Source organism: Electrona antarctica, assembly GCF_951216825.1.
Source record: "Electrona antarctica genome assembly, chromosome: 23".
Taxonomy (NCBI): Eukaryota; Metazoa; Chordata; class Actinopteri; order Myctophiformes; family Myctophidae; genus Electrona; species Electrona antarctica.
This window is the reverse complement of record NC_136804.1, coordinates 29,522,287-29,810,644: the sequence shown is the minus strand read 5'-3', so window position 1 is coordinate 29,810,644 and position 288,358 is coordinate 29,522,287. Positions and strand designations below refer to the sequence as shown.

At 43.7% G+C, this 288,358-nt stretch overlaps 7 protein-coding genes and 1 long non-coding RNA gene across 9 annotated transcripts; 4 read left to right on the top strand and 4 right to left on the bottom strand.

Moving 5' to 3' along the window:
- Positions 1–53,759: 53,759 nt before the first annotated feature.
- On the bottom strand, positions 53,760–219,437 carry LOC306916576. The gene is made up of 5 exons (XR_013788999.1): positions 219,340–219,437; positions 214,890–215,066; positions 57,422–57,497; positions 55,876–56,111; positions 53,760–54,066 (listed from the first exon to the last, which is right to left on the bottom strand). It is a non-coding gene; the product is annotated as an uncharacterized lncRNA (long non-coding RNA).
- Positions 74,718–168,067, top strand: kcnc2 (potassium voltage-gated channel, Shaw-related subfamily, member 2). Its single transcript, XM_079494479.1, has 5 exons — positions 74,718–75,590; positions 152,430–153,405; positions 155,262–155,438; positions 164,889–164,985; positions 166,998–168,067. The coding sequence occupies exons 1-4, from the start codon at positions 75,021–75,023 to the stop codon at positions 164,948–164,950; spliced, it is 1,785 nt and encodes a 594-aa protein (XP_079350605.1). The 5' UTR covers positions 74,718–75,020; the 3' UTR covers positions 164,951–164,985; positions 166,998–168,067.
- On the top strand, positions 216,645–217,178 carry LOC306916427 (signal peptidase complex catalytic subunit SEC11A-like; the record flags this gene model as incomplete). Its single annotated transcript, XM_079494276.1, has 1 exon — positions 216,645–217,178. The coding sequence occupies one exon, from the start codon at positions 216,645–216,647 to the stop codon at positions 217,176–217,178; it is 534 nt and encodes a 177-aa protein (XP_079350402.1).
- Positions 219,438–220,492: 1,055 nt separating the features above from the next.
- Positions 220,493–232,615, bottom strand: LOC306916566 (uncharacterized protein). 2 transcript variants are annotated; one of them, XR_013788998.1, is made up of 7 exons: positions 232,200–232,615; positions 227,719–227,936; positions 226,677–226,749; positions 226,467–226,557; positions 225,626–225,735; positions 221,491–223,689; positions 220,493–221,418 (listed from the first exon to the last, which is right to left on the bottom strand). XR_013788998.1 is itself a non-coding variant. In XM_079494487.1 (6 exons), the coding sequence occupies exons 1-6, from the start codon at positions 232,345–232,347 to the stop codon at positions 223,226–223,228; spliced, it is 1,104 nt and encodes a 367-aa protein (XP_079350613.1). In that variant the 5' UTR covers positions 232,348–232,615; the 3' UTR covers positions 221,449–223,225. The 2 variants fall into 2 exon arrangements, 1 of the variants encoding a protein (XP_079350613.1); XM_079494487.1 differs by lacking the exon at positions 220,493–221,418 and having other exon boundaries at positions 221,449–223,689.
- Positions 232,616–234,687: 2,072 nt separating this feature from the next.
- On the top strand, positions 234,688–241,049 carry glipr1a (GLI pathogenesis-related 1a). The gene is made up of 6 exons (XM_079494488.1): positions 234,688–234,894; positions 235,874–236,107; positions 236,286–236,407; positions 237,586–237,665; positions 238,162–238,188; positions 238,903–241,049. The coding sequence occupies exons 1-6, from the start codon at positions 234,700–234,702 to the stop codon at positions 239,055–239,057; spliced, it is 813 nt and encodes a 270-aa protein (XP_079350614.1). The 5' UTR covers positions 234,688–234,699; the 3' UTR covers positions 239,058–241,049.
- krr1 (KRR1 small subunit processome component homolog) lies at positions 239,589–251,818 on the bottom strand. The gene is made up of 10 exons (XM_079494481.1): positions 251,679–251,818; positions 249,963–250,138; positions 248,281–248,415; positions 247,407–247,532; positions 246,371–246,454; positions 245,747–245,803; positions 245,028–245,198; positions 244,237–244,314; positions 241,622–241,718; positions 239,589–241,339 (listed from the first exon to the last, which is right to left on the bottom strand). Exons 1-10 carry the CDS (start codon positions 251,752–251,754, stop codon positions 241,197–241,199), a joined length of 1,143 nt encoding a protein of 380 aa, XP_079350607.1. The 5' UTR covers positions 251,755–251,818; the 3' UTR covers positions 239,589–241,196.
- Positions 251,819–254,203: 2,385 nt separating this feature from the next.
- Positions 254,204–271,309, bottom strand: LOC306916557 (uncharacterized protein). The gene is made up of 19 exons (XM_079494470.1): positions 271,198–271,309; positions 271,047–271,102; positions 270,857–270,923; positions 270,606–270,760; positions 270,448–270,506; positions 269,076–269,172; positions 268,028–268,318; positions 267,050–267,346; positions 265,551–265,811; positions 264,558–264,878; positions 263,794–263,918; positions 263,124–263,307; positions 262,653–262,811; positions 261,021–261,211; positions 260,088–260,233; positions 258,240–258,497; positions 257,175–257,337; positions 255,852–255,990; positions 254,204–254,385 (listed from the first exon to the last, which is right to left on the bottom strand). Coding segments are annotated over exons 1-19 (3,090 nt in total). The 5' UTR covers positions 271,200–271,309; the 3' UTR covers positions 254,204–254,266.
- A 199-nt stretch (positions 271,310–271,508) lies between these two features.
- LOC306916559 (crystal protein) lies at positions 271,509–284,629 on the top strand. The gene is made up of 9 exons (XM_079494472.1): positions 271,509–271,565; positions 271,951–272,496; positions 274,826–275,027; positions 276,689–276,822; positions 278,214–278,341; positions 278,784–278,902; positions 280,121–280,261; positions 280,599–280,771; positions 282,385–284,629. The coding sequence occupies exons 2-9, from the start codon at positions 271,954–271,956 to the stop codon at positions 282,835–282,837; spliced, it is 1,893 nt and encodes a 630-aa protein (XP_079350598.1). The 5' UTR covers positions 271,509–271,565; positions 271,951–271,953; the 3' UTR covers positions 282,838–284,629.
- The last annotated feature ends 3,729 nt before the right edge of the window (positions 284,630–288,358 follow it).

Below are 288,358 nucleotides of genomic sequence, written 5' to 3'. Positions count from 1 at the left end.
CACTCCGAGACCATGGGCTATAGCCCATCGTCTCGGAGTCATTTTCGTCTTTTTTAAAAATCCTCAAAAATGATGGAAAACGGCATGCTATAGTATGCCGTTGGAGACCATGGGCTATAGCCCATCGTCTCGGAGTGATTTTGATGAAAAACAAGCATTTGAAAAAAAGACGAAATCACTCCGAGACCATGGGCTATAGCCCATCGTATCGGAGTCCTTTTCGTCTTTTTTTTTAAATCCTCAAAAATTATGGAAAACGGCATGCTATAGTATGCCGTTCGAGACCATGGGCTATAGCCCATGGTCTCGGAGCGATTTTGATGAAAAACGAGCATTTGAAAAAAAGACGAAATCACTCCGAGACCATGGGCTATAGCCCATCGTCTCGGAGTCATTTTCGTCTTTTTTAAAAAAAATCCTCATTAATGATGGAAAACGGCATGCTATAGTATGCCGTTCGAGACCATGGGCTATAGCCCATGGTCTCGGAGCGATTTTGATGAAAAACGAGCATTTGAAAAAAAGACGAAATCACTCCGAGACCATGGGCTATAGCCCATCGTCTCGGAGTCATTTTCGTCTTTTTTAAAAATCCTCAAAAATGATGGAAAACGGCATGCTATAGTATGCCGTTCGAGACCATGGGCTATAGCCCATCGTCTCGGAGTGATTTAGATGAAAAACGAGCATTTGAAAAAAAGACGAAATCACTCCGAGACCATGGGCTATAGCCCATCGTCTCAGAGTCATTTTCGTCTTTTTTTAAAATCCTCAAAAATGATGGAAAACGGCATGCTATAGTATGCCGTTCGAGACCATGGGCTATAGCCCATGGTCTCGGAGTGATTTTGATGAAAAACGAGCATTTGAAAAAAAGACGAAATCACTCCGAGACCATGGGCTATAGCCCATCGTCTCGGAGTCATTTTCGTCTTTTTTAAAAATCCTCAAAAATGATGGAAAACGGCATGCTATAGTATGCCGTTCGAGACCATGGGCTATAGCCTATCGTCTCGGAGTGATTTTGATGAAAAACGAGCATTTGAAAAAAAGACTAAATCACTCCGAGACGATGGGCTATAGCCCATCGTCTCGGAGTCATTTTCGTCTTTTTTTTAAATCCTCAGAAATGATGGAAAACGGCATGCTATAGTATGCCGTTCGAGACCATGGGCTATAGCCCATGGTCTCGGAGCGATTTTGATGAAAAACGAGCATTTGAAAAAAAGACTAAATCACTCCGAGACCATGGGCTATAGCCCATCGTCTCGGAGTCATTTTCGTCTTTTTTTAAAATCCTCAAAAATGATGGAAAACGGCATGCTATAGTATGCCGTTCGAGACCATGGGTTATAGCCCATGGTCTCGGAGCGATTTTGATGAAAAACGAGCATTTGAAAAAAAGACAAAATCACTCCGAGACCATGGGCTATAGCCCATCGTCTCGGAGTCATTTTCGTCTTTTTTAAAAATCCTCAAAAATGATGGAAAACGGCATGCTATAGTATGCCGTTCGAGACCATGGGCTATAGCCCATCGTCTCGGAGTGATTTTGATGAAAAACGAGCATTTGAAAAAAAGACGAAATCACTCCGAGACCATGGGCTATAGCCCATCGTCTCGGAGTCATTTTCGTCTTTTTTAAAAATCCTCAAAAATGATGGAAAACGGCATGCTATAGTATGCCGTTCGAGACCATGGGCTATAGCCTATCGTCTCGGAGTGATTTTGATGAAAAACGAGCATTTGAAAAAAAGACTAAATCACTCCGAGACGATGGGCTATAGCCCATCGTCTCGGAGTCATTTTCGTCTTTTTTTTAAATCCTCAGAAATGATGGAAAACGGCATGCTATAGTATGCCGTTCGAGACCATGGGCTATAGCCCATGGTCTCGGAGCGATTTTGATGAAAAACGAGCATTTGAAAAAAAGACTAAATCACTCCGAGACCATGGGCTATAGCCCATCGTCTCGGAGTCATTTTCGTCTTTTTTTAAAATCCTCAAAAATGATGGAAAACGGCATGCTATAGTATGCCGTTCGAGACCATGGGTTATAGCCCATGGTCTCGGAGCGATTTTGATGAAAAACGAGCATTTGAAAAAAAGACAAAATCACTCCGAGACCATGGGCTATAGCCCATCGTCTCGGAGTCATTTTCGTCTTTTTTAAAAATCCTCAAAAATGATGGAAAACGGCATGCTATAGTATGCCGTTCGAGACCATGGGCTATAGCCCATCGTCTCGGAGTGATTTAGATGAAAAACGAGCATTTGAAAAAAAGACGAAATCACTCCGAGACCATGGGCTATAGCCCATCGTCTCGGAGTCATTTTCGTCTTTTTTTTTAAATCCTCAAAAATGATGGAAAACGGCATGCTATAGTATGCCGTTCGAGACCATGGGCTATAGCCCATCGTCTCGGAGTGATTTAGATGAAAAACGAGCATTTGAAAAAAAGACGAAATCACTCCGAGACCATGGGCTATAGCCCATCGTCTCGGAGTCATTTTCGTCTTTTTTTTTAAATCCTCAAAAATGATGGAAAACGGCATGCTATAGTATGCCGTTCGAGACCATGGGCTATAGCCCATCGTCTCGGAGCGATTTTGATGAAAAACGAGCATTTGAAAAAAAGACAAAATCACTCCGAGACGATGGGCTATAGCCCATGGTCTCGGAGTCATTTTCGTCTTTTTTAAAAATCCTCAAAAAGGATGGAAAACGGCATGCTATAGTATGCCGTTCGAGACCATGGGCTATAGCCCATCGTCTCGGAGTGATTTTGATGAAAAACGAGCATTTGAAAAAAAGACGAAATCACTCCGAGACCATGGGCTATAGCCAATCGTCTCGGAGTCATTTTCGTCTTTTTTTAAAATCCTCAAAAATGATGGAAAACGGCATGCTATAGTATGCCGTTCGAGACCATGGGCTATAGCCCATGGTCTCGGAGCGATTTTGATGAAAAACGAGCATTTGAAAAAAAGACGAAATCACTCCGAGACCATGGGCTATAGCCCATCGTCTCGGAGCGATTTTCGTCTTTTTTTAAAATCCTCAAAAATGATGGAAAACGGCATGCTATAGTATGCCGTTCGAGATGAAAAACGAGCATTTGAAAAAAAGACTAAATCACCCTGAGACCATAGGCTATAGCCCATCGTCTCTGAGTCATTTTCGTGTTTTTTTAAAATCCTCAAAAATGATGGAAAACGGCATGCTATAGTATGCCGTTCGAGACCATGGGCTATAGCCCATAGTCTCGGAGCGATTTTGATGAAAAACGAGCATTTGAAAAAAAGACGAAATCACTCCGAGACCATGGGCTATAGCCCATCGTCTCGGAGTCATTTTCGTCTTTTTTAAAAATCCTCAAAAATTATGGAAAACGGCATGCTATAGTATGCCGTTCGAGACCATGGGCTATAGCCCATGGTCTCGGAGCGATTTTGATGAAAAACGAGCATTTGAAAAAAAGACAAAATCACTCCGAGACCATGGGCTATAGCCCATCGTCTCGGAGTCATTTTCGTCTTTTTTTAAAATCCTCAAAAATGATGGAAAACGGCATGCTATAGTATGCCGTTCGAGACCATGGGTTATAGCCCATGGTCTCGGAGCGATTTTGATGAAAAACGAGCATTTGAAAAAAAGACAAAATCACTCCGAGACCATGGGCTATAGCCCATCGTCTCGGAGTCATTTTCGTCTTTTTTTTTAAATCCTCAAAAATGATGGAAAACGGCATGCTATAGTATGCCGTTCGAGACCATGGGCTATAGCCCATCGTCTCGGAGTGATTTAGATGAAAAACGAGCATTTGAAAAAAAGACGAAATCACTCCGAGACCATGGGCTATAGCCCATCGTCTCGGAGTCATTTTCGTCTTTTTTTTTAAATCCTCAAAAATGATGGAAAACGGCATGCTATAGTATGCCGTTCGAGACCATGGGCTATAGCCCATCGTCTCGGAGCGATTTTGATGAAAAACGAGCATTTGAAAAAAAGACAAAATCACTCCGAGACGATGGGCTATAGCCCATGGTCTCGGAGTCATTTTCGTCTTTTTTAAAAATCCTCAAAAAGGATGGAAAACGGCATGCTATAGTATGCCGTTCGAGACCATGGGTTATAGCCCATGGTCTCGGAGCGATTTTGATGAAAAACGAGCATTTGAAAAAAAGACAAAATCACTCCGAGACCATGGGCTATAGCCCATCGTCTCGGAGTCATTTTCGTCTTTTTTAAAAATCCTCAAAAATGATGGAAAACGGCATGCTATAGTATGCCGTTCGAGACCATGGGCTATAGCCCATCGTCTCGGAGTGATTTAGATGAAAAACGAGCATTTGAAAAAAAGACGAAATCACTCCGAGACCATGGGCTATAGCCCATCGTCTCGGAGTCATTTTCGTCTTTTTTTTTAAATCCTCAAAAATGATGGAAAACGGCATGCTATAGTATGCCGTTCGAGACCATGGGCTATAGCCCATCGTCTCGGAGCGATTTTGATGAAAAACGAGCATTTGAAAAAAAGACAAAATCACTCCGAGACGATGGGCTATAGCCCATGGTCTCGGAGTCATTTTCGTCTTTTTTAAAAATCCTCAAAAAGGATGGAAAACGGCATGCTATAGTATGCCGTTCGAGACCATGGGCTATAGCCCATCGTCTCGGAGTGATTTTGATGAAAAACGAGCATTTGAAAAAAAGACGAAATCACTCCGAGACCATGGGCTATAGCCCATCGTCTCGGAGTCATTTTCGTAATTTTTTTAAAATCCTCAAAAATGATGAAAAACGGCATGCTATAGTATGCCGTTCAAGACCATGGGCTATAGCCCATGGTCTAGGAGCGATTTTGATGAAAAACGAGCATTTGAAAAAAAGACGAAATCACTCCGAGACCATGGGCTATAGCCCATCGTCTCGGAGTTATTTTCGTATTTTTTTTAAATCCTCAAAGATTATGGAAAACGGCATGCTATAGTATGCCGTTCGAGACCATGGGCTATAGCCCATCGTCTCAGAGTGATTTTGATGAAAAACGAGCATTTGAAAAAAAGACGAAATCACTCCGAGACCATGGGCTATAGCCCATCGTCTCGGAGTAATTTTCGTCTTTTTTTAAAATCCTCAAAAATGATGGAAAACGGCATGCTATAGTATGCCGTTCAAGACCATGGGCTATAGCCCATCGTCTCGGAGTGATTTTGATGAAAAACAAGCATTTGAAAAAAAGACGAAATCACTCCGAGACCATGGGCTATAGCCCATCGTATCGGAGTCCTTTTCGTCTTTTTTTTTAAATCCTCAAAAATTATGGAAAACGGCATGCTATAGTATGCCGTTCGAGACCATGGGCTATAGCCCATGGTCTCGGAGCGATTTTGATGAAAAACGAGCATTTGAAAAAAAGACGAAATCACTCCGAGACCATGGGCTAAAGCCCATCGTCTCGGAGTCATTTTCGTCTTTTTTTTTTAAAAAATCCTCAAAAATTATGGAAAACGGCATGCTATAGTATGCCGTTCGAGACCATGGGCTATAGCCCATCGTCTCGGAGTGATTTAGATGAAAAACGAGCATTTGAAAAAAAGACGAAATCACTCCGAGACCATGGGCTATAGCCCATCGTCTCAGAGTCATTTTCGTCTTTTTTTAAAATCCTCAAAAATGATGGAAAACGGCATGCTATAGTATGCCGTTCGAGACCATGGGCTATAGCCCATCGTCTCGGAGTCATTTTCGTCTTTTTTTCAAATGCTCGTTTTTCATCAAAATCGCTCCGAGACCATGGGCTATAGCCCATGGTCTCGAACGGCATACTATAGCATGCCGTTTTCCATCATTTTTGAGGATTTTAAAAAAAGACGAAAATGACTCCGAGACGATGATGAAAAACGGCATGCTATAGTATGCCGTTCGAGACCATGGGCTATAGCCCATGGTCTCGGAGTGATTTTGATGAAAAACGAGCATTTGAAAAAAAGACAAAATCACTCCGAGACCATGGGCTATAGCCCATCGTCTCGGAGTCATTTTCGTCTTTTTTAAAAATCCTCAAAAATGATGGAAAACGGCATGCTATAGTATGCCGTTCGAGACGATGGGCTATAGCCCATCGTCTCGGAGTCATTTTCGTCTTTTTTTCAAATGCTCGTTTTTCATCAAAATCGCTCCGAGACCATGGGCTATAGCCCATGGTCTCGAACGGCATACTATAGCATGCCGTTTTCCATCATTTTTGAGGATTTTAAAAAAAGACGAAAATGACTCCGAGACGATGGGCTATAGCCCATGGTCTCGGAGTGATTTAGTCTTTTTTTCAAATGCTCGTTTTTCATCAAAATCGCTCCGAGACCATGGGCTATAGCCCATGGTCTCGAACGGCATACTATAGCATGCCGTTTTCCATCATTTTTGAGGATTTTAAAAAAAGACGAAAATGACTCCGAGACGATGGGCTATAGCCCATGGTCTCGGAGTGATTTCATCTTTTTTTCAAATGCTCGTTTTTCATCAAAATCGCTCCGAGACCATGGGCTATAGCCCATGGTCTCGAACGGCATACTATAGCATGCCGTTTTCCATCATTTTTGAGGATTTTAAAAAAAGACGAAAATGACTCCGAGACGATGGGCTATAGCCCATGGTCTCGGAGTGATTTCATCTTTTTTTCAAATGCTCGTTTTTCATCTAAATCACTCCGAGACGATGGGCTATAGCCCATGGTCTCGAACGGCATACTATAGCATGCCGTTTTTCATCATTTTTGAGGATTTTTAAAAAAGACGAAAATGACTCCGAGACGATGGGCTATAGCCCATCGTCTCGGAGTGATTTAGATGAAAAACGAGCATTTGAAAAAAAGACGAAATCACTCCGAGACCATGGGCTATAGCCCATCGTCTCGGAGTCATTTTCGTCTTTTTAAAAAAAATCCTCATTAATGATGGAAAACGGCATGCTATAGTATGCCGTTCGAGACCATGGGCTATAGCCCATGGTCTCGGAGCGATTTTGATGAAAAACGTGCATTTGAAAAAAAGACGAAATCACTCCGAGACCATGGGCTATAGCCCATCGTCTCGGAGTCATTTTCGTCTTTTTTAAAAATCCTCAAAAATGATGGAAAACGGCATGCTATAGTATGCCGTTCGAGACCATGGGCTATAGCCTATCGTCTCGGAGTGATTTTGATGAAAAACGAGCATTTGAAAAAAAGACTAAATAGCCCATCGTCTCGGAGTCATTTTCGTCTTTTTTTAAAATCCTCAAAAATGATGGAAAACGGCATGCTATAGTATGCCGTTCGAGACCATGGGCTATAGCCCATGGTCTCGGAGCGATTTTGATGAAAAACGAGCATTTGAAAAAAAGACTAAATCACTCCGAGACCATGGGCTATAGCCCATCGTCTCGGAGTCATTTTCGTCTTTTTTTAAAATCCTCAAAAATGATGGAAAACGGCATGCTATAGTATGCCGTTCGAGACCATGGGCTATAGCCCATGGTCTCGGAGCGATTTTGATGAAAAACGAGCATTTGAAAAAAAGACAAAATCACTCCGAGACCATGGGCTATAGCCCATCGTCTCGGAGTCATTTTCGGCTTTTTTAAAAATCCTCAAAAATGATGGAAAACGGCATGCTATAGTATGCCGTTCGAGACCATGGGCTATAGCCCATCGTCTCGGAGTGATTTTGATGAAAAACGAGCATTTGAAAAAAAGACGAAATCACTCCGAGACCATGGGCTATAGCCCATCGTCTCGGAGTCATTTTCGTCTTTTTTAAAAATCCTCAAAAATGATGAAAAACGGCATGCTATAGTATGCCGTTCGAGACCATGGGCTATAGCCCATCGTCTCGGAGTGATTTAGATGAAAAACGAGCATTTGAAAAAAAGACGAAATCACTCCGAGACCATGGGCTATAGCCCATCGTCTCGGAGTCATTTTCGTCTTTTTTAAAAATCCTCAAAAATGATGGAAAACGGCATGCTATAGTATGCCGTTCGAGACCATGGGCTAGCCCATCGTCTCGGAGTGATTTAGATGAAAAACGAGCATTTGAAAAAAAGACGAAATCACTCCGAGACCATGGGCTATAGCCCATCGTCTCAGAGTCATTTTCGTCTTTTTTAAAAATCCTCAAAAATGATGGAAAACGGCATGCTATAGTATGCCGTTCGAGACCATGGGCTATAGCCCATGGTCTCGGAGTGATTTTGATGAAAAACGAGCATTTGAAAAAAAGACGAAATCACTCCGAGACCATGGGCTATAGCCCATCGTCTCGGAGTCATTTTCGTCTTTTTTTAAAATCCTCAAAAATGATGGAAAACGGCATGCTATAGTATGCCGTTCGAGACCATGGGCTATAGCCTATCGTCTCGGAGTGATTTTGATGAAAAACGAGCATTTGAAAAAAAGACTAAATCACTCCGAGACGATGGGCTATAGCCCATCGTCTCGGAGTCATTTTCGTCTTTTTTTTAAATCCTCAAAAATGATGGAAAACGGCATGCTATAGTATGCCGTTCGAGACCATGGGCTATAGCCCATGGTCTCGGAGTGATTTCATCTTTTTTTCAAATGCTCGTTTTTCATCAAAATCGCTCCGAGACCATGGGCTATAGCCCATGGTCTCGAACGGCATACTATAGCATGCCGTTTTCCATCATTTTTGAGGATTTTAAAAAAAGACGAAAATGACTCCGAGACGATGGGCTATAGCCCATGGTCTCGGAGTGATTTCATCTTTTTTTCAAATGCTCGTTTTTCATCTAAATCACTCCGAGACGATGGGCTATAGCCCATGGTCTCGAACGGCATACTATAGCATGCCGTTTTTCATCATTTTTGAGGATTTTTAAAAAAGACGAAAATGACTCCGAGACGATGGGCTATAGCCCATCGTCTCGGAGTGATTTAGATGAAAAACGAGCATTTGAAAAAAAGACGAAATCACTCCGAGACCATGGGCTATAGCCCATCGTCTCGGAGTCATTTTCGTCTTTTTAAAAAAAATCCTCATTAATGATGGAAAACGGCATGCTATAGTATGCCGTTCGAGACCATGGGCTATAGCCCATGGTCTCGGAGCGATTTTGATGAAAAACGTGCATTTGAAAAAAAGACGAAATCACTCCGAGACCATGGGCTATAGCCCATCGTCTCGGAGTCATTTTCGTCTTTTTTAAAAATCCTCAAAAATGATGGAAAACGGCATGCTATAGTATGCCGTTCGAGACCATGGGCTATAGCCTATCGTCTCGGAGTGATTTTGATGAAAAACGAGCATTTGAAAAAAAGACTAAATAGCCCATCGTCTCGGAGTCATTTTCGTCTTTTTTTAAAATCCTCAAAAATGATGGAAAACGGCATGCTATAGTATGCCGTTCGAGACCATGGGCTATAGCCCATGGTCTCGGAGCGATTTTGATGAAAAACGAGCATTTGAAAAAAAGACTAAATCACTCCGAGACCATGGGCTATAGCCCATCGTCTCGGAGTCATTTTCGTCTTTTTTTAAAATCCTCAAAAATGATGGAAAACGGCATGCTATAGTATGCCGTTCGAGACCATGGGCTATAGCCCATGGTCTCGGAGCGATTTTGATGAAAAACGAGCATTTGAAAAAAAGACAAAATCACTCCGAGACCATGGGCTATAGCCCATCGTCTCGGAGTCATTTTCGGCTTTTTTAAAAATCCTCAAAAATGATGGAAAACGGCATGCTATAGTATGCCGTTCGAGACCATGGGCTATAGCCCATCGTCTCGGAGTGATTTTGATGAAAAACGAGCATTTGAAAAAAAGACGAAATCACTCCGAGACCATGGGCTATAGCCCATCGTCTCGGAGTCATTTTCGTCTTTTTTAAAAATCCTCAAAAATGATGAAAAACGGCATGCTATAGTATGCCGTTCGAGACCATGGGCTATAGCCCATCGTCTCGGAGTGATTTAGATGAAAAACGAGCATTTGAAAAAAAGATGAAATCACTCCGAGACCATGGGCTATAGCCCATCGTCTCGGAGTCATTTTCGTCTTTTTTTAAAAAAATCCTCATTAATGATGGAAAACGGCATGCTATAGTATGCCGTTCGAGACCATGGGCTATAGCCCATGGTCTCGGAGCGATTTTGATGAAAAACGAGCATTTGAAAAAAAGACGAAATCACTCCGAGACCATGGGCTATAGCCCATCGTCTCGGAGTCATTTTCGTCTTTTTTAAAAATCCTCAAAAATGATGGAAAACGGCATGCTATAGTATGCCGTTCGAGACCATGGGCTAGCCCATCGTCTCGGAGTGATTTAGATGAAAAACGAGCATTTGAAAAAAAGACGAAATCACTCCGAGACCATGGGCTATAGCCCATCGTCTCAGAGTCATTTTCGTCTTTTTTAAAAATCCTCAAAAATGATGGAAAACGGCATGCTATAGTATGCCGTTCGAGACCATGGGCTATAGCCCATGGTCTCGGAGTGATTTTGATGAAAAACGAGCATTTGAAAAAAAGACGAAATCACTCCGAGACCATGGGCTATAGCCCATCGTCTCGGAGTCATTTTCGTCTTTTTTTAAAATCCTCAAAAATGATGGAAAACGGCATACTATAGTATGCCGTTCGAGACCATGGGCTATAGCCCATGGTCTCGGAGCGATTTTGATGAAAAACGAGCATTTGAAAAAAAGACGAAATCACTCCGAGACCATGGGCTATAGCCCATCGTCTCGGAGTCATTTTCGTCTTTTTTAAAAATCCTCAAAAATGATGGAAAACGGCATGCTATAGTATGCCGTTCGAGACCATGGGCTATAGCCCATCGTCTCGGAGTGATTTAGATGAAAAACGAGCATTTGAAAAAAAGACGAAATCACTCCGAGACCATGGGCTATAGCCCATCGTCTCAGAGTCATTTTCGTCTTTTTTTAAAATCCTCAAAAATGATGGAAAACGGCATGCTATAGTATGCCGTTCGAGACCATGGGCTATAGCCCATGGTCTCGGAGTGATTTTGATGAAAAACAAGCATTTGAAAAAAAGACGAAATCACTCCGAGACCATGGGCTATAGCCCATCGTCTCGGAGTCATTTTCGTCTTTTTTTAAAATCCTCAAAAATGATGGAAAACGGCATACTATAGTATGCCGTTCGAGACCATGGGCTATAGCCCATGGTCTCGGAGCGATTTTGATGAAAAACGAGCATTTGAAAAAAAGACGAAATCACTCCGAGACCATGGGCTATAGCCCATCGTCTCGGAGTCATTTTCGTCTTTTTTAAAAATCCTCAAAAATGATGGAAAACGGCATGCTATAGTATGCCGTTCGAGACCATGGGCTATAGCCTATCGTCTCGGAGTGATTTTGATGAAAAACGAGCATTTAAAAAAAAGACTAAATCACTCCGAGACGATGGGCTATAGCCCATCGTCTCGGAGTCATTTTCGTCTTTTTTTTAAAATCCTCAAAAATGATGGAAAACGGCATGCTATAGTATGCCGTTCGAGACCATGGGCTATAGCTCATGGTCTCGGAGCGATTTTGATGAAAAACGAGCATTTGAAAAAAAGACGAAATCACTCCGAGACCATGGGCTATAGCCCATCGTCTCGGAGTAATTTTCGTCTTTTTTTAAAATCCTCAAAAATGATGGAAAACGGCATGCTATAGTATGCCGTTCAAGACCATGGGCTATAGCCCATGGTCTCGGAGCGATTTTGATGAAAAACGAGCATTTGAAAAAAAGACGAAATCACTCCGAGACCATGGGCTATAGCCCATCGTCTCGGAGTCATTTTCGTCTTTTTTAAAAATCCTCAAAAATGATGGAAAACGGCATGCTATAGTATGCCGTTCGAGACCATGGGCTATAGCCCATCGTCTCGGAGTGATTTTGATGAAAAACAAGCATTTGAAAAAAAGACGAAATCACTCCGAGACCATGGGCTATAGCCCATCGTATCGGAGTCCTTTTCGTCTTTTTTTTTAAATCCTCAAAAATTATGGAAAACGGCATGCTATAGTATGCCGTTCGAGACCATGGGCTATAGCCCATGGTCTCGGAGCGATTTTGATGAAAAACGAGCATTTGAAAAAAAGACGAAATCACTCCGAGACCATGGGCTAAAGCCCATCGTCTCGGAGTCATTTTCGTCTTTTTTTTTTAAAAAATCCTCAAAAATTATGGAAAACGGCATGCTATAGTATGCCGTTCGAGACCATGGGCTATAGCCCATCGTCTCGGAGTGATTTAGATGAAAAACGAGCATTTGAAAAAAAGACGAAATCACTCCGAGACCATGGGCTATAGCCCATCGTCTCAGAGTCATTTTCGTCTTTTTTTAAAATCCTCAAAAATGATGGAAAACGGCATGCTATAGTATGCCGTTCGAGACCATGGGCTATAGCCCATCGTCTCGGAGTCATTTTCGTCTTTTTTTCAAATGCTCGTTTTTCATCAAAATCGCTCCGAGACCATGGGCTATAGCCCATGGTCTCGAACGGCATACTATAGCATGCCGTTTTCCATCATTTTTGAGGATTTTAAAAAAAGACGAAAATGACTCCGAGACGATGATGAAAAACGGCATGCTATAGTATGCCGTTCGAGACCATGGGCTATAGCCCATGGTCTCGGAGTGATTTTGATGAAAAACGAGCATTTGAAAAAAAGACAAAATCACTCCGAGACCATGGGCTATAGCCCATCGTCTCGGAGTCATTTTCGTCTTTTTTAAAAATCCTCAAAAATGATGGAAAACGGCATGCTATAGTATGCCGTTCGAGACGATGGGCTATAGCCCATCGTCTCGGAGTCATTTTCGTCTTTTTTTCAAATGCTCGTTTTTCATCAAAATCGCTCCGAGACCATGGGCTATAGCCCATGGTCTCGAACGGCATACTATAGCATGCCGTTTTCCATCATTTTTGAGGATTTTAAAAAAAGACGAAAATGACTCCGAGACGATGGGCTATAGCCCATGGTCTCGGAGTGATTTAGTCTTTTTTTCAAATGCTCGTTTTTCATCAAAATCGCTCCGAGACCATGGGCTATAGCCCATGGTCTCGAACGGCATACTATAGCATGCCGTTTTCCATCATTTTTGAGGATTTTAAAAAAAGACGAAAATGACTCCGAGACGATGGGCTATAGCCCATGGTCTCGGAGTGATTTCATCTTTTTTTCAAATGCTCGTTTTTCATCAAAATCGCTCCGAGACCATGGGCTATAGCCCATGGTCTCGAACGGCATACTATAGCATGCCGTTTTCCATCATTTTTGAGGATTTTAAAAAAAGACGAAAATGACTCCGAGACGATGGGCTATAGCCCATGGTCTCGGAGTGATTTCATCTTTTTTTCAAATGCTCGTTTTTCATCTAAATCACTCCGAGACGATGGGCTATAGCCCATGGTCTCGAACGGCATACTATAGCATGCCGTTTTTCATCATTTTTGAGGATTTTTAAAAAAGACGAAAATGACTCCGAGACGATGGGCTATAGCCCATCGTCTCGGAGTGATTTAGATGAAAAACGAGCATTTGAAAAAAAGACGAAATCACTCCGAGACCATGGGCTATAGCCCATCGTCTCGGAGTCATTTTCGTCTTTTTAAAAAAAATCCTCATTAATGATGGAAAACGGCATGCTATAGTATGCCGTTCGAGACCATGGGCTATAGCCCATGGTCTCGGAGCGATTTTGATGAAAAACGTGCATTTGAAAAAAAGACGAAATCACTCCGAGACCATGGGCTATAGCCCATCGTCTCGGAGTCATTTTCGTCTTTTTTAAAAATCCTCAAAAATGATGGAAAACGGCATGCTATAGTATGCCGTTCGAGACCATGGGCTATAGCCTATCGTCTCGGAGTGATTTTGATGAAAAACGAGCATTTGAAAAAAAGACTAAATAGCCCATCGTCTCGGAGTCATTTTCGTCTTTTTTTAAAATCCTCAAAAATGATGGAAAACGGCATGCTATAGTATGCCGTTCGAGACCATGGGCTATAGCCCATGGTCTCGGAGCGATTTTGATGAAAAACGAGCATTTGAAAAAAAGACTAAATCACTCCGAGACCATGGGCTATAGCCCATCGTCTCGGAGTCATTTTCGTCTTTTTTTAAAATCCTCAAAAATGATGGAAAACGGCATGCTATAGTATGCCGTTCGAGACCATGGGCTATAGCCCATGGTCTCGGAGCGATTTTGATGAAAAACGAGCATTTGAAAAAAAGACAAAATCACTCCGAGACCATGGGCTATAGCCCATCGTCTCGGAGTCATTTTCGGCTTTTTTAAAAATCCTCAAAAATGATGGAAAACGGCATGCTATAGTATGCCGTTCGAGACCATGGGCTATAGCCCATCGTCTCGGAGTGATTTTGATGAAAAACGAGCATTTGAAAAAAAGACGAAATCACTCCGAGACCATGGGCTATAGCCCATCGTCTCGGAGTCATTTTCGTCTTTTTTAAAAATCCTCAAAAATGATGAAAAACGGCATGCTATAGTATGCCGTTCGAGACCATGGGCTATAGCCCATCGTCTCGGAGTGATTTAGATGAAAAACGAGCATTTGAAAAAAAGATGAAATCACTCCGAGACCATGGGCTATAGCCCATCGTCTCGGAGTCATTTTCGTCTTTTTTAAAAAAAATCCTCATTAATGATGGAAAACGGCATGCTATAGTATGCCGTTCGAGACCATGGGCTATAGCCCATGGTCTCGGAGCGATTTTGATGAAAAACGAGCATTTGAAAAAAAGACGAAATCACTCCGAGACCATGGGCTATAGCCCATCGTCTCGGAGTCATTTTCGTCTTTTTTAAAAATCCTCAAAAATGATGGAAAACGGCATGCTATAGTATGCCGTTCGAGACCATGGGCTAGCCCATCGTCTCGGAGTGATTTAGATGAAAAACGAGCATTTGAAAAAAAGACGAAATCACTCCGAGACCATGGGCTATAGCCCATCGTCTCAGAGTCATTTTCGTCTTTTTTAAAAATCCTCAAAAATGATGGAAAACGGCATGCTATAGTATGCCGTTCGAGACCATGGGCTATAGCCCATGGTCTCGGAGTGATTTTGATGAAAAACGAGCATTTGAAAAAAAGACGAAATCACTCCGAGACCATGGGCTATAGCCCATCGTCTCGGAGTCATTTTCGTCTTTTTTTAAAATCCTCAAAAATGATGGAAAACGGCATACTATAGTATGCCGTTCGAGACCATGGGCTATAGCCCATGGTCTCGGAGCGATTTTGATGAAAAACGAGCATTTGAAAAAAAGACGAAATCACTCCGAGACCATGGGCTATAGCCCATCGTCTCGGAGTCATTTTCGTCTTTTTTAAAAATCCTCAAAAATGATGGAAAACGGCATGCTATAGTATGCCGTTCGAGACCATGGGCTATAGCCCATCGTCTCGGAGTGATTTAGATGAAAAACGAGCATTTGAAAAAAAGACGAAATCACTCCGAGACCATGGGCTATAGCCCATCGTCTCAGAGTCATTTTCGTCTTTTTTTAAAATCCTCAAAAATGATGGAAAACGGCATGCTATAGTATGCCGTTCGAGACCATGGGCTATAGCCCATGGTCTCGGAGTGATTTTGATGAAAAACAAGCATTTGAAAAAAAGACGAAATCACTCCGAGACCATGGGCTATAGCCCATCGTCTCGGAGTCATTTTCGTCTTTTTTTAAAATCCTCAAAAATGATGGAAAACGGCATACTATAGTATGCCGTTCGAGACCATGGGCTATAGCCCATGGTCTCGGAGCGATTTTGATGAAAAACGAGCATTTGAAAAAAAGACGAAATCACTCCGAGACCATGGGCTATAGCCCATCGTCTCGGAGTCATTTTCGTCTTTTTTAAAAATCCTCAAAAATGATGGAAAACGGCATGCTATAGTATGCCGTTCGAGACCATGGGCTATAGCCTATCGTCTCGGAGTGATTTTGATGAAAAACGAGCATTTAAAAAAAAGACTAAATCACTCCGAGACGATGGGCTATAGCCCATCGTCTCGGAGTCATTTTCGTCTTTTTTTTTAAATCCTCAAAAATGATGGAAAACGGCATGCTATAGTATGCCGTTCGAGACCATGGGCTATAGCTCATGGTCTCGGAGCGATTTTGATGAAAAACGAGCATTTGAAAAAAAGACGAAATCACTCCGAGACCATGGGCTATAGCCCATCGTCTCGGAGTAATTTTCGTCTTTTTTAAAAATCCTCAAAAATGATGGAAAACGGCATGCTATAGTATGCCGTTCGAGACCATGGGCTATAGCCCATCGTCTCGGAGTGATTTAGATGAAAAACGAGCATTTGAAAAAAAGACGAAATCACTCCGAGACCATGGGCTATAGTCCATCGTCTCAGAGTCATTTTCGTCTTTTTTAAAAATCCTCAAAAATGATGGAAAACGGCATGGTATAGTATGCCGTTCGAGACCATGGGCTATAGCCCATGGTCTCGGAGCGATTTTGATGAAAAACGAGCATTTGAAAAAAAGACGAAATCACTCCGAGACCATGGGCTATAGCCCATCGTCTCGGAGTCATTTTCGTCTTTTTTAAAAATCCTCAAAAATGATGGAAAACGGCATGCTATAGTATGCCGTTCGACACCATGGGCTATAGCCCATCGTCTCGGAGCGATTTTGATGAAAAACGAGCATTTGAAAAAAAGACGAAATCACTCCGAGACCATGGGCTATAGCCCATCGTCTCTGAGTCATTTTCGTCTTTTTTTTAAATCCTCAAAAATGATGGAAAACGGCATGCTATAGTATGCCGTTCGAGACCATGGGCTATAGCCCATGGTCTCGGAGCGATTTTGATGAAAAACGAGCATTTGAAAAAAAGACGAAATCACTCTGAGACCATGGGCTATAGCCCATCGTCTCGGAGTCATTTTCGTCTTTTTTAAAAATCCTCAAAAATGATGGAAAACGGCATGCTATAGTATGCCGTTCGAGACCATGGGCTATAGCCTATCGTCTCGGAGTGATTTTGATGAAAAACGAGCATTTGAAAAAAAGACTAAATCACTCCGAGACGATGGGCTATAGCCCATCGTCTCGGAGTCATTTTCGTCTTTTTTTTAAATCCTCAAAAATGATGGAAAACGGCATGCTATAGTATGCCGTTCGAGACCATGGGCTATAGCCCATGGTCTCGGAGCGATTTTGATGAAAAACGAGCATTTGAAAAAAAGACGAAATCACTCCGAGACCATGGGCTATAGCCCATCGTCTCGGAGTCATTTTCGTCTTTTTTAAAAATCCTCAAAAATGATGGAAAACGGCATGCTATAGTATGCCGTTCGAGACCATGGGCTATAGCCTATCGTCTCGGAGTGATTTTGATGAAAAACGAGCATTTGAAAAAAAGACTAAATCACTCCGAGACGATGGGCTATAGCCCATCGTCTCGGAGTCATTTTCGTCTTTTTTTAAAATCCTCAAAAATGATGGAAAACGGCATGCTATAGTATGCCGTTCGAGACCATGGGCTAGCCCATCGTCTCGGAGTGATTTAGATGAAAAACGAGCATTTGAAAAAAAGACGAAATCACTCCGAGACCATGGGCTATAGCCCATCGTCTCAGAGTCATTTTCGTCTTTTTTAAAAATCCTCAAAAATGATGGAAAACGGCATGCTATAGTATGCCGTTCGAGACCATGGGCTATAGCCCATGGTCTCGGAGTGATTTTGATGAAAAACGAGCATTTGAAAAAAAGACGAAATCACTCCGAGACCATGGGCTATAGCCCATCGTCTCGGAGTCATTTTCGTCTTTTTTTAAAATCCTCAAAAATGATGGAAAACGGCATACTATAGTATGCCGTTCGAGACCATGGGCTATAGCCCATGGTCTCGGAGCGATTTTGATGAAAAACGAGCATTTGAAAAAAAGACGAAATCACTCCGAGACCATGGGCTATAGCCCATCGTCTCGGAGTCATTTTCGTCTTTTTTAAAAATCCTCAAAAATGATGGAAAACGGCATGCTATAGTATGCCGTTCGAGACCATGGGCTATAGCCCATCGTCTCGGAGTGATTTAGATGAAAAACGAGCATTTGAAAAAAAGACGAAATCACTCCGAGACCATGGGCTATAGCCCATCGTCTCAGAGTCATTTTCGTCTTTTTTTAAAATCCTCAAAAATGATGGAAAACGGCATGCTATAGTATGCCGTTCGAGACCATGGGCTATAGCCCATGGTCTCGGAGTGATTTTGATGAAAAACGAGCATTTGAAAAAAAGACGAAATCACTCCGAGACCATGGGCTATAGCCCATCGTCTCGGAGTCATTTTCGTCTTTTTTTAAAATCCTCAAAAATGATGGAAAACGGCATACTATAGTATGCCGTTCGAGACCATGGGCTATAGCCCATGGTCTCGGAGCGATTTTGATGAAAAACGAGCATTTGAAAAAAAGACGAAATCACTCCGAGACCATGGGCTATAGCCCATCGTCTCGGAGTCATTTTCGTCTTTTTTAAAAATCCTCAAAAATGATGGAAAACGGCATGCTATAGTATGCCGTTCGAGACCATGGGCTATAGCCTATCGTCTCGGAGTGATTTTGATGAAAAACGAGCATTTAAAAAAAAGACAAAATCACTCCGAGACGATGGGCTATAGCCCATCGTCTCGGAGTCATTTTCGTCTTTTTTTTAAAATCCTCAAAAATGATGGAAAACGGCATGCTATAGTATGCCGTTCGAGACCATGGGCTATAGCTCATGGTCTCGGAGCGATTTTGATGAAAAACGAGCATTTGAAAAAAAGACGAAATCACTCCGAGACCATGGGCTATAGCCCATCGTCTCGGAGTAATTTTCGTCTTTTTTAAAAATCCTCAAAAATGATGGAAAACGGCATGCTATAGTATGCCGTTCGAGACCATGGGCTATAGCCCATCGTCTCGGAGTGATTTAGATGAAAAACGAGCATTTGAAAAAAAGACGAAATCACTCCGAGACCATGGGCTATAGTCCATCGTCTCAGAGTCATTTTCGTCTTTTTTAAAAATCCTCAAAAATGATGGAAAACGGCATGGTATAGTATGCCGTTCGAGACCATGGGCTATAGCCCATGGTCTCGGAGCGATTTTGATGAAAAACGAGCATTTGAAAAAAAGACGAAATCACTCCGAGACCATGGGCTATAGCCCATCGTCTCGGAGTCATTTTCGTCTTTTTTAAAAATCCTCAAAAATGATGGAAAACGGCATGCTATAGTATGCCGTTCGACACCATGGGCTATAGCCCATCGTCTCGGAGCGATTTTGATGAAAAACGAGCATTTGAAAAAAAGACGAAATCACTCCGAGACCATGGGCTATAGCCCATCGTCTCTGAGTCATTTTCGTCTTTTTTTTAAATCCTCAAAAATGATGGAAAACGGCATGCTATAGTATGCCGTTCGAGACCATGGGCTATAGCCCATGGTCTCGGAGCGATTTTGATGAAAAACGAGCATTTGAAAAAAAGACGAAATCACTCCGAGACCATGGGCTATAGCCCATCGTCTCGGAGTCATTTTCGTCTTTTTTAAAAATCCTCAAAAATGATGGAAAACGGCATGCTATAGTATGCCGTTCGAGACCATGGGCTATAGCCTATCGTCTCGGAGTGATTTTGATGAAAAACGAGCATTTGAAAAAAAGACTAAATCACTCCGAGACGATGGGCTATAGCCCATCGTCTCGGAGTCATTTTCGTCTTTTTTTTAAATCCTCAAAAATGATGGAAAACGGCATGCTATAGTATGCCGTTCGAGACCATGGGCTATAGCCCATGGTCTCGGAGCGATTTTGATGAAAAACGAGCATTTGAAAAAAAGACGAAATCACTCCGAGACCATGGGCTATAGCCCATCGTCTCGGAGTCATTTTCGTCTTTTTTAAAAATCCTCAAAAATGATGGAAAACGGCATGCTATAGTATGCCGTTCGAGACCATGGGCTATAGCCTATCGTCTCGGAGTGATTTTGATGAAAAACGAGCATTTGAAAAAAAGACTAAATCACTCCGAGACGATGGGCTATAGCCCATCGTCTCGGAGTCATTTTCGTCTTTTTTTAAAATCCTCAAAAATGATGGAAAACGGCATGCTATAGTATGCCGTTCGAGACCATGGGCTATAGCCCATGGTCTCGGAGCGATTTTGATGAAAAACGAGCATTTGAAAAAAAGACTAAATCACTCCGAGACCATGGGCTATAGCCCATCGTCTCGGAGTCATTTTCGTCTTTTTTTAAAATCCTCAAAAATGATGGAAAACGGCATGCTATAGTATGCCGTTCGAGACCATGGGCTATAGCCCATGGTCTCGGAGCGATTTTGATGAAAAACGAGCATTTGAAAAAAAGACTAAATCACTCCGAGACCATGGGCTATAGCCCATCGTATCGGAGTCCTTTTCGTCTTTTTTTTTTAAATCCTCAAAGATTATGGAAAACGGCATGCTATAGTATGCCGTTCGAGACCATGGGCTATAGCCCATGGTCTCGGAGTGATTTTGATGAAAAACGAGCATTTGAAAAAAAGACGAAATCACTCCGAGACCATGGGCTATAGCCCATCGTCTCGGAGTCATTTTCGTCTTTTTTAGAAATCCTCAAAAATGATGGAAAACGGCATGCTATAGTATGCCGTTCGAGACCATGGGCTATAGCCCATCGTCTCGGAGTGATTTAGATGAAAAACGAGCATTTGAAAAAAAGACGAAATCACTCCGAGACCATGGGCTATAGCCCATCGTCTCGGAGTCATTTTCGTCTTTTTTTTTAAATCCTCAAAAATTATGGAAAACGGCATGCTATAGTATGCCGTTCGAGACCATGGGCTATAGCTCATGGTCTCGGAGCGATTTTGATGAAAAACGAGCATTTGAAAAAAAGACGAAATCACTCCGAGACCATGGGCTATAGCCCATCGTCTCGGAGTAATTTTCGTCTTTTTTTAAAATCCTCAAAAATGATGGAAAACGGCATGCTATAGTATGCCGTTCGAGACCATGGGCTATAGCCCATGGTCTCGGAGCGATTTTGATGAAAAACGAGCATTTGAAAAAAAGACGAAATCACTCCGAGACCATGGGCTATAGCCCATCGTCTCGGAGTCATTTTCGTCTTTTTTAAAAATCCTCAAAAATGATGGAAAACGGCATGCTATAGTATGCCGTTCGAGACCATGGGCTATAGCCCATCGTCTCGGAGTGATTTAGATGAAAAACGAGCATTTGAAAAAAAGACGAAATCACTCCGAGACCATGGGCTGTAGCCCATCGTCTCGGAGTCATTTTCGTCTTTTTTTAAAATCCTCAAAAATGATGGAAAACGGCATGCTATAGTATGCCGTTTGAGTCTCGGAGCGATTTTGATGAAAAACGAGCATTTGAAAAAAAGACGAAATCACTCCGAGACCATGGGCTATAGCCCATCGTCTCGGAGTCATTTTCGTCTTTTTTAAATATCCTCAAAAATGATGGAAAACGGCATGCTATAGTATGCCGTTCGAGACCATGGGCTATAGCCTATCGTCTCGGAGCGATTTTGATGAAAAACGAGCATTTGAAAAAAAGACTAAATCACTCCGAGACCATGGGCTATAGCCCATCGTCTCGGAGTCATTTTCACCTTTTTTTAAAATCCTCAAAAATGATGGAAAACGGCATGCTATAGTATGCCGTTCGAGACCATGGGCTATAGCCCATGGTCTCGGAGCGATTTTGATGAAAAACGAGCATTTGAAAAAAAGACAAAATCACTCCGAGACCATGGGCTATAGCCCATCGTCTCGGAGTCATTTTCGTCTTTTTTTAAAATCCTCAAAAATGATGGAAAACGGCATGCTGTAGTATGCCGTTCGAGACCATGGGCTATAGCCCATCGTCTCAGAGTGATTTTGATGAAAAACGAGCATTTGAAAAAAATACGAAATCACTCCGAGACCATGGGCTATAGCCCATCGTCTCGGAGTCATTTTCGTCTTTTTTTAAAATCCTCAAAAATGATGGAAAACGGCATGCTATAGTATGCCGTTCGAGACCATGGGCTATAGCCTATCGTCTCGGAGTGATTTTGATGAAAAACGAGCATTTGAAAAAAAGACGAAATCACTCCGAGACGATGGGCTATAGCCCATCGTCTCGGAGTCATTTTCGTCTTTTTTTAAAATCCTCAAAAATGATGGAAAACGGCATGCTATAGTATGCCGTTCGAGACCATGGGCTATAGCCCATGGTCTCGGAGCGATTTTGATGAAAAACGAGCATTTGAAAAAAAGACTAAATCACTCCGAGACCATGGGCTATAGCCCATCGTCTCGGAGTCATTTTCGTCTTTTTTTAAAATCCTCAAAAATGATGGAAAACGGCATGCTATAGTATGCCGTTCGAGACCATGGGCTATAGCCCATGGTCTCGGAGCGATTTTGATGAAAAACGAGCATTTGAAAAAAAGACTAAATCACTCCGAGACCATGGGCTATAGCCCATCGTCTCGGAGTCATTTTCACCTTTTTTTAAAATCCTCAAAAATGATGGAAAACGGCATGCTATAGTATGCCGTTCGAGACCATGGGCTATAGCCCATGGTCTCGGAGCGATTTTGATGAAAAACGAGCATTTGAAAAAAAGACAAAATCACTCCGAGACCATGGGCTATAGCCCATCGTCTCGGAGTCATTTTCGTCTTTTTTTAAAATCCTCAAAAATGATGGAAAACGGCATGCTGTAGTATGCCGTTCGAGACCATGGGCTATAGCCCATCGTCTCAGAGTGATTTTGATGAAAAACGAGCATTTGAAAAAAATACGAAATCACTCCGAGACCATGGGCTATAGCCCATCGTCTCGGAGTCATTTTCGTCTTTTTTTAAAATCCTCAAAAATGATGGAAAACGGCATGCTATAGTATGCCGTTCGAGACCATGGGCTATAGCCTATCGTCTCGGAGTGATTTTGATGAAAAACGAGCATTTGAAAAAAAGACGAAATCACTCCGAGACGATGGGCTATAGCCCATCGTCTCGGAGTCATTTTCGTCTTTTTTTAAAATCCTCAAAAATGATGGAAAACGGCATGCTATAGTATGCCGTTCGAGACCATGGGCTATAGCCCATGGCTATAGCCCATGGTCTCGGAGCGATTTTGATGAAAAACGAGCATTTGAAAAAAAGACTAAATCACTCCGAGACCATGGGCTATAGCCCATCGTCTCGGAGTCATTTTCGTCTTTTTTTAAAATCCTCAAAAATGATGGAAAACGGCATGCTATAGTATGCCGTTCGAGACCATGGGCTATAGCCCATTAGCCTGGTTAATAAACCAGACCGAATCAGCCGTTGGCAAAAAAAAGTTGCCTACCAGCGGATTACGGTCTGGCGAGGCTCAGTAGCACGCCTCTTTCCTACAGCAGAGAACAGGTCGGACCAATCGGGACACGGTATGCAATATAGGCGGGCTTTGGTACAGTGACGTTCAATGCTTGAGACTTTTGACTGACAGTAGCTCTGACCAATTGCGTCAAAGAGAAAATGTTCCCCGGGAAATGAAATCCAAGTGGAGCCAGCCCAGACTGATATACCGCGACAGTGTTGTGTGATATTAGTCTGGCTTATTAGCCAGGCTAATAGCCCATGGCTATAGCCCATGGTCTCGGAGTGATTTTGATGAAAAACGAGCATTTGAAAAAAAGACTAAATCACTCCGAGACCATGGGCTATAGCCCATCGTCTCGGAGTCATTTTCGTCTTTTTTTAAAATCCTCAAAAATGATGGAAAACGGCATGCTATAGTATGCCGTTCGAGACCATGGGCTATAGCCCATGGTCTCGGAGCGATTTTGATGAAAAACGAGCATTTGAAAAAAAGACGAAATCACTCCGAGACCATGGGCTATAGCCCATCGTCTCGGAGTCATTTTCGTCTTTTTTTAAAATCCTCAAAAATGATGGAAAACGGCATGCTATAGTATGCCGTTCGAGACCATGGGCTATAGCCCATGGTCTCGGAGCGATTTTGATGAAAAACGAGCATTTGAAAAAAAGACGAAATCACTCCGAGACCATGGGCTATAGCCCATCGTCTCTGAGTCATTTTCGACTTTTTTTAAAATCCTCAAAAATGATGGAAAACGGCATGCTATAGTATGCCGTTCGAGACCTTGGGCTATAGCCCATGGTCTCGGAGCGATTTTGATGAAAAACGAGCATTTGAAAAAAAGACAAAATCACTCCGAGACCATGGGCTATAGCCCATCGTCTCGGAGTCATTTTCGTCTTTTTTAAAAATCCTCAAAAATGATGGAAAACGGCATGCTATAGTATGCCGTTCGAGACCATGGGCTATAGCCCATCGTCTCAGAGTGATTTTGATGAAAAAGGAGCATTTGAAAAAAAGACGAAATCACTCCGAGACCATGGGCTATAGCCCATCGTCTCGGAGTCATTTTCGTCTTTTTTTAAAATCCTCAAAAATGATGGAAAACGGCATGCTATAGTATGCCGTTCGAGACCATGGGCTATAGCCCATGGCTATAGCCCATGGTCTCGGAGCGATTTTGATGAAAAACGAGCATTAGAAAAAAAGACGAAATCACTCCGAGACCATGGGCTATAGCCCATCGTCTCGGAGTCATTTTCGTCTTTTTTAAAAATCCTCAAAAATGATGAAAAACGGCATGCTATAGTATGCCGTTCGAGACCATGGGCTATAGCCCATCGTCTCGGAGTGATCTAGATGAAAAACGAGCATTTGAAAAAAAGACAAAATCACTCCGAGACCATGGGCTATAGCCCATCGTCTCGGAGTCATTTTCGTCTTTTTTTAAAATCCTCAAAAATTATGGAAAACGGCATGCTATAGTATGCCGTTCGAGACCATGGGCTATAGCCCATCGTCTCAGAGTGATTTTGATGAAAAACGAGCATTTGAAAAAAAGACGAAATCACTCCGAGACCATGGGCTATAGCCCATCGTCTCGGAGTAATTTTCGTCTTTTTTTAAAATCCTCAAAAATGATGGAAAACGGCATGCTATATATAGTATGCTGTTCGAGACCATGGGCTATAGCCCATGGTCTCAGAGCGATTTTGATGAAACACAAGCATTTGAAAAAAAGACGAAATCACTCCGAGACCATGGGCTATAGCCCATCGTCTCGGAGTCATTTTCGTCTTTTTTTAAAATCCTCAAAAATGATGGAAAACGGCATGCTATAGTATGCCGTTCGAGACCATGGGCTATAGCCCATGGGCTATAGCCCATGGTCTCGGAGCGATTTTGATGAAAAACGAGCATTTGAAAAAAAGACTAAATCACTCCGAGACCATGGGCTATAGCCCATCGTCTCGGAGTCATTTTCGTCTTTTTTTAAAATCCTCAAAAATGATGGAAAACGGCATGCTATAGTATTCCGTTCGAGACCATGGGCTATAGCCCATGGTCTCGGAGCGATTTTGATGAAAAACGAGCATTTGAAAAAAAGACGAAATCACTCCGAGACCATGGGCTATAGCCCATCGTCTCGGACTCATTTTCGTCTTTTTTAAAAATCCTCAAAAATGATGGAAAACGGCATGCTATAGTATGCCGTTCGAGACCATGGGCTATAGCCCATCGTCTCGGAGTGATTTTGATAAAAAACGAGCATTTGAAAAAAAGACGAAATCACTCCGAGACCATGGGCTATAGCCCATCGTCTCGGAGTCATTTTCGTCTTTTTTTAAAATCCTCAAAAATGATGGAAAACGGCATGCTATAGTATGCCGTTCGAGACCATGGGCTATAGCCCATGGTCTCGGAGCGATTTTGATGAAAAACGAGCATTTGAAAAAAAGACGAAATCACTCCGAGACCATGGGCTATAGCCCATCGTCTCTGAGTCATTTTCGACTTTTTTTAAAAATCCTCAAAAATGATGGAAAACGGCATGCTATAGTATGCCGTTCGAGACCATGGGCTATAGCCCATCGTCTCAGAGTGATTTTAATGAAAAACGAGCATTTGAAAAAAAGACGAAATCACTCCGAGACCATGGGCTATAGCCCATCGTCTCGGAGTGATTTAGATGAAAAACGAGCATTTGAAAAAAAGACAAAATCACTCCGAGACCATGGGCTATAGCCCATCGTCTCGGAGTCATTTTCGTCTTTTTTTAAAATCCTCAAAAATTATGGAAAACGGCATGCTATAGTATGCCGTTCGAGACCATGGGCTATAGCCCATCGTCTCAGAGTGATTTTGATGAAAAACGAGCATTTGAAAAAAAGACGAAATCACTCCGAGACCATGGGCTATAGCCCATCGTCTCGGAGTAATTTTCGTCTTTTTTTAAAATCCTCAAAAATGATGGAAAACGGCATGCTATAGTATGCCGTTCAAGACCATGGGCTATAGCCCATGGTCTCGGAGCGATTTTGATGAAACACAAGCATTTGAAAAAAAGACGAAATCACTCCGAGACCATGGGCTATAGCCCATCGTCTCGGAGTCATTTTCGTCTTTTTTTAAAATCCTCAAAAATGATGGAAAACGGCATGCTATAGTATGCCGTTCGAGACCATGGGCTATAGCCCATGGGCTATAGCCCATGGTCTCGGAGCGATTTTGATGAAAAACGAGCATTTGAAAAAAAGACTAAATCACTCCGAGACCATGGGCTATAGCCCATCGTCTCGGAGTCATTTTCGTCTTTTTTTAAAATCCTCAAAAATGATGGAAAACGGCATGCTATAGTATTCCGTTCGAGACCATGGGCTATAGCCCATGGTCTCGGAGCGATTTTGATGAAAAACGAGCATTTGAAAAAAAGACGAAATCACTCCGAGACCATGGGCTATAGCCCATCGTCTCGGACTCATTTTCGTCTTTTTTAAAAATCCTCAAAAATGATGGAAAACGGCATGCTATAGTATGCCGTTCGAGACCATGGGCTATAGCCCATCGTCTCGGAGTGATTTTGATAAAAAACGAGCATTTGAAAAAAAGACGAAATCACTCCGAGACCATGGGCTATAGCCCATCGTCTCGGAGTCATTTTCGTCTTTTTTTAAAATCCTCAAAAATGATGGAAAACGGCATGCTATAGTATGCCGTTCGAGACCATGGGCTATAGCCCATGGTCTCGGAGCGATTTTGATGAAAAACGAGCATTTGAAAAAAAGACGAAATCACTCCGAGACCATGGGCTATAGCCCATCGTCTCTGAGTCATTTTCGACTTTTTTTAAAAATCCTCAAAAATGATGGAAAACGGCATGCTATAGTATGCCGTTCGAGACCATGGGCTATAGCCCATCGTCTCAGAGTGATTTTGATGAAAAACGAGCATTTGAAAAAAAGACGAAATCACTCCGAGACCATGGGCTATAGCCCATCGTCTCGGAGTGATTTAGATGAAAAACGAGCATTTGAAAAAAAGACAAAATCACTCCGAGACCATGGGCTATAGCCCATCGTCTCGGAGTCATTTTCGTCTTTTTTTAAAATCCTCAAAAATTATGGAAAACGGCATGCTATAGTATGCCGTTCGAGACCATGGGCTATAGCCCATCGTCTCAGAGTGATTTTGATGAAAAACGAGCATTTGAAAAAAAGACGAAATCACTCCGAGACCATGGGCTATAGCCCATCGTCTCGGAGTAATTTTCGTCTTTTTTTTAAATCCTCAAAAATGATGGAAAACGGCATGCTATAGTATGCCGTTCAAGACCATGGGCTATAGCCCATGGTCTCGGAGCGATTTTGATGAAAAACGAGCATTTGAAAAAAAGACGAAATCACTCTGAGACGATGGGCTATAGCCCATCGTCTCGGAGTGATTTTGATGAAAAACGAGCATTTGAAAAAAAGACGAAATCACTCCGAGACCATGGGCTATAGCCCATCGTCTCGGAGTCATTTTCGTCTTTTTTTAAAATCCTCAAAAATGATGGAAAACGGCATGCTATAGTATGCCGTTCGAGACCATGGGCTATAGCCCATGGTCTCGGAGCGATTTTGATGAAAAACGAGCATTTGAAAAAAAGACGAAATCACTCCGAGACCATGGGCTATAGCCCATCGTCTCGGAGTCATTTTCGTCTTTTTTTAAAATCCTCAAAAATGATGGAAAACGGCATGCTATAGTATGCCGTTCGAGACCATGGGCTATAGCCCATGGTCTCGGAGCGATTTTGATGAAAAACGAGCATTTGAAAAAAAGACGAAATCACTCCGAGACCATGGGCTATAGCCCATCGTCTCTGAGTCATTTTCGACTTTTTTTAAAAATCCTCAAAAATGATGGAAAACGGCATGCTATAGTATGCCGTTCGAGACCATGGGCTATAGCCCATCGTCTCAGAGTGATTTTGATGAAAAACGAGCATTTGAAAAAAAGACGAAATCACTCCGAGACCATGGGCTATAGCCCATCGTCTCGGAGTGATTTAGATGAAAAACGAGCATTTGAAAAAAAGACAAAATCACTCCGAGACCATGGGCTATAGCCCATCGTCTCGGAGTCATTTTCGTCTTTTTTTAAAATCCTCAAAAATTATGGAAAACGGCATGCTATAGTATGCCGTTCGAGACCATGGGCTATAGCCCATCGTCTCAGAGTGATTTTGATGAAAAACGAGCATTTGAAAAAAAGACGAAATCACTCCGAGACCATGGGCTATAGCCCATCGTCTCGGAGTAATTTTCGTCTTTTTTTAAAATCCTCAAAAATGATGGAAAACGGCATGCTATAGTATGCCGTTCAAGACCATGGGCTATAGCCCATGGTCTCGGAGCGATTTTGATGAAAAACGAGCATTTGAAAAAAAGACGAAATCACTCTGAGACGATGGGCTATAGCCCATCGTCTCGGAGTGATTTTGATGAAAAACGAGCATTTGAAAAAAAGACGAAATCACTCCGAGACCATGGGCTATAGCCCATCGTCTCGGAGTCATTTTCGTCTTTTTTTAAAATCCTCAAAAATGATGGAAAACGGCATGCTATAGTATGCCGTTCGAGACCATGGGCTATAGCCCATGGTCTCGGAGCGATTTTGATGAAAAACGAGCATTTGAAAAAAAGACGAAATCACTCCGAGACCATGGGCTATAGCCCATCGTCTCGGAGTCATTTTCGTCTTTTTTTAAAATCCTCAAAAATGATGGAAAACGGCATGCTATAGTATGCCGTTCGAGACCATGGGCTATAGCCCATGGTCTCGGAGCGATTTTGATGAAAAACGAGCATTTGAAAAAAAGACGAAATCACTCCGAGACCATGGGCTATAGCCCATCGTCTCTGAGTCATTTTCGACTTTTTTTAAAATCCTCAAAAATGATGGAAAACGGCATGCTATAGTATGCCGTTCGAGACCTTGGGCTATAGCCCATGGTCTCGGAGCGATTTTGATGAAAAACGAGCATTTGAAAAAAAGACAAAATCACTCCGAGACCATGGGCTATAGCCCATCGTCTCGGAGTCATTTTCGTCTTTTTTAAAAATCCTCAAAAATGATGGAAAACGGCATGCTATAGTATGCCGTTCGAGACCATGGGCTATAGCCCATCGTCTCAGAGTGATTTTGATGAAAAACGAGCATTTGAAAAAAAGACGAAATCACTCCGAGACCATGGGCTATAGCCCATCGTCTCGGAGTCATTTTCGTCTTTTTTTAAAATCCTCAAAAATGATGGAAAACGGCATGCTATAGTATGCCGTTCGAGACCATGGGCTATAGCCCATGGCTATAGCCCATGGTCTCGGAGCGATTTTGATGAAAAACGAGCATTAGAAAAAAAGACGAAATCACTCCGAGACCATGGGCTATAGCCCATCGTCTCGGAGTCATTTTCGTCTTTTTTAAAAATCCTCAAAAATGATGGAAAACGGCATGCTATAGTATGCCGTTCAAGACCATGGGCTATAGCCCATGGTCTCGGAGCGATTTTGATGAAAAACGAGCATTTGAAAAAAAGACGAAATCACTCTGAGACGATGGGCTATAGCCCATCGTCTCGGAGTGATTTTGATGAAAAACGAGCATTTGAAAAAAAGACGAAATCACTCCGAGACCATGGGCTATAGCCCATCGTCTCGGAGTCATTTTCGTCTTTTTTTAAAATCCTCAAAAATGATGGAAAACGGCATGCTATAGTATGCCGTTCGAGACCATGGGCTATAGCCCATGGTCTCGGAGCGATTTTGATGAAAAACGAGCATTTGAAAAAAAGACGAAATCACTCCGAGACCATGGGCTATAGCCCATCGTCTCGGAGTCATTTTCGTCTTTTTTTAAAATCCTCAAAAATGATGGAAAACGGCATGCTATAGTATGCCGTTCGAGACCATGGGCTATAGCCCATGGTCTCGGAGCGATTTTGATGAAAAACGAGCATTTGAAAAAAAGACGAAATCACTCCGAGACCATGGGCTATAGCCCATCGTCTCTGAGTCATTTTCGACTTTTTTTAAAATCCTCAAAAATGATGGAAAACGGCATGCTATAGTATGCCGTTCGAGACCTTGGGCTATAGCCCATGGTCTCGGAGCGATTTTGATGAAAAACGAGCATTTGAAAAAAAGACAAAATCACTCCGAGACCATGGGCTATAGCCCATCGTCTCGGAGTCATTTTCGTCTTTTTTAAAAATCCTCAAAAATGATGGAAAACGGCATGCTATAGTATGCCGTTCGAGACCATGGGCTATAGCCCATCGTCTCAGAGTGATTTTGATGAAAAACGAGCATTTGAAAAAAAGACGAAATCACTCCGAGACCATGGGCTATAGCCCATCGTCTCGGAGTCATTTTCGTCTTTTTTTAAAATCCTCAAAAATGATGGAAAACGGCATGCTATAGTATGCCGTTCGAGACCATGGGCTATAGCCCATGGCTATAGCCCATGGTCTCGGAGCGATTTTGATGAAAAACGAGCATTAGAAAAAAAGACGAAATCACTCCGAGACCATGGGCTATAGCCCATCGTCTCGGAGTCATTTTCGTCTTTTTTAAAAATCCTCAAAAATGATGAAAAACGGCATGCTATAGTATGCCGTTCGAGACCATGGGCTATAGCCCATCGTCTCGGAGTGATCTAGATGAAAAACGAGCATTTGAAAAAAAGACAAAATCACTCCGAGACCATGGGCTATAGCCCATCGTCTCGGAGTCATTTTCGTCTTTTTTTAAAATCCTCAAAAATTATGGAAAACGGCATGCTATAGTATGCCGTTCGAGACCATGGGCTATAGCCCATCGTCTCAGAGTGATTTTGATGAAAAACGAGCATTTGAAAAAAAGACGAAATCACTCCGAGACCATGGGCTATAGCCCATCGTCTCGGAGTAATTTTCGTCTTTTTTTAAAATCCTCAAAAATGATGGAAAACGGCATGCTATATATAGTATGCTGTTCGAGACCATGGGCTATAGCCCATGGTCTCGGAGCGATTTTGATGAAACACAAGCATTTGAAAAAAAGACGAAATCACTCCGAGACCATGGGCTATAGCCCATCGTCTCGGAGTCATTTTCGTCTTTTTTTAAAATCCTCAAAAATGATGGAAAACGGCATGCTATAGTATGCCGTTCGAGACCATGGGCTATAGCCCATGGGCTATAGCCCATGGTCTCGGAGCGATTTTGATGAAAAACGAGCATTTGAAAAAAAGACTAAATCACTCCGAGACCATGGGCTATAGCCCATCGTCTCGGAGTCATTTTCGTCTTTTTTTAAAATCCTCAAAAATGATGGAAAACGGCATGCTATAGTATTCCGTTCGAGACCATGGGCTATAGCCCATGGTCTCGGAGCGATTTTGATGAAAAACGAGCATTTGAAAAAAAGACGAAATCACTCCGAGACCATGGGCTATAGCCCATCGTCTCGGACTCATTTTCGTCTTTTTTAAAAATCCTCAAAAATGATGGAAAACGGCATGCTATAGTATGCCGTTCGAGACCATGGGCTATAGCCCATCGTCTCGGAGTGATTTTGATAAAAAACGAGCATTTGAAAAAAAGACGAAATCACTCCGAGACCATGGGCTATAGCCCATCGTCTCGGACTCATTTTCGTCTTTTTTAAAAATCCTCAAAAATGATGGAAAACGGCATGCTATAGTATGCCGTTCGAGACCATGGGCTATAGCCCATGGTCTCGGAGCGATTTTGATGAAAAACGAGCATTTGAAAAAAAGACGAAATCACTCCGAGACCATGGGCTATAGCCCATCGTCTCTGAGTCATTTTCGACTTTTTTTAAAAATCCTCAAAAATGATGGAAAACGGCATGCTATAGTATGCCGTTCGAGACCATGGGCTATAGCCCATCGTCTCAGAGTGATTTTGATGAAAAACGAGCATTTGAAAAAAAGACGAAATCACTCCGAGACCATGGGCTATAGCCCATCGTCTCGGAGTGATTTAGATGAAAAACGAGCATTTGAAAAAAAGACAAAATCACTCCGAGACCATGGGCTATAGCCCATCGTCTCGGAGTCATTTTCGTCTTTTTTTAAAATCCTCAAAAATTATGGAAAACGGCATGCTATAGTATGCCGTTCGAGACCATGGGCTATAGCCCATCGTCTCAGAGTGATTTTGATGAAAAACGAGCATTTGAAAAAAAGACGAAATCACTCCGAGACCATGGGCTATAGCCCATCGTCTCGGAGTAATTTTCGTCTTTTTTTAAAATCCTCAAAAATGATGGAAAACGGCATGCTATAGTATGCCGTTCAAGACCATGGGCTATAGCCCATGGTCTCGGAGCGATTTTGATGAAAAACGAGCATTTGAAAAAAAGACGAAATCACTCTGAGACGATGGGCTATAGCCCATCGTCTCGGAGTGATTTTGATGAAAAACGAGCATTTGAAAAAAAGACGAAATCACTCCGAGACCATGGGCTATAGCCCATCGTCTCGGAGTCATTTTCGTCTTTTTTTAAAATCCTCAAAAATGATGGAAAACGGCATGCTATAGTATGCCGTTCGAGACCATGGGCTATAGCCCATGGCTATAGCCCATGGTCTCGGAGCGATTTTGATGAAAAACAAGCATTAGAAAAAAAGACGAAATCACTCCGAGACCATGGGCTATAGCCCATCGTCTCGGAGTCATTTTCGTCTTTTTTAAAAATCCTCAAAAATGATGAAAAACGGCATGCTATAGTATGCCGTTCGAGACCATGGGCTATAGCCCATCGTCTCGGAATGATTTAGATGAAAAACGAGCATTTGAAAAAAAGACAAAATCACTCCGAGACCATGGGCTATAGCCCATCGTCTCTGAGTCATTTTCGTCTTTTTTTAAAATCCTCAAAAATTATGGAAAACGGCATGCTATAGTATGCCGTTCGAGACCATGGGCTATAGCCCATCGTCTCAGAGTGATTTTGATGAAAAACGAGCATTTGAAAAAAAGACGAAATCACTCCGAGACCATGGGCTATAGCCCATCGTCTCGGAGTAATTTTCGTCTTTTTTTAAAATCCTCAAAAATGATGGAAAACGGCATGCTATAGTATGCCGTTCAAGACCATGGGCTATAGCCCATGGTCTCGGAGCGATTTTGATGAAAAACGAGCATTTGAAAAAAAGACGAAATCACTCTGAGACGATGGGCTATAGCCCATCGTCTCGGAGTCATTTTCGACTTTTTTAAAAATCCTCAAAAATGATGGAAAACGGCATGCTATAGTATGCCGCTCGAGACCATGTCTCTTTCTTGGGACACAGACAGTGTCTGTGTCCCTTTCTTGGGACACGGACATTGTCTGTGTCCCTTTCTTGGGACACGGACAGTGTCTGTGTCCCTTTCTTGGGACACGGACAGTGTCTGTGTCCCTTTCTTGGGACACGGACAGTGTCTATAGCCCATCGTCTCGGAGCGATTTTGATGAAAAACGAGCATTTGAAAAAAAGACGAAATCACTCCGAGACCATGGGCTATAGCCCATCGTCTCGGAGTCATTTTCGTCTTTTTTAAAAATCCTCAAAAATGATGGAAAACGGCATGCTATAGTATGCCGTTCGAGACCATGGGCTATAGCCCATCGTCTCGGAGTGATTTAGATGAAAAACGAGCATTTGAAAAAAAGACGAAATCACTCCGAGACCATGGGCTATAGCCCATCGTCTCAGAGTCATTTTCGTCTTTTTTTAAAATCCTCAAAAATGATGGAAAACGGCATGCTATAGTATGCCGTTCGAGATTTTGATCTCGATTTTGATGAAAAACGAGCATTTGAAAAAAAAGACGAAATCACTCCGAGACCATGGGCTATAGCCCATCGTCTCAGAGTCATTTTCGTCTTTTTTTAAAATCCTCAAAAATGATGGAAAACGGCATGCTATAGTATGCCGTTCGAGATTTTGATCTCGATTTTGATGAAAAACGAGCATTTGAAAAAAAGACGAAATCACTCCGAGACCATGGGCTATAGCCCATCGTCTCTGAGTCATTTTCGACTTTTTTTAAAATCCTCAAAAATGATGGAAAACGGCATGCTATAGTATGCCGTTCGAGACCTTGGGCTATAGCCCATGGTCTCGGAGCGATTTTGATGAAAAACGAGCATTTGAAAAAAAGACAAAATCACTCCGAGACCATGGGCTATAGCCCATCGTCTCGGAGTCATTTTCGTCTTTTTTAAAAATCCTCAAAAATGATGGAAAACGGCATGCTATAGTATGCCGTTCGAGACCATGGGCTATAGCCCATCGTCTCAGAGTGATTTTGATGAAAAACGAGCATTTGAAAAAAAGACGAAATCACTCCGAGACCATGGGCTATAGCCCATCGTCTCGGAGTAATTTTCGTCTTTTTTTAAAATCCTCAAAAATGATGGAAAACGGCATGCTATAGTATGCCGTTCGAGACCATGGGCTATAGCCCATGGCTATAGCCCATGGTCTCGGAGCGATTTTGATGAAAAACGAGCATTAGAAAAAAAGACGAAATCACTCCGAGACCATGGGCTATAGCCCATCGTCTCGGAGTCATTTTCGTCTTTTTTAAAAATCCTCAAAAATGATGAAAAACGGCATGCTATAGTATGCCGTTCGAGACCATGGGCTATAGCCCATCGTCTCAAAGTGATTTAGATGAAAAACGAGCATTTGAAAAAAAGACAAAATCAATCCGAGACCATGGGCTATAGCCCATCGTCTCGGAGTCATTTTCGTCTTTTTTTAAAATCCTCAAAAATTATGGAAAACGGCATGCTATAGTATGCCGTTCGAGACCATGGGCTATAGCCCATCGTCTCAGAGTGATTTTGATGAAAAACGAGCATTTGAAAAAAAGACGAAATCACTCCGAGACCATGGGCTATAGCCCATCGTCTCGGAGTAATTTTCGTCTTTTTTTTAAATCCTCAAAAATGATGGAAAACGGCATGCTATATATAGTATGCTGTTCGAGACCATGGGCTATAGCCCATGGTCTCGGAGCGATTTTGATGAAACACAAGCATTTGAAAAAAAGACGAAATCACTCCGAGACCATGGGCTATAGCCCATCGTCTCGGACTCATTTTCGTCTTTTTTAAAAATCCTCAAAAATGATGGAAAACGGCATGCTATAGTATGCCGTTCGAGACCATGGGCTATAGCCCATCGTCTCAGAGTGATTTTGATGAAAAACGAGCATTTGAAAAAAAGACGAAATCACTCCGAGACCATGGGCTATAGCCCATCGTCTCGGAGTCATTTTCGTCTTTTTTTTAAATCCTCAAAAATGATGGAAAACGGCATGCTATAGTATGCCGTTCGAGACCATGGGCTATAGCCCATGGCTATAGCCCATGGTCTCGGAGCGATTTTGATGAAAAACGAGCATTAGAAAAAAAGACGAAATCACTCCGAGACCATGGGCTATAGCCCATCGTCTCGGAGTCATTTTCGTCTTTTTAAAAAATCCTCAAAAATGATGAAAAACGGCATGCTATAGTATGCCGTTCGAGACCATGGGCTATAGCCCATCGTCTCGGAGTGATTTAGATGAAAAACGAGAATTTGAAAAAAAGACAAAATCACTCCGAGACCATGGGCTATAGCCCATCGTCTCGGAGTCATTTTCGTCTTTTTTTAAAATCCTCAAAAATTATGGAAAACGGCATGCTATAGTATGCCGTTCGAGACCATGGGCTATAGCCCATCGTCTCAGAGTGATTTTGATGAAAAACGAGCATTTGAAAAAAAGACGAAATCACTCTGAGACCATGGGCTATAGCCCATCGTCTCGGAGTCATTTTCGTCTTTTTTTAAAATCCTCAAAAATGATGGAAAACGGCATGCTATAGTATGCCGTTCAAGACCATGGGCTATAGCCCATGGTCTCGGAGCGATTTTGATGAAAAACGAGCATTTGAAAAAAAGACGAAATCACTCTGAGACGATGGGCTATAGCCCATCGTCTCGGAGTGATTTTGATGAAAAACGAGCATTTGAAAAAAAGACGAAATCACTCCGAGACCATGGGCTATAGCCCATCGTCTCGGAGTCATTTTCGTCTTTTTTTAAAATCCTCAAAAATGATGGAAAACGGCATGCTATAGTATGCCGTTCGAGACCATGGGCTATAGCCCATCGTCTCGGAGTGATTTAGATGAAAAACGAGCATTTGAAAAAAAGACAAAATCACTCCGAGACCATGGGCTATAGCCCATGGTCTCGGAGCGATTTTGATGAAAAACGAGCATTAGAAAAAAAGACGAAATCACTCCGAGACCATGGGCTATAGCCCATCGTCTCGGAGTCATTTTCGTCTTTTTTAAAAATCCTCAAAAATGATGAAAAACGGCATGCTATAGTATGCCGTTCGAGACCATGGGCTATAGCCCATCGTCTCGGAGTGATTTAGATGAAAAACGAGCATTTGAAAAAAAGACAAAATCACTCCGAGACCATGGGCTATAGCCCATCGTCTCGGAGTCATTTTCGTCTTTTTTTAAAATCCTCAAAAATTATGGAAAACGGCATGCTATAGTATGCCGTTCGAGACCATGGGCTATAGCCCATCGTCTCAGAGTGATTTTGATGAAAAACGAGCATTTGAAAAAAAGACGAAATCACTCCGAGACCATGGGCTATAGCCCATCGTCTCGGAGTCATTTTCGTCTTTTTTTGAAATCCTCAAAAATGATGGAAAACGGCATGCTATAGTATGCCGTTCGAGACCATGGGCTATAGCCCATGGTCTCGGAGCGATTTTGATGAAAAACGAGCATTTGAAAAAAAGACGAAATCACTCCGAGACCATGGGCTATAGCCCATCGTCTCGGAGTCATTTTCGTCTTTTTTAAAAATCCTCAAAAATGATGGAAAACGGCATGCTATAGTATGCCGCTCGAGACCATGTCCCTTTCTTGGGACACAGACAGTGTCTGTGTCCCTTTCTTGGGACACGGACATTGTCTGTGTCCCTTTCTTGGGACACGGACAGTGTCTGTGTCCCTTTCTTGGGACACGGACAGTGTCTGTGTCCCTTTCTTGGGACACGGACAGTGTCTATAGCCCATCGTCTCGGAGCGATTTTGATGAAAAACGAGCATTTGAAAAAAAGACGAAATCACTCCGAGCCCATGGGCTATAGCCCATCGTCTCGGAGTCATTTTCGTCTTTTTTAAAAATCCTCAAAAATGATGGAAAACGGCATGCTATATATAGTATGCTGTTCGAGACCATGGGCTATAGCCCATGGTCTCGGAGCGATTTTGATGAAACACAAGCATTTGAAAAAAAGACGAAATCACTCCGAGACCATGGGCTATAGCCCATCGTCTCGGAATCATTTTCGTCTTTTTTTAAAAATCCTCAAAAATGATGGAAAACGGCATGCTATAGTATGCCGTTCGAGACCATGGGCTATAGCCCATCGTCTCGGAGTGATTTTGATGAAAAACGAGCATTTGAAAAAAAGACGAAATCACTCCGAGACCATGGGCTATAGCCCATCGTCTCGGAGTCATTTTCGTCATTTTTTTTAAATCCTCAAAAATGATGGAAAACGGCATGCTATAGTATGCCGTTCGAGACCATGGGCTATAGCCCATCGTCTCGGAGTGATTTTGATGAAAAACGAGCATTTGAAAAAAAGACGAAATCACTCCGAGACCATGGGCTATAGCCCATCGTCTCGGAGTCATTTTCGTCTTTTTTTAAAATCCTCAAAAATTATGGAAAACGGCATGCTATAGTATGCCGTTCGAGACCATGGGCTATAGCCCATGGTCTCGGAGCGATTTTGATGAAAAATGAGCATTTGAAAAAAAGACGAAATCACTCCGAGACCATGGGCTATAGCCCATCGTCTCGGAGTAATTTTCGTCTTTTTTTAAAATCCTCAAAAATGATGGAAAACGGCATGCTATAGTATGCCGTTCAAGACCATGGGCTATAGCCCATGGTCTCGGAGCGATTTTGATGAAAAACGAGCATTCGAAAAAAAGACGAAATCACTCCGAGACCATGGGCTATAGCCCATGGTCTCGGAGTCATTTTCGTCTTTTTTAAAAATCCTCAAAAATGATGGAAAACGGCATGCTATAGTATGCCGTTCGAGACCATGGGCTATAGCCCATCGTCTCGGAGTGATTTTGATGAAAAACGAGCATTTGAAAAAAAGACGAAATCACTCCGAGACCATGGGCTATAGCCCATCGTCTCGGAGTCATTTTCGTCTTATTTTAAAATCCTCAAAAATTATGGAAAACGGCATGCTATAGTATGCCGTTCAAGACCATGGGCTATAGCCCATGGTCTCGGAGTGATTTTGATGAAAAACGAGCATTTGAAAAAAAGACGAAATCACTCCGAGACCATGGGCTATAGCCCATCGTCTCGGAGTCATTTTCGTCTTTTTTAAAAATCCTCAAAAATGATGGAAAACGGCATGCTATAGTATGCCGATCGAAACCATGGGCTATAGCCCATCGTCTCGGAGCGATTTTGATGAAAAACGAGCATTCGAAAAAAAGACGAAATCACTCCGAGACCATGGGCTATAGCCCATCGTCTCGGAGTAATTTTCGTCTTTTTTTAAAATCCTCAAAAATGATGGAAAACGGCATGCTATAGTATGCCGTTCAAGACCATGGGCTATAGCCCATGGTCTCGGAGCGATTTTGATGAAAAACGAGCATTCGAAAAAAAGACGAAATCACTCCGAGACCATGGGCTATAGCCCATGGTCTCGGAGTCATTTTCGTCTTTTTTAAAAATCCTCAAAAATGATGGAAAACGGCATGCTATAGTATGCCGTTCGAGACCATGGGCTATAGCCCATCGTCTCGGAGTGATTTTGATGAAAAACGAGCATTTGAAAAAAAGACGAAATCACTCCGAGACCATGGGCTATAGCCCATGGTCTCGGAGTCATTTTCGTCTTATTTTAAAATCCTCAAAAATTATGGAAAACGGCATGCTATAGTATGCCGTTCAAGACCATGGGCTATAGCCCATGGTCTCGGAGTGATTTTGATGAAAAACGAGCATTTGAAAAAAAGACGAAATCACTCCGAGACCATGGGCTATAGCCCATCGTCTCGGAGTCATTTTCGTCTTTTTTAAAAATCCTCAAAAATGATGGAAAACGGCATGCTATAGTATGCCGATCGAAACCATGGGCTATAGCCCATCGTCTCGGAGCGATTTTGATGAAAAACGAGCATTCGAAAAAAAGACGAAATCACTCCGAGACCATGGGCTATAGCCCATCGTCTCGGAGTCATTTTCGTCTTTTTTAAAAATCCTCAAAAATGATGGAAAACGGCATGCTATAGTATGCTGTTCGAGACCATGGGCTATAGCCCATGGTCTCGGAGCGATTTTGATGAAACACGAGCATTTGAAAAAAAGAGGAAATCACTCTGAGACCATGGGCTATAGCCCATCGTCTCGGAGTAATTTTCGTCTTTTTTAAAAATCCTCAAAAATGATGGAAAACGGCATGCTATAGTATGCCGTTCGAGACCATGGGCTATAGCCCATCGTCTCGGAGTGATTTTGATGAAAAACGAGCATTTGAAAAAAATACGAAATCACTCCGAGACCATGGGCTATAGCCCATCGTCTCGGAGTCATTTTCGTCTTTTTTTTTAAAATCCTCAAAAATGATGGAAAACGGCATGCTATAGTATGCCGTTCGAGACCATGGGCTATAGCCCATCGTCTCGGAGTGATTTTGATGAAAAACGAGCATTTGAAAAAAAGACGAAATCACTCCGAGACCATGGGCTATAGCCCATCGTCTCGGAGTCATTTTCGTCTTTTTTTAAAATCCTCAAAAATTATGGAAAACGGCATGCTATAGTATGCCGTTCGAGACCATGGGCTATAGCCCATGGTCTCGGAGCGATTTTGATGAAAAACGAGCATTTGAAAAAAAGACAAAATCACTCCGAGACCATGGGCTATAGCCCATCGTCTCGGAGTCATTTCGTCTTTTTTAAAAATCCTCAAAAATGATGGAAAACGGCATGCTATAGTATGCCGTTCGAGACCATGGGCTATAGCCCATCGTCTCAGAGTGATTTTGATGAAAAACGAGCATTTGAAAAAAAGACGAAATCACTCCGAGACCATGGGCTATAGCCCATCGTCTCGGAGTCATTTTCGTCTTTTTTTTAAATCCTCAAAAATGATGGAAAACGGCATGCTATAGTATGCCGTTCAAGACCATGGGCTATAGCCCATGGTCTCGGAGCGATTTTGATGAAAAACGAGCATTTGAAAAAAAGACGAAATCACTCCGAGACCATGGGCTATAGCCCATCGTCTCGGAGTCATTTTCGTATTTTTTTAAAATCCTCAAAAATGATGGAAAACGGCATGCTATAGTATGCCGTTCGAGACCATGGGCTATAGCCCATGGTCTCGGAGCGATTTTGATGAAAAACGAGCATTTGAAAAAAAGACGAAATCACTCCGAGACCATGGGCTATAGCCCATCGTCTCGGAGTCATTTTGTCTTTTTTTTAAATCCTCAAAGATGATGGAAAACGGCATGCTATAGTATGCCGTTCAAGACCATGGGCTATAGCCCATCGTCTCAGAGTGATTTTGATGAAAAACGAGCATTTGAAAAAAAGACGAAATCACTCCGAGACCATGGGCTATAGCCCATCGTCTCGGAGTCATTTTGTCTTTTTTTTAAATCCTCAAAGATGATGGAAAACGGCATGCTATAGTATGCCGTTCAAGACCATGGGCTATAGCCCATCGTCTCAGAGTGATTTTGATGAAAAACGAGCATTTGAAAAAAAGACGAAATCACTCCGAGACCATGGGCTATAGCCCATCGTCTCGGAGTCATTTTCGTCTTTTTTTTAAATCCTCAAAAATGATGGAAAACGGCATGCTATAGTATGCCGTTCAAGACCATGGGCTATAGCCCATGGTCTCGGAGCGATTTTGATGAAAAACGAGCATTTGAAAAAAAGACGAAATCACTCCGAGACCATGGGCTATAGCCCATCGTCTCGGAGTCATTTTCGTATTTTTTAAAAATCCTCAAAAATGATGGAAAACGGCATGCTATAGTATGCCGTTCGAGACCATGGGCTATAGCCCATGGTCTCGGAGCGATTTTGATGAAAAACGAGCATTTGAAAAAAAGACGAAATCACTCCGAGACCATGGGCTATAGCCCATCGTCTCGGAGTCATTTTGTCTTTTTTTTTAATCCTCAAAGATGATGGAAAACGGCATGCTATAGTATGCCGTTCAAGACCATGGGCTATAGCCCATCGTCTCAGAGTGATTTTGATGAAAAACGAGCATTTGAAAAAAAGACGAAATCACTCCGAGACCATGGGCTATAGCCCATCGTCTCGGAGTCATTTTGTCTTTTTTTTTAATCCTCAAAGATGATGGAAAACGGCATGCTATAGTATGCCGTTCAAGACCATGGGCTATAGCCCATGGTCTCGGAGCGATTTTGATGAAAAACGAGCATTTGAAAAAAAGACGAAATCACTCCGAGACCATGGGCTATAGCCCATCGTCTCGGAGTCATTTTCGTCTTTTTTAAAAATCCTCAAAAATGATGGAAAACGGCATGCTATAGTATGCCGTTCGAGACCATGGGCTATAGCCCATGGTCTCGGAGCGATTTTGATGAAAAACGAGCATTTGAAAAAAAGACGAAATCACTCCGAGACCATGGGCTATAGCCCATGGTCTCGGAGTCATTTTCGTCTTTTTTAAAAATCCTCAAAAATGATGGAAAACGGCATGCTATAGTATGCTGTTCGAGACCATGGGCTATAGCCCATGGTCTCGGAGCGATTTTGATGAAACACGAGCATTTGAAAAAAAGAGGAAATCACTCTGAGACCATGGGCTATAGCCCATCGTCTCGGAGTAATTTTCGTCTTTTTTAAAAATCCTCAAAAATGATGGAAAACGGCATGCTATAGTATGCCGTTCGAGACCATGGGCTATAGCCCATCGTCTCGGAGTGATTTTGATGAAAAACGAGCATTTGAAAAAAATACGAAATCACTCCGAGACCATGGGCTATAGCCCATCGTCTCGGAGTCATTTTCGTATTTTTTTAAAATCCTCAAAAATGATGGAAAACGGCATGCTATAGTATGCCGTTCGAGACCATGGGCTATAGCCCATGGTCTCGGAGCGATTTTGATGAAAAACGAGCATTTGAAAAAAAGACGAAATCACTCCGAGACCATGGGCTATAGCCCATCGTCTCGGAGTCATTTTGTCTTTTTTTTAAATCCTCAAAGATGATGGAAAACGGCATGCTATAGTATGCCGTTCAAGACCATGGGCTATAGCCCATCGTCTCAGAGTGATTTTGATGAAAAACGAGCATTTGAAAAAAAGACAAAATAACTCCGAGACCATGGGCTATAGCCCATCGTCTCGGAGTCATTTTGTCTTTTTTTTAAATCCTCAAAGATGATGGAAAACGGCATGCTATAGTATGCCGTTCAAGACCATGGGCTATAGCCCATGGTCTCGGAGCGATTTTGATGAAAAACGAGCATTTGAAAAAAAGACGAAATCACTCCGAGACCATGGGCTATAGCCCATCGTCTCGGAGTCATTTTGTCTTTTTTTTTAATCCTCAAAGATGATGGAAAACGGCATGCTATAGTATGCCGTTCAAGACCATGGGCTATAGCCCATCGTCTCAGAGTGATTTTGATGAAAAACGAGCATTTGAAAAAAAGACGAAATCACTCCGAGACCATGGGCTATAGCCCATCGTCTCGGAGTCATTTTCGTCTTTTTTTTAAATCCTCAAAAATGATGGAAAACGGCATGCTATAGTATGCCGTTCAAGACCATGGGCTATAGCCCATGGTCTCGGAGCGATTTTGATGAAAAACGAGCATTTGAAAAAAAGACGAAATCACTCCGAGACCATGGGCTATAGCCCATCGTCTCGGAGTCATTTTCGTATTTTTTAAAAATCCTCAAAAATGATGGAAAACGGCATGCTATAGTATGCCGTTCGAGACCATGGGCTATAGCCCATGGTCTCGGAGCGATTTTGATGAAAAACGAGCATTTGAAAAAAAGACGAAATCACTCCGAGACCATGGGCTATAGCCCATCGTCTCGGAGTCATTTTGTCTTTTTTTTTAATCCTCAAAGATGATGGAAAACGGCATGCTATAGTATGCCGTTCAAGACCATGGGCTATAGCCCATCGTCTCAGAGTGATTTTGATGAAAAACGAGCATTTGAAAAAAAGACGAAATCACTCCGAGACCATGGGCTATAGCCCATCGTCTCGGAGTCATTTTCGTCTTTTTTTTAAATCCTCAAAAATGATGGAAAACGGCATGCTATAGTATGCCGTTCAAGACCATGGGCTATAGCCCATGGTCTCAGAGCGATTTTGATGAAAAACGAGCATTTGAAAAAAAGACGAAATCACTCCGAGACCATGGGCTATAGCCCATCGTCTCGGAGTCATTTTCGTATTTTTTAAAAATCCTCAAAAATGATGGAAAACGGCATGCTATAGTATGCCGTTCGAGACCATGGGCTATAGCCCATCGTCTCAGAGTGATTTTGATGAAAAACGAGCATTTGAAAAAAAGACGAAATCACTCCGAGACCATGGGCTATAGCCCATCGTCTCGGAGTCATTTTGTCTTTATTTTAAATCCTCAAAGATGATGGAAAACGGCATGCTATAGTATGCCGTTCAAGACCATGGGCTATAGCCCATCGTCTCAGAGTGATTTTGATGAAAAACGAGCATTTGAAAAAAAGACGAAATCACTCCGAGACCATGGGCTGTAGCCCATCGTCTCGGAGTCATTTTCGTATTTTTTTTAAATCCTCAATAATGATGGAAAACGGCATGCTATAGTATGCCGTTCAAGACCATGGGCTATAGCCCATGGTCTCGGAGCGATTTTGATGAAAAACGAGCATTTGAAAAAAAGACGAAATCACTCCGAGACCATGGGCTATAGCCCATCGTCTCGGAGTCATTTTCGTATTTTTTAAAAATCCTCAAAAATGATGGAAAACGGCATGCTATAGTATGCCGTTCGAGAGCGATTTTGATGAAAAACGAGCATTTGAAAAAAAGACGAAATCACTCCGAGACCATGGGCTATAGCCCATCGTCTCGGAGTCATTTTGTCTTTTTTTTTAATCCTCAAAGATGATGGAAAACGGCATGCTATAGTATGCCGTTCAAGACCATGGGCTATAGCCCATCGTCTCAGAGTGATTTTGATGAAAAACGAGCATTTGAAAAAAAGACGAAATCACTCCGAGACCATGGGCTATAGCCCATCGTCTCGGAGTCATTTTCGTCTTTTTTTTAAATCCTCAAAAATGATGGAAAACGGCATGCTATAGTATGCCGTTCAAGACCATGGGCTATAGCCCATGGTCTCGGAGCGATTTTGATGAAAAACGAGCATTTGAAAAAAAGACGAAATCACTCCAAGACCATGGGCTATAGCCCATCGTCTCGGAGTCATTTTCGTATTTTTTAAAAATCCTCAAAAATGATGGAAAACGGCATGCTATAGTATGCCGTTCGAGACCATGGGCTATAGCCCATGGTCTCGGAGCGATTTTGATGAAAAACGAGCATTTGAAAAAAAGACGAAATCACTCCGAGACCATGGGCTATAGCCCATCGTCTCGGAGTCATTTTGTCTTTTTTTTTAATCCTCAAAGATGATGGAAAACGGCATGCTATAGTATGCCGTTCAAGACCATGGGCTATAGCCCATCGTCTCAGAGTGATTTTGATGAAAAACGAGCATTTGAAAAAAAGACGAAATCACTCCGAGACCATGGGCTATAGCCCATCGTCTCGGAGTCATTTTCGTCTTTTTTTTAAATCCTCAAAAATGATGGAAAACGGCATAATATAGTATGCCGTTCAAGACCATGGGCTATAGCCCATGGTCTCGGAGCGATTTTGATGAAAAACGAGCATTTGAAAAAAAGACGAAATCACTCCGAGACCATGGGCTATAGCCCATCGTCTCGGAGTCATTTTCGTATTTTTTAAAAATCCTCAAAAATGATGGAAAACGGCATGCTATAGTATGCCGTTCGAGACCATGGGCTATAGCCCATGGTCTCGGAGCGATTTTGATGAAAAACGAGCATTTGAAAAAAAGACGAAATCACTCCGAGACCATGGGCTATAGCCCATCGTCTCGGAGTCATTTTCGTCTTTTTTAAAAATCCTCAAAAATGATGGAAAACGGCATGCTATAGTATGCCGTTCGAGACCATGGGCTATAGCCCATCGTCTCGGAGTGATTTTGATGAAAAACGAGCATTTGAAAAAAAGACGAAATCACTCCGAGACCATGGGCTATAGCCCATCGTCTCGGAGTCATTTTCGTCTTTTTTTAAAATCCTCAAAAATGATGGAAAACGGCATGCTATAGTATGCCGTTCAAGACCATGGGCTATAGCCCATGGTCTCGGAGCGATTTTGATGAAAAACGAGCATTTGAAAAAAAGACGAAATCACTCCGAGACCATGGGCTATAGCCCATCGTCTCGGAGTCATTTTCGTCTTTTTTAAAAATCCTCAAAAATGATAGAAAACGGCATGCTATAGTATGCCGTTCGAGACCATGGGCTATAGCCCATGGTCTCGGAGCGATTTTGATGAAAAACGAGCATTTGAAAAAAAGACGAAATCACTCCGAGACCATGGGCTATAGCCCATCGTCTCGGAGTCATTTTCGTCTTTTTTAAAAATCCTCAAAAATGATGGAAAACGGCATGCTATAGTATGCCGTTCGAGACCATGGGCTATAGCCCATGGTCTCGGAGCGATTTTGATGAAAAACGAGCATTTGAAAAAAAGACAAAATCACTCCGAGACCATGGGCTATAGCCCATCGTCTCGGAGTCATTTTCGTCTTTTTTAAAAATCCTCAAAAATGATGGAAAACGGCATGCTATAGTATGCCGTTCGAGACCATGGGCTATAGCCCATCGTCTCAGAGTGATTTTGATGAAAAACGAGCATTTGAAAAAAGACGAAATCACTCCGAGACCATGGGCTATAGCCCATCGTCTCGGAGTGATTTTGATGAAAAACGAGCATTTGAAAAAAAGACGAAATCACTCCGAGACCATGGGCTATAGCCCATCGTCTCGGAGTCATTTTCGTCTTTTTTAAAAATCCTCAAAAATGATGGAAAACGGCATGCTATAGTATGCCGTTCGAGACCATGGGCTATAGCCCATGGTCTCGGAGCGATTTTGATGAAAAACGAGCATTTGAAAAAAAGATGAAATCACTCCGAGACCATGGGCTATAGCCCATCGTCTCGGAGTCATTTTCGTCTTTTTTTAAAATCCTCAAAAATGATGGAAAACGGCATGCTATAGTATGCCGTTCGAGACCATGGGCTATAGCCCATGGTCTCGGAGCGATTTTGATGAAAAACGAGCATTTGAAAAAAAGACGAAATCACTCCGAGACCATGGGCTATAGCCCATCGTCTCGGAGTCATTTTCGTCTTTTTTAAAAAATCCTCAAAAATGATGGAAAACGGCATGCTATAGTATGCCGTTCGAGACCATGGGCTATAGCCCATGGTCTCGGAGCGATTTTGATGAAAAACGAGCATTTGAAAAAAAGACGAAATCACTCCGAGACCATGGGCTATAGCCCATCGTCTCGGAGTCATTTTCGTATTTTTTAAAAATCCTCAAAAATGATGGAAAACGGCATGCTATAGTATGCCGTTCGAGACCATGGGCTATAGCCCATCGTCTCCGAGCGATTTTGATGAAAAACGAGCATTTGAAAAAAAGACAAAATCACTCCGAGACCATGGGCTATAGCCCATCGTCTCGGAGTCATTTTCGTCTTTTTTAAAAATCCTCAAAAATGATGGAAAACGGCATGCTATAGTATGCCGTTCGAGACCATGGGCTATAGCCCATCGTCTCAGAGTGATTTTGATGAAAAACGAGCATTTGAAAAAAAGACGAAATCACTCCGAGACCATGGGCTATAGCCCATCGTCTCGGAGTCATTTTCGTCTTTTTAAAAAATCCTCAAAAATGATGTAAAACGGCATGCTATAGTATGCCGTTCGAGACCATGGGCTATAGCCCATCGTCTCAGAGTGATTTTGATGAAAAACGAGCATTTGAAAAAAAGACGAAATCACTCCGAGACCATGGGCTATAGCCCATCGTCTCGGAGTCATTTTCGTCTTTTTTTAAAATCCTCAAAAATGATGGAAAACGGCATGCTATAGTATGCCGTTCAAGACCATGGGCTATAGCCCATGGTCTCGGAGCGATTTTGATGAAAAACGAGCATTTGAAAAAAAGACGAAATCACTCCGAGACCATGGGCTATAGCCCATCGTCTCGGAGTCATTTTCGTCTTTTTTAAAAATCCTCAAAAATGATGGAAAACGGCATGCTATAGTATGCCGTTCGAGACCATGGGCTATAGCTTAATGTAAATCGCTCTGGATTAAGAGCATCTGCTAAATGCCTAAATTGTAAAATTGTAAATCTTACTGGGTACAGAGCCTGCCTGGGAATCAAGAGGCTGCAGGTTCAAGTCCTGGCTCTGACATCAGCTGGATTTGAACTCACAACCTCTGGCTCACATGGACGTCATCTTAACAAGGGTGCCACTGAGCTCTCAGTGATTTTTAGGTTGTAAGTTGTTCTTCTTGGTGTCACTTTTCAAATGGGGCCTTGGGATCATGTGCATTTGAATGGTGCTGTGCATCAAAGGTGTCTTTAGTGCTTTTAAGTGTCTTGTGTTGGCTTTGATACTCTGGTACCTCTTCCCCGAGGGCAGCAGCCTGAACAAAACTGTTCTTCAGTCTGCTTGTGTTAGCTTTGATACTCTGGTACCTCTTCCCCGAGGGCAGCAGCCTGAAAAAAACTGTATAGGGGTGTGTGGGGGAAAGCGTGACGGAAAGCGTGACGGAAAAGCGCGACGAAAAAGCGTGTTTTTCATAATCTTTGACCATGGGCTGTAGCCCATCTCAGACGGCATACTATAGCATGCAGTTTATCATCATTTTTGAGGATTTGAAAAAAAGACGAAAATCACTTGAGACAATGGACTATAGCCCATGGTCTCGGAGTGATTTTCGTCTTTTTTTCAAATCCTCAAAAATGATGAAAAACGGCATGCTATAGTATGCCGTCCGAGGCCATGGGCTATAGCCCATGGTCTCGGAGTGATTTTCGTCTTTTTTTCAAATCCTCAAAAATGGCATGATTTTCATCTTTTTTTCAAATAGTCCAAAATTACGAAAAACGACATGCTATAGTATGCCGTCCGAAAAAAATTATAACTTTGGCATGCTACTAGTCCTACATACTTACACCTAGAATCCCCATTCAAACCTATTTAGGTTCATCTTACGGTGGACATGTTTGCCTGAAAAGGAATCTTTGAAATGTTTAATAGTTTTAGAAATATAGTGCTTTCAATTTGAGAAATTCAGAATGGGGGTTAATGGCAGATTTTGGCAAGTAAAGATTTGAAACTCACCATCTCCCAATCATGTGGCAGCGTTCTAAAACACTGAGCCACTGGTTCAAGACAATTCACACTGCTTTTTTGTTGGTTTTCTTCTTCTGAAATCAGTCTTGAAAGTAAAGACTTGAGTGGGGTTTGAACTCACCTTCTCCCAATCATGTGGCAGCGTTCTAACACACTGAACCAATGGGTCCAGACAATTCACACTGCTTTTTTGTTTCTTTTCTTCTTCTGAAATCGGTCTTGAAATTAAAGACCTAAGTGGGGTTTGAACTCACCATCTCCAAATCCTGTGGCAGCGTTCTAACACACTGAGTCACTGGTTCAGTGCTTTTAAGTGTTATCGTCGATGTTAATCAGATAATACAGAGGAGAAACCATGACAGGACACAGACAGCCTCCCCATTGGTGGATGTGATCCTGGCAGCCAGCCCAGGTGTTTTCTGGTCCTGTTGATTGAGTTGAGAAGGACCTATAAACCTCCTGCTCTGCTCAATCAACAGGACCAGAACACACACTCGTTACTTTTATTCCAGTTTATTATACTCGTCGTCACGCTACTAGTCCTACATACTTACACCTAGAAACCCCATTCAAACCTACTTAGGTTCATCTTATGGTGGACATGTTTATGAAATTCATAATGGGGCTCAATGGCAGCTATTGGCACGTCAAAAAATCACTTTCACCTAGAAACTCCATTCACACTTTTTATAATTCAGCTTACTGTGGAGACACATGCTGGAACTTTTTACTTTGAAATGTTTTGTAGTTTGAGTTATTTTCGTCTTTTTTTCAAATCCTTAAAAATGATGAAAAACGGCATGCTATATAGTATGCCATCCGAGGCCATGGGCTATAGCCCATGGTCTCGGAGTGATTTTCGTCTTTTTTTCAAATCCAGCACATATATATATATATATATATATATATATATATAAAACCCACAATTACAGCATGTCATTTTGTTCGTGACCTTTTTCTCAAATCCTCCAAAATCCTGAACATACATGAGCATACATGAGTTATGCCTGTTCAATGCCTGTTTGTACACATTATCAACTGGGATTTCAGATAAGTCCATAGATTGTGTGAACATTTCACGCTAATTGCTCAAATAGCCTGGCAGAAATCAGGTTTAAGCGTTTTTTAAACTGCTCAAAATGGCGGGAAAACTGAGGGCGGAGCTTACTGGTCAAAGTGACAGATGTGTTCCCAATGAATAAAAAAAAAAACTAAAAAAACATACATGGTAGAGGGCTACCATATTGCCAACCCGACAGCACAGTTCAGCCAGAACTGCCATTTTTGGTGGAAGGAGGAGAAGAAAAAAAACAACGAGGGACCAAGAGTCCCTTCTGGCTTGGTCCCTCAATAGACTTGTAAACCTAAGAGTACAAACACAGTAAAGCACCTGGGGGTTATAATCTATGAAAAGGAAATACAATCAGCAGAAAATGAACCATGTTATAAATACAACAAATTGAGGGCACCGCAGGGAGTTGAACCCTGTTCTGGTAAACCAGTAGTACCACACCAGTGCCTTAGTTTTTGTTTTGTAATTTACAGGTCCAAAAGCATTCACATTCATTACAACAGTAATCATTTCACAAGTCACATTGTAGGCAATATATTAAAAGAATACAGAAGCAAAAGCTAACATTTCAAATTTGCAAAATATATTTTTAAACTTACTCTTGCCGACCTCCCACAGCAAGATCCTTTGATGATTAAAAAGTCCTTAATAGCCTACTCAGAAAATTCAAATTGAGAAATTTGAATCATAACAGACTATGAATGATAGCCATGTCAATTGTCGTTATACAATTGAAAACCAGAAGAAGACTCACTCCACAAATACCTTAAGGAAAACTCCTCAGACATAAACCAAGAAAATATATTTATTTTATCGTGCTCATAAAGTGCTGCAAAGTGCTAAGTGAAAAGTGCAGCGGAAAACGTTTGGGTCATAGGCCCATCGTCAATGCCTCGCCTACTGACCTGCATGAATGATGAAGTTTTAGCTGCAAAATGGCCGCATAAATCACACCAATATACACCACATAATGTGATGTGAACCGACAATGAAACTTACGTCACATCAATCCACATCCCATACCTAACCTAACCCTAACTTCATTATGTGATGTGGGATGACATGATGAGGCCTTACTCGTGACCAGGTCTAGCAAAATGGTCCTCATCTCGCCTATAATGAAAAGGCAGAAAATCTAAAATAAACTTGATTTTTTTTTTTTGTGATTTTCGTTTTTTTCATATTAACACAGTTTGAATTTTTAAGAAGGTTTTCATTCCAACAGATTATTGATTTGGGCAAATTAAATGTATACATTTATAAGTCAAAGTAGTCTAGCCAGCTCTAGGTGTTGAAATGTTGTGAACATTCAAAGGGGATTTTCTCAGCTTTGGGTAAAACGGCACAATCATTTTAAAATGGTCATATCTCCTTCAAATATTTTCCAATTTCATTGAATGATACATCATATGAAAGCTTACATTCTGTACTTTAATAATCTGTAAAAAACTGAAAAATTACTCTGGTCGAGATGAGGGCCTATTTGCCAGACCCGGTCACTATGTGAAATGATACGAGACATAAACACACACATCACATACCGGGCCTGTGTTCATAAGTGATGTGGGCTTACATAATGAAGCTTTACTCACAAATTAGATCTGATAATATAGCACCGACAATGGTCGTATGACCTAAATGTCTGCTGCTGCACCACTTTGAGCACTTGGAGCACTTTATGAACATTAACAAAGTAGATTTTCTTGATCTCCGCCCAAGTAGTTGGCCATAGGTTTTCGTGGCGCGAGTATTTTTTTCAAGCCAGTTGTCCCGTGTTTCCTGCATTTGTTTTCAAAAGAATTGCATACATATTCTTTCAGAGCGAACATTTTTTAACTCAAATCTTTGCTTCTGGCGGGGCCTTGACATTAAATAGTGTGAGAACCACTGACATAGAAACATAGGGTTTAACCCTTTGAGAACCCCTGACATAGAAACATAGGGTTTTTAGGGGATTTAGAAGACATTTGTATAATCTACCTCAGGTCTAAATGGGATAATATTAAAAAAGGGGGGAAAAATGTACATTTTGATGCCAATTTCTTTTAATCTTTTACTCAAGTTCTATATAATGTAGTTCAAAATGACCAAAAGTATGCATAATGTCCCATTTGAAATCTACAGCGGACGCTCAAGCTCAGGGTCCCCCCTAGCTCAGGGGCCCCTGGGCCTGGGCCCAACAGGCCCGTTGGATAATCCTCCCCTGGTCCCTGGTACAACATAATGTTCAGATGAGTGTCCCTGGTACAACATAATGTTCAGATGGGGGTCCCTGGTACAACATAATGTTCAGATGGGGGTCCCTGGTACAACATGATGTTCAGATGGGGGTCCCTGGACCCTGGTACAACATGATGTTCAGATGGGGGTCCCTGGTTCAACATAATGTTCAGATGGGGTTCCCTGGTTCAACATAATGTTCAGATGGGGGGTCCCTGGTTCAACATAATGTTCAGATGGGGGTCCCTGGTTCAACATAATGTTCAGATGGGGGTCCCTGGTTCAACATAATGTTCAGATGGGAGTCCCTGGTACAACATAATGTTCAGATGGGGGTCCCTGGTTCAACATAATGTTCAGATTGGGGTCCCTGATACAACATAATGTTCAGATGTGGGTCCCTGGTACAACATAATGTTCAGATGGGGGTCCCTGGTACAACATGATGTTCAGATGGGGGTCCCTGGTACAACATAATGTTCAGATGGGGTTCCGTGACATTAATTCGGGGGTCCTTGACATGAAAAGCTTTGAGAAGCATTGATTTGCAGCACCCATAATAACTAATCTTCACATGCAGTGACTGCTGGTGAACACGAGATGGAAGCAAAACGTTGGTTTTCCTGTCTGTCCATCACACAGATTCACCTTAGACTTAAGAGCATACATTTTCTCTATTATATTTCTAGATTAGAATAGAATAGAATTTCTAGAATATATACTCTGAGTCTAAGAGATCCACCTGCTTCATCTTAGTACAGGAAATCTATGGAAAACACAGGATCAAGGGGAGGCCATGGGCTCCAAAATTGGTGGGAAAAACTAGACCTATATTATATTGTGTATAGGATCAATACAAGTAAATTAATACATGATAACCCTTCCACAGTAGTAGCTTTTTCATATTTTCTATTATTTTGCATATTTTCCTACATAATGCCTCATTTGCATATTTAAAAATGTAAAATTTGTAATACAATAAATCATTGACTTCGTGTACGTAATCAACTGGGGAAGTTTCATGGTGATAACAATCTACTATAGGTAGGCCTATAGTTTTGCCTACCAGAGGGTCTGGGGTCTTAATATATATGTACCATAGAAACATTGTTATGAGTGAGTGAGTGAGTGAGTGAGTGAGTGAGTGAGTGAGCACACTGTAGCAAGATCTGTACAAAATAATATCTATTCTATATGGTTGAAGATATGATTAAAAACAATACAATTAAAGTAGACACAAATGTATTCCCTGTTCTCAACCCTCACTGCATTTTATGGCTCCCTTTAGTGTTTTTTTTCTCCCCTACATTTTGTTTAAAAGTATTTATTATTTAATTATTTATTAATATTAAATATATTTCCAATCCTTTTCAATACCTTCTCAAAAAAGCTCAATTGTGTGACAGTGAGCGAGAGGAACTGACTCTCAGAGGACAAGTTACGATCAAAAACATTGACGTGATAAACACAGCTGTAGTTCCCTTGGTGGGTGCGTTCTGCTGCAGGAAACAGGAAGGTGGAAGAGTGACTGACAGCTGGCTGTGTGCTGACTGTGTGTGTTGTGTTGGGTCCAGTGTAGGTGAGCTCGAATGAGCCTCCTGGGTACTGTGGCTGGATTGAGCAGCCGATGGAGAAGTGGGAACCCTTGACCACCTGCTGGCCCTCAGAAACCCCGTTTCCCTTGGTGATGTTTGGTCGAAACAGCGTATCTGTAAGAAGACAGGTGATTGGCTGAAACAGCAGACATGTAAACAGAGCATAAAGATATTTGAGTGTGAAATTGTTACCTAGGGTGTTTTATGATAGCCTACAGCCCCACCCTGTGGACACTGAACGTTACTGAACCTGTGATACATTTATGGGCCTACCCATAGAAATAGATAACTCATTGGCCGCTGCAGTTCATTGGAGCGACCTGTCCACGCCCATAGAGTTATATGGACATGAGTGTCATGGCGGCCTCCAGTCACGTGACTCACGTCCCATCCTTTCATGACGTTCCTTGGCACCGACGCAGAAGCTTGCCCTTGCCCCTCTCTTGAGAGCATTCGCCCCAGAGCCGGAATAGGCGTCTACCTGTATAGGTCTATATGGGCCTACCTGCCTCATCTCATGAGACATTACCTCCGTTGTAATCATACCTGCTTACTGTGAATACATGGCACTGATACACACCTCATTATTACCCACCGACATCTACAACGAAATTGATTTTCATGGTATGCATGTTCTAGTTCTAGTATACCATTGAGTCCTGAATGCGAGGGCAGTGTGTTAACCAGCAGGGTGGCAATGGTGGAAATGGCAGAGTATACTGTGAAGAGTTTGCCAGTGTTCCAGTATTGAAGCAAGCCATTTTATATAATGTTGAGGTTTGTAGCTCTATAGTTTTTAGTTTGTTATTGTAGCCTTTGTTTTAAAGCTTTCCAGAGTTTGTCTGCATTGTTTTCATTTCATCCATTGTTTGTGTGTGTGCTATATTGATAGCCCTGCGGATACTAACCACAAAATAACACTACCTAACACAACACAACATTCCTTTTTTGAGTGGTGCAAACCACTCCAACAACCAGCTTTGTCTGTATCTGTGTATGTGTGTACCTGTACGTGGGGCCACGTACAGATGAGCACGGTTGCTATGGTTAGTGTGTGACGTCACTGCACCACTCAGTTCACACGGGTGTGATTTTTTATTCCAAGGACACCCATTTTGATATGCATTATTTGGCTCTAATATTATTATGAGACCTTATTTATGATTATGAGACCCCAATCTAAGAACATCTGTCTGTCTGTCTGTCTGTCTGTCTGTCTGTCTGTCTGTCTGTCTGTCTGTCTGTCTGTCTGTCTGTGCACTGTAGGTGTAGTAGAGTTAATGAAACTGATCAAACTAGTCATTACTGTAGGTTCTCTAGATGTATTTACTTGTACATGTAATAAATAATGGTGAGGAAGATAATAGCAGTTTTTCATGTGGTTGTATGTAGTATTGCCTGAGTATATCTGCTGATTTCATAAACACAAACAATAGGCATGGATAAGCTATACTTTGATTAATTATCCCTACATTATACTTTATTGTTAACACTTATGATCAGTGTTATCAAGTAACTAAAGCATAAGGTTACTTTCAGTAAGATTATTACGTTTTTCCAGTAACTAGTAACGTAACTAGTTACTTTCACATTTTGAAATAATAATAGTACATTCACTTTTTTCCAAAAGTAAGTAGTTACTATATTTCACAAGCCTTGGTGGTACTGTGGGGTTGAGTGTTTATTTATAATGGTAGACTGGGTTGGGGTTAAGTTGCTTTGCAGGCTGCTGATCCGGTCTGGATCTAGACTCTAGAGCAGATACGGAAACGATGCACACTCGTCTGTACATGTGAAGTATCGGATGCAGAAGGGCGGGCCTTAAACCATCCGGAACGCAGCACAACAAACTAGTGTTGCCAGCCAGCCAGTCAGTCAGTCAGCCAGCCATAGGCAGGCAGGCAAACAGCAGAGGTCACTGACCTTGGACAGTGAGGTACAGCTGCGTAATGTACTGCCTTTTGTTGACGTGGAAGGAACAGGTGTAGACTCCCTCGTCTGTCAGCTGCACCTTGTCAATCTGGATGGAGTAGTCACTACTGTTGAGGTTGACCAGTGACACGCGCTTGTTCAGTGTCCACTTCACATCGCCAACCAACAGGACGAAGGTGCCCTTCAGCCACGCTGAAGGGCCGATGACTGGCTCATAATCCTGACACCTGCATGTGGACAGAAAGCTGTTTCACCCAGTGGTGGACAAAGTACTCCTACCCAGCACTTGAGTCAAAGTAAAGTACATACACCTGGTCAAATATTACTCTACAACAAGTGAAAGTTGTCTCATCCACTCACTGCCAGCAGCATGAGATGTGTTTTGCAAAAAATGTGTTTTGCAAAAATCCACCTGTTGGTGGCGCTATAACAGGCCAATGTGAAAAGGGTTGGATATATTCATCAGCCTAGTAGGAAAGTCTGTGAAAGATTTCATGTAAATTGCACGCTGTGTTCATGATTTGAGGCTTTTTGTTTCAAAAGGGCCAATCCTGCAAACTTTGAAAGCCAATGTTAGCCAATTAGGATGGAATATGAAATATGGGACAAATCCATCTTGAACACATGATTATATAGATAGTGTATAACGATTTGCAGGATTTTTGGACAGAATCTGGAGGAGTAACATCAAAAAATGTGTTTTTGAAAAGTCGGCCTCCTGGTGGCGCTATAACAGGCCGTTCTTGAACTTTTTGGGCAGAGGTTCATCGTTGGCATCCAGGGAGTGTGTGTGCGAAATTTGGCATCGACCGGGTTAACTGTGCCTGAGATTAGCTGTTCACGGACGGACGGACGGACGGAGAGTGCAAAACATACTCTCTCCCCATGCCTTCGGCCTGGTGGAGACAATAAGAATTTGGTTGCAAGTGACACACGCAGCTGGACTTAAAATGTTTTCAGTTTCCAGAGTTTAAACAACTAACCCCCAGATCCACAGTGAGTAAATTATGCAACAGTTCAGTGCCAGGTTAAATCATCATGGGGCCCCCTGGGCTTATCAGTTGTTGCTACTTCCAACAGACCAGAAGGGAAAGGGCATAAACAAAACTGTTACAAGCCCCGTTTAGTCTACTCTGTTGTATGATGGTCGCTTGTCAGACAGAACTGATCTGCAGATTCTGCACTCTATAAAGGTTACTTTTTAACACCCTCATACACTGCAGTGAATTCAACTTTAGATATGCGCTTTTGTTATCCTCAGTCAATGTCTGATTATTATTATTTTGTTTGTTTTTTCTTGTCTTTTTCTTTTGTGTAAGTCATGTGTATTTTGTATGCTTTATTGTAAAATCATTAAAAAAACTTTGATGACAAAAAAAAGTTATTGCAGGCCTACAGGAGGCTGTAGTGATCACATTTGAAAGAAAACTATCATACACTAACTGAGTTTCTTATAAGAAACAACCTTGTTTCAGAAGACAGACACATTTTCATGTAATTAGTTGGTATACAGGTCAGGTTTAGGAAGAGCCATTACCTCAGAATGATGCTCTTGCCTTCCAGCACTGTAATGTTGTGGGGCGGTTTGGATTTAGCTACAATCACTGTGGGTCCTATAGAAGCAAAATGAGAGATGGGGTTAGGAATAGGATGAGCAAAATGCCTCAAATAACAGCAACAGACACTCAAGGAATGCAAGAGCCTGGGCTGAGATATGCTAAAGTTTGCAAAATTGGAACTGGAACACTATAATATTGAAGCTGCTAAATTAATCATCTTGGTATGGTTCTCTCTCTTTATTGCATATAATTTGTATCCTTAATGTTCTCTTTGCTAAAGTGCTATGAGAGACAGGGAGACCCCTGTTGTTGAACAATGCGTGTGTATACATGTTTCAATATCTGGAATATGTTTTCCTTTTTGAGTGGTGCAACCACTCCAAGGAACAGCAATGTCCGTGTTAACCTATGTGACTGTGTAGTGTGTGCCTATGTGTTAACCTATGTGTGTGACCATGAGTACCAGTAGGGGCAAAAGTGGCACTGCTGTGCCAGAAACAGAGAGAGAGAGATAGTGCTGCACTGTTGCCTGCTAATGAGAGAGAGAGGCGGGGGGGGAGTTGCACCACTCAGTTCACACGGGTGTGATTTTTTTTTGTCAACCGTGTCGACTACACCCCCATTTTAAAATAATATCATTTACATATCCATGCAGTGATTCTGTAAACACACCGGTATTACCGGTGTTACTACCGGTAATAATACAATAATAACTGTGGTTATTTGTGTTCATATTTGCAATAAATGATGTTTTGACCTGTTTAGTTTTCGAGTGACTAAACAGAGCATTCCTGGGCATGTGTGTATTTTACCTCGGGTAATCATTTCCAGTAATCAATTGAGCAAACAAAACAGTTGTGCGAATCCCAAAAGCTACAAGCTTAAGCTGCAAGATGTTTATTGTCAAATATAAATACTGTGCAACATGGTAGCAGCTTTATACTGAAGGCAATGCAATGATTATCATTCAACCTTTCCTCAACAGTGTGGATAACAATGAATTGATAAAATTGTGTGTGTGCGTGCCTGTGTGTGTGTGTGTGTGTGTGTGCGTGCGTGCGTGAGTGCATATATATATATATATATATATATATATATATATATATATATGCACTCACGCACACTGTATATTACAGTAAAATCGAGAAACCAGTAAAATCAAGAAAAACAGAACAGGGCGGGTCGATTTGAGCCCCCCACAATCTGACAAAGCCAACATAGCCCACTCTGAACTGTTTTCCACAGGGATAGGAATCTGCACTTGTGTCAACATAAGAGTCACAAATTGTTTAAGTTTTTTAAAAAAATCCATAATTTTTTTTACAGATTTTATGTTTTCTTTTATTATTATTATTATTATTATTATTATTATTATTATTATCAGCCCTCAAAACATATGTAATAAAGGTCTTACCTTCAGCATTCACTAAGATATGCATCCATATGGAGAGGAGGAAACAGCTTTGTTTTATCACTTGCATTTTGTTTTCTTAACAGCAAAATTACTTTAATACTTTGTATTAAAGGCTAAAATGCACTGTGGAGTTGACATGGAAAATGATTGACACAAGTCTGTTCTAGTCCCTCTACCGCAGGAAGTGAGCCGTTTGGATTGGCTGAGGCAGTAGACTAGTGATTACATTGTACTACCTTTGGCCCCAATCTAGAAAGAACTGGACTGCCATGGTGTACAAATTAAGTAAAATTGGGTTTAAGCTGTGAGAGAAATAAAGAAAGAAAGAAAGAAAGAAAGAAAGAAAGACAAGTTTATTTTGGTCTTACTCTTGTGTTACTCAAATCATGTACTGTACATGATTTGATTACAGCAAACTTTATAGAAAATGTTTGGACCGAAAAGGTGTAGGCGTGAAACCGTACCTTTTTCAACTTATATTATAATACAAGTAATAACAAAACAATCAACAAAACTTTGATACAAAAGGCAAACAAAAGAAGACATTTGGTCGAATCATATGGTGGAGATAATGCATAATAAGAGGTTTGTAATAACAATAACAATAAGCATGCTCATAAGCATTTTAAGGATTTGTCCTTCAAATCCTCTCCATGGGTCAGGAGGACAATTTAGTGCTCTGTTCAAGTGACTTTTCAGGTTGAGACCCAAAAGAGAGATTAGTTGCCCGGAACCTAAACTATAGTGAGCTTGAAGATATTTTCACTACTTCTTAATCATTCTTTTTTCATGGGAATTTTGTCTCCCGTGGTGGGAGTTCTGCTCTGGTTTTGGTCATTTTGTGGGGGCACTGGGGCCACGCATTCAAAGTAAATTAATCCACAAAATTATCGTCATTTGTATTGTATTTAGGTAATGTTGTAGCCTATAGGTAATGTGGAGAAGAAAAAAACATGTTATGCATCTTTGTGTATGTATTTCGTTTGCCCAGCACTTTGGTTAGCCTTGGTTGAAATGTGCTAAATAAATCTAATTGAATTGACTTATTGCAATTATTAGACTACCATCAGAATACAGAGCTGTAAGGTTTTTTTTTTATTATTGTTTTATGCAAAAATATCACTTAAACTACCTTTAATGAAGACTTTTATTTCTAGTCTTCTTCTAGTGTAGGAGTTGTTTTTATGTTGCAGTAGGAAGATGCAATGATCCTGTCCTACTGTGTATGACACCTGTTTTCAGACTATACAGGGCTCCCATCTAGTGGTCAATCTTGGTAAGTGTCACATTAGTGTCACCATGTGAAGTTCATTTCAAGGGACACTTCACCCTTTTTGCAACCAGATCTTATTACTTGCGCAAGCAGAGCGTGCAAGTCATGTTTTCAGTTAGGTGCTACGATGCGTGTGTTTGGGGCCAGCACATGTTATGACGTCATATGCTGGCCCCAAGCTGACCGTGCAGTTGTGTTTTTGTCATGCTACGAAGCATATGTCCCATGACGTGATGAAGATATGTACCAATGTCCCTTAGAATGCACGTGATATGATGTCATACGGACATACGGAAGCTGACCGTGCAGGTATGTTTTCCGTGAATCGTGATGAAGATTATGTACCAATGCCAGGGTATAATTGGTTGACGATGGTGACGTAATGATGATACGTTTCAGTGTCAAGTACATACGCATCAAACCACCCAGCCGATCACATTATACCACGAACCACTCAGAAAACTACATATACATACATATAGACATGTACACATATATGGACATATGAGCATATGACGTGATGAATATATGTACCAATGCCAGGGTATAGTTGACGGTGACGTAACGATGATTTTACCATACTTAAAAATACAACTTTTTTTCCTTCGGAAGGTACGTAGCAAATAGCTAAATCTAATAACTCAATATGTGAGACTAAGATTTGAACGTTTATAGCGGTCTACAGCACTTACACGCTCTGCGTGCGCACTAGTAGGCCATTTATGGCCTACTTGTGTGCAACAAGCAAGTAGGCACTTGCTTGATTTCTGTGTTTGTTATAGGCAATATGTGTTTTTAGATATTTTAGTATTTCAAACTTCCTTCCTGAACTACAAATCCCATAATGCTTTGGTGCACTGCTCCTCCTTGTGGATAGGGGGTGGGGGGGGGGGCTGTCTTACTGAGACAGCATGTATTCCCAGGTTAATTAAATAAGGTTAGGAAGCGAAGACCGTACGGTGGACTCCATGTTGCTCCCTGGAAGGAAAGAAACATGCGCAATTGATCGACCAAGGAAGCTGAACGCGGAAGTGTTGGCTGCATATAGCCCATTGCGCATATTTCTTTCCTTCCAGGGAGCAACATGGAGTCCACCGTACGGTCTTCGCCTCCTAACCTTATGTAATTAACCTTGATGTAGTCCAGGAAGTAAGTGAGCCCAGTGTCCATGACGTCATGGACACTTTGAAATACTTTAATATCTAAAGACACATATTACCTACATAAAAACCCCAGGAAAGTGTCTGTAGGCTATATGGTAGATGAACAATGTTTTGAAAACACTCACTGCCAATCCATGCATGCAGTCACAGGAACGATTGTTGACAACCTCAGCCAATCAGAGACCATGCATCATTGCATCCTATAATATTCATTACCCATGATGCTCAGTAAATAGTGTGTGAGAAAAAATGTATATAATTGCAATGAATTAGAGTGTCATTCCATGCTTCAAGTTGAACTTTTAAGCTTCCTTTATCCAAACATGTTAGCAGTGCACCCTAGACCTTTAAATTAACCTGCTCTCAGACTTTAATCTGGAAATGATGATTTGAGATCTAGGAGATATGGTCTGATCCACCTAAAATATTTATTTATCTTAGTCCCCCACACACACACACACACACACACACACACACACACACACACACACACACACACACACACACACACACACACACACAGTCACTCCCGAGCCCGACGGCTTTTGCCGCGTGTCACTCCCCATCTCTCTCCCCATTTCCTGTCTAATTACTGTACCCTATCAATAAAGGCAAAAAACGCCCCAAAAATATCTTAAAAAGAGGAATCTTGTGCACAATAAGAAATTCAACATTGATCTCACACCATGTAGTGAGCTTTAGGTATGCTATTTTGGAGTAAAACTATATGTAAATTTAGCACTTTTACAAAAAATAGATAAAAACAAAACTTCATCTATAAAGGACTCATCAATTTATGTTTAAGTAATTTTTTAAACTAAAATCTGGGGGGATAATGCACTGCTTAATGTACTGCTGATGCTATTACTTTTGTCTGTGCTGTTCTTCGTCGTAGCAGGCATCGGACTGGACACGACACGACACGTGCGTTTTGCATTCAATGCCATTTCTGTCTACAGACCGAGATACAGAATGAGATTCAGTTACGAGGCTGCAGGGAATCTTTTGATCGTTCCTGTTGTACTGTTCCAGTTAGATAAGATCCAAATCTGAAACGTGCTTCTTGCTGAACGTAATGTAATGCCCAGCATTATGGGCGGCTGTGGCTCAGGAGGTAGAGCAGGTCGTCCAATGATCCATGGGTCGGCGGTTCGAATCCCGGCTCCTCCTGTCTACATGTCGAAGTGTCCTTGGGCAAGACACTGAACCCCAAATTGCTCCCGATGTGCTGGTTGGTACCTTGCATGGCTTCCGCCGCAATCGGTGTATGAATGTGTGTGTGAATGGGTGAATGTAATGCACAATCTATGTAAAGCGCCTTGGATAAAGGTGCTATATAAATGCAAAAAAAAACAAAAAACATGGGTTCAGAATGGACAAGGAGTAGTCATGACGACGACGTTTCAGGAACACTCTTATTGCTGGTGACATCAATCACCAAAACACCGAAACAATGCACAGCACATTAACCCCTTACACACCCATGGTTTAGCTCAATACACATAAATGGCAGCATCACACTCACACAATGCCATAACGCAAGATATATAATGACAGAAAAAGTAGTAAATATATATTTGTTCCATTCTTTGCCAGTTATTCTAGCTTCCAGTGATCGGCTAAAGCTTTTCTGACAGAAGACAATATAATGTAATTGTAATGTTTAGGCATACTGTCACCATGCCCTGCGTATGGTGACAGAGAAACACTTTCAAAGTACTCATTATTTCCGTACCATGTGTTCCACATTAAAGACCTGGCATTCTGCCAGTTGTTTGATAATCTCACTACATAATGTCCTGGAAGCTTTGGAGAAAATGCTCATTATCTCAGTAGGCCTCGGCCCTCGACTACATGTTCCCCACATGAAAGACATGAGCATTCTGCCAGTGCTGTGTTTGATAATCCCACTACTAATGGCTGTTTTATTTGGTATATAGATGCTCACGGATACATCCGCTCTGATGAATTGCCACGGCCTGCATTCAGGGCTGGACTGAGACAATAATTCGGCCCAGACATTTTCGCGGAATTTGGCCCAGCCTGGCCCACCACAACCAGCGCGCAGATACTCTACTGGCTTTTCAGGGCAGAGCCCCATACAAATAGTTGAAATACAAGCCCTTAACACCACCATATTTTCAGTACAACATAAATGATACACAACCAACAGACGACTAATTTAACATTTGGCCCAGACCGGCCCACCTGAGGGTCGGCCCACCGGACATAAGCCTGGTACGTCCTGTGGCCAGTCCACCCCTGCCTGCATTGCAATACACTGCACCAGCTAGGCATTGACCAGGTTTTCAAGATTCACTTTTACACTTTATATATATTCCTTTTGCTATTTAAGAAGCGTGCGTCATCATCGCACGTAAACATCCTGTATAATGCATTTATGAATGAGGTGAGACAACAAAGGGAACATGTGAGCTGGATGGAAGAAGGTGCACGGCCGAGGAATCAGCAAGGATGTCTTCTTCATGTACAATTGTCACTTGTGCACAGTTTCTGTTCGCAAGACCTCTGTGTCTGTCACCTGGCAACCATCTTGTTGCTTAGATACAACACGTTGTTTCTTATTTCCAATGGATCAAACAGAACCATGGTTGAAAAGATGTGTACATGTATGTGAACAGTAGGAATTGTTGCACAACATAATTAAAGTTGTTTTATCAAAGAAACGCAGTAGAACATTGATTTGTGTCATGATGTCTGAACATTCCGTCTTTATTGACTGATTGATCATCATCCACAACTTAAACCATCTCATGCAGGAAATGTTACCAAATGAGACAGAATGTGAATGTGTCCCATTCTGTCAGAAATGACGTGCGATGCATTGTTCAGCATTGCTTTCTTTCCCCCTCGGGATCGGATCACACAAGCAGAACCTAACTGAGGGCTAAATGTGTCTGTGAGTTGCTTGTGAGCCTGTCGCTAAGTAAGCAGAGCTAATCTGGGAGACATTAAAAGATGGGCAACAGCACACTCGTCTCAATTACTTACACACGGGGGGGTGCAGGGGCGCAATTTGAACTTTTGGGAAGAGAGAGCTTGCATTTTGCCTACTACTCTTTCCCTCACTAGTGGTTCTCAAACATTTTCATAAGAAGGACTGCCAGTGCCAAATTGATGGTGGGTAGGGGTACACAGTAGTATCAGTCACCAACAGAGGTGGTGGAGGTGGGGGTGGAGGTGGGTAGGGGTACACAGTAGTATCACCAACAGAGGTGGTGGTTGTGGGGGTGGAGGTGGAGGTGGGGGTGGAGGTGGGTAGGGGTACACAGTAGTATCTCCAACAGAGGTGGTGGATGTGGGGGTGGAGGTGGGGGTGGAGGTGGGTAGGGGTACACAGTAGTATCACCAACAGTGGTGGTGGATGTGGGGGTGGAGGTGGGTAGGGGTACACAGTAGTATCACCAACAGAGGTGGTGGATGTGGGGGTGGAGGTGGAGGTGGGGAGGGGTACACAGTAGTATCACCAAGATGTGGATGTGGGGGTGGAGGTGGGTAGGGGCATGTATCACCAACAGAGGTGGTGGAGGTGGTGGAGGTGGGGGGTAGGGACATCACCAACAACAGATAGCATCAACAATGACACCTTCCAGAGGGCATGGTTTGGTTTGTCTTGAACAGGCGCCGCTGACTCATGGCTGTCACAGAACCTGGGGTGACCCAGTTGAGTTGAGCAAAGGAAAATGCCCATGACTGTTCATAAAATGTGTCACGTTCCCAAGATGACCACATCACATCAGCACGCAGTCTCTTCTTCACACACAGTAAAATCCCTCATGACTCTGATGAAGACCGCATAGGTCGAAACGTTACGTTAGTCGTTCTGTGTACTAGCACCTAATAAAAGGCTTTAAATGTCTGTGCTTTTCCAGTGTCCTCTCCTCCTTCTGCAACATGTGTCCTTGTCCCTGTGAAGCACCGGACCAGGCTTGAGGCGCGTTGGTAGACTCCCTTTGTTCCTACAGTAAAATCCCAATTCAACGTGTTGAATTAGCAATAGGGGTCGATGCTCCGATCAGTTTTTTTTGGGACCGATCCCGATCACCAATTGTTTTTCTCATGATCGGCCGATACCGATCTTGTGCGTAAGAGGCAAATTTTAATATTTACAAAATTATTATATGTCAAAACCCACGTCAAAACTGTTCCTGGGTGTGTGTGTGTGAGGAAGAAGGGGATAATCGTTCCAAATAGGCCAGTGTCCAACGGGCACCGCTCTATACAGTTAAAGAAAGTGGGGGGAAAACGTGTACAGTATGGAAAAAAGGGGGGCTATATTTACCTTTTACAGGGTCCAGTTTTGAATTGCAGCCGCTCGTAAGTGCTCTTTGAGAGAAGTGTCAACCCCCACATGGAGTTGCACCACTCACTTCACACAGGTGTGATTTTTGAATAGTTCAAATACTGTAGCTACATCACACCTTGTGAGCTTGTAGATCAGCTATTTGAACTATTAAAAATGTAATGTAAAAAAACAAAAAAACAAGTTTAGGAATAAGGAGTTTAGCATGGACGAAAATAGATCCCCTAATGTAGTGGCTTTCAACCAGTGGTCCGGGGACCACCAGTGGTCCTTGAGGGGGTTCCAGGTGGTCCCCAGCTGCCTAAATGATGGAGAGATTGTAACCAAATGGACCCTTATAGATCTTTAGTTAGTTAGTTAGTTGCTGCGAGAGTGAGGTCTAGCCAACACCTGCAATTCGGGATCGCTGCCCTCCACAATTTCCTATCCGACATCAGGTTCCTGAGCTCTGCCGTTTTGTCAGCCAAGCTGTCACACCGCAGCACGTCTACATAGGTGGTACGCTTCTTTCCTGGCTTTGCACCTGGGTTGGCTCCCATAGAGTCAATTTACTTGCCTCAAGTTCTGGGTGCCTGACGCAGTGCCCTGCCAGCCTCATCCTTCTCTCTCTGGCTTTGTCCGTGACCCGTGGTATAGGTTCCCATAGAGGTCCACATTTCTGATGTGGTCCGTCCATGTGACACTATAGTGCCATCGTGGCATTCTTGTGTAGACTCCATCCAGGGCTTTTTCCTGTTGTATTGTAAGGCAGGGGTTCTCAACCCGTGGGTCGCGACCCCTCGGGGGGTCGCCAAATTATTTTAGGGGGTCCCCAAATTATTTTCCAAAAAAAAAAAAAAAAAAGATTTATTTTTAAATTTTATTTTCACTTTTTTTCAAAAATAGCAGACCTACAAGCTCGTAGCGCGCCACTCGGTGGCGCGCTATGAGCTTGTAGATCTGCTATTTTTCAATAGCTAAATTATAACAATGCTTAAAACACCAAAAGGGGTTCCCGCCCAAAATGGTTTAAGGTTATTGTAGCAGTCAATTTATATTGGGGGTCGGGAGGGGGCGGGGCGGGGGTCCCGAGACATTGCCAAAGCATTTCCGGGGGTCCCCGGCCAAAAACGTTGAGAACCCCTGTTGTAAGGGTCCATGTCTCGGCCCCATACAGCAGCACCGACTCCACAGTAGCTATATGAACAGCCGCCTCTTAAGGTCTTCTCCCATATATGATTTCCACACTCTCCTCATCCCGTGCAAGGCTTTCCAGGCAAGTGCTCTCCGAACCTTCAGATCCTGTTCAGTTGAGGCAGTCCAGGCCCCTGAAAGTTAATAGATCTTTAACTCTTGAGAGTGTAAAATGGATCCGTAACGGTTACATTTTTGTTAAACATCTGCATTCATTTACAATAAGTGTACAAGAATGTTGAAGAATTGTTATTTTGATCAACGTTTTGCCTGTTATCTCTCCTAACGGTACCGACATCCATACAGCATGGAAATTGTGGACAAAATCTTATCCAACGACAACAAAATATTCAGTTTTGGGTCTGAGTCTGAGAGGCTAAATGTCATCAAATGGTGGTCCCCACTGGTCCGTGGCTCAAATAAATGGTAAATGGTGCATTTATATAGCGCCTTTATCATAGATTGTGCATTACATTCACCCATTCACACACACATTCATACACCGATTGCGGCGGAAGCCATGCAAGGTACCAACCAGCACATCGGGAGCAATTTGGGGTTCAGTGTCTTGCCCAAGGACACTTCGACATGTAGACAGGAGGAGCCGGGATTCGAACCGCCGACCCATGGATCATTGGACGACCTGCTCTACCTCTTGAGCCACAGTCGCCCCAAATGACCAATAAATAATGGGCCTTGCTATGAAAAGGGTTGAAAAGCATCGCCCTTTAATGTCATTGGATTCCATTTATCCAGCACTTACGTACCATTGATGAAAACAATGGGCATCTTTTGATGCTTTTCTTCTCAGTTATGCTCCTTGAAGCTCAATGTGGGTGTGTTGTTGATCACAGTCATTGCAGCCAACTATGCCAACTATGCTATTTATGACTATTTCCACACAACACTTCCAGAGCATATGATGTTACCCCCATCACCAGCTTGTACTGGATATGTGAAGGCATTTAACACATTTGCTGTGACATGGGAAGGCTTTAATGCAACAGAAAGAGAATATCCAATCCATCCATGATGATATTCTACTCATTCCATTTTCATATAAGTGTATTAATCAATAGGTCTCATTTAGGTGTAAAAGTCCATACAATCAATCACCAAAATACTTACTCATTGCCTGTGGAACGGCTCTAGAAAGTATTTCGTTTTGAGGTCTCCAAATGCAGAATTGTATTCTCTGAGTGAGCGTCGATGAAGGGTATCTTTGAAAAAGAAAGAAAGGACACGCACACTGTTGGCAAAACTTGGCAAAAATGTTGCTCTTTATTAAATCGACGTTTCGGTCGCTAGACCTTATTCAGGACAGACAATGGTCTCCATGGTGTACGTGGAGCCTTCATGAAAATTGTCTATCCCGATGAACCGAAATATCAATAATAAAGAGCAACATTTTTGGTAAGTTTTCGACAGTGTCCTTTCTTTGTTTTTGAGGGGCGCTAGACCCTCCTATATACAGGTTTAATGTTTGTCTTTCCTAGACATTGACAATGGACAGAGATTAATGTTTGTTTTGTCACTAACACAAACATTAAATGCCATTAACAATGAACAGAGTTTAAGAGTTTGTTTTGTCTGTCAGAGCAAATTGGCATATGATGTTGATATCGATATGATATCGCGATGATGTAAGATGATAAGGGTTGGTAAAGCGCCCCTTACTTCACACGGGTGTGATTTTTAAAATATCAATATGACCTGAACTTGTTAATTCTGTGTTGTGTGTGGGGTAGAGTGGCCGGATGGTAACCGCAAGGTTGCCAGTTCGAACCCGGGCTTCCCCCAGAGTTAGTGTCGAAGTGTCCTTGAGCAAGACACTGAACCCCTAATTGCTCCTGATGTGCTGGTTGGTGCCTTGCATGGTTTCTGCCGCCATCGGTGTACAGTATGAATGTGTGTGAATGGGTGAATGTAATGCCCAAGCACCTTGGATAAAGGCGCTATACCATTTACCATTTATGTAGTGTAGTACTGATGAATACCCATCCAATCTGAATTCATATCCGTAGGATTCAATTTGCTGGGGAGTGAGTGGTTGCTTCTGGTCAGACTGAATTAAATACGCATTTCCGTTTGGGAAATGTAGAGAATATGTTTTTGATTTTATGTTTTACAATATCACAATGTAACAATAAAGGCCTCTACAAGCTTACAACACATCATGATGCAATGAATAGTATGCTTGTTAGATTACTATTTGTTTTATGATGTTGTAGGCCAGGCCTTAAGTGGTTAAGACCCGTTTGATTTTAACAAATAGAACCGTGGATATCTGGATACCTGAACTTTGATGTATTGACAATCATTGGGGATTCTTTTTTACTGTGCATCTAGGGGCCAAATACATAAATGCTATGTAAGGTTTGAGGGGGAAAGCTTATAGTACTAACAGTGGATACATTTAGGATCAATAAATTGCTTTCACATGTCATTTTATGGTTTTTATTTAAATATTTGGTTGTTGTTTTTTACGAGGAAACTGCCACAGGTACTGTGTGTCTTTCTTGAGACAGACTTAATACCATCATGTGTTTTTCTTTTTCCTGAACACTCTACAAAGTATATTAATGAATGTGTCACAGTGGAGGAAAAGAACTGGGATTCATCACATTTCTTTCTGAGCACGCTTAATTAGAACTAGGAGAGCAGCATTTAATCAGCTCAGTATCCATCTTCTTATTCCCATGACTGGATAATTGTGTTTATGATGTACTGCGATTGTAAACAAGAGAATACGAAAACTATGCATATAGAAGCTCGTGACAACAATAAAGGTAATCTCTTTCACCCCTGCTAAGTGCTAATAATGAGAAACACAAAATGGTAAACTGTATCACATTACAAGCTTTCATCATCCACCCAACAGGAACCAGCGCTGTGCCACAGTCTGATTGCAATCGTATGCCACCATGATCATCATTGCATCATCATTAAGCAATAAGACACGAGAGGTCTCAGGTTACCGGGTATTTTACAATGGCTCAGGGCGTAGGCCATTGTAAAATACCCGGTAAGCTGGGGCCTCGAGTGGCTTATTGCTTTTCTAAAACGGTTACAAACATATAGCAATATTAACCTAATAAAACTATTAAATTCACAAAAGTAGCTACGCTTTGCGCCACCAGAGCGAGCCACATCACTTCCTTGTTTTGCTGCAAGTAGGCTATGTGACGGGAGAATAGCGCTTGATGTCTTTACGGGGCCGCCTGGAGCCACACATTCACAGTCATATGAGCCGGGCGGCGCTTAGACGCCCGCACGGCATGGGTTTCCCCAGTACAGCTACAGAAATGCGGTATCAGCTGCAAATGATATAAAGAGATTGAAGGTGTGGGTTGTCACGTGACGGTAACCAGCCAATCAGAATCAAGTATTGGGACTACCCGTTTTAGAATGGCCATCATTCACCTGGGAGGACACACTGAACTGCAGTGGAATGGAACATATCAGAACTGATAAGGCTCATTCATAGTCTGGATTTTCGGTGGTGAGGTGACCACCGAACTACAACATGACGTCACGAGCCGCGGTGAAGAGCAAACCACCGCCACCGCCCCAGCCCTTCTCTCTGTTTTTACTCACCACCGCTCAGCGTTATTTCATCTCAACGTGGTCACCTCACCACCGAGAATCCAGACTATGAATGAGCCTTTAGACCTTTACAGTTGTCACAGTGTGGACACAGAGGAGGTGTAGGACTCAACTGTTAGAACGTTACAGTTGTCACAGTGTGGACACAGAGGTGTAGGACTCAACTGTTAGACCTTTACAGTTGTCACAGTGTGGACACAGAGGTGTAGGACTCAACTGTTAGACCTTTACAGTTGTCACAGTGTGGACACAGAGGAGGTGTAGGACTCAACTGTTAGACCTTTACAGTTGTCACAGTGTGGACACAGAGGAGGTGTAGGGACTCAACTGTTAGACCTTTACAGATAAAGATACATGTTATTTAACCTTTATTTAACCAGTAAAACACATTGAGACTGCGTCTCTTTTATAAGTGGGAACTGGATAACAGTTTTTCATAGTCTGGGGAAAATAAATAAAAATAAGGTATTGACTGAATCCTAAGCTTATTACCCTTTTGTCATTTAACTTAAAAATAGAATAGAAATCACACCCGTGTGAAGTGAGTGGTGCAACTCCATGTGAGGGTTTACGGGGGGAGTTCCAGACCCACAGGAACGCATCCAGGGGGCCGGGCCGGTTCCGGCGTGCCGCCCGCGTCCGAAACGGTAGAGAAATGACAGAGTTACCGTGCGGCAGTCCCTCTACTGTACCCTGTACTGTACTGTACTGTACTGTACTGTACTGTACTGTACTGTACTGTACTGTACTGTACTGTACTGTACTGTACTGTACTGTCACACCCATATATACAGTTAATATGTGTGTGTGTGTGTGTGTGTTTGTGTGTGCGTTAGGTTGCGCACAGGTGGTGAAAAACAACCATGTTGTTTTCGTGCTCATACCCAGCCACCCACCCACCCACACACATAGCTCCGTAAGGGAGTGGTTGCACCACTCAAATAATATATATATACAGTAGGCCTATGTATACATATTTTACAGGTTTTAAAACACAACAGTTCTTTTACATGTGAGCTTGTGTATCAGCTATTTTCAGCGAAAAGGGATTTGGTATAGACGGGGGAAAAGAAGTGGGAAAGAGCCCTGAGTGACCTTGGCCAACAGAGTATATATATAGGGTTTCAGTGGACAGTGGTTAACTATCCCAAGCCAAGCAGGCTATAAATCACAGAGGAAGAACTGCATGCCTATTGTCCTTGACCACATACTTTCTCACATTCAATTTGAATTAATCAAGGTTGCTCGTCTAGCCTACATCCCCCTAGGGGTCCATCTTAACCCATTTTGACCTGGGAACGATTCTGCAAATGTCTTCTAAATCCTGACTGTTTTCTTGAAAAAGCTATGTTTTTCTATATGTCAGTCGTTCTCAAACACTTTCATGTCACTTTTCCCGATTCTTCAAAAATAGCAGATCTACAAGCTCATAGCGCGCCACCGAGTGGCGCGCTATGAGCTTGTAGATCTGCTATTTTTCATTAGCTAAAGCATAACATAATGCTAACACCAAAAGGGGTTCCCGCCCAAAATTGGTTAATGTTTACACACACAGCTGGGAAAATGCACTGGCCAAGGACCTCTGTGTATATGCTTTGCCAATGGCCTTTTTTTTTTAACCCTCCTGTCCCAGATAAAGATCAGCAATCTGGCTGCTCTATTTTTTTGTGACACGGGCGGCTATATATGGAGAGGAGTGAGGGAAAATATAGCCTGACTGTTTATGGTTTTGGTCCACGTATCAATCCACGGTCAGCACAAGGATGCCTGTTTATAGGCAAAGACCATGTTGGCCTTCTGTGCATTGGAGCCAAGTCCTCAATAGAGCGTGGGAGTCCCGCCCCCTTTCATGACGACGACAGGCCCAGGAAATAATTGTCTCCACCAGGCCGAAGGCATGGGGAGAGAGTATGTTTTGCACTCCGTCCGTCCGTCCGTGTGTGTGTGTGTCCGTCCATCCGTCCGTCTGTTACCAGCTAATCTCCGGCACCGCAAACCCGGTCGATGCCACATTTTGCACACACACTCCCTGGATGCCAACGATGAACCTCTGCCGCAAACCTTCCAGAACGGCCTGTTATATATAGCGCCACCAGGAGGCCGACTTTTGTAAAACACATTTTTTATTACTCCTCCAGATTCTGTCTGTTACACACTATCTCTATAGTCATGTGTTCAAGACGGATCTGTCCGATATTTCATATTCCATCCTAATTGGCTAACATTGGATTTCAAAGTTTGCAGGATTGGCCCGTTTTGAACAAAAAGCCTCAAATCATGAACGCAGCATGCAATTTACGTGAAATCTTTCAGACTTTCCTATTAGGCGGAGGAATATATCCCACCCTTTTCACATTGGCCTGTTATAGCGCCACCAACAGGTGGATTTTTGCAAAAAACATTTTTGGAACAAAATGGCTCAAATCATCCAATTGCCATCCAAGGCGTAAGAAGAAATGTCACCCTTTTCACATTGGCCTATTATAGCGCCACCAGGAGGCCACAACCTGACCTGCCCTGGTGGAGACCTGTGAAACTTTTTTTAGTTCCCCATGCATTTCCCCCCATAGACATTTAAAAAAAAGTATTTATTTAAAGATCTGTAAGCCTCGAATTAAGCCAACTCGGATTGTGACAAATCATGACAACAAACACAATATTGTGGGCCGAACAAATAGCCCAATTGTCATGATTTGTCATGATCCGAGTTGGCTTTGTCCGCGGTTTTAAAGGTCTTTAAATAAATACTTTTTGAAATGTCTATGGGAAAAATGTATTGGGGATTATTTCCTGGTCCTGTCGTCGTCAAACATATTATCTCAAACTATGGCTCCATAAATAGCAAGGTATAAATGTAATGCTTATATTCTCAAACTATGGCTCCATAAATAGCAAGGTATAAATGTAATGCTTATATTCTCAAACTATGGCTCCATAAATAGCAAGGTATAAATGTAATGCTTATATTCTCAAACTATGGCTCCATAAATAGCAAGGTTCCTATAGTATGCTCAGCTTTTTAAGAAAATGCCTTTGGTTTGAGAAACCAATGAAGTGTGTTCCAGTTGGGATAGTTGGCCTGTGCCAGTATGTTATACCTTATTATTTTATTTTTCACATAATCACCACGTGATTAAGGCGAGTTAGTTATGAATCTATAGCAGGAAGCCGTATTCGATTATGGTGCTGAAAGGACAGCTCCCTCATTTGCCCAGTGCTGTAATTGTAAAGTATCATATTACTCAAGTACTGTAATAGAAACTATGAATTCATCCTATAGAACTACCAACAAGCTACTGCAAAATAGGGGAGTTAAATTGCCTGCAGACCACTATACTCTGGTTCAGTGTTGATTTCGTCGACTAAAACTAAGACGAAATATGTTCGTCAACTACCTTTTTTTCACTGACGACTAGTTTCACTGGAAACTAAATGAAAACTAAACTATGATGACTAAAACTAAGACTAAATAAAATAGACTAAAATGTTAGGAAGGGACTAGTGGACAAGAGATCCAGTATAAGTCATTTTACACTTGGTTGCATGCTGAAAATATTTTGTGTAAAAACAGTCTTTACGACGGCATCAAGCCCCGCCAAAATACATTTTAGTCGACTAAATCAACCGTAGATTTAGTCGACTAAAATCTTATGATATTTAGTCGACTAAAACTAGACTAACACTAAAACATTCCAGGTGACTAAAATTTTATTAAAACTATTGAAGAGTTTTAGTCATAGTCTCTTCAATAATTTTAATTGTGATTTTAGTTTTAGTCTAAAACTAAAATCAAAATGTGCTGCCAAAAACAACACTGCTCTGGTTATAGTGTACAACTCACTGCTCAGAGCCACGCGGACAGTCGGACACAGAGCTGTGCACACAGAGGGTGGAGGGTGTGTCCGTAAAAAACAGAACGTTTTCACAGTCAAGACGCGCATCTCGCACACAGGCTACTGAGGCTAGGCGGCTGGAAAGAACCAGAAATAATTCGTTGTTTAATATAGGGTATATAATTCACAACAGAATTCGTGATGACGAGCTATAGGTCAAAAATGGGCACAACAAGGGACGTGGGAACTGATCGGTGACCGCACGGCATGAGTTGGATTGGATGACTGACTGTCTGTTCTGAGTGTTCTCCGTTCCATGTGACTTCACTTCTTCACCTGTCCGTGCGCGCCGCGGTGCGCGGCGGCGGCGTGGAGAGGAGAGGGCAGGGAGGGACTCCCGAGGCGCGCGGCGCACGCTGGCTGGTTGGAGCGCAACAGAGCGCGGTGTGTGTGTGTGTGTGCGTGTGTGTGTGTGTGTGTGTGTGTTTGTGTGTGTGAGAGAGGCAGTGAGGTGAGGTTGATTGCTTGAAATGATTCGCACAAAGAGCCGAGGAAGTGTTGGGAGCGTCAGCGTGGCGGTGGGACCCAGTTAGTCAGTGACCCGACTTCAGTCTGCCAACACACACCTTCACCACAAACTGCAGGATACTACGGATAAAATCCAAGTGCTTTTTGTTGGGGAGGATCATCATTTTAATTTTAAATAGACCTTGTGTGTGTGTGTCAGCGCGCCTAAAACTCTGGACTACATCTACCTCCCTTTGTCAAGAAGTCATGTCTGTGACGGAGCGATGGGCAAGTTTGACGACAACGAGAGGATAATCCTCAACGTTGGGGGGACGCGGCACGAGACGTACAAGACCACCCTCAAGACCCTGCCGGGGACCCGCCTGGCCCTGCTCGCCTCCGACGCGGCGGACCTCGAGTCCGTGCTGGACCAGCTGCAACAGGTCCCCGGCTTCATAGAGTACAACGCGCGCACCAACGAGTACTTCTTCGACCGGCACCCGGGAGTGTTCGCCTATGTGCTCAACTACTACCGCACGGGCAAGCTGCACTGCCCGGCCGATGTGTGCGGACCGCTGTTCGAGGAGGAGCTGTCCTTCTGGGGCATCGACGAGACGGACGTGGAGCCCTGCTGTTGGATGTCTTACCGCCAGCACCGCGACGCGGAGGAGGCGCTGGACGTGTTCGAGCTGAACTGCGACAGCAACAACACCGGAGATGAGGACGACGAGCTGGCCAAGAGGCTGGGCATGGAGGACCTGGCGGCCGACGGCACCGCCGGCGGACTCTGGAGGAAGTGGCGGCCGGTGATCTGGAACCTCTTCGAGGATCCATATTCTTCCAGAGCGGCCCGGGTAAGACAGACAGAGCGCAGCGCAGCTCACGGCCGTTTAAAGCACTGTACAGTTACGCCCCGTTTCCAAACTGTTAAACAATTAACTTTAGCTCCATATACACATACATACTGTAAACTGTAGGCATATACTTGTGACAGAACTTGCGCACTGATTCTTCATATCGGCCAACTAACCAACACACAAGGTTGTGTCACTTAATTGTTTTCATGGCGTGCGTAATGTCAGTTTATTTCGTCCCTTATTTGTGGCAGAATTTGTTTTGTGTAAACGTAACGCACACTGAATATTGAATAATTGTTTTTTTTAGAACACATACATGCACCCCCAGTGAATTCTCAAATTGTAATAGCCTACAGTGCTTTATAGGACTTTATAGCTTTGTCAAAAGTGGTGTCACTTAACAGACTATCGATGTAACTATAGGTCACATGTCTGTTTCAACATTGTGATTCCTCTTCATTGGCAGCGGGTGGCAGGTTGACTAGGTTCATGTGGCTATATTGATTTTTATGCTGAGAATAATCAACATACTATAGCCCAAGTAAACGTTGACAACCACTGATGACCTTGAAAAAACTATAGCAGCCTATAGCATTTGTCCCCGTTTGAATAAAGGTGATGCTTTGTTTTCAGCAATTAAAAGCCTATCGATGCATATTATCTTTGACTTGAGATGAGAAGTACTTTATTATCCCCACAGGTAAATGAATATGTTACCGCAGCATAATGCAAAATGTAAAAATAAACAACAGACGGACAGAAAAACTCATTGGACATAAATGGACATAATCTCAACAAGACCAAATACCTCAGACACAGGACCATAAGTATTGGGGGAGAGAGACACTTTCCATGCCCTGTTCCTACTGAGCAACAGCTGAGAGGCACTGTTACTGTATTGTACTGTACATCTATGGCTAATGGATAGTTTTGGAGAATATAGGCAGTAAGTAAATAGCCTTATTCTTGTTGGCAGACATCTCAGAAGGGATTGCCGAATACAACGTCATGTTCTGACTGTAACCTGCAGTTATTGACAGAAATAGGCTGTGATGTCACATCAAATCGTCTTTCTGGATGGAGCATTACAGCTGTCACGAGGGTTTCACACAGATGTACAGCAAGCATTTTGTTGAGTAGAACCATGTATGATTGTATTATAGCCAGCTCTAAAATACATTGATTGCACATTTGATAACTAACTTGTTTTCCTGCGTTGGGTGCCACTGCATGTGCACCTGAGCTTTCAGATTATTTATTGCTCTCTGCTCAGCTCAGTGTACAAACTCAGTTCAAGCAGTTGTTCTGAACTCAACAGTTGAGTTCAGATACCTGAGCAATGTATAGGGTTTGGCTAAGAGGGTTGAAAGTGGAAGGAGAAACTAAGGCAATTGAAGATAACAATGTATAACCTTATTTGAACGGTCTACATTTGAACCCATTTAGACCCGAGGACGATTCTACAAATGCCTTCTAAATCCTGAGTTTGTTTTTGTTTTGTTTTTTAACCTATTTAGGCCTGACGTCGAAATAAAAAAAACGTTCGCTCTGAAAGAATATATATTCAAAGATTTGTGCCTCATTTTTACGATTAAAAAAAAATAGCAGACCTACAAGCTCTTAGCGCGCCACTCGGTGGCGCGCTATGAGCTTGTAGATCTGCTATTTTTCAATAGCTAATAGTATAACATAATGCTTAGTTAAAACACCAAAAGGGGTTCCCGCCCAGAATGGGTTAAACCCATGTTTCTATGTAAGTCGTTCTCAAAACATTTTCATGTCAAGGACCCCCAAAAATATATGTAATTGGTTGCCGACCCCCACCTGAAAATACATTGTTCCAGTTACGACGTTGACGAATACTTCCTGATCCTGTACTGTGGAGGTTGGCATTGTGCAGGCGTATTTTTTATTGTTGACATACACTTGACAAATGTTTTAACTCGATGATTAATTGTTAGCGCATTTGCCCATATTCCCATACAGGTATTGTGTCAGAGGACAGAGCAGGTCCTTGGCTCCTAATATTTGTCTCCCACCGTCCATTTGCTAGACCCTTCTCTAGACTGTGTTGATGTTTTTTTGCCTTTACTTTTATACTGTATATAACACTCCACTCCTGCCTATTTCTATAATTGCCTTGGAAGAGGTGTGGGCCCCACCATGCACCTCCATGAGGGGGCTATGGAGCTTGTAGATCTGGTATTCTCGGCGGACAACCGCCGCACAGCTATAAGTCAGGCTTAACACAGTGCGACAGAGCGATGATTGCATGTCCTAACACAGGCCCTTAGGGGCACTAATCCTCCCCCCGATGAAGCATGAAAAAATAAGTAATGTGGATTTAATTATCGTCTAAGAGGAAAGGTATGAGTTTGGACCATGCAGGGTTCAAATGTAAGTGCTTAGTGAGTCTTCTTACAAACTCTGCATCTGGCACCCGCCGTCACCAGTGGTGGAAAAAGTACTCCACTGTTTTACTTAAAGTAAAAACATCAATACTCTTAACGTAGAACTACTCCGATAAGTAAAAGTCCGGAATTCAAAATGTGCTTGAGTGTAAAAGTACTAAACTATTGCTATCAAAATGCGCTTAAAGCAGCAAAAGCAGAACGTACTCACTATGCAGAATGTCCCATTTCAAGTTTTTAAATGTATACAAATCTTTTGAGAATCTTCAAATGACCGAAATCTATATAGGGCTGAAGTGGAATAAGTTGTAAGTTTTGTAATAATAATGCAAATCTACAAAGTAATAGTGAAGGAAAAGTACAATATTTGGATCCGAAATGTAGTGGAGTAGAATTAAAGTTATTGGAAATTGGAAACACTCAAGTAGTACAAATACGTCAAAATTGTACAATACTTAAAGGACCACGTCACCACTTTTCAACCTATCTTCATATAATAGGTCCTCATTAATAATCTTGAAAAAATGGCGCAAATTCTTTCTACTCGGTCTGTGTCTCATAGGAGGGCTGTGGTCAGTTCAGAAACCGTCTTCCAGTGACATCATCGATGCGGAATACAAGCTAAAATAAACTGCAGGCTTTCTAGTCCTGAAAAGATGCAATGTGAAAATGGAAGCCATCGTTCTCACGATAATGAAAATCTAAACATTTTTGTAAAAAAATCTTGTTTAAAAAATAATCTGCCTAATGATGTCACTGGAAGACGGTTTCTAAACTGCCCACAGCCCTCCTATAAGACACAGACTGAGTAGAAAAAAATCGTGCCATTTTATCATGATTATTAGTGAGGACCTATTATATGACGATAGGTTGAAAAGTGGTCCTTTAAGTAAATGTACTGAGTTACTTCCCAGCACTGCCTGTCATGGCAGTCAGTGTTCCTGCCCACTACTACAGTGATGACATCAGAGGTCAGCAAAATGACAATATCTTAAAACAAGCATCATGTCATGTGAATAATGACTAATGTCTTCCTCTTCCCGATGCAGGTTAAGCTAAAAATAAGTTTGACAGTAAAACCAAAAACACGTCTACTCTGTCCCCGTTCTGAACGTGTACGACATGTGATTCCTTCAGTTGTTCCTCATGCTGTCTCTGTTTGTTTCCTCCACGCTGTTTTCTGTTTATTCCTGACAGTCTCAATATCATTCTACCCACATGCACACAGTGTGTTTGAAAGGATGGTGTGTGTGTGTGTGCGTGTGTACGTGTGTACGCGTGCGTGTGTGCGTTCGAGTGTGTGCTTGCGTGCGTGCGTGTGTTTGATGTGTTTGTCTATGTTCTCCTATGTTAATCTGTCTCTCTGTCTCCCTGTCTTTGTAGTTGGCCCTTGCTGGATTGGGATGGTAAAAAAATACAAAATAAATAACCACCACCACCTTTTTTTTCATCTCCCACCATGTTTGTGCCTGTAACTGAGATAATACCCCCCCATCATGCCTCAACTATGTACTCCTCCCTCCCTCCCCGCGTTCCCATGATCTCATCCCAGACTGCAGCTTGCTTTCCGCCACTTAAGAGGTTAAAAAACCCACAGCGTCTGGGTGCCTTGCCGCCCGCCCGCCGCACGCCTGGCGATACCCAAAGCCAGGCTGCACGCTCGCTCGCTCAGCCTGCCTGTTGTCATAGTAACCTCATCGCTCATCACGCCACACAGCACCGTTTCCATTGAGAGAGCAGTCCATGAAACCAATTGATTCGAGGAATCTGCTCCACCGTGCATAGCCTTTTTGCCCGGTAACCCTTTACGTCCTGGCTAAGAGGCCAATCAATGAAGTCACCTTAATTCAAGTGGCAGATGACTTTCCTCCATTTTCTTTATTATATATATTTTTAGGGCCAGGTCATGTGATCAACCTGCACAGCCTTTGTGATCTACAGCACTGGTTCCCAAAGTGGGGTCCGGGGACCCCCAGGGGTCCTTGAGGGAGTTCCAGGGGGTCCCCAGCTAAATGATAGTTTGGAACCAAATGGACCCTTATGGGTCTGTAACTCTGAGAATGTACAATGGTTCCATTTGTACACTCTCAGAGTTAAATTAACTCAGAGATAGAAATGCCATTAAACGGGGGTCCGTACTCCGTAGACTAATGAAGTCAAACTGGAGGTCCTTGAAATGAAACGGGTTGAGAATCACTGCGTAAACATCTTCTCTCATGGGGGGGTCCCTGGCATGTATTTTCTAATGGGGGTCCGCGGGATAATTAGTGTTAATTTGGGGGTCCTTGACGTGAAGAAGTTTGGGAACCACTGATCTACAGGTAGATGACGATCTACCTTTTGGGCACCTCTGTACGTAGCTCGTAACCTGACTCCGCCAGATGGGGCAGCAGAGAGTACACTGTGTTCCCCCCTCCTGCTCCCATCTGGGAACTCTCAGGCAGACTTGATGCCCGGCCACAAAACGGCCTGGCCAATCAGCAGCAGCTTCTAGCAACTTCTAGCAGCAGCTTCTAGCTTCTAGCTGCTGCTGATTGGCCTGGCTGTTTTAAGGCCGGGCATCTCGTACAATGGACGGCAAATTATGACGTAGCGTGGCAACAAAATACTATGGCGTAAAGTAACTAAGTACATTTACTTAAGTACTGTATACTTGAGTACAATTTTTAGGTATTATTTTTTACTTTTCTTGAGTATTTCCAATTTCCAATACTTTTACTTCTACTTCACTACATCCAAATATTGTATTTTTACTCCACTACAATTATTTGAAAACTTTAGTTACCATATAGTTACTTTTAGATTTTAATTATTATTACAAAACATACATTAATCACTTCAGCACTATATATATTTTTTCCGGCCATTTGAAATACGACGCATTGTGAGCTTGTAGATCTGATATTTTCAAACTTGTTGAAAACTTGAAAATTGTTGAAATTGGACATTCTGCATAATGACTACTTTCTATTTCTAGTAAAGTAAATTTTGAATTCCGGACTTTCACTTGTTACGGAGTGTTTCTACATTGTGGTATTGATACTTTCACTTAAAGGAGCATTCAGTGATTTGGGTGATTTGGAAAACCACCCAGTCCGCCCCGGTAACAAAATGTGCACATGCACGCTCTACAGTGGGGGGAAGTGCAACAGGCCAACAGCATGTGCACCAAGGCCCACCCCACTCGATCATGATTGGAGGAAGGCCCCTCTCATCCTGATTGGTTGAAGGCTTTGCCACCCGCCACCAAAACTGATGGCGCGTAGTACTTTTTCCACCGCTGCAAAACACAAGGGTTTTGAAGCATCGCTAACACAAACATCCCCTGCTTCCCGTTTCCTGTTTCCTGCATTGCATGTCATATAAAGTTAAGGAGCGTATTCAATAGGTGGACACGTCACTTTCCCTGTGTAGTCCTCGTTTAGGAGCGTATTCAATAGGTGGACACGTCACTTTCCCTGTGTAGTCCTCGTTTAGGAGTGTATTCAACAGGTGGACACGTCACTTTCCCTGTGGAGTCCTCGTTTAGGAGCGTATTCAACAGGTGGACACGTCACTTTCCCTGTGTAGTCCTCGTTTAGGAGCGTATTCAACAGGTGGACACGTCACTTTCCCTGTGTAGTCCTCGTTTAGAAGCGTATTCAATAGGTGGACACGTCACTTTCCCTGTGGAGTCCTCGTTTAGGAGCGTATTCAATAGGTGGACACGTCACTTTCCCTGTGTAGTCCTCGTTTAGGAGCGTATTCAACAGGTGGACACGTCACTTTCCCTGTGTAGTCCTCGTTTAGGAGCGTATTCAACAGGTGGACACGTCACTTTCCCTGTGTAGTCCTCGTTTAGGAGCGTATTCAACAGGTGGACACGTCACTTTCCCTGTGTAGTCCTCGTTTAGGAGCGTATTCAATAGGTGGACACGTCACTTTCCCTGTGTAGTCCTCGTTTAGGAGCGTATTCAATAAGTGGACACGTCACTTTCCCTGTGGAGTCCTCGTTTAGGAGCGTATTCAATAAGTGGACACGTCACTTTCCCTGTGGAGTCCTCGTTTAGGAGTGTATTCAATAGGTGGACACGTCACTTTCCCTGTGTAGTCCTCGTTTAGGAGCGTATTCAACAGGTGGACACGTGTTCCCTGTGTAGTCCTCGTTTAGGAGCGTATTCAACAGGTGGACACGTCACTTTCCCTGTGGAGTCCTCGTTTAGGAGCGTATTCAACAGGTGGACACGTCACTTTCCCTGTGTAGTCTCGTTTAGGACACGTCACTTTCCCTGTGTAGTCCTCGTTTAGGAGCGTATTCAACAGGTGGACACGTCACTTTCCCCGTGTAGTCCTCGTTTAGGAGCGTATTCAACAGGTGGACACGTCACTTTCCCTGTGGAGTCCTCGTTTAGGAGCGTATTCAACAGGTGGACACGTCACTTTCCCTGTGTAGTCTCGTTTAGGACACGTCACTTTCCCTGTGTAGTCCTCGTTTAGGAGCGTATTCAACAGGTGGACACGTCACTTTCCCCGTTTAGTCCTCGTTTAGGAGCGTATTCAACAGGTGGACACGTCACTTTCCCTGTGGAGTCCTCGTTTAGGAGCGTATTCAACAGGTGGACACGTCACTTTCCCTGTGTAGTCCTCGTTTAGGAGCGTATTCAATAGGTGGACACGTCACTTTCCCTGTGTAGTCCTCGTTTAGGAGCGTATTCAACAGGTGGACACGTCACTTTCCCTGTGTAGTCCTCGTTTAGGAGCGTATTCAACAGGTGGACACGTCACTTTCCCTGTGGAGTCCTCGTTTAGGAGCGTATTCAATAGGTGGACACGTCACTTTCCCTGTGTAGTCCTCGTTTAGGAGCGTATTCAACAGGTGGACACGTCACTTTCCCTGTGTAGTCCTCGTTTAGGAGCGTATTCAACAGGTGGACACGTCACTTTCCCTGTGTAGTCCGACTCCTCGTTGGAGCATATTCGATAGCGGTCTGTTTCTGGTGGAAACAGACCGCGAGGTCTCGTTGAGTAAATAAAGTGTGACGTGTAAACAGCAGCAGCAGACCTGACGGTGGGCAGGGGAGAACGGGGCAAATATGGTGGCCTGCGCCGTGCATGCGTGGGCGGTGATGGCATGGCATGTTTGGAGCCACTGCCAGTCACATTAATATAACCCGTCAATCATGTTCCTACACTCCTCTCGTGGACTGTGATAACTCAACATATGCGAGCTGTGCAGATTGCTTTGTCCAAGAGGATAGTCTAGACAACTATTCCACAATCTGCTGAATGCTATATAAAAGGAAACCAATGTGCAAGGTGTGTTTGGTGTGACGAAGACCTTTTGACATTTAGAGGAGAGTGATGGATTGTTGGTAGACACTTGCTATGGAATTTGCTACCAGCCAGCATGATTATGCATTTGAATATGAATGATGCATTTTTTGAGCATGAAAAAAGTGCATGTATGATTCTCCATAACAGCAGTACCTTTCAAGAAAATGCAAGACATTCATGTACAAAAGTTTTTCCCACAAAACCCATCTGACTCGTAGGTTGTTCAGTTACTTGGGTGAGAGTTTTTCTTTTGCATTGATGATGAACTGTGACTAATGGAAACTGCATTGTGTGCTGCTGAAGTTGGAATGAAATGAAATGAAGAAAAAATAATCCAGCCAGTGTCAGGTTTGGGTCTTTGATGTCAGAAGACCTCACCAGGGAAATACTCTCCCAAATGACTGCCGCTGGATTGGTATTGACCGTGGGGTTGGATCATATGTGCTTTAGCTATTGAAAAATAGCAGATCTACGAGCTTGTATGTCTGCTATTTTTGAAAAATGGTGAAAATGTAGTGCAAATCTTTGAATATATATCCTTTCGGAGTTTTTAACTCAAATCATTGCTTCTGGGGGGTCCCTGGAACTGCCTATTTTCAGATGGTGGGGTCGGCGGCCAATTACATACATTTTTGGGGGTCCTTGACATGAAAATGTATGAGAACGACTGACATACAGTAGAAACATATAGGGTTTTTCAAGAAAACTGTCAGGATTCAGAAGACACTTGTAGAATCGACCACAGGTCTAAATGGGTTATGGAAGCGATGGAATGCATGTTGGAGGTGTGCTGTCCTCCTCCTCCAATGAGATGCCCACGGACTGCCAAGAAGGGCCGTGAGCCCGTGACGTGCGCTAGAGCTACATTAGCGGTTTAGCGCTCATAGAAATGTCGTTTGTCTGGGTCGAACGCTGAATAATTGATGTTTAGCCATTCAGTCTAACAGACCGAGCACATCCCAAGGACAATGGATTTATTGAAATGGCTCTATTCTCGAGCACCGTTTGCACAGCGCTGGTGCTCAAACATTAAAATGTAATTAATAAATCAGAGATCGGAGACGATTCATTTTGATCCGTGCCTCGTTCGCCCCATCTGTGAAACCCAACACTGAGGAGAGAGAGGGATGAGATGGTATATGTTGCAGGAGGTTAATTATTTTTCTGCCATCTACGAACATATTCGGACCCCCTAGGCTAGGGTACAGCAGGTGCTAACTACGTACATGGTATCTTGTACAGTACAGTACATTCAATGATTGGTGATTATATGTAATGTGTTTTGGGGGAAACGGACACACCTGTTTGAGATGCAGTCAACAGCGTAGCGAACGGGGCATGGCGACCGACTTGGTGTTTTCTGGACCTGTGGTACAGTCGCGAGATAGGTTGAATTAAGCTGAATATGGACCATGTGGTGAAGTGGCGAGATAGGTTGAATTAAGCTGAATATGGACCTGTGGTACAGTGGCGAGATAGGTTGAATTAACCTGAAAATGTTATCAGTGCCTGTTACAGGTGCATTCAATCATGATCTGAATCCCTTTTTCCCCTCACTGTATATGTTTCTTTTCCCTTTTTACCTCCTTTATGATGAATTCCTCTTCTGTTCTTTGGCTAAATAGAAGTGTATATTTGTATGTCTCTAAATGTTTTGATGAATTGAACAAGGTGGACCCTCGTGTAAACAAGTCAGCTAGTGTAATGCTTTATTGGGTCGTCCACTCACAGTTAACAGTTTTTGTATCGAGTTGTGCTTGAAATGTACTGTAATTCTACAAACTGTTAATAAATACTTCAATCAATCAATCAATTAGATCAATACACAACTGTACTGGTAATTTGCTGTTAAAAAAAAGAAATACAGCAGCCCCAACTGCGCCTCTCCTCCCACATGGGTACATGGCCCCAAAATACCACTTCAGGAAAATTGTCAATTCAAGTGGAACAGTGAACTTTATGAATACAACAAAAAGTGCATCACAAGAGCAATGTTGGTGTAACTAACTGCATAACCCTTCAACTATGACACAACTTCCATGAAGTTCCATGAAGTGGACATGAAGTGGTTCATGATACCAGACAATACTGTACATTATGGCGGCATGAGACGGCCAGTTGGACTATAGCCATGACATAAAAAAAAAACATTTTCTTCAAAGCGATAATTCCAAAGGAACCAATTACAAGGGGAGATGCTTTCCTTGACCTACTCTATATAAGATCAGGACGCATACATATACAACTCCCAGACTCTCTGGGCAAAAGTCAAAGCACATTTTCAGCATATAGACTTTCAGCTTCAACCAATCTCATTCAGAACGTGGCACACACACACACTTTGAGGGCACTGGCCAATCTTTATGTAAGGGCATTTTATCAGGTATTTGACCAATCTGGCAACTAAATCGTTACCAAGACATTTCTTCACCAATGTGTTTCTAAAGGTGTCTAATAACATGTACAAAAAGTTTGAAATTCAATTCCTGTAGGAAATTTGAGTTATTAGCAATATGTGACCATACCATTAACATCCTATATAGGCAACATTTTTCATTTTAAGTAGCATGTGACATATGAAACTAGGGGGTTTTCATGATGCTGAATCCATTCCAAGCATTCGTTTTGCACAAAAAAACACTCATTGGGCTAAATTCGGCCATATCCACTTGCCCAAATGTGCTGACCTCATCACATTTGTGATGACGGCTATGGCTGTTTTCCTCCCAAGGAGTGTTTTTTGTGCAAAACCCCCTAGTTTCATATGTCACATGCTACTTAAAGAATTAAAGAATTTTGATGTTGTTTTTGCCTTATATAGGATGTCAATGGTATGGTCACATATTATGCTAATAACTCAAACTTTCAAACTTTTAGTACATGTTATTAGACACCTTTAGAAACATATTGGTGAAGAAATGTCTTGGTAATTTGGTAATGGATTTAGTTCCCAGAGCTGGAAATGTCACGGCAGCAACGAGCCGAGGGAGGCCGTTATAAATGACGTATGCATGGATGGAAATTGAGTTGTCATGTCAAAATGTTCGTCGACTACCGTTTTTCACTGAGGTAAACTAAATGGAAACTAAATGAAAACTAAGCTATGATGACTAAAACTAAGACTAAATATAGTGACAATTTTGTCAACAAATACAAACTAGACTAAAATGTTAGGAGGGGACTAGTGGACAATGACAGTATAAGTCATTTTACACTTGGTTACATGCTGAAAATAGCAGATCTGCAAAAGTGTAAAAATAGTCATTACGACGGCATCAATTGACTAAATCACCTGTAGATTTAGTAGACTAAAATCTTATGACATTTAGTCGACTAAAACTAGACTAGACTAAACACTAAAACATTCCAGGTGACTAAAATGTGCTGCCAAAAACAACAGCGGTGGCGTGCTCCCATCTGAAGGCAGCGGTGCCTATTGAAGCTTGTAAAATGTATGAGAGTTGAGTGCTGCTGGAGCCCGGCTATAGTTTCCATTTCCCGTCTCTCGTAACTTTGTCAGATGCTAATTGTGTGTTTGGTTGTCCTGCCGACGGAACTCCTGGCTTTCAACTCTGCTCGCGGATCATTTCCATTGGTTCAAAAGAGCGGAGGTTTAAAAGCGGCGCCCGCTGTTTCATGCAGCCATGTCTGTGTGAGCGTGACCCAATTAGACGAGCCGTGGCGCCAATAGGGCTGGCAAACCTCGCACCTTTGGTATGCAAATTTCGTGGGGTGCGCCATTTTGGCTGTGATGAGTCACTACTGTGATGAGTCACTACTACACAGATTAATATACATTTACAAATAGCCTATATCTTTATAATTTTTTATATTTTTTTTAATGTATTATCAGTTGTCGGTATCGGTCTTGAGAAGCAGGATGTTATCAATATCGGTTAAAAAAAGTAATGGTGATGGGCCATGGTGGTCTGCTGGCCCTGCAATATGAGTACTTTTATCTATTTTGATGCCGATACTTTTGTACTTTTACTCAAGTACATTTTCAATTCCATACTTTTACTTGTAACGGAGTAGTTCTAAATTGCAGTATTGGTACTTTTACTTAAGTAAAACAATTGAGTACTTTTCCCACCACTGTATGCCTATCCGTTGGCCAGGTATAGTAGTGACTCATCACAGCCAAAATGGTGCACCCCCCGAATTTGCATACCAAAGGTGCGAGGTTTGCAAGCCCTATTCAACAATGGCACATTGTAGATGAAGCGACACAGAAAAAGGAAAGCGTTTTACGATTTTACGATCAAATAAACTACTATCTCATGTCTCGTATTGATTCAGAGCCATCGTGATGAATTATAAGTACACCCTTCCATCCAGATGTTTCCATGAGTAAAGTCTGACGGCGTTCCAAAAAAGTTCCTGAGATGATTTACATGTTCTGTCATGGCCTGCTTAATACCTCATCATCAACATCAAAGGTCTCCTATAGTGATAACGATGATGAATGCTAATGCAGGTCTAACCAGCCCCGTATCGACTAGTCAGTAATGGAAACCTCCCAAGGGCTTTGGCTCTTGGAAAAAGGTTTCAGTGAGCTGTCTCCACCCTCTGGCACAAACTGAACAAACTAAAGTTAAACTAAACAGGCATGCATTCATCGTCAGACATAAAGGACCCAGTAGACCTCAGTGTAACATGCCATTTGAGTATATACTGTACTGTAGCCTTGCCCAGCCAATATATGAATTGATTATAGAATAGAATAATGTATTGGTATAGTTTAAAACAAAATTACAACAATGTCACTATTTAGAAAAATGCCAAAGCGGATTATACTGTACACCAAAAAGCAGAAGCTTGTTTCCATTGTGGTCCACCTTGAGACACAGAACGACACGCAACATTGAAATGGAGCGGCGGTGGCTCAGGGTTAGAGTGGCTGGATGGTAACCACAAGGTTGCCAGTTCGATCCCTGCGGGCTCCCCCAGAGTTAGTGTCTAAGTGTCCTTGAGCAAGACTCTGAACCCCTAAATGACCCGATGTGCAGGTTGGTGCCTTGCATGGTTTCCTCTGGCATCGGTGTGTGACTGTGTGTGTGTGTGATGGGTGAATGTAATGCAGCACAATCTATGTAAAGGTGTGTGAATGTAATACACATCTATGTAAAGCGCCTTGGATAAAGGTGTAACGCCCGGGATTCGAACTCGACCAAAGGGACATCCCTCTGGACCAGGGGAGATATTAGACTTTTGAGGCCATCAGGCAGAGGCTCTGAGCCACTCTGCTACATATAAATACTGAGAGTAAATTGACTGTCTGCCACCCTACAATCCTGCCTGTCAGACTACAGTCTGTGTTCCCAGTTCTGTCGGTCCTATTAGTAATCCTCTACTGGATCCTGCCTCTTCTCTCCCCCCCCCCCCCCCTCCTGCCTCTTCTCCCCCCCCCCCCCCCCCCCCGCGCGCTCTACCCAAGGACAGAAAGTAAACATTAATGCTCGGGTGCTTTTCGCTCCTTATTATGTACCATCAGGGATTTGCTGGAACAAAGATAGACCTCTAATTGTAAAAGAACAGGTTAAGAGGCTTATGGCAGAAGGAGTATCGGTTCTGACTTCTCTTCGGTGGGAATCGACTTACTTTGTTCCTAAAAGGCTGTCTGGCGGTCGGCTCGACAGCTCTGTGAACTTGAGCACAAGCACGGTCACCTTGGAAAGAATTGGTTGTCGTTTGACATGAAAGTGTGGTTGGAATCATAGCACGGCACATCAATGTTGAGTACTGGTGTTGTTGTTTTGTCCTGTATCTGTTCTGTAATTGTTGTCATGTATCTGTTGTCTGTCCTGTGCAAACTTCAATAAGAATACTTGAATATATATATCAAGGTAAAACATCTCAATTGTGGGAAGAAAAACAACAACAACTGTAAGGGCGACCTGCCGAATGGTAATTGGGGATGACCTACGGTTTCCGAGAATTAAAAAAAACATATTGAGTGGCCCGAACTCGAGTCTGAGGAGGAGCCCCTGATTCTAGGCCCTCAGCTTGACTGATTGGCAGGGCTGAATTCCTGGTAGGCCAATCAGTCAAGCTGAGGGCCTATATGTCTGCGGTCTGCGTCAATAGTATTATTTTTGTATTTGATGTATTACCATGTGTTGTTCTTGCTTACTGTACGTTGCTCTGGATGAATGTCTGCTAAATGCCTAAATAGTAAATTGTTCAAACATTACTAACCCTACTCCTAACCTAACCTAACCTATAACCTTAACTGAACGCGGGAGCCAGGGGGTCTTAACCCATTCTGGACAGGAACCCCTGTTGGTGTTTTAAGTATTATGTATGCTTTATCTATTGAAAAATAGCAGATTTACAAGCTTGTAGCGAGGCACGCTGTGCCGCGCTACGAGCTTGTAGATCTGCTATTTTTGAAAAATCATGAAAATGTGGCATATATATTCTTTCAGAGCGAACGTTTTTAACTCAAATCTTTGCTTCTGGGGGGGGGGGGGGGTTGAGAAATGAGAGAGTTACCATGTGGGGGTCCCTCTACTGTACTGTACTGTACTGTACTGTACTGTACTGTACTGTACTGTACTGTACTGTACTGTACTGTACTGTACTGTACTGTACTGTACTGTACTGTACTGTACTGTACTGTACTGTACTGTACTGGCACACCCAAAATCATCATATATACAGTTCATATGTGCGTGTGTGTTTGTGTTAGGTTGCGCACAGGTGTTGAAAAACAACCATGCTGTTTTCGTGCTCAGACTCACCCAGCCAGCCACCCACACACATACTGTAGCTCCATAAGGGAGTGGTTACACCACTCAAAAACGGCAGGTTACAACACTTTCTTTGTTGTTTTTCTTCTTTGTAATTATTTGTTTGGTCCAAAATATTGTGTTTGTTGTCATGATTTGTCACAACTTGAGTTGGCTTTGTACGACGCTTAAAAGGTCTTTAAATAAATACTTTTTGAAATGTCTATGGGGAAAATGCATTGGGAATTATTTCCTGGGCCTGGCGTCGTCATGAAAGGGGGCGGGACTGTGACGCTCTATAGTCGTGCCCATAGAGTATATATATAATAGAGACTGAACTAGCGCGAAGCTCCGCCCCCCCAGCTATTCATGTCAGTGGAAGTTGCTCAGTGGCGTTTTGAAGCACCCGGAAGACTGCCGGAAGTCCCTCCCAGGACCTCAACTTTGAGGTCCTGAGTGACGTAGGGCAACTGAGCGCTCAACGTTAAAGCCCAGCTGCACGGGGTTTCCCGGTCATGAATCCACGGGTCCGCCTGTAGTCCCTCCTCCTACCACTAGGACCCAGAGCTTCAACGTTGGAAAGTCTGCCTGCCCCCTTGGTCGTGCCCGGTTACTGTTAGTGTGCCATTGTTGGAGATTTGTTGTATATTTTGTATGGGTTTCTTGAGGTATGTCATGGATGTATTATTTGGCTGTTGTGTAATTTGACATGTACGATGTAGCATTGAAGTGTAATTTGACATGTACGATGTAGCATTGAAGTGTAATTTGACATGTACGATGTAGCATTGAAGTGTAATTTGACATGTACGATGTAGCATTGAAGTGTAATTTGACATGTACGATGTAGCATTGAAGTGTAATTTGACATGTACGATGTAGCATTGTAGTGTAATTTGACATGTACGATGTAGCATTGAAGTGTAATTTTGTTTCTGCCTCTTGGTCAGTTCCCACTTGCAAAAGAGACTCAGTCTAAATGTGTTTGCACTGGTTAAATAAAGGTTAAATATTAAAATAATATCTTAATATCACACCAAGCTTTATAATGCACTGTGAAGTGCTGCCTTATCAGTATACAGTATAAAAACAGTCAAGTGTTTGAGTATGCCGCTTTCGTGCTTAACACACTCAATCGTAACACTGTCACGTATAGGCTCAACCTCAATTTACATCAATGAGCAAATTGCAGAATATGTCAACTGTGGGCATCGAATATGACATCATGTAAATTATACTTCATCATTTTCTCCCTGAGTAGAGAAGAGAACCCCCTTCTGGGGAAATGCCTGGATATTCCCAAAGAGGGAAGCCTGCAGTAATGCCTGGAATATGATTTATTATTATTCAAATGGCCTTGACTGAATGTTGGCCTTGTATCAGGCAGGAATTCCCTGGCATGACTAAACCCCTGGGACATATTTAAATTGCAAGCCTTCTACACCTCCATCCTATCTATCAAGTTGCTTGCTTGCACTTTCACAGTAAAGACATCGTATTAATACATCTTTTTGCAGTCTCGGCTAGAATAGTGCCCAAGTTCTTGCATTAGATTTGAGCGAGATTTATAGGAACAAGATACTTAATATAAATGACTAGAGGATTAACCCTGGCATCCCTGTTTTGTCTCCCAGCTCAGTGGCCTTGTGGTTAGAGTGTCCGCCCTGAGACTGGGAGGTCGGGGTTCGATCCCCGGCCGGGTCATACCGGGTTGGATTGGGGGTAAGTCCCTGCGACATACTAGCGTCATGTCCAGGGGGTGTACTTGTACATCAAGCTGCCTCACGCTACAGAAACAGGAGATAGGCTCCTGCCTTATGGGCCTCATGGCTCGGCAAGGCTACGTACTATCCCTGTTTTGGGCATGTTATAGGTGAAAGTTCCCATAAAGGGCCTGGCCTAGTGGAAGTGGATAAATATGACGTGTTGTGAGTTGTATATTTCCACTATATGACACTGTTGAAATGTACGATGAAGAATACATCGGGTTTAGGGTCCATTTGGTTACATTTGTAAACCCTCAGAGTTAAGGGGATGTTTCATTCAAATAAAATGAACATAATAAAAATGAAAAATAAATAAACACGGGCCCCTCACGCATTAGAATGTCCTGTTATATGTGAGGAAGGCCGTGGTTTTTCCATGACTTTTTTCATTTATGTTCATATATGTTTACGTTTTATATATACATTTTGGGCGGGAACACCTTTTGGTGTTTTAAGCATTATGTTATACTTTAGCTATTGAAAAATAGCAGATCTACAAGCTCATAGCGCGGCACAGAGTGCCGCGCATTGAGCTTGTAGGTCTGCTATTTTTGAAAAATCGTGAAAATGTAGTGCCAATCATTGAATATATATTCCTTCAGAGCGAACGTTTTTAACTAAAATCTTTGCTTCTGGGACGTGCCTGGAACAACAGATTTTCAGATGGGGGTCGGCGGCCAATTACATATAATTTTGGGGGTCCTTGACATGGAAATGTTTGAGAACGACAGGTTTTTCAGAAAACTGTCAGGATTTAGAAGACATTTTGTAGAATCGTCCCTCAGGTCTAGTGACATATCCCTGTAAACACAGGATTTGACAGTGTTGTTTACTGACTTTTTGTCCTTGCCACTGATGTGATTATCCAGATAGTTCCAGCCAGTATACCCGATAATAAAGTGATCTTTTTGCTTATCGTATCCTCGTGTGTTTGTTTCCCCCGAGCCCTGCTGGGGATAATGAACACATAGTGAGACAGTGCAGGGTAAATGTCTTGGGTGTCGTGTCGGGACAATTCCCTTACTTGGTCGGCCGTGACCGAGGCCATATTTTCCAGAAGCAGGTCAGGCTGAAGGGTGAGGAGGACACAACGGTTTTAACGCATTGAGATGTCTTAGGTCTTTGGGGCTTCCTTTTCTGAAAAATTGCTTGTAAAAATTGGTAGTTGCAAGTTCTGTGGCCTAAAGTATGTAGTAGTTGCTTATTTGGGCTCAAATGTTTTCATGTCATGGACCCCCAGCAAGCCTGAGGAAGGTCGCAAGACCGAAACGTTGCTTTAATAAAAATCTCTGAACACAGCAAGTGGCAGTGTGCGGGTGTCCCTCCTTTCACAATGTCATGGACCCCCCAAATTTATATTTGTCCACTAACCCCCATCAGATAATGTTTTGTTTCAGGGAGTGCCCGTACCGGAAATCTTCCACTTTTTATTTCAATATATATATCTTTTTTTGTTTTCTAAGATAGCAGATCTACAAGGACACAACGCGTCACATCGTGAGAGCTTTAGGTTAGTTTTAGAATCGCCGATGTATACAGTAGTACATTACGTCTATTAAAGTGCTCATGTGGCCTCGACGCTTCTTTTTTGGGCTTGTTTTGCTGCCAAAAACAACAGTACAGGGACGGTTGCATCCCAAGGCTGCTTACCTCCATGTCCTTCGACTGCAGGCTCACCTCGAGGCCCTGACTTTACAGTCTGTACACAAACGTATGTATATATAACATGTTCCAAAGTAAACATGCCAACAGGACCACATGGAAATGAGCAGGATACAGTTATTTGTGAGTCTGTCTACTATGCCAGTTGTTCTCAACCTGTGGGTCGGGATCCACTTCAACTACAGGTCTCCACCAGGGCAGGTCAGGTTGTGGCCTCCTGGTGGCGCTTAGCCGCAATTTGCAACTCTAGATTTTTTTAATAATGGGATGAATCTAGAGTTGCAATACCCTCCATTGACTCCCCATTCATCCAATTTGCGTTCTGCTTGTATTAAACAACGTTAAACTCACCAACATTGAAGCTCTAGGCCAAGCTTGAATTATCCTCTTTCAATCTGCCGAGCTTTTGTTTCATAAAAATCCACGTGTTATGAGCTACTTTCTGTCAAGACATCCTCTGCAGGTGATTATTTTTCTAAGTGTTGCAGTTTGGAAGCACTTGTTTTATTAACGGGTCGCGCTGCTGCCTCCTGCATTATGTGCAAATTCGAAACAGGTGGTAGCCTACGCAGGGCCGTTCAGTGACTTACGACGAGTGCTTCCAAACTCCAACACTTGGAAAAATCACCTGCATAGAAAGTCTTGACAGAAAGTAGCTCATAACATGTCTACGGTGGATTTTTATGAAAGAGGATAATTCAAGCTTGCCCTACAGCTGCAATGTTGGTGATGTCGTTTAATACAAGCAGATCGCAAATTTAACTTGGATAAGTGGGGAGTCAATGGAGGATATTGCAACTCTAGATTCATCCAATTATAAAAAGATCTAGAGTTGCAAATTGCGGCTAGGTGGCGCTATAATAGGCCAATGTGAAAAGGGTGCCATTTCTTCTTACGCCTTGGATGGCAATTGGATGATTGGAAGCATTTTATTCCAAAAATGTGTTTTGCACAAATCCACCTGTTGGTGGCGCTATAACAGGCCAATGTGAAAATGGTGGGATATATTCCTCAGCCTAGTAGGGAAGTCTGAAAGATTTCAGGTAAATTGCACGCTGCGTTCATGATTTGAGGCTTTTTGTTAAAAATGGGCCAATCCTGCAAACTTTGAAAGCCAATGTTAGCCAATAATGATGGAATATGAAATATTGAACAGATCCGGCCTGAACACATGACTATAGAGATAGTGTTTAACGATTTGTGGCCAGAATCTGGAGGAGTAATATAAAAATAAATGTTTTTTAAAAGTCGGCCTCAGAGGTTCATTGTTGTAATCCAGGGACGGACACACACACGGATGGAGTGCAGAACATACTCTCTTCCCATGCCTTCGGCCTGGTGGAGACAATAAAACATACTCTCTTCCCATGCCTTCGGTCTGGTGGAGACAATAAAACATACTCTCTTCCCATGCCTTCGGCCTGGTGGAGACAATAAAACATACTCTCTTCCCATGCCTTCGGCCTGGTGGAGACAATAAAACATACTCTCTTCCCATGCCTTCGGTCTGGTGGAGACAATAAAACATATTCTCTTCCCATGCCTTCGGTCTGGTGGAGACAATAAAACATACTCTCTTCCCATGCCTTCGGCCTGGTGGAGACAATAAAACATACTCTCTTCCCATGCCTTCGGTCTGGTGGAGACAATAAAACATACTCTCTTCCCATGCCTTCGGCCTGGTGGAGACAATAAAACATACTCTCTTCCCATGCCTTCGGCCTGGTGGAGACAATAAAACATACTCTCTTCCCATGCCTTCGGCCTGGTGGAGACAATAAAACATACTCTCTTCCCATGCCTTCGGCCTGGTGGAGACAATAAAACATACTCTCTTCCCATGCCTTCGGCCTGGTGGAGACAATAAAACATACTCTCTTCCCATGCCTTCGGCCTGGTGGAGACAATAAAACATACTCTCTTCCCATGCCTTCGGCCTGGTGGAGACAATAAAACATACTCTCTTCCCATGCCTTCGGCCTGGTGGAGACAATAAAACATACTCTCTTCCCATGCCTTCGGCCTGGTGGAGACAATACAACATACTCTCTTCCCATGCCTTCGGCCTGGTGGAGACAATAAAACATACTCTCTTCCCATGCCTTCGGCCTGGTGGAGACAATGAACTAAAATGTTTAGAAGAATTAGCACGGCGGCCAAACAGTTCCAAGTAAAAGCACTATTTAAGGGCATGATATAAACAGGCCAAGTTAACTTCAATTTAATAACATCACATTCTTGCAGGCATTCAGTGACAGTAACTAGCCTACCTGTTCATGTTGTTTTGGGCAGCTATAATGTTGATGATGATTTCACCACCAGCGTGAGCCAGCATGAGACTTAAACAATAAAATACTCACCTAATGCTGTGGAGGTTCCATGTTTAAAGCACTTCCAAAGTCTCTACATTGTTTAAGTCACAAATGCATGGTTTTCATTAGGTGAATATATGAACTTTGGCTAAAAGCTTGTGTTTAAAACCACGTGGGTTCTTTTTTACTACCTGGTTAGACTTGCCGGCATTATAACTTGTCATGGCACAGCTTGGCTACAACCGAAACGGACTTCCTCATCAAAATAAGAGCCACTTATGATGATTAGTCAGCACTAGTTTTTAATTCTAAGTCTACTTACAGGAGGTAGGTAGACATGTGTAGCACCCTGCGGGAACCCCTTTTGGTGTTTAAGCATTATGTTATACTTTAGCTATTGAAAAATAGCAGATCTACAAGCTCATATAGCTTGTAGGTCTGCTATTTTTGAAAAATTGTGAAAATGTGGCACAAATCTTTGAATATATATTCTTTCACATATTTGCTTCTGGTGGGGTCCCTGGTACTACATATTTTCAGATGGCGGTCGGCGGCCAAATACATATATTTTTGGAGGTGCAAATGTTTGAGAACGACTGACATAGAAACATAGGGTTTTTCAGAAAACTGTCAGGATTTAGAAGGTATTTGTAGAATGGTCCTCAGGTCTAAATGGGATAAACAGCACTAGTTTTTAATTCTAATCCCTGGGAGGTACGGGTACATCCCTGGGGGGTACGGGTACATCCCTGGGGGGTACGGGTACGTCCCTGGGGGGTACGGGTACGTCCCTGGGGGGTACGGGTCCATCCCTGGGGGGTACGGGTACGTCCCTGGGGTGTACGGGTCCATCCCTGGGGGGTACGTCCCTGGTACATCCCTGGGGGGTACGGGTACGTCCCTGGGGGGTACGGGTCCATCCCTGGGGGGTCCATCCCTGGTACATCCCTGGGGGTACGTCCCTGGTACATCCCTGGGGGGTACGGGTACGTCCCTGGGGGGTACGGGTCCATCCCTGGGGGGTCCATCCCTGGTACATCCCTGGGGGGTACGTCCCTGGTACATCCCTGGGGGGTACGGGTCCATCCCTGGGGGGTACGTCCCTGGTACATCCCTGGGGGGTACGTCCCTGGTACATCCCTGGGAGGTACGGGTACGTCCCTGGGGGTACGGGTACGTCCCTGGGGGTACGTCCCTGGTACATCCCTGGGGGGTACGCCCCTGGTACATCCCTGGGGGTACGTCCCTGGTGCATCCCTGGGGGTACGGGTACGTCCCTGGGGGGGTACGGGTCCATCCCTGGGGGGTACGTCCCTGTGGGTACGTCCCTGGTACATCCCTTGGGGGTACGTCCCTGGTTCGTCCCTGGGGGTACGGGTACGTCCCTGGGGGGTACGGGTACATCCCTGGGGGGTACGTCCCTGGTACATCCCTGGGGGGTACGGGTACATCCCTGGGGGGGTACGGGTACGTCCCTGGGGGGTACGGGTATGTCCCTGGGGGGTACGGGTACGTCCCTGCTACATCCCTGGGGGTACGGGTATGTCCCTGGGGGGTACGGGTACGTCCCTGGTACATCCCTGGGGTACGAGTACGTCCCTGGGGGTACGGGTACGTCCCCCTACGTCCCTCGGGGGTACGGGTACATCCCTGGGGGGTACGGGTCCATCCCTGGGGGGTACGTCCCTGGTACGTCCCTGGGGGGTACGGGTACATCCCTGGGGGTTACGGGTCCATCCCTGGGGGTTACGGGTACATCCCTGGGGGGTACGGGTACATCCCTGGGGGGTACGTCCTGGGTATGTCCCTACGACTACTGGCATCATGTAGTCATCAAGATGCCTCACGCTACAGACTCCTGACCTGTGGGCCACATGGCTCGGGAACTGTTGGTTCCTGAGGCTATATTTACACCACTTATTTGTTTCTAACTGGATTTCTGAAAAACAAATGGCTGTAGTAACCTTAGGCAGTGGTGGAAAAAGTACTTAAAAAATAAAATGAAAGTATCAATACAGCAATATAGAAATACTCTCTGTTACAATTAAAACATTTTTTAAAAGAAACAAATCTTCAAAGTATTTCAGAATCAGAACTGCCTGTTTTGAGTGAATTTGTTATTTGGTTTAGCCCATTCAGTACGGGAACCCCTTTGAAAAAGTGGCGCAAATCTTTGAATATATATTCTTTCAGAGCGAACGTTTTTAACTCAAAACTCGAATAACATGGTTTAAACAGTTGCGGGCGTATTTTTCTATGTCATTATTGATGTGCACTTGCCTCTACGCACCTGCTCCTAAGACTGTAGGCTACTGTGAGAAAGGTTTTCTCAACAGCTTTATTAACAGGAAACTGTGTTCACTTAAAAACAGACCCGTAGACTTTGCAAATGAAATTCACAACTCATATCTCACTGTGTACGAGTCGTCTATACCGAATTCAGACAAATTGCTTGAATAATTTTTATTCAGGAGCACAACACACGTCTATCACTGTTCTGCAGCTCTGTGAGAGTTCACTGGGTTACCACCAGGGGAGCTGGTTTGGTCAGGCTCATTGTGTACCCAGGGTTGCCATGTCCCCTTATTATAAGCGACTTTGGGCTTGTATTTCTCTAAAGTTGCTAGAAAACATTGGTGGTTGCGGTTTTTCGGGCTTGTTTTTAAAGTGTAGTGGCTTATTTTGGGCATGCTGTGTAATGTGGTTCTCAAACCGTTTCATGTCAAGGACCCCATCTGGAAAACAAGATTTGTGTTGTTAAAAGGTTTAAAAAATATCGCAATGCGTTGTGAGCTTGTAGTTCGTAGAAAAATAGCCAATGCATACTGTATATAGGTTCAAAGGGCTCATGTAGCCTAGCAGTAACTTCTTTTTGCTTGTTTTTCTGCTGCTCGTTTCTCTCGCAAAACCTGGCAACACTGCCGGTACTGCAGGCTAAGAATCCATTTTAAGAACTTGATTTGAATGCCACTGGAGCGCAAGCCTCTCAGCGATATGCTGCTGTTAGCCATAAGACCCAGTCAGTATCTCTCACTCGCTCTGGTGTGCGAAGGAAAGATATTCTTTTGCATGTGGGAAACTTCATCTAGAGTCAGATGCGTGCAGCTGTATGCGTGCAGCAGGCTGCTATACTATACCTCTGGGCATGTGGTCGAGCTCTCTCACATTAGCACTGCTGCGTGCGCTGACGAGAAAGGGTTTTAAATTGACCTGAGTTTTAGCAAACAGAAATGCGTGCGTAGAGTTGCCAACTCTGTTTCACTGCTGTACTGTAAGTGGATTCCATCTGCACAGAACCTTCATGATATTAGTGTCACTGTCGAGTGGATATTTAAGCTTTATTTAAGCTTAAAAACAAAAAGGAGGCGACTACCGTGAGTTACACACCCTGGCTAAGGCCTCACTCAGACCTTTAAAACATTGATGCATGCTTGTTGTATGAATGTTGTGAGTGTCATGGCCGCCCCAATGCATTTCCAATGGAAGTCACATGGTTTGTAGTCCACATTTTGGACAACAAGCTGTTGTATGGCTTTCGGCTGTGTTTCGACTGCGCCCCTCCCCCTCATACAACACAAATATTGTGTCAAACCATGTGACTCCCATTGGAAATGCATTGGGGCAAGCTGTGTCACACCCTTTGTATACAACAAGCATACAGCAATCTGTTGCGACTGTGTGAGTGAGGCCTAAGTGGTTTGGTTCCAACACTTTTCTGAGTTAAATTAACTGCAACACTTTTTGCCATTTGAACAAATGTTCAATAAGCTGTCTTGTTGCTTTCTAAGGTCTGATGACCCTAGTTATCTTTGTGGTCATACAGTTTGTTAAACTGTTTTTATAACTCCATTCCATCATCATCAAAGCAGAACGTCTTCTACAGACTAGACTAAAGCCTTGCTCCAGTGTCAGTCCTTCTATACAGACTAGACTAAAGCCTTGCTCCAGTGTCAGTCCTTCTACAGACTAGACTAAAGCCTTGCTCCAGTGTCAGTCCTTCTACAGGCTAGACTAAAGCCTTGCTCCAGTGTCAGTCAGTCATCACGGCCGCGGAAGCCAAAGAACGCTGTTGTGCGCCGGGGGACTATGTTCAAACGGCTGCCGTTCAGACACAGAACTTTGCACGCTTATTAAAGCGGCTTCGGATTAAACGACGGGTTCAGCTGTGGAGAGGAGCCAAACCTCCACAGTCCTCTAAACGGCGGGTTCAGCTGTGGAGACGAGCCAAACCTCCACAGTCCTCTAAACGGCGGGTTCAGCTGTGGAGATGAGCCAAACCTCCACAGTCCTCTAAACGGCGGGTTCAGCTGTGGAGATGAGCCAAACCTCCACAGTCCTCTAAACGGCGGGTTCAGCTGTGGAGACGAGCCAAACCTCCACAGTCCTCTAAACGGCGGGTTCAGCTGTGGAGATGAGCCAAACCTCCACAGTCCTCTAAACGGCGGGTTCAGCTGTGGAGATGAGCCAAACCTCCACAGTCCTCTAAACGGCGGGTTCAGCTGTGGAGATGAGCCAAACCTCCACAGTCCTCTAAACGGCGGGTTCAGCTGTGGAGATGAGCCAAACCTCCACAGTCCTCTAAACGGCGGGTTCAGCTGTGGAGACGAGCCAAACCTCCACAGTCCTCTAAACGGCGGGTTCAGCTGTGGAGATGAGCCAAACCTCCACAGTCCTCTAAACGGCGGGTTCAGCTGTGGAGACGAGCCAAACCTCCACAGTCCTCTCAGCTGAAAGAAAAGCAGTTACAAAAGTGCTGTACTTATTTGTACTTTATACTTGAGTATTTCCAATTTCCAGTACTTTTACTTCTACTCCACTACAATCATCTCAGATCCAAATATTGTACTTTTAATCATCCACTACATTCATTTGAAAGCTTTAGTTACTATAGTTACTTTGTAGATTTTGATTATTATTACAAAACAAACCATTTCGGCAATTTGAAAATAGCCGATCTACAAGCTCACAATGCGTCATTATTTTAAATTTGAAAACATTTGAAATTCTGCATAATGAGTACTTTTACTTTTGGTGATTATAAGTACATTTTGATGTTTTTACTCAAGGACATTTTGAATTCTGGACTTGTACTGTACTTGTGTTATTTCTAGATTTCAGTATTGATACTTTTACTTCAGTAAAACAAAAAGTGAGTACTTCTTCCACCATCGGAAAAAAAGGGGGTGTGGGAGCTATTTAGTATTTCAGTATATTTTCTATATAATCTAATGCATTTATTATTTAGTTTGCTTTGCTTGATTAGTTTGTTTACAGCCATTATTTTACAGCTAAATGCTTTTGTTTTGAAGGTGATGGGCAATTCTGGGGGCACAGCTGAGTCTACTTAATTAAGTGAGCACACACAGGTAGTCAGTGAGCACCGGGAAGGTTCATGGTTTTTTACCAGCAGGACAGGGAGAGCCTATAGCATTTTGACATCTTTTGCTGTATGTGTCTGGAGAAACTACAATAAAACACCATCAAATGTTGCTGCCTGACTGGACAATGGCCTCATTCCCTATACCACTGCGTAAGATTCGCTGCCCGGTGCCTTTAAAGTTTGTATTGTTCATGGTGTGAATTAGCCACTACAGGGGGGAAAAAAAGAAAGAAACACAGAAATAACGCGTTGCCACGTGCCGACATCCGGAGTGCTAATTTAGGTCTGAGAGTGTGAGCTGCAATTATTACCACTCAGAGATAAGTTAACACTGCACACTTCCCCTCATAGTAATCTGATGTCATTACTGTGCATGACGTGCAGTGCATAGTCGTTTCCACACGGTGGCGTCTAGGCGCGGCAGTTTTCCGCTCAGAGCAGGCCTCTCTCTCTTCCGGGTTTTTAGACAGCTGGTGGTAGATCGGCTATTTTCAGCACGTGTAAAAACATTACGACGGCATCAAGACCAGTGTTGTAACTAACGCCCTTACATCACGTTACGTTACCTAACGGCGCTACTTTTTGCAGTAACTTGTAACCTAACGCTTTACATTTCCCTATTCCATAACGGCCTTATAGTTATTGTTCGAGCGTTACCCGCGTTATAGCGTTATTATGTCAACGTATGATCCAAGTGAAAAGTTTCCCCATACAGCGCCGTGAGTCTGTCATACAGGCTCTGTGCTGACTGCTGCTGAGAGAGAGCACGCCGCTCTCTGTGTTGTACTGTGTTGACAGTTTTGTTTGTGCTCTCATACTAGCCTCTGAGCCCACATGGCTACACACCCTAACATGAACAAAGCATGTCGCAGAAGAGGTCATTGATTGGCTAACGTAGGGCCAGATTTCAGGGTAAGCCAATCAGAGACAGTCTGACAGAGTAGGGCGGGTCTTACTCGTATGTACTCATATGTAAACACAGACACACAAACCCTTGTAACGCATACACAGAAAAGGCCGGTTGAACGAACATTATTACCACACGCTACAATGGCAAAATGCGGATGACAGCGAGATCGGATGCTTTGTGGGTTGGAAATACAAGCATTATTTGAGTACTACCGCTAGCATTAGCTAGTGGGCGCCGCAGCACAGTGCCTGACGTTAGCCGTGCGTTAGCCTTGCACACCGTTGCATGCTAACGGATCCCCACGGGACCCGTGGCCACCTCCCCGGGCACAGTGATAGGGCTGCCCTCTCCCCCCCCCCCCCCCCCCCCCCCCCCAGAAAAACATTGAGGTGAAAATGCTAATTATGTGGCGGACAGAAAGCATTGTCCACAGCCAAGAAGAGCAATGCAAATTTAAGAAAGTATCTTAAATCAGTCCATGAGCTAGGCTGCCTCACATGGACCAACACCACCAAAACAGACAAAGATCGATTTTAAATCGCCACAGAGGCATGTCACCAAGAGTCAACTTGACAAAATGATTGCCAGGTATTTTGTTGAGGAAATGCTTCCCCTCTCAACGGTGGTCTGTTCCTTTCAGAGCACTGGTCAGCAAAATACCAGTGAAAGCAGGACCAATGTGCAGAAATACATTTTCCAAATACCTGAACAGTGAATATTCTAAAATGGAAGATGAGCTCAAAAATACATTTGATGAATTAGAATATCTCTCTACCACTGCAGATATATGGACTCATTTTTTATTTGATTATTACTATTATTTTCATATTGCAAATTTGTTTTGAAGGCAAGTTGAGGCTACAATAAAGATGCCTGTCAAAATTTCTGAACATGTTTTATTGTTCCACTACATTTCACAATGTTAGGAGGGAGTTGTCTTTTCTCTTACTGTGCGACAGAACAAAAAACCTTCTTTTAAATCGTTTTTTATATTATTATTTTTTAAAGTAAAGTAAAGTAACTTGAAAAGTTACTTTCATAATTGTAAGTAAAGTAAAGTAACTTATCTAAAAAAGTTACTTTTTTAGATAAGTAACTATAACTATAACTCTTTACTTTTTAAAAGTAACTTGAACAACACTGATCAAGACCCACTAAAATACATTTTAGTCGACTAAAATCTTATGATATTTAGTCGACTAAAACTAGACTAACACCAAAACATTCCAGGTGACAAAAATGCGACTAAAACTAAATAAAAACTATTGAAGAGACCATGACTAAAAGTAAAAATCAAAATGTGCTGCCAAAAACAACACTGAACACTGAGAACCACTGGTGTATGGCGACTCCTCGAAGCCATACAATAATATCCTCCACTATGCATGCACTTCACGGGGGGGGTAGAAACCATCACGCACAGCGTGAGACCTGCCATGTTTCTGCCGGGCTGCCAGCCGTGTCAGATTTAAATGCCACGGCGTGTCTACTTTGGACTTGCAACCCGGCATGTAAATATAACCCTCTTTTCTCGAGCACCCTCGTACACCTGGCCTGTCCTCCAGACACAGGCAATTATGTGATACACTCCTTTCTAAGCTCTCCGCCTCGAGCCATGCTTTCTCTCTCTCTCTCTCTTCTAACAGTCTCTTAACCCATTTAGACCGATTCTACAAATGCCTTCTTTTCTGAAAAACAGTTTTCAGAAAAACCCATGTTTCCATATCAGTCGTTCTCAAACATTTTCATGTCAAGGAGCCCCAAAAATATATGCAATTGGCCGCTGACCCCCATCTGAAAATATGTTGTTCCCAGAAGCAAAGATTTGAGTTAAAAATGTTCGCTGTGAAATAATATATTATATATTCAAAGACTTGCGACACATTTTTACGATTTTTCTAAAATAGATCTGCTATAGATTTTTCAACAGCTAAAGTATAACACATAATAATGGTTAAAACACCACAAGGCGTTCCCGTCCAGAATGGGTTAAGCACAGCGCTGAAGGGTGTGCTATTGTAGTTGAGGAGAAGGGTCCGTCTCGCTCTCTCTTGCACGCACGCACGAGAGAGGAGAGAAACCCCTCCATCTTTACCGCTATCTTTATTTCATCTCCTATAATAATTGCTCACTCCTTCGAGACTTGATTAGTCCTGCAGTGACCTTATATTCCGTAAACCACGGCCCAACAATTTGACATTACCCTCAACAGGGTTAGTGTGCCTCGCTGCGACCACTTGTTTCCCAAGAATACAATGTTGTTGTGGTTTATTCTGTGACCCGTAAAGTAACCTGTGAATATGAACGAACGGCACATAAAAGACCAGACAAGGAAGGGAGAACAGAGGTCAGTCGTTGTGTAGCCTCGGAAACCCAGACGTTTTTATTTCCAGGGAGAAAAAAAAGTCTGGGTCCGAGTCCACTTCAAATTGGCATAGAGTAGCGCAAACGTCGATCACTCTCTGCTGATTTCTGATTGTCTGCACCTTTGTTAAATTGACGCACACACGCACACACACACACACTCTCTCTCTCTGTCGCTCTAAGTAATTAGTCTCATGTCTAGCAGCTGCGCACAGTTTCTGCCGGCGGATGCAGCCGGGAGCTGCCTATGCCATAGAAAGCATAGGTGAGTTCCAGGCTAGTCGTTGTGGTGTTTACACAGCCGTGTGCAAGCAGCACGACCACATTCCAACATACTGTCCAGTAACAGTTGTGTACACAGCTCTCTCTAGTCTAGGTCGACGTCCTCAGACGAGCCCTCCATCGTCGCTCCCAGTCATCCCGTTTCTACAGTACATCCGGCCCAAGCGGTTTGTTGGTGCTTGGCGCTCCTGCGACGTTCTTGAGTACATCTGTGGGACGTCTGTCCTCGTGACCGGTGCCCGTGTGTTGGCAATGGCGGCTCTCCTACATAGACTTCTATTGAGAATGGGGACAACCAACTGGGACAAGTCCTGGACCGGAAGTAGGCAGAAATGCATTGGACTCAGGCAACAGCCCAGCTGTAATGATCTTAAATCCCTTTATTTTAGATTGTTTTGTAGTAATAGTACAACATAAACTTTAAAGAGGCTTTAGTTGTTACTGTACAATACTTTAAAACAGTTGTCATGTTGCACACATGCTTAAAATAGCTCTTATTTGCGCCGCCCTCGTTGAAAACAATGTATTTCCAACTCCAGATTGTCTCAGTTCAGGCTGCATGAACAGCGCTCGAGCGCTCAGTTTTCTGCCCCCTCAATATCCTAACTCTTCTATTAGATGGCTCTGGTGCTCTAGTCTAGTCTAGTCTAGTCTAGTCTAGTCTAGTCTAGTCTAGTCTAGTGTAGTGTAGTGTAGTGTAGTGTAGTGTAGTGTAGTGTAGTGTAGTGTAGTGTAGTGTAGGCCACAGGGGAGCTGTGATACTGGAGAAGCCTTGCGTTCGTGCCATCTGTACGGCTCCTGATCTGGACGGGCAAGCTCATGATCACATGATGTAATGATATTAACGTCACCCCCCCACCCGCACAAGCACGCAGCGCACATGCACACACACACGCACATACACACACACTCCTCGCAGCCATGAGGAGTCTTACGGCAAGCAATGGAATTGTGTAATCAATATAAAAAGCCATTTGCAAACTACCACCAAAGCACTGCCACGCACACGTACATCACAGAAAAACCACCATCAATTCTAATTATATTCCCCTTGCAGTACACACACACACACACGCACGCACGCGCACACACACACATACACACACACTCTGAGAAACATTAATCAGGAACACGGAAAGCCATCAGTAGAAGACATCAGTGTCATCCTAATTGTTTGAGATTCCCTTTGGCTGAAGTGAGTCGGTGTCTTCTTTGATCCATATCGGCTCTGACCTGTCAAACGTCCGCGGCATCCAAGAACAAACAAACACACACGCCCGGACGCATGCACACACGCACGCACACACACACACACAAACACACACAGCCGACTGCATCACCAGTGGCACAAAGAATGATGGATCTGATTTGTTGTGGAAGAGCACAAGGGACACGTTAGCAGTATAACTGTAATCATAGCTCGGCTTCTACACGCTGAACCCAGTGTTGTTTAACTAAAACTAAGACGAAATATGTTTTTTCACCGACAAATACTACATACAAACTAAATAAAAACGAAGCCATGATGACGAAAACTATGACTAAATATACTGTCAATTTTGTCAACAAATAAAAACTAGACTAAAATGTTAGGAAGGGACTAGTGGACAAGAGATCCAGTATTTCATTTTCCACTTGGTTGCATGCTGAAAATAGCTGAACTACAAGCTCACAACGCGTCGCAACGCGACGCGTTGTGAGCTTGTAGATTGGCATTAAGACGGCAACAAGGCCCGCCAAAAAATTTCGACAAAATCAATGTAGATTTAGTCGACTAAAATCTTATGATATTTAGTCCACTAAAACTAGACTAACACTAAAACATTCCAGGTGACTAAAATGTGACTGAAACTAAAAGAAAACTATTCAAGAGACTACGACTAGAAATAGAAATCTGCTGCCAAAAACAACACTGGATGTGTGGAAGAGCGCGGGGCACGTTAGCAGCGACTGTAATCATATAGCTCGGCCTCTACGCTGAACCCAAACCTGATTATCTCCAGGACGTGAGTACTGAGTACAGCAAAGGTTCCATTAGGAGTCGGAAAACATCACGGAAGAATTTGTTCTTGAGAGAGACTGCCAACCATTTCTCCGGGCTTTAAGATACTAAATATAGAGACCCCGATGGTTTCTAAGGGCAAAGTATCAAGGGGGAAGCCAAAGCTTTCCAAAGCTGCGAATTGATAGACCTGTTTACAGGGTCTTCACGTGTATAAAGCCACTCAAGAGGGCCTGCAGGGCCGTGGCTCAGCGGTCCAGGCACCTTGGCTGGTATAGTCCGAGTCTGGCAGTGTGCCACGGGTTCTACTCCCGATCCCGACGGCCTTTACTGCATGTCACTCCCCCATCTCTCTCCCCCATTTCCTACGCCCCCGGCCCTAACCCCTGGCGTGTATGTGTGTATAAAGGACCTATTCTGGGAGCATTTCTTAAAGTTTATCGTCTAAAGTAGTACAACAGTACAGGGAGCAATGTGAACGTCTCTATAATGCAAGAGAACACGACCCAGAGACCCGATTGGCCCTGAAGGGAACATGCTTTATGCATCGCTCCGTCCTCTCACTGCTGTGTTTTAGCTACTCTTTCAGGACGCTCCTCTGGCACACGTTAGTTCCTTCACTCGTTCCTCTGTCCCAAACGTACAGTACAATGCACACATCACTACTGTACAAGTTAACTAACTCTCTTTTGTGATTCCTTCACTCGGCTTTGGCCATACATGCTCTCCTCTCTCCCATCTGAGACACACACACACACACACACACACACATGCACGTGCGCAGCATGCCACACGTGCATGCATGCACACATCAGGAGGGACTCGTAAAAGTGTCAGGGATGAGAATAGAGGGCTCCTCTGGCAGTGACGGGAAACATTAGATCCGCGGCATTAAGGTCACATTTTATGAGCCTTGGTCTTACAACGCCTCCAAATAGAGGTGATTACGGCGGAGCGGCTCCGTTCCGGTGATTCCCGGCGTGCTGGCGCGACGCCGGCGTGCGTGCGCTCGACCCGACGCTCCTATACGGTTACGCGGCGGCGTGTCGCTGCCGAGTTGGCGCTCGGCGCGACAACATTCGTCACCTCGCGGAGTCCATGACTTCACGGCACGCGGCTAATCCCGTCTGTGTTGTCGCATCGACAGCTGTGTTGGCGCCCAGTGGAGCGGACTGATGATGATGATGATGATGATGATGATGATGATGATGATGATGATGATGATGATGATGATGATGATGATGATGATGATGATGATGATGATGATGATGATGATGATGATGAGCAGTGCTATAAAGTAACTAAGTATACTTACTTAACCCATTTAGACCCGAGGACGATTCTTAAAAAATGTTTTCTGAATCCTAAAAGTTTTCTGAAAATCCTATGTTTCTATGGCTACTCAACTTTTTTCATGTCAAGGACCCCCAGAATTATATATTTGGCTGCAGACCCCCATCTGAAAATATGTTGTTCCGGGGACCCTCCCAGAAGCACAGATTTGAGTTAAAAACGTTCTCTCTGAAAGAATATATATTGAAAGATTTGCGCCACATAAGTATACTTACTTAAGTACTGTACTTAACACTCTGAGCGGCCAAGACGGAGATCTCCGTCCTATCAAATAATCCTGCTCGACACCAGGAACGGAGATGAATCAAAAGACGGAACATTGCGCGTTTGATAACACAACACGCCGGGTCTACAGCCTGGGAGCGGGGCAACAAACGTGAATAACTCTTGATCTAAATCAATGCTTCCGATTCTAACCAAAGATTATGTTTTTGACGGCCCATCGCTATAGTCGCGTTAGAAGTAATCATACATCCCGTTGTTGTTCGATCCCCTCGGGGGTGTTTTGACTACATCTAGCTACTTCTAGCTACTTCCAAGATGGCGCGGAGCAACCTTGAAATGGGCTCTGAAGCTACAAATCGCTGGGCGCCCTGATTTAATCGTTCCGTATACCTCCGGGCGTTAAGGGTGTTACAATTTTGAGGTATTTGTACTTTTCAACATTTTACTTTGTCATTAATATACCTTAGAGTTGTTGTGTGGAAATAATAATAAAAAGTCCCCCCATTCTGTGTTGCCTAGAACTGGAGGTCTGAAAAATAATCATTAACATTATGAAGTATATCTTTGTGATGTCTCTGAGAGACATTGACATTTTATTCAGTCCACACAGTGTGCTTGAATTAGCCTGTCTGTCAACAGACATTGTATTTAAGGACAGTCGTGCCATCAAATGTCTTCGGGGACACACGCACACACACTATATATAGAGTATGAGAACTTTACCCTTGAAAATAAATATTTCCACATAATTCACAAAAAACATATACATATAATCATATATACATTTATCATTATATAAAATACATGGTTCAATCTGTAATGTCCACATTACCAACCAAGGATTGACAATAGTGTCATCATATAGTGTCATCACTAATTACAGCCTACTCATTCTGCGAATGTGCACCCTGATCTCATTCCTGTAAGCCCTACGTACCTAACAGCATCTCCACTGCCAACACCTCTCTCGCCTCACCATTTACTTGAGCGTCGCGTTACATACAAACAGGGCTGCGACTATTGAGTACAAGTTTGACCAACTGTTGCACATACAAACCTACGATATGAAAGCAAGGGGATTAAATCAACAGCTATTGCAAAGGGATGGCTCATGTTTAGCAAAGCAAAGCAGGTGATTCTCGCCGGCTCGGTGGTGGAACGTTTTCCCATCACAGCTCTGAAGCAGGGCCAAGTCATAAATATATGGCAACGTCGAGACAACCCTAGGGAAGTATCTTCCATAAATCAAGAGGAATAGGTTGAGCAGTAACAAACAAAAAAAAAGCCTGGAGGCCATAGATAGATCATTACCCATCAGTGGGATCAATATTTGCATTCGGGGCAGCTAGTGGACCCGATTTCCAGGTAATAAAAGAATAATGTTTGCCACTGGGAAGATGAATATGTCTGGCCCAGAGGATATTGGACACAGGCCAAGTGTGCGTGCGTGCGTGCATGCATTGTACTTCTCAGTACTCACCCTCCTAGGGGCTGTGGCGAGCAGGGTAGAGCAGAGGGACTCACCTGTGGGGAGCAGGGCAGAGCAGTGGGACCTGCCTGTGGGGAGCAGGGCAGAGCAGTGGGACCTGCCTGTGGGGAGCAGGGCAGAACAGAGGGACCTGCCTGTGGGGAGCAGGGCAGAGCAGTGGGACCTGCCTGTGGGGAGCAGGGCAGAGCAGTGGGACCTGCCTGTGGGGAGCAGGGCAGAGCAGTGGGACCTGCCTGTGGGGAGCAGGGCAGAACAGTGGGACCTGCCTGTGGGGAGCAGGGCAGAACAGTGGGACCTGCCTGTGGGGAAACACAGGTGATCGCTGAGGCGTGCGGGCCACATCTACAGGCCCGAGACGGAAACACTGTGAATTTCAGTGGAACGTTGATGTTCAAACATCATCCTTTATGGCACTACATTCACTAAAGGAGTTGAAGGCACTTTATGTACAGAATGCTGTACAAGACTCGAGGTGCTGCTGGAGGGACCGGGATATTAATGTCTTTGTGTTTGGGGTCCGTTCAACGCCTCGGAGCCATGATGTTATGACAGGTGAAGACAGAGGGCCTCCTCGCCTGGCGACCCAGCCCGTCAAATACTGGGCCCGCCCGCCTCAGTTCCAGGAGATTGGGTCGAGATGACCTGGCAGAGAGTAGACTCCCAAACCAAAGGCTATTTGTGTCTTTCGAAGCTCACTAACTCCCCCTCTGCCCCATGCAGTGACAAATGGACTGTGTCTAGAGAAGCTCTCGTGGCGGACATCTTGCACGTGAACTCAATTCATTCGGTGTTCTACTAAGAAGAACACGAAATCGCACCAAAATAACAGCGCACCAAAACAACAACGCACCAAGGAAGGACAAAGAAAACTACATTTAAACAGAGACATGGAGAGGCGTGGGGTATATACAGTACGCTTGGCACAGTGTAACAAACAGCACTTACAGCAGAATAAAAACTCAGGATTACTCAATCAAGGACCCATGCTGGTACAGTGGCAGGAACATTATGGTCAGAGTGCATACAACAAAGTCAACACACTGTGCTTGGTCAAGTGGTCATATATATATATATATATATATATATATATATATATGTATGCATGCGTGTGTGTGTGTGTGTGTGTGTGTGTGTGTGTGTGTGTGTGTGTTTTGAACAGGGGTCAGGTCGGGATACCCATGTAATCCAATCAGAAGAGAGAATCCTATTACTTTAAATTTTATATACCGTATCAAGACCAAGTTTGTCCGCTCGCTTTTTTGTTTCATCACCTCCGAATCCGATTGCAATTGTTTATCCAGTATCCTTTATGAGTTATCTCTCCTGAGAGGTGTGTGCGTACGCGTGTGCGTGCGTCTGTGCGTGCGTGCGTCACGTGCCTGCCTGCCTGCCTGCGTGCGTGCGTGCGTGGGTGGGTGCGTGCGTGCGTGATCCATTCTTCACTGCTATCCCAGAATGACCCCGGGGGCGGGGCAGTGGGGCATAGCGTCCAGCAGCAGACAGTGTCATTGGTGGTCATCATTCATTCATACTGTCCGTAGTACAGTATACAGTATATATAGTCCATCCATCACCGTTATGTATACGCGTATGATGCACGGATAAAGACTGCAGGTGAGGGACCAATGTTCCCCATGATGACTTATAATGGCGCCATAACTGCTCCCAGTTCTACCAAACAGCATGAAGATCCTTATGATGGCGCCATAACTGCTCCCAGTTCTACCAAACAGCATGAAGATCCTTATGATGGCGCCATAACTGCTCCCAGTTCTACCAAACAGCATGAAGATCCTTATAATGGCGCCATAACTGCTCCCAGTTCTACCACACAGCATGAAGATCCTTATGATGGCGCCATAACTGCTCCCAGTTCTACCAAACAGCATGAAAATCCTTATAATGGCGCCATAACTGCTCCCAGTTCTACCAAACAGCATGAAGATCCTTATAATGGCGCCATAACTGCTCCCAGTTCTACCAAACAGCATGAAGATCCTTATAATGGCGCCATAACTGCTCCCAGTTCTACCAAACAGCATGAAGATCCTTATAATGGCGCCATAACTGCTCCCAGTTCTACCAAACAGCATGAAGATCCTTATAATGGCGCCATAACTGCTCCCAGTTCTACCAAACAGCATGAAGATCCTCCGTGTTCATTTGACTCTGGAGAGTGCACACACGGACTACTAAAATGGAAGCAGCAGCGGTGGCTCAGGGGCTGGATGGTAACCGCAAGTTTCCTCACACTTGATTTCAAATCAGAATATTTCATTGTATTCCCCATATATGAAAACATAAAAGAGGACATTTCAGTCTATTTTCAAGGTTCAAGGTTCTTTATTATTTGTCTCCCGAGGAAGAAATGTGTCTTAGACAAAGGGCCCGCATGCAAGCGTAGCCCTTATGCCCATGTCGCCAATGAATGTTCTACCTCGTTTAGTCAAACATAATGTGTTTTTATTATGTTTCAGCATAGTGGTGGCCGCCATCTTTAAAAATGGTCCATTTTGAGGGCTTATTATAGCAACCATTTTTGAGCTTGGCATACAGCAGATTTGGATTCAGCACACCTTAACCCATTTTGGGCGGGAACCCCTTTTGGTGTTAGCATTGTGTTATACTTTAGCTATTGAAAAATAGCAGATCTAGCTTGTAGGTCTGCTATTTTTGAAAAATCGAAGAACGACTGACATAGAAACATAGCTTTTTCAGAAAACTGTCAGGATGTAGAAGACATTTTTTGATTCTGATCTCAGGTCAAAATGGGTTAATACCCCTAGAAAACTGTATGCCATAAATGAACACGATTTGCATTCGGGGTTCATATATTTAGGAAGATTACCTAGACTATCTATGCTGAATGCTGATCCTTATTTATTATCTGTCTCCCCCCCCCCCCCCCCCCCCCCCCCCCCCTCTCTCTCTCCCCTGCCTTCCCACCACCCTCCCCCCCTCTTTCTCTCTAATCATGACCAATGACCTTGAGACGGTTGAGACTATAAAGAGTTGTTTTGGACCCTGCAAACTCTGGAGAGTCTGTCTGGGGAGGGATTGATGTCAGTAGCCTTGCTTTGGATCACACTGACCTCAGTTAGACCATGTGGGCATGCATGTGACGGTGTGCTTTCAATACAGAAGGTGATACCCAGACAGAGAGAGAGAGAGAGAGGGAGAGGGGGGGGGGGGGATAGAGGAAAAAAGGCTACAGAATCCCGGAATAAGTTGTTGGGGGTAATGTGAGAATTCTCATTGGAGTCAGCGGCAGTGTTGATTTCGTCGACTAAAACTATGACGAAAAATGTCCGTCGACTACCTTTTTTCACTGACGAAAACTAAATGGAAACTACATGAAAACTATAGCTATGGTGACTAAAACTGTGACTAAATATACTGTCGATTTTGTCAACAAATACAAACTAGACTAAAATGTTAGGAAGGGACTAGTGCACAAGAGATCCAGTATAAGTAATTTTACACTTGGTTGCATGCTGAAGATCTACAAGCTCGCTGCGACGCGTCGTGAGCTTGTAGATCGGCTATTTTCAGCAAGTGTGAAATCAGCCATTATGACGGCATCGAGGCCCACCAAAACACATTTTAGTCGACTAAATCAACTGTAGATTTAGTCGACTAAAACTAGAGTAAACACTAAAACATTCCAGGTGACTAAAATGTGACTGAAAACGTTTCAAGAGACTACGACTAAACCTAAAATAGAAATTTGCTGCCAAAAACAACACTGGTCATCGGGGCCATTCCTATGACCGCGATTGTCTCTGACTGAGTCGCCGAGTGGCGAAGTTTCAACCTTGGTCACGAATGTGATATCATCACATTTGATATCATCAGTGACGATATCAAACTACAGACACGTAGGAATACAAAAATACAAACATTTTACGGTCGCCTTACGTGGTACCAATCTGTGAGTGTTTGCCCCTGGACTATTACTTGGATTGGTTGGCTCCCCGTCATAACCACCGTGTCCTCCTCTCCGGAGAAATCCTTATGCTTTCTTTCTATGCTATAAAGAAAAAGGAGTCCGTGTTGCAGAACTGGTGATTTAATAAACAAAAATAATTCAAAAGAACAAATGATTTTGTAACCCATTTTTCACCCCTGTGTCAATTATCTAATGTGATCCTGGGCTCTACACACCCTCCGCCAACCTGGGGAGAGCAACGGACTTGAACTCATGCTTCCTTCATGCCTGAGTGTCCAAGTTGCTCCTTTGCACCTGATAGGGGGGAGTTTCCCTGGTTGGACGTAGCGTGTGGAAGGAACACGTTATTCCAACCAGTTCCTTTCCCCTCCATCAGGCGCCCCGGCTGGCCAGCGGGAGGCAGTTTAGAGACCAGGATTACAGCCAGGGTTCTATTTCTGTATCAACTGTCCGTAGCAAACAATCAAAATAAATAATATATATCTCCCTCTGAACAGAGCGACCGCTTCCCTCTACATTCACCAGAACCCAAAAGTAAAAACAACTTAAACAAGCAATCCCATAATACTCCTCGCCGGCGCGCTCAGGCCGCCAACACAGTTAAAGGAACAATCCCACTGTATATACAGTACCATCAGTACCATAGGGTTACACCGTGTCCGAGTGTCGCGGTGTCCCGTTCCCCATCATTTAACTCATTTAGACCTGACGACCATTCTACAAATGTCTTCTAAATCCTGACACTTTTCTGAAAAACGTATGTTTCTATGTCAGTGGTTCTCAACCTTTTTCATGTCAATTGGCCGCAGACCCCCATCTGAAAATATGTTGTTCCAGGGACCCCCCCAGAAGCAAATATTTGAAAACGTTAAAAAAGATTTGCACCACATTTCCACGACTTTTCAAAAATAGCAGATCTACAAGCTCGTAGTGCGGCACTCGGTGCTGTGCTATGAGCTTGTAGATCTGCTGTTTTTCAACAAGCTAAAGCATAACATAATGCTTGAAACACCAAAAGGGGTTCCCGTCATGAATGGGTTAAAATTAAAATACATACTTTTTCCCAAGTCTTCATTCTCTCAGTTTGTCACATCACACAATAATGTGTTAACCAACCGTCCAAATCAATCTCGTACTCTCCACTGCTCATCTCACTCTGGCTTGGGGATAACAACATGGCACACAATGGTACATATAGACGCCTTATCAGACGACGTCACACTGATAAGAAACAGCATGCGCACGCATAAAGGCAGCAGAAGAACACCACCTCTCATAAGATGCAATGGAAAAGTTCTAACTGCACTGACGTGTAAAAAAATGCCCCATCAAACTTTCAGATGCTGTTTTTCTCCCAGTGTGGAGGAAGAATGATTAGGATTTTTATTGTGATCTCTCGCCCTTGAAATATATAATCCTTGGTTTCTGTTGTGTTTGAACAATAATAGCAATTCAAAACAGTTGTCCTCAAAACCACACCTCCAGTCGCTGTCATAAGAACGGGAGGTGCGCTCATGAACACGGCAGCAGAGCCTATTTGTGCACGGCTGCACGCGCACCTGCAGTCCATCAAGTATAATTTATGCTTCGTCCCGCGATGGTGTCGCGCACGCAGACCTCTACGCTCACAACAGTCGCATCTGCGATGCGATGTGAGCTTGTATATCAGCTGTTCTCTGTGCGCAATACTGTTGGGCTTTGAAGTATAAATGTCTCCTAGGGTGCATCTCACTAGCCAACTCACAAGAGGAGGTTGAATGGACTGAAACCAGCGCTCCCCAAAACAACAGGTTTGGAGATCTGTTGGGAATTGATTACATGAAACAGTCACCCGTGCGCCCAGGCCCAATGTTTGTAAACAAATAATTGGTCTATAGGCTACCCATTTTGCCTCACAGCGCCAAGATCAAATTCCCTTCTTCTCCCACTCCCACTATCTGTGTAACGTTAGACAAAGCACCTTTTAAATCAGTGTGGTCTGACACCAGTAATAGGTTTCTGAAGAGGTGAAGACAGGCGTCTGACGCTCGCCCCTCAGCGCCTGTCTCTCATGGAAGAAGGCTGAGTGCTCCGTATGGACTCTGGTAGGCGGATTCATCTATATGCCTCAGCAGCGTTCACATAATGCCTCTGTGAAGATCTCTCTAATATCTGTGATTTGTTCTCACAATGGAATGGATTCTGCTATATGGCTTCAAATGATAATAGTGGTGTTATTCTGTACAGGTGTGGTCACGTCGACCAGAATAGACCAGAGATTTAACCACCACTGCGCAAAAAGCATGGAATATGGATGTACATGTATATTACAGGAAACTCCCGTTAAACTTTCCAACAAACTCCGGTAAACTCCCAGATTGTACCATCACACCTGTATATTACTGTATATTAACTGTATATGCTGCTAAACTTGAGGTTTACGGGCAAAATACGTGCCCATAATTGCCCATTAACTCCTCTTTTCACGCAATGCACGTCCACCCTGACGCCCCTATTTTGGGCATTCAAAATAATTGCGACCATAGGTCGCAATTACTATGAAAAACCTGTATTTCTGATGTCATCCATATTGAGTCTAAATATGGGAATGTCAATTTATGTGGCCATATTGTGGGGCGGCAGTGGCTCAGAGGTAAGACCGACCGGATGGGAACCGCAAGGTTCCCGGTTCGATCCCTGTGGGCTCCCCCAGAGTTAGTGTCGAAGTGTCCTTGAGCAAGACTCTGAACCCCTAATTGGTCCCGATGTGCAGGTTGGTGCCTTGCATGGTTTCCTCCGCCATCGGTGTATGAATGTGTGAATGTAATGAACGATCTCTGTAAAGCGCCTTGGATAAAGGCGCTATATAAATGCACCATTTATTGTGACAGTCTCATGATAAGCAGTGTGGTTGCCGCCACGCGAGTCACACTTCCAAATGAACCAAGTTGGATCTCCAATATGTGTAGCTGACTATCATCACCTGGATCTCCATATATGAAGATCACAACACTGACCTCATCAAACCCTGGATAGCCATACATGGTTTGACATACTAGATCTGCATACTGTATATGGAGCCGGCCAGCAACTCTACATCTGACCTCACTGATGACACCAAATTAATAGTTTAACTCCTACTTAAATGGTAAATTTATATAGCGCCTTTATCCAAGGCGCTTTACATAGATTGTGCATTACATTCACCCACACATTCATACACCGATTGCGGCGGAAGCCATGCAAGGTACCAACCAGCACATCGAGAGCAATTTGGGGTTCAGTGTCTTGCCCAAGGACACTTCGACATGTAGACAGGAGGAGCCGGGATTCGAACCGCCGAAGCATGGATCATTAGACGACCTGCTCTACCTCCTGAGCCACAGTCGCCCTACTTCTCAACTGTGCCGTACTAAGAAGCTCTGTTGTTTCAGCGCGACCTCGCCCTTTAGGGGGCTGGTAAATTATTATATTTATTTTATTTGTATTAAATTTGTGAAAATACCAAAATATTAAGCTCACGATGCGATGCAGTGCATTGTAAGCCTCTCAGAACAATGTCGTAGCACAAAGTATAAAATAGGACATCAGTGATTACATTTAAAGATTAAATTATTTTGGTGTTGTACTCGTCAGGCTGGATGCCTGGTGGTCAATCTTGTCATTTTAAGGTGCGTATAAGTTGTACATTCTTTGCGAGCCAGAGCGGACATTTTTGCTGTGAATTAAAAGACAATAATTCAAGTTAGCCAGGCAAGTTTTCTCAAGGTTCCTCTACTCTTTTATTTGTTCTCTCTTTTCCCCTCTTCTCATATGAATAGCAAAAATCACACCCGTGTGAACTGAGTGGTGCAAGTGGACATATCTCCAATCTGATCTTTTGCCACTATGCCTAACATCTGTTGAGGAATAACTATAAAGATTGATTCACTCTGACGTGATATCTGTGATGTCAGTGACGTCACATACTAACCATAGCAACCATGCTCGTTTTTTGGGTTGCTAACCATAGCAACCATGCTCGTTTTTTTGGTACGAACAGACACGGGTACAAAGCCAGTTGTTGGAATGGTTTGCACCACTCAAAAATGGCAGATCTCCAGTACGAGCTCTGTAGATTGGCTGTCGATTTAGATTGGCTGTCAGTATTTGTGTAGTCGCCCTCAGGGCGTCTTACTGGTACAAGGAAGTACACGCGTGGCTTAAGTGGTTAAGAGTTATAAGAGAGGTCAGGAGAGGACAAGGTGCAAAGGTGTGTAGTGTAGTGTCTAATCAAGTGTAATAATCCTCAAGGCCTCTGTTTCGAAGCATTAGCATTCATATCTAGTTGCATGGGGATTCATCTCGTACGCTTCAGCAAAAGGCGTGCGTGCGTGCGTGCGTGCGTGCGTGCGTGCGTGCGTGCGTGCGTGCATGTCTAAACATGTCTGTGGATGTCTGGCAGCAGGGAACAGCAGACTGCTCCCACATGTCAGTTTGTGCTGTGCGGGTTGCCTGGTAGCATATGCTGATTGCCGGGGTTGAGCGAGCATACTAATTTGCTGCACTCAGATTGAAGCGGTTCTGCGGTTTTAAACCACTCAAGGCGGGAACCCCTTTTGGTGTTTTTTAAGCATTATGTTATACTTTAGCTGTTGAAAAATAGCAGATCTACAAGCTCGTAGCGTGGCACCGAGTGACGCGCTACGAGCTTGTAGATCTGCTATTTTTGAAAAATCGTGAAAATGTGGTGCAAATCTTTGACTACGGAACAACATATTTTCAGATTGGGGTCGGCGGCCAATTACTGTACATATATTTGGGGTTCTTGAAATGAAATAGTTTGAGAACGACTGACATAGAAACATAGAGCTTTTCAGAAAACAGGATTTAGAAGGCATTTGTAGAATCTGGTCTCAGGTCTAAATGGGTTAACTGAAGCTTTATCCAGAGTATAATGTCAGAGCTTCATTAGAATAATGTTTAATTTCAACGTATTACCATACTAGAAAATAATGTGCTGCTCCCTCTGAGCTCACATTCATCTCCTCCTGGCTGGGTTGCCGAGCCCAGGGCCGTGTAAGTCGGTGCCATCCATGTCGTCGTCCCGACTACCCATTATTCCGACCCGTTGGTTTGACTGGCCCCATTTATACTAACCCTCAGGTCTTCAGTTTCCCTGCATGCTAAGGACGACATCGGACGAGCTATAAATGTGACTAAATATCGCCTTGGACGACATCGGACGAGTACCTTAGTATATAATGTTTAACCCATTTAGACCGTACGACGTGTGCAAACGTCATAGCTAATCCAACCGATGGATTGCGAGGACGTGTACACACGTCCTAGCGCATTTTCATTGATATCAAACGAGAGAAAACGGACGCTGGATACGAAAACCACACGATAGGAGCACTCTACCTGGCTTTGTCTCATGGTGTCGTACACTATTTCTCTGGAAGTTTGGCATAATGCTAATGGCCCGGTTTCCCAAAGGACATCTCTTACACCATGGTGTAAGAGGTATGGTGTTGCACATGCTCAGTTGCCCTCTAGGCCGCACATGAAGCCTGTGAACATAGACATTCCGTGCATAGATGTGCCACGCAATGGTAGGCCTCAGGCCTCAGGCATGGTATGGTAGGCCTCAGGTCTACCATTCTGAAATTTAATTTAATAATATTTGGACTGCGTGCGCAATGTGGACAGGTATGGCTGTGCTCTAGTATAGGTTGTGTATTTCTATGTTGTTGTGTTTGACAGTGTTTCCCAAAAAAGGACATAGTGTTTGATTGGCTGCCATGCAGCCAATTAGGCCGCACACAGGCTTCATGTGCGGCCTAGAGGGCAACTGAGCATGTGCAACACCATACCTCTTACACCATGGTGTAAGAGGTGTCTAAAACTGAGAGTAGACTGAAGCTGATTATGATTCATCAAACTACTGTGGAGAGCCGATCAGAGCTCTGTGGTTCAAAGATGAGGCTGGTGTTTCACATGAGTTGTTTTATTCCCTTAATGTTACAGGTGTGGTTCTGAAACAAATACAACAAATACACAAATCAAATATGCATATAACAATTTAACTTATGCAAAAACATAGGACTTAACATGAAACTAATATAAACATGACTCACTTGCTTTTCCATGGACGCACACATGAACAGAAAAGGCTCAACACTGCACACCAAACTTTTCTCTTCTAGAGCGGTGGTCCAGCTGCCTTACATAGCAATCAGTGAGTTCTGTCCTATAATGCTAATTGGCCCCACCTGGAGGGCCTTTTCAACAGTGTCCTTTGGGAAACCGGGCCAATGCTAATAATGGGAACTGAATGAATCATTAAGGATTTTCCACACTGCAATAACGTGTGATTTAGCTAAATGTACATGGAAGATAAGAGCCTTAGTCCATCTTATCGTTATTATTTAACGAGATTTACGTACCATGGATGGATGAGTGGTTAGACATAATATAATCTCTCTCTCTCGCTCTTGTCATTAACTGTTACCATTTCCCATTAAGGGTGTAAATCACCAGAGTATTTAATGTAGTATCAGGTTGCTATAGAACCACAATATGATCATTACGACATTATTGTTCTTTGATAGAACTTTCATGTCGGAGCTTTTGTTGATATCTTGGTGTTTTAAGCAATATGTTTATACCTTAGCTATTGAAAAATAGCAGATCTACAAGCTCGTACAAGCTCTATTTTTTTCAAAATTGTGAAAATGTGGCGCAAATCTTTGAATATATACAGTATTCTTTCACAGCGAACGTTTGTAACTCAAATCTGTGCTTGGGGGTGGGGGGGGGGGGGGGGTCCGCGGCCAATTACAGATAATTCTGGGGGTCCTTGACATGGAAAAGGTTGAGCACCACTGACATAGAAACATAGGGTTTTCAGAAAACTGTCAGGATTTAGAAGACTTTTTTTTTTTTGTATCTGCCTCAGGTCTAAATGTTAAGTGTCACTGGGGAGTGTAAAGTGGTCTGTTCTTTCAATAGTTTGTATTCATTTATGTCCCAAGTGTGTGTTGGTGAATCCGTTTGGCTGTTGTTGAGAAGCAGAAACAATCAAACCGATGTTGGATAAAAAAAAATCTGGTTTATTAGTCATGAATGATGAATGGTCAACAGTAAGTTCTAAATGCCATTCATGGCAGCACATTTTTTATTTTAGTTTTAGTCATAGTCTCTTGAATAGTTTTAATTTAGTTTCAGTCACATTTTAGTCACCTGGAATGCGTTAGTGTTAGTCTAGTTTTAGTCGATTATATATCATAAGATTTTAGTCGACTAAATCTACAGGCGATTTAGTCGACTAAAATGTATTTTGGTGGGCCTCGATGGCGTCGAGCTGCGACGCCATCGCAAGCTTGTAGATCTCCTATTTTCAGTATGCAACCAAGTGTAAAATGACTTATACTGGATCTCTTGTCCACAAGTCCCTTCCTAATATTTGAGTCTAGTTTTTATTGACGAAATTGTCAATATAGGCTATTTAGTCTTAGTTTTAGTCATAGCTTAGTTTTCATTTAGTTTCCATCAGTGGAAAAAGGTAGTCGACGAACATTTTTCGTCTTAGTTTTAGTCGACGAAAACAACACTGGTGACAATGTATTGATTTTCCCGCATTTTCCCTCTTTTACGTCAAAGACTCCATTCTCCCAATTTTACAATCTGGTCTGATTTGTTTTATTTGTCATCGTAGCCTAAATCAATTCAACGTCACCAACACAACGCTGTCATCTTCAGTAAGTGTAAGTGATATATCTGAACCACAACACTCACCATGATATTAATAATTCAGACAGAGTTGTACCATAAATAGATTTTATGACAACGCCGTAGTTGTTTGATCCCGTTTGAAGACCCAGTGACTCCGAAAAAAGCGGCAATTCCTGGAGCCATTTCAAACACTGTCATTGATTTTGATTGTATTTGAATTCCCAGCACCATTGACAGCTAGGGTTTTAGAATAGAACAAACCGGAATAGTTTGAGTTATTTATTCAGTCGTACTAGGCTATTTGTAGACAAACTGATTGTTGTAAATGTCTTGTAGACAGTTCACAGAGCTATCCAAATTCATGCATATGCCAGACATTCATATTCAATGACGCGCGCGCGCACACACGCACACACACACGCGCACACACACACACACACACACACACACACACAAACACACACTATACTTAGCTCTTCAGTGCCGATACACTATAGTGTCACCATACGAGATGACATTTTGGACATGTGTAACATTGCCATGTCAACGTCAACGACGTCCCTGATGGCTACGACACAGACATCATTCACACACTCCTCGTTCTCTCATGACAGAACACATGTATTTATAACCCATTATGGGCGGGAACCCCTTTTGGTGTTTTAAAGCATTATGTTATACTTTATAGCTATTGAAAAATAGCAGATCTACAAGCTCGCGCTACAAGCTTGTAGGTCTGCTATTTTTGAAAAATCGGGAAAAGGTGGTGCAAATCTTTGAATATATTATTCTTTCAGAGCGAACATTTTTAAACTCAAATCTTTGCTTCTGGGAACAACTCCTGGAACAACATATTTTCAGATGGGAGTCGGCGGCCAATTACATTTCTTAATTTTTGGGGGTCCTTGACATGACATAGTTCGAGAAACATGGGTTTCTCAGAAAACTGTCAGGATTTAGAAGACATTAGAATCGTTCCCAGGTCTAAACGGGATAATGTGCAGCTATATATTATATTTCCCCCCCCAGACAAGATATTCATACAGCGCTGTATATGTCCTTGTCGATGCGACGCCGTAACGCGTACGGGCGATAGATAAATAATTCATTACCGGGCCAATTATATTTGACACGACTCCCCCGTGGGTGGAGACAAAGTGATTGCTCTATTTCCTTCTGACAAGGGAAATGTCCTGGTGTGAGAATAAGGTATTTCACATTTAGCCCCGGGGGCTGCACATTACTCACAAGGCCCATATATCCATCCAGCCTCCCGGACCAACGCGGAGCACATACATCCATTTTCAGGTTTCTATAGCAGGCTTGTTCCCACCTGTGCGCGCGGCGTGGTGTGGCGTGCGTGCGTGCGCATATACTGCATGTCCTTGGGAGTTATATCGGACATCAGAGAGAGAGGTGGAAGCTGCTCAAGTGTGGATAGGACTGCGTGAAACACATTCAATCGTTCCTTTTAGAAATTATGAAGGATAGGTAACAAAGTCTTATGCACACCTGATGTGCTCTGAGATGGGTGCGTAGGCAGGGCTCAATGTATTCAGAAGACCCGCACACCGTCTGCACTTGCAATACGAACACTTTATTTAGGCAACGTTTCAGTTTTGAATTAAATCCTTTTCGATAAAGGTCACTCGAAAGTCGATCCAGGATAGTCCAGAAGATTATGTGAATCGTTCACTTTTTCACAAAAGCATGAAACCTGGATACACTATAGCTTGTACAATTTGGGACCTCGACCCTTTACAGAAATCGAGCAAAAGTAGTGTTGATTTTTTTTTTTTAACTGGATTTAGAAGCTTTAAAAAAAAATCATCAATCAGTTCTCAGGTCTGGTCAATGTTTACATTCATGCCGTACAGGCGTACACAGTACAACACCATAAACTGTTGAGGTGACCTGACATAGAAACATAGTTTTGCTTTTGCCGTACACAGTACAACACCATAAACTGTTGAGGTGGTGGTTTCACAAAATTGTTCAGGATATTCCCAAACTGCACAAATCTTCATGCTTTGATGGAAAAAGTGAACGATTCACCTCAAATTTGGCCCAAATCGCCTGGTCCAGACGATTTGTGCCACTTTATACCTGCCATGCATAGGGTTCACTACACCTGCCATGTGCCACTACACCTGCCATGCAGCCACAGCACAGCAGATAATCACTTCTGGCATTGTCACGCCGGGCCGGGTCTCGTCCTCCTCGCGCGCCGGCGTTCCTTGGCGGCCACTTTCACATTCCACGTCACCATAGCAACAGCGATATATTATACTCGTCCGTATGCTCTCTCACCGAACGAGAGCCACAGCCCCAAAGACTTAACAGGATTAATCATGATCAGCTGTGATAATCAGTGAACAGACAGAATCAGTCAACAGAGCTGGAAATCAACATCTTCCTTGATGTCGGGCGGAAACCTTGTATGTCCAAAACAGTTCTATTTTGTATTATCATTTAAAAAAACAAACATTTTAAAGCAGCGATAATACCCGATCTACAAGCTCACAACACGTAGCATCGCGACATAGATGAGCTATTTTCACTACTTTTGTGTGACTCTTTAGGGCATTCATCTGATGCTGTTAGTCCGACCCGTGCTGCGGGTTACAAATCACCCGTGCTGCGGGTTACAAATCACCCGTACTGCGGGTTACAGATCACCCGTGCTGCGGGTTACAGATCACCCGTACTGCGGGTTACAGATCACCCGTACTGCGGGTTACAGATCACCCGTACTGCGGGTTACAGATCACCCGTACTGCGGGTTACAGATCACCCGTGCTGCGGGTTACAGATCACCCGTACTGCGGGTTACAGATCACCCGTACTGCGGGTTACAGATCACCCGTACTGCGGGTTACAGATCACCCGCGCTGGAGGTTTCAAATCACCCATGCTGCGGGTTACAGATCACCCGTGCTGCGGGTTACAGATCACCCGTGCTGCGGGTTACAGATCACCCGTACTGCGGGTTACAGATCACCCGTGCTGCGGGTTACAGATCACCCGTGCTGCGGGTTACAGATCACCCGTACTGCGGGTTACAGATCACCCATGCTGCGGGTTACAAATCATCCGTGGCTTCCTGTGAGGTTAGGGTTAGCGATAGTGTTAGCAATGGTCGGACTAACGAACCAATGCCACGCTTGGGGACTAACGGACCAATGCCACGCTTGGGGACTAACGGACCAATGCCACGCTTGGGGACTAACGGACCAACTGTTTTATGCTGTGGTATGCTGGGGGGGGGGGGGGCATCAAGGCCGGTGAGCTCAACAGGCTCAATAAAATCATAAAGAAGGCCAGCTCTGTTGTTGGCCTCCGAATGGAGAGCCTGCAGTCAGTCGCGGAGAGGAGGATCGGGGTCAAACTGGACTCCATGCTGGCTAATCCCTCCCACCCCTTCTATGGTGTGCTGCAGGATAGGGTGAGCACTTTCAGCCGTAGGCTCACACTCCCCCCGAGGATGCACACGGAACGATACAGACTCTCTTTTATGCCAACTGCTATCAGACTATACAATGCATAAGAACTCCCCCCCCCCCCCCCCCCGAATGGCATATGGTCCTTGGTGGTGCTGGTCTTGTGTGGTTTATGTCCATTTGTGTCTGTTTTGTGTTTCTGTCTGTCCAGTAGTTTTAGCTTTCTATGTGTCACATTGTGCTGCTGTAATGCTTCAATTTCCCCTCGGGGATTAATAAAGTATATCTCATCTCTCATCTCATCTCATCTCATGCCACGCTTGGGGACTGCCCTTAAGTCAGACTTCCCTACCATTCGTCTACGAAAAACGTTTAAATGTGGACACAAGGTTTCCTTTGTCATCTGGATTCTAGGGTTTCATCGTTTGGATTGGATTCATAAAAGAATGTTGCAGCCACAGCATACCATGATTCGCACACACGCATGCACGCACGCACGCACGGACGGACGCTCCGAAGCCTGTGCTATTCCGACTCACAGCCATTCCGACGTGCTCATTACTAACACGGACACGGTGTCGGAATGCCACTCTGTTCCCATGATTTATACCTTGTTTTACGAAGGTGTCCCACGTCGTCAGCACATCTACAAACGACACAGTGAGTTTGTATAGATGTATTTATTTGTCGGTGCCTGACTCTGTCCTACAAAGAAGGGAGTATGAATTTAGGCATTACAAACTTGTTAGATCAATGCGATGTCGTTGTATGATTTGATCTCATCTGGAACTGCACAACGGAGTCCAGAACTCCCTACTTCCCTACGGGCCCGTCAAAGTATATCTCATCTTATCTTAAACTAACACAAATATTTTATGCTTGTATCTGGAAGACTTTGCTGTTGGTGAACATTTTATTTTATTCTCTTTCAGACAAATGCAATAAGTAAGACTGTATTGTATTTCTTATACAATAAGAACAAAGTGTCTGAAGGACCGAACGCTGTGTGCTGGCATCATTCTGTGTACTGTATCTTGAACTCGGAAACCCGGAGAGTTTATTTGTGCTCGCATTCCTTCTGGTTTGCAAAATGGTTTTGTAACAACCTCGCTCTGAATTTGTATACACGCTTAAAACTTCCTTTCTGCTTCCATCTGCGTGCACACACACGCACGCACGCGCAAACACACACACACACACACACACACACACACACACACACACACACACACACACACACACACACACACACACACACACACACACACACACACACACACACACACACACACACACACACACACACACACACACGTACATACACACACAGACAAACAACATGCCCATTCTAGTCTTTGTATGTTTGACCTTGATGTGATTCCTCCGCCATCTGTGTATGAATGTGTGTGTGTGAATGTGTGTGTGTGAATCTAAAGCGCCTTGGATAAAGGCACCATTTACCATCCGAATTTTGGCAGTATGTCAGTTTAGACGAATCCACTGAGGGGTGTCCCATGGGCGCAGCCATAACTGAGGTGTACATCGCAGCCTTGATTAGCGACACCTGGCCCTACAGGGCACAATCCATAGAGCAGTGTCCTGTAGGCCAGGTGTAATCAAGGCTGAGGTGTAAAGCTGCACGTAATGGTATACAACCACCTCAGTTATGGCTGCAGCACCCAGGACACCCCTCCATGGATTTGTCTATATAGGCAAAGATCTTCTCCATTTTGAAAAATAACGAACCTAGGCAATCTAAAAGCTCACATCGTGTTGTGAGCTTATTGTACATTTGCATTTTCCCACTATTTGTCATATAAAGTAACAGGGTATGAAACCCTAAAGCTTTTGTTTTCCGGTACAGTTTAAAAAGTGCAGCAGGGTAGAAACATATTGACCTTAAAGATGGAGTGCCGTGATTTTTTTCCACCCTAAAACATGATCATCAGGTCTTATTGTTATATAAGGAGGTATAATTTTTTCAAAAAAAGTGTACTGTATTTGTTAAAATGTTGTTTTTATGTGGACACGCCCACCAGTTCATTAAGTATGCCTGGTTTGCCTGGTGGGTGGTGATGGGTGGTGATCCACCTGAACTGAAGCCGCACCCATAGCTGTAGTTGTATGATAAAGGGGGAGGGGTTAGGGGAGGGGCTGATAGTGTGATGTCACTATATTACTGTTTCATTGGCCCGTTTGACTGTCAAGGGTTCAGCCTCCAGGAAGAAACCCTAAATACAAAGTTAATACACCATTGCACTCTGTTGACAGTTTGTGCTCTCATACTAGCCTCTGAGCCCACATGGCTTCATACTCTAACTTGAACAAAGCACGTCGCAGAAGAGGTCATTGATTGGCTAACGTAGGGCCAGATTTCAGGGTAAGCCAATCAGAGACAGTCTGACAGAGTAGGGCGGGTCTTACTCGTATGGCTGTGGTAAACAGTGATAAACACAGACACACAAACCCTTGTAACGCATACACAGAAAACGCCGGTTGAACGAACATTATTACCACACGCTACAATGGCAAATGCGGATGACAGCGAGATCGGATGCTTTGTGGGTTGGAAATACAAGCATTATTTGAGTACTTGCGGGTAAAGGACGACAAGAACATCGAGGTGAAAATGCTAATTATGTGGCGGACAGAAAGCATTGTCCACAGCCAAGAAGAGCAATGCAAATCTAAGAAAGCATCTTAAATCAGTCCATGAGCTAGGGTGCCTCACAGGGACCAACACCACCAAACAGACACAGAGGCATGTCACCAAGAGTCAACTTGACAAAATGATTGCCAGGTATGTTGTTGAGGAAATGCTTCCCCTCTCAACGGTGGAGTCTGTTCCTTTCAGAGCACTGGTCAGCAAAATACCAGTGAAAGCAGGGCTAATGTGCAGAAATACATTTTCCAAATACCTGAACAGTGAATATTCTAAAATGGAAGATGAGCTCAAAAATACATTTGATGAATTAGAATATCTCTCTACCACTGCAGATATATGGACTCAATTTTTCATATTGCAAATTTGCATTTGTTTTGAAGGCAAGTTGAGGCTACAATAAAGATGCCTGTCAAAATTTCCGAACATGTTTTATTGTTCCACTACATTTCATAATGTTAGGAGGGAGTTGTCTTTTCTCTTACTGTGCGACAGAACAAAAAACCTTCTTTTAAATCGTTTTTTATATTATTATTTTTTAAAGTAAAGTAAAGTAATTTGAAAGTAGTTACTTTCATAATTTAATAACTAGTAAAGTAACTAGTTACTTTTTTAGATAAGTGACTATAACTATAACTCTTTACTTTTTAAAAGTAACTTGAACAACACTGATAATTACCTTGTAGCATGATGTAAGCAACACAGCTGCAGACAATTAAATTAACAATGGGCGCGTTACTGTACATTAAGTCAATGACTATCGTTTTATTGCACTTTTAGAACATGAATGGCTCTAGTCTGGGCAGTGGGCACACCCAAATCTAACACACCCATCATTAATTTGATTAGATGCATCCGTGTTCCTTACAAGCCTGCCATTATTTGAAAGCATAATGAAATTGATTTTTTTTTGGGCTAGTAATAGATTAGATTAGATTAGGATGCATTATGTTATACTTTACTAACTTTAGCTATAGAAAAATAGCAGATGTACAAGCTCATAGTGCGGCACCGAGTGCCGCGCTACGAGCTTGTAGATCTGCTATTTTTGAAAAATCGTGAAAATGTGGTGCAAATTTCGAATATATATTCTTTCAGAGCGAACGTTTTTAACTCAAATCTTTACTTCTGGGGGGTCCCTGGAACAACATATTTTCAGACAGGGGTCCGCGGCCAATTACATATAATTCTGGGGGTCCTTGACATGAAAAAGGTTGAGCACCACCGACATAGAAACATGGGTTTTTCAGAAAACTGTCAGGATTTAGAAGACATTTTGTAGAATCGACGTCAGGTCAAAATGGATTAAAGCAGACAAGTCATTGTAACACATACAGTGAGTAACAGCAACGTGACAAATAACAGTGAAGACAGAACGTGTTTCTTTGTAGCTGGAGATGATTGAGGATGTGTGTGTTTGTGTGCGTGCGTGCGTGCGTGCGTGCGTGCGTGCGTGCGTGCGCATCCAAGACATTATTGTAACCTGCACACATGGGTCTTCTTTCTCTTTGTGTTCAGACTCTCCACATAATGGGATGTTTGTTTCTTTTAAATAACCATAATATTATTCATGTATTCAGAAAGTCTTGGGAGGGATGAGCAAACGCCTGCCAACTAGGCTTTTAATCACAGCAGTAAAAGGCCTACATACTGACATACATTTTTACACTCTGGGACACACACTGTGTGTGTGTGTGTGTGTGTGTGTGTGTGTGTGTGTGTGTGTGTGTGTGTGTGTGTGTGTGTGTGTGTGTGTGTGTGTGTGTGTGTGTGTGTGTAAAACACATACGCACATGCACTCACACACACAGGCATGCTCACATAGACAAACCCCACCCTCACTCTTATCTGTTCTCTCTCTAATGAAGTCATCAGTAACATGATGACAGGAAGTGATGCTTTCACAGAATCTGTTTGCCAAGTTCAACTATAACTAACTTCTTTAAAACAAAGAACACAGTAAGTAGTCCATTACACTGACAGCAGTGCATGCAGCTCTGTAAGCAAAGCAAAGCAAAGTTACTATATTTACCCAGGGTAACTGGACTAAGCATCAGATACTTGTTTACAGCCAGGCCCTGCTCATAGAACATTTCATGGTAGTGGTTCAATGCCTTGCTCAAGGGCACTTCAGCGGTGGTAATTTTAACGTGCCGGTCTGGGGATACGAACTGGCGACCTTCCGGTATCAAGACCGCTCCGCAAACCGTTCGGCCACCGCTGCCACAAATTTGCAGCATCGGTGAGACAGACCCTCTAGAGGGGGGTAAAAAATGTCTGGCCTTTTTTGGCCCCTGGTCGTGGAATGATCTACAGTCCAGACTAAAATTGGCTTTGAAAGTTCCCTTGAGAAGTTTCAAAAGGATCATCTTTGATGTACAGTACACCTGCACATGTTTGGATATGTACTAGCCTATGTTCATGCCTATTTATTTATTGGTTCAGATCGTGTAGATCAGGGGTGCCAGTAGATCACAAAGGCTGTGCAGGTAGATCACATGACATGGCCCTAAAACATACTGTATATAATTGAAATATAAAAATATATAATTTGGCATCTGACTTGAATTAAGGTGACTTGATTGATTGACATAAAAATGGCCTGTTAACCCACAACAGATTACTTTGTTTTCAAGAGTGTTGAGCACAAAGATCAGTAGCATTAGAAAGTTACAGTACACACAAAAACAAAAACTATTTCCATTTCCCCCCCTATATTTCCCATTCTAAGTGTGTTTGTCATGTTCTTTAAACTATTTTCAGCAATGAGATCATATTTTTTGGTGGGTAGATCTTGTTGCGCTGGTCATTTTGAAAGTAGCTCTCAAGTCAAAAACGTCTGGGCACCCCTGGTGTAGATTGTGTATATGGTGTATTTTGCCCTGCTACTAAATAGTAGGACTTTTTGTATTTGTAAGATGTATTCTGGATGTTGTATTTGCTGGTCCAAAATGTAACATTGACGATGTGGTATTGAAGTGTGATTTTATTTCTGCCTCTTGTCCAGTTCCCACTTGTAAAAGAGACGCAGTCTCAATGTGTTTTACTGGTTAAATAAAGGTTAAATAAAAATAAAATAAATAGTCAGGGGATATTAATAAAACCTGGGAATAAATTTCGTACCAAGAATTTTCTTCACCAATGTGTTTGTAAAGGTGTCTACTAACATATCCCACATTGGTTTATATTCAACCACACTAGGGGAATTTTTGACAGCTGCTGAAAGTTGGGGTTTTTCCTTTTTTCCTAGTTTGAACGTGGGCTTGAAGCACTCTTTCGGAATTGATGTGATGTGCTTTTTAGAATTTAGGATTTGTCCGTTTTGTCTTGGAGTCTGGGGTGGCCTGGGGACGGCACACAGACAGTGTGACATTTAGGAAGCTGTGTCGTCTACTCTATTCAATATCTAATTCATTTCCAATGTCTTTCTAAATGGCGTTATTTACTGGATAAACAAGTAAGTAAGTAGGTCATGGAAATTGGTCAGTACTGGCTTATTTGTTCTCCATTTTCTCAAGATGGAACTGTTGGAACCGGAATCTAACATTTAGGAACCAGAATCGGTTCCATCACAGTTGGAAGTTGGAACCGTTTCTGGAACCGGTTTGATCACACTGTCAGAGCTGGTTTGTGGACATCACGTCTCCTATAGAAATACAATAACATAGCTCTAAAAGGGTACAAGCCCTCAGAGTTACAGACCTGTTAGGCTCCATTTGGTTCCATGTGTTACACTTTCAGAGTTACGATTGGTCGAAAAAATATCCGTATCCGGGGGAAATACATCTGGCGGATGTTCCGGCCCGACACTTCCGGCTATGCACTCTCTGCCTTAGGCTGTGACCAGGCTTTTCTCTCTGGCTTAGGCTGTGACCAGGCTTTTCTCTCCGTCTTAGGTTGTGACCAGGCTTTTCTCTCTGGCTTAGGCTGTGACCAGGCTTTTCTCTCCATCTTAGGTTGTGACCAGGCTTTTCTCTCTGCCTTAGGCTGTGACCAGGCTTTTCTCTCGGTCTTAGGCTGTGACCAGGCTTTTCTCTCTGTCTTAGGCTGTGACCAGGCTTTTCTCTCTGGCTTAGGCTGTGACCAGGCTTTTCTCTCCGTCTTAGGCTGTGACCAGGCTTTTCTCTCTGTCTTAGGTTGTGACCAGGCTTTTCTCTCCGTCTTAGGCTGTGACCAGGCTTTTCTCTCTGTCTTAGGCTGTGACCAGGCTTTTCTCTCTGGCTTAGGCTGTGACCAGGCTTTTCTCTCCGTCTTAGGCTGTGACCAGGCTTTTCTCTCTGTCTTAGGCTGTGACCAGGCTTTTCTCTCCGTCTTAGGCTGTGACCAGGCTTTTCTCTCTGTCTTAGGCTGTGACCAGGCTTTTCTCTCTGCCTTAGGCTGTGACCAGGCTTTTCTCTGTCTTCGGTTGTGACCAGGCTTTTCTCTCTGGCTTAGGTTGTGACCAGGCTTTTCTCTCTGGCTTAGGCTGTGACCAGGCTTTTCTCTCCGTCTTAGGCTGTGACCAGGCTTTTCTCTCTGTCTTAGGCTGTGACCAGGCTTTTCTCTCCGTCTTAGGCTGTGACCAGGCTTTTCTCTCTGTCTTAGGCTGTGACCAGGCTTTTCTCTGTCTTCGGTTGTGACCAGGCTTTTCTCTCTGGCTTAGGTTGTGACCAGGCTTTTCTCTCCGTCTTAGGCTGTGACCAGGCTTTTCTCTCTGTCTTAGGCTGTGACCAGGCTTTTCTCTGTCTTCGGTTGTGACCAGGCTTTTCTCTCTGTCTTAGGTTGTGACCAGGCTTTTCTCTCTGCCTTAGGTTGTGACCAGGCTTTTCTCTCTGCCTTAGGTTGTGACCAGGCTTTTCTCTCTGTCTTAGGTTGTGACCAGGCTTTTCTCTCTGGCTTAGGCTGTGACCAGGCTTTTCTCTCCGTCTTAGGCTGTGACCAGGCTTTTCTCTCTGTCTTAGGTTGTGAAAAGGCTTTTCTCTCTGCCTTAGGTTGTGACCAGGCTTTTCTCTCTGGCTTAGGCTGTGACCAGGGTTTTCTCTCCGTCTTAGGTTGTGACCAGGCTTTTCTCTCTGTCTTAGGCTGTGACCAGGCTTTTCTCTCTGTCTTAGGTTGTGACCAGGCTTTTCTCTCTGTCTTAGGTTGTGACCAGGCTTTTCTCTCTGCCTTAGGTTGTGACCAGGATTTTCTCTCTGTCTTAGGTTGTGACCAGGCTTTTCTCTCTGTCTTAGGTTGTGACCAGGCTTTTCTCTCTGTCTTAGGTTGTGACCAGGCTTTTCTCTCTCTTAGGCTGTGACCAGGCTTTTCTCTCTGTCTTAGGTTGTGACCAGGCTGTTCTCTCTGCCTTAGGTTGTGACCAGGATTTTCTCTCTGTCTTAGGTTGTGACCAGGCTTTTCTCTCTGTCTTAGGTTGTGACCAGGCTTTTCTCTCTCTTAGGCTGTGACCAGGCTTTTCTCTGTCTTAGGTTGTGACCAGGCTTTTCTCTCTGTCTTAGGTTGTGACCAGGCTTTTCTCTCTGTCTTAGGTTGTGACCAGGCTTTTCTCTCTGTCTTAGGTTGTGACCAGGCTTTTCTCTCTGTCTTAGGTTGTGACCAGGCTTTTCTCTCGGTCTTAGGTTGTGACCAAGCTTTTCTCTCTGTCTTAGGTTGTGACCAGGCTTTTCTCTGTCTTCGGTTGTGACCAGGCTTTTCTCTCTGTCTTAGGTTGTGACCAGGCTTTTCTCTCTGCCTTAGGTTGTGACCAGGCTTTTCTCTCTGCCTTAGGTTGTGACCAGGCTTTTCTCTCTGTCTTAGGTTGTGACCAGGCTTTTCTCTCTGTCTTAGGTTGTGACCAGGCTTTTCTCTCTGCCTTAGGTTGTGACCAGGCTTTTCTCTCTGTCTTAGGTTGTGACCAGGCTTTTCTCTCTGTCTTAGGTTGTGACCAGGCTATTCTCTCTGCCTTAGGTTGTGACCAGGCTTTTCTATCTGTCTTAGGTTGTGACCAGGCTTTTCTCTGTCTTAGGTTGTGACCAGGCTTTTCTCTCTGTCTTAGGTTGTGACCAGGCTTTTCTCTCTGTCTTAGGTTGTGACCAGGCTTTTCTCTCCGTCTTAGGTTGTGACCAGGCTTTTCTCTCTGTCTTAGGTTGTGACCAGGCTTTTCTCTCCGTCTTAGGTTGTGACCAGGCTTTTCTCTCCGTCTTAGGTTGTGACCAGGCTTTTCTCTCTGTCTTAGGTTGTGACCAGGCTTTTCTCTCCGTCTTAGGTTGTGACCAGGCTTTTCTCTCTGTCTTAGGTTGTGACCAGGCTTTTCTCTCTGTCTTAGGTTGTGACCAGGCATACAATTATTTAATTTTCACTCTCAAGAGTTACATTATTCAACATCTGCATTACTTTTTTTATTTTGTTCAACGTTTGCCTGTTATATCTCTCCTATATAGAGCGTCGCAGTCCCGCCCCCTACCAGGGCCCAGGAAATGATTCTCGTTCATTTTCCTCAGACATTTCAGAAAGTATTTATTTAAAGACGTTTACGCCGCGGACAAAGCCAACTCTTGTCATGACAAATCATGACAACAAACACAATTTTTCGGGCCAAACAAAGAATTAGAAAGTAGAAAGAAACGGCAGGTTACAACACATTTTTTGTTGTTTTTCTTCTATGTAATTATTTGTTTGGTCCAAAATATTGTGTGTTGTCATGATTTGTCACGACTCGAGTTGGCTTCGTACGAGGCTTAAAAGGTCTTTAAATAAATGCTTTTTGAAATGTCTATGGGAAAAATGCATTGTGATTCATTTCCTGGGCCTGGCGTCGCATGAAAGGGGGCGGGACTGCGACGCTCTATACCACATTAATATAGCATTGATGGAATTGGGGACGTTACTACATGTGCCACAAGCGTAATGTATCCCCAGAACCCACCCTTTTTAACAGAAGAGGGTTCTGTCCTCTGTGGAGGATGACATCCAATCAACAGCCCTATATCAGCCAAGCCAAACACTGATGGCAAACAATGTGTGTGCACTGGCAGAGTAGTGGGTCTTAATGTGCACTGGCAGAGTAGTGGGTCTTAATAAGACCCACTGGCAGAGTAGTGGGTCTTAATAAGATGAATGGCATCATTTCTCAGGCCCAGGGCCATGCATGCATGTCTGTGGCTCAGTCAGTCAGTCAGTCAGTCAGTCAGTCCGGGCAGAGATGAGAGGAACAGAAGGGGCGAAACGGCTCAATCTCACGACCCCGTTAGGGTCCATTTGGTGTACACAATTATAAATTGGGGGTCCCAGAGATAGAAATGCGATGCTGTCCGTAGACCAATATGCATGTCAAACGGGGGGGTCCTTGAAATTAAACAGGTTGAGAATCACTGCTAGAGCCGTAAAACATCTGAATTGCTGGGAAATGGAAATGAAGAGTTTACACAATAGTGCATGCATAAACTTTCCTTGATGATCATATCTGGTTTCAGTAGTAATTTATGATATATTTTCTCTATTGTTAAGGTTATTTTTGCAGTCAGTTTGTATTGGGGATGGGGAGGGGGGGGGAAGGCGGGGGTCGCGAGACATGGCCAAAGCATTTCCGTGGGTCCCCAGCCAAAAAGCGTTGAGAACTCCTGCCCTATAGCATTAGGAAGCCTGTGAGTGGTGACAGAGTGGTCAGTAGGCTGCGTGACTTGAAGTGCTACATGGTCCGCCCTGACCCCTCTGACCCCTCTGACCTCTCTGCAACTCACTCATCACAAAGCTAAAAACAGAACACTCTCTTGGCAGGTGTGTTTTTTTCCACACATCCCCTTCATCTGTTGGCACAACATGTCGGCCAAGCCTTGGCATTTGTCCACGGTTTGGACCAATCAGAGGGCTCGCTGCTGTCTGTTTGACACCGTGGACAGGAGACCGCTGCCTGTTCTGACAGCCAATCAGATGTAGTCTGCAGGCCCTGCATGTTCTAAGAACCAATCAGATCTTGGACGAGGACGAAAAAGCCCCCCCAATACTGGCCATGGACCCATGATGCACCAAACAAACCCCAGCACTATAAGACATAAAAAGGGACTTGTAGTCCTGAGGTTCTAACTCTTGTAGTCCTGAGGTTCTAACTCTTGTAGTCCTGAGGTTCTAACACTTGTAGTCCTGAGGTTCTAACACTTGTAGTCCTGAGGTTCTAACACTTGTAGTCCTGAGGTTCTAACACTTGTAGTCCTGAGGTTCTAACACTTGTAGTCCTGAGGTTCTAACACTTGTAGTCCTGAGGTTCTAACACTTGTAGTCCTGATGTTCTAACACTTGTAGTGCTGAGGTTCTAACTCTTGTAGTCCTGAGGTTCTAACTCTTGTAGTCCTGAGGTTCTAACTCTTGTAGTGCTGAGGTTCTAACTCTTGTACAGAGAGAGACATGAACACGCACACACTGACATGATTGGTGGTTGGTTCAGCTAATTGGCTCATATGAGGACACCCTGCTGTTTCTGCATGAATGATCACTTAAAATGGACATTTAGTCTGGATTCAGGGTTCCACAGCCCAGCCGTGCACGCACGCACGCATGCACGCACGCACGCACGCACGCACGCACGCACGCACGCACGCACGCACGCACGCACGCACGCACGCACGCACGCACACACGTAAGTTAATGGCCGTGTAAATCCAAACTCTCCGCGCCCCAGCCCTCATACAGTATGCAGTAGGGTAAGTTGGCAGGCTTTCCACAATAAATTATGTAAGAAACGGCACAGAGAGATCGAGGAATTCCAGGTAACTTCATGAAAAAGTGAAGTATACTTTGCAGATGGAGTTACTGTTTTTAATCAGGTTTAAATAAATAAAATGGTAAAATGGTGCATTTATATAGGGCTTTTATCCCAAGCGTTTAGTGTACACTTAAGCACGTGCTAAGTGTAGCTTTACTTATTTAGGATGATGTATTTGAACTGCCCATCCAGTGTTCCATGTGCTCAGTGGGCACGCATCGTCGAGTGGATGTGGTATGCGGCTGGCACCGGAAGCATGCGCGCATAGCCCATAGCATCCCGCTTTGTCTCAATGGGATAGTTCCAATGTTTGGAACTATAGCCCATATAGGACACTCTCTTACTCTGGTCCTCTAGTATAGTCTAGTCTAGTTTTCTCATTGGCTGACATATGTGCGCACCGCAAATATGTCCGGGCAGAAAGGAACGACTCAGAACACAATAGTTCCGCCTTAGAGAATCTTGGTTCCTATACCTAAACTACTGCGCTGAAACTGACACATAGCGGACCCCCGCAGATAATAATAATGCCACTGGTAATCAATTGATTTAATCAATTCTCGTTTATAATCATTCATGTAGTCTGTCGTCTACAAAGACATGACTGTAAGTGTGAATGTACCAGATGCAGACACAACGACACCACAAAGCGTACACGCAAACACTTCTGCCCACGTACAAACAAACACACACACACGATGCACGCGCATGTCGCGCACACACACTCAGATCATCGGTCGCAAAGCTATACAGCCGAAAATAGAGACCCCAGGCGGAGATAGGAGTCCAAATGTGCTTTGGTGTCTGTCACTGCGTGGTGCTGTGTCTCTTCAAAGCAACCCCCACACCCCCCGCCCCATTTCCTCTGCCACGATACTGACAACACACCAGGGAGGGATGTTGATCATCTACTTAATGACAGGAGAATCTCTCTCTCTCTCTGCTCCCCCCCCCCTCCTCCCCCTCTTTCACATACACAAGGAAACGGTCTGACACGGGGAGGGACAGCTGCGAAGCTGGATACTCACAGAGCTGCTAATTACATGTCACTGGCATGCCTTCATTGGCATATTTTCTGGACCAGCTATCGAGGGCTGCAGGCCTTTTTGCACAACAGATGACATTTCTGGTTGACAATGCGGGGAAGACCACCGGTCCCCTGTTGACTGAATTCATTCATTCATTCATTTATATGATGGTTTAAATCACAGAAATACTGTGTTGTATCTAGGCTATTTTAAATCACAAGCTATTAACACTTTCAGGGCTTTAAATTGTTTAATCCAGGGTTCCACCGCGCGTAACACGCTAAACTCGCTATTTGTTTAATGCGTTTAATTCGCCGTTTTAAAATAATTAAAAAGAAACAACGGATTTGTTCCAGACGAGGCCGTCACCAGGATGACGAAACCGGAAATCAAGTCATCCTCTGGGCTGCTAGGGCTTCTGGGAAATTGAGCCCAATGCAAGTGGACGGGCCGTTTGTTTAGACTACAACATGCTGTGCACTGTGGTTTCGTTTCGCATTGTCATGGCCGCTGGTGCTTCTGATCATAACAAACCAACAGACCATTTTTCTCCGGATTTTCGTGGTTGAAAGCTGCAAATACTTCAGCGTATGCTCTAAAGGTAATAAAACAATCTCGGCAGCGTAGAATATTGGATTAAATTGCGGGGAACGCGGGTTACGCAGTAGAACTGTTAACACAATCTATGCCAAACTCGAGAAATCTTCGTATAGAGCTTTAAACCCGACTGCGCCAAACACGACACAACACCAGAAATGTTAAGAGTATTAATTCAGAATGAATACTATTATTATACTAATATTTATCGTATTTTAGCTTCCATGGCGTGACGTCACTGTATGTTCTCCCCGTGTCCCCTAGGGTAGGTACTCTCACATGCTCTCCCCGTGTCCCCTAGGGTAGGTACCCTCACATGTTCTCCCCGTGTCCTCACATGTTCTCCCCGTGTCCCCTAGGGTAGGTACCCTCACATGTTCTCCCCGTGTCCCCTAGAGTAGGTACCCTCACATGTTCTCCCCGTGTCCTCACATGTTCTCCCCATGTCCCCTAGGGTTGGCACCCTCACAAAAATCATGTAGTAATCCTGGTCTCTAACTACCTCCCCCTGGCCAGCCGGGGCGCCTGATGGAAGGGAAAGGAACTGGTCGGAATATCGTGTTCCTTCCACGCGCTATACGTCCGGCCGGGGAAACTCTCCCCTGTCAGGTGAAAAGAATTAAGCAGCTTGGACTCTTCATGCATAGAAGCAAGCATGAGGTCAGTCCGTTGCTCTCCCCAGGGTGAAAAAAGGGGTTACAAAATTGTGGGATAAAAATAAATAAATAAATGTGCGTGCGCCCAGAGACAGACATGGAATCTATTTGGAAGTCTTGTCACATTCCGTTCCCGGTTCTAAAATTAGAGTAGTAGTTAATTAAATCAACATTATGAGGTGTACAGTTGCTACTTCAACACTGTGACACAGCGCATGCATAATTAAGCTGTCAAAATAATGTACTTCTTTCATCTTATATCCATATCCTACAGAGACAACGCTTGAATATATATATATATATATGTATATATATATATATACATACCGTATCGACTTCAAGATCCTTCTCCATACATTCAAGGCCATCCATAACCTCGCCCACCCATACCTGTCTGACCTTGTCCACGTCAACATCCCCACCCGGTCTCTTAGGTCTGCCTCCTCCATCACTCTGAAAGTCCTCCCAGCCCGTCTCTCCACCATGGGGTCAAGAGCCTTCAGCCGCTCTGCCCCTCACCTCTGGAACTCCCTCCCCCCTGACATCAGAAACATGGACTCTATCACCACATTCCAATATCACCTCAAAACCCTGACCTCTGCTGCAAGCTGTGCCCTAGTTTTGTTTTGCTTTTAACTGTGTGTTTGTATCAACTGTTTTAACCTGTACGGCGACCTTGAGTGCCCTGAAAGGCATATATATATATATATATATATATATATATATATATATATGGATTAGCACAGTGCCTATGAGGACAGAAGTGCTGAGAATAAGTCCTGTATATAACCTATTCAGGACGGGAACCCCTTTTGGTGTTTTAACTTCCATTATGTCATACTTTTAGCTATTGAAAAATAGCAGATCTACAAGCGAATAGAGCTACGAGCTTGTAGATCTGCAATTTTTGGAAAAAAAACGCGAAAATGAATGAATATATATTCTTTCAGAGCGAACGTTTTTTATCTCAAATCTTTGCTTCTGGAACAACATATTTTCAGATGGGGGTCCGCGGCCAAATACAGATAATTCTGGCGGTTCTTGACATTAAAAAGGTTGAGCACCACTGACATAGAAACATAGGATTATTTCAGAAAACTGTCAGGATTCAGAAGACATTTTTTTGTAGAATGGTCCTCAGGTGAACCCATTTTGGGCGGGAACCCCTTTTGGTGTTTTAAACATTATGTTATAATTTAGCTATTGAAAAATAGCAGATCTACAAGCTCATAGCGCGCCACTCGGTGGCGCGCTATGAGCTACGAGCTTGTAGGTCTGCTATTTTTGAAAAATCGTGAAAATATTTATTTCAGAAAACTGGAGGATTTAGAAGATTTTTTTTTAATTTCGAGGTCAGGCCTAAATGGGTTAAAATGAGATAAGGAGAGATGAGAGGAATGGACTATTAAATGGGTCTATACAGTACAATATACGAACCGCCCAAACAAAAGGATGTTTTTGTCACGAGGAGGGCTGCACTCCTCCCTTGATCAGCTGGCGCCATGGTAACGGCGCCTTCTTTTTTTCTCCCTTCTCTCTCTCCCTTTTTGACAGCACAAGATGGTGAATCGCAAGTGTGGAGGAAGAGAGAGAGAGAGAGAGAGAGAGAGAGAGGGAGAGCGAGAGAGAGAGAGAGGGAGAGAGAGAGAGAGAGAGAGAGAGAGAGAGAGAGAGCGAGAGAAAGAGAGAAAGAGAGAGTGAGAGCGAGAGCGAGAGCGAGAGAGAGACAGAGAGAGAGAGAGAGAGCGAGAGCGAGAGCGAGAGAGAGACAGAGAGAGAGAGAAAGAGAGAGTGAGAGCGAGAGAGAGATAGAGAGAGAGAGAAAGAGAGAGTGAGAGCGAGAGAGAGACAGAGAGAGAGAGAAAGAGAGTGAGAGCGAGAGGGAGATGGAAAAATTGGAGGCATGGGAGGGAAAGAATAACGGGTGTGTTCTTTGGCAGGGAAGGGGTTTCCCTCTCCTCTCTCTGTCTGTCTCTCTCTGCTATTTTACTCCACTACTCCTTACCTTACCTTGTAGATTTAGATTATTATTATTATTATTATTATTTTAAAAAGATACATTAACCACATCAGCCCTATATGCATTTCAGCCATTTGAAAATAGCAGATCTGCTATTTTCAAAACTATTTGTATGCATTTGAAAACATGAAAAGGAACATCCTGCATCACGAGTACTTTCTACTTTTGGTAGAAAGTATAGTACATTTTTAGTACATTTTGATGCCAATACTTTAGTACTTTTACTCAAGTAAACTTTGAATTCCGGACTGAGCAGACCATTCCACTTCACCACTTTTCAACCCGTCTTCATATAATTGGTCCTCACTAATGTTCATGATAAAATACCAGGGCAGTTCAGAAACATCATCGATTGGGAATCCAAGCTAATAGAAACGGCTGCAGGCTTTCTAGTCCTGAAAAGTTGCAATGCGGAAATGGAAGCCATCATTCTCACGATAATAAAAATCTAAATATTGTTGTTTTTTGTCTCCACCAGGCCGAAGGCATGGGGAGAGAGTATGTTTTGCACTCCGTCCGTGTGTCCGTCCTTCCGTCCGTCCTTCCGTCCGTCTGTGAACAGCTAATCTCCGGCACCGTTAACCCGGTCGATGCCAAACTTTGCACACACACTCCCTGGATGCCAACGATGAACCTCTGCCCCACATTTTCCAGAACGGCCTGTTATAGCGCCACCATGAGGCAGCTTTTCACATTTTCTACCTAAAACTACACCGATCTGCGTGAAACGTTGCATGCACACTCCCTAGAGGCCAAGGACAAACCTTTTACCTGCCTTTTCCGCATCTGCCTTTTATAGCGCCACCAGGAGGCCGACTTTTGTAAAACACATTTTTTGATATTACTCCTCCAGATTCTGTCCAAAAATCTCACAAATCGTTACACAGTATCTCTATGGTCATGTGCTCAAGTCGGATCTGTCTGATATTTCATATTCCATCCTAATTGCCTATAATTGGCTTTCACAGTTTGCAAGATTGCCCCGTTTTGAACAATAGCCTCAAATCATGAACGCAGCATGCAATTTACGTGAAATCTTTCACACATTTTCTTACTAGGCTGAGGAATATATCCCACCCTTTTCACATTGGCCTGTTATAGCGCCACCAACAGGTTGATTTTTGCAAAACACATTTTTGGAACAAAATGCCTCAAATCGGTACACATGATCTCTGTAGTCATGTGATCAAGACGAGTCTGTTGGATTTCTCAGATTGTACACTGATTGGCTAAGATTGCCTTCCAAAGTTTTCAGGAGTGGCCCGTTTTGTACAAAATGCTGCACATGTCCTGCTCATCCAGAATTCTATCCTCAGAGATGCTATGAGTGATCTGGCTCTGCATTTCCTCAACAAAATGAAGGAAAAAAAATTCTCCTAAACATTTTGCCAAACATCACACACACTCCTATCCTCCTGGTGGAGACCTGTGCCCGGAAGGGCACTTTTTCTAGTTTAATATAGTTTTTTAAAATCTTAAAAAAAAAATCTTGTTAAAAAAAATCTGCCTAACGATGATGTCACTGGTGGACTGCTTTCTGAACTGCCCACAGCCCTCCTATGAGACACGTAGACTGAGTAGAAAAAAATGGTGATCTTTTATCATGATTATTAGTGAGGACCAATTATATGAAGACAGGTCGAAAAGTGGTCCTTTAAGTAAAACATGAGTGCTTTTTTTCCAGCACTGATTCCACCTGACAGCACACACACACACACACACACACACACACACACACACACACACCTCTCCCCGTCTCCCCCGCTCGCTCTCACTCAGCCCTCTTTCCCACCCTCATTATACATGCTGCCGTGTCGTGACGTGACAGCCGGCCTCGCTTGGGAAACCCTTCGACTTAAACCCATAGCTTTTGGCAACCAACCAACCAGCTGCTGCCGGGGCTAAAAATAGCACTATCACAAAATTCCAGGCGTTCTATAATTTGAATAATTCATCATCACTTAACACATTTTGGGCGGGAACCCCTTTTGGTGTTAGCATTATGTTATGCTTTAGCTATTGAAAAATAGCAGATCTACAAGCTCATAGCGCGCCACCGAGTGGCGCGCTACGAGCTTGTAGGTCTGCTATTTTTGAAAAATCGAAGAACGACTGACATAGAAACACAGCTTTTTCAGAAAACTGTCAGGATGTAGAAGACATTTTTAGAATCTGATCTCAGGTCAAAAAGGCTTAAGCCGTGCCGAGTCGTCGACATGGGAGACGAGGTAAAGGCGGAAGAATCCTCAACCTCCAATCAGCACACATCCTCGGAAGGATGAATCCTCAACCTCCTCCAATCTGCACACATCCTCAGAAGGATGCATCCTAACAGTACGTTTCAACAGCGGGCGACAAACAGACAAATTTTCCGGAAGTGCATTATTTGTCAATGGGACCCAATGGCAACTACTGGCGATAGAGGCGATGGCAGGCCAACAGGCGATGGCCGAAAAGTGGGCGGAGGAACGTCGGCCGAAAAGATACAAAATAATTCATCTTTTGGGCGACTTCGCCCGGCGATAGTGGGCGATTGGGCGATAGCCAATGAAATTCAAGCGACGCTCGCTGTCTCTAGGGTCTCCTGCTGTTAAAACGTAGTGTCAGGCTGTCAGCCTCCAATCTGCACACATCCTCAGAAGGATGAATCCTCAGCCTCCTCCAATCCGCACACATCCTCAGCCTCCTCCAATCTGCACACATCCTCAGCCTCCTCCAATCTGCACACATCCTCAGCCTCCTCCAATCTGCACACATCCTCAGCCTCCTCCAATCTGCACACATCCTCAGCCTCCTCCAATCTGCACACATCCTCAGCCTCCTCCAATCTGCACACATCCTCAGCCTCCTCCAATCTGCACACATCCTCAGCCTCCTCTAATCTGCACACATCCTCAGCCTCCTCCAATCTGCACACATCCTCAGCCTCCTCCAATCTGCACACATCCTCAGCCTCCCCCAATCTGCACACATCCTCAGCCTCCTCCAATCTGCACACATCCTCAGCCTCCTCCAATCTGCACACATCCTCAGCCTCCCCCAATCTGCAAACATCCTCAGCCTCCTCCAATCTGCACACATCCTCAGCCTCCAATCTGCACACATCCTCAGCCTCCAATCTGCACACATCCTCAGCCTCCAATCTGCACACATCCTCAGCCTCCAATCTGCACACATCCTCAGCCTCCTCCAATCTGCACACATCCTCAGCCTCCAATCTGCACACATCCTCAGCCTCCTCCAATCTGCACACATCCTCAGCCTCCTCCAATCTGCACACATCCTCAGCCTCCTCCAATCTGCACACATCCTCAGCCTCCTCCAATCTGCACACATCCTCAGCCTCCTCCAATCTGCACACATCCTCAGCCTCCAATCTGCACACATCCTCAGCCTCCAATCTGCACACATCCTCAGCCTCCTCCAATCTGCACACATCCTCAGCCTCCTCCAATCTGCACACATCCTCAGCCTCCTCCAATCTGCACACATCCTCAGAAGGATGGATCCTCAGCCTCCTCCAATCTGCACACATCCTCAGAAGGTCACAAACGGAATGACAATAATGTGCACGGCCACGGCACAACCCTATACAGCACGACGTGCCCATTTAACTCTGAGAGCGTCCATTTATACCAATGCAATGGTTCATTTTAGTTGAATGCATCAAGATATAGCATACTGATATAGCTTAAAGTACTAGTGTTCTCTCGCACGCACGCACGCACGCACGCACGCACGCACGCACGCAGTGTTTTCCACAGGAGATACTGCCGTGTTAGATCTATCTATCTATCATCTATCTATCTATCTATCTATCTATCTGGCTTCATGATAGTTTCATTATGGGATGGCAGCTAACGCCTTTAGCAGAAGATGTTGCTGATGAAGAATCATGAAACACATGAGGTTAATTTTAACCGTCACAATGTAAGCCTCACAGGCTGCAAAACTGCCTATAACACCAAGCAGGATGACACCCCAGGTGAGGTTTGACACATCACGTCAGTCAGGCAGCAAAGTGACAACTGCAGAATTGTGAAAGTGAAAATTGTATTTCAGCGAGCGGGCGTTTCTCTGTGAAGAAATGGTCCAATGTGATAGTGAAGGTACTAGGTATGTTAACACAATCAGCGGCGGGATCTCTTTCAAAATAGCAGCTCGGGTGCCACGCAGATATGGCAGCTTTTATTCGTTAGTCGATTAATTGCTGTTAAGAAATTAGTCGGTTAAACTTAACAGTTCGAATTAATCGAATCTCAAATGGTCAAATAACTATTTGATTAAGGAATATAATGTGCCTTTTTTATTATTTCTGTATGCAAAGTGTAGATTTTTATGTTAGACATTGAGGGAAATTAAGATTCCCCCAATAAATAAATAATTAAACGGTACTTATCAATTAACTATTATTGCATGAATCGATAATTCCCATCCCTAGAAGGTACAGCAACAATAGCCCTTATAATTCCCATCCCTAGAAGGTACAGTGCATCATCTTATTCAGACAGGTTTCTAAACTGCCCACAGCCCTCCTATGAGACACAGACAGGTTTCTTAACTGTCCACAGCCCTCCTATGAGACAGACTGGTTTCTGAACTGTCCACAGCCCTCCTATGAGACAGACAGGTTTCTGAACTGTCCACAGCCCTCCTATGAGACAGACAGGTTTCTGAACTGTCTACAGCCCGACTGGTTTCTGAACTGCCCACAGCCCTCCTGTGAGACACATACTGTTTTTCTGAACTGTCCACAGCCCTCCTATGAGACACAGACTGGTTTCTGAACTGCCCACAGCCCTCCTATGAGACACAGACTGGTTTCTGAACTGCCCACAGTCCTCCTATGAGACACAGACTGGTTTCTGAACTACCAACAGCCCTCCTATGAGACACAGACTGGTTTCTGAACTGCCCACAGCCCCCATATGAGACACATACTGGTTTCTGAACTGTCCACAGTCCTCCTATGAGACACAGATTGGTTTCTGAACTGCCCACAGCCCTCCTATGAGAGACAGACTGGTTTCTGAACTGTCCACAGCCCTCTTAATTGACAGACTGGTTTCTGAACTGCCCACAGCCCTCCCATGAGACACAGACTGGTTTCTGAACTGTCCACAGCCCTCCTATGAGACACAGACTGGTTTCTGAACTGCCCACAGCCCTCCTATGAGACACAAAAAAGTTGTGCTATTTTATCATGATTATTAGTGAGGACCAATTATATGAAGATAGGTTGAAAAGTGGTCCTGTAAGTGACTGAAACCTGGAAAAGACATTACGATCTCCAAAAACCCAGACGGTTTTCTAGTCAGAGTCTCGGGTTAGTGTCGGCTGGGGAGATAATCCACCCTGCAGGTGTGAACTCCTGTGTGAGCGACGTGTGTGTGTGTGTGTGTGTGTGTGTGTTGTCGGCTATATGAGACCATCACACCTCAGCACAAGACAGCAGCTTCTGTTATGACCGTGGTGTAAAGCAGGGGTTGCCAAAGTGGGGTCCGGGGACCCCTAGGGGTCCTTGAGGGAGTTCCAGGGGGTCCCCAGCTAAATGATAGTTAGGAACCAAATGAACCCGTATGGGTCTGTAACTCAGAGTCTACAAATGGAACCAAATGGACCCGCCTAACGGGTCCATTTGTTTCCATTTGTACACTCTGAGAGTTGGGGTCCCAGAGATAGAAATGGGGAGCCGTAGCCTAATTGAGGTCAAACCTGGGGTCGTTGAATTGAAAATGGTTGAAAATCACTGCTAGAACCGTGAAAAAAAGCCCCTCACTTCACACGGGTGTGATTTTTTTTTTACCTTACTGGAGTATTTCCAATTTTCAATACCTCTCAGAGGCAAATATTGTGTACTTTTATCCACTACAATCTTCTATCTATCAACCTAGAAATGCACCAAGTGTCTGTCTGTCTGTGTGTGTGTGCCGTTACTGTAATCCACGTAACTCGAGAACCGTTCGCTCCACAGACTTCAAATTCGACACACACGTTCCACGCAACCACAGGGGGTGCAGTGCCCGGCGCCGAGTCGCTCGGACCCACGGTTGTCCAGAACCGCCCCAAAAAAGGCATCTGCTGGGCTCTGGAGAGGGCCCTGCCCATGCAGGGTCCATATATGGAGCTATGGCCTGTTCTGAAATCATTCTGACGGCTGCATAGACTCCATATTTGGGCATGCCTGACAAAGAACTCCATATAAGGACATTAAAAGGGACACAGACATAATATCTGGGTGGGGCATGCATTTCCAACTTGCATCGAGTTGGATTTGACTTGCATTTCCAAGTAGGCCAGTGCTAGTTATTGTGCATGTTATTGCTCTAGTTATTGTGCATGGGGAGGGGGAGAGAGAGAGAGAGAGAGAGAGAGACCACGTCGCTGAGGTAGGTGGAAGGAAAGAAACAACTGTTGACACGTGAAATATTGTTTTCACCAGAGAGAGTATCAGACAGTGTTTACAACTCATACTGATATACACACCAAAGTCAGACGAGGAACAGTTGGAGAGTGCATTCCTAAAAACACACGCACGCGCGCGCACATGTGAGAATTTGATAAATAAACCAGTAAGACGCCTTAAGGTCTGAGAAGCGACCGCAGGTTGCAGGGAAACAACTATAACTAAAATAGTAAATCTGTACACACACACATGAGACATGGTGGGGGCGGACATTATATGACGATAAAGTTTGCGTGCAATCAACTTTGCTTAGGATTTTTTAACCACCGCATCATCATGAAATGTTTTAACTCAAAAGCCATATGAATTTGAAATTATTTAAATGCACTTTCGCACAAAATACAGATATGCAACAGTATAAGTACAACTAAAGCATGAACTCTTCAAAGCACACGTGAGGAGGAAAATACAAAAATTAAGTTAAACATAAATAAACTAGAAAAAGTGCCCTTCCGGGCACAGGTCTCCACCAGGAGGATAGGAGTGTGTGTGATGTTTGGCAAAATGTTTAGGAGAATTTTTTTTTCCTTCATGTTGTTGAGGAAATGCAGAGCCAGATCACTCATAGCATCTCTGAGGATAGAATTCTGGATGAGCAGGACATGTGCAGCATTTTGTACAAAACGGGCCACTCCTGAAAACTTTGGAAGGCAATCTTAGCCAATCAGTGTACAATCTGAGAAATCCAACAGACTCGTCTTGATCACATGACTACAGAGATCATGTGTACCGATTTGAGGCATTTTGTTCCAAAAATGTGTTTTGCAAAAATCAACCTGTTGGTGGCGCTATAACAGGCCAATGTGAAAAGGGTGGGATATATTCCTCAGCCTAGTAAGAAAATGTGTGAAAGATTTCACGTAAATTGCATGCTGCGTTCATGATTTGAGGCTATTGTTCAAAACGGGGCAATCTTGCAAACTGTGAAAGCCAATTATAGGCAATTAGGATGGAATATGAAATATCAGACAGATCCGACTTGAGCACATGACCATAGAGATACTGTGTAACGATTTGTGAGATTTTTGGACAGAATCTGGAGGAGTAATATCAAAAATTGTGTTTTACAAAAGTCGGCCTCCTGGTGGCGCTATAAAAGGCAGATGCGGAAAAGGCAGGTAAAAGGTTTGTCCTTGGCCTCTAGGGAGTGTGCATGCAACGTTTCACGCAGATCGGTGTAGTTTTAGGTAGAAAATGTGAAAAGCTGCCTCATGGTGGCGCTATAACAGGCCGTTCTGGAAAATGTGGGGCAGAGGTTCGTCGTTGGCATCCAGGGAGTGTGTGTGCAAAGTTTGGCATCGACCGGGTTAACGGTGCCGGAGATTAGCTGTTCACAGACGGACGGAAGGACGGAAGGACGGAAGGACGGACGGACACACACACGGACGGAGTGCAAAACATACTCTCTCCCCATGCCTTCGGCCTGGTGGAGACAATAAATAATATAAACATAAGCCTTTAGTGGTAATGTTATACCTACTATTATTGACAAAGGATTTAGACCCAAGAAAGCACTATATGGCTTGTTTCCATTGGGGTTCATTCTCCATGAATTCAAGGCCTGTGTGTAATTGATATAAATTAAGTCATTTATGGGGTTAAGCCTATACTGTATACATTTATTTACATGTACAGTTGGGTGCCACCGATATTGTCCCTTATCATTTGACCCATTTAGGCCTGACCTCAAAATTTTAAAAAGTCCTTCTAAATCCTCCAGTTTTCTGAAATAAATATTTTCACGATTTTTCAAAAATAGCAGACCTACAAGCTCGTAGCGCGCCACTCGGTGGCGCGCTATGAGCTTGTAGATCTTCTATTTTTCAATAGCTAAATTATAACAATGTTTAAAACACCAAAAGGGGTTCCCGCCCAAAATGGGTTAACTGTCCTTTTGCGCAGATCACGCAAACCTCAGCAAAAAGAAAAGGACAATATCGATGGCCTCCAACTGTATGTAATTTAGCCCAACCGTGATTTGTGCAGCAGATTCCATGCATTCACATGCATTTCCCCAATGAGTCATCTGCTGAAAAGTGAGAAAGTCTTTCCCTGAGTTATAATAAGTTCTATGAAATGAGGCGTGGGGGGGAGAGGGGGACACGGTCGGTCACATGCATCATGTTGCTGTCGGGAGGAAACCTCATAACTCCATTTTTGAGGTTTTGGTGTAATCAGTGCTATTGAACACCATTTACGTCTGTGTGTTTTTTCGAAAATATTGAACCAATGGAAAGTGGTAAAAAAACGCTTTGGACAAAACCTCTTAACACGGAGCCCGCCAGAAACGGCGAACATGGAGGGTTAAATTAGTACCCTAGCCCGCCAAACACGAGACTCTCGTGTTCCAGGGTTTACATTCTTTAATCCATGTTTTGATCCGATTGTATCGTTAGCCACGAGTTGCTAACACAACAACATCAAGTAGGACAGTAGCCGCGGCCATTTTAAAAATGCGCGCGCATCCACTTCCATTCTAAGCCCTGCATTCAAAAGCCCTGTATCTCAGAAACGACATTGAGGGGCAGTTTATGGCCCAGACAAGCGTTTTCAACGACCTGTAGCAGGCGCTGTGATACTCGCGGCCGGGCTTTTCCACCACCGACCGAGAGAACAACAACCGGTCAAGACACCACACACATCAGTTTGTCACTGTAACATGCGATTACGGATATTTGGCTCTTCAAAGTAAGTGTTACGCGCGATAAAACCTTGGCAATGCGCTATTAATTAATGGTGGCGGGTAGACGGTTAACTCCATTGGACCCTCAAACTCCACAAAAAACTCCACCACCACTTCCCCTCTCATGGAAGTAATTGACAATATATAAAGTCACAACACCAACTTTGATGAGGCAGTATTGCTTTGTTTTGAAAATATATAAGGTTTTCTTAATTTCCTGAAAATTTTATATTTTTCCATTTCCTGAAAAAATAAAACATTTGGAGTTATGAGGTTTCCTCCCAACACAGCAGAGATACACAGTATGGACGCTGTGTGGATGCACACATGCAGTCAGTCAGTCAGTCCCTTCCAAACAGGGTGACCCATATAGTGGCACCGTTGATATTTTGAGACGGCATGAGTCATGCGCTGTGAAACAAAGCCAGGGTGCCGCGTGTGAAACGACTCCTAGAGAGACCTCAGTGGGCAGAGCGGGGAAAAAAAAGTGGATGCGCCGTGGGAGGAAAGACGAGAAGATGAAGTGACTGAAATAATTTCGGGGCACGTCTGAAACAGTTTGAACAATAGTCGGGGGTTATAATTACCCTCAAAATATTACCGCGTTGTGTCATTTGGGGATCGTTATAGCGTTTCATCATAGGAATGTTTCTGAAATATCTTATATCACAAAGGTATTGCCATTGCTGGAGACTGTTGTTCTGAGAGAAAGGGGTGGATTGCAGGGGAGGGGGAATGGGGGGGACAGGGGGGTAGGGGGGCGGTGTCTGAAAATAACAGCCGTCCTAATATGTGTGCCCAAGAGCACTTCTCTGACAGCAGCAGCAGTGTTGTTTTTGGCAGCAATTTTTGATTTTAGTTTTAGTCATAGTCTCTTTAGTTTTAGTCACATTTTAGTCATCTGGAATGTCTTAGTGTTAGTCTAGTTTTAGTCGACTAAATCAACTGTATTTTGGCGGGCCTTGATGCCGTCGTAATGACTGTTTTTACACTTGCTGAAAATAGCCTGCAACCAAGAGTAAAATTACTTATACTGGATCTCTTGTCCACTAGTCCCTAACATTTTAGTCTAGTTTTTTATTTGTTGACGTGACGAAATTGTCATCATAGCTTAGTTTTCATTTAGTTTCCATTTAGTTTATCAGTAGAAAAAGGTAGTCGATGAACATTTTTCGTCTTCGTTTTAGTCGACGAAAAAAAAAAAAACTGGACAGCAGTGTGGTTGCCATGTCCTGTTGTCAGCCATGTTTAGACTAGAGGTTCTCTGACGGCAGTGTGGTTGCCATGTCCTGTTGTCAGCCATGTTTAGAGGTTCTCTGACAGCAGTGTGGTTGCCATGTCCTGTTGTCAGCCATGTTTAGACTAGAGGTTCTCTGACAACAGTGTGGTTGCCATGTCCTGTTGTCAGCCATGTTTAGACTAGAGGTTCTCTGACAGCAGTGTGGTTGCCATGTCCTGTTGTCAGCCATGTTTAGACTAGAGGTTATCTGACAGCAGTGTGGTTGCCATGTCCTGTTGTCAGCCATGTTTAGACTAGAGGTTCTCTGACAGCAGTGTGGTTGCCATGTCCTGTTGTCAGCCATGTTTAGACTAGAGGTTCTCTGACAGCAGTGTGGTTGCCATGTCCTGTTGTCAGCCATGTTTAGACTAGAGGTTCTCTGACAGCAGTGTGGTTGCCATGTCCTGTTGTCAGCCATGTTTAGAGGTTCTCTGACAGCAGTGTGGTTGCCATGTCCTGTTGTCAGCCATGTTTAGAGGTTATCTGACAGCAGTGTGGTTGCCATGTCCTGTTGTCAGCCATGTTTAGACTAGAGGTTCTCTGACAGCAGTGTGGTTGCCATGTCCTGTTGTCAGCCATATGTTTAGTTGTTGGCCCGACACGGGAGAGACAGGCTAGGGGAAAACATCCAGAGGTGACCTCTCTCTCTCTCTCTCTCTCTCTCTCTCTCTCTCTCCTCCCAGTGCCAAACAACGGTTCATAGCAGACAGGCAGCACATGTAGGGTCAGAATTTAGTTTAGCTTTTTGTTGTGTGTCTTACTCAATTTTATCTCTGAATATTAGTAAAAACTAAACAAAAAACAATCGATTGTGCCCATCTACTACGCGACAAATTTGGCTTTTTTGGGAATGTTTTTGGAAAATGTTTTGAAATAATCTTAAAACAAAATGTAGTAAACAAAACATATATGCCCCCCCCCCCCCCCCCCCCCAAAAAAAGGTGTTAATTAAGCTTAGTCCCCCCTGGAACTACTTTTGAGAGGGTCTCTCACATCATGAATTAGTATTACTAGTATTTTCAAAACACAAAGAAAGATTCTAAAAGAAACTGCCTCCCTCCTCCACAACGTTGGTCTTGTGTTTATTTGGTTCCGCCACCCTCTTACCGGTATGTACCAATTCCCTCTGCCGCCCCACTTACCAATAGCAGTAAATGACACGGCATTGCATCTAGAATCCCTTCAGCCGCGTTCCCATGAGGAGCACGGGGAAAGAGTGTTTTTATTTGTTGCTTTTGCTAATTGATTGCTTTCTCTCTCTGGACTCTGTTCAAAGGAATAAAGCAATGGAGTATAGCATGTTCCCCACAATGCCAGACTTCAGATTCATTATGTATTCTCTCTTTTTCCTCCTCTCCTCTCCTCTCCTCTCCTCTCCTCTCCTCTCCTCTCCTCTCCTCTCCTCTCCTCTCCTCTCCTCTCCTCTCCTCTCCTCTCCTCTCCTGCAGTTTGTGGCCTTTGCCTCCCTGTTCTTCATCTTGGTCTCCATCACCACCTTCTGCCTGGAGACGCACGAGGCGTTCAACACCATCACCATCATCAACAAGACGGACGTGTCGCGCGGCGGCAACGACAGCCAGTCGTCCGACGTGCCGACGGGCCCGCAGTACGAGATCGAGACGGACCCGGCGCTCACCTACGTGGAGGGCGTGTGCGTCTTCTGGTTCACGCTGGAGTTCCTGGCGCGCGTGGTCTTCAGCCCGGACAAGCTGGAGTTCGTGAAGAGCCTGCTCAACATCATCGACTTTGTGGCCATCCTGCCGTTCTACCTGGAGGTGGGCCTCAGCGGCCTCTCCTCCAAGGCCGCCAAGGACGTCTTGGGGTTCCTCCGGGTGGTGCGCTTCGTGCGCATCCTGCGCATCTTCAAGCTGACGCGCCACTTCGTGGGCCTGCGCGTGCTGGGCCACACGCTGCGCGCCAGCACCAACGAGTTCCTGCTGCTCATCATCTTCCTGGCGCTGGGCGTGCTCATCTTCGCCACCATGATCTACTACGCCGAGCGCCTCGGTGCCAACCCCAACGACCCCACGGCCAGCGACCACACCATGTTCAAGAACATCCCCATCGGCTTCTGGTGGGCCGTGGTCACCATGACCACGCTGGGCTACGGCGACATGTACCCGCAGACGTGGTCGGGCATGCTGGTGGGGGCGCTGTGCGCGCTGGCCGGCGTGCTCACCATCGCCATGCCCGTGCCCGTGATCGTCAACAACTTTGGGATGTACTACTCGCTGGCCATGGCCAAGCAGAAGCTGCCCAAGAAGAGGAAGAAGTACATTCCCCAGGCGGCGGCGGCGGCGCAGGGAGGCTCGCCCGTCGTCTGCGGCGGCATGAAGGCCGAGCTCAACGCCACCTGCAACAGCACTCAAGGTGACCACGCGTGCCACGCTAAGGGGAGCAGGACGCTGGAGCGCAACCGCTCAGGTGAGAGCCTCGCCTCGGCATACAGGGAGAGGTACAACTATAAAACCATAAAGAGGTACATTACAGCGGCAGGGAATTTATTTATGAGCCGACGGCAGTTGAGGGAAATCCATAGGGGATCTAATTTCAGGTGGGAAACATTGGCCATTTGACGGATTCCCCCCTGGCAGTAGAACCCCCCCCTCCTACCCCCCACCCCCACGATTACCTATAGCACCTTAGAGGCTTCCCCATAAAAGATTGAGCACCACAATTGCCTCGCGGCCTTTTCTCCCATGGTTGCCACGGTGATGAGAAAAGGAGACGTGAAAAGACGAGGGAGGGAGAGATGAGAGTGACCGCGGTGGAATATTTTGATTTAGATAAGAATGCTGGTTTGTGCCCCCCCCCCCCCTTTTTTTGTTGTTGTTTTTCAGCAGTGATTGTTCATTTGTTGTTTAAACCGTAGGTGGCTGTTTTTCCCCCTCTAGGCTCATATTATCAGTAACTCACTGCGACATGTCTTCTGATATTGATGGAAATGAGTGTCGACCTCATGCGTTCTTGAATTATAATGCGGAAATTCCTTGTATTGGAGTGTGTGAGCGGTCTGGGGTGTACCTGTACCCAACTCTCAAGTCATTTATTAGATGTCAAATCCTCCCCTCCCCCCCCCCCCACCTCCGTTTTATACGGGTATTTATTCACGTCACAAATGCAGTGCGAGAACAGATTCATTCATCTTGGTTGCCAGGTTGTGAGATTTCCACAGGGGTCATTTGAAATACAATGCCCTGCATGTTGTTTTAGGTCAGTGTCCCTTAAACGTGAAGCCACAAGTTGAACTGGGGTTTAATTCCCAACAGCTATTAACCCTTTTAGACCTGAGGCCGATTCGCTCCAAAACTGGTAGGTCAAACTGAACAACCAATATGTCAATTGGAAGCTATGATTCCCTGCTTTCATAATTATGACGTGAAAAATAATAATAAAAAATAAAAAAATCTATGCCTTAGCCTCGGTCAGAAATGGTCAAAATACGAAACGTTGTGCCACGTATCCACATCCACATACGGTAGTAGTGTCATAATTATCAACAATCATATTTAGCCTCCAAAATCTCTTGACACGTCTAACACGACGCGCTGAACATCTTTCCATCGCCCCGTATTTGTGATTCCTCGATTGGCATTCTTCTGTGACCTACAATAACCTTTTATTCTGCACACTGGTGACATTTCTGTGCTTTATCTGAAGGATTCTGTTTGATCTTTCTCCTGGCTTTGATCCCCCTGAACCTCAATATTCATCTCAGCGCGCACGCACGCACGCACGCACGCTAACAATAGCAGATCTTTTTGTAAGACCATGCATGGTCTTTTGTAAGATCAGCATGCAACCTAAATGTAAATCAGGCATTACGACAAAATATATATATATTTTTTTTTTGCGTCAAAATCAACTGTAAGTTTAGTCTACTAATTTGGTCAACTAAAATGCACATGCACGCAAAGTCGCACACACGCACGCACACACGTAATATGACAATAGCAGGTCTTTTGTTCAGCTTTTGTTAGATCAGCTTGCAACCTACGTGTAAGTAGACACCATCAAGGCCTGCCAAAATATATATATATTTTTGCGTCAACTGTAAGTTTAGTCTACTAATTTGGTCAACTAAAATACACACACACACACACACACACACACACACACACACACACACACACACACACACACACACACACACACACACACACACACACACACACACACACACACACACACACACACACACACACACACACACACACACACACACACACACACACACACACACACATCCTGTCAATCAATAGACTGTGTCTCCCGTACAGTTCCGTCGGCGGAGGGCAGCGGTGGGAGTGACCTGAGCACGTCGCCAGAGGAGACGGTCCCCATGCGGCGGTCCAGAGAGCACGAGGACCGCCGGAGCGCCGGCACCTGCTTCCTGCTGGCCGCTAGCGACTACAACTGCCCCCCCACCGCCGATGGCGGGGGAATCCGTAAAACAGGTACCGTACCGAACCCCCATAACTTAACCCACTTTGGGCGGGAACCCCTTTTGGTGTTAGCATTATGTTATGCTTTAGCTATTGAAAGATAGCAGATCTACAAGCTCATAGCGCGCCACCGAGTGGCGCGCTACGAGCTTGTAGGTCTGCTATTTTTCGATCGAAGAACGACTGACATAGAAACATAGCTTTTTCAGAAAACTGTCAGGATGTAGAAGACATTTTTAGAATCTGATCTCAGGTCAAAATGGGTTTAAGAGAAGATTCTTACGGCTCTGGCAGTGATTCTCACCCATTTTCATTTCAAGGACCCTCAGGTTTGACCTGAATTAGTCTACAGACCCCCATTTATGGCAGTTCTATCTCTGGGACCCCACTGTATATTATTGTAAAATCAAAGTTAATTTAACTCTGAGTTACAGACCCATAAAAAGGGTCCATTTGGTTCCTAATTATCATTTAGCTGGGGACCCCCTGAAACTCTCTCAAGGTCCCCTGGGGGTCCCCGGACCACTTTGGGAACCACTGGTATACAGCATTAATGGCATGCAGTATATGTAAGTTACAATGTTCTGTTATGGTTATTCGTGGGTCATCGACATGACGGCTTGTGGTGGAACATGCTTTGTCAAAATTACGAGTTGGACAATAATAAGCCACATGTTCGTCAGTGTTGGGTCCCCACCTGCTCTGCTGTGCTGCGCTAGTCTGCAATAAAGATTGAATTGAATTGATTGAATTGAATATTACAGGTGTGTAACTCTGAAAACGCAAAAAAATTGAACCAAATGGATTTGGGTCCATTTGTTGCACGCTCAGAGTTATGGGGGTCGCTGAAAATATATTGTTTGAGAACCACTAGTACTACATTAGTGTCATAGTAAATCAGTGTCATACGTATTCTGAGAAAAATCTGGAGACTGACATTCAGTAATTGGGTCTAATGATCAAAATAAGAACATTATAATGTTACGTAAAAAACTAAAACATAAAAAAACGTGCCAAGGAGACATTTTGTCCATACGGACTCATTGATGAGCCCTGCCTTCACCTTCACCAAACCTCATGTTATCCAAGACTTTATCACATAAACAAGCTGGAAGCTCCTATATTCTCACCTCTGTTTCTCTGCTCAAACTAATAGCAAAGACTTAATGATGTTTTAACGATCTTTGTTCAGAATACTGTTTTAGAGCCCAACCGATTTGGCGATTTCGGAGATTCCATCGATTGCCGATGTTTTTGACCGATATTTCATGCACACAAAAAAATGCTTATTCAAATCAATTTGAATGAAACACGTAGACGTGATTAGGTAGGTTTTTCATGGAGGTTGAAAGTTGGTTGAAAGTTATTGGGACACATGAGCTGAATGTCGTTATTCAGTTGATGTGTGACGATTCAGACATGGGTCTGTCTCTAACGCTGTTGATGTGATGATTTGCATGCTGGTGGTGTTCAGTAATTGCCATATGTTTATTAATTTGCTATTCATTATTCATACGCCTGGATCCAGCTCCATCTTGAAAGGTCTCCTTTTTAATTAAAAAAACAACAACCTGATGCCGATTCTGACACTTTCAAGATTATTTTATTAAATTTTCAAAAACAGCAGATGTGCAAGATCGCAGCGCGGCACAAAGTGACGAGCCGGGAGCTTGTAGATCTGATATTTTTGAATAGTCAACGCACCAATATCTATGGGTTGTCACTAGGATTGTGTCAGGTTTACCGCCCACAAACTCAAGCAAGCCAATAGGCTTGCTTCATTGCCACTGATCAAGTTAAGCCACTGCAGATATAAAAATTAATTGATTAGATTATTCTGAATAAAATAAATATACTCCAATTATTGTATTATCCACTTGCAAGACCAAAAGTGGTCTTGCAGCTGTGTCATCCATCTATGAAAAGGTCAAACTAGGAATAGGAAAGGCCCAGCTCGTTGACTAAAGCCAAATGCCGTTCATGCAGTTCACATAATGTAAATGGCGTGGCATACGGCAAGCCGACGAGATTTGCACAACGCCTAATGCCATTGGTCCGACAGCCCAACGCCTCACAGTGCAGTGCAATGCCATTGGTCTATTCTAAAACCCTGATATTCTGAAAAAATAATGTCCCATTGGACCGAAAGCCTATTAGTCCATTATCCCCAAAACTAATTCTCGATGTTCGAAGGCCCACTTCAGAGAGAAAAAAAACTAACAAATCCATGGTCCATGGTGCTGAAACAGAAGTTTGAAAAATGAAAAAACATCGGCTAAAAATATCAAGGCTTAAAAAAAACTTTAATTTAACAAACAAACGTGACACTTACTCATTGAATGTCCTAAGCGTGCAGAGGCAAATATCTCCCGATAATCTGCATTACGGAAAGCTTTGCATTGATTGTTGTTACATAATAGGCGACTAATAAGCGAACAAAGGCGTAATGTTTAAAGCTCTTATGTGAGAATGTCACCTCGTCGTGCCGTAACTTCGATCCAAGCTTTCATACTTTGGTGTATGAAGGCGTTCAGGCTACAGTGTTCAAGCTGCCGACGGCCTTCGAGCACGTAAGGTGTGCTACCCTTCTGTGCCTGAACGGCACTGTTATTTAAGCAATATTACACGAGAGGGGCAACTTCTGCGTTGCTTTCGTAACTCGCCCTGCGTGCTAGTTCCTGCAGCACCGCAGGTGTGCATTAATGACGTTAAACCACCCCCTTCGAGTGTAATATTGCAATTATACAACAGTTACCCCTTAAAACTAAGAAAAAAATTTTAATGACAGAAGATGTCACTACGACCACAAATGTCCCAAGAAACTAGCTAGCCTAAAGCCACCGAGTTTGCTGCGCTCTGGGAGAACAGAGCAGCTGAATTCTTTGTTTTGATTAGGTGTGGAGTGGTGCTCGTTTGAACCACGGCTAGAAGGCTGTTTCAACCAATCAGATTGCTTCCTCGAAACGACCTGTTGTATAATAACAGTTTGACTACGGAATTAATGAATGGCATTGCCCCGTTACTGACCGCCTAGATTTCACTAACCTTTGAAGAACCACCGCGCCGACATCATCGTTCCTTTCCATGACAATCCACTTTAACCCATTTAGTCCTGAGGACGATTCTACAAATGCCTTCTAAATCCTGACAGTCTTCTGAAAAACCTTGTGTTTCCTCATGTCAAATGCCTTCTAAATCCTGACAAACCTCATGTTTCTATGTCAGTCGTTCTCAAAACATTTTCATATCAAGGACCCCCCGAATGATATGCATTTAGCCACGGACCCCCATCTGAAAATGTGTTTTTCCAGGGACCACCACAGAAGCCAAGATTTGAGTTAAAAATGTTCACCCTGGAAGAATATATATTACAAATATTTGCGCCACATTTTGACAATCTACAAGCTCGTAGCGCAGCTTGTAGATCATACACACACACACACACACAGCGCTGATTCAGCACCGTGGACAGGGCTGGTCTCGTACCAAAAGTGCGTGCTGCAAAAATAAATAAATAAATCACCGTTTATAAATGTCTACAGCTGCTACATCTGGATCAAACATTCATAAGGTGCAAATTCACTTAAAGCCACTTCAAACCCCTAGTAGTCTTTAGAGAAGCAGACGTGAGTTACGACTGTACGCGTCACTGACCAGTGTTGTTTTTGGCAGCAAATTTCTATTTTAGTTTAGTCATAGTCTTTGGTACTGAAACTTCATTTAGTTTCAGTCATATTTTTGTCACCTGGAATGTTTTAGTGTTAGTCTGGTTTTAGTCGACCAAGTGTCATGCGATATTAGTCGACTAAATCTGCAGTTGATTCAGTCGACTAAAATGTATTTTGGCTGAAAATAGCCGATCTACAAGCTCACAACGCGTCGCAGTGCGACCAAGTGTGGTAACATGACTTATACTAAATCTCTTGTCCACTAGTCCCTTCCTAACATTTTAGTCTAGTTTCTATCTGTTGACGAAATTGTCAATACCTTTAGCTTAGTTTTAGTCATAGCTTAGTTTTCATTTAGTTTCCATTTAGTTTTCGCCAGTGAAAAAAGGTAGTCGACGAACATTTTTCGTCAACACTGTACGCTGACCTGCTGTCTTCCGTCCATGGCACGTTGTGAGCTTGTAGGTTGGCTATTTTTGGCCAACGCAGGCATGCTGATGATGGGGTTCACGTTATCAACTTTATATCCGTGGTAATATGCAATGGTATCAAGTAGTCTAAACTAGGATTGGCACGCTCAACTCATGACAGGAGAGCGGGTAGGGCTGCCCCAGAGCCATCTAATAGAAGAGTTACGATATAGAGGGGGCAGAAACCGAGCGCTCGAGCGCTGTTCATGCAGCCTGAACTGGGACAAGCTGGAGTTGGAAATACATTGTTTTCAACGAGGGCGGCGCAAATAAGAGCTATTTTAAGCATGTATGCAACATGACAACTGTTTTAAAGTATTGTACAGTAACAACTAAATTCTCTTTAATGTTTATGTTGTAATATTACTACAAAACAATCTAAAATAAAGGGATTTAAGATCATTAAAGCTGGGCTGTTGCCTGAGTCCAATGCATTTCCACCTACTTCCGGTTCAGGACTTGTCCCAGTTGGTTGTCCCCATGCTCAATAGAAGTCTATGTAGGAGAGCCGCCATTGGACTGAAGCCCCATGAAGTGAACGCAGTTTGCGTAACTCTGTCTATATCTAAGGCTCTGGGCTGCCCTAGCCGGGTATAGCCCAGGTCCTATTCTTAGCTTTAGTTTAGTTTTTTTTTTGTCATGTTTATTAGACTGATTAACAAAATGATTAAATAAGTTTCATTGTGGCCTGGGCCATGGCTCAGTGGTCCAGGCACCTTGGCTGGTAATCCAGTTTGGCAGTGTGCCGCGGGTTCGACTCCTGATCCTGACGGCATGTCTTCCCCCCCATCTCTCTCCCCATTTCCTGTCAGCCTACTGTCTGTCCCTCAAAAAAACATTACAAAAATAACAATAATAAGTTTCATTGTTTGTTTGTTTGTAGGATGTGCACAACAAAGACGGGGAACAAGTGGCTTAACCCTAAATAGATGGCGTTGTACAGTATGTCCAAAACCAATTTTCAGGAAATTGAAAAAGAAAGAACCTGCGTTTCAAAGAACGTTGTTATCGTTTAGCCACAAGATCTTATTAATACTTCCCAAGGTTTAAATATTTATAAAAATCCACAGACAGACTTAGTCATTTTTCATTTTAAAACCTCCTTTTTGAAAATAGAGAAATTAGGAGGAGGATTATCCGAGCTTGCGTCACACATTGTGAAGGAAAAAAAAAAAGTAAAGGGAAACTATAGGCATTTGTGTTCGGAATAATGGGCTTTAATTGGAATTGGACATTCGGGGATTACTGGTGTTTCTGAGTAAAGTACCATTTGCACCCCCCCTGCTCCATATACTGTAGTAACTGTACACAGTACTACTTTCAAAGGCAAAGCACAACAGTCATGACCTAAAGTGCAGAATGCAAGCATTCAGTGATTTGGGTGATTTGGAAAAACCCCCCGGTCCGCCCCGGTAACAAGATGTGCACATGCACGCACTACAGTGGGGGGACACACGCAACGGGCCAACAGCACACGCACCAAGCCCCGCCCCCGCTCAATCATGATTGGCGGAAGGCCCCTCTCTATCCTGATTGGATGAAGGCTGGGCCAAAAACGAAACCTATGTTGTTGTTTTTTACCCCAGGGCTGAACTGGGGACAGGGAGGAACTCCTTACATGGTCAGCACACTCTATAGTAGGGAGGATTATCACAACAAAACAAAAAAATGAAGTGATATTTGAATTAAGTGAAATCACTGAATTTACCTTAACTTGGAACTTATTTTGTATTCAAGTCCTTTTTTCTGAAATAATAGAATGTAGATCCTAAAGCAGAGTAATGGAGGCTTAACTCCGCTTCATCTCTGCCGTCTCCAGACATGTCGTGTGAATACCAAACCCTGGTTAATTGCCTCATGTCAGTAGTGAACCACCTCTCCAGAAAGAAACCTGAATGCCCTGCTTCTTAATGGCTTTACCCCAGGCCTCAGAGTGCTCCTCTATCCAAGCTATACAGCAGGGGAAATGACCACAGTTAGTTGCACTGCAAGTGCCATTCTGCAATTCGGGGAAGCAATTTAATCACTGAATTAATCCATCCTGGACGGGAACCCCTTTTGGTGTTTTAAGTATTATGTTATGCTTTAGCTGTTGAAAAATAGCAGATCTAAAAGCTCATAGCGCGGCACTCGGAGCTTGTAGATCTGCTATTTTTGAAAAATCGTGAAAATGTGGCACAAATGTTTGAATATATATTCTCTCAAATCTTTGCTTCTGGGGGGGTCCCTTCCTGGAACAACATATTTTCAGATGGGGGTCCGTGGCCAAATACAGATATGTTTTGGGGTCCTTGACATGAAAATGTTTGAGAACGACTGACATACTGTAGAAACATGGGGTTTTTCAGAAAACTGTCAGGATTTGAAAGGCATATTTTGTAGAATCGTCCTCAGGTCTAAACGAATTAAAGCAGACATTTTGGCGTGCTGACCGTGACAGTCAAGGCAATTTATTCATTCATGATCAATTCCACAAATACAAGGTTATTATAGCGATCTGATGAGTGCGCCGCGCGCTACTCTCCTGGGCTTCATCTGACAACCATCAGGCCACGAGCGTACAGTCGTAAATGACTTAACCCATCCAGGACCGGAACCCCTTGTGGTGTTTTAAGCATTATATGTTATCCTTTAGCTATTTTTGAAAAATCGTGAAAATGTGATGCAAATCTTTGAATATAGATTCTTTCAGAGCGAACGTTTTTAACTCAAATCTTCTGATTCTACAAACTCAAATCCGATTGATTCTACAAATGCCTTCTAAATCAGTAGTTGTCCCATTCTGTTGTCTCAAGATTTTTCAAAAACCTTCAAAAATAGCAGATGTACAAGCTTGCATCGCGGTACAATGTGAGCCAACGCTAAAATAAAAAAAATCACACCTGTGTGAAGTGAGCGGTGCAACTGTACTGTGTAGGGGTTCCCGGAGGGTCCCCACAACATCCAGGAACACCCCCTTCGGGGCGGCCCGGTTCCGGCAAGCCGCCCCGCGTCCGAAACGGTCAAGAAATGACAGTTACCTTGTTGCAGCTTTCCGTGCTCGGACAGACATACAGACACAGAGACAGACAAGACAGACAGAAACATAGCTCCGTAATGGAGCGGGGCTCGTACTATAGTGTACTCTCTGTGCCACTTTACTCTGTGCTGTACTCTACTGGCCACTTTAGGTGTTGCAGCTTTCCGTGCTCGGACATACAGACACAGAGACATACATACGTACATACGGATGGACGGACATAGCTCCGTAATGGAGCGGAGGCACCTCTCAAAAATGACACAGATCCCATCACCGGGTTTTAAAAATGTTTAACAAAATATAATAAATGTATCACTTTAAAAAAGAAAAGAAAATAGCTGATCTACAAGCTCACAGCGTGTTGCGAGCAGCCTCGTAGATCAGCTATTTTCAAATATCCGATGTATATATATAATATGGCTTAACCCATTCTGGGCGGGCACCCCTTTTGGTGTTAGCATTATGTTATGCTTTAGCTATTGAAAAATAGCAGATCTACAAGCTCGTAGCGCGCCACCGAGTGGCGCGCTACGAGCTTGTAGGTCTGCTATTCAACTGACATGGAAATTGGAAACATAGCTTTTTCAGAAAACTGTCAGGATGTAGAAGACATTTTTAGAATCTGATCTCAGGTCAAAATGGGTTAAAGTAGCTTATTTTGGGCTTGTTTTCATAGACCTGGTTGCTTAGATCACTCGCAAAATATAATCTGGCAACACTGATCTGTCTACTTGCCAGCCCAATAGAGCCCCAATGTGAACCTGGACATTTTGAGTACCCTAACGTTTTATGCTAGAAATGTCGAGTATGGGTCCCCAGCATTTAGAAACTGCTGGATGCTAACTTGCATATGTTGAGCAATTTTAAGTGGCATGTGACTAAAACTAGGGGTTTTCATGATTCTGAATCAATTCCAAGCATTAGTTTTGCACAAAAAACACTCGTTGGGCTAAAAACGGCCATATCCATTTCTTGCCCGAATGTGCCCAAATGTGATGACCTCATCACATTTGTGCTGACCTCATCACATTTGTGATGACGGCTATGGCCGTTTTTAGCCCAACAACTGTTTTTTGTGCAAAACTAGTGCTTGGAATTGATTCAGAATCATGAAAACCCCCTAGTTTGACACGTCACATGCTACTTGATGACATTTTTAGTTTTTTGCCTTATAGGTTGTTAATGGTATGGTCACATATAACCCCCACCATTATGAAAATTGCCCAACATATGCAAGTTAGCATCCGGCAGTTTTCTAAATGCTGGGGACCCATACTCGACATTTCTTTTTTTTTTTAAATATATGTTTATTGGTAGCGGGTTCCAACAATTTAAAAAATTTAAAAAAACAATAATAATTGAGTACAGACATACAAAAACAATATACTCGACATTTCTAACATAAAACTTCAGGGTACTCAAAATGTCTGGGTTCACATTCTGGCAAGTGGACTATGATGACAATGCGCCGTTCAGATTTCTAAAACAAAGCATGATGGAGGCCCTCTTTGAAGCGAGGGCTCCGAGCCAGCAGTGTCTATTTGAGGAGTGGGCAGGCATCCAGCCTCATCTCCGTCTCCACTATCTCTCTAGTCGGTGGTGGCGGCATCAGGCAGGGCCAGGCGCCCGCCGCACCGATTGGCTCATGCATCTAACATGTTGGGGTCCTTATCGACTGCCTGCTTACCTGTTGGCACAGAACCCAGGCTGCCCTTTGTTTCCGCCCGACGGTTTTGAATCCACGCCTGCTTCATTTACACCCTTTCCTCTCTTGGCGCAACAAATGGCGCCGCATCCTAGCATGCTATAATGAGGTCACGTTTTCCATTATAGCTCTCATCTGTGTTTACGGCACGCCGCGGCTGATTGGCACGCTCTGCTAATGACCGGGGCTGCTTTTGGCTCGCTTGCGGTGTTTTGCGCACACGTACGTACGTACGGCAAATGGTGTGGAAATGGACCAATGCAGATTTTGTCGTTATTATGCAAAAATATAAAAAGGCATCTTATGATAATCAATCAGGGACATTCGATGTTGCTGTATTTGCTCTTGTGTTGTGTCTGCATCGTTCCGTCGGCTTTGCCCAACATCCACAGAGACAACTACACATTAACATGAAGCACGGAACACAAACAAGGTTTTGCTTTCTCTCTGCATATTTGTCTACTGCTGTTTTCAAATGAACCTAACCACCCCTCCTTTGTGCTTTCCTTTGGGGAACTGTCACCATGTTGCGGAGTGCTTTAAGTGTCTCTTCACTCACAGATAACTGCAGAGAGATTGTCTTTACTGTTTGTTTCACAGATAACTGCAAAGAGGTTGTCTTTACTGGTTTCACACAAGCAGAGAGCAGCGTTCTGACATAATGGCCTGAGGGACAGCACCGCCATGGTGAAAAAAGGTAATTCCTCCACACCATGTTGGTCCGATTGTGTGTGTGTGTATACGTGTGTATACACGTGTATGTGCGTGCGTATACATGTGCGTGCGTGCGTGCGTGCGTGCGTGCGTGCGTGCGTGCGTGCATGCAAAGGGGGTAATTCAATACTTTTTATGAGGCAAATAAAAAGTATATTGTGACAAGGCGGCAGTCTAATGACACAATATAAGGCAGATATTTCTCTATGCCGTTGCACAAATCCAATACGAATCTAATAATCCTACACCCCCCTCCCCCCTTCATTCATTCTCAGTGGAAACTCTCTGATCGTTGAGAAAACCCCTCAAGTCCAATCCACATGAAAAACTGATGTTTTGTCAGTCGTGGCTTATGAACATGTGTATTGCCCGCACAGGAGCGGTGTTGTGTTGCACCAACAGAACAGGTGTAGGATGGATGGAAGGTGTTGTACCAACAGGTGTAGGATGGATGGCAGGTGTTGCACCAACAGGTGTAGGATGGATGGCAGGTGTTGCACCAACAGGTGTAGGATGGATGGCAGGTGTTGCACAAACAGGTGTAGGATGGATGGCAGGTGTTGCACCAACAGGTGTAGGATGGATGGCAGGTGGTGTACCAACAGGTGTAGGATGGATGGCAGGTGTTGCACCAACATGTGTAGGATGGATGGCAGGTGTTGCACCAACAGGTGTAGGATGGATGGCAGGTGTTGTACCAACAGGTGTATGATGGATGGCAGGTGTTGCACCAACAGGTGTAGGATGGATGGCAGGTGTTGTGCCAACAGGTGTAGGATGGATGGCAGGTGTTGCACCAACAGATGTAGGATGGATGGCAGGTGTTGTACCAACAGGTGTAGGATGGATGGCAGGTGTTGCACCAACAGGTGTAGGATGGATGGCAGGTGTTGTACCAACAGGTGTAGGATGGATGACAGGTGTTGCACCAACAGGTGTAGGATGGATGGCAGGTGTTGTACCAACAGGTGTAGGATGGATGGCAGGTGTTGTACCAACAGGTGTAGGATGGATGGCAGGTGTTGTGCCAACAGGTGTAGGATGGATGGCAGGTGTTGCACCAACAGGTGTAGGATGGATGGCAGGTGTTGCACCAACAGGTGTAGGATGGATGGCAGGTGTTGCACCAACAGGTGTAGGATGGATGGCAGGTGTTGCACCAACAGGTGTAGGATGGATGGCAGGTGTTGCACCAACAGGTGTAGGATGGATGGCAGGTGTTGCACCAACAGGTGTAGGATGGATGGCAGGTGTTGTACCACTCACCTATCTACCAGTAGAACAACGTTGCTTAGCAACTAAGCTCACAGTCAGTGCATCTTATACACATATACTGACCAATTAAATGACACGTTCAGACTAACGTTTCTCTGCTGTGTGTGTCTGCATAACAAATGCTTGAATAACCCCACCCCAAATATGTGACTCTTTTTGATACAGAGACAGTCATGGCGGACTTACTGTTCAGGAGAGGAGAAAAACTGTTTTTTTTTATCCAAAATGAGTTAATAGCACAGGCAGACTCTTCACATACTAGAGCATGTCTGAAAAAAATGTCAGAGCTGAAATCGACATGTAAATATGAAATAAATGCTTAAACATGTAGGTGTAATGTTAATAGTCCACAGAAGTGAACCTTTCAAGCCTGTTTTCTCAACTCTCAACTGAACAATTTGAAGCTATGATTCCCTGCTTTCACATGACATGAAAAAAAAAACATTCAATGACTTAGCCTCGGTCAGAAACGGTCACATATATGCATTCAAAGAATGTCATACATTGCCAAGATTTGTACTTAATTCCTGTTTACATGACATCAACTGAAGAGCATATGAGAATACAGTTCCTGTGCATATATTCACCGTGGCCTGCAGCCATGTCTGCTTCTTGCAGAATGACACTCCGTATAGAAAACAGATGTATTTCTGATATTTAGAGATGTGACACCTGTTTAAACATGTTCTGTCCTGACAATTCATTTTCATGTTTTTATAGTGATGATGGAATAAGACGTGTTGTCAGCGCGAGGAGGAGTTATTGAAGCGTGCCGACCCCATGTGTGGAGAGATCTAACGCCACCCTGGGTTTGCGACCCACAGGACATTGCAACGACAGCCGGGACGGCCACACCGATCAAGCAGACCGACAAGCCTCCCACTCCACGACTCGACGAGCGCACAAGACAAACTCACTGATCAAAGGCGATTCGGGGGAATCGGTTGGACTTTGATAAGCATTTGCCTTTTTTGTTTTTCTCCTGGATTTGTTTTTCGTCCTGTAATTGGACTTGAGCTGAACTTGAAACTGCCACCCGTGGGGGTGAAAGGAAAGAAAAGAAAAAAAAAGAGAATGGAAAAACAGACACGTCCTTCAAACGAGGCTTCTGAATAGATGTTGTACTTGTAAATAAGCAGATCAAAAACGGTACGTCGAGCCCGAGAGGCTTACGCCGTGCGCTCATCTGTCCTGGGGAGTCCGGCGGCGCTATAACAAGGCTGTCGGGTTTGCCCCGTGCCGTGACACCCAACATGTCAATCACTTTCTTCTCGCTATGGTATCCCTCCTCGCAATAAGTGTATTAACCCATTTAGGCCTGACCTCAAAATTAAAAAAAATAATCTTCTAAATCCTCCAGTTTTCTGAAATAAATATTTTCACGATTTTTCAAAAATACCAGACCTACAAGCTCGTAGCGCGCCACTCGGTGGCGCGCTATGAGCTTGTAGATCTGCTATTTTTCAATAGCTAAAGCATAACATAATGCTAACACAAAAAAAAGGTTCCCGCCCAAAATGGGTTAAGATGTATCAGTTGAGGCACTTTGTGTTCTAAAAAAAAAAAAAATGGAGTGTAAATTTCCTATATGAAAATCTACATACAGTACAGTATATAATATACAGTATAGAGAGACTAATGTGAGTTAAAGCTGAATAAATGTGACATCATCACCACGGTCATCTTTGCTTTCGTTGTGTCGTCCCCCCGTAGGAACCTTCAGTGGATTAATGGCTCCGTAGTGTGTCTGTGTCTAGATGTTTGTATACTTCAACCTCCAGAGAGTAAAACCTGCCACATGCAGCGGGGGGGGGGGGGGGGACGCCAGGGACAAGCATAATGTATACCGTCTCTCTTCGAGCCACTTCCATCCACCCCCCCCCCCCCCCCCCCCCTAGCTGCCCCCCCACCCCGTTTTATCCTGGGCACGACGTGCTAGCAATCACATGCACCAGTGGTTCTCAAAGTGGGGTCCATCCAGGCTACCCTCAGGGTTCTTTGAGGGGATCAATGGCCCACTTACAGGTCTGTAACTTACAGGTCTGTAACTCCAAGGGTGTAAAATATATATATATATACACTTACAGGTCTGTAACTCCAAGGGTGTAAAAATGTATGCATTTGTAGACGTCAACAATAGTCACAAAAAAAAGAAATATGATTGCAGTAATCCTGGTCTCTAAAACTACCTCCCCCTGGCAAGCCTGATGGAGGGGAACGGAACTGGTCGGAATAACGTGTTCCTTCCACGCGCTACATCGGGCCAGGGAAATTCCCCCCTGTCAGGTGAAAAGAAGCAGCTTGGACTCCTCATGCATAGAAGGAGGCATGAGGTCAGTCCACTGCCCCCCCAGGTTGGCAGAGGAAGTGTAGCGCCCAGGATTACATTAGATATTTGGCACTGGGTGAAAAAAAATGGGATGCAAAATCGTGGGATCAAAATTATAAAAAAAAAAAAAATGATTTTGGGGGCAAATATGATTTACGACTCGGTCACTTGGACGCCACCGAGTCAGCTCAAGCGGACTTTGTGACGTTCGGCATGGCGACTCAATCTCCTACAGCTCTTGGTTCGAGTCTGCTTGAGACGCGCGGCTCTGACATTCTAACAGTCCTGGAGTGCGGCAGTCCCAAAAAGGCATATTGTGAGATTTGTGAGTTTGTGACCCTTCAATAGTCAATACGTCACAATTAGTCTCACGTAGCCAGACAATTATCCCACATCTCCGAATGCTAAAGTATATATAGAGTCTGGAACTACTAATCCGAGTAAGGAAGCTGCCATTTCCGTTCACGAAAATATATTTTGAAATATATTTACATTACATTGTTTTATTTCCATTTCTGCTAAGCAACAAGCTATAATGCTTAGATGATTTCTATTAATATTAGGATAAATTTGCGCGACTGTAAAGACGAAACGGAAGAGGGGAGGAGGCTCCACTTCCACTTTATATTTTACTCATGATCAGAGCTTCCGTTGCTCCAGACTGTATGACGGAAGCATTCATATTTTACTCATGATCAGAGCTTCCGTTGCTCCAGACTGTATGACGGAAGCATTCATATTTTACTCATGATCAGAGCTTCCGTTGCTCCAGACTGTATGACGGAAGCATTCATATTTTACTCATGATCAGAGCTTCCGTTGCTCCAGACTGTATGACGGAAGCATTCATATTTTACTCATGATCAGAGCTTCCGTTGCTCCAGACTGTATGACGGAAGCATTCATATTTTACTCATGATCAGAACTTCCGTTGCTCCAGACTGTATGACGGAAGCATTCATATTTTACTCATGATCAGAGCTTCCGTTGCTCTAGACTGTATGATGGAAGCATTTGAAAACTGCGAGAGGCAACAGAGTCTGGCCACTCTATAGGAGACTATAGGTCACAATATGACTTTTGGGGGTGAGACAGTGTTGGATCATCATAACACCCAACAGTTCAGATCAGATTTGCAATAAAGCGCCACAAGAAAACGAAACGCACCGATCCACACTGTGATTTCAACGATTAAAAGAAACCGGCACAAGTCGAGATATATAGCTGTAAATAAATATAACGCCACCTCTGAGCCCGATGGCGAGGCGAGATGGTCGGGGGTCGTTGGCACAGGACTGATCAGGTTAGGTTGCGATCTGCACCCATGACCTGTGGTTGGCTGTCTGCTAAGTATCGACCTGCGTACACATGGAACCAAATGGGACCCTATAACGCAGGGATGTCAAACTCAAATACACAGTGGGCCAAAATAAAGAAATCGGTCAAGGTCGAGGGCCGGACTGTGTTTCAACACACGGGCACCACGGTCATGAGGACGTCCCAGGCAAACAGCAAAAAAGTTAATGCATTTAAAACTGAAAATGCATTATTATTAAGCTCAGTTTCCTGTTCTATGATCCTCACCAAGCACTGCTTTCATAGTATGTGATATGTGCCAATGCACTCGCAGTGCATTGTGCGACTTGTAGTATTATGGTGGTCCGTGCAATATACCAGAGGGCCAGTTCTAATACTAATTAAATATCATCCCGCGGGCCAAAGATTATTCACTCACGGGCCTGATTTGGCCCCCGGGCCTTGAGTTTGACATATATGCTATAACGGGTCCATTTGGTTCCATTTGTACACTCTCAGAGTTAAATTAACATTGATTTTACAATATAAATTGGGGGTTCCAGAGATAGAAATGCCATTAAATGGGGGTCTGTAGACTAACTGAAATTAAACGGGTCGAGAATCATTGCTAGAACCGTGAAAATCTTCTCTTATGGGGGTCCCCATGGCATATCTTTTCAAATGGGGGTCCGCTGGCTAATAAATGTCAATGTGGGGGGGATCCGGAACACGTATTTCTGTGTCTTATTGTAGAGTAATAGCGCTTGGGTCCTTTGTACAAGTCACGGTCCCGTTTGTAGTCCAATGCTGTGCTCATCCATCCTGTCCTCATTCTGTCAGCCTTTTTCATCCAAAACACCATGTTTTCTATGTTTTATTACTGTGAGGAAGATTCTAGTTCGAAGTCTGTGTTCGTGGAGCCTTTTTGTTGGCTTTCTTAAAAGTGCATGCTGAAGAAAAAAAAAACGAAAAAAAAAAAAAAACATGTCAAATTGTAAAGAAAATAATGGGGAAAAAAAGAGGCTGTATAACACGTTCTGAAAAATGTGTATATAGAGTTACAGTAAATGCTATGTGACAGAATCACATAAACTATTTATCTTTTAAAAACTCTGATGCTTTCTTTACTTTCTGTGACAATGATGGTGTGTGGCGTGTTTCTCTCCGACCAGGCTGAACGTCAACAAAGAACAATTATCAAAGATCTGCCACATAATTATTACAGATGGATAGAACAATAAGTGTTTGAAAAACAACCAGCCTTCGCTTCATTCAACCACACAACCCACAATATTCCCTTTTTATGCCTATAATTCCAGTCGAATATACCGTGATGCTCCGGAGCAGTGTTGACTAAAACTAAGGCGAAAAATGTTCGTAGACTAACTTTTTCCACTGACGAAACTACATGAAAACTAAGCTGTGACGACCAAAACTTAAGACTAAATATACTGACAATTTCGTCAACAAATAAAAACTAGACTAAAATGTTAGGAAGGGACTAGTAGACAAGAGATCCAGTATAAGTAATTTTATAATTGGTTGCATGCTGAAAATAGCAGATCTACGAGCTCACAACGCGTCGCACTGCGACATTTTCAGCATGTGTAAAATCAGCCATTACGACGGCATCAAGGCCTGCCAAAATGCATTTTAGTCGACTAAATCAACTGTAGATTTAGTCGACTCAAATCTTATGATATTTAGTCGACTGAACACTAAAACATTCCAGGTGACTAAAATGTGACTATGGAAACTATTCAAGAGAATTCATGACTAAAACCTCAAATCAAAATTTGCTGCCAAAAACAACACTGCCCCGAAGAATTGCTCACAGCGCGTGGCGGTATAACCATAGAGTATATAAGAGGATAGAGACTGAACTGTCACTCTGCCTAAAGGCTCATACATAGTCTGGATTTTCGGTGGTTAGGTGACCACCGAACTACAACATGACGCCACGAGCCGCGGTGAAGAGCAAACCAACGCCACCGCTCTAGCCCTCTCTCTCTGTTTTTACTCACCACCGCTCAACGTTATTTCAGCTCCGGTGGTCACCTCACCACCGGAGCGGTGGTCACCTCACCACCGGAGTGGTGGTCACCTCACCACCGGAGCGGTGGTCACCTCACCACCAAAGATCCAGACTATGAATAGGCCTTAAAGGGCCTTTCAAACGGGAAGCGTGGAACGCCGTTACAATCTGACTCATGATTGCAACAAAAGGGAGACACAGGGATAAGATGTCAGTAAATATGAATGATCGTCAGTGTGTGTAAGCAGTGCATGCGTGCGAGTCTATGTGCAGTGGGAATGTTCAGGTGTAAACCAAGGCACACAAACAAACAAACCAGTATAAAAGACTCAGGAGTGAAGGCAGATTGACACTTATATAGGCGTGGGACACACCAGACTCAGGTGTGGTCCAATCTCACTGATGATCCAACTCCACCCTGCCAATCAGCCTATAGCAGCGGCCATGTTAGGCAGGGTAGGAGAGGGTCGTCACACAGGCGTTGTTGCCTGGATCAACGACAGGTGTGGGGGGCGCGACAACGCAAGTGTAAAAAAGAAAAAGCTAAACAGAATCCAGGTCTGACGAAACGAGCACGCTCGCGCAACAAATTCACGGGTCGGCGCTCACGTAAATACGCTTGCGTTGTTGCACCGTGACTGCTCCCCAGTGCTCCGCGCAAAAACGCAGATCTCATTGGAAATGAACTAGGCGCGTTAAATCGCTTCACGTTTGAAAGGCCCTTTACTCGTCTCGGACAGAACCATAAACAAACTCCAGGACCAGAGCCTTCTATTAGAGGGTTGCGTCAACGAGGGGTCAGGAAACGGCTCACGGTCACGTAACTCAAAATAGTGACAAACGCTCATAGACTCCAGTGCATATTCCGTAAGCGTCCGGTTCAGGCCTTTGTCACTATTGGCCAATAAAAGTCTCTAAGTAGAAGAGCCACCATTGGACTGAAGCCCGGTGAAGTGACCGGAGGTGATGCAACTCTCTAATGGAAGGGCTCTGGGCAGGACCACAGCCACGTCGACATAACTCCGATGCAGTGTTGTTTTTGGCAGGCACTTTTTGATTTTAGTTTTAGTCATAGTCTCTTGAATAGTTTTCATTTAGTTTGTCACATTTTAGTCACCTGGAATGTTTTATTGTTAGTCTAGTTTTAGTCGACTACATGTCATAAGATTTTAGTCGACTGAATCTACAGTTGATTTAGTCGACTAAAATGTATTTTGGCAGGCCTTGATGCCGTCGTAATGACTGTTTTTACACTTGCTGAAAATAGCCGATCTACAAGCTGCGACGTGTTGTAGATCTGCTATTTTCAGCATGCAACCAAGTGTAAAATGACTTATACAGTATAACTGGATCTCTTGTCCACTAGTCCCTTCCTAGCATTTTTATCTGTTGACGAAATTGTCAATACATTTAGTGTTAAGTTTTAGTCATCATAGCTTAGTTTTCATTTAGTTTCCATGTAGTTTTCGTCAGTGAAAAAAGGTAGTCGACGACGAACATTTTTCGTTTTAGTTTCAGTCGACAAAAACAACACTGCTCCGACGTAACCCCCCCCCCCCCACACACACACACACACACACACACACACACACACACACACACACACACACACACACACACACACACACACACACACACACACACACACACACACACACACACACACACACACACACACACACACACACACACACACACACACACACACGTATGTGCTGCATTCTTCAGCTCACGTTGGGTAATAACCAGTGTGGCGCGCACTCTGCTCTGCTATGCACTGTATATCTCCCAGACTTCACTCTGCTCTGCTATGCACTGTATATCTCCCAGACTTCCCGACTATCTTTACTCCCGTCGCCATGGAAACAAGCCGCGCAGACGTGCCGAGGAGATGTAAACAGCTGGAGGTGTGCTAGAGAGAGAGAGAGAGAGAGAGAGAGAGAGAGAACCTGACCCCCCCCCCCCCCCCATCCAGATGCTGTATACATGGTGCCAGCATCAGAATCCCAAACTCACCACGATGTTGAGTTACATCGCATCGGAATCAACTCCATCGTTAACACTGGCGTGTGTCGTTCTCACAAGTGTGTGCATAAGCATGCTAGTGCATATGTTTACAGGTAAGTGTGTGCGTGTGTGTGCTTGTGTGCGTGCGTGCGTGCGTGACTGCGTGTGCATCACCTGATCCACCATAAGACCCGAGGCCGATTCTACACATTATTTTTGTGAAAAACATGCTGCTGTCAGTGGTGCTCTTCATGTGACCACCGCTATACCCGTTCAAAACATGCTGCTATGTCAGTGGTGCTCTTCATGTGACCACCGCTATACCCGTTCAAAACATACTGCTATGTCAGTGGTGCTCTTCATGTGACCACCGCTATACCCGTTCAACATGCTGCTATGTCAGTGGTGCTCTTCATGTGACCACCGCTATACCCGTTCAACATGCTGCTATGTCAGTAGTGCTCTTCATGTGACCACCGCTATACCCGTTCAAAACATACTGCTATGTCAGTGGTGCTCTTCATGTGACCACCGCTATACCCGTTCAAAACATACTGCTATGTCAGTGGTGCTCTTCATGTGACCACCACTATACCCGTTCAACATGCTGCTATGTCAGTGGTGCTCTTCATGTGACCACCACTATACCCGTTCAACATGCTGCTATGTCAGTGGTGCTCTTCATGTGACCACCGCTATACCCGTTCAAAACATACTGCTATGTCAGTGGTGCTCTTCATGTGACCACCGCTATACCCGTTCAAAACATGCTGCTATGTCAGTGGTGCTCTTCATGTGACCACCACTATACCCGTTCAACATGCTGCTATGTCAGTGGTGCTCTTCATGTGACCACCACTATACCCGTTCAACATGCTGCTATGTCAGTGGTGCTCTTCATGTGACCACCGCTACACCCGTTCAAACATGCTGCTATGTCAGTGGTGCTCTTCATGTGACCACCGCTATACCCGTTCAAACATGCTGCTATGTCAGTGGTGCTCTTCATGTGACCACCGCTATACCCGTTCTATGTCAGTGGTGCTCTTCATGTGACCACCGCTATACCCGTTCACAACATGCTGCTATGTCAGTGGTGCTCTTCATGTGACCACCGCTATACCCGTTCAAACATGTTGCTATGTCAGTGGTGCTCTTCATGTGACCACCGCTATACCCGTTCACAACATGCTGCTATGTCAGTGGTGCTCTTCATGTGACCACCGCTATACCCGTTCAAACATGTTGCTATGTCAGTGGTGCTCTTCATGTGACCACCGCTATACCCGTTCAAAACATGCTGCTATGTCAGTGGTGCTCTTCATGTGACCACCGCTATACCCGTTCAAACATGTTGCTATGTCAGTGGTGCTCTTCATGTGACCACCGCTATACCCGTTCAAAACATGATGCTATGTCAGTGGTGCTCTTCATGTGAACACCGCTATACCCGTTCAAAACATGCTGCTATGTCAGTGGTGCTCTTCATGTGAACACCGCTATACCCGTTCAAAACATGCTGCTATGTCAGTGGTGCTCTTCATCATGTGACCACCGCTATACCCGTTCAAAACATGCTGCTATGTCAGTGGTGCTCTTCATGTGACCACCGCTATACCCGTTCAAAACATGCTGCTATGTCAGTGGTGCTCTTCATGTGACCACCGCTATACCCGTTCATATGTCAGTGGTGCTCTTCATGTGACCACCACTATACCCGTTCAAAACATGCTGCTATGTCAGTGGTGCTCTTCATGTGACCACCGCTATACCCGTTCAAAACATGCTGCTATGTCAGTGGTGCTCTTCAAGTGACCACCGCTATGTCAGTGGTGCTCTTCATGTGACCACCGCTATGTCAGTGGTGCTCTTCATGTGACCACCGCTATACCCGTTCAAAACATATCAAAATAACGGTAGTGGGTCGCACACACCATAGCCTGGAGCTCACCTATGCTTTTCATGGCATAGGCAGCTCCCGGCAGGATCCGCCGGCAGAAACTATGCGCAGCTGCTAGACATGAGACTAATTAATTAGAGCGACAGAGAGAGAGAGGAGTGTGTGTGTGTACGGGTGTGCGTCAATTTAACAAAGGTGCAGACGATCAGAAATCAGCAGAGAGTGAGTGATGTTTGCGCTTCTCTATGCCGAATTGAAGTAGACTCGGCCCCAGACTTTTTTTTTCTCCCTGGAAATAAAAACGTCTGGGTTTCCGAGGCTACACACACCAAGACTTCAAAATATTTATTGCATTTTTGAACAGGGACAAACGTTTCGGATAGCCGAAGCGTTTGTCCCTGTTCAAAAATGCAATAAATATGTCAGTGGTGCTCAAACTTCTCATGCCAAGGACCTCCCAAAATGATTGTATTTGGGCTACAGAAGGAAAGATTTGCGTTAAAAAAAATGTTGTGCTTTAACAAGAGAAATCAAAATAAATCGAAGATTTGCACAAATGTACACGTTTCTTTCACCAAAAATATCTATAAATCTACAAGCTCACGGTGACACGCTATGAGCTTGTAGGTCAGATGGTGGGTGGGGCCGCAAAGTGAAAATGTTAAAGTGGGAGGAGCCTCTGGGAACCATGTGACCCGTTACTGTACACTGTACAAATTTAAATTGTTCCAACTATAGCCGATCTACATCGACACGTTGTGAGCTTGTAGATCGGATCTTTGAACTATTCAAAAATGTTTTTTTTTGTTTTCCAAAATAGTAATAAAGGCAATGAGGTTTAGGGAAATAGGGCCCATAGAGTAGAAGTACAAAGGATCAAATAACTCAAATACTCAAAGTGCAGTATACCTGAGAGGTAAATGTACTTGTTACTTTCTACCACTGCTGCCATGACGTGCAGTATCATGTACTGTCTGTGTACAGCATGAATGAAAGCAGGTCCATGGACCCCCGAAGCTGTCAACAGCGTGGCATTTAATTCCCGATAAGTGCCGTGTAATGAGATCGGCGGATATAGTTGGCGAGGGCAGAGAGAGAGCGAGTGAGTCAGGAAACCGAGCCTGCAGTTTCCCGGCTTTGTTTCAGGTACTGTAACTGTACACACACACACACTGTACACATTGTACACACTGTACACACGCACTCTCCAGAGAGCCACGCAAACGCGCCACTCTGACTCACGCTCATTTGTTTGACACAGAGCCCCCCATTGAAATGCACGAGGGCAGCAGCACCGTAGCAGCATGTGCCGAGTGAGCGGTGAGCACACAAGTGCTGTATAAAAAAAAAACAAGCTGTATTAGTCCATTTAGACCTGAGGACGATTCTACAAATGTGACCAGGTCTAGCAAAATGGTCCTCATCTCGCCTATAATGAAAAGGCAGAAAATCTAAAATAAACTAGATTTTTTTTTTTTGTGATTTTCATTTTTTTTTCATATTAACACAGTTTGAATGTTGAAGAAGGTTTTCATTCCAACAGATTATTGATTTGGGCAAATTAAATGTATACATTTATAAGTCAAAGTAGGCTAGCCAGCTCTAGGTGTTGAAATGTGAACATTCAAAGGGGATTTTCTCAGCTTTGGGTAAAACGGCACAATCATTTTAAAATGGTCATATCTCCTTCAAATATTTTCCAATTTCATTGAATGATACATCATATGAAAGCTTACATTATGTACTTTAATAATCTGTAAAAAACTGAAAAATTACTCTGGTCGAGATGAGGGCCTATTTGCCAGACCCGGTCACAAATGTCTTCAAAATCATGACAGTTCTCTGAAAAAACCCATGTTTCTATGTCAGTGGTGGTCAACCTTTTTCACGTCAAGGAACCCCCAGAATTATCTGTATGTGGCCGTGGACCCCCATGTGAAAATATGTAGTTCCAGGGACCCCCCCCCCCTCCCCTCCCAGAAGCAAAGATTTGAGTTAAAAACGTTCGCTCTGAAAGAATATACATGTATATTCAAAAGATTTGCACCACATTCTCACGACTTTTCAAAAATAGCAGACCTACAAGCTCGTAGTGCGCCACTCGGTGGCGCGCTATGAGCTTGTAGATCTGCTATTTTTCTTTTTTACAATATTTATTTTATTTGGAAAAAGCAGTACAAAAACATCATTTATATGCATACATAGGACACAAGTGCAGTTTCCAGGATTTTTTTTTTTTCACCCCTCTTCCCTCCCTCCCCCCTCCAAGTGACTCCATCTCCAGTGTCTCTGTGTCCTTGCTTTCTTCAGGACTACATATGGCGTCAGGTCAACACTTGACAGGGGCAAAGGGCAATATTGCTTCAGAGTGTACATTTCAGAAGGCGAAAAAGAAGAAAGAGCGGGCAGACAAAAAGAGTAAGACAGACAAAAGAAAAAGACAAAAAAAAACAATCAAGAAACGAAAGTATTTACAGATCTGCTATTTTTCAATAGCTAAAGTATAACATAATGCTTAAAACCACCAAAATTGTTCCCGCCCACAATGGGTTTTAGCTCATGAAGGGGGAGATAATGGAGGAATGTGATGACTGTCATCACTGTAATAATGACACTCTCTCCCACCTACTGTATACACACACACCAATGGTTCCCAAACTTTTTCATGTCAAGGACCCCCAAAATGATACCCGCGGACCACCTCCCCATTTGAAAAGATATGCCAGGGAACCCCCCATGCATAAGAGAAGATTTGTGCGGCTCTAGCAGTGATTTTCAACCATTTTCATTTCAATGGCCCCCGGTTTGGTTTGGTTTGGTTTGGTTTGGTTTAGTTTAGTTTAGTTTAGTTTAGTTTAGTTTAGTTTAGTTTAGTTTAGTTTAGTTTAGTTTAGTTTAGTTTAGTTTAGTTTAGTTTAGTTTAGTTTAGTTTAGTTTAGTTTAGTTTAGTTTAGTTTAGTTTAGTTTAGTAAGGATCCCCATTAGTCTACACCGTAGTGGAGACTATTCTTCCTGGGGTCCAGGCAAAAATAACATCACAATACAAATCATAAAATGCAGTACAGCATGATCCATGTATGTTTGTGAACAAACACACAAACCTAAAGAACAATATTTATAATTTATAAAGTAAAATTAAAAGAAAAAAAATGATTTGTCAGTCCGAAAATACAAAAAAATGTATAACCAAATGTAATAGGCCTATAATTTATTTTCTGACTATTGCTGCCTTGATTTTCCTTTTGAAACAAAATGTAGGTCTATTTCTTGTCAAAAGTGGGGGAGCACACGCCAGTATGTGATGGCTCTGTACATTCTTAAGTGCATTGATTTTGGGCAGAGGAAAAGTAAAGTGGCCATTTAGTGCATATAGTATTGGGTCGCACACACCAAGACTGCAGTTCAAATAGTTTATTTCATATTTGAAACAAATGGACAAACGTTTCGGCTATCCAACCTTCATCAGTGTCACACTGATGTGGCCAACTGTGTAAAAAATGCCCCATCAAACTTTTAGATGCTGTTTTTATCCCAGTGCGGAGGAAGAATGATTAGGATTTGTATTGTGATCTCTCGCCCTTGAAATATATAATCCATTGGTTTCTGTTGTGTTTGAACATTAATAGCAATTCAAAACCACACCTTCAGTCGCTGTCATAAGAACAGGAGGTGCGCTCATGAACACGGCAGCAGAGCCTATTTGTGCACGGCTGCACGCGCACCTGCAGCCCATAAAGTATAATTTATGCTTCGTCCCGCGATGGTGTCGCACACGCAGACCTCTACGCTCACAACGGTCACATCCGCGATGCGATGTGAGCTTGTATATCAGCTGTTCTCTGCATGCTGAACCAGCGCTCCCCAAAACAACAGGTTTGGAGATCTGTTGGGAATTGATTACATGAAACAGTCACCCGTGTGCCCAGTCCCAATGTTTGTAAACAAATAATTGGTCTATATTACTGTTTATTTCATTGGCCCGTTTGACTGTCAAGGGTTCAGCATCCAGGAAGAAACCCTAAATACAAAGTTAATACAACATTGCTCCATCTTTAAGTGAAATCACTGACTATACCTTTAAATGAAGAAGTGTGAGAATGGCTGCCCTAAACAGCTTGTTACCGTGGAGGTTTTCCACCGTGCAGGAGTAATAGATGTGTCTTTTTGAAGGTCACAGCAGAGGTAAACAAAACATGGCCATTATATCTGCAGACAGAGCGCCGCATAATTGACGATCTTGTCTCTGTGATTGGGAGTCTGTACTGTGGGAGTACAACACAAATAATGTTTGCTTTCGCCATCTTTGATTATGACAGTCGGACCAATAGTATGTCTAATAAACTAAAGCCTGTAACCACAGAAATTATACTTTTTATTTTCTTTCTTTCTTTCTTTTTTAGACCCATTAGACCAGTGGTTCCCAAAGTGGGGTCCGGGGACCCCCAGGGGTACCTGAGGGAGTTCCAGGGGGTCCCCAGCTAAATGATAGTTTGGAACCAAATGGACCATTACGGGTCTGTAACTCAGAGAGTGTACAAATGGAACCAAATGGACCCTGACGGGTCCATTTGGTTCCATTTGTACACTCTCAGAGTTAAAATAACATTGATTTTAAATCGGGTCCCCAGATATAGAAATGCCATTAAATGGGGGTCCGTAGACTAATGCATGTCAAACTGGGGGGGTCCTTGAAATTAAACGGGTCGAGAATCACTGCTAGAGCCGTAAAAATCTTCTTATGGGGGTCCCTGGCATATCCTTTCAAATGGGGGTCCGCGGGCTAATTCGTGTCAATTTGGGGGTCCTTGACATGAAAAAGTTTGGGAAGCACTGCATTAGACCCATTAGACCGTATAGGACGTGTGGAGCCGTCCTAGCTATTTTCATTGATATCAAACGAAAGAAAAATATTCCGATTTTTGAGGGGTTGGCCTCTCCTTCTGCACCATACCGCTTGTTGTTTGCGCATGCGTGTTGCAGTTCACTTCCCCGTTTACCGCTCAGAAAGAAAGGCTTGTATCTCCTAATCTAAGGAGCTCTCCGTGGTTTTGTCCAGATGGATATACTAAGCTCTTAATTTCTTACTTCAACATGCCTCTCGTTCAAAATATGAACACGAGGGATTATCGAGCGACTTTATCGTAATCATAGCGAGGTAAGCAAGCAACATTATTTCTCCCGGTTTTTGTACGGAACGGAAGGGGGGGGGGCTATCAGAGTAAAAGCTGCCATATCTGCGCGGCACCCCGAGCTGCTATTTTGAAAGAAATCCCGGTGCTGATTGTGTTAAAAATGGCTCAAATGGGTGCACACTTGAACATGGAATAATATATTTGAAACGTTAATTTGAGCCTTCGCCCTCCGTTAGCTCTGAGACGGGCTAAAGGCCATTCATAATAACAGTGGTGCAAAGTAACTAAAAGTACATTTACTCAAGTACTTTTTGTAATTTTGAGGTACTTTTACTTTAGTCGAGTATTTCAAATGTTCATTTTACATTTGAAAACGTTGCGTTCTGCACAATGAGTATACTTTCTACTTCTGGTACACTAAGTACATTTTGATAGCAACACTTTTTGTGCTTTTGCTCAAGCACATTTTTAATTCCGGACTTTTACTTGTGACAGTAGTTCTTTTTTGTCTCCACCAGGCCGAAGGCATGGGGAGAGAGTATGTTTTGCACTCCGTCCGTGTGTGTGTCCGTCCGTCCGTCCGTCCGTCCGTCCGTCCGTCCGTCCGTCCGTCCGTCCGTCCGTCCGTCCGTTACCAGCTAATCTCCGGCACCGTTAACCCGGTCAATGCCAAACTTTGCACACACACTCCCTGGATGCCAACGATGAACCTCTGCCCCGCATTTTCCAGAACGGCCTGTTATAGCGCCACCATGAGGCAGCTTTTCACATTGTTTACCTAAAACTGCACCGATCTGCGTGAAACGTTGCATGCACACTCCCTAGAGGCCAAGGACAAACCTTTGACCTGCATTTTCCACATCTGCCTTTTATAGCGCCACCAGGAGGCCGAATTTTGTAAAACACATTTTTGGATATTACTCCTCCAGATTCTGTCCAAAAATCTCAAAAATCGTTACACAGTATCTCTATGGTCATGTGCTCAAGTCGGATCTGTCCGATATTTCATATTCCATCCTAATTGGCTATAATTGGCTTTCACAGTTTGCAAGATTACCCCGTTTTGAACAAAAGCCTCAAATCATGAACGCAGCATGCAATTTACGTCAAATCTTTCACACATTTTCTTACTAGGCTGAGGAATATATCCCACCCTTTTCACATTGGCCTGTTATAGCGCCACCAACAGGTTGATTTTTGCAAAACACATTTTTGGAACAAAATGCCTCAAATCATCCAATTGCCATCAAAGGCAAACATATTACTTATTTATATTACTCCTAAACATTTTGCCAAACATCTCACACAGTCCTATCCTCCTGGTGGAGACCTGTGCCCAGAAGGGCACTTTTTCTAGTTTTATTTATTTTTTATATATAATATTTATTGTATTTGGAAAAAGCAGTACAATAACAGCATTTCTATGCATACATAGGGCACAAGTGCAATTCCCAGGATTTTCTTTTTCACCCCTCTTCCCTCCCTCCCCCCTCCAAGTGACTCCATCTCCAGTGTCTCTGTAACATCCTTGCTTTCTTCAGGACTACATATGGCATCAAGTCAACACTTAACAGGGGCAAAGGGCAATATCGCTTCAGAGTGTACATTTCAGAAGGAGAAAAAGAAGAAAGAGCGGGCAGACAAAAAAAAAAGACAAAGACAAAAAAACCGACAGAGTACTTCTGATGGGCTACTTTTACTTGCGTAAAGACATTTGAATACCTTTCCCGGCCCCTGTGTGATAGCTCAATGATGTAACAGGCAATTAAGCTGCCATCCTTCATGGTGGCTCCAATAATGGTGTTTCTGTGAAGCCACACATCAATCTTAATCTGATTAATCCAGCACGTATACCCCAGGACCCCCACCCCTCTCTCAATGCCAAAGCAGGGCTCAAGAGGTAGAGCAGGTAGAGCAGGTCGTCCAATGATCCATGGGTCGGCGGTTCGAATCCCGGCTCCTCCTGGCTACATGTCGCAGTGTCCTTGGGCAAGACACTGAACCCCAAATTGCTCCCAATGTGCTGGTTGGTACCTTGCATGGTTTCCGCCGCAATCGGTGTATGAATGTGTGTGTGAATGGGTGAATGTAATGCACAATCTATGTAAAGCGCCTTGGATAAAGGCGCTATATAAATGCACCATTTATCAAAGGGGGCTTCAGCCCCTGCCCTTTTACCCGTCTGTAAAACAACTGCCCTTTACTATGGTGAAAGAAACACAAATGCCACTCCTTTTCCATGCCATGCCGGAAGGCAGCATTCAGGAGAATTCCTAATTTTTCCAATGATTTGAACACAGTATTTTGCGTTGAACAAATTTGTTTAGAAAAATCCATGTCGTACACCGCATCTCCACTAGCTACAGAGTGCTGGGTTGCGCCCCGAAAATAGCTGATCTACAAGCTCTCAACGCATCGCAGCTCGTTGTGAGCTTGTAGATGCCTCTCTAAAACTCTCTGCACGTCCCTGTGCCAAAGACACGCAGCGCAACTCAGCGAGTGATGAAATGAGGTGAAATACTTATGGTGGGGGGGGGCTATCAGAGTAAAAGCTGCCATATCTGCTATAATAGCTGCTATTTTGAAAGAAATCCCGGCGCTGATTGTGTTAAAATTTCTATTTTTATTCTATTTTTATTTCTTTATATTTTTGAGTGGTGTAAACCACTCCTACAACTGGCTTTGTTAGTTTACGTGTCTGTCTGTCTGTTTGTCTGTCTGTCTGTTCGTACCAAAAAATGAGCATGGTTGCTATGGTCACCCAGTTCACACGGGTGTGATTTCATTACGTCAGACATTACGTCAGACCACAGCTGATCAGTCTATATAAGACCTTACACCACTCAGTTCACACGGGTGTGATTTCTTTTAAATATAGCAAGGGGGGAAAAAAGCAGATCTAAAAGCTCACAATATGCCATTTGCCGCATTGTGAGCTTGTATTGCCACTGTTTAAAAAAATAAATGAAGTGCTGAAGTGGTCACTTAACAATCAGTGTCACAATCACAAGGATTAGCACTTATACTGTGGCTGCTGAGCCTCAACGTGCACGTGTCAGCTTTATTAAGCCATTTTGGACTGAGGTCGATTAAAAAAACATTTTTCTGAAAAACCTATGTTTCTATGTCAGTGGTGCTCAACCTTTTTCATGTCAAGGACTCCCAGAATTATCTCTATTGGGCCACGGACCCCCATCTCAAAATATGTAGTTCCAGGGACCTCCCCAGAAGCAAATATTGTAGTTAAACATGTTCGCTCTGAAATATATATTCAATGATTTGCGCCACATTTTAACGATTTGTCAAAAATAGCAGACCTACCAGCAGAGCTTGTAGATCTGCTATTTTTCAATAGCTAAAGTATAACATAATGCTTGAAACACCAACAGGGGTTCCCGCTCAGAATGGGTTAAGATAGCTGTACCGGTCCATGACTCAAAGTCATGTGTAATCTATCTCTTCATTATGGAAAGTCTGTCCATCAGAGCAGGACGTTTAATTCAACCTATTGGACCAGTAGTTACACGACTGGCAGTTCCACTAAAAGGAGGCTTGAAGGCATGAATGTAAACCAACTGTGGTGGTATGGGGGGGGGTATTGATCTTCACGTGCCAGTCAAACACTGCACTCCAGTTTCCACTGTAGTGAAACATCATCGCTTATAGAGTGCGTCAACTTTGCTGCTCCCTCGTAGACAGACAGGCAGCTCTCGGATGCTTTGGGTCTCTTCCTACACCACTGAGCACTGAGTCACAGATACTGTACCATAATGTGTAATAATAACAGAGAGAGAGAGAGAGAGAGAGAGAGAACAAAATAAGTAATAGATACTGACACTGCATAGAAAGCAGTGATTCTCAACCCGTTTAATTTCAAGGACCCCCAGTTTGACATGCATTAGGCCAGGGGTTCTCAACCTTTTTGGCCGGGGACCCCCGGAAATGCTTTGGCCATGTCTCGCGACCCCCGCCCGCCCCCCTCCCCACCGCCAATACAAACTGACTGCAAAAATAACCTTAATAATAGAGAAAATATATCATAAATGAATACTGAAACCAGATATAATCATTAAGGAAAGTTTATGCATGTACTAAGTGTACTATGTAAACGCTTCATTTCCATTTTCCAGCCATTCAGTTGCAAAAAGTTATCATCATATTCAAGGGCTTTTGGAGAGAAATTAGACAGACTCCTGCAGTGTGTGTTTTTTTTTTGTTTTTTTTTATAATTTGGGGACCCCCCAAAATAATTTGGCGACCCCCCAAGGGGTCCCACCCACGGGCATGGCTAGCGATTCAGGGCTGGAGTCAGGCTACTACGGACCCCCATTTAATGGAATTTCTATCTCAAATCAATGTTAACTAAGAGAGTGTACAAATGGAACCAAACTATCATTTAGCTGGGGGACCCCTGGAACTCCCTCAAGGACCCCTAGGGGTCCCCGGACCCCACTTTGGGAACCACTGCCCTAAGTGACCGTAATGAACCTTCATGACACCTACAGTACAGTACGTACATACATACTGTATCCTGCTGTAGATTATCTCAAGTGAAAAGGGAATGTTTTTTATTAATGATTTCTAGTATGTCTTGTGACGGCCCCTGTATAGATGGTATTGTAATTTGTACTATATATTAGGGTGTATGGTATGGTATTATGGTATATGGTAATTCTATTATGTGGTCTGGTGTAGCTTTATATATTATAGTTATAGTTCACTTTGGTTTCTGTAGGTCATTTGCTTTGCTGTCCTAATTTCTGTTCTCCTCATCTTGCAGTGGATTGGGGAGCAGAGCTGTGATGTCATGACAATCAGTCAAGCGGCGGCACCTGGGCCCGGTGCCGACGCCCTGTATAAAAGCCTGTCTCCCCAGTCCCTTCCTCAGCTCTGTTGTGTTCAGTGCTCTCTTGCACTTCTCCCACTATGCACCTTCCCCAACACCTTTGTTAATACATTCAACATGCACTCATACCGACAGTGAAGTACCTGTGATTTCACGCACAGTATAGCTTTGAATTACCAAGCCATTGTATAATCCGCAACCACGTTCTCTCTCTCTCTCTCTCTCGTACATTCACTTCTCCCCAGTCCACTCTCGCATGTCCAAATGGGTTGTTAATGCAGCCATGTAAAGCACCATTTAAAGGGTTAGCAATTCCCTCTTTTAACCCATTTTGGGCGGGGACCCCTTTTGGTCTTTTAAGCATTGTTATACTTTAGCCATTGAAAAACGAGCTTGTAGGTGTGCCATTTTAGAAAAAAATCGTGAAAATGTGGCGCAAATCTTTGAATATGTATGGCGCAAATCTTTGAATATGTATTATTTCAGAGCGTAGAAGTTTTTAACTCAAATCTTTGCTTCTGGGGTGTCCCTGGAACAACATATTTTCAGATGGGGGGGTCGGCGGCCAATTACATATAATCTTGGGGGTCCTTGACATGAAAATGTTTGAGAACGACTGACATAGAAACATTTAAGGATTTAAAAGACATTTGTAGAATCGTTCCCTGCACGTCAAAATGGGTTAAATAGCCCTGCTCTGTGACCACTTCCCTGGAGGCTACAGCTACATCTGGGTGGTCTTCCACGACATTCACCCAGTGACAGTGACACTCAATCAGCTAATGTGTTATAACGGGGGGGGGGGGTGCGCTTTGCGTGGCTAATGACAGTCGTTAGATTCATAATTGCTGCTAATCTAGGCCTCCGCAATGATGTGACATGTTCCAATGTTTAGAAATCAACAACGGCTTAGTGAAATGTAAGGCATTTTGGGTGGCGGGCACAAAAACACGAGAAGCCTGAGAGATTGTACTGTAAATGGTACAGTTGGGTGCCACCGATATTGTCCCTTATCATTTGACCCATTTAGGCCTGACCTCAAAATCTTAAAAAATCCTTGGCATCTGTAGTGTACAGAAAAAATACCTGTAAAAGTCCATATTGTCAATTCATTATTTAGATACAATATTACTGCAATAGAATAGTAATAGTAAAGTTTTAACCCATTTAGACCTGAGGACGATTTTACAAATGTCTTCTAAATCCTGACAGTTTTCTGAAAAATCTTCTATATCAGTGGTTCTCCAACTATTTCATGTCAAGGACCCCCAAAAATATATGTAATTGGCCGCCAACCCCCATCTGAACATAATGTCGTTCCAGGGATACCCCAGAAGCAAAGATTTGAGTTAAAAAACGTTCGCTCTGAAAGTATATATATTCAAAGATTTGCGCCCACACGCCACATGGCACTCGGTGCCGCACTATGTAGATCTACTATTTTTCAATAGCTAAAGTATAACGTAATTCTTAAAACACCAAAAGGGGTTCCCATCCTGAATGGGTTAAAAAGGAAAACCAATGGAGGAGGATGAGGATCCTTTGTGCAAAAATACTCAGCATTTCTATTTAAACATGTTCTCTCCAGCCATTTATCTTTTGGATCTTAATGCTTTTTGTCAGGTGAAACCTGACAAACAACAGGCCCGTTTTTATTAGCGACCTAGTCATGATTGGCTCATTTGGCTGCCCCCTAAGCCAATGGGAGTCTGCACTACTCGTGTAGCCAATCACGTTGTAGCGACTTACGTCATGATTGGCTGCCCCCTAAGCTATGGCACGCGCACCGCGGAAGTCTCTGCACCCAGAGCACACTCTGCAGCCTGAGTGGCTGACAACCGCGGCTAATGTTATGGGCTAACTGGAGAGCAGGAAAGCCACAACAAAACACAGCGATTTAACCAACAAAAGAACGTTGGATTGGAAAACGAACGAAAACAACGGCCGCTTGGTTGTGACAGAGAAACATACACGTTACAAAAGATGGAGAAGAAAAAGGGGGACAGACGCCCAACGGAGACAGCTGACAGTTAATGATACTCCTGTCATTCTTGTTTTTACAATATTAAATGCAGATATTACCATAAAAAATGCCAGTCCTATTAATTTGGTGCATATACATACAATCACTGACTGTTGTTACGTTATGTAGATGCTCATTGCACATGCCTATCCATTCCTGCATTAAGAGCTCTCAATTCCGTACATTAAAAAAAAGGCATTGATCCATGCGTTTCAATTATGACCTGACTGAGTGGAACTGATCGGGCAATGTGCCTGAAGGAGTTAAGGGAACGAGTAGAAATTTGATGTGGACAAAATTACCCCCCCAGCCCCCCCCCCCCCCCCCCCCCACTCTGAATATAACATTGAGTTAATCAGCTTCAACATCCATATAGTATTGATCTTGAAATGAACAGCAGTGTCACGGTAGTATAGGTCAAATATTGGTGACAGAATTGGCAGATGTTTTTACACCAGCCTGTTTTGTTTTTTTACACCGGCCTGTTTTTACACCGGTTGTCTTGGTGTCTGGGGCTGCATGTGTACAAGTTGAGGCCAGGATTCACGGAAGGGGAAAAACTAAGGCTCTTTATATTTAAAGTAAAATCGTTTGTCCTCGTTCCGTGCCTCGTGAACCACATATTCTGCCGTGTAAATATGAGAATTTCATTTTCAACTGTGCAGAGTGGCTTTTAGCCCTTCTGAATTTCTGAGCATCTGAATTAGGTCCAGTCAGTCAGTGTGAACTCAAAGGGACAGATCTGGAAAAGGCAATTACTTTCATTATGCCCCTTTCACCTGCTCTGAGAGCCAGGATTCATTAGGCTTATCAGTTGATTAATGTGTAATTAAGTGGCGGAGACCGCCGGGGTCCAGTTCAACCTCTAGACGTGGAAAACCTTTCCTTTGGAGAATGGCTTCAGTGAAAACACCCCTCTATGAGGACAGTCGTGGAAAACCTTTCCTTTGGAGAATGGCTTCAGTGAAAACTCCCCTCTATGAGGACAGTCGTGGAAAACCTTTCCTTTGGAGAATGGCTTCAGTGAAAACACCCCTCTATGAGGACAGTCGTGGAAAACCTTTCCTTTGGAGAATGACTTCAGTGAAAACACCCCTCTATGAGGACAGTCGTGGAAAACCTTTCCTTTGGAGAATGGCTTCAGTGAAAACTCCCCTCTATGAGGACAGTCGTGGAAAACCTTTCCTTTGGAGAATGGCTTCAGTGAAAACACCCCTCTATGAGGACAGTCGTGGAAAACCTTTCCTTTGGAGAATGGCTTCAGTGAAAACACCCCTCTATGAGGACAGTCGTGGAAAACCTTTCCTTTGGAGAATGGCTTCAGTGAAAACACCCCTCTATGAGGACAGTCGTGGAAAACCTTTCCTTTGGAGAATGACTTTGTCACTTCAGTGAAAACACCCCTCAATGAGGAAAGTGGCCTATTTGCTGTGGACAAAGCAGTGACAACTTGTAGCCTATACTCTGCCATTTCACCAAACTATGAAGCGTTGGATGGCATCTTGTGATCTGAATCTGATAATGCTTAGAGATGACCGCGGTCGGCTCTGGATTCTTTCCCTCTCGTCTACAATGCACCAAATGTCTTTGCCGTTAATAGCTGCCTACGTTAGGCTCACAACTACGTGTTGTGAGTGGATGCTCTAGCTGTTCAGGGTTCAAGGGGCGAGACTAGATCTGTTGAAAGTATACAGTCTGGCCAGCATGAGTCGTGGCTCAGCAGTCCATCCTGGGTCGTGGCTCGGCGGTCTATCCTGGGTCGTGGCTCAGCGGTCCATCCTGGGTCGTGGCTCGGCGGTCTATCCTGGGTCGTGGCTCAGCGGTCCATCCTGGGCCGTGGCTCGGCGGTCCATCCTGGGTCGTGGCTCGGCGGTCTATCCTGGGTCGTGGCTCAGCGGTCCATCCTGGGTCGTGGCTCGGCGGTCTATCCTGGGTCGTGGCTCAGCGGTCCATCCTGGGTCGTGGCTCGGCGGTCTATCCTGGGTCGTGGCTCAGCGGTCCATCCTGGGCCGTGGCTCGGCGGTCCATCCTGGGTCGTGGCTCAGCAGTCCATCCTGGGCCGTGGCTCAGCGGTCCATCCTGGGCTGTTGCTTGGCGGTCCATCCTGGGCCGTGGCTCAGCGGTCCATCCTGGGCCGTGGCTCGGCGGTCCATCCTGGGCCGTGGCTCAGCGGTCCATCCTGGGCCGTGGCTCAGCGGTCCATCCTGGGCCGTGGCTCGGCGGTCCATCCTGGGTCGTGGCTCGGCGGTCCATCCTGGGCCGTGGCTCAGCAGTCCATCCTGGGCCGTGGCTCAGTGGTCCATCCTGGGCCGTGGCTCAGCAGTCCATCCTGGGCTGTGGCTTAAACATGGACAAGACACAAGACAGGTGTCTTTTAGTTTTAGGTGTGAATGAGGCCTAAGCAACGTCCCACCAGCTATGGGACGTTACAACTGCTCTCCGTTTACCTCGGTTCAAAGCAGGATTTTCAAACCTCCGTAAGTTGGAATCCAGGAGAGCTGTCCTTGGTTGGGTCATCAGCCATCCAAAGTTCGGATGTCATTTGTGACGTTGTACCGCATCGCTCCCGACACGTAAACGTTTCTGACGACAGGTAAACAGTGTGTGCTAATGCGTGTTTGTATGGAGCTGCAGGGGGGGGAGGAAACACATCCTGTTAAAGTGGACGCAGCCGTGGCACAGCTTAACACTCTTAATGCCCTGCGTCATTTGGAACCATTAAATCAATGCGACCAGCGATTTGCAGCTTCAGAGCCCATTTCAAAGTGGCACGGCACCATCTTGGATAGTGCTAGATATAAATAGCATGTAGCCAAAAGACCCTTTGGATGATCGGCAACCAACAGAGATATGATTACTTCTAATGCGACGAGCGACGGGACCGCGATGGGCCGTCAAAAACATAATCAAAAACATAATCTTCCTATAACCGTCCTGCATGGTCGATGAGCGTAATTATTTGATAGGGCGGAGATCTCCGCCTTGGCTGCTCAGAGTTAACTACAATTATGCTAACAGCTACAGTAGCAGCAAAAAAAAAAAGAGTGAAAAGTAGGGCCGGGACTTTAACGCGTTAATTGAGATTAATTAACTACAGAAACATTAACGCGTTAAAAAAATTAACGCATTTAATCGCACCTTTTTTTTCACGGCGGAACGTTTCTCACTGGGCGCATTTCTAGGCTCATTAGGCTGCTGCACTCCTTGCACGGCTTGCAGGGGGAGGAGCAGCAGCAGCAGTCCAGTTCACTCTACAGCTCCGTCAGACAACAACTTACAACACCCAAACGTTTGCTCCGTGGATGGGACATTTAAAAATTAAAAGCTATCGGATGGACGCGTGGATAGCAGCATGGTTGTGTGCAATGTCAGAGGGAAAGGATCCATAAGCCATATGACCAATGTTAGCTTCCATGATAGCTCTGGTCCATAGCCAGAGCTATGGATCAGAGCTAGCTTCCATGCTAGCTGCTTCAGCTTAGCATGTCTCGCAGAGTAGAGGCTTGCACGCCTTGCAGAGGCTCACGGAGATTTCACCACAGCACGAAGCTGTCAAGCTGTCCTCGATGCGAAACATACTGAAGCAGCAAGTGTGAAAGTCCGTGGTCAGACAAAGGTCTGCCCCAACCCGATGTGAAATGCACTCCCCAGCTAGTTCATTCCACCGTTTTTTATTTTGTTCCTTTGTCTAAGTGTTTACCCCCTAATAAAGTTGTTTTTATTTTTTTTCTCATGCCCCACCATGTAAAGCACATTTGAGTATTCATAGACACTTTATATAGGCACTTGCTGCACTTGTTATACATCTCTGTTGGAGATGTATTGCTTAAAGGGGAATACCCCTCATTTTCAACATTTTTCTATGGAGTTGTGTGGAAAACTGGAAATAATAAAAAGTCACCCCATTTTGTGTTGCCTAGAACTGGAGGTCTGACAAAAAACAGTAACACTATCAAGTAGAGCTTTGTGATGTCACTGAGATGTACTTGTTACTGTTACTGATTTTTTTCAGACCTCCAGTTCTAGGCAACACAGAATGGGGTGACTTTTTTATTATTTCCACACAACAGCTCTAAGGTATATTAATGACAGTAAAATGTTGAAAATGAGTGGTATCCTGTAGTCACTATTCATTGATTCACTGGGATACCAAAAAACATTTGAAAAAAAAGGTTTATCACTGTTCTCGGGTTGAATATTGATATGCGATTAAAATGCGATTAATCGAGATTAATTAATCACAAAGCTTCTAATTAATTAGATTAAAAATTGTAATCGAGTCCCAGCTCTAGTGAAAAGACTTTCACTTCACTCCTTTTTCCTAAAGAATCAAAAGAAGGCACATGTCAGTACACGGTCTTCTGCTGAAGCACAGCTTCTTCTCCAAGGACACGGGTTGTTTGTATAATAGGCTATATATTTGTAGAAGCTCTTGACCCCAAAGGTTAACGACTCGACAAAAGTTTTGCGGAAGGCACCATGGATGCCGGCACGACTGGGAAAAGTCATTTCCGAGACGCGTCTACTGGTGTTATACCACAAACACTATATATATATTTAAAGCCAAATAAAATTACTGGTAGCAGCAAAGGTTTGTGTTTTTATTGACATTTTTATACCAAAGTCTTCATGCTTTTCTCTTTCTTTGAGGCACCACTTTGTTTGCCTTGCAATTGGCCTCCGTGTCCGTCTGTTGCCAGGCAACCCTCGACACTTTGGGGATACTAAGTGAGTGCAGGCGCCGTAATCACGGACGTGCACACATAGACATCAAAGGGGGCTTCAGCCCCTGCCCTTTTACCCGTCTGTAAAACAACTGCCCTTTCCAGACCACGAATGCAGCATTTACTGATGGTGAAAGAATTGCAAATGCCACTCCTTTCCTTCCATGCCATGCCGGCAAGGCAGCATTCAGGAGAATTGCTTTTTTTCCCCCTGAAGTCTTCTGAACTTGAACACAGTATTTTGCGTTGAACAAATTTGCTTAGAAATCCATGTCGTACACACCGCATCTCCACTAGCTAAAGAGTGCTGGGTTGCGCCCCGAAAATAGCTGATCTCTGAGTTACAGACCCATAAGGGTCGATTTGGTTCCTAATTAACATTTGGCTGGGGACCCCCTGGGGAACTCCCTCAAGGACCCCTCTTTGGGAACCACTGCTGTAGCTTGTGTATTTGGCATCTCTGTCATTCTGACAGGCCCCGTCCCGTGTAAATACTTCAACAACGTCTGTTCGAGAATTCAGCCGGAATGGATGAATGTGCCCACGCACCACGCCACGTCATGGTCTGGAAAGGAATGGTGTAGTAGTAGACGAGAGATACCCGCCCCCCCCCCCCCCCCCCCCCCCCCCATCTTCCCACCCCCCTTCTGTCCTGAAAGTACCCCATGCACACACCTCTCCACCCTGCATGCACCATATTTGCCCATGAGGGGGATGCACACGCAGATCCCAACCGCAGGCTGTTTGAGATGCTGCCGCATGGAAAACATTTTCGCAGTCTCAAAGCCACTGGAAACAGACTGCAAAAAAAGCATGCATCTTCCCCCGAACAATCAGATACATGAACGTGGGACTGATAAGAACCAGAGCGAAACCGGGCAAAGGATAATAACGCTAGCCCCCACCCCTCACCCTCCTCTTGCACTCATTAACCTTTTTTGCACCCTTCTAAACTAAACTTGCTGTATATTCGTGGCAGCGGTGGCCGAACGGATTGCGGAGCGGTCTTGATACCGGAAGGTCGCCAGTTCGAATCAGCGGTCCGACACGTTAAAATTACCACCGCTGAAGTGCCCTTGAGCAAGGCATTGAACCACTACTACGATGAAATGTTCTATGAGCAGGGCCTGGCTGGAAACAAGTTCTTGAGCTTAGCCCAGATACCCTGGGTAAATATAGTAATCATTTCATTTCATTTCATTTCAACATAACCTCAAAATTGCACCTTCTTAAACTAAACTGTGTTGTATATATGGAACATAACCTACTGTGAAGCTGTTCACATAAAGTTTACCTAACTTTGCTACTACAGGGAAACATGCACATGTACACATGTTACTATTATTTTTACACTCCGATTGATCTTTCTTGCACTCTTTATTCTTGCAAGCTGTGCTTTCTGTGTTTTTGTTGTTTTTGAATGTTATGCTATCTATGCTGCTGCATTGTCTGTAAGGGAAGCCAAAACTAAAATAAGTTTTACTCTTATGTACACAAGATGTAACAATAAAGTACAACATTGAACCTTGAACACACCAAAGGTCCGACGTGCGGAAATCACCCGTCGCTCCCGAACATGCGTTGGTCCGACATGCGTTGCACCGTGCTGCTTGTGGTTAGGGTTAGGTTAGGGGTTTGGGGTTACGTTGTCGGTCTAATTACATTACATTACATTACAGTCATTTAGCAGACGCTTTTATCCAAAGCGACTGCAGTGATGTAAATAGGTTTTCAATGTAATGAGTCCCGGGATGCAGGGATGGTCTTTTAGAAATGAGTCCCAGAGACATTTTATGAGTCCCACTTCAACGACGTTAGGAGTCATATTTTGCCATTTTTACAAATTGCAGCATTTAACTCCCATTTCATTTTATATGGTTAAATGTTGTTATATTCATGTAGAAAACAGAAGAAGAAATTATAACTAAAGCTAGCAAAATATCGCATCATTTTTTACGTGTATTATTTGTACTGTACATGCTGAGTACAGTAGTGCATCCCGTGGATGCAGAGGTCGTTGTTTTATTGCGTCCCTTAACTATAAACTGCGTTTTGGGATGCAATATGCACCCTATTTTAATCTCTGTGACTGTCGTCAGAACTAATGTCCGTACCCCCTGTGAGATGTAGAGGAGCAGAACTAAAGTCTGTACCCCCTGTGAGATGTAGAGGAGCAGAACTAAAGTCTGTACCCCCTGTGAGATGTAGAGGAGCAGAACTAAAGTCTGTACCCCCTGTGAGATGTAGAGGAGCAGAACTAAAGTCCGTACCCCCTGTCAGATGTAGAGGAGCAGAAGTATAAACTAAAGTCCGTACCCCCTGTGAGATGTAGAGGAGCAGAACTAAAGTCCGTACCCCCTGTCAGATGTAGAGGAGCAGAAGTATAAACTAAAGTCCGTACCCCCTGTGAGATGTAGAGGAGCAGAACTAAAGTCCGTACCCCCTGTGAGATGTAGAGGAGCAGAACTAAAGTCCGTACCCCCTGTCAGATGTAGAGGAGCAGAACTAAAGTCCGTACCCCCTATGAGATGTAGAGGAGCAGAACTAAAGTCCGTACCCCCTGTCAGATGTAGAGGAGCAGAAGTATAAACTAAAGTCCGTACCCCCTGTGAGATGTAGAGGAGCAGAACTAAAGTCCGTACCCCCTGTGAGATGTAGAGGAGCAGAACTAAAGTCCGTACCCCCTGTGAGATGTACATCTGCAGAAGTATAAAGCACAAAGAAATTGTAATATTCAATTAACCCATTTAGACCCCACGACGAATTCTACAAATGGCTTCTAAATCCTGACAGATTTCACAAAAAAACCCATGTTTCTATGTCAGTCGTTCTCAAACATTTTCATGTCAAGGAACCCCCAAAACTATATGTAATTGGCCGCCGACCCCCATCTGAAAATATGTAGTTCCAAAATATGTAGTTCCAGGAGTTCCAGAAGCAAAGATTCGAGTTAAAGACGTTTACTCTGAAAGAATATATATATTCCAAACTTTTTCACGATTTAAAAAAAATAGCAGATCTACAAGAGTGCCGCGCTACGAGCTTGTAGATCTGCTATGTTTCATTAGCTAAAGTATTACATAATGCTTAAAACACCAAAAGGAGTTCCCGTCTAGAATGGTTTAAAGTAAAAATGATGTCTCAACTGAAGCGCAGCACTGTCCTCCATGTGCACCCCTGAGTACGAGGAGCTATTTCTGGAAGGCAGGGAGCACTAAAACCCAGGCCGAACCTTGTAAGAGGAATTCACATTTACATTTAATGGCGAACATACAACTAGTCTCAACTAGACAAAAGTGCATTTGGAATGACGACGGCCATCGGCTATTTGAACAAGGAAGGAACAACCTGGAACAACAGGAGAAGAAGACAGGCTCACTTCACGATGCTTCTCTGCTTGCATAACCCATTTCGGCCTGACGTCGAAATTTTAAAAAGAATTCTTCAAAGATTCCGACAGTTTTCTGAAATACCTCATGTTTCTGCATCAGTGGTGCTCAATATTTTTCCCGTCAAGGACCCCCAAAAATGATGTGATCATCATGTAATTGGCCGCCGACCCCCATCTGAAAATATATGTTATTCCAGGAACCCCTCAGAAGCAAAGATTTGAGTTAATAATCACACCCGTGTGAACTGAGTGGTGCAAGGTCTTATATAGTCTGATCAGCTATGTCAGTGACGTCACACACTAACCATAGCAACCATGCTCGTTTTTTTGGTACGAACAAACACGGGTACAAAGCCAGTTGTTGGAGTGGTTTGCACCACTAAAAAATGTTATGAAATTATATATATATATATATATATATATATATATATATATATATATATATATTCAAAGATTTGTGCCGCATTTTCACGATTTAAAAAAAATAGCAGACCTACAAGCTCGTAGCGCGGCACTCGGTGCCGCACTATGAGCTTGTAGATCTGCTATTTTTCAATAGCTAAAGTATAACAAAATGCTTAAAACACCAAAAGGGGTTCCCGCCCAGAATGGGATAATCTCTGTCTAATGGAACTGACGTAGCCCGAACCAATCAAATTACATTGGGGACAAATGTAATTTGGAGTCATACATGGCCATACACGGGACATGGCCATGAATTGAAACCTCGCTCTAGGGACATGCACACATAGACTTCAAAGGGGGCTTGAGCCCTTTGCACTTTTACCCGTCTGTAAAACAGCTGCCCTCTCCAGACCAGGAATGCAGCATTTACTACGGTGAAAGAAATGCCCTCCTCTCCTTTCCATGCCATACCGGAAGCCAGCATTCAGGAGAATTGTTTTTTTTCTCCGAAGTCTCTTGAACTTGAACGCAGCATTTTGCATTGAACTAATTTGTTTTCGAAATCCAATGTCGTTACACCGCATCTCCACTAGCTAAAGAGTGCTGGGTTGCGCCCCGAAAATAGCTGATCTACAAGCTCTCAACGCGTCGCAGCGCGACGCGTTGAGAGCTTGTAGATCAGCATATTTCAGCCCCTGCCTCTCTAACACTCTCTGCACGTGGATATAGAACAAAGAGGAGATCCGGACACACTTAATGTTAAAAGGAGGAAAACTTTATTGAACAGACATGTTTCGACCTACTTTATTGAACTTTATGGAACCGACATGTTTCGACCTATACGGTCTTCATCAGGGGTCTTCATCAGGGCTGTCCTTGCCTCTCACTCTCTTCATCAGGGCCGTATAGGTCGAAACATGTCGGTTCAATAACGTTTTCCTCCTTTTAACATTAAGTGTGCCCGGATCTCCTCTTTGTTCTATATCGATGCGTTATCCCGATTGATCCCAGGAGCACCTTTTTAGTATTTTTACATTTTTTATACCTGCACACCTCCTGAGCACCTGGTTGCTTCCTTGCCTCTCACTCTCTGCACGTGCCTGCCTCGCTCAAAATAGAGACTCTGCAAGCGAATATAGGAGGGGTGGACGCCGTCGCTGCACTGCGCGTTGTCGCTCGCAGTGTACGTCAAGACGGACTCATTGAAAAAAGAAAACACGAATTCTAGTGAGATTTCATCGTCGGCTTGCTCGCACCGCTGGCAGTGCGGATGGGGTGTTATGTGTTTGTTTTTGTTAGGCATGTCTGCTCGTTTTTCCGAGAAATGGCCGCTTTGAGATTCGGGATAAGGACAGTGTGGGACCAGTTGGTTGCATGTCTAAAAAAAAAAACAGGACAAACGACTGTCCTCCTCTGTGTGTACCAAATGATGGATCTGATGTTCAAAGAACTGATCCGTCAGGTCAAAGCCGAAGGAACACAGCATCCTTCTTCTGTTCTTTGTCACTTGAAAGCATCATAGAGGGAAATGTCATTTGTCATGTCTTCTGCAACTCACAAGTTATAATGCCACTGTAGTTGCGAACGCAGTGATTGCGAACGCAGTGAGCATTTACTATGAGACCCAGCAGATCATGTCTGTGTGTCTGTGTGTGTGTCACGCTGTAATACCACCCGCCCACCACCAGAGGGCGCAGCTGTATCACACACAAAAACACACACACACACATGCACGCACACACACACACACGCACGCACGCACGCACACACACACACACAAAAAACTTAACTTAAAAAAAAACTTAACTTAAAAAGGAAAAACTTAAAAAGGAAAAACTTAAAAAGGAAAAACTTAAAAAGGAAAAACTTAAGGGATAATCTCTGTCTAATGGAACTGACGTAGCCCGAACCAATCAAATTACATTGGGGACAAATGTAATTTGGAGTCATACATGGCCATACACGGGACATGGCCATGAATTGAAACCTCGCTCTAGGGACATGCACACATAGACTTCAAAGGGGGCTTGAGCCCTTTGCACTTTTACCCGTCTGTAAAACAGCTGCCCTCTCCAGACCAGGAATGCAGCATTTACTACGGTGAAAGAAATGCCCTCCTCTCCTTTCCATGCCATACCGGAAGCCAGCATTCAGGAGAATTGTTTTTTTTCTCCGAAGTCTCTTGAACTTGAACGCAGCATTTTGCATTGAACTAATTTGTTTTCGAAATCCAATGTCGTTACACCGCATCTCCACTAGCTAAAGAGTGCTGGGTTGCGCCCCGAAAATAGCTGATCTACAAGCTCTCAACGCGTCGCAGCGCGACGCGTTGAGAGCTTGTAGATCAGCATATTTCAGCCCCTGCCTCTCTAACACTCTCTGCACGTGGATATAGAACAAAGAGGAGATCCGGACACACTTAATGTTAAAAGGAGGAAAACTTTATTGAACAGACATGTTTCGACCTACTTTATTGAACTTTATGGAACCGACATGTTTCGACCTATACGGTCTTCATCAGGGGTCTTCATCAGGGCTGTCCTTGCCTCTCACTCTCTTCATCAGGGCCGTATAGGTCGAAACATGTCGGTTCAATAACGTTTTCCTCCTTTTAACATTAAGTGTGCCCGGATCTCCTCTTTGTTCTATATCGATGCGTTATCCCGATTGATCCCAGGAGCACCTTTTTAGTATTTTTACATTTTTTATACCTGCACACCTCCTGAGCACCTGGTTGCTTCCTTGCCTCTCACTCTCTGCACGTGCCTGCCTCGCTCAAAATAGAGACTCTGCAAGCGAATATAGGAGGGGTGGACGCCGTCGCTGCACTGCGCGTTGTCGCTCGCAGTGTACGTCAAGACGGACTCATTGAAAAAAGAAAACACGAATTCTAGTGAGATTTCATCGTCGGCTTGCTCGCACCGCTGGCAGTGCGGATGGGGTGTTATGTGTTTGTTTTTGTTAGGCATGTCTGCTCGTTTTTCCGAGAAATGGCCGCTTTGAGATTCGGGATAAGGACAGTGTGGGACCAGTTGGTTGCATGTCTAAAAAAAAAAACAGGACAAACGACTGTCCTCCTCTGTGTGTACCAAATGATGGATCTGATGTTCAAAGAACTGATCCGTCAGGTCAAAGCCGAAGGAACACAGCATCCTTCTTCTGTTCTTTGTCACTTGAAAGCATCATAGAGGGAAATGTCATTTGTCATGTCTTCTGCAACTCACAAGTTATAATGCCACTGTAGTTGCGAACGCAGTGATTGCGAACGCAGTGAGCATTTACTATGAGACCCAGCAGATCATGTCTGTGTGTCTGTGTGTGTGTCACGCTGTAATACCACCCGCCCACCACCAGAGGGCGCAGCTGTATCACACACAAAAACACACACACACACATGCACGCACACACACACACACGCACGCACGCACGCACGCACACACACACACAAAAAACTTAACTTAAAAAAAAACTTAACTTAAAAAGGAAAAACTTAAAAAGGAAAAACTTAAAAAGGAAAAACTTAAAAAGGAAAAACTTAAAAAGGAAAAACTTAAAAAAAACTTAACTTAAAAAAAAACTTAACTTAAAAAAAAAAGGAAAAACTTAAAAAGGAAAAACTTTAAAAAAAACTTAACTTAAAAAAAAACTTAAGAAAAAAGCTTTAAAGAAAAAAACCTAAAAAAGAAACACGCACGCACGCACACATACACACACTAAAAAAATAATTAAAAAAAACTTTACTTAAAAAACCTTAAAAAGTACGTAATTTATTCTAATTGTTGTTATTGCAATTTACGAGCTGCGTTCGCTTCCCGCGTTCGCGCGTCTTACTTGTAGTATTCTCTCTCTCTCTCTCTCCGTCACCTGCCAGTGAGGAGCCCCCACCGGGAGGATGTAGCACCACCGCTCTACTCCTCCAGATCAACAACACAACATTCCCTGGCGCCACCCCCAGCCTGTAGAAGTCACTCACACCGCGAATAACATCACCCTCCTTGTTGCCAGCTTCCCTCCCTTGAACACGGGCCAATTGTGTTCATATATAGAATGCTTAGACAAACCGGAGTGGATTCAGTCAAAACCCCAAGACTTTGCGGTATAGTGGACAGTTTACCCCTGGGCCACCCAAGTGCCCTTTAATGACAAAAGGCCATCTTGTCATCACCCATTCCAGCCGTGCCATAAACCTCATGAGCATCACTTATGTCTGAATGTCTCCTGCATTGATTGTTGTGGGCAACGCTCATGATCAAGTGTGTAACCTTTTTTTCTCTCTCCCTGCAAAGCCTAATGGGAATCATTACCATGGGTTGCCATATGGGCATGTTATGCTCCGGGAGGAAGCCATCTGGCACAATGTTTTCTGGCAAGCATTTACTGCATTTACTGCACAGCGCAGTCTTTTTAATATGCAGGGAAACAGAAGTGTGTGGACAGAAGTTTCTCATCTCGTCCACTTCTTCAGACCACCTGTTCCAGACACAACAAACGTATTCCACTGAATTCGAGCTGTATGCAACATTTCAGTCCTCACCGTTATGGAGAGAGGCATTATAGGAAGTAGGCCAAAACAACCACCTACAACTTAGGTGGTTTGACCACCACTTAAAATGATGGTACCCACAACGCAGCTGGACATTGTACAATTTACAATTACAATTTAGGCATTTAGCAGACGCTCTTAATCCAGAGCGATTTACACTAAGCAAGAACAAAAAGCATGGCAATACATCACATATATAAAACGTATTTATCATGAAATGTATGCGTAAACTATAACGGTATTGGGGATTGCAGATTAGAGTGTTCAACTAAGACTCAAAGCACACGAACGAGCGTCCATGCCCTGGATGACCTGGAGGGCACTTGCACTTGCCTGGAATGTCCTGCATGGGATTAGAGTATTTTTGGTCGTGTTTTTGGTCGTCCAACAGTTTCTTAACAAAAAAATAGAAGTTCCAGTCGGGGGAGCAGCAGCGATAGTGCTGCTGGAATTGTCCAACAATTACATTCGGATATTCGTTTTAAAAACCCACGTGGATTCGAGCAATTCGACCCATTCGGATTTCGATTCCGATTCGGGGCCATTCGGATTTTTTAATAATTATATTTACACCAATACAACCTGAGACATAACATTTAAGATCCCATTGCTGGCGCAACTCTCTCTCTCCGCGCATTGGCGCTGCTAAAAACCGAGTTGGAACACAACGCATGCATTCTCCCTTCTCCCATAAAACTTCACGGCACGGAGGCAGTATTAATTCACAGAACAGAACACGGCATTGCTGCTGCTGCCGGACCGGCGCCGCAGTTCATCCTTACGCATTTTATTTATCTTTTTTATAATTTCCTGAAGGATAAAGTCGCTTCATGATTGAAGATTGATGAGTGATAGATCTGTGTGTTGTTGTCTAAAAATATACTCTCCCGTCCGTCCGAAACAACACAACACAACACAGCAAAATAAGTTTCGGTGTAGGCCAGGCCTGTCTCTGATTCTGATCACTAGGTACGCTGTTGACGGAAGATTTCACCCTTCTGAGCAGCGTACACTCACTGCGCAAATAACGTAAAAGGCCCCGCCCGCCCTGTGCTCACCATTATTTGCGCACCGTCCGTACGCAAATAACGTAGTGCGCTCTTTGCCGACTTTGCGCAGGGCGGGCGGGGGCCTTTTGTGAATCGGAACTACGCAGCCTGCGTAGTCTGCGTTTAGGAAGAGTGCGAGGCAGCTGATTTATTCTTCAATGTATGCCGGTGTCGGCGTGTCGCGTGGCAAATATAACTATTCTACAAGCTCACAACGCTTACCCACGGAACCGTCTCGCGGAAACTTGCACAGCATTTTTATTTTTTTTAATTCGAATCTTAATTTTATATATTCAGTTATTCATTTATTTTTTTGATTCGAAAATTCGTTCGAATATGGAATATTCGTTGGCAGCTCTACGCTGAACGCACGCGTGTTCATTCACTGGGTGCCAAAAGTGTCGTTCTTGACTGTGTTGTGCGAGCGCGAATCACGGGGCCTTTTGATTGGCGGGCGGGTGGTGTTACAGCGTCGCCTCTCTCTCTCTCTCTCTCTCTCTCTCTCTCTCTCTCTCTCTCTCTCTCTCTCTCTCTCTCTCTCTCTCTCTCTCTCTCTCTCTCTCTCTCTCTCTCACACACACACACACACACACACACACACACACACACACACACACACACACACACACACACACACACACACACACACACACACACACACACACACACACACACACACACACACACACACACACACACACACACACACACACACACACACACACACACACACACACACACACACACACACACACACACACACACACAGTTTTGTCCAGCTTCTATAGTTAGTGCTCACTTCATTCGCAATCACTTCATTCGCAATAATCAAAATATTAGCCTATAACTACATTTACTAAGAATAATAAATAAAGTGTACGGGAATAAAAGTACAATATTTGTCTGAGGTGTGAAAGTAGCCTACCTCAAAATTGTACAGTAAAGTAAGCCTTCCGGAGCCATGAGGCCCATAGGGCAGGAGCCTATCTCCTGTTTCTGTAGCCATGAGGCCCATAGGGCAGGAGCCTATATCTTGTTTCTGTAGCCATGAGGCCCATAGGCCAGGAGCCTATATCTCCTGTTTCTGTAGCCATGAGGCCCATAGGCCAGGAGCCTATCTCCTGTTTCTGTAGCCATGAGGCCCATAGGCCAGGAGCCTATCTCCTGTTTCTGTAGCCATGAGGCCCATAGGCCAGGAGCCTATCACCTGTTTCTGTAGCCATGAGGCCCATAGGCCAGGAGCCTATCTCCTGTTTCTGTAGCCATGAGGCCCATAGGCCAGGAGCCTATCTCCTGTTTCTGTAGCCATGAGGCCCATAGGCCAGGAGCATATCTCCTGTTTCTGTAGCCATGAGGCACATAGGCCAGGAGCATATCTCCTGTTTCTGTAGCCATGAGGCCCATAGGCCAGGAGCCTATCTCCTGTTTCTGTAGCCATGAGGCCCATAGGCCAGGAGCCTATCTCCTGTTTCTGTAGCCATGAGGCCCATAGGCCAGGAGCCTATCCCGTTTCTGTAGCCATGAGGCCCATAGGCCAGGAGCCTATCTCCTGTTTCTGTAGCCATCAGGCCCATAGGCCAGGAGCATATCTCCTGTTTCTGTAGCCATGAGGCCCATAGGCCAGGAGCCTATCTCCTGTTTCTGTAGCCATGAGGCCCATAGGCCAGGAGCCTATCTCCTGTTTCTGTAGCCATGAGGCCCATAGGCCAGGAGCCTATCTCCTGTTTCTGTAGCCATGAGGCCCATAGGCCAGGAGCCTATCTCCTGTTTCTGTAGCCATGAGGCCCATAGGCCAGGAGCCTATCTCCTGTTTCTGTAGCCATGAGGCCCATAGGCCAGGAGCCTATCTCCTGTTTCTGTAGCCATGAGGCCCATAGGCCAGGAGCCTATCTCCTGTTTCTGTAGCCATGAGGCCCATAGGCCAGGAGCCTATCTCCTGTTTCTGTAGCCATGAGGCCCATAGGCCAGGAGCATATCTCCTGTTTCTGTAGCCATGAGGCCCATAGGCCAGGAGCATATCTCCTGTTTCTGTAGCCATGAGTGTGAGGCAGCTTGATGTACAAGTAAGACAAGTGTGAGGCAGTCTGACACACACACACACACACACACACACACACACACACACACACACACACACACACACACACACACACACACACACACACACACACACACACACACACACACACACACACACACACACACACCACACACACACACACACACACACACACACACACAGTTCCAATTTCAGTTGCCCTCTGGTGGCGGGCGGGGTGGTGTTACAGCGTGACACACACAGTTTTGGCCAGCTTCTATAGTTAGTGCTCACTTCGTTCGCAACAAGTACACCCCCTGGACATGACGCTAATATGTCGCAGGGACTTACCCCCAATCCAACCCTTGATGCTGAGTGTCAAGCAGGGAGGCACTGGGTCCCATTTTTAGAGTCTTTGGTATGACCCGACGTCCCAGTCTCAGGGCGGACACTCTAACTACAAGGCCACTGAGCTGGTATAAAAATTACACACACACACACACACACACACACACACACACACACACACACACACACACACACACACACACACACACACACACACACACACACACACACACACACACACACACACACACACACACACACACACACACACACACACACACACACACACACACACACACACACACACACACACACACACACACACACACACACAGGACCGTTTGCAGAATATCCAGAATACCCACTCAGCCTACAGTATAGGGTTTAATATTTTCCCGGATTTGGCTCATTTTAATTCCCGGGAATTTGCGGACCTTTTCCCGGGCTCCCGCGGGAATTCCCGTCAGAAAAAAAAGAAAAAAGGTGCCCACCAAAATGCATTTATATGTATAGATACTTCATATGTTCAATAGAATAGTGATATTTTTTGGTTTAAAACGTTTTATTTGAACGAAATATGAACATATAGCCTACAATAAAAGTATTAAATTAAAATATTAATAATGTTATAGGCCTGTATACTACGCTATTCAGAAAAAGGGACACAGGAGTTTGCGCTAATGTGACTGTCGAAGCACGGGGAAAAAACGACCTCACGTCTTTCACATAGATACCTTAGCCATGGTCTTTCACCCTTTAAGTTTGAGCAGTGGGTCCCCTTCTCCGTTGCAGAGAATGTGATCATCCCGCTTTGTAGCCTACTTTATGAAAAGTCCGATTGGGTGTTAAATTAGCCAGCACGTCCAGTGCACAGCACACTGATTATTAGGGAGAGAGAGAGGGAGAGAGAGAGAGAGAGAGAGAGAGAGAGAGACGCTGCGTGCTGGTGGTTATTATAAAACAAATTGTAGCCTACTCATCTTTGTTTGTGTTCCGTTTCACGTTATTGCTGCACACATGCAGGCAAAAGCAACAAGGGGTTTAGAAGTGACAATGTCCATCACAGGGAAAGGAAACTCCTCGCTCCGTCCGTACACACAATTCTCACAGAGTGACTGATTAGGCTAATGATTGACAGGTGCAGCAGCTTTGGGAGCGTGCCTGAAGATGTCTCAGACATTCATATTTTGCTAAAGTGTATATAAACTCTGTACGCCTATCTGATTAATTACGGGAGGATGCAGGATTCGCGGGGTCCCACTGATTTCATCTTGACCGGCCGGCGGCCGTGCCTGCCCGCCCGCAGGTAGGCTATTTAAATACCGCCCGCGCCGCCAACATTTACGTTGGGTCCCGCTGGCTCCAGTTCCCGTTGCAGGCTTGCAGCCCTCGAGTGTAATCCATAATTCCATATAAATATCATCAAACATGTTTGAAAATGATGGGAGGGTTCAGATTGGACATTTGATCACTCATAGATGCGTTCTGCGCACTGTGTGAAAACGTCTTTAGTGTAATTTCCCTACAAGAAAAAAAAACTCCGGGACAACGGGTCCCGAAGAAATTTCCGGGCGGGAAACTGCGTGCCCTATTCCCGGGAGGCCCGAAATCCCGGGATCCCGGCATTAAACCCTACTACAGTATAAGCAGAGAATAAATATTATCGCTGCTGTCGCACAGAAACCTTGTATCTACATCTACATAACTTTTTATGTTTTTTCATCTCGTACTATATTTCTCGCTATATTTTCACTACTATATTTTCACTGTTTTTGCTTTGACATTCTTATACGGCGATATACAAGCTCTTGTAGATCTGCTATTTTCACCCTTTCTGAAAACGTTCCATTTCCTGAAAAGTCCAACGGTTTTGGACATAAAAGGTTTCCACGGGACAGTGACGTTATGATATACCCTTCATGGGGGGCTGAACATTCACGTCTATACCTACAGTAAGTCATTTATCAAATGCCTCTCCATTACACAGATGGCTGCACACGTCTGAAATATCCATCAACGTTGGGAATGTGTGTGAAATAAGGTATTATCTGAACACGGAAAGAGATTGATATTGTCATATAAGCTTTTAAAATACTATACATTTTGAAAAACTGAAGCAACGGCTAGGAGGACAGAGCATTTTTGACAGTTGATGGAGACCTGTCAGACAATTTAATAAAATATTGTCCCGAATATGAGACGACTCTGATTATAAGACGACCCCCATTTTTCAAGACTCATTTGTGGCAAAATAACTAGAGATGCCCTGATGCCATTTTTTTCAGACCGAGTACGAGTACTTTCTTTTAAGTACTCGCCGATACCGAGTACCGATACGAGTACTTTTTATTTTTTTTGAGTAACCATTTATTTTACCCCTTTTTTTAATTCCATTGTCATGCCTTGTACTTCTAATGATACTGTAATGTTGAATTACCACAATATAATCGATCGGCCGTGCCGTGCAAAATTCACCGATCCGCAAATCCGATCAAAAAAGCTAAAAGCTGCGCAGTTTATTGCTCCCATTGCATTGAGCGTTCAGCAGTGTCAATTGAATGTTGTAGTACTCGTCTCAAAGTATCGGGCCCGGTTCCGATACCGAGTATGAGTACTTTAGGCTAAGGCTGAGCTCACACCTTTAGGGTGCACTCACACGGTTAATGCAATTCTCTGTGCTCGTTGGATCAATGCTGTGTTGTGTCATGGCCGCCCAATGCATTTCCAATGGAGGTCACATGGTTTGCCACAACATTGTGTTGTGTGAGGGGGAGGGGGGCAGTCAAAACACAGCTGAAAGCCATACAACAGACCATGTGACCTCCATTGGAAATGCATTGGGGGCGGCCATGACACTCACAACAGCAATGCAGTGCATTAAAGGTGTGAGCTCAGCCTAAGTATCGGCCGAGTACCCGATACCAGTATCGGTATCGGAACATCTCTAAAAATAACATTGAATGTCATATAGTCTAGTCCCAGATTATAATTCGACCCCGTTTTTTTAGGATATTTTCAGGCCAATAGGGTAATAGCCAACTCGACAGGTGTTCTTTGCAGTACTTTGTTGTGCATCAAATTTAGCCGATCTATACAGTACAAGCTTACAACACTCGTCTCATTGTAACATGTGTGTGGGCTGGTAAATCAGCTATTTTCGTTATTTTTTAATTCATAAATTATCGAATGTCCGAATTGTAGCTGTACCATGCCATTTAGATAAAAAAAAATATGTTTTCTTTTTTTTCTCATTGGATGACATACTGTAGTGTAGCATGGCATTGGCAAGTATATTTTTGATACCGATACTTTTTCCCTCAAGCCAATTTTGAGTGCAGGACTTTTACTGGTATCATATTTCTACATTGCGGTATTGCTTCTTTCGTAGTACTTCTTCTTCCACTGGCCCTGGTGAAGTGTTTTTAACAGCTGATCCGTGGTCAGCCGGCTCTTTAGCCTGCCCTGGTGAAGCGTTTTTAACAGCTGATCCGTGGTCAGCCAGCTCTTTAGCCTGCACACGTACTTTGGACCGACTCCCATTTGCCCTTCAAACTACATCCATCCATTCACTTTCGATCGCCATGGCAACAGGGCTAACTGTCAGGACAAAAGCAACGGCAGATATGAAATAGCTTATGTAAGAGAATCTGAGATGAAAGAGAGGACAGCTTTGTGCTAAAAGTTACTACTGGCAAACAGAGTGACGTGTTTCTGAAGTCGATTGCAAGGAATGGATGAATCATCAAATGTCATTAAGGATGAACGGTTACAGAGAACAGCAGTGGTGGTAGAAGTACTTGAGTAAAAGTAGCAATAGTAAACTGTACTAGTACTACTAATACACTCACTAAGTCCTGCATTCAAATGTTTACTTTAGCAAAAGTACAGAAGTGTTCAAAATATAACTTGCCAAAAGTATAAGCACTCATTTTGCAGAATGTCCCAAAATATTTAAAAACAAAATCACACCCGTGTGAAGTAAGTGATGCAACTCTGTGTGGGCGTCACCGGGGGTCCCCGTTACTTCCAGACCCACAGGAACACGCCCTGGGTGCCGGCCCGGTTCCGGCGAGTCGCCCCACGTCCGAAACGGTCGGGAAATGACAGAATTACCGTGTGTGTGTGTGTGTGTGTGTGTGTGGGCGCGTGCGTGTGTGCGTGCGTGCGTGCGTGCGTGCGTGCGTGCGTGCGTGCGTGCGTGCGTGCGTGCGTGCGTTAGGCTGCGCAACAGTGACACGTGGTTGTGAAAACCAACCAAACGCTATTTTCGTGCTCAGACCCAGCCAGCCAGCCAGGGACACAGGCAGCCAGAGACACAGCCAGCCAGGCAGCCAGGGACACAGCCAGCCAGGCAGCCAGGGACACAGCCAGCCAGGCAGCCAGGGACACAGCCAGCCAGGGACACAGCCAGCCAGGCAGCCAGGGACACAGCCAGCCAGGGACACAGCCAGCCAGCCAGGGACACAGCCAGCCAGCCAGCCAAGGACACAGCCAGCCAGGGACACAGCCAGCCAGGGACACAGCCAGCCAGCCAGCCAGCCAGGGACACAGCCAGCCAGCCAGCCAGCCAGGGACACAGCCAGCCAGGGACACAGCCAGCCAGCCAGCCAGGGACACAGGCATCCAGGGACACAGGCAGCCAGGGACACAGCCTGCCAGACAGCCAGGGACACAGCCAGCCAGGGACACAGCCAGCCAGGGACACAGCCTGCCAGGGACACAGCCTGCCAGACAGCCAGGGACACAGCCAGCCAGGGACACAGCCAGCCAGGGACACAGCCAGCCAGGCAGCCAGCCAGCCAGGGACACAGGCAGTCAGCCAGCCAGGGACACAGGCAGCCAGCGACACATTTTGTTGTGAGCATTGTATATTATGATCATTATTATTATTATAATAAAGGAAGATTACTATCATGTGTCTGACTCTGATGTGTATGAGTAGTAAGTACTGGGAGCTGATGGTAGGTGTTGCACTGCCCCTCAGCAATACATCTCCCAGGGGTGACCTAGTGCATTGTAGTCTCTCGAGACAGACTGTTGACTTCAAAAGGAGTCCCCCCCCCCCCAACAGCCTGTCAGTTTTGGGCTGTTCTGGGCCAGCACCAAGAAGATACGATCTGACTTGGTATTTCAAATCACATTTATTTTTTGTCTGAGGGATCAGGGAGTGGGGAGCTTCATCCATGCAGACATTATGGATCAATCATGCCCATCTCTAGTTCCTCCTGTTGACATCTGTCTGAGATGAAAAGGAGGCAGAAGGTGACAACAGTATATCTGCTCTTTTGCTTTATCTGATGCTAGTGTGTTCTCAACGGCTGGAACAAAGCCACAGTTTCGGGTCTTGCTCTTCCGAGGCATTTTCTGAGAATTTGTGTGTGAAAGGTGTGATTGTGTGTGAAGGTGTGTGACTTCTCTGCTATTCCAAGCCAGTGATGTCTCTATCCTGGCTGAAAAATTCTGCACATTTTAATAGGCAACTGTAGGAGACTATATGGCAGTTATTAGACCAGTCAGCCGGATCAATAGATGCAGCCTTTGTCAACCTCTCCTGCAGACGGTGCTTGGAAAGAGATGGGGTGCATTACGTTTGTTAGACATACTAACACAGTCCGACAGGCATTGTCTCCAAACGGGGAAAGGCTCACTTTTCGTTTTAAGCAAAACAATGGATCTCAGGGAGAGAAGCCCGTGGACAGTGGTGGAAAAAGTACTCAGAGTTTTTACTTAAGTAAAAGTATCAATACTGCAATATAGAAATACTCTGTTACAAGTAAAAGTCTGGGAAATCAACATTTACACGAGCAGTAAATGTACAAATGTAGTGGCATCAAAATGTACTTGGAAGTACCAAAAGCAAAAGTACTAATTGTGCAGAATGCCCCATTTAAAGTTTTCAAATGTATAATAATCTTTTGAAAAATGTCAGATCTACAAGCTCATAATGCGTTAAGACGCATTATGAGCTTGTAGATCTGCTATTTTCTAATGGCCGAAATGTATAGGGTTGAAGTGGTTAATGTATGTTTTGTAATAAACAGAAACAAAATCTACAAAGTAACTAAAGTGTTCAAATAAATGTAGTGGAGTAAAAAGTACAATATTTTCCTCTGAGATGTATAGTAGAAGTAAAAGTACTGGAAATTGGAAATACTCAAGTAAAGCACATATATCTCAAAACTGTACTTTAAGTACAGTACTTAAGTAAATGTATTACTTCCATCCCCAGGTCCAATCACAATAGGTATCTTAACCTACCTATTGGCCCCTAATGGGGCGCTATTGAGACGCTATTACAGATAAGAACTGGTGCCTGTACAATCAGTGCACGCACGCACGCACGCACGCACGCACGCACGCACGCACGCACGCACGCACGCACGCACGCACGCACGCACGCACACACGTACGCACGCACACACGCACACACGGCACGCACCCCATCTCCACTGTCATCATCACAGATGTCTCCGTTTTATGACTCAATCTACCTTCATTTTGACATGTCTTCCACCATGAGAAGTCATCTGAAGGTCTTCCTTAAATCTCCTTTTGCTTCATTACTTGGAGGTTCCGCGTGGCACAGGGGTGCACGGAGGACAATAGATCATTATTATCCCTAATCGTTTGCTTCACAACATTTACCAGGCACTCCGTTTCTGTTCCAGTGGCTTCTCTTCCTCTGCTATGATTTCAGCCCCTCGTCCTGCATTAGCCCCCCCCCCCCCCCCCCCCCATTGCCATGTGGGTTTTCAATGTGCCGATAAGGAATCACTGAGTCGGAGAGCATTTACCCATATGTTCTTACTGCCTTGCCTGTTTTACTGCTCTTTTTTGATCTTTGCTATTGCTTTATTGTTGTTTTATGCTCTTTGCCATTGATTTTTATTGTCTTAAGGCTACTATGTTTTTGCTTGCTTAATTTAATCGTTTACCCGCCAGGAACATAGGAATTTTAAAACGTAGAATCTTGTAGCCTGCCACAAACGGAAAAGCCGTTTTAACAGCGATGTATTCATTAATGCATGTTTTAATACGATCGTATCGAAATCTACCGTCAGTTAGCTTTGTTATGCTTCTGACACAATGGGCGCGGCCATTTTGAAAATGCGCGCGCATCCACTAACATTGGCGGCTCTGTTTTCAGACGGCTTTATCTCACAGAAGCGACATTGCAGAGGACGCTTTGTCCCAGACAAGCGTTTTCAACGGCCTGTAGCAGGCGCTGTGATACTCGCGGTCCACTTTTTCCACCACCGACCGAGAGAACGAGCACCAGCTTCGTCAACACACACGGAATGGTTTCATAGTAAAATGCGATTACGGATATTTGGCTCTTCAAAGTAAGTGTCACGCGTGATTAAACCATGGCAATACGCAATCGAGGGATTAATTAATGGCGGCAGGCTAAGAGTTAATTGTTACTTTACGTTTGTGTCTTTATCTTCTTTTGCCATGTAAAGCACTTTGCATTGCATTTTATAATTCATTTTAAAAGGTGCTATAAATAAAGTTTATTATTATTATTATTTAGGCTACGAGATTTAAGGACAATGGATCCAGAGGGATCACTGTGCAACGTCAATGTTAACATCTTCCAAATTAATTTTAATTTAAGGCTTTCTTGCCATGGTTTACTGAGATGGTTTACGTTTGTTTGTTAGCAAGGTCGTCTCCCAAAAATGTCTTCACATGAAGCTTTGTGTAATGTTTTGTCGTGGAGCAAAGAGGGACGAATGACCTGTCCATTCAAACTCTAGACGGGCCCACCCCAAAGTTATTAGTGCAGCCGTGCCCGGCAGCCGGTGGAAACTAGAGTTCTCAACAGGCCCCACCTGTCCATTCAAACTCTAGACGGTCCCGCCCCAAAGTAATTAGTGCAGACGCACCCAGCGATTCTCAACAGACCCGAAAATTAAGGCCCGGCCCTACCTGGGCCCTCATCAAACCCTGTACAGTCAAGAGAATGTCCCCGCTACCACCCTTAGATCTCCATATACTGTATGGAGCTGACCTGTTCCATTCCATATGTTGATCTGGCCTCATCAAGCGCTGTACACTCTTGACATACATGCTCCTTATATGGCCAGTACAGAATTCATTCCATGTTGATCTGACCCCCCATGCCAAAGCGCCAGTGCTCGCCCAGCAGTCTGCCGTCAACGAGGTGGATGCGTGCACGCAAACTCGCCCTTTAGGGGGGCGAGGTCGCCCCCCGGCTGGCCGTGCAGCTCAGTGGGCAGAGCTCTCGCCTCTGAACCACAAGATCATGGGTTCGATCCCGGGCACCGCCAACTCAGCGTATGAGGAGCACGGCTTGGGTGCGGCAAGTCGTGCAGGAAGTAAATAAAAATCACACCCGTGTGAACAGAGTGGTGTAAGGTCTTATATAGACTGATCAACTGTGGTCTGACGTAATGTCTGACGTAATGAAATCACACCCGTGTGAACTGGGTGACCATAGCAACCATGCTCATTTTTTGGTACGACAGACAGCCACGTAAACTAACAAAGCCAGTTGTAGGAGTGGTTTACACCACTCAAAAATGAACCCTGGTTTTAATCCCTTATTCATCCAGGTAGGTAAGGCTACTACATTGAGTTAATCAGTGACAATCCTGTTCACAGGGGATACCAGCTAGTTAGATGGTCAGTCAACTTTCAGGGAAAAACTAAACATTTCTCAAGAAGGAATATAATCTCATCCAATGAGAGAGGAAAAGTAGTTAGAGAGCAAGAGGGAGAGGAAGGGTCCTAAGGTGCAAACCTTTCTGGGATATTTGCTGCAGGGGCCTCACCGTCTGATCAAAAACCAAATGAAACCTATTTGCAAGGTCCTCACAGAGACTGTGCTTTTTGTCTGTGTGACTGTGAAAGCGCTGTAGAAATAGATTGCACTCTTCACAGCTGGAATCGCATATGCATTTCTCTGTCAACGGAATTCAATAATAGCACCTTTGAGGTCTACAAAATGATGAAAGCATCAGTAAGGATGACAACCGTGACAGCTCTGTATCTTAGGTGACCTCAAAAATGACTTAAACTATTAATATTTTAGTAACAAATGACAGTGACTGCAGTGCTGCATCTACGTACTTCAACAACATGATTTTCCAGAAAACAATTGTCTGTCACTATGACTCCAGTAAACAAAACCATTGCCCCAGATATACTGTATGACACTTTGAACACATGTTCAGTATGATGTTTAGAATCTGCGTGCACGTGCTCACACACCACGCGCACTGTTTTGTACAATACATGCACATGCGTATGCATAGGCTACGCAAACCCATACATAAGCTTGGATTGGGCACTGCGGGACAGCACCGCTGGTGTGAGGTTCAGCTTGGCAGGATGACTAGCACTGCTGGAGTGGACTGAACATGAATTTGGTAACTAAGCTTTTGTCTTTAATAAAATGATACAGAAATGCCTGGTCTCCTCCATTCATTTATACAACGAGGTCAAAGGGGCTCCTATACAACACTTCAATAGGCTACAGTCCAGGGGTGCCCAAAAGGTAGATCGCGATCTACCAGTAGATCACAAAGGCTGTGCAGGTAGATCACATGACATGCCCCTAAAGAGTATTTCATTTAAATATATTGAAGAAAAAAAACGATAAAAAATAATAAAAAAACATTTCTCCCCCTCTATTTCCCATTCCAAGTGCATTTGTCTTATACTGTACAGAATGTAACACGAACTCTACTATTCCGAAGCCCCCTCAGGTACATATTTAAATTATTTTCAGCAATGGTATAATAATTGATTTGGTGGGTAGATCTTGCCGAGCTGGTCATTTTGAAAGTAGCTCTCAAGTCAAAAAGTGTGGGCACCCCTGGGCTACACCCATACATTGTGTATCCTAAACTGTACATGTATGTACAGTAAACAGTACTACATTCTTAAAGGATAAGACCACTTTTGTAGAGGTTTGGGTTGTGTAGTTACCTTGCCATGATGCAACTCCAAATGTGGACAAGAAATTAAAAATAATTGCTCCAGTGATTAGAAATTGATCATTAAAAAATATGCTCTTCATTGACTTACATTGCACGCTGAAACAGCTCTCAAAGTCACTCTTTTAGTACGTAAACAAACAAAGTTGATTCAGACGATATAGAGCATCACCAAAACTCATGATGTTGTTAACTTCCTGTTGATTTTGCTATTTTTATTAGGAAGAAAACCCGGACTGGATCCGTATCCAGATCTTCAAATAGTAAAAATTAACAGGAAGTTGACATTTTTATAAAAATAAAAATAAAAGTATAAAACAGTGAAAGTAAGTGTCCTTGAGCAAGACTCTGAACCCCTAGAATTGCTCCCGATGTGCAGGTTGGTGCCTTGCATGGTTTCCTCTGCCATTGGTGTATGAGTGTGTGTGTGTGTGTGTGTGTGTGTGTGTGTGTGTGTGTGTGTGTGTGTGTGTGTGTGTGTGTGTGTGTGTGTGTGTGAATGGGTGAATGGGTGAATGTAATGCACAATCTATGTAAAGCGCCTTGGATAAAGGCGCTATATAAATGCACCATTTACTTACTTGGCGCCTGTCATGCCGGCTGGTACATAGGGCAGCAACAACGGATCTCCACTCCTGTCTGTTCTGGGCCAGAGTCTTCATAGAACCCTACGTGTGTTGCAGCTCTGCATGCCTCCACCGTCCTACGCCAGGTGTTGTTGGGTCGGCCTCTTTCACGTTTACCGCCTGGTGTCCGGCCTGGCGGAGTGAACAAACACACAATTAACACACACAACTTCATGTTGCATCACTGTGGGAAATAGCCTACTGTACTGTACTGTACTGTACTGTACTGTACTGTACTGTACTGTACTGTACTGTACTGTACTGTACTGTACTGTACTGTACAGGTATATGGATATCTTCATCAAGGTGGGCTGTCATGCATGCATTCCAATGGGAACTCTACACTTACCATACAAGAATATTCACATCTTGTATCTATAAATGCACCACATCTCCGTCTGTGTGTGTGTGTGTGTGTGTGTGTGTGTGTGTGTGTAGGTCTGTAATCCACGTAACTCGAGAACCATTCGCCCCACCATCGTTACAAGAACTCCATATATGGGCATAAAAAGGACACATGCATAATAACTGGGTGGGGCATGCATTTCCAACTTGCATCGTTCCAAGTAGGCCAGTGCCCAACGGGCACCGCTGTAGTAATAGCCATTTAATACAAAGAACGTGGTACAAAGAGAAACCAGCCAATATACAAATATTGTTTATGTATAGTGATTTGAACTCTTGTATTAGTTGAACTAGTCTCACTAAGTAGGCAGCAGCCGTTGCTAGGATACAGGTATGGTAAGTACGTAGGTAAGGTAATCGAGTTCTATCGTACAGTAAATGCACCACGGCTCTGTACAGTTGGGTGCCACCGATATTGTCCCTTATCATTTGACCCATTTAGGCCTGACCTCAAAATTTAAAAAAATCCTTCTAAATCCTCCAGTTTTCTGAAATAAATATTTTCACGATTTTTCAAAAATAGCAGACCTACAAGCTCGTAGCGCGCCACTCGGTGGCGCGCTATGAGCTTGTAGATCTGCTATTTTTCAATAGCTAAATTATAACATAATGTTTAAAACACCAAAAGGGGTTCCCGCCCAAAATGGGTTAACTGTCCTTTTGCGCAGATCACGCAAACCTCAGCAAAAAGAAAAGGACAATATCGATGGCCTCCAACTGTATGTCCGTGTGTGTGTACGTCTGTAACTGTAACCCACATAACTCGAGAACCGTTCACTCCACCGACTTCGAATTCCACACACGTGTTCCACACCCCCACAGGGAGTGCATGAGTGCGGTGCCCGTCCTTGGATCGGTCATATACACAGTTGGCCAGAACCGCCAGAAAAGGCTCTGGTCAGGCTCTGCCAGTGGACGACCTAATGAGCGTAAGTCCCTACACCTGTGCAATTTCTTGGAGGCTCAATTGATTGCCACGGCAACGACAGCCTGTGCCATTTGAGTCAGTCGACTTTCAGTTTGAACTCTTCAGACGTGACGTAATAATTGGTGCATTTATAGATAGATATGCAGATGTCGGAATGATGTCAGAACAGGCCAGCTCCATATCCATATATGGAGATATAGGGGTGATCAGGTCCAGAGCCCGGGCAGAGGACTAATGCCGTTCAGCCCATCACAATGCCAGGTCAGAACTAACTCTGATGTCACACCGCCAATATAAGCTTGTGCAGGCCCAACACTCACACAAAGGACTTGGAACGCCTTTCTGGGATATCCACCAGAATTCCAGTGGTCGCCAAGATGTTGTCTTGTCTCGACGACGTGCGTCACATGAGTAAACGGCAGCTCTACAACCAGGTGATGAGCCTCGGCCTGACCGTTTTCTCAGTGATGATGTTCTGGAAGGGACTGGTGCTCGCGACGGGCAGCGAGAGCCCCGCGGTCGTGGTCATCAGCGGGAGCATGGAGCCGGCTTTCCACGCGGGGGACGTCCTGTTCGTGACCAACAGGGCAGAGGACCCCGTCAGAGTGGGAGAGATCGTCATCTTCAGGATAGAAGGCCACGACATCCCCATAGTGCACAGAGTGGTGAAGGTTCACGAGAAGGAAAATGGAGACTTTAAACTATTGACCAAAGGGGACAACAATCAGGTGGACGACATCGGACTGTACGCTCCGGGGCAACGCTGGCTGGAGAAGAAAGACGTGATGGGGAGAGTCCGGGGATTCGTGCCGTACGTTGGAATGGTTACCTTTCGAAAACACGACTACCCCAAATGCTGTTATGCTGTTCTTTTCGCGGTGGGTCTTTATGTCCTGCTCCACCGGGAGTGAGGTACCAAGTCACACGGGTGCCTCACTCAAGTCAGGACACGATATGGGTGTTATGATCAGCGATGTCCAGGAAACCACAATCCATGCCTTTAACCCACTTACTTTCACCCTGGCACCGCTCGCTCCGCTCAGACCCGTCCACTCGGCAGCAAAAAGATTATGAAAGGAATAATAAAAGCATTGTGCTGTGTGTCCAAAACACGCAGCAAACACGCAACACATGTCTGTGTCTGTCCGTGTGACCGCTTGTATGCCCTGATCCACACACAGTTAGTGTCGAAGATCCTGAACCCCTAAATTGCTTCCGATGAGCAGATGAGTTGGTCGGTTTATGAATGTGTGTGTACCACACTGTTCAGGGGTCTTGCCTTGACGTAAGTAAGATGTGTGGCCCCCAGGGGCCCTGCCATGGGGCCACAAGTGCACTGATGCTGAACTCTGCATCAAATGTGCACAACGCAAACGCTGTTCAGGGGTCTGGCGTGAGAATAGTCGCACACAAAAAAATGAATGAAGTAAGACAAACATAAAAGATCCATAGACTTGGCTGCCACATGATGTCACACACAAAAGCCTAAATTGCACACGTTATGGGGCACTACACCAATACACATACATAATAGTGCAGCGGTGGCCGAACGGATAGCGGCGCGGTCTTGATACCGGAAGGTTCCTAGTTCGAATCAGCCGTCCGACACGTTAAAAAAATTACCACCGCTGAAGTGCCCTTGAACAAGGCATTGAACCACTACGATGAAATGTGTTCTATGAGCAGGGCCTGGCTGGAAACAAGTTCTTGAGCTTAGCCCAGATACCCTGGGTAAATATAGATTTCATTTCATTTCATTTCACACCATTGTGACAGCAGTGTCTAACACACGTATGGGGCACTATACACCAGTGTGACAGCAGTGTCTAACACATCAAATGGCCATAGTTCGGTGGCCATTGCTCTGATCAGCTTAATAGGACAATCTATTGTTGTTGTAAAAATCACACCTGTGAGAAGTGAGGGGCGCTCTTATCATCGTACATGCATTGATCATGCATCATCTCATACTGGCCAATCAGAATGCCTGTTGCCTGTTGCCACAAATTTATGTCATATTTGACAGTCATTTGACTGTAAATAAGGAAAAATCACACTTGTGTGAAGTGAGGGGCACCCACTGTATTATATGACGTCGACTACATGATGTCTTACATTGTCCTTTAGTACTCTAAACAAACATTACAAATCCCATAGTCTTATTGGCTGCCATGACGTCATCTTCAAAAGCCATGCATTGGAGGGGCTAAGAGTTTAGAAGATAAGATATCCCAATATTTAAAAACAATTCAAAAATATATATATTCCCTCCTAGCTGTTGTCCCCACATGTCTCATATTTGCCATTGACAATGAAAGGAGAAATTAGGTCAAATGTCCACCAAATATGACATGATATTTAACCAACCAATCACATAGATTCAGTTGTTCATGACGTAATGTATGATGATGTATAATGATAAGAACGCCCCTCACTTCACACGGGTGTGATTTTTAGCAGATAAATAGCAGTTGTGAGCTTATATCGGCGATTTTTGAATGGGGCTTAAGTGGTTAAAAGTGATAGAAATCTATTCTATATAAAAGTATCACCGTTTGGGCTCTAAAAAACATTTCTTGTGAGGGAACTATGCTACCCCTGGAACTCCCTCAAGGACATAGCCCGTCTCCTTTGGTCATCCAAATGTCAGAAAACTTTAACTTTAACGAGGTTTGTTTTTCCCTGTAAATGACTTGAAATACCTGGGCTTGTTGTCACCGCTTGTGGACAGAGTAAGACGACCATATTAAAGTGAGGAATTGGCGCTTGCATGGAGTGTGGTAGCCCTAGAAAGGCTCTACATTGCAAAGTAGGCCTATTTCACATTTGTATGAAACAACAAGAGCCATTCTAGGGCTAGGAGTGTGGAAGAGCAGCCATATCTATCTCCATATATCCATATCTAGCCAACTGTTGACACACTAACTACACAGTGGCAATTAGAAATAAAGTGCAGTCACCTGTTTACAATATCCACATCCCGCCAGACGGGACGGTTTTCTGCATTTTTCAGACAAACAAACAAGTGTGTAGGCTACGGTATACACATTTACACAAGTGTGTGTCACCTACCTAGGCAAGCCATATATACCATTTTAACGTCTTGTTGTGATTCAAATGATGCAAAGTGTTCCTTCCAAACTGAGCTGTTTGTTGACATGACAGGTCCAGTGGTCACACAGAGTAGACCGAGGAGGAGCAGGTAGTAGTGAGAAGAGCTTCTGCTGCCCCCTGCAGTGTCTGATGTGTAGTGCAACAGTGGAGGAACAGCAGCGAGACCCCCGTCAACATCACTGTTCCCATGCCATTGCCAAGGACCCCCAAATTGACATTAGCCCCCCCATAAGAGAAGATTTTAACGTACAGCACTAGCAGTGATTCTCAACCCGTTTCATTTCAAGAACCCCCAGTTTGACCTGCATTAGTCTACGGAGCCCCATTTAATGGCATTTCTATCTCTGGGACCCCCAATTTATATTGTAAAATCAATGTTAATTTAACCCTGAGAGTGTACAAATGGAATTTGGTATAACGTGGCACTTTTCTTTATACAATACAATATAAATTATACAATTGGGGGCATTGTATCTGGCCTCCCCAAACATTTAGATTGTGTCAAAGGTCATGTCTCGCCTAGACACCTGAGGATCAGATTATCCCGAGCAGGCAGGCTATAGTAGCTCAGTGGTAAACATTTCAGCACTTGCGCAGGAAACCGTGTTCAAATCCTTGTAGAAGAGGAAAGCCACTACTTCTATACTGTTCATTTTCGCTGCATGCATCTATACCACCATCTACAGGTGGAATGTGGAAGTTACACATTGTGCTCTTCAGGTCGCACATTTGCTTTCATTATATCCACATTCAGTGTGAGCTTGTAGATCTGTTATTTTCAGTCTCCTATATTATTGATTGAGTGGTGCAACCACTCCTATAGACAGCTGTGTGTGTCCCTGGCTGGCTGGCTGTGTCCCTGGGTCTGAGCACGGAAATAGCATATTTTCACCACCAAGCGTTTTGGACGCGGGGCGGCATATAATGGGCATTAGGGCATGACATCAGGGATCTCCATATATGGGCATTAAATGCACAAGGAATGACTGATCTAAAGATCTCCAGTATACTGTAACTACTAAAAGGTGACAGACGGATAAGAGATTTTCAGAAATGGCAATTGCCATTTAATTGTCTTTTTGCTGAAACCTACATTGTTGACCCATTTCCATTTACACATCTCAGACGAGCAAGAGTGGCAGCCATATCACATTTTTATTTTCTCCTAAGGCGTGGTGTGTTTGCTCATTCTACCAAGTTCAAAGTGACACACAATATTCAAGACAGAAAGGTCAAATGATGCATAAAGGGTATACATATTTACAAAGAATTAAGGCTTTAGAAGGTATCACAAGAATATATATATATATTGTATGATGTTTCTGGTTTCTAAAAGTTACACTTGGTATTAAATAGCGTATATCAAGTATACTTTCTAAAGACTACAACTGTTAATGACTCACAGGGTGTTATATAGTCTTCGAGTAGTAGTATTTCCACACAGGAAATAACAAATGGCCTTCTATATGCGTCTGGGTGCACAATTTGATCTGTTCCAATATGATTCTGCCACTGGCTGAACGGTAATGTAGTATAAATAGATAATGATAGCCACAAAGACATCAACCAGAGGACAGACTTACATCACAATACAACTGGAAATGTCAAATGGAAAGTGGGCGGAAAAGATGGCGAGGTCTGCTGACAGCAGACGAAACCCACACGACCCTGAAGTCCCATCATGTCAGTGCCCTCAATACACAGCAAGAGATGAGGAGTAAGATCTGTCATCTGTCTTATGAAAAAAAGTGCCAAGTTAGGCCCGACGTCGAAATTTAAAAAATGTCTTCTAAATCATGACAGTTTTCTGAAAAACATCATGTTTCTACTGCATATCAGTGGTGCTAAATATTTAATGTCAAGGACCCCAGAAATTATATATAATTGGCCACCAACCCCCCCATCTGAAAATATGTAGTTCCAGGGACCCCACCCAGAAGCAAAGATTTGAGTTAAAAACACTCGCTCTGAAAGAATATATATATTCAAAGATTTGCACACATTTTCACGATTTTCCAAAAATAGCAGATCTACAAGCTCGTAGCGCACCACTCGGTGGCGCACTATGAGCTTGTAGATCTGCTATTTTTCCAATAGCTAAAGTATAACATAGTGCTTAAAACACCAAAATGGGTTCCCGTGCTGAATGGGTTAAAGACATTTGAAATGTTATTAAACGAGAGTGCTTATGAACTCTTCGAAAAGCAAATTCACTGCTCATATAATTACTAGATTGTCTAATTTGATTATCATCATCATTAGTCCTGTGAATAAATACATAAATAAAACAATGCCGTCACATGTGGAAAATTGGTAGGAAAATAAAAATCTAATAAAACAAACATGCACTGCCATCTTCTGAAATATCAAAACATGCCACAAGGCAAAGTACACTTCTATTTAAATCGGGATATTCTGTCATTTTAAAGTTCCTTTTACAAATAGGCCCAAACATTTACAATACAGAAAATGAGGGATAAAAAAAAAACATACTATTAGAAAACTATGCATTTCTGACATGTTCAGATGTTTCAGTCAGTAGTGAAACCATTCATTATAATTGTTGATTCAATGGAAGAAACTAATTGCCATAAATAACAAATAATATTTTCAATTAAACAGATTTCACCCAGCACTAGCAAACATGTAACCTGGGGCCTGTTTAATAGTAACAGTGTATTCATCCTATTCCTATCCCGACGGCAATTCTGAAAGCATGTTTTCCCATAGCTCTGGTCCATAGCTCTAATGCCGTTGCATTTAGAGCTATGTTACCGATGACTTCCGGGGCTCGCATGAATGCATGAATGCCTCGCATGAATGCCTCTTGTCTTTAGCGTAAATAAAAAGAACGTTTTTGCTTCTCACCAATACAAAGGTGGGTTGTGTCATTAGAAAGCCTACTTTCTTTAGTGGAAGCACTCTGAGCCCCCCACCACACGTATAAAAGGTACTTTTTGGCCAAAAGCGATACTTTGTTACTCCACGCGCCCTCTACCGATATTGCCAAGAGAAAACCCTCATATCCTTTCTGGCCAAAAAGTACCTTTTATACGTGTGGTGGACTAAGGAAAGTAGGCTTTCTAATGACACAACCCGCCTTTGTAATGGTGAGAAGCAAAAATGCTCTTTTTAAGAGGCTGGTCTGAATTTATGTGAGCCCCGGAAGTCATCGGTAACATAGCTCTAAATGCAACGGCATCAGAGCTATGGACCAGAGCTAGTTTTCCCCCCTTTCGCCATCAACCACACCGTCCAAGACGCTGACAAGGAATGCGTGAAGCAGGTAAGACAGAGCAGCATCAAAAGCTTGTATCCTCGACACGGGCCGTAGCCGGCAGAACACCTTCACGTGGATCATATGGCTTTCACAGGTCTTTTGACAACTAGCAGGAATCAGGCTCGTAATTCCGAAAGTGCATTGGTCCGACAACGTGGCTTTGCGTGCAGTTAGGGACAGGGTTAGTAATGGGGCGAGTCGGACCAATGCGCCGTTGGAAGTATGACGCTGACCAGCCCCCCCCCCCCACCCCCCCAGCAACCCCATGTCATGATAGGCAAACATTTGGCGGAAATAGCTGATGTACAAGCTCACGAGGTGTTGCGTTGCAAAGTTTTAGATCAGGTAAGTTCAGCAAAGAGATTAGGTATAGAAGGAAAAAAGGAGGGGACCAAGTACACATCCCCGGTGGGACGCCGGCCAACAAAGTGTTCAGGGTTTAAGTGGGTAACTTAAAAAAGAGGTGTACATTTTAAAATGACTGCAGTGCTATTAACAATGTAAAAAACAAGAATTAATATGCATTCCAGTGCAGTTCATAAGCCTCGCCGTTCGTTTGGCTTATTATTCAGGCCGGGCGGCTCTTCGCCGCAGACCACATGGCGGTTGTTGTTGTTCCGCACCGTGCTGCAGTGCACCGATGTCCTCAATGTGTGTCTCATCGTCGGAGTCTTCAACGGAGGGCAAGAGGTCATCTTCATGTGCCTCCTCTTCGCCTCCCTTCCTCCCCTCCTCCTCCTCCTCCTCTTCCACCTCCTCCTCCTCCTCCTCCTCCTCATCCTCCTCCTCCTCTTCCCCATCGCCTTTCTTCACCTCCCTCTTACACTCCTCCAGAGTCTGCCCATCCGTCTCCTCCTCCTCGTCTGTGGCCTCGCCGTCGTTGGGTTTGTGGTACTCGTCGTCAGACACGTGCTCGGACCGCTCTGTGTCGCTCGCGGCACAGCTCCGGCCTCCTCCATCGGATGCCAAAGTTTCGTGGGCTGCCAAAGATTTGATGAGGTCGTCAAGGTTGCGGTCGCACGACGACTCTGTGGCAAAAAGAAAGGTTGTTCTATGGGTGCTTTAGAGACTACTAAAATGTATGTTAAGCTGTAGGACTTAAAGGAGCATTCAGTGATTTGGGTGATTTGGAAAAAATCCCGGTCCACCCCGGTAACAAGATGTGCACATGCACGCTCTACAGTGGGGGGACCCGCGGCAGCACACACCCGCTCGATCATGATTGGATGAAAGCTGGGCCACCTACTAGCCAAAAACAAAACCTAAGGTTGTTTGACCCCCAGGGGTTAACTGGGGACAGGGAGGAACTCCTTATGGTCAGCACACTCTATAGTAGGGAGGATTATCACAACAAAACCAAAAAATAAGTGATATTTGAATTAAGTGAAATCACTGAATATACCTTTAAAAAAAAATCACACTTGTGTGAAGTGAGGAGGCCACATTCATTGCAGATTCACTGCCACCATATATAAGTTACGAGACCTGAATGCAGTGTGTTATTGTATGAAACACAATATGCATTTCTATTGGCCACATTACAAACATTAAAAGTCCATAGACTTGGCTGCCATTAATTTTTTTAAAGTGCTCTAAACAAACATTAAAGTTCCATAGACATGGCTGCCATATGACATCATTTCAAAAGCCAAGCATTGGAGGGGCTAGCGCCCCTCACAAATAAATGTTGGGCACACTTTCTGTCATAGTGACATTGTTCTGGATCAGATCACTGTGTACTTTTAACCAAATCAGATTCTCCACAATAGCCTCTTCTGTTTTTGTTTTATCCATGGCAGAGCATCTTAATATGAACACAAGTGGTCTGTTCTGTTCCGTTCTGTTCTGGGGAGGGAAGCTAGACAGGGAGGGTGACCTTTGTCACTGCGGCAGTGATGTAAATAGGTTTTCAATGTAATGAGTCCCGGGATGCAGGGGTGGTCTTTTAGATGAGTCCCCCATGGTACTTTTTCTTTTTTCTTTTTTTTACAAATTGCAGCATTTAACTCCCATTTTATATGGTTATAATGTGGTTATATTCATGTAGAAAACAGAAGAAGAAATTATTATTATAACTAAAGCTAGCAAAAATAATCTAGAATAAAAAAACAGTACAGTAGTGCATCCCGTGGATGCAGAGGTCGTTGTTTTATTGCGTCCCTTAACCCATTTTGACCTGAGATCAGATCCTAAAAATGTCTTCTACATCCTGACAGTTTTCTGAAAAAGCTATGTTTCTATGTCAGTGGTTCTTCGATTTTTCAAAAATAGCAGACCTACAAGCTCGTAGCGCGCCACTCGGTGGCGCGCTATGAGCTTGTAGATCTGCTATTTTTCAATAGCTAAAGCATAACATAATGCTAACACCAAAAGGGGTTCCCGCCCAAAATGGGTTAACTATAAACTGAGTTTTGGGATGCAAAATGCACCCTATTTTAATCTCTGCTGCGGTAGCGAATCTTACGGGCTGGGGTGGTGCCCATCAGCAGGGGAATGTTGAACAGGAGGAGTCAGTAGTAGCAATGTGGAATACTGAACCATTTAATGTTGAACAGGAGGAGTCAGTAGTAGCAATGTGGAATACTGAACCATTTACAAAATAGACTTGAAAGCCAGACTCTAAACACAATCAAACAGCCATCATTGCGGGTGTACGTTATCAGGATTTGTACAAATTTGAACTACATTGGTCTTCTGGCAATGCAAGACTAGTTCCTAATAGACAGTATACTGTAACATTCATACATCCTAAACCATTGTAGGACAATGTAACCTACATCCCACCCAGGGACTACAGATGGAAATTTTCTTTTTAGCTACATGTGGTGCAATATAATTTACATTTTACTGTATGTGCTCTCTCCCTGTCAAAGTACACCCAAAGCACACTCATGTAAAACGTATGTATGTAAATGTGGGGGGGAAAAGGGGTTAGGCATGCAAAGAGAGGCCAAAAAAGCTCACCTTGGATGTTGACGGGTGGGCAGTCCATCCCTCTCTTCTTCATAAGGTAACGGATGGTCTGGAGTTGGGACATTATCTCATTTTTCTGCTCCTGTGCCACTGTCTTTACACTGAAGAAAGCAGAAAAGAAAAGGCAAAACCACACGTTATTCATGTCCTGACTGAGAGCCGTTCAACCCATGGACATATAAGGCTAGATGTCTCAAGGCGGAGTCTCTGACGTAGTTCACCCGGCGGCCATCTTGCTGAGGGGCTACAGTACAGTATGTTCAATGGCAGCTCAAACAAAAATAGTCATAACTCCCTCAAATATTGACGGATTTACAAACGGGTTGGTTTATTACAAACGTTGTCAACGTGGCTATGATTCAGGACGTTCATCTGCTTAATTTAGTTTTTTATATGAACGATGTATAAAAGCATACAAGTATGCGGACGTCTCTGACGTTTATAACAAACCAAACCGTTATGGTTATTTTAAAAGTACATGCCCCATAGACACAATGTTATGCTGCCCCTCGGTAAGATGGCCGCCACGTAACGTCGCTCTCCATTGGCCAGAGCGCGGGTGAGCCATCTAGCTTTCTTATATATATATATATATCTATGGTTCAACCACCAAAAATAGTCGATTTACAAGGTAACGTAATTCAGAAGTCAGAATTTAGAAGACATTTTTTAAATTTCGACGTCAGGTCTAAATGGGTTTGAATCAATCAAGTCATGGTGCCTCTAAGAGGTGGATATGGGTCAGTGAAATGGAGCTCTTGTTTCATAGCCACTTAACGTTTACACGGAGTAGGATGACTGAGCAAGTAAATGTTGACAAGCAATCCCTCACCAGTTTGTCAGAGGGTCCAGCTGGGTGAGTATGGAATTGAGCATCCTCTCTGTTTGTCCGAGCCTTTGTTCCAGCTCATTGAGCTGAGTTTCTGTAGAAAAGGCGAGATGTGGGGGGAAAAATCATCATCTCCTGGTGGTAAGCAAATATCAGTGGGCTCAAAGAAATATAAATACATGCAAATAGAAACCCACCGCAGTCCATACACACCTGCCTCAGCTGACTTTTTGGTACCCTTCACGACCTTGCTCTTTTGAGTTTGACAGCCGTCTGCAGACTTAATCTGCAGATTCAAAGCAAATAGGGGTTGATTTTGGACAAAGAAGTGGCCGACATGTTCTTAAACCCATGGAGTGGCTCATTTGATTTACAGCTACATTGAGAAATCGATTGGAGTAAAAAGGGAAAAAAAACGAAAAAGGCTTTCAAATTGTAGATGTCAAGCCACAAATACACTACTTTCTAACAATACGTTTCTAGCTACTAAAGCGAGGAAGGAGATTTGGCTTCGACAAGATGATGAAACAAGGCAAGATCAACAATCACTGTGTTCAGACCATGGCACAGAAACAATTGTATTGGTCCATGAAGGAGTCAACCTGTTATTCAGGAATATCTTAAGAGTTATGGGGCCACGGCTAACCCATACAGTACACAATCACCTCCAGAGTCCCATGATCACAAGTGATTATGTTTCTGATTTATGGCCCCTACACACTGTAGAGTTTTAAAGTTGTCTGCAAGTCATGAGGATCGTTATGTATTTCACACTACAGGAGTCTTTTTTTTAAATCGACTGTCATATCTGTGTGGCTTTAACACTAAACGATTGGTCGCCGACTAGGCATCACACACTGCAAGAGTTCACCAAAATGCGATCCAGAGTCAGACCCGATATATATAGGCTACTACTAAACAATTTGTTTTATTCCAATTCATTTTGACATCTCACGTACGTGCATGGTGTCATACTGTACAAGCGCGAGACCCGAGACCGACACCTCTCTCTCTCTCTCTCTGCATGCATGCATGCATGCATGCATGCATGCATGCATGCATGCATGCATGCATTGGACGTTCAATCTTGATTTTCATTAAATAATTCTCTGTCTCTCTCCGTATGTGCGCGCGCACACAAACGCATGCGCACACACGCACGCGCGTTACAGTTTTCAGAAAACTGTAATGATTTAGAAGGCTTTTGTAGAATAATTTGTAGAATCTAAATGGGTTCATGTGGTCAGCAGTATACCTTCAGGAACTTGTAGGCTGCGAACACACCCACTCCAATGGCATAGAGCGGCATCAGCGTGAACACGTAGCCCTTGTTGCTGTTGGGCTTGAATTTTTCATTCTTCATCTCCTGCTCCATCATCGTCTTCATGTGCTGCATGTTCTCCATGGTTTGTGCCGAGCCGGGGGCGTTCATGCCCACGGGCTGCCCTCTCACTGCACCTGGGCCCGGAGCAACTGGCAGAAACACAAAGGACGAATCATCATGACGATGACTGACTGCTGATGCCTTGTTGTCATGAAAGGAAATGCTAGGATGTGTGGCTACAGTATGCACGGCTATACCCTTAGAACTGAATATTATATTATAGAGAGTTAACGCTTGGCCACTCTTTTCCGACAGTCAATCTGAATTCAATCTGGAGCTGTACATTTGTCCATAGATTGATGGATGGGACCAGACTTTCTTTTATATTACTGCAGTGTGCACCAACACTGGACAATCCTAACTGCACATAGATAAGACATGTGAAAGGAGACTTCATTCAGATTCAATTCCCTACAGTAGATTTCCATGTCAATTCTGCTGCTTTCCCTTCATTGGCTTCCAGTTTTGCCCGCATCCAATTCAGAACACTAATGATGAGCTACAAGGCACTTCTCTACCTTCCGGACATGATCCACCAACCAAGACCCCTTCCCGTACGCGTACGGTACAGATAATGTACAGTAGCAGTAGTGGCTCAAAGCCTCTGCCTGATGACCCAAACCCTTTTCCACACGGGAGACCCGGGCTAGAAACCCGGGCGTTACACTAACGCAGGATGTCTGCTGCTCCCATCCCTTTGCGTCCTACTAGACTCTTAAGTTCTTAGACAGGCGATGTTAATAAAATCTGGGAATAAATTCCTCACCAATACATTTCTTCACAAATGTTTTTCCAAAATGTGATGAGGTCATGATCACATTTGTGATGACGGCTATGGCCGTTTTTAGCGCAAGGAGTGTTTTTCATGCAAAACAAATGCTTGCAATGGATTCAGAATCATGGAAAAAACCCTAGTTTGTCCCCTCACATGCTACTTAAAGGGATAGTTCAGATTTTTTTAACTTAAGTTGTATGAAATACTTGCCATTAATATAGTGGTTGCAACTGTATTAATTGATTGCCCGAGTCCCGTGGTGGGAGTTCTGCTCTGGTTTTGGTCAATATTAAGTAGGTCCGGTCATTTTGTGGGGGGCACTGGGGCCACGCAGTAAAAGTAAATTAATCCACAAAACGAACGTAATTTGTATTGTTGACCTATTTCTAAAATATTAGCGCGACTTTCGTTCAACTTTGACCCCTCTATCACATGGAACTATTTTTTGGGCGTTGTGATATGGACACAAAAAACATAGTTCTGTGTGATAGAGGGGTAAAAAAAGAACGGAAGTTGCACTAATATTTTAGAAATAGGTCAACAATACAAATGACGTTAGTTTTGTGGACTAATTTACTTTTACTGCGTGGCCCCCAGTGCCCCCCACAAAATGACCGGAACTACTTGATATTTCACCAAAACCAGAGCAGAACTCCCACCATGGGACCCGGGCAATCAATTAATACAGTTGCAACCACTATATTAATGGCAAGTATTTCATACAACTTAAGTTCAAAAAATCTGAACTATCCCTTTAAAGCAGAATAAAATGCATATGGGTTGTTAATGGCATATGGTACCCCTCAGCGGTCCCAGATTCTGAAACTGAATGTCATTCTTTGCATGATGTGTTACTACTAGAGAAACCTTTACAAACACATTGGGTGAAGAAATGTATTGGTAAGGAATTTATTCCCAGATTTTCTGAACATCCCCTGACTAACTAAGACTATTCTCCCTCCTCTGGAATGACCTCAACCCTCAGTCAGGACTGCAGACTCACTCCCCAGGACGGGTCCCCCCCCCCCACTGTGAGTCCGTGAGTCTGTGTCCGTGTGTCCGTCCGTCCGTCTGTGTACTGTACAGCTAGTCTCGTGTAGCCAGACAACTATTCCACAATCTCCGAATGCTATATACTGTAGAGTCTGGAACTACAGCTCCCGAAATCCGAGTAAGGAAGCTGCCATTTCCACAAGCAGCAACAAGCTATATATGCTTAGAGGATTTCTATTTATATTAGGATAAATTTGCGCGACTGTAACTCTCCACTTATATTTTACTCGTGACAGCCCGTTGCTCCAGGCTGTATGATGAAAGCATTTGGAAATTGCGAGAGGCAAAAGTCTGGTAACGTGAGACTAGTGTACAGCTAATCTCCGGCACCGTTAACCTGGTGGATGCCAAATTATGCACACACACTCCCTGGATGCCAACGATGAACCTCTGCCCCACATTTTCCAGAACGGCCTGTTATAGCGTCACAAGGAGGCCGACTTTTGAACAACACATGTTTTGATATTACTCCTCCAGATTCTGTCCCTGATGCAACACTACGGAATCCCTCAGAAATTCATCAACATCATCCAACAGCTGTATGAAGACTCCGACTGCCAGATCATCCACAATGGAAAGCTAACTTGCCCTCTTGAAGTTAAGACCGGGGTGAGACAAGGCTGCATGCTCTCACCAACAATTTTCTTGATGGCCATCGACTGGATCATGAAAAACACAACCATGGCCAGTAAGACTGGCATCCAGTGGACCCTCACCCAACAACTCCAAGACCTTGACTTTGCAGACGATATCTGTCTTCTTTCTCACAAACACCAACACGCACAGTCAAAGCTAACACTACTCTCCGAAGAGGCAGCAAAGACTGGCCTCAAGATAAATGTGAAAAAGACAGAACTCATGAAGGTAAACAACAAACAGGATCTCCCAGTCCAACTACAGGGAGACAACATCAAAGAGACTGACCGCTTCACATATCTCGGGAGCATACTGGGCAAGGATGGTGGATCAGATGATGACATCAAAAGCAGAATAAACAAGGCCAGACACGTTTTCACCACACTACGACCCATCTGGAACTCCAAGACACTGTCCCTCCGAAATAAGACCAGAATATTTAACACCAACGTCAAGTCAGTTCTCTTCTATGGATCAGAGACATGGAGAGTGACAAATACTACCACCAACAAACTCCAGACATTTGTAAACAGATGCCTAAGGCGCATTCTGAACATCAGGTGGCCCGATACAATATCAAATGGCAGCCTGTTGGAGAAAACCAACCAAAACTCCATCAGCCAGGATGTGAAGAAGAGAAAGTGGGATTGGACACACCCTCCGAAAACCTACTGACAACATCACTAGGCAAGCACTGGACTGGAACCCACAGGGCAAAAGAAAAGTGGGGAGGCCAAAACAGAACTGGAGAAGATTGATTGATTGATTGAAAAATGTATTAACAGTTTGCAGAATTACAGTACATTTCAAGCACAAACTCAATACAAAGGCTGTTAACTGTGAGTGGACGACCCAATTAAGCATTACACTTGTTTCCAATAGGGTCCACATTGTTCAATTCATCAAAAACATTTAGAGACGTACAAATAGACACTTCTATATAGACAAAGGACAGAACAGGAATTCATCATAAAGGAGGGAAAAAGGGAAAAAGAAACAGTGAGGGAAAAAAAAGGGGTGGGCATCAGTGGAGAGTGAGGCAAAGACGACCGGATTATCGTGGGCCCAGCTGAAGAAAACTGCTCAAAACAGAGTCCGATGGCGGGGTGTGATTGCGGCCCTATGCTCCACCTAGGAGCCTACAGGAATAAGTCAAGTAAGTCAAGGCTGTCAAAGTTTGCAGGACTGGCCCGTTTTTAACAAAAAGCCTCAAATCAATACGCAGCGTGCAATTTACGTGAAATCTTTCGCAGACTTTCCTAGTAGGCTGAGGAATATATCCCACCCTTTTCACATTGGCCTGTTATAGCGCCACCAACAGGTGGATTTTTGCAAAACAATTTTTTGGAACAAAATGCCTCAAAATTTCAAATCATCCAATTGCCATCCAAGGCGTAAGAAGAAATGGCACCCTTTTCACATTGGCCTATTATAGCGCCACCAGGAGGCCACAACCTGACCTGACCTGGTGGAGACCTGTGCCCAGGGGCACTTTATCTAGTTTTTGATACATTTGTTCTTTTCATCGACATCATACAGTACATAACCTATGTCTGCTTGCCCACAAATGTATGTATGGGTCCATATTATAATCTATTATGATGAAACATGTTTACTTTGAGATTGAGCCACTGCATTCATGTACAAATTATACATATTTATTTTCAACACCGTTAGCCTTGTATCAAGAAAGAGTATCATGAATGTATTTGGTACTAGTGGTCTTGATCCAAGGATAACACAGTATTTATATGTTGGCCCCTATTGCTCTTTATATAATAATAATAATAATTATATTATATTATATTATATTATATTATATTATATTATATATTATATTATATTATATTATATTATATTATAATAAATTATTAATAATAATAATTACCCTTTCTATTGTTGAAGCGGTCGAACCGTGACTCCTTGGTGGCTCCACCAGTCCCGATCCCAACGCCAAACATTCTGGGCAACACAACGAACGTGAAGAGCACAGCCGTGAATCCGATCACGGCTTGTTGTGATGTTGACAGCACCATCCTCTGCTCTGCTCTGCTCTGCTGCAGCCAGCCAGGCAGCAATGATCACACTGAACAACAACCAGTTAGTTGTACAGTAGGCCTACAGTACAGTACCGCCCTTAAAATAAGGGCTGTATGGATTCGTCACGTCGCCTCGATCCAAAAATGTATCACACGATCAAAGAGAAATTAGAAAAAGAATAGGTCGTAATCTCTGCCAGTTTCTCTCTCTCTCTCTCTCGACTAAAACAGCTGTTGCTCGCCCCTACCCCCCCACACTGGCTGATGCTTCTTCTTCTGATGACAGCGTCATAATGTAATATCCGGCAGTGTAGACGGATCTATAGGCGTTATACTGCCCCCCCACAGCTCGCTTTGGGAAGTTACGGTCATATCGCCACAGCAAAGCATATATACATTAAAAAAAACTATTTTACTAACTAACTAAAATTATTCTTTCTGTTAAATTGAAAGAATAATTGAATTTACATTTACCACCACTATTTTCCACACATGTTTGCTCTGACCAAATAAATATTTCAATCCAAAGGATGATTGATTGAAGTATTAATTAACAGATTAGAGAATTACAGTAGCCTACATTTCATGAAAGCACAACTCAATACAAAACTGTTAACTGTGAGTGGATGACACCATAAAGCATTACACTTGGGCAGGGTCCACCATGTTCAATTCATCATAATCCCTGTATCCGCCATCAGCTCTTAATCTCCATCAACCTCCACCTTAATATGATATTCTTATATTCCATTAAACTCTTTTACATCTATCATCTCCATGGTTATTCCCACACTTTGACCACATAACATAAATGAAAATAAAGGACATGACATAAAATAACATCCTTGGAAGGAGGTATAGGGCCCACACACCATTATTTTGGTAAAAGATGACTTTATTGAAAAAGAACGACAACGTTTCGACGCTTCGTCAGGTCAGATATACTGACCTGGAGAATGGTGTGCGGGCCCTAAACCTCCTTCCATGGTTGCTTTATTGGCCCTGCACCCACTGTCGAGGTTCCTGTAAATAAGTATGCTATAAAATAACATTCTCCCAACGCGACAACTATAGTAGGCCTATGTTAGTCTACTATATTCCTAATTATACTCACTGTAGATTCACCAATGTGTCCATGATGATGATGATGATTATTCTCAAAAAAACTCTGTAGGCCTTATGTTCTTGTTTACTCCTTGTAGTCCTTTTCTCTCTTGAAGCGACCCTATCTGTGTCTGTACTGTGTACGGTACGTGCAGCTATGACAACTGAATTTCAATCAATAACGGTCTATATATCTAACTAGCACAACAACACAACAGTAAAACAATAAAACAATAATAAATAGACGCTATACTCGAGCCCCCTGGGTGCTGCTGTCTCATGTATCCCACTTAGACATCCCCCCGGGTGTTGCTGTCTGATGTATCCCTCTTATACGAAGTCACAGAGGTGCCATATAGGGCAGGCTACGTGTAGGACAGACTCGGGACCCCAGGGAGGGGGGACGGGGGACGGGGAACAATTTAATGACTTTTATTAACACCTCAAAAATATATACTATAAAAACTGGTGAAACATTGGCCAAATTATCAAATAATACAGTGTGATGATGACCCTCTCGTTGCCCTCTCTGTTGCCCATGGTTCCCTTCTGGGATGGTGGGAGGGTTTATAAATACTGTAGCCTGGCATCCTCTCGTTCTCTCTACTCCTCTCTTCTTTTAGACTTAATAAATCAGACACATAACCATCAGTTGTGTCTGTCTCCCCTTTTTGTTAATGTTTTGAACCTTAATCCAGTCGGACCAATGCTATGTCTAACCAATCTCTCCCTCCCGTGTGTGCAACAACATGAACATAATAGTGACACTTCAACATTGTCATGTATAAAACAGGCTGATTTGTTGATACAGTAGGTGTGTGGTATATCTCCATATACAGTACCATATGGCCTGTCTGTCATCATAGTTAGTTTCAATATCCAGTGAGGCCAATATTATACTTTGATGTTGTGTACCCAAGAGAACGCAATCAGAATGTATTGAATTCCGTATAGTTCTACAGTATGTGAGTTGAGATGATTGCCTTTTTATGCATTTAAATGTATTTTTGTATCCCTTATAGTTATACAAGGCATGTTGAATTACCTTTGTGCATGACAGGAGTTAAACAACCAAAAAAGGAAGGTCTCATGAAGAAATTACTTCAGAAGTGTCAGCAGATGCTCTTCCCTTTGAGGGTGCAACTTCCTGTTCATGTTGTAAATTAAGACAAAAAAGGAAGCTGCTGTGACTGTGTCTTTCAGTCCTTACAGCCATGTGAGGATTCTGAGTGATCACTGCAAAGCATGGGCTACACGATGGACTGGCTGCTGTTGTTTGCATGGGTTCCCATGCTATCCTCCCTTCTTGTTGAGGTGTCTGGGGAGCATTCAGCCTCACTGACAGCAATCATGGACGAAAGGTTTATGAAGGAATGTGTAGACAGACACAATGCGGCACGCTCATCCGTCCAGCCACCTGCAAGTGACATGCTGCATATGGTAAGCATGAGATTATCAAAACAATGGGTGATTTTGATGGAAGACATTTTGATGGTATGGTAATTAAATGCAGATGACGGAATAATGTAAATTGTGGGTGATGTGATGTTAAAGTCTCACTGTTACTACATGAGCCAGCATGAAGTAACCAGTTATTAAACCCTATATAAACGTTGTTATCCGGGTGGGGTCCATCTAGTTAGTCTGCTCCTTTTTGGGCCCTACACTAATTGTCTTGGTGCAGCTAACCTTTTCGCAGAATGTTCACCAACATGCCCAGAAATAATAGAGAGTATGCGCATGCACAAAGTGAGTGGCAAAGTGAGTTTAACGTCGTTTAATGCAATGAAATAGGACGTTTTTGTTTGGATGTATAGGCTATCAAGGCCAGAAAGTAGTTTTATGCCATTCAGTAGGTGTTCCAATATAACTTCCGGGTACGATTATGATGTCACGCGCATACCCTCAATAGAGGGTATGCGCGTGCTTAAAGTGAATGGTACATCGAGTGGCAAATCGAGTGGCAAAGCAACATGCAAAGTGAGTTTAACATTGTTTAATGTTGTTTAATGCAATCAGATAGGACTTTTCTGTGTGGACGTATGGGCTGTCGAGGCCAGAAAGTATGTTTTTGCCACTCAGTAGGCCTTCCTGCATAACTTCCTGGTTTGATGATGTCACGCGCATACCCTCTATTGGGACATATCATATCATATATGATATGTTGATCTGCAGCTGATCTTTTTTTGTTGAGGGGCCTACAGGTTTAATGTTTGTTTTTCCTTAAACAAACATTAAAAACGCTATTGAAATGAACAGAGTTTAATGTTTGTTTTGTCCATGTTTGTTTTGTCTGATAATTACGTCCTAGAAGATGTATAATTATACATTGGATTGGACATTGGTGATGTTGGAAAATGATAACAGCTCCCCTCACTTCACACGTGTGATTTTCTTCGTTGTATGTTGGTTCCTCAAGACATGGGATGAAGGCTTGGCCATCGCCGCCAGGGCCTGGGCGAGGAACTGTGAGTACAGACACAACGACCGGCGATCGCATCCCGTCTTCTCCTCGGTGGGAGAGAACATATGGACAGGCAGGCCCCCCTCCTCTTATACAGTCAAAAAGGTCATAGACGGATGGGTCAATGAAAAAGAAGATTATACTTACACCACCACCGAATGTAAGCAGGTCTGCGGCCACTATACACAGGTACCTCCACATGCTAAAATTACTATATGCCATATCCATATATTGTTTGTACTGTAGTTCTGCTGTGCATGCTGAAATCAATGAGTCTTAAGGAGTGATATTAAAAGAGTGAACCATGTTGATTACATAATATTTGGTCTTCGTTGTGCAACAAAGGTATTTCTTCCATGATCCATAGGTTGTATGGGCAAGCACCTACAAGGTTGGCTGCGCAGTCCAAATCTGCCCAAATGGTGTCAAAGGCTTTGATGACAAAGAACTGAAAGAAGGTGCCTTGTTTGTGTGCAACTATGCCCCAGCGTGAGTTGAAACGTGCTTATAAAATGTGGTGGAATTTCACCAAGTACCACACTAATAAAGAAGCTGACTTCAAAATGATAATTCAAAAGCACCCTAATTCAGTTGTTCCCAAATTTGGGTCCGGGGACCCCTAGGGGTCCTTGAGGGAGTTCCAGGGGGTCCCCAGCTGAATGATAGTTAGGAACCAAATGGACCCTTATGGGTCTGTAACTCAGAGAGGGTCCATTTGGTTCCATGTGTACACTCTCAGAGTTAAATTAATTGTAATTTTACAATATAAATTGGGGTCTCAGAGATTAAATGGGGCTCCGTAGCCTAGTTCATGTCAAACTGGGGGTCCTTGAAATTAAACAGGGTGAGAATCTCTGCTAGGACCGTAAAAATCTTCTCTTATGGGGGGGGGGGGGGGGGGTCTATGGCATATCTCTTCAAATGGGGGGTCCGTGGGCGAATTAGTGTCAATTTGGGGGTCCTTGACGTGAAAAAGTTTGGTAACCACTGCCCTAATTAATACCTCAGTTATATTGTGCCATATACCTCCCTAGGGCCGATATCTCTATCTATTGTATTTCCACTAACAGTCCAACATGTCCGATTAACCACTTAAACCCAATACACTTTGTTGACCGGGGTCCCCCAGGGATCTATCTTTGGCTGACCGATTGTCAGGCTCTACTCATCTCAACCGGACATGTTTTGAACTAGTAGATAGATATGCCATTTTCACAGAATATATATCCACCTATTAAGACATGCTAGAGTTCAAGCAATCTACTGGTCTGGACACCCATTTGATTAAAATAAAGTGTCTTTGTTTTCTTGAGAGATTTGGGTGAAGGGGGTTGTTTGTCAAATCTTGTCCCACATAAAATCAATGAAAAGAGACATCTGGGTCTGTCCTGAAGAGGAACAAGATGTATTTTGGCTGTAAGTCGTATTTCCACATTAGGGCAAAGTGTCACGAAATGTCACAAACTTCATCCACATTTGAGAGAAGTGTTGCGAAATGTCACAAACTTACAATACAGGAAATATATAATTCAGATGATTTTGTTATTTTTGTTATTTTAAGAAGAGTAGTAAGAAAAAAAAGTAATCTAGTTTATGCTTCTTCTACAGGGGCAATGTGCCTGGAAGACAACCATATCAAAGTAATCTAGTTTATGCTTCTTCTACAGGGGCAATTGGGGTGGACAACCATATCAAAGAGGAAACCAATGCACTGGATGTGTGGGTGAATGCAAAGGGCAGCTCTGTCGTAAGTACTCTTCACAAACTCAGTCCAGATAGACCGACATGTTTGTCAGGCTCTAAAAAGCTCAGTAAAAAAGCTGCAAATCTGCATTAAAAAAAGAAAAGAAAACATACATAGGAACACAGGGACATAGGGACACAGGGACGGACAAAGCAGGGCATTGGAGTGGCTGCACCCTATGGTTGCACCACTCAAAAATCCAAACCACTTTAAAATGTTTTACTACATTCACCAATTCACACACAAGGTGGAGCCTTCTGGTGCTTATAGACAAAGTTGCTCAACTTAAAGCCCAAAGCACACCAAAGGGTCTTGTCAGGACTAAATGTTTTTTAAGGTCAACCACACCAATGCAACTCACACCTTGCAAGTCAATGAGTCGCATTGGTGTGGTTAAAAATCCCGTGCGGTATTGTCCTGACCCGACCCTTTGGTGTGGTTTGGGCTTAAAGCGGTGTTTGTCAGTCCATCTTAAGTGTTTTTCTCTCTCTCATTGCAGACAACCAAACACGAGACAAACAGCAAAGTAAGTAGAATATAACGTTCATTGTGGCTCAATATAATCAAATCTGGTGTATTGATTAGGTAGGACAGTGGTTCCCAAACCGTGTAGCGAGGCACGCTGCTGAGAAAAGTCCAGGTGTGCCTTGGGATTCTGTGACAACCACCCATTATTGCAACATACAAAAGGTTCTGAATATTTTTTTTCATTTACTAAAACAGCCAGACCCTACTTTTCCCAATACAGACGAAAATGTAATAACCTAAAAACCTGGTACTATTTTGGGCATTTCATTATAGGTGTAAATATGAATAATTGATTTATAATTTTTTTCACACATTTAATTATATCGTGGAAATAGCTACAATCTACAAGCTCACACCGCAGCACATTGTGAGCTTGTAGACTTGCTATTTTCGCTATAAATACAGTGTGCGCTTGGGAGTTTGACTTGCCCATTAGTGCACCTTGGTGCATTACCAATAGATAATGTTACAAGGTTAACCCATTCTGAACAGGAACCCCTTTTGGTGTTTTAAGCATTACGTTATACTTTAGCTATTGGAAAAATAGCAGATCTACAAGCTCATAGCGCGGCACCGATTGACGCGCTACGAGCTTGTATATCTGCTATTTTTCAATGTGGCACAAATCTTTGAATATATATTCTTTCAGAGCGAACATTTTTAACTCAAATCCTTGCTTCTGGGGGGGGTCCCTGGAACAACATATTTTCAGGCTACAACTGGAGCCCTGACTGGGACCCTGCCCTATCTAGCTGTGGCCCCTCCTGTGCGGCGGTGCTGATCATCCGACCGTTGGCTCTACTCGCTACCTTCCTCGCTGCCTACATCGTGCAGAACTGTTACCCCAACATCTTCTGCTATGAGTAGCCAACATTTCATTGCATCTGTGAACCGCCATTAAGATGCTACGTAATTAAAGGACAACTTTAGTTTTTTTCAACCAAGGTTCATGTTTTAGGTTGTTATTAGAGAAAGTACAAGATGAGTTAGTTTTTAATTTGCTGCTTTCTTTCGTTTTAGGGATTTTAGCTGTTCTTGACAGGGGGGGGGGGCATTTTATAGCGGTTTATTTTATTTACCAACTATAGTCCTACTAGACCTCAAGAAATTACATCTGGCCACAAAAGATCACAGGATCTACTGAATGTGAAGGCCTACTGGGGGGAAGCCACACTGTGTGTCATAGGCTCAATATGTCAGTTTGACACATTCAGTAAATCCCGTTATCTTTTGTGGCCAGATGTCATTTCTTGGGGTCTAGTAGGAAGGACTATAGTAAATTAATTAAAAAAATGAAATTTAGCCCCATGCTCGAATGCCCCCGCCCCCCTGTCAAAAAGAACCATGGTTGAAAAAAAAAAAAAAACTAAAGTTGTCCTTTAATGACAAAAAAAGGAAAAAGAAAAGAAAGAAATATGTATTTTTTTATTTTCATTACAAATCCATTGTACCTGTACAGAAGCTGCTCTTCATGTTATGTACAGTCTGGAACAGCCTCAATGTAAAATGTCTCAAAAGCAGTAATTTATATTATGCACTAATATAAATACTCGCCATGGTATTTAACGGTGGAAAAAGTAAAACCTTCTATATGGGTGAGAAAAAAGACCAGCTGCGAGCCTGCTACAGTACATGGAATAACAGGTGTTCACAGAAAATGATGTATGTTAATGTATTGTATTAATACATGTATTGTCGCTGTTGGACAGAAACCGTGTACCTCCATCTTGTTTTTAAACCCATTCAGGACGGGAACCCCTTTTGGTGTTTTAAGCACTATTGAAAAAATCACACCCGTGTGAACTGAGTGGTGTAAGGTTTTATATAGCATGATCAGCTGTGGTCTGACGTAATGTCTGACGTAATGAAATAAGGTAAGGTATTATGTAGCCTGATCAGCTCTGATCTGACGTAATGAAATCACACCCGGATGTGATTTCACAACTGGCTTTTTCTGCGCAGAGAAAATGACCACGGTTGCTACGGTCATCCAGTTCACCCGGGTGTGATTTAATTACGTCAGAAATTATTTTGAACATAGCAACCATGGTCATTTTTTTATGCACACAAAAGCCAGTTGTAGGAGTGGTTTACACCACTCAAAAAAAATAGCAGATCTACAAGCTTGTAGTGCGGCACCGAGTGCCGCACTACGAGCTTGTATATCTGCTATTTTTTCAATATCTTCAAAATGTGGCGCAAATCTTTGAATATATATATTCTTACAGAGTGAACGTTTTTAACTCAAATCTTTGCTTCTGAAACAACATGCTCGCCGGAACAACATATTTTCAGATTCTGGTCCGCAGCCAAATACAGATAATTCTGGTGGTCCTTCGACGTGAAAAAGGTTGAGCACCACCGACGTAGAAACATAGGTTTTTCAGAAAACCGTTAGGATTTAGAAGACATTTTTTTAAGAATCGGCCTCAGGTCTAAATTAATTAAAGCTCCATTTTATACTTTGTCATATGACGGTGTCATGCAAACTGGCCACAGCCACCACCTGACATGCCCAAGAGCTTGTGACTAAATAATAAAAAATAACTACCTTTCAAAGAATGGCAAAAAAATAGAACGCGTTCCAATGGAGACAACACTGTCTGGAACACAGCGACATAAGGTTTCCGCCCAACAGCGATGATATCCCATGTCCTAAATCCCATCATGTGTGGGGTGCCCGGCTGCCTGCTGGCCTAGTGGTCCAGGCGCATCATGCCACATATAGGCTCTGGCCTGACAGTGTGTCGCGTGTTCGAGTCCCGTTCATGACGACCATTGCTGCGTGTCTCTCCCCTTCTCTCTCTCCCTCTTTCCTGTCCGTCTTCACTTGAAACATAAAGGCAGAAAAGCCAAAAACTAATCTTAAAAAAAAAGAAAATTCCCATCATGTGAGCTTATCGAGGATCCCTTCCACCCGATATCCAGTCTCCTCTAAATACCGCACGAAACAGTACAAATATTTACAATAATATTAGTCCGTATAATAATCACTCCTCTGAATTGTCAGCCTCTGCTCTTCTTTTTCTTCCCCTTGTCCGTGGAGGTGGGCGGGGCGGTGTTCACCGGTGGAGCTCCCAGCTTCTTGGTCTTGGCTTTCTTCACTTTGTCTTTGATGGCCTCAATGTCAAGTTTGCCTTCTGAGGGAGCTGTGAATCAAAGTGGCGGACGTCAATAAACTGTTATATAAAACACACTGTCAATTGTATTTATTCGTCTTTCGTCACACGACGACACTCTCGTCCTCAAGTGTAAAAAGAAAACATAATATTTAAAAAAATTCCATTTATTTATTTTATTCTCGTCAAGGTTATGCAATAACTATGCAATGAATCTTTCTCGTTTGAGGATCGGCAGTAAACACATTACACAACATCATAAAATACGGATATTTCTAAATTATTTGAACAAGAAAATGTTTTTTCCTGTACCTTTATTTGTCTTCTTGAGGAGCGGTTTCTCTTTGGGTGGAATGAAGTCTTTATTTCGCTCCTCTTGCTTCTTAGTCACATTCTCTGCTTGTTTAACCTAAGAATGAATAACAGGAACCGTCAGATCAATAGCATGTGCCTAGTATAGAGATGTGCTGCCTGTGGTGGGGTACAAAAAGCTGTCAGGGCATGAGTAGTCTCACGTAGCCAGACAACTATTCCACAATCTCCGAATGCTACATAGAGTCTGGAACTACAGCTCCCGAAATCCGAGTAAGGAAGCTGCCATTTCCTTTTCTGCTAAGCAACAAGCTATATATGCTTAGATGATTTCTATTTAGATTAGGATAAATGTGCGCGACTGTAAAGACGAAACGGAAGTGGGGAGGAGGCTCCACTTCCGCTTTATACGACAGTTGCTCTTCTGTTGCTCCAGACTGTATGATGAAAGCATTTGGAAATTGCGAGAGGCAACAGTCTGGTAACGCAAGACTAGGTGTTCGGTTATTTGGCGATGTTATGCCGGGGCTCCGACCAGCCCATGCAATAGGCAGACAAGAGTGACTAACACGCACAGGTGAACTAAATGCTCCAATAATAGCTTATATTTGATGAACTCAAACGTGCATTTTATAGGGTTTTTATTAATTCATGTTAATCATAAACACTTACAATCATACATTCACACGTTCTGTTCACACTTCCCCTAACTTCCCCCAACACAAGATGAATTCAGTATCCCGGAATCTGGATCACAGTCCTATTGGTCTGAAGTTCTATCTGCTCTGTCGGTAGGAATTCTTGCTATAATTTTACACTCTAAACTCTCCCAGATCATGGTAAAGCTTAGCTTGTCCTTGTTGACTTTCGGACTTAGTTCAGTGATAAGTCACACATTAAGTGTAATTATGTGGTTTTAAATCTACCTTATCATTCAGTCAATTTCCATTAATTGCCATTAATCAATCGGAAGAAAAGAAACACAAATAACACTTGGTTACAATCTAAACATCATATTACATCGATTATGAATAATGCACAATTATATATATATATTAGCATATGATACATACCGCTGGTGTCTGTCTGCTACATGTATCACGTTCGATGGTATTGGTGAATCTAATTCTAATATTGGGCTACACAGCATAGTCACAGTGGCTCTGACTGAAATCACACCTTCATGCTAAACACTTTCGGCCAATCAGATGCCACTGACCATCCTGCCTCTCTCTGGCCACAGCAGCCGGCTCCTATTACAGTCCCTGTAATGCCCAACTACTTCTGCCTAGATTAAACTGTTTAGACTATTACAGGTATTTATCATTTAGCCTTTTTACCAACCCAATATATAATAGGTTATTAGAACACATTTAAACAATTGAAGAGGAATTAAAGATTGGTTACTTCAATATTTGTATGTTCTAGCTGAGTTGACTTCCCCTGTGAGAAGGAGTCAATAATGGCCTGCCTTACAACAGGAAGAGGCAGTAAAACCCCCATCCACCGGTTATCAATGCAACTGGAGTGCATTGGAATGTGGTCCCAGGACCTACAGCTATCCTGTTGCTCCATGGAGAGTGGTACACATTGATCACTCAATCTGACCCAATATATTTTACTCTAATGTCTGATAATAAATCTCGCACACCCATAAATAACAAGACACTAGGGCATGAGGAAGATGCAGGCGGAAATAGTTTGTACAATAGACCAGTGGTTTTCAACCTTTTTCATGTCAAGGCCCATAATTTGTTCGGCATTTGAGCCACGGAACCACCATTTCATGACATTTAGCCTCTCTGAACCAAAATGTAAGATTTTGTCCACAAATCCATGCTGTGTTGATGTTGTACCATTAGGAGAGATAACAGGAAAGACAATTCTTCTACATTCTCTAATTGTGTAGAAAATGAAACCAATGAAACCAAATGGACCCATGCGGGATTGCGGGCCCATTTGTTTCATTTTACGCTCTCAAGAGTTAAAAGATCTATAAGGGTCCATTTGGTTACTCTCCGTCATTTAGCGGGGGGACCACTGGTGGTCGCCGGACCACCGGTTGAAAACCACTGCAATAGACGGTGCAACTGTTTGAATTTGTGGCTCCCCCCCCCCCCCCCACGGGCAGGAGTGAAGGCGATGAAATCCAATACTAATAGAGGCCCCTCAACATCCAATAACAATTTGTGAATGATTAGATGTTGCGTTCATGTCATACTGTAGGGTGTTTTAGTAAAAATCACACCCGTGTGAACTGAGTGGTGCAAATACCCCCCCCTCTCTCTCTCTCATTAGCAGGCAACAGTGCATCTCTCTGTCTCTGTTTCTGCCACAACAGCGCCCCTACTGGTACTCATGAGTCACACATGAGTCACACACATTAACACGAGTCACATAGGTAGGTGAACACGGACATTGCTGTTCCTTGGAGTGGTTGCACCACTCAAAAATGAATACTGCCCACCTACAGATTTGTGAAGGCAACTACAGGCAAACAGTATGTAGTGTCAAAACCCTGTTCATAATGGCTCAGTGAATATGGGCTTTAACAGTTTCCAAGACACAGACAACAAACGGACGAGCTCTAAATGTGATGAAAGTGCCTACGGTACCTTGATCTCCTCCAAACGTTTCCTCTTCTTCTCTCTCTCCCGTAGGAAGAACTCTCCTGAAGCCAGCTCCATGTCAACCTAGAGATACATACAATGCAATTAATAAAGCAATTTTTTGATATTTATGAACATATATAACTTCACACAAATTTAAATCAAATATAAATTGTTACATATTTTTTCTTTTTAAAAAAAATCAGCAGGTTTACAAGCTGACTAAAGAGTGAAAAACAATAGCCGTGTCTCATTCTTGTCAGTAGATTCCATGTGAGAAGGTAGAGAATGGGGGCTCCATTTTCGTGACCGCTAAACCCCTTATCCCTAAACTTCTTTGCCTTTTTTTACTATTTTGCAAATATTTTTGAATAGTTAAAAGTGCCAGTCTACAAGCTCACAACGTGTCAATGTAGATTGGCTAGTTGAACTATTCAAAAATGTTTTTCAAAATAGTACAAAAAGGCGAAGAAGTTTAGGTATAAGGGGTTTAGCGGTGACGAAAATGGAGCCCTGGGTGTCTCTCTCTCTCTCTGAAGCCTTGGTATAGAATGGGTGTCTCTCTCTCTCTCTTTCTCTGAAGCCTTGGTATAGAATGGGTGTCTCTCTCTCTCTTTCTCTGAAGCCTTGGTATAGAATGGGTGTCTCTCTCTCTCTTTCTCTGAAGCCTTGGTATAGAATGGGTGTCTCTCTCTCTCTTTCTCTGAAGCCTTGGTATAGAATGGGTGTCTCTCTCTCTTTCTCTGAAGCCTTGGTATAGAATGGGTGTCTGTCTCTCTCTCTCTCTCTCTCCTCACCTTGCTCTGAGGCGGTTCTGGGGGGAATGGTGTGTACTTCTTCTTAACGCTCTTCTTCTGGGGTTCCTTGCGCTTGGACAGGTTCTTATGGCGGAAGTTGGGCAGGAAGCGTTCCCAGTTCTGTGACTTGAGATCGGGGTCCTTGGCCAGCTCCCGCTTGATCATCAGGGTCTGTTATAACGGGTCACCAACGGACACCATTTATAATAACACAACTTTATTTGTATGGTACCTTTCATGACATGAAATGAGGCTCAAAGTGCTTTACAGAGCAATGGAAAAAAAAGAAAGAAAAGCAAAAGGCATAAAACAATGGTCGCTGCAATTTATTGAGAACCATTTCATCAAGTGCCGTATTGTGGACAGAAATGGTGGAGTAACAGTCAAAATATTGACCCGTTTCTTTAGTAGAGTGCAAAGTATAAATGGCTAAGTAAAGCATCGGATTTGTGCCGATATTAACATATTTAAATCATGCCCTCAGCTCCAGGTCAGGCCAGCACTGGCACACAAACCCAGATATAAAGTTGTGTCAATCATGACAATCAGTACAAGGATGGAAATTATCTTCATTGGGCATGCCTACCATCTCTAAATCAAAATCTAAAAATGCTCATCATTGCAGATTATCATCCTCCTAAAATGTCATGGCTGTGTACACTGTCAGACTTATCATGGATAATTCATATATTTGCATATTGCAGTACTTCAAGACCTACCTTGATGTTATAGATTGGGTGGATGTTCTTCAGGGTGTCCATGACAACTTTGCGCACCTGTACAACAGAGTCAACCATATTAATAATAATAACTGTCACCTGTAGGGGAGATATGACGATATCACGATTATTTCCATTTCCATTCCCTTATTACCATTGGTTGTTGATAAAGGCGCTATATAAATGCACCATTTACCATTTATTTTTGACCAACGGATGAGTTACTGCGCAAAGTGCGCATGTTTGTGTAACGCCCGGGATTCGAACTCGGGTTACCCGCGTGAAAGTCCAACATCTTAACCACTAGACCAAAGGGATATCCCTATGGACCAGGGGAGATATTAGACTTCTGAGGCCATCAGGCAGAGGCTCTGAGCCACTCTGCTACATTTGGACATCGACAAGCTCTTCAAGGACCAGCAAACAATCAGTGAATTGCGCATGTTTCTTTCCTTCCAGGGAGCAACATGGAGTCCACCTCTTCGCTTCCTAACCTCTTAATTAACCTTGCTAAAAACCAGGAATAGAAGAGACGCCTGCCGCTCGCGGCTTTTGGCCTCTTCGTGACGCTACGGTCAGTGTGCCTGCGCTGTATGTGATTCTGGGCTAAGAGGCGCTTCTTACCTCCTTCAGGCCGTTGAAAGGACCCAGGGCGGACACAGTGTTGCCCTGCACCATGACGTAGCAGCCGGTCAACAACTCCAGGGCCTGGAAAGAAGAGGACTGTCAGCTTGAACACAGTTTATTGCATGATTCGTCACAATTCCTTTGGATTGTTGCGAAACCGATAATACACAGTGACACATGTGCTGCCACCTAAACCAGAACGTCGCACTACAGAAGATGGAATAGGTGAAAAAAGTGGTAATTTTGCATCAGTGTTGATTTCGTCGACTACCTTTTTTTCCACTGACAAAAACGAAATGAAAACTAAGCTATGATGACTAAAACTAAGACTAAATATATTGACAATTTCATCAACAAATAAAAACTAGACTAAAATGTTAGGAAGGGACTAGTGGACAAGAAATCCAGTACAAGTCATTTTACACTTGGTTGCATGCTGAAAATAGCACAGCGCGACGCGTTGTGAGCTTGTAGATCTGCTATTTTCAGCAAGTGTAAAAACGGTCATTACGACGGCATCAAGGCCTGCCAAAATAATACGTTGGTTTAAATCAAGCCTCCCTTGCTCGACTCCAGCTAGTCCAGAACTCGGCTGCACGACTACTCACGCACGTTTCACTGAGTTGTGAAACAAAGAACTTGTTTCCAGCCAGGCCCTGCTCATAGAACACATTTCATCGTAGTGTTTCAATGCCTTGTTCAAGGGCACTTCAGCGGTGGTAATTTTAACGTGTCGGACCGCTGATTCGAACTGGCGACCTTCCGGTATCAAGACCGCTCCGATATCCGTTCGGCCACCGCTGCCACTGTTTCTCCATCGGTCTTCCGAAAAGCGCGTCCAGTGTGCAACCACCTTTAGTGAAAACTATTCAAAAGACTATGACTAAAACAAAAATCAAAACAACACTGTTTTGCATTGGATTTTAATTTGACCCTGTGTAACCATTCCGAGTGCAGGAAACCCTGAGACCAGGAAGGGAAACCCCCTTCTTGTACAGTACATTTGAAATGCTGCCGTTAATAAAGGACTCACTTTAAGTGTGGAGCCTTTGGGCCCAATGAGCCTCTGTCTCCTCTTCACAAAGCGCTCTCTGTTCCTCACCAGCGTGCCCACCTTGATTATGTCACATGCCATGTCATCCTGTAGTATCCGAACTGCCTGCATGATAGAAAACAAAACGATAAAAACAAAAACGGGGGGGAAAAAGAAGAAAAGATTACAATAACTTACCTAGTCTATCATTCTATGTCCAGAGCTCAGGGTAATATTTTATTTAAGTTGACAGTTTTTTGTTTTTTTTTTGTTAAATGTATGGAGGGACAGACAGTAGGCTGACAGGAAATGGGGAGAGAGATGGGGGGAAGACATGCAGTAAAGGCCGTCGGGATCGGGAGTCGAACCCGCGGCACACTGCCAGACTGGATCACCAGCCACGGTGCCTGGACCGCTGAGCCATGGCCCAGGCCTAAGTTGACAGTTTTAATCGCTGAATATAAATTACAATGACAAGCAGGAACGATGAGGGAGGTTACGTATGTTCAACAAGAAAACAAAGTGTAAACACAAACAAAACTAATATAAAATTAAAATGTGCCACTATTAACTGAAAAATAAAAAGATTGTTCACTCTTTGGTACAAACTGTATTCTGGCAGTCCCTCGTTTCCCAGAGTGACATTCCAATAGAGAATTACTTCCAGTTGCGCCACATTTCCACGATTTTTCAAAAAATAGCAGGTCTACAAGCTCGTAGCGTGGCACTCGGTTCTGTGCTATGAGCTTGTAGATCTGCTATTTTTCCCCGTCCAGAATGGGTTAAACCATGGTGCATAATAATTCAATTGTGATGCACATCATCTGTTCCTGTTGTGAAGCCAAAGACGTGGATGGACATCAACAACAATTACCTGCTCAAATGGGACGCTCCTCGCCAGCAGCTTGATGAGATCTCTCGCCCTCAAAATGGCGTAGGGGTCAAAAGTCTTCTTCGTGGTGCAAACAGTCAGGCTGCCCTCAATCAAGTCCAGGGTTCCTTTGATGTGCTGCGGGTGAGGGAAAGGCCAAGTGTGAGGGGCTGTGTGTCCACAGACTGTGAGGGGCCGTGTGTCCACACACTTTCCTTTTCTTTTATTTGAGTGGCAGAGCAGCACAAAAACTTCTATCTCCACATTTCAGCTTGTACTTGTAGATCTACCATTTAAAAAATTTAGAAATGTTTTGGAAGACTTTTTTTGTAAACTTTTTAACATTACAGATTGTTTTCATCATCATAATTTTTCGACCACGGTCGAGATCGTGGATTTCACAATATAACGCCAGACATCCCGGTCCTTCATTGCCATCCCCATTTCCTGCTTACTGATGCCTGTGTCCCTAGCGATGACATCAGGGAACGACAGTTTTCTACCTCTGGTCTGCTTTGAGGCAGGACTCCAGAGAAGAAGGGAAGATATAACCTCCATTGTCAGCTCTGTAGCAGTGGCCGGCAAACTGTGTTCTTCTGGATCGGACTAGTGAAGAAACACAGGGAAGGTTGCCGTATAATAGATTGTTTTAATTAAATCGACTAAATCTCATTTGATGCGTGGACTTGAGGTGACCACTGCTTGTGGTCATGTCGCTCCAACCCTACACATCATAGGAAACGAGACGGTGATGAAGCGGCACTGCTCTTAAAAGGTTTTTAACTATTCTACGCAAGGCACTCGTGTCCCATTTGCGCTGCGGTGCTGGTAAGAGGAGCCGTACTACTAAATGCAATGCATGGCAGAAAGGCTTTGGCAGCTCAAAAAACACTTTCTGTAGCTACAGACCCGACCCCATATATTAGACGTCAACACCAATGTTTTGGGCAACTGGGCAAGCATATGTTTTACCGCCTCAGTCAGACCTGATGCTGATTCTACAAATCTACATCTTTTCACATGTTCAAAAGAAGCTTGCAGCGCGGCACAAAGTGAGGGCTATTTCTGAATAGCCAGCACTAGAATCTAAAATGGCATGGTTTGAATAGGGTTAAGAATTAGGTTAAATTGGCCCTTCGGGGATAAATCCCCTTAAGTTGGGACACAAAACATACAGTTCAAATTAGGGATGTCCCGAATCCCGATGGACTTTTTTTCGTTCCCGATCCGATCCCGATACCACAATTTCTGTTAGCCGATACCGAATACCGATACCAGTGTTGTGATCTCGTGTTGCGTTTATAGCTATCTAGCTATATATCTCGTGTTGCGTTTATAGCTATCTAGCTTATATCTCGTGTTGTGTTTATAGCAGACTCCTCAGTCATATGTGCACTTGCAGTTTGGGCAACTCCAAAGCAAACTCCACATGCCCCAACATTTTATTTACCTGCCATAGTGTCAACCCCTTGCCCGTGTGTGGGATCGGTGGTTAGACTGGCATATTCGCCGATACCGATATGATAAATAAGGGCCGATACCGATACTTTTCAGATACCGATACAGTATCGGGACATCTCTAGTTCAAATATACACAGTCATACCATTGTTCACGTATGCATTTGTAACTTGTGTACAAATGGCACGTAACAAATGGAGTAAAACTAAATGTGTGTGTCGCTTACTACTTCTCCCAGGGCAATATGGACTAGAGGCCAGCACTCCTTCAGATAGGCTTCTCTGTACTTTGGGAAGAGCGTGGCGAAGCTGCTCTCCTCCAGAAGACCCTTGGGGTTGTCGTCTTTACTGAACGTGGGCTCCTTCCAGCCGTCAGGAACAGACACCAGATCTGCATCGTCAGCTGTAAGACACACAGAATCAGGTCCGTCACTATAATTAATATAATCAAATCAAACAGACTTTCCACCTCAGAGGAAAGCGTTGCTTTGTTTTGGTCCCCCCTGTTAGTTTTTAGTCTCGCCAGTCGCTACGAGTTGGAATAAAAGATGGATGTACCAAACGAACTATTCCAAGAAGTACTTGAAGAAACTTGTCGGATTCATATGCCACATCAAGGCTTTTCTTGGGTAGGCCCTAAAATTATGATGCAGGAATTATCATTTGTACGACAACCGTACAGTCAACTCAATACTCAGGATCATATACAGTCAAATACAGTATAGAGTGTTAAAGCTGCAAACTTTATATATATATATATATATATATATATATAAGCCCCCACCCCGATAAGCACTTGAAATGTAGGAGTTGAGCGGCATTCAATTTTGTCTGACTCGGTTCCACATGAAAATACGACTCATAGGAGATCTACAAGCTGGTAGATCGGCTATTTTCAAAAACGTTTTTTTTTTTTTTAAATCTTTTATTATTTGACACTGTAATCTGGGGAGTGGGCCTAGCTCTGGTCCGCCAGCAAAGGGCATTAGGGCTATGGACCAGAGCTAGAGTGGACCTAGCTCTGGTCCGCCAGCAAAGGGCATTAGGGCTATGGACCTGACCTAGAGTGGACTGTTTATAATATACAACTGTATATGGAGGGGACGTGCAGACAGGTTGGGAGGAGCCCTCACGTCAAGTCGGCAATATTTCGCTGTGTCAAGGGGCAGCCTAGGCGCAATTTGCAACTCTAGATTTATTTTTAATAATAGGATGAATCTGGAGTTGCAATACACTTATTAACGGGTCGTGCTGCTGCCTCCTGCATTATGTGCAGGGATTCAGACAGAAAAAAGTGGGTACACGGCTGGACATGAAACTTTAAACTAAATAGCATGTGTAGTTGTGTACACCCCTCGAGTTACACATCGATAAATGTACTGTACAGTAGTGGTTCCCAAGGTGGGGTCCGGGGACCCCGGGGGCCCTCGATGGAGTTCCAGGGGGTCCCCAGCTAAATGATAGTTGGTAACCAAATGGACCCTTATGGGTCTGTAACTCTGAGTGTACAAATGGCGTAGTGTACAGATTCTGTACAGTAGTGTACACATTCTAATTAGTACACTCTCAGAGTTAAATTAACATTGTTTTTACAATATAAATTGGGGGGTCCCAGAGATAGAAATGCCATTAAATGGGGGTCCGTAGACTAATGCATGTCAAACTGGGGGTCCTTGAAATTAACCAGGTTGAGAATCACTGCTAGAGCTGTAAATATCTTCTCTTATGACGGGTCCCTGGCATAACTTTTCAAATGGGGGTCCGCGGGGCTAGTTAGTATCAATGTGGGGGTCCTTGACATGAAAAAGTTTGAGAACCACTGCTGTACAGAACTGTTTAACATATTATTAGCACATAAGCTTCACGTTGCTGGGCAGGATTCTATACGATAAAATGCGTTACATCAACAACACGTTATTACAGTAAAATTCAGCATTTTATACCTTTGTTTTTAACCTTCCTCTGTTTCTTTCCACCGGGCGCTTCAATCACGCCGTCTTCATGCATGGAGGACGCCATTGTTGTTTCGCGTGCGGCGTCATCATGAGCGGTCGTGACGTCACACAGCACTTGGGTTTTTCTTTTTTTTAACAGAGCGCGTTGGCATTAATGCATTGGCGCCACCTTCTGGACTGGAGTGAAACAGCCCTGAACTGAACTGCAGGTGTGCTTATTTGTAGCACTCCATATTAATCTCTCATCTATTCTAATCAGGCTCTTTTCTCTACTAGTCCTGTTGTACTAGTAGGTCAAATTGTAGGTAGCTTATTTCCTGTTTTTGGCTATATAGAAGTGTATATTTGTACATCTCTAAATGTTATGATGAATTGAACATGGTGGACCCTATTGTAAACGTGTGTAATGCTTTATGGTCGTCCACAGTTAAGTTTTGTATTGAGTTGCGCTTGAAATGTACTGTAATTCTCCAATGTTAATAAATCTTTCAATCAATCAATTATATATACTTTAAACTTTGGTCAAGAAAGATTACGTTAGGATTATATTGGTTTGCAGTAATCACAACTACCACTGATGTTTCACATTATTGTTATTATTTTATTTTATGATGAATTCCTGTTCTGTTCTTTGACTATATAGTAGTGTCTATCTGTACGTCTCTAAATGTTTTGATGAATTGAACATGGTGGACCCTCTTGTAAACAAGTGTAATGCTTAATTGGGTCGTCCACTCACAGTTAAGTCTTTGTATTGAGTTTGTGCTTGAAATGTACTGTAATTCTGCAAACTGTTAATAAATATTTCAATCAATCAATATAGCCTGCCGTTTAACCCATTTAGCCAGATTCTAAAAAGGCCTTCTAAATCCTGACCTAAGTTTTCTGAAAAACTTCAAATATGTATAGGCCTATAGCAGCATCAATTTATTTAACATTTTTGATTACTGTACATACTGTACAGAAACCAAAAATGGGTTCCCGGCCTGAAGGGGTAAAACACCAAAAGGGGTTCCACCGAAGCAAAAATAGCAGATCTAGAAGCTCACATTGAGAGCTGTGGGCTTGTAGATCAGGGGGCCTTGGACAGACAACTTGAGGACTCCAGTCGTTGAACATGCAGCGTATGACGTACAGTATGTGCCCAATTGCAAGCTTACTTTTTACTTTACTTTATTTTGACGGGACAAGGATATAAATGAACATTACAAATAAATGCAACGGGGCAGCGGTAGCATTAGGAGCGCCCTTGTTGCCGGTTCGATTCCCCGGCCGGGCAGGAGAAATCTGGGTCGGGAAGTGCCCTTGAGCAAGGCACTGAACCCCCACCTGCTCCAGTGGAGCTGCTTAGTGGCCAACAGTATCAGACTGTGGTTGTACTGGTCAGTACAACAGTATCAGACTGAGGTTGTACTGGTCAGCTCCCAGTACAACAGTATCAGACAGTGGTTGTACTGGTCAGCTCCCAGTGCAACAGTATCAGACTGAGGTTGTACTGGTCAGCTCCCAGTACAACAGTATCAGACTGTGGTTGTACTGGTCAGCTCCCAGTACAACAGTATCAGACTGGTTGTACTGGTCAGCTACCAGTACAACAGTATCAGACTGTGGTTGTACTGGTCAGCTCCCAGTACAACAGTATCAGACTGAGGTTGTACTGGTCAGCTCCCAGGTTTTAGTGTGTGTCTGTCAGTGTGTTTCTATGTGCAGGGCGTTGCTGAAAATGAGCACTTGTGCGTTAAAGATTTTTCTTTTTAGCAAAGATGCTAAATTTTATCTGTAGTCCCCCACAACACAAAAACAAAACAGGCAGGCAGTGAAGCACATTACGAGACAAAGCGAGATTCATTCTTAATCCACCAGCATCTCTATAATCTGCCCCTCTTGTGTATATTAGGGATGCACGATTAATCTGTCATAATATCGTTATCTGTATCATAACGGGCATCAAAACAGAATTTTAGCCATGTGTACCTTTCCTTTATGACAACAGGGTGAGAACAGAGGCTGAGGGAAGACATTTAAGAGGGCAAATTACTTGACAAAAATAATCCCATCTCCTAACTTTTTACAGTACTTTTGGCTTTGCCCCGTCTCAGAATATTGATGTGCACGAGTTATCACATACATTACAGATTAGTGTTGCACGATTAATCGAAAACATTGCAATCTAGATTCAGACACCTGCGATCACATTTCAAAATTTTAGCACGAATCGTGCAGCACTAGTTGGCTGTCCAAATAATTTCAGTTAGTCTTGTGTTGTTTTTGCTACGAGAGACTTTGAGAGGTTTAAGTCAAGCTCTTTGATGTTGTCCGTTTAGTAGTTGGCTTCAGGTGACACATTTTGAATGTAGTAATGTTCAGCAACTACAGACCAATGTCTGACAATAAGTATTTTCATGGGGGGGGGGGAAATAGAATAGTGTGAGAATCACTTGAGGAAAATTGATATTCACGTTTGAGCAAGAATCGTGCGACACTATTACAAATGAAACAAATCCAAGGCATTCTACAAAACATTAAAAAAAACTTTAATTGATTCACACACAAATACATATTTTGTGCAAGTCATTTTATTGAAGCCTTAGCTTCTCATAATAAGTCATTATTGCTTTAGTGGCACTCACACCAAGCAACAGCAAGAAGCCTACTGGTCCCACCACAGCAGCAATCATCTCTGCATTCTCTGTCCCTGCAAGGAAAGAAGCATTAATATATATTATAATTCATTCAGTATCATGGAATAAACTCATTCTAAACCTACTGTACCGATGCTGCTGCTATACATAGAGCCAAACGGTTGAAGAAATCACAGTTTGAGGCTTCGCTTTTAGGTAATTTCTGACACCATGGTTTATGGAGGATGCTTCTGAACATCCATTCTATTCAATCCACTTCAAATATGAATGAATAGTTCATTTCGATCTTTTCCTTTTTCAGAGAGACATTACAAAATAGGCGGAAGCTTATAGCTTATTAGTGCCTATCCATATCCCAATATATTCGATAATACCCTTTAATCTTAAAATAACCGATTACAGAAAATGGCCGATCTACAAGCTAGCAACATGCTTCCATAGAATTGGATCCTATGGAAATCAAATGACTGAAATCAGTCATGGCGACTGAGAATTTAAACCATGCAGTATCCACATTGCACAAGAAATGCACTATTACATAGATTAAAGGTATATTCAGTGATTTCCTCCCTACTATAGAGTGTGCTGACCATATAAGGAGTTCCTCCCTGTCCCCAGTTAACCCCTGGGGGTCAAAAAACCTTTCATGAAACCGTTTCATTTTTGTCTAGGTGGCAAAGCCTTCATCCAATCAGAATAGAGAGGGGGGCCTTCCGCCAATCATGATCGAACGGGGGTGGGCCTTGGTGTGTGTGCTGTTGGCCTGTTGCGTGCCCACTGTAGTGCGTGCATGTGCACATCTTGTTACCGGGGTGGACCGGGGGGTTTGCCAAATCACCCAAATCACTGAATGCTCCTTTAAGTACAGTATAAAAACAAGCTACTGTATATTTTAATATCTGAACTTACACTACCAAGGAATCTCAGCAAGCAAATGTAAAGCTCCTTTATAATAGACACATTGTGAGCTTGTAGATCTGCCATTTCTGACCATTTGTTTTAGAAATTAAATCCTGGATCCTGATCTGATCAAATCTTCACTTCAAGGACAGCTCTCATTCTATCGTCACTGTTATGTGCTGGTACAACTTTGTAGTTATAACATCTTGAGAGGTGCAACAGTTAAACTAATCAATTTGATTATTGAAAAAAGAAAATACACTAGCATGTCAGGTCATTTTGACTGTTTTTTTTTTTTAGATTTTGAGGTTAATTCTTTGCCCATGAAGCTTTTAGAAGGTTCCCCTTCCATGACCATCATCATCCATCACCATTCTATCATCTCAGACATTTTTGACATCTGAAACATTTTCTAAATATGAATTTAAGCACATGCTACTTGTGTCTGATTTTACTTCAGTCATGCTAGTGTTTAAGAAAACAAAACATGTGACATATGGCACATCTATAAGGTGCCACATTGCAAAGCGTTGTGAGCTTGTAGATCTGCCATTTTTTGCTATTCTTCATGACACCTTCTGGAAGAGAGAAACTATTGCCCCAAATGTTATGGACTCACAGCTAGATGGCTGGACATGTGGTTTTCCCACGAGTGACAGAGGTCCCACTGACACAACGGTTTCTCGTTCACTATGGACGTCCCTCTCGCTCAGAGACCTCCTTCTCCTGGCCTCCTGGCTGCTGTCGGTGCTGCAGTCCTACAAGACAGACAAGAAAGTGATCCATTTATGAGAACGGAAACAAAAATGAGCACGTTAGCAATCCTCAAACAACCATAGATTCTATAAGGCATTTCTCCACCTGGGGTCTAGGCTCTGGCAACATATTTGGACAAAAGTACTACTCCTTCCCTGCCGCCACTAGATGGCACTATTGGCTCAGAGTGCCACGGTTTTCAGGTCGCACAGCTCCTATTTGAAGCACCACTAAAATTGATGCACTTCTGGGAACACGGAATCATGTCCGGGGCACAGGGCACATACTTTTGTTTTCATCATAAGTGCTGGAAACGGCCCCACAATTTTTTTTTTTACTTAACTCCAAAAACATGGATGTTTTGTATGATCACCTCAATCGTAGCTCAATTCCAATACAAATAGTTTTTTGGATACACGCTAGCCGGGGACCAGTTGATGGAAAATAACCGATCATGTCGCCGACGCGGTTGCCTGGTGACGGTGACGCCAAAAGCTGGTAAAAATCCTTATTAAACAGTATAAACACTTATCTCGTCCAAGGCGATCTGTGATCATTAATTCATCTATCTGTGATCATTAATTCATCTCGTCCAATCTCGCCCTAGGCGGGGAATGAGTTAAATGTTTTACCACAAAATTCAAAATTGACCCAGGGCCAAATACATAAATTGTGGGTCCTTGACGTGACAGAAAGCACTTTGGTTGGGGGCACGGTGGCACAGTCGGTAGTGCCTCACAGCTAGAAGGTCCTGGGTTCGATTCCCGCTGGGGACGCGGTGGGTGCCGGCGGCGTGTTCCCTCCTCCACGTCAGTGCCCATACCCGAGGCGGGGTTGGCGAAAGGGCCTTTCTGTGTGGAGTTTGCATGTTTTCCCCATGTCCCCTAGGGTAGGTACCCCCACATGTCCTCCCTGTGTCCCCTAGGGCAGGTACCCTCACAAAAACATGCAGTAATCCTGGTCTCTAAACTACCTCCCCCTGGTCAGTCGGGGCGCCTGATGGAGGGGAAAGGAACTGGTCGGAATAACGTGTTCCTTCCACACGCTACGTCCGGCCAGGGAAATTCCCCCGTCAGGTGAAAAGAAGCAGCTTGGACTCCTCATGCATAGAAGGAAGCATGAGGTCAGTCTTGCAAAATCGTGGGATAAAAATGTAAAAGAAAAAAAAGAAAGCACTTTGGTTTACCGTGGTGCAATCTTCATCATGTCCACATATCCGGGCCAGGCAGTGGACGTAAATGTCCTTACTGCCATTACTCATGTCCATCCAGAACATTTCCATGGAAAACCTGGTCGACTGGCTCAGGCCATTTGGAGTGAGCCAATGGAAAGTGGGGTCAATAGGGCATCTATAGGGACACATAGGCACAGTCAGTCGATATTGGTTCCCAATCCAATTCATTGTACACAAAATAAGTATTTACTTTTGAAAAACAAAAAAATATATAAAATATCAAATGGGAGTCTGTGGCCTAATGCTGCGTTCACACTGGCAGCTACAAAGATACAGGCTACCATTCTTTTTCAATGGAAGTCAGCAGTGGCGTGCAGACAATTAGAGGGGCAGGGGCTCAAGTGAAAAAAGGTGGTTTCAACTTCAGCTACAAAGATACAAATATGCTGTGTAGCTGTGCTAATATGTATATTTTGTATCTGCCAGTGTCTTTATATCAAACCGGTGGTCCTTGCAATGCAAAAGGTTGAGAACCACTGTGCTAAATGACCGCCTCACCCATCAGTGTTGTTTCCGTCGACTAAAACGAAAAATGTTCGTCGACTACCCTTTTCCACTGACGAAAACTAAATGGAAACTTAATGAAAACTAAGGTATGATGACTAAAACTAAGACTAAATATATTGACAATTGTCAACAAATAAAAAAGACTAAAATGTTAGGAGGGGACTAGTGGACAAGAGATCAAGTACAAGTCATTTTACACTTGGTTGCATGCTGAAAATAGCAGATCTACAAGCTCACAACACGTCACGCTGCGACGTGTTGTGAGCTTGTAGATCTGCTATTTTCAGCAAGTGTAAAAACAGTCATTACGACGGCATCAATCAAGGCCCGCCAAAATAGGCTACATTTTAGTCGACTAAATCACCTGTAGATTTAGTCGACCAAAATCTTATATTCAGTCTAAAACATTCCAGGTGACTAAGATGTGACTAAAACTAAATGAAAACTATTCAAGAGACTATGACCAAAACTAAAATCTAAATTTGCTGCCAAAAACAACACTAGTGTTACCCATCAAGGAGGATTACACCTGGTTCCGGGTTCTCGGGGTCCGGGACGTCTGTGGTCCAACACGACACCACCTCCATGGTGACATCCGAAGCAAAGGTGTCATTAACGTCTACCGCCAACTCGAAGAACAGTATTTCTTCCTTATAGAGTTCTGTGGCACTGTGATACTGCCATGAGTAGGCCAAGTCGGCGTACAGGTCCAGGGACAAGCGCAGCACCTGCGATGAGTTGAACACCACTACCGAATAGATGTTTAACCTAGAATGACAGACGGGGGTGGGATTAAGTATCAATTTCAAGACCTTCATAGGAATTCCATGTTTAAAACTAGCCTGGCTTGGCCAGCCTCATAGCGGGGATTCACTGAAGATTCTTCCCCGCATATGCGGGGAGGAAACATCAGTGAACCCTCACTATGAGTCTGGCCGCGCCAGGCTAGGTTAAAACCTCACCTCAATGGCCTCATTTGCAGATAATTTCCGAACTACGCGGCTTCAGAACAAGAGTTTAAAACTGAAAATGATGTGTGCTCTTTGTCATATTCAACACACGGTATATGAAACTGTTAATCAGAAAGAGAGCAATTCTGTTTCAATGCAATCTACAGCGATAGATTGCAGTGATACAGAAGAAGTTGCTGTCTTCAAATAACCAAAAACTAATGACATGAAATTACAAAACGTTGTGTTACCTGTTAATCTAACTTAAACCACACACACATTTATCAAAAGCATACATTTTATCTCTGCCGTCGGGAGGAAACCTTTTTCAGGAAATGAAAAATATAAATTGTTCAGGAAATTAAGACAAACCTAAAAACAAAGCAATACAGCCTCATCAAAGTTGGTGTTGTAACTCTATATATTGTCAATTACTTCCGTGAGAGGGGGAGAGGTGGTGGAGTTAGTTGCTTTAGCAGACAGTTTGAGGGTCCAATGGAGTTAACAGGTTTTGTCCAAAGCACTTTTTACTACTTTCCATTGGTTCAATATTTTCGAAACACAGACGTAAAGGGTGTTCAGTAGCACTTGGATGGAGTTATGAGGTTTCCTCCCGACAGCAACGAATTATAATATAAACATCTGCCTGAAATCGTGCAAATCAAGCGACATTACAAAGACTAGTGTTGTGTATTTTCTACACTGACCAACCAAACTATAGATGAAATAATGTTCTCTAAACTACCAGGCAAAGTAGTAAAAATCACACCCGTGTGAAGTAAGTGGTGCAACTCCGTGTGGGGGTCCAGGGGGGAGGGGGGGGTTCCAGACCCACAGGAACGCACCCAGGGTGCCGGCCCGATTCCGGCGAGCCGCCCCACGTCCGAAACGGTTGAGAAATGACAGAGTACCGTGTGGGGGTCCCTCTACTGTACTGTACTGTCACTGTACAGGCACACCCGAAATCACCATATATACAGTTAATATATGCGTGTGTGTTTGTGTGTGTGTGTTCGGTTGCGCACAGGTGGTGAAAACCAACCATGCTGTTTTCGTGCTCATACCCAGCCACCCACCCAGCCACACACATAGTCACTTAAGGAAGTGGTTGCACCACTTAAAAAAAACCATGTCATCAAAGCATCAGATGAAGATGAAAAACAGGCAGAGAGAGAGGTTTCCTCGGAGTGTTGAATCGACCATTTATTGAAACCAAGACAAAGAGAGGGCTCATGGCTGATCTGTATTTTGTACTCTGCAAATAAATGGAACTCCGGAACCATCATTCATCTGCCTGTCTGCCTCCGACTTCTTTCTCCTCCAGTCTTTGTTTGTTTGTGTGCGTGCTATATAGGGAGAGAAAAGCAGTCTCCTCTCTCTGTTATCTCAGTTACTTCACTAGTCTCACCACTGTGGCTGCAGGCTGGTCAGGGCCTTTGCCTTGCGAGGATAGACAAACTTCCACACGATCTTGTGTTCACGTCGGACGATGGTTGTTGCTTTGCTCAAGGTCACCGACATAGTGACCCGGTACTCCGTGTGCGTTTCGTTCGCCTAAACAGACAGACAAACCTTGTCACGCATTGGGTTATTTAATGCTGCTATAAGCAATAATGTCAATTTTAACGACTTTTTTGGTATTCAGACAGCCAGCAATGGGTAAAACTTTTTTGGTATTCAGACAGCCAGCAATGGGTAAAACTTTTTTGGTATTCAGACAGCCAGCAATGGGTAAAACGCTCACAAAAACAATTAGTTTCTGTGACACATCTAGGGGCCATAATCTCAACTCAACTTTATTTATATAGTCACATCATGACCAGGTCAACCACAATTCTGTACAGGTTAAAAGAAAAACAAGAGAGCAAACAATGCAATATAAACAACAACATTAAAACTTAAGCAGGCATTTGAAGTAGAAAAACAATCAATACAATGTAGACAGATTTTAGCAGGCAATCCAAAAAGCAGTAATCTGCATTCAAAGATTTTCCTAGAAGCTTTGTCATCGGTCGATTTGCCGTGTCTACTTCCTGATTGGTTAGTCATTGCGACCAGGTTTTTTTCGACCAATGACAAAGCTTCTAGGAACATCTTTGAATGCAGATTGTGGACCCTAGATGTGTCAGAGACAAAAAAAAATTGGGAGCGTTTTACCCATTGCTGGCTCTGGCTGTCTGAATACCAAAAAATGTAAAAGGTCATTCAATTTTGACATATTGCTTATAGCTACTTTAATCTGAACCGAGTACTTTGTACAGTACAAAGTCAGAATTTCAATGACACGCACACATCTCTGGAGGAGTCTGGCACATTTCTATCGAGAGTATTTAAGACTCACCATCCTCTTGGTGCCACATGCCAAGTATTTGCGTGGAATGCGGAAGTAGAAGAACGTGTCCGTCTCGTTCACAGTGCACCGGCCGTCATTTAGCACCGCCGTGACGTTGCCTCCTAGTTGCTCCATCAGGTAGGGCTTTGCTATACCGCTGGCGAGGAATTTGTTCAGATGCTGGCTGAAAAGGCCCCGCTCTGTACAAAAAAAGCAAAATCACACCCGTGTGAACTGAGTGGTGCAAGGTCTTATATAGCCTGATCAGCTGTGGTCACTGACGTAATGTCAGTGACGTAATGTCTCCTTCCGGCCAATCACAATGCACCATGCTAATTTCTTGGTACGAACAGACACGGGTACATTTTTTGTAATGAAATCACACCCGTGTGAACTGGGTGACCATAGCAACCATGCTCATTTTTTGGTACGAACAGACAGACACGTAAACTAACAAAGCCAGTTGTAGGAGTGGTTTACACCACTCTGGGTTGCATGAGGATGAGAATAAGATGCAGATTTCCTATTCGAGTTTTAACTTATTTTCTTTTTGTCAACAGCTCATTGTATGTAATCTACGATCATAATTATATCGTCACTAATGGCCTACCGGTCGGGGTCATTGCCATTCTGGTTTATAGTGGACATATGTCAAAATTATTATTTTTTGCCACGGACATACAAATGAGTGTACAAGAATATTACCAGAAACACAATAAAGAGCTAACCTTGAATGACCAACAACAGGTCTGTAACTCAGACTGTTCAAATGGAACCAAATGGACCCTTATGGGTCCATTTGGTTCCATTTGTACACTCTCAGAGTTAAGGTAGGTCCTTGCAAATAAAACATTTGATAACCACTAGTACTAGTTGGTCTCCAAATATGCCAGTGTCATAGTAAATAAGGTTTAGACATATTCTGAAGAAAACCCGAGTCTTGACATTCAGTAAGTGGGTTACATTATAATGGCAGGACCTTCTAGCCTGTGTTGCGATATAGCACCACCATGAGGCCGGCGGGGATCTACCGTGGGGTCCTTGAGGGAGTTCCAGGGGGTCCCCAGCTAAATGATAGTTTGGAACCAAATGGACCCTTATGGGACTGTAACTCTGAGTGGACAAATGGAACCGGGGGGGGGGGCCTTGAAATTAAACGGGTTGAGAATCACTGCTAGAACACTAAGAATCTTCTCTCACGGGGGGGGGTCCCTGACATATCTTTTCAAACAGGGGGTCTGCAGGCTAATTAGTGTCAATTTGGGGGTCCTTGACATGAAGACGTTTGGGAACCACTGATGTAGAGCAGGGGTTCTCAACCCGTGGGTCGCGACCCCTCGAGGGGTCGCCAAATTATTTTGAGGGGTCGCCAAATTATTATTATTATTTCTTTTTTTGCTGTAAAGTGGAAATGAAGAGTTTACATATAGTACACATAGTACATGCATACACCTTCCCTAATGATTATGGTTTCAGTATTTATTTATGGTGTATTGTCTCTATTATTAAGGTTATTGTAGCAGTCAATTTATATTGGGGGTCGGGAGGGGGCGGGGCGGGGGTCCCGAGACGTTGCCAAAGCATTTCCGGGGGTCCCCGGCCAAAAAGATTGAGAACCCCTGATGTAGAGCACCACTATACCGTTGCAAACGGGACGCTCAGCCAAGACTACTGGAGGCAGGAGGACAGGCCCCACGTTATAGTATCCATGGTGACACACACACGTGTAGGAGCCCAGGGTGTTGATGCACAGAGAACTGGGGGGGCAGCGGTGGCTGGACAGAGCACACTCATCTGGACCTGAGAAAAGAAAAGACAGACTTTAATGATAGTATCAATCAATCAGTGTTCATTTCGTCGACTAAAACTGACAAAAAAAAGGTTTGTCGACACAAATGTAGTCATTTAATGGTGACGATAGTCGATCTACAATCTCAATGCGTTACAGAGGATTCCGGGGGTTTCTTCCTAGAAATGTAGTGATGTCAAAAAGTACAATATTTGTCTTTGAAATGTAGTGGAGTGAATCCTTTTATTATTATTTTTAAGTAGGCAATAAAAACAAATTGCCTACTACTGTACAGTAGAGAAAATAAAATAATGAAGCATTACCAGTCCAGTATATAATCCCCTCTCTGACTTTGATGTTGGGCCATTGCACTTTGTAGTCAATGTAGTCCAGCTGATCTTCTATGGGTGAGTCTCCATCTGATGCAAATATGATGTTGGTCTCTCCATCATGGGGTGCAAAGTCAATGATGTGCGCCCTGGCTGGTGGTTCCAACAGCCCATCAAGCTATAGGACACAAAGAAAATGATCTACTTTATACAAAAAAAAAACCATTGAGATAAAAAAATAAACTCTTTTATAAGAGACCTGGTCAAGTTAGCAGCCGCTTAAAATCACACCACGAATCACTACACATATGCACCATTATATAACAAACTAGAAAAGTGCACTCCTCTGAACCCAGGTCCCCGATCTCAAATATACGATCTGCAAGCTCATAGCAGAGATAATTCATTTTCTACTTTTGAACATTTTGTATCTGTATTTTATTTGTGAGAAGATCTTTGCCTATAGTGACATGCCCAAAATGGGCACACCAGTTTGAACGGGTTCATGTCTGTCAATGGGTTTTAAAAGCCTTTAAACCAGTGAAAAGTATTAAGAGCAAAGGGACGGAATTATAACTACATTGGCTCCATTGGAATAAAGGTCCTTTTTCTAAATTTCCTGAAATGTAACAGTTTTTAAAAAGAAACCTGGCTTTGGTCTCACTTTCTCTTTCACAATCTTCTCCATTGCGGCTCTTGGCTCCGACAAAGTGTCCCGTAGAGTCTCCGCCAGTGACCACGGCACAATCATCTGTAGAAATTGTCCCGAGGGGCCGCCAAACGGAAATGCTGCAGAAACAATAAAATGGAGAACTAAATTAGGTATATTATAAATGAATGACATGACTACTACCCGTCATCACATTTGTATTAGAAATAAACGTTACACTTAAGGAGAATTCCATACTAGAAGGCTTTCTTACCTTTATTTGTAGTTGTTACGTCCACCAAAGAGGGTTTTGTATATATCCTCTCTTCATAATGTAAATAGTATCCCAAGCGGCGCACTTTACTACTTATTTCGATGGAGCGAATTAGCACGAAAACCCAACCCCCATTGAGGGCTTATATTAGGGGAAATAGCCAATAATGCACTTTTGCACAAAATAACACCTGGACCTCTTTGGTGGGGACGTAACGACTACAAATAAAGGTAAGAAAGCCTTCTAGCATGGAATTCTCCTTTAAGAGTCCTAGTAATATACAGTATACTTTGTTGTGTGATGAATAGCAAAAATAACAGATCTAGCTCACAATGCCTTGTGTGAACTGAAGTATATATATATATATATATATATATATATATATATATATATAATATATACTGTATATATATATATATAATATATATATATATATATATATATATATATATAGTTTCAGAAATGTAATTTTCCTTCTCAAAAGGACATACAACATTAGACTGACCTCCGAGTCCCGTGCGATCCTCGTAGTCGAGATCGAGATTGTCGGGCACGTTAACCGCGACAAAACACAACAGGGCCGGGTCCGACTGCCAGCCCAGGCCGTCACATTCCGCCCACACGTTAAGCTTATACGCCATGCCATCTGCCAGCCCTGGTAGATGCAGCGGTGGCTCGGAGACCACCCCACTGCTGATGGCGGTGTCGTTGTCAAAGGATAGTTCATACAAGTAGCCCAGCTCCAACGGTGGGTCTGTGGTCGTAGAAATCCACCAGACGGTAGAGTTCTGTGAGCTGTAAGTGAGGTTTAACACGCGATAAGGTCCTGGGAGAAATCACAAAAAGAGATGTGCGTGAAACATTAATAGTTACAGTCAGACACCATTTCAAATTGTGAACCAGTGCTGGGCTATGGGTTGATATATCGATATTGCGCTACGAGACTCGATATGGTCTGGGATTTTGGATATCGTAATATAGTGATACGGCATAGGTGTTACCTTTTCCTGGTTTTAACCCATTCTGGACGAGAACCCCTTTTGGTGTTTTAAGCATTATCGTGCTACGAGCTTGTAGATCTGCTATTTTTTTTCAATCGTGAAAATCTATCGCAAATCTTTGAATATATATACACTTTCATAGCGAACGTTTTTAACTCAAATCTTTGCTTCCGAGGGGTTCCGGGAAGAACATATTTTCAGATGGGGGTCGGTGGCCAATTTCATATCATTTTTGGGGTCCTTGACATGAAATATTGAGCACCACCGATATAGAAACATATGTATTTCAAGACATTTTTTTTTATTTCGACGTCGGGCCTAAATGGGTTAATCACCAAACCCTTAAACATATGTATAGAAAATTGTACAGTGCAAAACAGTACACATTATGACAACTGATTCAAGATGTGGTATCTGTTGCCATTTTCAGTGTGTAACACCCACGCACAACCAAGTATGAATCAGGTGATAATCACGGCTCTAATGCAGTGCCATACCTGTATGGGCTGCCAAGGTTTCGGCGCTCATAAGCGCATCATTTGCTCCACACAGGGCCTCCACCCTCGCGAGGTATCGTTGGCAGGGTTGTAGACCCTTCACTGTGAAGTTGGTGGTCGGTGTGGAGCCCTGAGGAGCGTCCTGGTGGTAAACTCTGAAGGAGGTGGATATGGAGGAGTTCGTGCTCTTTGCCTTCCAGGATAAGGTGTAGTTGTCAGGACCATACGATGGCAAACGTAGGTCCTCGATATGGAAGTGTTCTGAAGGGCAAAGATGGAATCAAATTTAAACTTGTTTTCTGACAGAAGCTGATTAATCTAAAAATCGGCATAAAAACAAGTTTATTCCTGCACTATAAAGATTCGGATACAGTGACATTTACAGAGCGCCGAAGTCCTGACGTCACTCGCTCATCCCCTCGATTCCCCTGGTTCACAAAGTAATTTCTCTATGGAGAATAACTTGATCTTAATATCGTCTACTATAAGCATTGTGGTCCAAAAATAAACAAGCTGTCTCAGCATTATTGTCAGGGAGGTGTCTCTGTATCGTTTGCGACAGTCAGTCACTCATATATGATACATGTCTGTTTCTAGCGAAAATTAACTACTAATTCAGTAGAAGTAACAATAGCGTTTTCTCTCAGTCAACGAACTTGAATCAAACACAATTCTATTGCCTTCATGTGACAAGCATTAACCTGAAAACCCAATAATTTTTAAGAGTGCTTGTTTTGATTCACTCAACGTCCTGTGAGGCACACCTGGGGGAGCCACTAGCCACCGAGCCGCTGTCATTCACAGTAAATTACGCCACTGTGTGATTCCCAAAATGGTTGTAAACATTGACGGGCCCAGACGCCATGGAAGCCAAAAATAATTAAAAATTAATAAAATAAGAGGCAATCCAATTTTCAATTAACTAGCCTAACCCTCCTCCTCCCTGCCCGGTCTGGCAGTGAGTTTAAGTGTTGCGAAAGTAGCCGATCTACATGCTAAGACACACCCCTCGGTCCCACGATAGCTGTAGGCTATTTGCATGCATCTCACGGTGTGCTTTCATCACGATCGTACGCCACTGGAATCACTTACACAATTAAATAGACAAAGAAAACAATAAGTTTATGTAAAGGAGGAGAGGTCACAGTACACATCCTAAGCCTTCTTCCTCCACACTGGGAGGAAAACTGCAGCCGAAGGTACAGTATATACACATACGTTTTTATGTATGTATGTGTTTTATGTATTGCCATGCTTTTTGTTCTTGCTTAATGTAAATCGCTCTGGATTAAGAGCGTCTGCTAAATGCCTAAATTGTAAGGTTTTATGGAATGCATGTTAACACATGACATATTTTCCACCGCAGTCTACATCGTGAGAGCATTTGGGTTCTTTTGCAACATGCCTGCATGATGGGTCTAATAAAAGCTCTATTCGGAATCATTCTGCAGTAGCCTACAGTTTGAATATTACTTCTTCACTCTTTCGGTGAAGCTTACCCGAGTTCCCATCCATCAGGACCATCTCACTGTAGCTGGAATCCGCCCCTAGTACTTCGCACACTGATTGCAGGCCAAACGTGACTCTGCTGCACGGGTCGAGGCCAGACAAGGTGAACACCAAACTGGTCCCGCGGTGCAAGAGAGCTTGCTCCGACACCACCAGGTCGGCGGTGTCGAGGAAGAAGGCGGTGACGAGGAAGAGGGAGAACGTGCTGTTCTCGGGAAACTCCCAGGCCACCGTTATGCTGCTGTCGTTCCAGGATGTCATATGAAAGTTTCTTGGGCTGTCTGGCACTGAGGGAGGAACAAACAAACTCAGAAATAAGGCAAACATTTTTCTCGAGATACACCGTGAGACTGACCCATTGACAGTACACAGCTGTAGAAACGTCTACAAAGCAGTCAGTCATTTACCACTGCCAGTGAACACACAGGTCCCATACTGTACCAGCGTTGATTTTGGCTGCAAATTTATATTTTAGTTTTAGTCGTAGTCTCTTGAATAGCTTTCATTTAGTTTTAGTCACATTTTAGTCACCTGGAATGTTTTAGTGTTATTCTAGTTTTAGTCGACTAAATATCATTTTAGTCTAGTTTTTATCCGTTGACAAAATTGTCACTACATTCAGTCTTAGTTTTAGTCATCATAGCCTAGTTTATTTAGTTTCCATTTAGTTTTCGTAAGTGTAAAAAGGTAGTAGACGAACATTTTTCGTCTTAGTTTTAGTCAGTGGTGTGCTGTGGACTTTTTAACTAGTAGGGCTGTATTTTAATGACGTTGCGTGTGTGCATAAAGCTCATTTGTATTGCATGTGGGGGGCGTGCAACGGTGCGTGCGGTGTCTGAACTACCGGGGCAGCGCCCTGGACAGCCCTACCGCCCGCTCACCACTGGTTTTAGTCGACAAAAAAAAAACACTGGTCATACAGTACTGTATATACAGTAATTAGTGAGGATCATCCCCTCCATCCATACCTGTGACGGAGGACACGCATGTGAAAAAATGAGTGCCGGCTTTCTCCACACAGGCCAGGTAGGACTTGCACGACTCCAGGGCTGTGAAATGATAGTAATTTTCAGAGACGTCGGCGTCGTCACTAAGGCTGGTATAGGCACTCCCCTTGGGGTGGTAGAGGGTCACGGCGTGGGTGCCAGCGGCGCTACCGTTGGGGTCCGCGTCGGACGGCTGGTCGTTCTCCTCCCAGGACATGTACAACGCAGAGGGACTCTTGGACTCCAGCGTGACAGGATGATGTAAGGTGTATCCTAGGAAAAATGGCAACGTCAGGAAAAAAAAGACTGGAGTTTGCATGTTCTCCCCGTGTAGGTACCCTCACATGTTCTCCCCGTGTCCCCCATAGGGTAGGTACCCTCACATGTTCTCCCCGTGTCCCCCATAGGGTAGGTACCCTCACATGTTCTCCCCGTGTCCCCCATAGGGTAGGTACCCTCACATGTTCTCCCCGTGTCCCCCATAGGGTAGGTACCCTCACATGTTCTCCCCGTGTCCCCCATAGGGTAGGTACCCTCACATGTTCTCCCCGTGTCCCCTAGGGTGCAGGTACCCTCACAAAAAAAAACATGTAGTAATCCTGGTCTCTAAACTACCTCCCCCTGGCCAGCGCCTGATGGGAGGGGAAAGGAACTGGTCGGAATAACATGTTCCTTCTACGCGCTACGTCCGGCCAGGGAAATTCCCCCCCGTCAGGTGAAAAGAGCCAGCTTAGACTCCTCATGCATAGAAGGAAGCATGAGGTCATTCCGCTGCCTGCCTGCCCCCCCCCCCCCGGTTGACAGAGGAAGTGTAGCGCCCAGGATTACATTAGAATCATTGACACTGGGTGAAAAAATGGGTTGCAAAATCGTGGGATAAAAAATATTTTTTTAAAGAAAAAAAGAGACCGGGAGAGATACAGGGATGATGTCTTTTGGTTGGCCAAAAATATATTATATAGGACTCACAAGTTCAAAACCCACGGTTGAGATCATTTACATAATGTGTCTAGAGTCAAGTTAACCACACCAATGGCAAGAATCAGATTTTCATCCTGATGAAAGAATAGCGTCCCATCTTCACAGGCAAACACCTCGTTGGTGGCTGTAACCGTCTCCATGGCCTCCTGTGAGAGATTGGACAAGACATCTTTAACAGAGCTAATGTTGGGGGTGTTAAAGGACAACTTTAGTTATTTTCAACCAAGGTTCATGTTTTAGGTTGTTATTAGAGCAAGTAAAAGATGAGTTAATTGTTTTTCATTTGCTGCTTTCTTTCGTTCGAACATGGGGCTAAATATAGCTTTTTTTATACAATTTTAGAGCGTTTTTTTTTAAATTATTTCTATAGTCCTACTAGACCCCAGGAAATTACATCTGGCCACAAAAGATCACAGGATCTACTGAATGTGAAGGGGGGGTACTATCAAGGGGCCAGTGAGGCTTTCCAACGTTGAAGCGTTGGGCCCTAGGGTGCACTCACACGGTTAATGCAATGCTCTGTGCTCGTTGGATGCATTTTGTGTTGTGTCATGGCCGCCCAATGTATTTCCAATGGAGGTCACATGGTTTGACACAACATTGTGTTGTGTGAGGGGGAGGGGCGCAGCGAATGCACCCCTCCCCCTCACACAACACAATGTTGTGTCAAACCATGTGACCTCCATTGGAAATACATTGGGCGGCCATGACACAACACAGCATTGATCCAACGAGCACGAGAATTGCATTAAAGGTGTGAGCTCAGCCCTAGCGGTAAGAGGGACTGCAGGCGGACCCGTGGAAGTATGACGAGGAAACCCCGTGCAGCTGGGCTTTAACATTGAGCGTGTTTGTACTTCCGCATTTTGGGGACCAAATTTGTGCCCAAATCGAAAAAAAGGCGGAAGTAGACGGTCCTTCAGGGTGCTTCAAAACGCCACTGAGCAACTTCCACTGACATGAATAGGGGGGGGGGGTACTATGGGTACTATAGACGAATTCACAGAGGGGTGCCCTGGGTGTGGCCATTACTGAGGTGTAATCCATGGAGCAGGTGCTCCGTAGGCCAGGTGTAGCTAATCAGTGCTGCTGCACTTAATGGTACACCTCAGTAACCCTGTGAATGGGATGCCATACAGTGTTGTATGGCTCAACATGTGAGTTTGTCACCCCTTCACATTCAGTAGATCCTGTGATCTTTTGTGGCCAGATTTAATTTCCTGGGGTCTAGCAGGACTATAGTAAATAATAAAATAATAAATCGCTATAAAATTGTGGAAAAACAATACTTTTAGCCCCATGTTCGAATGCCCCCCCCCCTGTCAAAAACAAAACGAAAGAAAGCAGCAAATGAAAAACAAATAACTCATCTTTTACTTTCTCTAATAACCTAAAACATGAACCTTGGCTGAAGAACATACCTGGTTGCTTGGAGTAATTTCGGGTCGTTTACTACCAGTGACGGCAACAGACTGTGTACCTTTGTGTGAGAGATTGAGTTGGTAAATATTTGGTATAAAGAAAGACGATCAGATAATCAGGCTGAATATAAATGTACAGAGACAAGAACATAACTCACTTTGGATTTCGAATGTCCATGTTAGGTCATATACTTGTGGATATTTGAGGGTAATCGAGTTGTTGACATTTGGGGACACCGTCACAGAGGTAAATATACCCTCTTTTGAAATGGATTGCAGAGCAATGTCGTTCAACAATAGCTTTCCATCTGACCTGGAAAAAGCAGCAGACATTTCAACAGACAACAGTACAGGCTATAGACATAGCCACACGTGTTCAAAAAGTGGTTAGATTTAAGGAGGTGCCTACCTATGGAAAGAACTGTTTGTCCCTCTGAACATCCAACACATGGAGTAAAATAAATTGTCGCAACTACCTGTTTGTTGTGAAAGTATACATTTGTATTACTCCAGAATCAAAAGGCTTAAAAGTAGCACATCAATGACATTATGACGAATGAAAAAGATTTTAAGTTTTAATAGGGGTTATTCTTACTCACCAACAGATATGAGGCAGGACAAGAGTATGAACATGAATGAAGACGCAAAATAGTCCCTGAAAACGAATAAAGCAAAACAAAAGTTTAGCTACGATTAACACTGTTGAAATGGGCTATAATTTGCGACACAATGTGAAGTATTTTGACCCACATTTTCTTAAAAATGTAAAGCTACACTCCAGTCGACTCGTCGCCGTCTCGCCTGAACGGAGGTAATGATGGACTGATGAGCTGCAGGTGTGCAGTGCGGTGCGTCCTGTGCGTAAATATCCGATTGCGCGTCAAGCAGTGGTGGAAAAAGTACTCAAATGTTTTACTTAAGTAAAAGTACTTAGTTACTTTCCACCACTGGCGTCAAGTAACTCAAAACATCCTTTTTGGGCCTTGGTGTCCACTGTAGCGTGCGCGTAACCTCGCCTCACCAGGCTTTCCACCACCTCGGAGGAAAGCGTGCGTGTGTTATTGACGTGTAGGGCTCTGGGCAGGGCGAACGGAACAGTGCGTGACCCACAGACCACAGTATGTGTATAGAGAGACAGACCTTCATCATTTCATTAAGCAAAGGACAGACGGTTTGTCTTCCATTAGGGGGACCCGCATCACAGGGCCCGGCCGGCCGCTGGACGGGTCTCAGGCCAGCAGGCAGATCACATGGCACACTGGACGGTTTTGTCTTTGTCCAATTTGGCTAAATTGGTGTCACAAGTAACGTCCCACGGCTGAGGAGAGGAGCTGGATTCAGGCTCAGAGTAGACGGCAGATTTCTCTCTCGACCGCTGGGATATACATTTTAAGTCAAAAGAATGGTCGGATAATATAACACTACCCCCGAGGACATACAGTATACTACAAGTAGGCCTATCTTAAAATGGAGAGTTGTCTGTGTTTGTTCCTGATGATGCAGGCGATGCTGGCTTTTGGAGAGATGACATTAAATGACGAGGAGGAGATCGACCCTGTCAGCCTCCTGGGGAGCATCATCTCCCCCTCGGGGTTCCTCGTCGCCAGAGACGACCCTGTCGGCCTCCTCAGGCGCATCATCTCCCCGGGCGGGTTCCTCGCCAGAGGCGAGCCGCTCGTGATCAATCGGGACATCATGTCGTTCGAGGAGGAGAAGTTCCCCAAAGAACAGGGCAATGACCCAACGGAGGTCACATTTTCAACTGAGGATCATTATCATCATCATAACGGGGAGAAGTCAGACCCAAATCGGATGCCTGCCGATCCCGCTCCAATAGTCATGACCAAGGACGGCTTGATGAGGGGTCTAGTTGACGAGAAGTCGTATATATTCTACGGGATACCTTATGCGGATCCTCCCGTGGGAGCATACCGCTGGAAACCCCCCCGGCCGCTCAGCTCGTGGCCCGGGGTGTACGATGCCACCTTCCCCAGAGCAGCGTGCATGCAGGGATGCAGTGGGCCCATCTCGGATGAGTGCCCTCAGAAGGTAAGGATGGGAAGGACACGTGAATGGTCACTGTCATACAATAGCCTATATATTCATGTTATTATTATTATTATTATTATTATTATTATTATTATTATTATTATTATTATTATTATTATTATATATGTTTTATTTTAAAGCATTCTATACAGGTAAAGTGTGTTCTGTACTTCTGCTATTCCTTTGCTCGTTGCAACAATTTAATCACATTATGATATTGCTTGTTCAATTAACTCTGTTGTTTACTTTATGTGTAGTGCATGTAAAAAGGTGCTATACAAATTAAGATTAATAATGAATTGCATTTTTATGTGCCTACTCAAAGAGCTTTACAATGGTTCATTCATTCATACATTGGGAGGTGAAGTGGGGAACAGTCGACGCCAGCATCCTCACTTCCCACATTCACACACCAATGATGGCGAGCTCACACCGACCGACTCATTGATTAGGTTAGGTTATTATGCTATGATGATATAGCATTAGCTGGAGACAACACACACACACACACACACACACAGTCACACACAAACACACACACACACACACGCGCACACACACCAAGAAAGAGAATAAATAAATAAAAAACGCTTGTACTTTTATTCCCATTATTAAACCAGGAAAGCATCTGTGTCATTTTAGATTTTCTTTGCATTGGCTATTCAATAGAAAGCAAGGCTTCTGTACACCTACAGCAACAGGTGCGTAGAGGAGAGGGACGACCAAGTGCCCGACGTCACGAAACAGCAGAAACACCCGCACACTGTCTTCAAATGCAGTGAAAATGTTTAAAATGGTAAATGGTGCATTTATATAGCGCCTTTATCCAAGGCGCTTTACAGAGGATTGTGCATTACATTCATCCATTCACACATACATTCACACATACATTCACACACCGATGCCGGAGGAAACCATGCGAGGCACCAACCTGCACATCGGAGCAATTTGGGGTTCAGAGTCTTGCTCAAGGACACTTCGACCCTAACTCTGGGGGAAGCCCACAGGGTTCGAACTGGGAACCTTGCGGTCAGGGCCGGTCCTGAGCAATCTGGCGCCCCAAGCAGGATTTTTCGCGGCGCCCCCCCCCCCCCCCTCAAAAAATAAAAAAATAAAAAAAGTTTTTTTTTTTTTTTTTTTACTCTGTCCCAAAAATTGAGGAGACACTGTGGAGGCACTGGGGGTCCATTGGGGAGGCACTGTGGGGACACTGGGGAGGCTCTGTGGAGGCACTGGCGGGACACTGGCACTGGGGAGACACTGGGGAGGTACTGGGGAGGCACTGGGGGGGCACTGGGGGGACACTGGGCAGACAGAGTTGGGACAGAGTAAAAAAAAAAGTAAAAAAAAAAAAAAATGTTTTTTTTTTGTTTTTTTTTGGCGCCCCTCCCCCATGGCGCTCGAAGCCGCCGCTTCGTCGGCCTGTAGGAAGAACCGGGCCTGCTTGCGGTTTCCATCCGGTCACTCTACCCCTGAGCCACTGCCGCCCAGCAACATTTCGGCCTATAGAGCCAGGCCCAGGAAATAATTCCCAATGCATTTTTCCCATAGACATTTCAAAAAGTATTTATTTAAAGACCTTTTAAGCATTAGAATTATTAATTATTCTTTCTAATTATTTGTTCGGCCCAAAAAATTGTGTTTGTTGTCATGATTTCTCACAACTCGAGTTGGCTTTGTACGAGGCTTAAAAGGTCTTTAAATAAATACTTTTTGAATTGTCTATGAGGAAAATGAACAGGGAATCATTTCCTGGGCCCTGGTAGGGGGCGGGACTGCGACGCTTACTGCCTTCATCAGGCTGTCTTGATGTAATATGCATAAAGATAGCCTGATGAAGGCTGTATAGGCAGAAACGTTGCTGTTTCCCTGTTAAACATTTTCACTGCATTTGAAGACGGGTGTTTCTTCTTTAGCATTGGCTATAAAAATAGCAGATACAAGCCCCCACCCCCCCTGTTTTCTTTGTCTGATTTGTACTGTTTATGTTTGTCTATTCTGTGTTCTTGTGTTTTGTTTTGTTTAGTTTTTTATCTATGTTTTGGTATTTATTGATCTCTGGAATCCCCTTGAAAACGAGATGGTTCATCTCAAGGGGCTATTCCCAATAAAGAAATTTCAACAACATCGTTGTGCCACGCTTACATCGTTGTGTACATCTGCTATTTTATTTTTGAACATTTTTCTCGAGAAGTACTAATTTTAGAAGGCATTGGTGGAATTGGCCTCAGGCCTTCATTTATTTACACCGGAGTCCTTGTTCCGAGTTGAAAAAATATACGACACGTGGCGTGCTCTAATCGTGTGTGTTGTCGTTGTTCCCTAAAAGGTGAGCGAGGACTGTCTGTATCTCAACATCTTCGTGCCCCTGGACGTGAACTTCAGCGCCCCGCTGCTGAGACATCTGCCCGTGATGGTGTGGATCCACGGAGGAGACTTCATCGTGGGCACGGCCTCCAAGCCCCTGTACGACGGGCGCTTCATCAGCAACTTCACCCACACCCTGATCGTGAGCATGGAGTATCGTCTGGGTGAGAACATAACCCATTTCGACCTGAGGCTTCTGTTTTCAGGTCGAAAAGGTCTGAAAAACCTCATGTTTCTATGTCAGCCTTTTTCATGTCAAGGACCCCCAGAATTATCTGTATTTGGCCACGGACCCCCATCTGAAAATATGTTGTTCCAGGGACGCCCCTCCCTCCCCCCAGAAGCAAAGATTTGAGTTAAAAACTTTCACTGTGAAAGAATATATATTCAAAGATTTGCAGCTCATTTTCACAATTGCTACGAGCTTGTAGATCTGCTATTTTTCAATAGATAAAGTATAACATAATGGTTAAAACACCAAAAGGGGTTACCGTCCCGAATGGGTTTTGTCATTGTGTCTGTCGTTTCGCCAGCCGGGGCTGTAGTGTAATGAGTGGGGGAGGAGGAGGGGGAGGGGGAGTATGGGGAGGAGGAGGAGGAGGAGGGGGAAGAGGAGGAGGAGGGGAAGGAGGAGGAGGAGGAGGGGGAGAGGAGGAGGGGGAGAAGGAGTAGGAGGAGGGGGGATTCGCTATGCCGCTGTGGGACAGGACTGGGTGTGCGACTCGAGCGCCTAACAGGGGTCTCGTGGAAGTCATCAGTGTATAATGTCATCATATTGTGTGTGTGTGTGTGTGTGTGTGTGTGTGTGTGTGTGTGTGTGTGTGTGTGTGTGTGTGTGTGTGTGTGTGTGTGTGTGTGTGTGTGTGTGTGTGTGTGTGTGTGTGTGTGTGTGTGTGTGTGTGTGTGTGTGCATGTGCGTGCGTGCGTGCGTTTACTGGCATTACTATACTTGTGCAGGCCAAATGTCTCCACAAGTACACTATTATTAAATTGTTGTTTTGTAGAGTCTGACTTCCAGAAATAGAAGCTGTAGATTGACAATTCTCAGCCCTAAAAAACCCTACAGACGTGCGACAGTATTATAACTCAGGCTTTAGGTGTAAAAAACTAAGTATGTCCTTGTGCGTGTGTGTGTGTGTGTGTGTGTGCGCGTGTGCGCGTGTGTGTGTGTGTGTGTGTGTGTGTGTGTGTGTGTGTGTGTGTGTGTGTGTGTGTGTGTGTGTGTGTGTGCGCGCGTGTGTGAGAGTGCGCAAGTGCGTGTACTCGTGTGTTCGTCTTTGTGTATAGTATGTGTGTGCAAACATCTGTGTGTGCATTTATACTCATGTATATCTCATGTCTATGCGAGTGTGTTTGTGCGTGCGTGCGTGCGTGCGTGCGTGCGTGCGTGCATGCTCGCTCATGTATGTGCTGCAGCTAGAATGTGATCATTGTACTATGACAAATACCTGAGCATGCATGTTCCCAATGTCATGCGATGGAACGGCCACATGCAAGTGATTTGGCTCCCAAAAGAGACGACAAGGACAAAGACATAGACACATTAATAACAATATAACATAATAGAACACGAGTTCAAACATGACTAATGTCCACCTCGTGCTTCACTCACTCATCATGTAAACATGACTAATGTCCACCTCGTGCTTCACTCACTCATCATGTAAACATGACTAATGTCCACCTCGTGCTTCACTCGCTCATCATGTAAACATGACTAATGTCCACCTCGTGCTTCACTCACTCATCATGTAAACATGACTAATGTCCACCTCGTGCTTCACTCACTCATCATGTAAACGACACGTATGTATTATGATTAAAGGTGCATTCGGGTTCCTCGTCTCGGGAAAGGATCCCAAAACCTCGGCTGCAGGGAATTATGGGATATTGGACCAGCAAGCAGCTCTTCTTTGGGTCCAACGGAACATTGCAATGTTTGGAGGTGACCCCAGCAAGGTAATCGCGCACGCACACACACACGCACACGCACACACACACACGCACGCACGCACACACACACACACTCTCCCACTTGCTACAGCAATACACGTCCCAGCAAGCCAAATTACGTCATGATAACGTTATGATGACGTCCTCCAGTGACTCCAGTGACGTTCAGGACTAGGCCAGATCACAGCCCATATGGGGATGATCTTTACGTTCAGGACTAGGCCAGATCACAGCCCATATGGGGATGATCTTTACGTTCAGGACTAGGCCAGATCACAGCCCATATGGGGATGATCTTTACGTTCAGGACTAGGCCAGATCACAGCCCATATGGGGATGATCTTTACGTTCAGGACTAGGCCAGATCACAGCCCATATGGGGATGATCTTTACGTCATTTCCAGGACGTCTTCACCAGTTGAAATAATATAGTTTATTCTGGGCCAGATCTTATGACTGAACTTAAGTTGACCTGGCCTCGATCCGTCTTAATGGGCAGAATTTATGTTGGTTGAAATCAGGTGATATTCTTGGCCAGATCTGACTGGTCTTGGTTTGACCTGATCTGGCCACAATCGAGACCGTCACTAATTTGTCTTGACTGTGCTTGCTGGGGTACTGTAATCACTAGCCGTATTTATGAAGTGCTGCTGTTAATTATCCAACTTTAGAAATCTCTATGAGGCCATTTTTCTGCAGCAATTTCTGCTGATTTTTGTTTTTTTTATGCAAGACGTAAAGCCAGACGTACGTATACCATATTATCCATCCATCCATCCATCTTCAACCACTTATCCATAGTCAGGTCGCGGGGGCAACAGCTCCACCAGAGTGCTCCAGACTTCCCTCTCCAGAGCAACATTAGTGACTTCCTCCTGGGGGATCCCGAGACGTTCCAAGGCCAGTGAGTCGATGTGTTTCCTCCAACTGCACCTTGGTCTGCCCCGGGGTCTCCTCCCAGTGGGACGTGCCTCGACGACCTCCCTAGGGAGACGCCCGAGAGGCATCCTAACCAGATGCCCGAATCACCTTTCGAAGAATTCGAAGAAGCAGCGACTCTACTCCCGAGTCTCTCTCGTGTGACTGAACTGCTCACCCTATCTCTAAGGGAGATGCCAGCCACCCGTCGAAGAAAACAAATTTTGTATACCATATCACTGTATCTAATTTACTAGCATCCTATGGCCATACTGTACACACAGGAAGCTGTAACCACTTTACCTTCAAAAGACACAATGACTATTGTGTCACATTTGATATTTATTTCCCATCAGACCAGACGTGCTTATATCTTTATTCCGTTGCCGATGTGCTCGGCTAGATTGAATTGGATGTAAGTCTGGAAAACAAATTGTTCCTTGTTTTTTATTTTTTTATTTTATAATATTTTCTCCCAGGTAACGATATTTGGGGAGAGCGCCGGGGCCCAGTCTGTGAGCCTCCATTTAATGATCCAGAGCAGCAAACCTCTGTTTAAACAAGCCATCTTCCAGAGCCTTCCTTTCTCCATTCCTCTCAAGACCAGGTGAGGAACACACTTCTTATCAACTGGCCCGGGGTTTCTTAATCTCAAGGTCGGGCACCGGTGAAGGCCCCTAGAATGTTCCTTAATATTGTCCTTTCTACTTAATCGTAGCTGGTACGTATAGGTACAGTATGAGTTTATTATCGTATTAGCCTGAACCCATTCAAAAGACATTCTTTCAATTGCACTTAATTCTCAGGACGCCTGGAGACGTCTTGGGCACAAATTAGGTTAAGTCTTTCGATTATTATATGACATGAATTGGGAGGAAGTTTTTTAGGATTGCTGAAAAGGTAACATCTAAATGTTTGAGAAATGCACATATAATATTTGTATTCAAGCCGTGCAACAGTGTTCAGTCTTCATATTATAGGCTTAGACTACAGATTAGTTAGACTTAGAGCTGACCAGAGATACTGTGTGTTTGTGTTTTGTTGCTTAGGCACGATGCCCTGAAGCTTGGTAAGGGTTTTGCCAAACAGGCCAACTGCACCGTGAGTGACATCGTGTGCCTGCTGTCTCTGAGTCCACAGGCTGTCCTCGCTGCCCAGATAAAGTCAAGTAAGACACCACACCACACCACCCCCTGCCTATAGAAACCTAAAACACTATAGTGGGGTCCCCAGGGGTCCTTGAGGGAGTTCCACGGGGTCCCCAGCTAAATGATAGTTATATTAACTGATTGTAAGAGCGTCGAGCACACACACATGCAATATATGTCCTAATAATGATGACTGAACCAGGCTGGGTACACTTCCCTTTCTTGAGATTCAAACTCCTTTTTCTGTGGAATTTCTTCACCTCCAACTTCCAAGTAAACACAAGGTGGCATGACTTGCCTACCTACTATAGTAGTGATATTGTCATATTGATGCATGGACATTAACTCATGCAGAGAGTCTTGTGTTCACAGATATCGCTGCAGTGCTATACCTTCATTTATACTTCTGTAGAATGACTGTTTCAGTCGCCAAAGATAATAAGCATTTTGGACTATAGTCTGTTTTTCTTTGAGTTTTTGTTAAGGTGGTTGTAAACTTGTACTGTTAAGTAACTTTAAATTAACCACCTGTGTGCACCTAACAAACACACACGCTCATATTAACTGTATATATGATGATTTCGGGTGTGCCAGTACAGTACAGTGACAGTACAGTACAGTAGAGGGACCCCCACACGGTAACTCTGTCATTTCTCAACCGTTTCGGATGTGGGGCGGCTCGCTGGAATCAGGCCGGCACCCTGGGTGCGTTCCTGTGGGTCTGGTAACCTGTTCAGTCTATACCAGTGGTTTTCAACCATTTTGATACCAGGGCCCACTATTTATTCTGCATTTAGCCACGGAACCACCATTTGATGAGGTTTAGTCTCTCAGACCCAAAACTAAAGTTTTTTTGTTGTTTTTGTCCACAATTCCATGCTGAGAGATAACAGGCAAACTGTCAAAATAACAATTCTTCTACATGTTCTGATTGTGTAGATTATTAAGTAATTCAGATGTTTAACAATAATGTAACTCTTGGGAGTGTAAAATGAAACCAAATGGACCCATAAGGGTCCATTGGTTTCATTTTACACTCTCAAGAGTTAAAGAACTATAAGGGTCCATTTGGTTACCAACTCTCCAACATTTAGCCGCATGGGGACCACCTGGAACCCCCTCAAGGACCACTGGTTGGAAACCACTGGTCTATACATTTCTATAAGTAATACACTGATTCCAAAGACTCGTCTCACATCCCCCCCCCCCCCCCCCCTCCTCCCCTATCTCTCTTTCAGGTTCCAAGATCATAAACCCATTCCGGTTCCTGGAGATCTTTGAGACGTGGGGGCCGTACATCGATGGAGAGCTGATTAAAGAGCAGGCTGTCACTGCCTTCCAGAAGGGCCACTGGCAGAAAGAGAAGTCTGTACTCCTCGGTATGACACCCACGTACGCATGCACGCACGCGTACATTTAACATCCTTATTTGCATTCACATTTTACAAGAAATTTCTTGAACACAAACAATAGTGGATGCGCAAACTTGAAAAAACTCTACAACAAGTGCTTCAGGATACAGATCACGGGTACAGAAAGCATCGCCTTCTCCATATATGGCGACTGCCAATTATTGAATTTTGCCGATGCCTTAGCTCTCGGCTTGGGCATGCCTGCAATCTGCAGGCCCCTCACAACTGATTTATGGACATTACCGGTTAAAGGTTGGGTGTTTTCGATTAATCTATCATGGTTAACAATTCTTATCGCTTTCAGGCACGACCTCGGAGGAAGGGGTGATCTTTGTGTATGGCGTCTTCACCAAACCCGTGTCGGCAGTGGAGTGCACTGTGTACACGACGGCCATCTTCAAACAACACGCCCTCCGCGTCCTGCACAAATACCTGCCCATGTATGTGGATGCTGACCGCAGGGACATGCTGGCTCAGGTGAGACGCTGACCGCAGGGACATGCTGGCTCAGGTGAGACGCTGACCGCAGGGACATGCTGGCTCAGGTGAGACGCTGACCACAGGGACATGCTGGCTCAGGTGAGACGCTGACCACAGGGACATGCTGGCTCAGGTGAGACGCTGACCACAGGGACATGCTGGCTCAGGTGAGACGCTGACCGCAGGGACATGGCATTGGAAGGACAAGGTATTATTAGCCCTGCTCACTGTATATTTCACTCAAAATGGCTACAGAGCCACAACACACCACAATGTTAACTTGTGGTGATATGGCAAACATTTTTTCTTTCACTTAATTTTTATTGAGAAGAAAAAAGGACAACAAAAAACACACAAAGGGCTGCATTTTTCATACATTACAATACACAATAAAAAATACTGTACTCATACATTGGCAATGGGCTGGAGGGAGAGATCCCACTTTTCCCATTTTGTTTTATAGAACTTGTCCTCTTGTAGTTTTTTCCATGATGTATATTTCCTCTATAATGACCATCCTTTGGTTGGTGGGTCCTGTTGGTACCAGCGCCTTGAAATCGCTTTCTTACTTGATGCTAAAAGGATCTTGATTAAATATTTGTCACATGTTAGATGTATCTTCAGGTATATTCCCCAGCAGTAAAACATGTTGTTATAACATCTTTAAGAAGAACATTGATTATTTTATTACGATATATCATCACAATATCAAGAGGTATATTTTATATATAGGGTTAGGGTTGACTCCGCCAGATTGCGGCAGTATTGAGTTCACAAGTTCCCTCCTCCTGCCTGGATCTTGGCTCTCAAGCAGAAACCATACCAGAAGCAGCGGGACAAATATGTCTAGTCTTGTTAGGTTGTGTTTTTATTTGCACTGTGGCAGCGCTTCAATACGTCATCAGTATCGTGTTGATCCCGCCTCTAGCGGCCGCATACGGCCGTATATCTCTCCGGTCAGAAATGGCTCGGAGTACATCGTGACATCGTCTCTGCCCGAGAGATGGGAGCAGGAGGAACTCACTGCTGCCACCAGCTGGCGGAGTCAGGTTAAGTCAGTCCTACCATGTACTGGATTTAGCTAAATTCACACTCAAGACTTTCAACAACAGTCAGTCACCCTGTCTCCGCCTACAGCTGTCCCCAATCTGTCCACAGTTATATTTTGGTTTTAGCCTACGTAGTTTGATGTTAAACACAATGGACCAAAACAACACACCAAAGATCAAAAGACATACTCCTGCCATTGTCCTTGACTAATGCGACGGCTGATCCTCCCATGCTGCTCAGTGGCTGTCCACTGCTCCCAATACCGGTGGTTAGGATGGGTCAAATGCAGAGAACATTCTGAGTAGCCGCATTGTGCAAATCTACCAGAGCCTGGCGAGGCCAGAACTTTATGTCGGTGGTTGCGACGTAAATACAAAAGTCGTCAAATAAAGTTAAATAATGGCCAGTATATCGGCCAGACCAATGTATCGCCCGGTCTGGTAACAGCAACAGTGAAAGAAAGAATATTCAGGGAAACTAATATGTTAACTAACTAGTATGTTAACTAACTAATTGAGTATCTGCTGCCATCCATGTACAATCCTCTACTCTTCCCCCAGATCGTCACAGACTACGTCTTCCTGTGTCCGTCCCGCAAGGCGGCGCGCGCGGGCAGCGCCGTCGGCAGCGCCGTGTGGATGTACGTGTTCGACCACGTGGCGTCGGACCACCGCGTCTGGTCGGGCCTGACCTTCTGCTACCAGCACGCCTGCCACGGCGCCGAGCTGCCCTTCCTGTTCGACAGCGCCTCCGTGGCCAACTTCTCGCTGTCGCAGCCCGAGAAGCTGCTGTCCAACCGCATGCTGTGCTTCTGGGGCGCGTTCGCCCACGCGGGTGACCCCTCGTCGCGCGTCCAGCAGACGGCCTTCTGCAGGCAGCAGCGCGTGCCGGCCTGGCCGCGCTACTCCGACACCAGCAGCTGGCTGGTCATGAACCTGACGGTGCGCTCGCACTCCCAGGTGGGCACCAGGGACCATATATGCGACTTCTGGGACAAGCTGGGCATCTACTAAGCTTAGTGGTTCCCAAACCTTTTTTGTGTCAAGGACCCCCAAATCTGGCCTGGGCCGTGGCTCAGCGGTCCAGGCACCTTGGCCGGTAGTCCAAGTCTGGCAGTGTGCCGCGGGTTCGACTCCCGATCCCGACGGCCTTTACTGCATGTCACTCCCCCATCTCTCTCCCCCATTTCCTGTCAGCCTACTGTCTGTCCCTCTATAAAAAATATAAAATAAAGGCGAAAGCCAGCAAAAAAAAACATTAAAAAAAAGGACCCCCCCCCCCCCCCCATTTGAAAACATATGCCAGTGACCCCGATAAGGGAGGATTTTTTACGGCTCTAGCAGTGATTCCGAAACATATTACCGGTAATTTCATGGACCACGCATTATGCTACGGACCCCCGATTTAATGGCATTTCTATCTCTGGTACCCCAATTTATATTGTAAAACCACTGTTAATTTAACTCTGAGCGTGTACAAATGGAACCAAATTTGGTTCCTAACTATCTCTAATTGAGCTAGGTACCCCCTGGAGCTACCCCTAGGGGTCCGCGGACCTCACTTTGGGAACCCATGTACTAGCTAACTGCTCTACTGCACGTGAGCGCGTAGATAGCTACGCGGAGACAGCTGGAAGAGCGTTTTGTAATATAATCTTTTCGTCGAAGATTTCTTAGACTGACATTGAGTCTCAACCCCCAGTTTGATATGCTGAGTCTAGGCCACGGACCCCCATTATTTATCCCTGGGACCCGAATCCACAGTGTTGATTTATGTGTTTATGTGTCGATGGGTACCATATCGAGAATGGTACCCATTTGGTTCCATTCTCTCTGAGTTACAGACCCGTTTGGGTTTGGGTCCCCGGGCCACACGTTGAGAGCCATGTGATCGTATCATGTTTTAGTTTTAATCCATTGAGACCTGGAACGCATCCATGTCACGTTAGCGTTTAACCACATTAACCATTAACCCATTTTGGGCGGGAACCCCTTTTGGTGTTTTAAACATTATGTTATAATTTAGCTATTGAAAAATAGCAGATCTACAAGCTCATAGCGCGCCACCGAGTGGCGCGCTATGAACTTGTAGGTCTGCTATTTTTGAAAAATCGTTAAAATGTGCCTCAAATCTTTCCGAAAATTGTCATGATTTAGAAAACTTTTTTTTTTTTAAATTTCGACGTCAGGCCTGAATGGGTTAATGGATATTAATTGAATGCCATTCATCACAGTGAGAACACGCAATCCACCTTGAACTTCATAGTATGAGGAAAGAATGCAGGGCAGTCGTTTCTTACATAGACATGTCATTTTAGAGGGAAACTAAATCACAATACACCGTTTATTTAACCCATTTTGACCTGAGATCAGATTCTAAAAATGTCTTCTACATCCTGACAGTTTTCTGAAAAAGCTATGTTTCTATGTCAGTCGTTCTTCGATTTTTCAAAAATAGCAGACCTACAAGCTCGTAGCGCGCCACTCGGTGGCGCGCTATGAGCTTGTAGATCTGCTATTTTTCAATAGCTAAAGCATAACATAATGCTAACACCAAAAGGGGTTCCCACCCAAAATTGGTTTATGGAATCCAACACTGTCAAACAGGACAATCTGAAAAGGCATCATTGTAGATTTAATGTGCTCAATGTTTCACTTCAAGTAGCATTTTGTGATCATCCTTATGTCATATTTCTTTGCCTAGAGTCCTCTGTCTCGCTACAGTATTATAAACATACCATTGCTGTTACTGTGTCTGTGAAATCCTTTTTAGATTTTGTGTTAATAAAGATCACTTTTTTTTTAATTGAATGGATCAAATCCACTATAATTGTTGTTTGTTCTCAAAATGTAATGCCATAGTTCATCATACAAAAGTATAGTGACAATAGGAGACCTAAAAGCACAATTTTAATGTTTTTAATATAATGAACGGTTTTCGACAGCAATGATGTAAATTATGTTATCCCTCAGGCTTCATTATCCAGCCTGTGTTTATCACACTCGTATGTATTCACAAAAACAAATATCAACAGTTGAATGTAATATTTGACCTTTACAGTCCACGAGGACATAGTTCATATGTTTTGTTTTAACCTAAGCTGCATTGAAAAAGATTTTTCTTACATAAGTATGTAATAAAATGTCATGCTATGTCCGTCCGATTCATCACATTGTCTACACTTACATTTAACAGCAGGATAACCCTTAAATGAACACGTCGCACATTCTAAGCATGTCATAATATAAACAAGAGATTTGGTCCTATATCTTGCGCCACCCCTTACCCCTTATCCCTAAACGTATTTGCCATTTTTTACTATTTTAAAACATTTTAAAATAGTTCAAATAGCCGATCGACAAGCTAACAACGTGTCGATGTAGATTGGTTAGTTGAACTATTTTTAAATGTTTTAAATTAGTAAAAAATGGCATAAGTTTATGGATAAGGGGTAAGGGGTGGCAAGATGGAGCCTATGGTGTAAAGCAGTGGTTTTCACCCCTTTTCATATCAAGGCCCATTATTTATTGGGTATTTGAGCCACGGAACCACCATTTGATGACATTTAGCCTCTCAGACTTTTTTTTTGTTTTGTGGACAAGATCTTGTCCACAATTCCATTCTGTATTGATGTTGATACCATTACGAGAGATAATAGGCAAACGTTGAATTGTGTAGACTTCTTGTAAATTAAGCAATGCAGATGTGTAACAATAGTTTAACTCTTGAGAGCGTATTTGTTTAATTTTACGCTCTCAAGAGTTCATCATACAATGAACCTCTCAATGAACCTTGGGCAAGACATTGAACCCCAAATTGTTCCCAATGTGCTGGTTGGTGCCTTGCATGGCTTCCGCCGCAATAGAGGGTATGCGTGTGACATCATCAAACCAGGAAGTTATGCAGGAACGCCTACTGAGTGGCAAAAAACTACTTTCTGGCCTTGACAGCCCATACATCCACACAGAAAAGTCTTATCTGATTGCATTAAACAACATTAAACAATGTTAAACTCACTTTGCCACTCGATGTGCCATTCACTTTAAGCATGCGCATACTCTCTATCGGTGTATGAATGTATGTGTGAATGGGTGAATGTAATGCAATGTAAAGCACCTTGGATAAAGGCGCTATATAAAATGCACCATTTAGGATAGCAGCCTGGTCTGGGCAACCAACACCTCATGGTGTCTCGTCTGGGGGTAACCTCTGTTAGGTTTCTGAAGTATTGTATGAATGGATTCCATTTTAAAACAAATGTACCGTTGGAGAATAGACAAAATTATAATTTTTCAATACAGAATGAGATCATAAACGACATTTAATTGGTAATATCAGTTATCGGCCATAACAGCAATTCTATTATATCGGATATCGATATCGGCCAAAAATGTCTCATCGGCACATCCCTAGTTTAAATGGTTCAATGTTAGTGAGACATTCAGGACACACAAGTAATAAGTATCACAATCACAATCGGTTTTATTGCCTGGGAGTTGTTTTTTTTTACACAAATGAGGAATTTGTCTAAGTTGAATATACTGTAGTTGAATATAGAAACATCTCACTTATTGATGTCACATGCAGATGGACAGGCATGGACTGAGATGCACTCAGCGTTGATCTGAAATCAGATTAAGAAATTCAGAGTTAGGGAAAATAATATGCATAAAATAACTGAATTTGGTTGAATGTGAACACTAGGGGGTGGCACTGTGCCGTCAGCAGGGTACTGATTCTAGTGTACTCATCATCAGGGTGCATTTGTTAAAATAAAAAAGAAAGGGAAAAGGGACATTTTTGTGTCATCTTAATTAATCCATACTAGTATATACACAATAATACAAATAGATGATCTACAAGCTAACAATGCATCACATTGTGAGTTTGTATATCTGCTATTTTTGCTAGGGTCGTGTTTAAATCATTTAAAAAATATAAAGTCAAGAGGTTTTGACAAATTTCCCCAACGGATGCCAGGCTTAGTGTGGTTAACGTGCATTTTCTTTAAATTCTTAAATTGTGATATTATAATATCAAACGTAACTATCAAACATCAGTATACATGAATGAGATGACACTCAGAGAGATGACACTCAGAGATGGGGCGGCGGTGGCTCAGGGGTAGAGTGCCTGGATGGTGCCTGGATGCCTGGATGGCAACCGTAAGGTTGCCAGTTCGAACCCGGGCTCCCGCAGAGTTACTGTCGAAGTGTCCTTGAGCAAGACACTGAACCCCTAATTGCTCCCGATGTGCTAGTTGGTGCCTTGCATGGTTTCCGCTGCCATCGGTGTATGTATGTGTGTGTGAATGGGTGAATGTAATGCACAATCTCTGTAAAGTGCCTTGGATAAAGGCGCTATATAAATGCACCATTTACCATTTTAGATGACACCCACAAAGAAGAAAAACAAGAAAAAAAGTGTTGTAACCTGCCGTTATCTTCTTCTTTCTAATTATTTGTTCGGCCCAAAAAATTGTGTTTGTTGTCATGAATTCTCACAACTCGAGTTGGCTTTGTACGAGGCTTAAAAGGTCTTTAAATAAATACTTTTTGAAATGTCTATGAGGAAAATGAACGGGGAATCATTTCCTGGGCCCTGGTAGGGGGCGGGACTGCGACGCTCTATAGGGCCCACCATTTTCAATTAATCAAAACATTAAGAGACGTACGAATATACACAACTATATAGTCAAAACAGGAAATCATCATAGAGGAGGTAAAAAGGGAAAAGAAACATATACAGTGAGCTGAGTGAGGAGGAAAAGGGGTGGGTGGGGGAATCAGATTTTACGGGGCCAGTTTCGAATTGCAGCCGTCCGTAGGTGCCCTTTGAGAGCAGTTTTGAAGGAGTCAAGGGATTCGCATGTCTTAATGACTAAATTAATTTAGTCCCTTGTTTGTGCCGAATCTGGGTTGCAAATGGTTTGTTGAACTCCCTGGTGTTGTTGGTGTGGACTTCGTTGACATTAAGGAAGTATTTAGACAGGTACATGGGTATCTTGGATCTTGGTGGTGTATCGAATCTTGTGGACCAGACCCATTGCAAGATGCTGTACTCTGTCGTCAACCCTAAGCCATTCCAGCCTGTCAAAGTGGGCAGGGGTGAGGTGGGTTCGGGGAGTAGTAGGCCAAGTAGTAGCTTGACCAGTTTGTTTTGGGAAGTCTGGAGCCTTGATTTTTTTTAATTTTTATAAACTTTATTTTTACATTTCTTCACATGACAATACACATGTATGCAAGAAAACACACAAAACACACAAACATATACAACCCCCCCCCCCCCCCTCCCCCCTAGGCTAAAACAAAAACAAAGTGGTGGGACAAAGCAGCGGACAATCGTAGATCAAAAAGAGTCAAGACAAAGGGCCTTAGAGGTGCTGTGGTACCAGGAGGTGCAAGCATAGTCGAAGAAACCTTGTACGAGGGCTCCTGTTAGAGTCTTCAAGGTGTTTTTGTTGACCAGTGAGGAGATCCTGTACAGGAGCCCTCGTACAAGGCTTCTTTGACTATGCATGCACCTCCTGGTACC

Bases quoted from the DNA above. Each gene is read 5' to 3' on its own strand.
- glipr1a (XM_079494488.1), top strand. From the start codon at position 234,700: ATGGGCTACACGATGGACTGGCTGCTGTTGTTTGCATGGGTTCCCATG. The intron at 234,895-235,873 runs GTAAGCATGAGA...TGGTTCCTCAAG, and splicing joins CAAGTGACATGCTGCATATG to ACATGGGATGAAGGCTTGGC. The intron at 236,408-237,585 runs GTGAGTTGAAAC...CTTCTTCTACAG, and splicing joins GTGTGCAACTATGCCCCAGC to GGGCAATTGGGGTGGACAAC.
- kcnc2 (XM_079494479.1), top strand. From the start codon at position 75,021: ATGGGCAAGTTTGACGACAACGAGAGGATAATCCTCAACGTTGGGGGG. The intron at 153,406-155,261 runs GTGAGAGCCTCG...TCTCCCGTACAG, and splicing joins GCTGGAGCGCAACCGCTCAG to TTCCGTCGGCGGAGGGCAGC. The intron at 155,439-164,888 runs GTACCGTACCGA...TTTGTTTCACAG, and splicing joins CGGGGGAATCCGTAAAACAG to ATAACTGCAAAGAGGTTGTC.
- krr1 (XM_079494481.1), bottom strand. From the start codon at position 251,754: ATGGCGTCCTCCATGCATGAAGACGGCGTGATTGAAGCGCCCGGTGGA. The intron at 244,315-245,027 runs GTGAGGAGAGAG...ATGTATCTCTAG, and splicing joins CAGAACCGCCTCAGAGCAAG to GTTGACATGGAGCTGGCTTC. The intron at 241,719-244,236 runs GTACCGTAGGCA...ATTCATTCTTAG, and splicing joins AACGTTTGGAGGAGATCAAG to GTTAAACAAGCAGAGAATGT.
- LOC306916559 (XM_079494472.1), top strand. From the start codon at position 271,954: ATGCTGGCTTTTGGAGAGATGACATTAAATGACGAGGAGGAGATCGAC. The intron at 278,903-280,120 runs GTAAGACACCAC...TCTCTCTTTCAG, and splicing joins CGCTGCCCAGATAAAGTCAA to GTTCCAAGATCATAAACCCA. The intron at 280,262-280,598 runs GTATGACACCCA...TATCGCTTTCAG, and splicing joins AGAGAAGTCTGTACTCCTCG to GCACGACCTCGGAGGAAGGG.
- LOC306916566 (XM_079494487.1), bottom strand. From the start codon at position 232,347: ATGGTGCTGTCAACATCACAACAAGCCGTGATCGGATTCACGGCTGTG. The intron at 227,937-232,199 runs GTAATTATTATT...TGTTTCTGCCAG, and splicing joins CCGCTTCAACAATAGAAAGG to TTGCTCCGGGCCCAGGTGCA. The intron at 225,736-226,466 runs GTGAGGGATTGC...TGCTTTCTTCAG, and splicing joins CTGGACCCTCTGACAAACTG to TGTAAAGACAGTGGCACAGG.
- LOC306916557 (XM_079494470.1), bottom strand. The intron at 268,319-269,075 runs GTGTGGTTAACT...CATTTTTCCTAG, and splicing joins AAATCTGATTCTTGCCATTG to GATACACCTTACATCATCCT. The intron at 262,812-263,123 runs GTAATGCTTCAT...TTCTTTTCTCAG, and splicing joins GGGGATTATATACTGGACTG to GTCCAGATGAGTGTGCTCTG.